Raw genomic sequence first — 276,659 nt, 5'->3', positions numbered from 1 at the left:
TCTTGTTCTTTCAGGTCACCACAGAGTTCCTTTTCTGTTTCCCTTATTTCAAATGAAACATTATATAGCCAATCGTCTCTTTTATGGACCACAAGGACTTTGACCAGGCTGAACTAAGAACTCACAACCCGTCTTCAAAATGGTTTTTTTTCCACAAGCTTGCTAGCTTGTCATGCTCCAGTCCCAGCTGCTGACATGATTCTCTTAGAACAACTAACTGCACTCAGACAGACTGCGACTCCGGACCTAATCTTCTGAGTTCAATCATCAGTTGCTTTCCAAACCAATAGTCCATTACTCCACAGCAGGTCCAATTAACACCTCCTTGTGAAGCCCTTATATAGGCATTCTTTAAAGTTTTTGCAAAGGCAGCCAGAGCCTGGACTGTCTGGCTTGAGTAGAGCTCTGGCATTTTAAATGAGATCTGTTTTGAAGTGTTTGTATGTGACCTACACTAAAGTAACCAGCCACAATTTATCTCCTTTAAAACATATCTATACATAATATAAAATATAACATAATCTGTCACATTATAGTAACTGCTTTTATCAAATTTTCTGGTTTTTAAGCTACAATATTGTGGTAATTAATGTTTGTGAACCTAGATCAATATTTTTTTGAGAATGTAGTAATTTAAAAAGGAGAAAAATCAAAACATGCTTCTGCTCAGTTACTAATAATAGTGTAATTCAATGTAGAAAGATTTTACAAAACAATTTAATGTAGTTCTTAAATGTTTTTATTTAAACTTACTTGTTTTCTTACTGAATTTTCACTTTTAACCACATGAAACTATGTAAATGTAAATATATTCAGGCTGTGCATATGATATTGTAATTTTAATTTTGCTAGTTGTGTCTGCCTGTCCCGCATCGGACTTGTCAGCCACAAACGAGCCTGCAGCTGACGTGGACTTTTACCCCCTCCATAAATCTTCGTCCGCGAAGCCAAGCCAAAGATTGCCTTTACATTCAATGATCTACGGGAATTAAAATTTATGAGCAACATTATTACAAAAATCATTACTAAGGATTTTGTATGGTCTGGTACGGGAGGAGGTCTGTTGGGTGGGGGGGGGTGGAGTTTGTGGTGACACTGACTTACTACACTGGGTGACACCAATCCTCATAAAACCACTGCCTAATACCTCCTGCGTTTGAGACCGTGCTCCTTCTTTTCTCTACCACTTACACATCATTTTGTTCAGGCCCCTGTCGACATTTTTCCATACCTTTATGAAGGGCTCAGGCCAAAATGTTGGTTATTTTTATCTTTGCTATGTAATGTACACGGACGTGCATTATGTTTTTAATTTCAACCACTGTGACTGCAGACTTTCAAGTTTTACTTTTTATAAATTACTGCTTACAAACAGCGTCTGATTCAAATACTGGTCATTGTCACTGTAATTGCCCTGCACTAACCATGCAGTACATTGTCAATTAATCTATCAGGTTTGGTTGCCTGAATATAACAACAGATTCATTGTGCTCCTTGAAGTGTGATGGGCTGATCCCCAGACCATATAGGGTGTTTGGAGTAAGACATTCCAGGACCTGAGGAGCTTATGAGTTTTTCCAAGGAGGTCATTGTTTTTGTATTATGGATCCCATTCCATGGAAAGATCAGCTAGGTTATGAGGTCTCCTGTTAGGAGAATTTTGGATCAGGACTGTTTGAGGCATCTACCCATAGCAATGATCAGAATCAACAATTGATACAATGCAATTACATTTTGTCAGTGCTGCTGAAGCTTTGAAACTATTCCTGAATTAAACCTGAACCCTTTCAAAAGGCCCTTGGTTCCTCATTGCATACTTAATTTTCATATGTGAACAAGGAACCTTTTCTATGTCAGTTGTTATGAGTGAAATGCATTCTTACTGCAGGTGTGGCTACACAACAGGCTAAGCTCTCAAAGTAATATCCATCCGTTTGGAAATGAACCAAAGTTTTTATTCAACCTAACACCACACACAATATTCCTCCCATCCTTAAAATTGTTGATAATACCCAGTAAGGAAGACTATGTGTGTCTGTCGAAATTAATGCACTAAAGATTCCTATTGTGGCATTTAAGATTTTCTTCCGTTTAGGAATTTTCTTTTAATGATGTTTTAATAAGGAGTGTTCAATTGCAGGGACATGTTGTTCACAACTGGAAAGCACGATGGTTCGTATTGTCCAAGGATCAACTTCTCTATTATAAAATTGAAGGAGGAAAGAAGGAGTCTCGTCCCAGAGGGATTATTTCTTTGGTAGGATGTACTGTCCACTGTCCCTGCCTGGACTATGAAAACAGGCCGGTAAGGACACCATTTTTTTTTAATGCTTGTGAATTTGTTCCTTGCACCTCTGTAATTTTACATGGTCAAATTGCACAATTTATTTCTGATACTATCTGCATTGCTTTTTATCTTCACAATTAGAATATGATCCCTTAACTTGCAGCATTCAAATTGCTGCCTCCACTGATATTATATTTAAAGACATAAATAAGGCATTGGGTTTTGGAATTGCTTGATCCATGTGTGACAGTACAGATTCTATCCCCAATGTGTATATGTACAGATGGTAGTGTAGGATGACTGTGATTGGCTGAGAGCGTAGCCCCACCTACTGGCAGGTCTTAAAGGATTGCTCCTAGCCAGACCAGGTCATTCTGGACTGGTCGACCTATTTGTGATATGCTCCAGTCTTTTAGTTAATAAAAGCCTTGGTTTGGATCAACAAGTCTTTGGTTCTTTCGACGCGCATTACACCATGTGACTTTCTTCTATGTATCACAGTCTATTGAGTTATTTGGGAAATCCGTTCAGTAACATTTGAGGGAGCACAGAGTTTGTTTCGTTTTTATAAAATCAGCACAGTTTTGTCAAAGAACCAGGAACTTGTAACAAAGGTACAATGACCTGTTTATCTGATTTGACAGTTGATAATAAAATTGAAGGCAAAGAATTCTGTTGAGCATTTCCTTGAAGCATCCTGTCGTGAGGAACGAGATTCATGGGCTGAAGATATTAATACCATGACCAAAGCTTCAAACCCAGAGCATCAAAAGCAACTGAATTCTTCAGATACATCCTTCAAATTACCAACCAACATTTGCCTGAGGTAAGGATCATAGGCATAACTCCTGTTTCCTCTCTCCCACTCCCAAGAATTCCTGTTCTGAGATTGCTAAGTGTCATTCTTTATGCACAAGGCAATGATGAATGCCATCTAGCTATTTAACCAAATGAGATGTCATGGATAAGCTACACGCAGATATGATAGACTCACGATAAAAGGTAAATCATTAGGCATCGAAGGTTATTTGTTCCATCGTATCCATGTCAACTAATTGCTCAGGTTATCAAATTTATCACCTTCCTCCAAAGTTCTTCAAATTTATTCCTTGTCCAATATGAAAATGCTGCCGAATCTGCTTTCATCAGATAATTTCAGATCAATTACTGCATTCCAGGATTATTGTAGCACATCTATTACCATTCTACCTCCGATAAACAAGACTGATAATTATGGTCTGTATTGATCCTACCATTTTAACCATAAGGAAAGTCTAAGCAATGTATGAAATGGTGAAAATAAAGAAGCACTTTACATGCTTTGGCCCCCTAAAATCCAATAAAGGATTCAAAATCAAAAGTTGCTGTATGTGATCAGTAAAGTTGCAGGAAAAGACCTTTGACTCCTTGTGACATTGTGATGATGGTTAATCCTTGACCACTCTTTCATGTGATTTCCACCTCCCCCCCCCCCCCCCCCCCCCCCCCACCATATCCTTTTATACCCTTGGAGAACAAAAAGGTATCAACCTCTGATCTGAGAAGCTCGGTATTCATTGTTCTTTCAGGAAGAGAATTTTAAAGATTCATAATTCCTCCCACAGAGTTCTAAAAGGTAGATTGCATTTCCTGATGCATTGTTCCCTGGTCCAAGACAGACTGGGGAAGAGTCTCCTAATCAAGCCTGTTCAGTGTTATGTTTCATTGAATTTCTTTTCATTTTTAACTGCAAAATGCATAGATTCATGCTGCCCTGTCTTGCCACATCCCAAGAATATACCTTTGCACTCTATGGATTTCCAAAACTGTACATATGACCTTGTATTTTTTTTTGTAAAAACCCTCTACAATTATACATCTGTATAATACTATCCTTTCTCCAGTAAAACCAATAATTTGTTTTCCTTACTAGGCTTGCTGTGCCTGAATGTTACATCCCTGAGTTTCAAGTGCATGGGGATTTAATCTATTGAATATGAGTATGTTGTAGTTTCATACCATTTATATATTAAAAAAAATGTTTTTGATTTCTTTTCATCATAGTGAACAACTTATTTCCCCACATTGTTCACCACCTTGGATGAATAACACTTTTCCAAGTTTCTTTGCATTAGTGTTGTCTATTTATCACTGCTTGCTTTCCCATCTAGCACTGTGCTCCCAACAAAGTGAGATGAAAATATTGACTGTGATCCAAGTCCTTGATTTTGGAGTCCAACTGTGTTGTCTCAACACTGATCTTTGTGGTTCTCCACAACTTGAAGAGAGCCAACCTGAAAATGATCCATGACCTCCTGCTCTTTTTTTTTTAACCCCTAATTGGCTTTAACCAACCCTTGGTCATAATATTTTTTTATCTCTGATCTAATTAACACCAATTTTTACGAAAGGCTTTTGTAATTCCGGGTATACTATATTCACACGTTGTATTGGTCACAAAGTAAATCCTGTTCATTCATTGACACTGCTTTCTCATGATGATTTTCTGTTCGTTCTCCATTGGTAAAAGATTTCCCAACTACCGATGCAAAATTAAATTGTACTTGGTTACCTATTTTTTTTCTCTCACTTTCTTGAACAGCAGCACTGCATCCTTCCAATCCTCTGGTAATGTAAAAGCAACAAAGGAAATGCTTTTTCTTTTACCATTTTTAAAACATGGTAACAGGACCCTCTGGCCCACTGCCCAAATACCTCAATTAACCTATAACCCCTGTATATTTTGAAGGATGGGAGAAAACCAAAGCACCTGGAAGAAACCTAGGTAGACAAGGTCTTTACTGACATCAGTTTTGAATCCTGATTGCTGGCGCTGTAATAACGTCGCACTAACTGTGACATGATTGCTGTTCAAGGCTGAAGGATCTTTCTACCCATGCAGCCATTATCTCTGCAGCCACTTTGCTTAAAACCCCAGTTTGTAAATCATGGCATCCATGGAATTTATCAAGCCTTACTTTATCCAAAATTCTAATGAATACTCAAAGCTTTTTACTATGTACTGTATTTTTTAAAAATATGTTTTTATTTGGTGCAGTGAAGAAATAAATGGGATTTTTCTGATTTGAATGCTGTTTAACTAATATAATTGCAGCATCATTTTTTAACCATGCAATCAGAAAGAATGGATTGTTGTTCAAATTCTATTTGACTTACATTATTGTGGCCAGTCATGATCATGTTACCGGATTAACAATTCTGAGATCATAATTACTTCAGATAGTGGGATGAACAGCCTAGGGAGCTCAAGTTCAAATCTCACAAAGACGGTTTGAAAAGTTGCTTTATTAAAAATGCTAATGTTAGTAAAATGATATTTGTTGTAAAATTTATTTGATTTTCAAGGCAATACTGAATATGTATCGTGCAGGGCTAGCTGAAATGTGGTTCCATATCACTGCATTGCTATGTTGTCCACTGTGTTGTCAAACCTGTCATCTTTTCAGGGAAAATAAGAAAGGCCAATTAATTTTTGTAAAAACAACTTCATTGGGAACTATGTAAATAAGCAAACAATGACAATTTATTTAATTTACAGTCACTTAATTAAGGAAATGCAAGAAACAAACAGTGGGATCAAGGAGATGACAAATGGTGAATATGGAAACACCTACAAATTATGCTTTGCTGGTAAGCAAGGGAACATTCATCTTGTTTTGCTACATTTGGCTGTTTCCTTCCCTTCCCATCTGAAGTAGGTGAATAAGGCTTGATCCAGGACTGGAGCATTTGTACCATGCACAAATGAGAATTCTTTATGTGAGTGATATTATTTGGCACTGAGTGTTTAAGCACAAACAAGTCCCGTTCTCCAGATGATAATCATGTTTACAGAATTGTGCATTTTACTCTCATTTACCACTTTTAATATGCTCTTACAACAGTGTGGCCATTTGGCCCATTGAGTCTATGCCAGTTAACAACCCACTAGTTGGACATTTTTTTTCACAGTAATCCCACATGTTTTAATCATTAAAGTTGAGAGCTGTGATTCTTGATCAAATACAATATTGCCATTGGCCGACTGTGTACCAAAAATAGTAAAACTAGATCAAACTGGATTTATTAAGAAAAGACGAACAACAGACAATATCTGTAAGTTTATCAACTTAATCCATGCAGTACAAGGAAATAAGACGCCAACAGTGGCAGTTGCTTTAGGTGCAGAGAAAGCCTTTGACAAGGTAGAATGGAATTATTTATTCAAAGTACTACAGGGATTCAACCTACCAGAGAAATATATTGGATTAAAGCATTATATAAGGGACCATTGGCGAAGGTGACAGTAAATGGATATATATTGAACCAATTTAAATTAAGCAGGTCAGCTAGGCAGGGATGTCCACTATCCCCCTCACTGTTCGCATTAGCCATAGAACCCTTGGCAGAACTGATAAGAACAGATAATAAAATAAAAGGGATAAAAATAAAAGAGAAGGAATATAAAATCAGTCTATTTGCAGATGGCATCATAGTATACTTAACAGAACCAGAAATATCAATAAAAGAATTGCATAAGAAATTGAAGGAATATGGAGAAATATCGGGATACAAGATCAACGCAAATAAAAGTGAAGTGATGCCAATGAGTAATGCAGATTTCACAAAGTTTAAGAAAGAATCACCATTTAAATGGCAAACACAAGCAATCCAATACCTAGGTATTAGACTAGATAATAATCTAGGCCATCTATACAAATTAAATTATAAGCCATTAATGAAAAGAAATTACAAGATGACTTAGAACATTGGAAAGATTTACCACTAAAACTGATAGGAAAGGTAAATTGCATTAAAATGAATATCTTCCCAAGGATACAATACCGATTTCAATCGTTACCAATTCCCATAACAGAGATATTCTTCAATGAGCTAAAGAAAACAATAAGGAAATTCTTATGGAAAGGGGAGGAACCGAGGATAGCGCTAGATAAATTAACAGAATGGTACAAACAAGGTGGTTTGCAGCTACCAAACTTTAAGAATTACTATAGAGCAGCACAATTAAGATATCTATCGGATTTTTATCAAACAAGGGAAAAACCAGATTGGACCAAGATAGAGCTAGGTAAAATATGGGAGAAGGTACCAGAACATATACTTTATAAGTGGAATGAAAAAGTGGTGCAATATAGAAGTTCACCAGTACTGCACCATCTGCTCAACATTTGGAAGAAGATTCACGTAGAAAGGAAAAAAAACAAATGACCAACTACTAAAATTATTATTGACGCAAAATCATCTAATCCTTTTCACAATAGATAACCTTTCCTTTAGACCAGGGGTGTCAAACTCAAATTCACAGAGGGCCAAAATTAAAAAGTTGGACTAAGTCGTGGGCCAAACTAAATATTTATTGAAAATTTTCAACAACATCTGCATGTTTTCTCTTCTTTCAACATATGTAATGTTAAAATTTTTCTTATTAAAATAAATGTTTAATAATAGTTTTGGTTAAACTCTTTCCAGAAGAAGCATTAACAAATGAGAAATAAAATATTCAATAAATAATATTTCTCTATAGCCTTTAAGCTCCTTTTAAATGTATTTTTTTTTTCACAAGCCAACAAGTCAAAAAAAATAACAACTTGCTTCAATGACAAACAGGTTTGTCTTTTAAAATGATGAAGACATAGTCTGCCTCCCACCTGTCTTGAAAGGTCCTGTTTTCTGTCTTTGGTTTGGCCATTTTTCGTAAGGGGTTTATTACATGTGAGTTCGGCGACAGGTCGCAGATGCTAATGAAAGTAAAGAGAGGAGGTGGGGGCGATTAGCGGGCTGACGGGCCGGCGCCAACGCATTTGCAAAGCATTCTGGGATTTGTAGTATTAGCTGTGCATGTGCTATACTGGCGTGGTGGCCAGCGGGCCAACTCTAATATATATTTGATATGATCTTCCGGGCCAAATATATCACGGGCCAAATTTGGCCCGCGGGCCTGAGTTTGACGTGTGCTTTAGAGAATGGGAGAGAAAAGGGATCAAAAGAATAGAAAATTGTTTTTTGGGAAATAATTTATTATCTTTTGAACAAATTAAGTACAAATATGGTATAACTCACGGTACAATGTTTGCATACCACCAACTGAAAACCTACTTGAAGGACAAATTGGGAAGCAGGCTGAGGTTACCAGAAGGAAGTAGCTTTGAATATGTGATTACAGACACTAATGATGATTAAAAGATTTATAACAAACATGTACATCAAGTTGCAAGGGAAAGAGAATAATGGATTAAGCTTTAATCCCAAACAAAAGTGGGAACAAGATCTAAACAAAGATTAAAAAATGAAAAATGGGAAAAGCTATGCTCCGGAACTAAGAAAAATACAATAAACACTAGGTTACAACATGATACAATATAATTGGTTACAATATAATTGGTTACATTATGCCCCAAAAGTTAAATAAATGAGACCCAACAGTATCAGATAGATGTTTTCGCTGTAAGAAGGAAATGGGAACAACAGTACAAGCAATTTGGGCATGTGAGAAAGTGGAAAAGTTTTGGGAAGATCTAAATCAGGTATTAAATAAAATCACAAAAAGCAACATACCAAAAAATCCAGAGATCTTATAAGTAATATAAGTAAAGAATTAGGCCTCAAATTGGATGAAGCACAAAAAAGATTTATTACGATAGCCTTAGCTGTCGCAAAAAAACGTATAATGTCAACCTGGAAATCAGAAGAGAGCCTGAGAGTACAGCAATGGTACATAGAAATAAATAAATGTACTCCATTGGAAAAAATAACATATAATTAAAAAAATGAAGTCACAGTATTCGAACAAATTTGGGAACCGTACATGGAACACAACAGAGAGGGCCTACCTCGGACCTCTACCCCTAAAATGATAAAATGAGAAGATAACGAATTGAACTGACCCAATGTGTAACAGTAGATGACACAATTTTCTTGTTTATTTTCATTGTGTGATGACATTGTTTAATGGGTTTATTGTATTGTATATGTTGAATGTTTAGTGGGTAGGGAGGGGGTGGGAAGGAGTGAGGGAAGGGAGGGGGGAAAGGGGAGAAAATGACACTGAGTATCTTCAAGAGGGAAATGTTTGTGTGTAGTTTGGTTAATATGGTTCATAGTGTAAAAATTCAATATTGCCTTTGTTACTCCTTTCCGATGAGTGGATCAAATCACTTCATATCTTTACTTTTCTGTCTAAAGGTTCGACAGTGATTGACTGGCTGGTGTCTAGAAATTTTGCTCATTCCCGTTCAGATGCCGTCACTGTAGCCTCCCTTCTGATTGAAGATGGTCTCATGAAACCAGTTGGAGATAAAAGTACAAAGGCCAGGTGGAATATCGTCAGCACAGAGCAGTTCCTTGATGATTCCACAGCCCTATATTGTTTTGTGAGTCTCCTGCATTGCTCAGCATCTCTCCTCTTCTGGTTTTCCCCACTGGCAAACTGCTCCCATGTGCCACACAAATTAAGAATACCAGCCCACCTGGATTTCCCAGATTGAGGCACAAGTCTGTTGGCCAACCTAAGAGAATGTTAAGTTTTACAGTTTCAGTAAAACTATAAGCTTTGCTCATCCAAGAGGTCCTTGCAGAACATTCATTGGCTCAGTGACTCCACCCACACTACTGCAAGTGGGATCTAACTAATTGACTGGCTGGAAATGGAATTGGCTATTTTTGGCTCTCGGTTCTAATGGTCATGACCTCTATAGGTTTTGTTTGCTGTTTAAGGAGAAAATGAATTTCTATCAAAGAAACAAGTGTGGAGAGAAAAACAAGAGTTAATCTTTCAGGTTGATCAGCTTCTATCTAAACAAGAAAACTAGAAATTGAATGAGTTTTTAATCGCAGAGAATGGGAATGTGGATAGAAGAATGAGGGGGATTATCCCAATGTTGTAAAGTCCAGAACAAAGGGTCACAGTCTGAAGAAAAGTGGCCAGCCATTTGGGACTGCGATGAGAAGAAATTTCTTCAGCCAGAAAGTTATGAACTTGTGGAAGTACCTACCACAGAAAGTTGTTGAGGTCAGTTTGTTAGATAGATTGTGGTTTAAGGAATTAAAGGGTATGAAGAGAAAGCAGGAGTAGGATATTGATCAGTTATGTATTGTCAATTGAAAAATGTTTGTGGGCTCCAATCTATTTCACAGATATTGTTGAAAAGTTAATTGATGGGAAGGAGTTGGATTATCTGAGTATGTTGGCTTTCTGGCATGACTGAAGCAAAAACGTGGACCACTCCCCCTCTTTTCGTTCCCCCCCCACCCCCCACCACTAAACATTCACTTTGAGTTTTAATTTCTACATGTTTTCTGTTGTTGCTTTGTTCCTCTTGTATGGTTTAGATCGTTTTTTTGTTGCCATGGTAGTAAAATTGTAATGTGCACAACTTGCTGATCTTTTTTCTTTGCTTTGAGGGTTGTAGTAGAATGTCAGGGTAAATTAATCAGAATTGGTTTTATTATCACAGAATATAACACTACAGCAACGTTCAAGCCTTTCAGCCCTCAATGTTGTGCTGACTTGTATATTCCTACCAAAAAAAAACCCAAAATCTTCCTACCTCGTCCTTTCTTTCATCCATGTGCCTTTCTCAATCTCAAATGGTCCTAATGTTTCCATCTCCGTTCCCATACCTGGCGAGGTATTCTGGGCAACCTCAACCCTCTATGAATTTTTTTTTTTTAAATTGCCCCTGCTGACTCCTTAAACTTTCTTCCCTTCAATTTGTACAGATGTCCTCTGGTGTTTGCTATTCCATCCTTGGGAAAATTATTGTTTTACAGCCGCATTGTTGTGCAGAACAGGGTAAAAATTTGCTATAAATTACCATTTAGTAAATTCAAAATGGAGGGGGGTAAAAATGATGAGTGCAAAAACAAAGAGAAAAAGTGGGGTAGTATCATTGTCCATTCAGAAATCCAATATCATGGGGAAGCTGTTGTTGTATCATTGAACATGTGTCTTCGGGCTCCTGTGCCAATTCTAATGGTACAGTGAGAAGAGGGCATGGCTTGAGCGGTGAGGGTCTTTGATGACAAAAGCTGCTTTCTTGAGGCTCCGCTTCTGAAAGATGCCCTGAATAGAGTGAAGACTAACACCTATGCACTGGCTGAGTTTACAACCCTTGATAGCCAGTTCCTGTCCTGTGCATTAGGTACCTCCCATACCAGACAGTGATGTAATAAGTCAGAATGTTCTCCACAGTACACCTGTAGAAATTTGCAAGTCTTTGGTGACATAAAAGAACCTCCTTAAACTCCTTACGAAATATAGCCGCTGGTGTGTCTTCTTCATGATTGCATCAATATGATGTTCTCAGGATAGGTTTTCAGAGATGTTCACACTTGGGAATCTGTAGTTTCTTGCCCTCCTCATTGCTGACCTCTTGATGAGGACTGGTTTGTGCTCTCCTGGCCTCCTGTTCCTGAAGTCCACAATTTCTTAGTTTTCCTGACATTGAGTGTGAGGTGGTTGTTGTGAAATCACTCAACTAGCTGATCTATCTCACTCCTGTAGGATTCCTCATTGCCATTTATGATTCTGCCTACAACTGTGGTGTAACTGGCAAGTTTGTAGATGACATTTGAATTGAGCCAAGTGACACAGTCCAGGGTAGTGACACAGTCAAGGGTGTAGAGCAGTGGGCTAAGTACACATCCTTGAGGTGTACCTGCAAGTCTAGGATCCAGTTGCACAGGGAAGTACAGAGGCTTAGGTTTTGAAGCTTGCTAACCGATACTGAGGGAATCATGGCATTGACAGCTGAGCTATAATTGGTGGAAGAAGCCGCAATTGTCAAGATGATCCAGGACTGAGTGGAGAGCCAGTGATTGGATCTGCTGTAGAACAATCATGGTGATAGGCAAATTGAAGTAGGTCCGGGTCTTGGATACAAATTAATTCAGGTCATGACCAACCTCTCAAAGCATTTCATCACAGTCAATGTGAGTGATGGTCATTGAAGCAGCTCCCTCTGCTCTTCTGAAGCACTGGGATGATTGATACCCTTTTAAAGCAGGTGGGAACCTCCGACTGTAGCATTGAGAGCTTGATTTTTACACCTGATGGGAAAGTTAGTGAATGGAAATGTCGAACATGAACATTGCTTTCCTTTGTGGAGGCTATGATTGCAGAGTTGAAGTGCATAAAGGAGGTCATAAGCTAGCTTGCCTGTGGTGACCCTTTTGACCTATTCCCTTAGTTCCACTCCTTTCCAATGTCCTACAAATTTTATCTTTTTCCATTGTATATGCAATTACATTTGTGAAAGATAAGATTGAAGCTACTTACCCCAGAGTGAGATCCAGTACAGAATGTCATGTGAAGTATCTCATCTTTGCTTCCTTTCTCATTTAGTTTAAGTGTGTTCCATCTGGTTTGACTCTACTGCCACTAAAAGTAGATTCTTTGAGAAAAGAGAATAGCTGGTGGGAACATCTTCTCTGGGCAGATTTAAAAGAATGAAATAAAGGGTCATCAATGTTAACAATTCTTTACACACACTGAAATGGACATTAACAATTGGTTTTGTCTCTGTTATGACTCCTGAAGGGCAAACTAGTGGATTTTTAAAAAAAAATGTAATCTTTGTGGGACATGGGTAGGTGGATCATAAGCTAACTATTGTATTTTACTTTCTTTATAGGCAAAAGGTGAGAGGAAGACAGATAGTCCAAGTGATAAAATTGAAATCCCTCACATGGATCTCAGTGGCAAGATTGTAAAGCAAGGGTTTTTGATGAAGCAGGTAACTACCCTTATTACATTTGACTTAATCAGTGAATACTGTGAAATAAACAGATTGAAGATCTTGCTTTGCCAAGCCTCAGTATTTTTCAATTGTACCCTCCATATGGCTTTAATGAAAATGTTTCCCAGAGTCGATATGTTCATTGCTTTGGTTTAAACTGTATTTAACTGAGCAATACAGATCTGAAAGATTAGAGTTGAATCCCCAGTAGATGCTCAGCTACCAGTTCAAGGGAAAAATGAACCAGTGATCCTTGGGTGCAATGTGGAAACACGTGTATCTGGTGAGGAAGTAATCAGATGATCAGATCTTGTTGTTTAGCCTGCTCCCAGCAGAAAGCATCCCCGCTCATGCTCTGCCATTATATCCCAGAAAATCCGGGAGCAGTTGGGTAGTAGTAGTGTTTGGTAGATAGGTCCAGATCTGTCCTTTCATGAACTTTAATGGACAGAAAAATAGGAAGAAATGTTTAATGGTATTATTCATTATTATTATTGCTCAAATTGAGATTGATGTTTGAAAAGTGACGTGGGGGCATGGGATGTACAAGTGTTTGTCAGATTGCATGGTGTTAAATTCCAAATTCGATTTTACTTGGGGTTGTAATACATGCACAGAGTCTGAGTATCTGAGTAAAATGTTCCTAATCTCATGTGACAATCTTGGAGACTTCAGCAAACATCATTTGCCAACAGTGAAGGTTAAAGCAAAACCTACCATTGGTGTTTCTCACTTGCACACATTCCAAAATCCTCAACTATTTTTTTTTGTCTGTGGTGCTCAGGGACACAAAAGAAAAAACTGGAAAGTGAGAAGATTTGTTCTGAGGGCAGAACCTTCATACTTTCATTATTATGATCCTTGCAAGGTACGTATTCTGTGCTTCCTGCTTGCAGTGAGAATAGGCTTCTGGTTCTGCCATGCCCATCACGTGGGAGTGGTGCTTTTCCATCCCTACTTTTCTCCTTTAGTTCAACACCCGAATCCAGATTTGCATCCAAATCTATGATTTGATACTTCATTTATAAACAGTGCTGCACCAAAGTTTCTTATTTTCTGCACATCAGCGACATCGAATGACTAGCCTAAGAGATGCTTAAAGAAAGGAACATCATGTGAATATTTATCACCCTCACCTACCTTCATCAAAAGGCATATTTTTGACCAGAATAATGATTGCAGTGCGGTATCAATATATAATTGACACAATTTTTGTTCCTTGTCCTTTTATATTTGAAAATATTTAAAATTTTCTCCAACTCACCTGAGATAACTGTTTTACATTAACAGGAAAAAAATAATGAACCAGTTGGTGGTATGTCACTTCGAGGCTGCTTGGTATCTGCCTTGGAAGACAATGGAATCCCACCAGGTGAGACTTAGTTTCTTATATTGGAAACAAGTGACAACAATTAAGCATCTTGGGCAAACTTTAAAAGAGTACAGCACTGAAGTGGTCATGATGTTATACTACAGTTAGAAGCACCAAAAGTCAAGATCCAATTTGACTCCAAACAAGCTGGTAACTTGTGTGCAGACAACCAAAAATGATCAAGAACTGTTCTTTGTTGATTAAGAACTGTTCTGTTTTATCATTAGAATTCAAGTGAATTCCATAGAGAAATGAAACTTTAACATCTGCCCAGACTAGTTTGGAAGAAGTAACTTCAGGCCCACACCATGTGATTGAATCTTAATAACATTTGAAATCACGTCAGTCATTTGTTTGGTAAGAAAGTTGTTAATCCAGATTATGGATGATCCATACTGCTCGTACCTTTTGTAGCCATACAAATTCCAGTGACTTTGATATTCAAAGGTATTCAAATAGTTGAAATGCATACATGTAAAAGAATTACATTAAAAACAGTAAATTTAGAGAAGCTTATCTAATGCAGATGAATTGAAGACAACAATATTAAATCAACAAATTCCTTGCATTTGGGTAAGTGACCCCATTGAAATGAATAAGGCTGCACAAGATCCACTAGCCCTGTTTGTTTTTAAAATGAGGGAACAAATACGAAGTGAATCCACCTCCTTGACTTGTGTTGATCAGGAATTGTTGGTGGAACACAGTGGTCCCAGAGATGGGGTGGGAGATTAGATGCATCCGCATTTGCTTCAATGCCCTGGTGTGCAGGTGTGGAAGATGTACTGATATGCAAGGACCCCGCCAGGACTTCTCTTTTATTCAGAAGGCTTTTAGTATGCTGGCCTTTATCAATCATTGCATGGAATATAGGAGTTGGGAAGTGATGTTGAGATTGTATAAGGTGTTGGTGCGGCCTAATTTAGAGTTCTGTGTGCAGTTCTGGTCGCCTAATTATAGGAAGGATATAAACAGAGTGGAGAGAGTGCAGAGAAGATTTACCAGAATGTTACCTGGGTTTACGCATCTAGAGTACAGGGAGAGATTGGGCAGATTAGGTCTTTATTCTTTGGAGCTTAGAAGGTTGAGAGGGGATTTGATAGAGGTATTTAAGATTATGAAAGGGATAGACAGAGTGGATGTGGATAGACTATTTCCATTAAGAGTAGGAGAGATTGAAACAAGAGGACATGAGTTAAGAGTTAAGGGGCAGAGGTTTAGAGGTAACGTGAGGGGGAACTTCTTCACTCAGAGTGGTAGCGGTGTGGAATGAGCTTACGGGAGAAATAGTGGCGGCAGAGTCAATTTTATTACTTAAGAAAAAGTTGGACAGGTATATGGATGAGAAGAAGGTGGAGGGTTATGGTCATTGTGCAGGTAGGTGGGACTAGAGAGGAGTGTTTGGTTCGGTGTGGACTAGAAGGGCCTAATGGCCTGTTTCCGTGCTGTAATTGTTATATATATATTATATATGTTTATATCCATCGTAACAGTCAGGTATATTTTAGGTCATTACCTGGGATGAATTCCCACTTCACCATGACTTTCTTAAAACCCGAGAAATTAAATGAAACCTTGTTGGTGCCACGTACACCAAAAGAATAAATAAAGGCAAAGATAAAACAAAGTTAACTCGACAAACAATATTTGCTTGTAGCCTGCAGTGAACGAAGGTTATACAGTATTGACTTTCAACTGTTTAAATATAGCTACACAAGAACATTATTGGAAAATTAAGTGTTTCATAAGGAGCAATGAAGGTTTACGTTTCCGCATTTAAACAATGTGGCTGTGATGACCACGCTATCAGAAGGCCTGATCACAGCCAAAGTACAAGAGGACAGGGTCTCGGCCAACAAATCTAAGGCAGATGTTAGAATAAACTATAAGTATGAAAATAGAAGGCCCCCTGTATGTCTTTTGCAACAATTCATAGAATATGAACCAAAAGGCTTTAATCCATCACAGATGTTCTGCTTCCTCCAATTCTTGTTCTGTTTCTAATTTTTCTGTTTTGACAAACAGTCATTATGATATAGATAAATGTTTTTTTAAAAGAGATTGGTTGGGGGGGGGGTTAATGTAGGTCACCACAAACAGAGTAACACTACACATCTTATTTAAAATGCAAGAGCTTTGCTGAAAGTTAGACATTGAGGTACTGAGTGCCTTTGCAAAGACGATAAAAATTATTTTGGAAATACTTTGCTGAGGAACTTCAAAAGGAGGTACAAATGAAACAGCCCATGCTTCGAGGCTGATGAGATCTTTCAGAAACTAGGTCTAGAGCCCTGCAAAGTCGTGCGGTTTTGCAAGGAGAGAGAGAGAGAGAGAGAGAGAGAGAGAGAGAGAGAGAGAGAGAGAGAGAGAGAGAGAAGACCCAACAGGCTTTCTGTGAGAGTGTGAGAGTGAATTCAGTTGGTCTTCTGCAGTGGCTTTTGGAAGCTGCAACATGACAAGCTGGCAAGCTTGGTTGAAAACCCCATTTTGAATACTGGTTGTGAGTTCTGAGTTCAGCCTGTTGAAAATCCCTTGTGGAGGAAATAGCTGGCTGGAGTGTTTCACCTGAAATAAGGGAAATAAGAGGAACTCTGTGTGTGACCTGGAAGAAGAAGTCATCACATGGAAAACCCTGATGGGGTAAATTTCTTCAGCAAGACACTGAAGTGACTGATGGAAATAAATCTGTGTGTCCAATGAGCAACTAATCTCTATCTGAAACCAACAAGAACTTTCCTGAGTGGTAACTATTTACCTTTAAGCCCCAGAGCTTGGTGAAAATTTATAAATGTTAAATTCTGTGCACAGTATAAGAAATGCCTGATGGTGAACTTGAAGGAGTGAGAAGTGTAATTGGACTGTGAATCAAAGAATTTTCCTGAACATATACACATTACATACATGTGTGCTTAGAATTAGAAGGGGGTTAAGTTAATAGTAATAAGTTAAAGTTTGATCTTGTTTTTATGTTTAAAGAAAATTAAAAGCAACTTTTATTTAAGTAACCATTTGTCATGGTGAATTTCTATTGCTGCTGGGTTTTGGGGTCCTCTAGGCCCGTAACATCATCAACTTGAAATGTTTACCCCTTTATCCACAGATTGTGTCGAACTAGCTCTGTTTCCAGTATTCTCTGTTGATTTTAAATCACAGAGCAGTACTGAAAGTACACCATCATTGTTTCAATTTTTCTCTGGTCCCTAGGTAATCCCAGGATGATTACAGAGATTTATAGATCCTATTAAAACTTCTTGTACTTGAGTAACCAGAGTCCTATAATGTACAGTTAGCGTAACACTATTACGATGCCAGCGATTGGGATTAGGGTTTGAATTCTGCACTGTTAGGAGTTTGTACATTCTCCCCATGTCTGAGTGGGTTTTCCCCAGGGGCTCCACTTTCTTCCCATCATTTGAAATGTAGCGAGGTTGTAGGTTAATTGGGCTGAAATTCTGTTACCATGCTATAGGTTTAAATTTAAAATTCAAAAACATGCCCTTTAACACTAATCCTATGCTTGCACAGTTTATTCCATGTTCCCAAGAACTCTTTCCCCTAATAAAACCACTCGCCTACATACTAAGGGCAATTAACTTACCAACCTACATGTCTTTGGGCTATGGAAGAAACTGGAGTACCCAGAGGAATTCTAAATGATAAGAAGGAGAATGTTTAAATTCCATGTTGATGGCACCAGAGGTCAGGATTGAACTTGGGTCTCTACAGCTGTGAGTCAGTAGCTCCACGAGCTGTGCCTAATGCTGCCCTGAGGTATTCTAAAGTACGAGAACTTGGTCACAGAACAGATTTCCTATTTTAATGTAACAATTAATATTTCAGGAATAAAGGGGAATGTTCAAGGCAACCTCTTCAAGATCATAACCACAAATGATGTGCATTATTACATACAAGCTGGCTCCCGTGCTGAAAGATCTGACTGGATTCATGCAATCAAACAAGTTTCATAAACACATGGTAAATGTCCTCAGTTGGAAAGTATAACACAGCAAATTAAATGAATGAATATTTCAATGTTCTTCAATATCATAGCAGTTTGTGCTTTTCATAATAATGCTACATTATCAAACAGACAGTCTTGAATATGAAAACATTTCCTGTATGTTATCTCTTTGCCACTCTCACGGACATGCACATACGCAGGAATGTAGTCTGGAAAAATCCTTCACTGACTTTGTGAGTGTGTTATTGGAAGAGTGAATGAAAATGGTGGAGTTGAGGCAGAAAATTGGGACAGCAGGTTGTTATATCATTTAAACTTTCCATTGCTATTTGCTCTTTATCCACCTGTAACTCCTCTACAAAAATAACTGATTGGACAATTCTAAACAGCTCCCAGCAGTAAATGTTACACACTAAAGGTTGTTTAGCAAGAGAAAAACTTGACATATTTGTCTCTATTTATTATCCCAAATTATTATTGCTGCACTTTATTTTTCAGATGTTCTTTTGTAGATTTTTTTGTACTGTAACTACTTAAATTTGTATCCAAATATAAATATCAAGTAGAAATAACTGATGTATTTGGACTTTTCTTTCCTCTAGTTTTGAGTTTTTAAACATTTAAAGTTGGCCTGCAATTTTGAGTAAATCAAAGGAGTACAATTATAATAATTACGGGAGGCAGCTGTCTTATCTCATCTCCGGCCTATCTTCATTCAACTGATTGTAGCTGGTGGGGTTTACTGCAAGTGATGTTTTGCGGGAGTTGGAAATATTAACTGCATTCCCTTCCACATTGCTCTCGTGTATCAAGGTAGCCAACAGAATAAAGCTAGCTGTGGCATGTTTACTGTCAACAAAGAATTTGCTTATGGTATATTCTTCACCTCAACACACACACCATCCAATGCTGTGTTTTCTGCTCTATTCTACTTCGATTGAGATTGGATTAGTTGAAGATGAAATCAAACAAAAAAAGGCTGCAGGAATCCTCTTTGGAATTTGCTTCACTTGCCAATTATTAAATAAATAACAAATTAAATTCAAACCAGAATGTAACATTCAATCCCAGGATTATGCCAAGCTGTTGATCAGTACAAAAGTTGTTAGGTGGGGAGAAGGAGATTAGTGGTTTTGGTCCTCTTAGTGAGGAATTTTTAGCCAGGATTTTTGCTCTTTATCATATTTGAAGACACAATTGCACAGTCCCAGAACAGGCCCTTTGGCTCATGTCTACGTTAAACATGATGCCCAACTTGAACTAAAACTTTGCTGCTTGTACTCGTATGCATCACTGTATTACCTGCATATTCATGTGTCTATCTACACCTGAACATCTACCACTCTATGTGTAAAGAAAATTTGCCCCTTGTATCTCCCCTCCCCCCCCCCCCCCAACTTAAAACGTATGTCCTCTCGCATGTGACATTTTTACCTCAGGATAAAGATTCTGACTGTCTACCCTATCAATGCCTCGTAATTTTATAAATTGATAGGTTACCCCTCAGCCTTCGATGCTCTAGAAAAAACACCCAGTTGTTCAACCTCCTTGTATCTGAAACCCTCTAATCCAGGCAATATCCTGGTGCATCTGTTCCGTTTCCAGAGCCTCTACATCCTGTCAGTAACAGGGTAATCAGAAATGCACACAACATTCTTAGCATGTGTGATAGTACAGATTCTATCACCAATGTGTATATATACAGATGGTAGTGTAGGATGAGTGTGATTGGCTGAGAGTGTAGCCACACCTACTGGCAGGTCTTAAAGGATTGCTCTGAGCCAGACCAGGTCGTTCTGGATTGGTCGACCTACTTGTGATATGCTCGTCTTTTAGTTAATAAAAGCCTTGGTTTGGATCAACAAGTCTTTGGTTCTTTTGACGTGCATTGCAGCATAGACTTACCAAAGTTTTGCATTGCTGCAACATGATTTCCTTACTTTTAAAGATCCTGCCCAATGAACACTTGCATACCATGCACCTTCTTTATCATCCTATCTACGTACATGACCACTTTCAAAGACCTATGGATCTGAACTCCCAGATCCCTCTGCACGTCAGTGCTTTTAAGAGACCAGCTATATGTTTCCCCTTTAAATTTGACCTCCCAAGTGCTCGCACTTGTCTAGATTGCTGTTTATCTGCACCTATCTGAAAATGATCTATATCTGCTTATATTCTTTGATAGCCTTTCACTGTCCTCAACTCTTCCCACTTCAGTGTTGTCTGCAAATTTACTAGCCCAGCCATCTACCTTTACATCCACCTCATTTATACAAGGCACAAAAAAAGGTCCTTACACAGATCCCTGCAGAATTCCACTCCAGATGAAATAACATACTTCCACCACTACCCTCTGTCTTCTATTAGCCAGTTGAACAATTATTCAAAGCAGCTTCCTTCTGGTAACTTCAATCCGCTTCCCATTTTGTCCTTTAGGTTTTCAGTTGGTGGTATGCAAGTGAACCAAATCCAAACTATCCTCTCTTAATCCTTCACTCCACCTCATCCCCATCCACGTCTGTACAAATGATCTCGGCTTCAACAGAAAGGAAAGCTTTTGGGTTCATATTGCTTTGTTTGTCAAAGCTCCTGTATCTTCTTTCTCATTCTTCCTCTGCTCAAGAGCATAGCCTTCATCGTGGAACTGCCACGATTACACCCTTATCGTCATTTTTCCCAATTTCAGAAATGGTCATTTTTGATAATTTGATCACCTTTGTCTGATTCTTCAATTTTTCACTGCAGCATCTCCCCTCTGAAAGTTCATTTCAATGAGGAAATTAACTTTTAAAATCAGTCTGTGTATGTTGGAGGTAACCTTGACTTGGATTTTTTTTTTAAAAAAGCAAAGATTTCAGTAACTGAGCTTCCGGTGTTTTCTTTTCCATTTGGGATAATTTAAAAGGTCAAGAGTTGAGAGAAATTATGGAAAGAGTTATTAACTACATCATTAATAAACCTCAATAGTGATGGTAAACAAAGTCGAGAGGAAGTGGAGAAATGTGTTGCTCACTGTTGATTATAAAAATTACAACACAAGGTTTCATAAAATGTGCATGATAAATAATAGAGAAAATAAATGTAAAAATAAAAGGGCAAAGATCTTTCACAAATGTGGATCACAGATAATTAAATATTATCTGAAAATCAAAATGATGAACCAGATTAAGCTGTGAATTTGGTACAGAAACAGAATAACAGAGACCACTGCATAGCTTTGTTCATCTCAAAGATATTGGAGCACCCTTACTATTCCACAATGATCACTATGGAGTGCAATATTCTAGATTTGGCCTTTAGTCAGGCTGAAGGAATACCTTTCTTTAACTTTCTGAGAAGAACTCCAGATTTGCCCTGAAAAATTAGAGCTTTTATTTGGAGCTTTGCACATATTATTTAAATGTTGCCATACCTCTAAATAAGGTGTAATTTATCTGTGTCAGACTGAAGAATTAACGAGAAGTAGTCCAGGAATCATCTTCAAATGGAAAAAAAAAATCAGCCATATTATGTGTCATATTTCTAAAATCCTATCATTTTTAAATTTAAAATGTGGATTTTTAAAATAGTTTATATAACATTGTGGTTATTGGACACACTTGTCTTCCTGGTTACTCTATGGATTGGCTTCTTTTAATTTGGCTTGCTTTTTGTTTTGTGTTTACAACATCAAGGAAATGTGTCCACAACCTTTGTTCGCTACTTTATCTGGAATTCCACGTCAGCTCTGGTATGACACTGTTGACTTGATACTTTATGCCACAGTCTCCACTTCTTGTTTGTTTAGGTTGCCCCCAGCCCCTATGGGGACTTATCAGAAATACAAATGTCAAAAAGCATTTTTGAATGAGTTTTCATTGCAAATTCTATAAAAGAAAGAAATATGAATTCTTCAGTGTTTAGAGAAGAGGTCTCAAAAGTGATTGATTTCAACCCCTGGGAGTCAATGGGACTATACGAGGGGTTGATATGCTGGGGGGGGGGGGGGGTCATTAGAACTTTTGTGGTGGAAAGCAGGGGTGGATCAATGGAAAATAGGCCTATGGCAGTGGTGGCTAACCTCTCACGAGAGCAGGTCTTGGTGACCGCCATTTTGTATTTGGCTTCGGCCCCATCCAGTGCTGCCACCCACCCTGTCCAGTGTCAGGATTCCATGGGGGTTGATGAGGGATCAAGTATCCATGAAGGGGCCAATGGACAAAAACGTTTGGGAACCCTGGTTTAGAGAGAGTAAATGTATTGTTTTAAACAATGGATGAATGGTTTGTAAATTTAAAAAAATTCTTACTGTCTCTCTTATCAACAATAAAATAATTTACTATTTATTTAAAAGATCACTTCTGGGAATGGGGGGGGTGATGGAAAAATTCAAAGAGGGTGGAAAAGTGTGCTTGTTAATTATGGGATGTGATTAGGAAACCAAGAAATATGTATCATTGCATTTGCTTGGTTCTTTTTAATTTTTTTTAAATTTTTCACATTAATCAAAAAACACACAAACATTTCCCTCTTGAATATACACAGTGTCATTTTCTCCCCTTTATCCCCCCCTCCCTTCCCTCCCACTCCCCTCCAAACCCATTAAACATTCAACATATACAATACAATAAACCCATTAAACAATGTCATCACACAATGAAAATAAACAAGAAAATTGTGTCATCTACTGTTACACACTGGGTCAGTTCATTTCGTCGTCTTCTCATTCTATCATTTTAGGGGGTGGAGGTCCGTGCGATAGGCCCTCTCTGTTGTGTTCCATGTACGGTTCCCAAATTTGTTCAAATAATGTGACTTATTTTTTTTAATTATATGTTATTTTTTCCAATGGAATACATTTATTCATTTCTATGTACCATTGCTGTACTCTCAGGCTCTCTTCTGATTTCCAAGTTAACATTATACATTTTTTTGCTACAGCTAAGGCTATCATAATAAATCTTTTTCGCACTTCATCCAGTTTGAGGCCTAATTCTTTACTTCTTATATTACTTAGAAGAAAGATCTCTAGACTTTTTGGTATGTTACTTTTTGTGATTTTATTTAATACCTGATTTAGATCTTCCCAAAACTTTTCCACTTTCTCACATGCCCAAATTGCATGTACTGTTGTTCCGGTTTCCTCCTTACAGCGAAAACATCTATCTGATACTGTTGGGTCCCATTTATTTAACTTTTGAGGCGTGATATATAGCCTGTGTAACCAATTATATTGTATCATGTGTAACCTCATATTGTATTTCTCATAGCATAGCTTTTCCCATATTCCATTTTTTATCTTTATGTTTAGATCTTGTTCCCACTTTTGTTTGGGTTTACAGCTTATTTCATCATTCTCTTTCTCTTGCAGCTTGATGTACATGTTTGTTATAAATCTTTTAATTATCATTGTGTCTGTAATCACATATTCAAAGCTGCTTCCTTCTGGTAACCTCAATCCGCTTCCCATTTTGTCCTTTAAGTAGGTTTTCAGTTGGTGGTATGCAAACATTGTACCGTGAGTTATTCCATATTTGTACTTCATTTGTTCAAATGATAATAAGTTATTTCCCAAAAAACAATTTTTTATTCTTTTGATCCCTTTTCTCTCCCATTCTCTAAAGGAAATGTTATCTATTGTGAAAGGGATTAGTTGATTTTGCGTCAATAGTAACTTCGGTAGTTGGTAATTTATTTTTTTCCTTTCTACGTGAATCTTCTTCCAAATGTTGAGCAGATGGTACAGTACTGGTGAACTTCTATATTGCACCAGTTTTTCAACCCACTTATAAAGTATATGTTCTGGTACCTTCTCCCCTATTTTATCTAGTTCTATCCTGGTCCAATCTGGTTTTTCCCTTGTTTGATAAAAATCTGATAGATATCTTAATTGTGCTGCTCTATAATAATTCTTAAAGTTTGGTAGCTGCAAACCACCTTGTTTGTACCATTCTGTTAATTTATCTAGCGCTATCCTCGGTTTCTCCCCTTTCCATAAGAATTTCCTTATTGTTTTCTTTAGCTCATTGAAGAATTTCTCTGTTATGGGAATTGGTAACGATTGAAATCAGTATTGTATCCTTGGGAATATATTAATTTTAATGCAATTTACCCTTCCTATCAGTGTTAGGTGTAAATCTTTCCAATGTTCTAAGTCATCTTGTAGTTTCTTCATTAATGGCTGATAGTTTAATTTGTATAGATGGCCTAGATTATTATCTAGTCTAGTACCTAGGTATCGGATTGCTTGTGTTTGCCATTTAAATGGTGATTCCTTTTTAAACTTTGTGAAATCTGCATTATTCATTGGGATCGCTTCACTTTTATTTGCATTGATCTTGTACCCCGATATTTCTCCATATTCCTTTAATTTCTTATGTAATTATTTTATTGATAATTCTGGTTCTGTTAAGTATACTATGATCTCATCTGCAAATAGACTGATTTTATATTCCCTCTCTTTTATTTTTATCCCTTTTATTTTATTTTCTGTTCTTATCAATTCTGCCAGTGGTTCTATTGCTAAAGCGAACAGTGAGGAAGATAATGGACATCCCTGCCTAGTTGACCTGCTTAATTTAAATTGGTTCGATATATATCCATTTACTGTCACCTTCGCCATTGGACCATTATATAATGCTTTAATCCAATTAATATATTTCTCTGGTAGGTTGAACTTCTGTAATACTTTTGAATAAATAATTCCATTCTACCCTGTCAAAGGCTTTCTCTGTGTCTAAAGCAACAGCCACTGTTGGTGTCTTATTTCCTTGTACTGCATGGATTAAGTTAATGAACTTACAAACATTGTCCGTTGTTCGTTTTTTCTTAATAAATCCAGTTTGATCTAGTTTTACTATTTTTGCTACACAGTTGGCCAATCTGTTAGCTAATAGTTTTGGTATTATTTTATAATCTGAGTTAAGTAGAGATATTGGTCTATACAATCCTGGTGTTAGTTGATCTTTCCCCATCTTTGGTATTACTGTAATTATTGCTGTTTTACAAGGTAAACTGCCTCAGGATCTTCGTGATGCCACCATCATCACCCTGTACAAAAACAAAGGCGAGAAATCAGACTGCTCAAACTACAGGGGAATCACGTTGCTCTCCATTGCAGGCAAAATCTTCGCTAGGATTCTACTAAATAGAATAATACCTAGTGTTGCCGAGAATATTCTCCCAGAATCACAGTGCGGCTTTCGCGCAAACAGAGGAACCACTGACATGGTCTTTGCCCTCAGACAGCTCCAAGAAAAGTGCAGAGAACAAAACAAAGGACTCTACATCACCTTTGTTGACCTCACCAAAGCCTTCGACACCGTGAGCAGGAAAGGGCTTTGGCAAATACTAGAGCGCATCGGATGTCCCCCAAAGTTCCTCAACATGATTATCCAACTGCACGAAAACCAACAAGGTCGGGTCAGATACAGCAATGAGCTCTCTGAACCCTTCTCCATTAACAATGGCGTGAAGCAAGGCTGTGTTCTGGCACCAACCCTCTTTTCAATCTTCTTCAGCATGATGCTGAACCAAGCCATGAAAGACCCCAACAATGAAGACGCAGTGTACATCCGGTACCACACGGATGGCAGTCGCTTCAATCTGAGGCGCCTGCAAGCTCACACCAAGACACAAGAGAAACTTGTCCGTGAACTACTCTTTGCAGATGATGCCGCTTTAGTTGCCCATTCAGAGCCAGCTCTTCAGCGCTTGACGTCCTGCTTTGCGGAAACTGCCAAAATGTTTGGTCTGGAAGTCAGCCTGAAGAAAACTGAGGTCCTCCATCAGCCAGCTCCCCACCATGACTACCAGCCCCCCCACATCTCCATCGGGCACACAAAACTCAAAACGGTCAACCAGTTTACCTATCTCGGCTGCACCATTTCATCAGATGCAAGGATCGACAATAAGATAGACAACAGACTCGCCAAGGCAAATAGTGCCTTTGGAAGACTACACAAAAGAGTCTGGAAAAACAACCAACTGAAAAACCTCACAAAGATAAGCGTATACAGAGCCGTTGTCATACCCACACTCCTGTTCGGCTCTGAATCATGGGTCCTCTACCGGCACCACCTACGGCTCCTAGAACGCTTCCACCAGCGTTGTCTCCGCTCCATCCTCAACATCCATTGGAGCGCTTACACCCCTAACGTCGAAGTACTCGAGATGGCAGAGGTCGACAGCATCGAGTCCACGCTGCTGAAGATCCAGCTGCGCTGGATGGGTCACGTCTCCAGAATGGAGGACCATCGCCTTCCCAAGATCGTGTTATATGGCGAGCTCTCCACTGGCCATCGTGACAGAGGTGCACCAAAGAAAAGGTACAAGGACTGCCTAAAGAAATCTCTTGGTGCCTGCCACATTGACCACCGCCAGTGGGCTGATAACGCCTCAAACCGTGCATCTTGGCGCCTCACAGTTTGGCGGGCAGCAACCTCCTTTGAAGAAGACCGCAGAGCCCACCTCACTGACAAAAGGCAAAGGAGGAAAAACTCAACACCCAACCCCAACCAACAAATTTTCCCTTGCAACCGCTGCAATCGTGTCTGCCTGTCCCGCATTGGACTTGTCAGCCACAAACGAGCCTGCAGCTGACGTGGACTTTTTACCCCCTCCATAAATCTTCGTCCGCGAAGCCAAGCCAAAGAAAAAGACATGAATCTGGCAAGTTTTGTGCTTCATCTATCTAGTTCATTACTTCCAGGAGAGGAGGTATTAGTAACTCTTTAAATGTTTTATAGAATTCTATTGGGTGACCGTCCTCCCTAGGCATTTTATTGTTCGGTAGTTTTTTAATATATCTTGTATCTCCTCTATTTCAAATGGTTTTATCAATTTGTTTTGCTCCTCTTCTTGCAATTTCGAGGGGGTAGTTCAGTTTTAGCTAGAAACTCATATATTTTGTCTTCTTTCCCTTCATTCTCAGTTCGGTATAATTGCTCGTAGAATTCCTTAAAGTTTTCATTGATCTCTGTTGGGTTATATGTAATTTATTTGTCCTTTTTCCTTGATGCCAATACAGTTCTTTTAGTTTGTTCTGTTTTAAGTTGCCAGGCTAGTATTTTATGCGTTTTTTCTCCTAGCTCGTAATACTTCTGCTTTATTTTCATTATGTTCTGCTCCACTTTATACGTTTGTAATGTTTCATACTTTTTTTTTGCCGCCAATTCCCTTCTTTTTGTTGTATCTTCCCTTGTTGCTAGTTGTTTTTCTGTACTTACTATTTCCCTTTCCAGCTGTTCTATTTCCTGATTGTAGTCCTTTTTCATCTTAGTTACATAACATTATCTGCCATCTGATGAAGGCTTTCATTGCATCCCATAATTTAAATTTGTCTTTCACTGATTCCGTATTTATTTCAAAGTACATTTTAATTTGGCACTCAATAAATTCTCTAAAATCCTGTCTTTTAAGAGGCATGGAGTTTAATCTCCATCTATATGTTCTTGGTGGGATGTCCTCCAGTTCTATTGCTAATAACAGGGGTGAGTGATCAGATAACAATCTAGCTTTATATTTCGTTTTCCTCACTCTCCCTTGGATATGGGCTGACAGCAGGAACAGGTCAATCCTTGAGTATGTTTTATGTCTACTCGAATAACATGAATATTCCTTCTCCTTTGGGTGTTGTCTCCTCCATATATCCAAAAGTTGCATTTCCTGCATTGATTTAACATAAATTTGGCTACTTTGTTCTTTCTGCTAGTCTTTTGTCCAGTTTTATCCATCTTTGAATCCAAATTAAGATTAAAGTCCCCTCCTATCAATATATTCCCCTGCGTATCTACAATCTTCACATTTGCTTGGTTCTTGATATCTCCAAGGCTTACCACTTCAAGGCACAGATTTGCCAATGTCTCCATGGCAACAAAGTGACAATAATGACAGAGGTAAAGTGAAATTATGATCAATTTGTGCTTGAATTGAACAAACTGAAACAATTCTTTACAATCCAACTCCAGGAACCTAACATCTTTAATCCTTGCATTATTCATTAAATAGCAATACCTTGAACAAAAAAAAACTGTACATTGTTGTTTGATTTTCACATCATTGATTCTAATTAACCTCCAATAGTGTTCACTAACCTTCCATGCTCCATTGATTGGTGAGACAAAACATTTCAATTCAGGCACCTTGAAAGGTAACAAGTCTAAACCTACAAACAAGCAGCAAATTGCAGATGATCTGAGAATGCTTTGCAGGCAAATATGCACCATTTTCTTTCTTTAATTAACTTTTAACTACTCCATAATAGATGCTTAAACTTATTGGCAATGTCATATAAGCTACTGAGTGGAAATAGATTAAACAATTAGTTTGATTGATTAGCAATTGAGTTGCTCAAAACATTGTAAATTGCAGGTGAAAACTAGGAACTGTAATTAGTTTTAACAAATGAGAAAATGGTGAATAGTCAGGAGATGGTAGAATTTAAATGGGTGTGATTGTAATTTATTTTTTCTCTTTTATTTCAACATAAAACTATTTGGTCACTAGACTTGTCTCATCTGGTAACACGGGTGTGGTTAGAATGGCTTTCGGTTAGCTGTTAGCAGGTCTGATTCATAGGACAAATTAAAAGATTTGTATTTATGTATGCTTAAAGCAGCTGTGGTGATACAACCATTACTATAGCCGTACTCCTACCGGCCTACCGCAGGGAGCAACCACTGTACCTGCAGGCTCCACCTACCTGCTGTCAATAACTGGCACATATAAAGACTCGAGCAGGCCCCTTCCTAAATCAGTCAGGCCCGTGGAATCAGAGGCTACAGAGACCTGGTGTTCACTTTAAGCTGATTAAAGTCTTCTCGAGTTTTGTGTTGTTTGCTGCACCATAATTTAATCAGCTTAAAAATTTGAGGACCATGGAAAGATTCCTCACCCTTGAGAGGGTGGACATAGACCCTCAGCACCCAGATGCTCCAGCATACTTTGAGATCATCCATACTCAAGCAGAAGTCATCAATATGAGACAGAGAAAGCTATGCACCAAGCTGGGCCCCCGTGCTTTCCAGGCCATCAGAGACTGCACAGACTTCGAACCTGCAATGGCCATCCTGGAAGGTTTGTACCAGTCCTGACAAATATACTCTACACCCGGTACCTACTCAGCATCAGAGTTAAGCAGCCAGGTCAGAAAGTCAATGCTTACCTGGGTGCTCTTCGAGAGCTAGCACATCCGTACACCGATGAAGCTGGCGTGACTGCTGGAGAGGTGGAACAACTCATCCAAGATGCACGCATGCAAGAGCAACCTGATAGACTGATGGAGGAGAACAATGCCTCCCTCATCAGGAACATGGAAGTGGTCCGCTGCCCAGAAGCTGCAGCTCATCATGTGGAGGTCTTCAATGCTCGCCTCTCCCACTCGCTGGAGTGGCCGATAAAGATAGCGGCAGTCATTGAAGAGCCCCACATGGAAGAGACGATCGGCACCACTGTAAGTACTGTGGGTCCTGATGTGGGTCAGACAGGTGCTCCCGAAAACACCGCTCCCGATATGGGAAGAAAGGCCACTTTGCTAAAGTGTGCCTCTCCAAACCCACCAGGAGCACTACGGCCCTCCACGACCAGTGCCTCCCACCCTCTAGGCCCTTCCATGTGTGAGTGCTGGGCAACGCCATTACCCTACCTGTTGCTTCTGCCCACACCAGCGTCACTTCTGGCCCAGCCGTTGAACCACACTACTGCCTTGTTCTCACCACGGGAGCTGCTATCTTTCATCACCCAACTTCTGCCTGCACCAATGACGTCACTTCCAGCTGGACTTCCGTCTGCACCCATGATGTAATTCTGGCCAAGCCGACGCTGCATACTTTCCTTGGGCACCGTCATCATGGGCCAGCTGTCCCCCAGCCACACTGACCCGAGCCATACCAGGATCCAACCAGATGTCATGGTCAACATGTGAACGCACAGGGCCGCACACTTGTTGCACCCCACGCTCGCAAGGCCACCACCAGCATGAAGGGTATTCCCCATGGACTTGGATGCTGGATATCGCTGTCAACGGGAAGTTAACAAAATGCCTGTTTGATAGCGGTAGTACTGAGTTTTGTGTACCCGAATGTGTTCTGGACAATGAAACTCAGGATGTACACCACAGACTTCCCCATTGCTTTTGCGTCCCAGAACCACTCCATCATGACACAGGGGTGCTGGTCAGTGAACTTGACAGTGATGAGGGGGAGGGGGGAAGTCATACCAAAGGTTCAGGCTACTGGTCATGCCCAAGCTCTGTGCCCCGGTTATCCTAGGACTAGACTTCCAGTGGCACCTCCACAGCCTCATTCTTGCCTTCAGTGGCCCACTCCCCCCACTCACTGTCCACAACACAAAGTCCAGTGAACATTCCAAATCTCCACCTGTAGACTATCCTTTGGATATTCCTGTCATCTCTTTGCAATTACCAATGCTGGACTGCAAACTAATCGTGACCAAAAGCAGGTGCTACTGTGCAGCCGGCAGGGCCCTTATCAAGGCTGAGGTGAAACTACTCCTGGCGGAGGGAGTTGTAGAACCCAGCGACAATCCAGGTCCTAGAAGAAAAAGGGGGCAGTAAACAGAGGATGATCATTGATTATAGCCAGACCATCAACAGGAACACCCATTTTTCCTTTCGACTTCCCTTGCCCTGACACCTCCATCCACTCTGTTATCAAGGCACTGGTGCAGATCTTCATGTTCGGATACCTGGCATTCATCCACAGTGACCGAGGGTCCAGTTTCATGGGTGAGGAGCTGCACCAGTATGAGGCATTGAGTCTAATCGCACAACTAGCTATAACCCCAGGGGCAACAGGCAGGTTGAAAGCAAAAATGGGGTAATCTGGTAAGCACTCTGCCTGGCCCTGAGGTCAAAAGGATGCCCACCAACTATAGTCAAGAGGCCTTCCCTGAGGTGCTTCATGCCATATGGTCGCTCTTGCGCACGGCTACCAATCAGACCCCTCATAAATGCCTTTTCTGCTTTCCTAGGAAATCGGTGACTGGCGTCTCCCTGCCAGCCTGGCTGACGTCTCTGGGACTAGTACTCCTCTGTAAACACGTGAGGACCCACAGGTCCGACCCTCTGGTTGAGCAGATGCACCTCCTCCACACAAATCCAAACTACGCCTACATCATGTACCCCAATGGACAGGAGGACACCGTCTCAACCAGCATCAGCAGACTCAGCCCCCTACCCCGGCCACCCCTGGCCCATCCAGAACCTGCTGCCACTCCACAGGCCCCTACCCCCCCGCGGACCCGCCCTGCACTTACGCCCCCACTCTTGTCAGCCATCACCTCGCTTGCGCCACCAGCCACCCTGGACCTGTCCAACCTTCAAGTGGCCCCGACCCCACTGTCCATTGACCAGGAGCCTGCCCTGCAATGGTCCCAGCTTGTGGATGTGGTGATACTACTATTGCCGCACTCCTACTGGCCTACTGCATGGGGGAAACCACTGTACCTGCAGGTTGGCAACCTGGGAGGCTGGCCCCAACTGCCCGCTGTCAATCACTGGCCCACATAAAGACTCAAGCCAGCCCCTTCCGAAATCAGTCGGGCATGTGGAACCAGAGGCTACAAACGCCTGGTGTTCAACTTTAAGCTGATTAAAGCCTGTAGTTTTGTCTTCTTGAGTTTTGTGTTTGTTTGCTGCGCCACAGCGGCACTACCTATTTTTCCACCGAGTAGCTGAGACAAGAATGAAGTCTGGGTGAATATTTTAAGTTGATGTTTTACATGTGTTTGGGCATTGAACAGAGTAATGGGATTAGTTTTGAATTGTTCTTTTGAAGATCCAGCACTGACAATGGATTGGATGCTTTCCTTATGTACAGTAAACATATGCAGGTGAGGCTACATGACAGCTGTGATTCATCTGTTGCTTCCATTTCCAACACTTTTGTTGTTCTGCCTGTCAATTGTTCTGTCTCATGTCTTCTTGTTGGGTGGCGTGGAGGTCATTGAAGAGGGAAAATAAGCTTGGAAGCCAGATTCCTTTTCCAAAACTTGATACATGTCCAACTGTTTTTGAATTGTGATGTGTCTTTAATAATCAACGTTGGACATCATTATTTGTAGTGCTGTGATAAACTTCAGAAAAGCCAATACAGGATGGTCAAATTTATTTTCAAAAATTGTTTTACTTGAAATGAAAATTTTACTAGTCTTTTACACTGTGGTGTATTTTGACAGCAGGCATTTCCATAGGTCACACTAATAATACTCAGCCCTACTCTTGTATTTCCAGTATTTTGGTATTGTTAGATTGTTTAGCTAATGTTGACATTCATTTTGTATACATTTATCTGAAAAAGTGTAAATGAGAATATTGCAAATTTGCTCTCGATCAGTGATATTTCATTATTATACTGTTCTTACCACTCCAAGCTAGAACATTCACATGAACAAAATTTATCTACTACAGTATTTGGATAGTATAGCAAAGAAATGCTGTGAGCTATGAAGAGGAGAAAACTCATCTAATTCTATTCAAAACATTGGTTACAATTACGACATTGGAATTACACAATGGTGTTCCAAATGTTCTTCCTTAGTACCACTGGCCACTAAAATATTGTTGAGGTAAACAAAGACATTGGTCATACCACGTCCTAATGCATCCATTTCCCGTTGAAATGATTGAGTGGCATTTAATCTGAATGGCATTTGTAAAAATTTGAACAACCCAAACCAGGTAATTATTGTCTTCTGGCTCTACTGGTACTTGGTGATAGCTACGCACCAAGTCTATTTTGGAGAAGATCTTCACTCCATGCAAATTAGCCCAGAAATCCTGAATGAGGTATCAAATAACGATCCAGGATGGTGGCATGGTTAAGCCGCCTGTAATCTCCCCAAGGTTGCCAACCTCCATTGTGTTTCTGGACCATATGTAATGGAGATGCCCAGGGACTGTCGGACCTACGAATTATGCCAAATTCCTCCATCTTGTAAACTCTTCCTTAGTTAAGCGCAGCTTCTCTGGAGGCAAGTGACACCCTTTTGCATGAATAGGAGGGCCCTTAATACAAATGTGATGAGTAACTCCGTGCTTTGCAGTGGAGGCAGAAAAATGTAGAGTTGTCATCTCAGGGAAATTCTCCAACAGCTTGGAGAATTCATCTACTGGTTTACCTCATGTTTGAAGGTGCAGAGTAGGGGTATAGGCATCTGCCAGAGGAATGGTCTGAAAAGTAGTTCCATTTATTAGCCAATGCCCTTTCAAGTTGGCGAGGAATGAATGAGCCCGAAGAAAATCTGTACCAAAGGTTGGGATACTGCTTTTATAATAAATGGCCAAGTGTAGAGATGATTCTCGAACTTGACATTCATCTCCCTGGTGCCAAAGGTTGGAATGTTGGAACTGTTAACTGCTCGTAGTTGCAGGTCCAGGGTAAGATGAAGTATGTCAAAACTAGTGGGTGGAAATAGACCAACTTTTGCTGGGACAACTGATCCCATATATACAGTAGGCTTGCAGGTTTCTCACCAACTGCCACAGCCCTTACTGGCGGTTGGCCTGGGCATTTCTTGCAAATGGGAAGGGTGGAAAGTACTTGCAGCATTTACTCCCCAATGCCTGTGGTAATAACACCAAAATGAGGTGTCCACAGGCTGCTTGCTTGTCTTGGGGCATTGCCTGCTTGTAGGGAGTGATGTGCTAAGAGCACTAGAGTGTGACACAGGGTCAATATCAGAGGGTTGTTTGTGCAGACTTGTCTTTCCTTGCTGTGCTTTTCATCCAGCTATAGAATGTCTGCCTCTGCCGTTACTCCCCTTGGGTCTTCAAATGAACACTTGGATAACAAGAGCCCAATATCATCTGGCTTTCGCTCTAAAAAGAGCTGCTCGAATAACATATTGGGCCTTTCACCAGCTGCCAGGAACAGTGTTTCATCCATTAGTTTTGAAGGGGTGTGGTCTCCCAATCCATCGAAATATAGTAGTTTGGTTGCCCTTTCCCTATGGGACATACCATATACGTGTAATTAAAGTGTTTTTAAAGTGTCATACTTGCTGGCATGTGATGGATCTCATAGGAAGTTGCTGACACTCTTAGTGACGACCTGGTCCAGGGCACTGACAAGATGGTAATAGTGAGTGGTGTCCAATTTGACTTTGCAAAGGTGAAATTATGCTTCAGCCTGTTGGAACCACAGTTCAGGTTCAACTGTCCAGAAAGGTGGTAGCTTCACACCAACAGCTGCAGAATCCATGTTTGTCCAATTGTGGCCAGTGGAATTGCAGTGGACATGACGAAATAACCTCAAGGCATTTCTAGAGTGAATCATACGGATTTACTCTTCATCACCAATGCAACTTTTAAAAGCCAGAATCACGTGCTCAATATGCGCTGACGTCATCACGCACTGATGTCACATGGCCAGTTTGATACCTCCTGGGAGTTGTAGTGCCGCCATAGCACTGCCACACATTGCGCCTTCCAGTTGTATGAGAAATTCAATCCTACTGTGATCACTCTTTCTGAAATGATCCCTAATCACTACATTTACCTACTTCATTGCACAGGACCAGATCGAAGATAGCATGTTCCCTTATTGGTTTGGTAACAATCTGTTCAAGAAAGCTAACATGAATGGATTCATTTCTACGAAGTGCTCCTCAGGACTGTCTCGTTCAATGTGATACACCCAATCTTTGTGCAAATTGAAGTCCACCATGACAACTGCCATTCCATTCCAACATGCATCAGATAATTTTTTGCTTGTGCTGTTAATAATGAAATGCATCCAGCTCAGTAAGAAGGCTTCAGAAGATAGCCAGTCAACTGACTGCTCTCGATAATAATCACAACATAAACCATCAATAATGATGCTGTTTAATATGAGTGGTGTGTTCGATATATAGGGAGAAACATTTAATCCTGGGGATTATTTTCCATTATCATACATGTAATCATTCTGAGCTATTCTAACTAATTGGACCAAGTAATTCAAAGATAAGGTTGATAACAATGATGTGAGCTATTAAAACCAAAAGCAGACAGGCTTATGGGCTTTGGTACATAAGAACATTCTAAACAGTCCAATTTCCAGGTTTGCTTTTAAATTTAATATTTGAAAAAGGCTTGAATCCACAAGACAATTGAACTAATCAGAAGAGCTTTTCCAAAAGGTACATTTTGTCAATGCTCACTAAAAACAAAGCTGCTGCTCACTGGGCAAATGATCACAGGATGGAGAAAACACAGACTTTAAAACAATACTTACTGGAAAAAAACACCTCCTTCAATTGTATCTTTGTTCTTTAAATAACAAAGATTAAACTACTTTTGTCAGTCGAAGGTCACCTATAATTTTTAATGCAGTTAACTTTTGAAGTTGCTGGATGCGATATGTGAAATCAAATAGTTGTTGTCCATCGACCTGCACCCGGAACTGCTGATGTTCACAGAGGATTTCCATCTGAAATTAAATTTTAAGATGTCTCACTAGGTTGAAGAATCATGGAATCAGACATCACAGGAGGCCATAAACTCATTTATCCTTTTGAAATGCTGAGTCTGTGTTAATCATTGATCACCTGAACAAAAATTAATCCAACATCAATCCCATTTTATTCTCCTCAGATTCCCATCAACTCCACTCAAACTGTGCCACTCCCCTTAACATCGGTAATCATTTACAGTGGCCACTAAACTACCAAGCCACTTGTCTTTGCAATGTTGAAAACACTGGAGCACCCATGAGAAACCCACATAATCACAGGGAGAACCAAAGGAAAACTCTATACAGGGAGCATCAGAGATCATAACTTGGGTCACTGGAGCTAAGAAGCAGCAGCTCCACTATGCATTACTCTGCCACGCTTAGGTGATGGTGCCTGTAGCATTTCATTGGTACAGTGCTGTTTCCATTTGCCTGCTCCTTCCCTTTTGTCTTCAAACTCGTTCTTTCAAGTATGAAGACAATCCTTTCTTGTGTTGCAGAATGCTGATTTCATGCAGTGCTCATGGTCCTACAGTCCAAACACTTGTAGATTGGTGAACTTAAATAAAAACAACTGGTTGAGCTGCCCACGATTATGCCGGCAATCTGGCAGCACTGAACTGGAACTCTCACAGCATTGAACAGCCTGTGTCTCAGTGCAGAGAGGCTATCTGTGAGGGCTTTTATTGGGCAGACTGGGCTGAGTAGTGTGCAAGTACATATTCCCGGTGTTTTATTGACCACCTGTTCTCTGTCTTTACATAAGTTTGCGATCTCCCCTTCTTTGTGGTTTGGTTATTCAGTGTTCCCATGCCCACGTGCATCGTTCCCCAGACCAGAGATTTCTCTAGTGAGAAGTTCAATGGTGCTTACTGGATTCTGATCTCGTTATCTTTCAGAAAACTCCAGGCTGGGTAAAGCTGTGCAGCTTCCTTCATCACCAAAAGGAGGTGACAAGAAACACTGTATGAAATTATTGGATTGTCAACATATGGAGCAGGAGCTGCCAGTCCCCATTAATGGCCAATACCCACCATGCTGGCCCTGGTGCAGCCAGAGCTTCACCACTCAGTGATGAGCAACTACACCATGTGGTAAACCACCGATGTATGTATTTGTCTGGTCAGCCACACCCACTATCCAGTTGTATCTGTGACCCCTCCCACAGGCTCCTGTATAAAGGTGACTGTTCCATAGCCCCCTTCTCAGTGCAGGACAGTCGAGCAGCCTTTGTTCTTTTGTGAATAAAAACCTATTGGTTTCTTTGAGTAATTGATAGTGCATCAATTTTATTCACTAAAATATTTTTGCAAGTTGTCATGCATTTTTTTGGTGCTGCGAGTGCAATCATAATAAATCTTTTTTGAGTTTTGTCTAATTTTAGCCTAATTCTTTGTCTTTTATGTTGTTTAACAGGAAGATTTCTGGATCTTTTGGTATCCTATTTTTGTAATTTTATTTAATATTAAGTTTAAATCTTCCCAAAAATATTTTACTTTTGTACATGTCCAAATTGCATGTAATATAGTTCCAATTTCTTGTTTACAGTGGAAACATCAGTCTGACATTGTGGGATTCCATTTTTTTTAAAAACTTTTGTGGTGTCACATATAATCTATGTAGCCAATTATATTGTATCATACGAAATCATGGTTCCTGTGCATAGGTTCTCCCATGTTTCATTCTTTATTCATATTTTTAAATCTTTTTCCCAACCTTGTTTAGGTTTGTATACCGTTTCATCATTTTAATTGTATTGCAATTTTCTGTACATATTTGTAATAAATTTTTTCACTATTGCTGTGTCTGTAATTAAGTATTCATAGCAGTTATTTTCAGGTAATCTTAAGCTTGTTCCCAGTTTTTCTTTTAAATAAGTTTTTAACTGATAATATGAAAATATTGTGCTATGTGATATTCCGTATTTGTCCTTTAACTGTTCAAATGTTAATAATTTATTTCCCAAAAAGCAATATTTTACTCTTTTAATTCCTTTTCTTGCCCATTCTCTAAAAAATATTGTCTATTGTAAAATAAATTAATGGGTTTTGGTTTAGTAGCATTTTTGGTATTTGATAATCATCTTTCATTCCAGATGTATTTTCTTTCATGTTTTTAGTTCCTCTATCCCATTAAAAATCTTTGTCAATATTCTCTCTCCTTCCAAAAAACATCACCAGTAAGTCCAAAAAACATCACCAGTAAAGTAAGACTCCAGAATCAGGAATCAAGTGGTAATGAACAGATGTCTGGGTTCAATTAACAAAATCAAAGCTACCAACACAATCTGTGTTTTACACAAGATGTCTGGCAAAGTCACAAAGAAAAACATTCACTCTTTTCCAGTGTAACCTAAAGTACCACAAAATATTTACAACTGTTCACAGAACAATCCCTTCACTCAGGTCTCTCCGACTAAGCCTGATTTCATGCTTGGATACAGGTGGAAGAGGAATGAATTGAGCTATGACATTCTTTCAGTAATTAATGACAGGTTCTGAATCTAATTTTGGTTTATGTCCTTGCAAAGATGCTGCGTGTTACCAGAAAATGAAGTGGATACAGTAGATTACAGTGAGCTAATAGGTGTGCCATTTTGAGGGCAGGGATCAAATCATTTGAACAATCTGTGAAATTATTCAATCTGAACTTTATACTAATGGGTTTCTTTCAGACAGACTACATTTCCAATAACATAATTAGCATGGATCACCATGAAGAAAGCCTCCACATTTAATCTTTCACCATATGGAGCATTTCTGCTATTACTATCCCAGTTACATATCACAAATCTTTCAAAGTACCTTGTTTGCATTAGTTATTTACTTAAGTACACTCAATGCCACAACTTCAACACATGCCCTCATCTACCCTGAACATTTACATGCAGTGTACAGGATTATACTGTATGGAAGGTTACTAATCAGCCATTGTGCCTTTGCTAGCTTGCTAAAGAAAGCACCGTCTTATCTTTCTACTTTTTCACCACATAAAGAAAACTTTAACCCCTGCATGTCTAGCATCTAAAGGCATGTTTAATTTACACAACTAATCAGAATCAGAATTTATGGTCATGAACAAGTAACGAAATTCGGTGTTTGAAGCAGCATCATAGTGAAATCATTCGTATTATGAACCATCTTCAACAATAATATATAAAAAAATTAAAATAATAATAGAAGTGCACGAAAGGTAAAGTAGTATCTTTGGATAATCAGACCCTAGCCAGGAGATTTAGAGAAATGACAATCAAATATAATCCTTTTTAATTCTCTTCATAATATTCATGTTCTAAATGCTCTTCTGAATGACATCTATTGCCACAGCATACATGAAGAGAGAATCCTGAACATGTCTCAGCTGCTCACTGCCTTCATTTCCAAAGCGCAGATATCAATGGTTTTGAATACGTTGCTCCATCAGAAATTATGGTGAAACATGCAAGACTGCAGACACCATGGTTGAAGTAAAAAAACACAATGCTCTGGACACTCATCAGGTGAAACCGTGTACTTTATGCTTCAAAGGTAAAGATAAATAACCAATATGGCCCCAATCTGGGCGCCCACCTACATTTTGTCCATACCTTGATGAAGGGCTCGAGTCCAAAATATTGGTTATGTATCTTTATCTTGACAACGTAAAGTACACTGTTTCACCTGCCGAGTTTTTCCAGCATTGTGTTTTTTTTCCCCATCAGAAATTGTTTTCCTTACATGCAGAATGAGGAAGATGGAATTGTTCGTCTTGTGCTAAGTTGTGCTATGTATTTGCCTTTATTCAAGTGAGTTAAAAAAATTTGCCAATTAACTCATTAATTTGCAATTAATTTAATTTAGACATTCGGTACGATTATGGGCCCTTCGGTCCAATCCCTCCCCCATAAAGGCTGTCTTCCCACAAGTCTTCCCCCAGTTTGAGACCAGGTCAGTGTGAGCCAACAACACAAGGGACGCTGTCCATCTCTTACTAATAAAAGCCTTCAGTTTCCGATAACTTCCATCTTTGTGTAATTGATCGTCCATCAACCTACAAACCCGGGGGGGGGGGGGGCATGGCAAGATGGCGTAGAGAACAGACATGCCTTCCAGACCTCTCCCGACTCTGATTTATTGTTTTGTCTTTAAGTGCCCGTTAAAGTTCTTTTAAAAGTTTATAAATTATAAGGTGTTGGATTAGTGCCTAATGGTTTATATGCAAAAAAAGAGGTAAAAGAAAACATCAACAGACTGTTAAAAAACTACATTTTCTGAAATTGTCTGAGCCTACTTGTTTACAAGAAGCCAGGACTCAGCGTAGAATGGATCCAGAGGAGGACGTGCATAGTTCGGCATTGAAGCTCCGTTTTAAGCTGGTGAGGCTCTTTGAAGGTCGCATTCAACAGCTTTCGGACCAAGGAGCTGGACGGGTGCCAGTATTTCACACAACGGCCACTGTGAGTGCTGTTACTTAGTCTTTGACAGTTGAATCAGCTGGGGCGCCACCAGCTGGAGAGTTAAAGAGCTGTCATTCGACTGCTACAGTGGTGGCGCTGCAAAATGCATCTTCAATTACAACGGTTTTTCCAGACATCGATTCAGTGAAGATGATTAAAGAGATTTGGCTTAAAGATAACTCTGATCTTCAGTCTCCTGGCATTGCTGGGGGGACTCTGAGAGGGACTTTTATACGAAGTCAAACTGCTAGAAAAGATACTAAATTAAGGGAAGGGACAGAAGATCCCGTGGTCTCTAAGGAACAGCAAGACCCCATTATGCCTGAATCTACTTCTGTTGAAATGTCTGTTAAGGATCTTGAAGATAAGATATATTCTGTATCGAGTCACTTAGCTAATTTTGTGAACCTGTTTATTTCCAAGATTAATGCGATGGTGGAAGTCATTAATGGAGCTTTTAAGCTTGAAACCATTGAAAGATTTGAAATGTGTGATCAAGGTTTAGATGATGCACAGGATCAACTACAAAATGAAAATAGAATAATTGAAACATTGCAGATCCAAAATAAAAATTTAGCAAAAAAGGTTGATTATTTGGAAAATCAATCTAGACGGAACAACGTGAAAATTGTTGGTTTGCCAGAAGTCATAGAAGGACCAGATCCAAGAAAATTTTTTACTGAATGGATTCCATGAGTGTTAGGACAGGATAACTTCCCTGAAGGTTTAATACTGGAACGTGCTTATAGAGTTTTAAGAAGAAAATCTTTTTCAGGACAGAATCCAAGATCTGTTTTGATCCGTTGTTTAAACTATTGTGACAGAGAGACAATTTTACGTACGGTTACTAGAAATGCCCAGCAAAATAGATCTCCTTTGATGGTTCAGAATAATCCTGTTTTCTTCTATCAAGATTTGAGTCAAGAAATTATGTTTCAACGACGCGAATTTAATTCTGTGAAAGAACGGTTGTGGAAAAAAAGACATAAGGCAACATTCAGGTATTCTGCGGTACTGAAGATTTTTTAGGATGGAAATTAGCCAAAGTTCTTTGACAATCCTAAGGAGGTTATGGACTTTGCTCAGTCTCTACCAATCATGTAGTTTCAGGAACGATGTAGTCCTTCAAGGTCTCCAAAGAGAGTAGAGATGTAAGGTGGGATCCAGATTTTTAAAAGAAATGGAAGCAATGATGACCGAAGTGGTAACGTTGATTTAAAAAAATAAATCTTTTATCTTTTTTTTTGAGAAGAGTTTAAATAGTTTAAATAATGATGATAGTTTAATGAAATGGGAGTTGGGAGAGGGAACTGGGTGGGCACTGGTTTCCAGAAGTCATCAGCTACCTGTGAGTTAATTTGGGGGAGTTACCACTTTGGGCGGTTTAAACAGGAGGAGGTAGTTGTGACCTCCGACCTGTTTTTTTTCTTTTTAATTTTGGGTTAAGAAGTGAAGGTTTTTTTTATTTTTATTAAATAAATAATTTTTTTAAAACTCTGTTTTCTGATTGTAATTGAGAGGGAATTAGGAGGTTTTTTTTCCTCTCCTTTTTTTTCTCTTTCTTTTTGGGGTTTTTTTTCCTCTTTTTTCTTTCTTTTTTAAGAGGATGATGTCACAGAAGATAATAAGTCAAAAATTGAGGATGTTGAATTAGATGAAGAGGAAAATGAGGGGAAAGGTGATAAGAAGAAAAAGAAGAAAATTAAGTACAAATACATTGAGGGAGAAGAGTTTAATAAAATTAAGTTAATTTCGATAGAGAATTTTGAAGATGTTATAAATGAAGAATATGGAGAATTTTATAAGAGTTTGAACTTTTTTTTCTTTTTTTTATATAAGGGGAGGGGAAGGGAATAAAAAGTTTATCTGATTGTTTTTCTAAGGGATGTTTTTGTTCTCTCGAATTATAAAGGAAACTTGGTATTAATGGAAATTCTGTATTTATGTATTATTAATTATGATTTTTTGTATAACAGATATGTGGTTGATATATGATTTTAACATTTGAACTTAGTTTTAAAGTGGATTTCATTTGTTAAATACATGTATTATGTTTGATTTAAATATATGTTTAAGGGTATTATTATAGTATTGATATTTTTTTGTTGTTAGTAATTTTTTTGTTAAGTTTTATCCTTTTTGTAAGTGGGTTTTTTTCTATTTTATTTACAACATTGTTAATTAATTCTTCACTCTTTATTTTGGGGGGAGGGTTGGACTAATTTTAAATTAGATGATTAATGTTGTATTATAATTATTGGGGGGGTTAATTTGTGTAGTTTAATGATGTAGTATTCTAATTTTTATTATCTTATTTTTTATTATTTTTTTTTAAATGTAATTTTTATTTTATTCATGTCATAAAATTTTAAATAAAGTTTTAAAAAAAACCTACAAACCCCTATATGTTTTGAAGGGTAGGAGCAAACTGGAGCACCCAGAGGAAACCCACATAGACATGTGGAGAATGAACAAACTCCTTACAGACAGCACTGGATTCGAATTCAGGCCACTGTAATAGTGTTGCACTAATCGTGCCACTTGCCTTTTCATTTAAAAAAAATAAAACTACCTTTATACAAAAACCAGGAACATTGACAACTGGTAAAAATGTAAAATAAAATAGGAGATGAGGCAGTGCGTGTGAAGAGCTTAGGTTCAGATTGATCATCTTTCATCAGAATCTGTTCTAAAACATTAACCTCCCCTTTAGAGGTATGCATTGTCAACATTTTTTTTAATGCCACATCTGTACTCTTCTGTCTTTTATAAATATTAGGATATCATAAAAAGATAGTATAACTTAAATATACTTTTATATGAGCTAATTCGACACTCACCTTGAAGTGCTGCATAGGTACAAAAGGGAAATAAGGTATATTTTTCTCTTCTTTTCCCCATTTGCCTGAAACTTTGGAATTCCGTACAACCGAGCGATCCCAGAAGTTAACGGTCACTTGAAGACCAATATCTGTTTCTGGTTCCAAAGGGTTGCTGATTAGACGGAGTACAAAGCTGTGGATAATCACATGTACAAGCATGACATGTAAGTGATCACACACAAAAAAATTCCATTGGTCTTTCCTTTCTTCTTGTACTCATGTTCGAAGAGGTAGCTCATGCCAAGTTACATGACCTCAAACATCTTTTCTCAGGTATCTCACGTGAATGAATATTATGCACAGATCAGGGCTGGAACAGTTTTCAACTGTTACCACACATTACAAATTGGCCCCTGCTGCGATCATCATACTCAAGATTCAAACCAAAAGCGGCTTGTTTCTACATTGTAATATTTTGAGAAAATATTTGCTGCTTCACTATTATCTCTGTGATTTTAGAACTGAAAATTCCAATTGTATCCAACACACAAAGCTGTCTGATTCATATGAGCCTTTTGGACCATTGTGCTTGTGCATGCTTTTTGATCAAGTTACTCACACACCTGCATCACCCTCAATGCTGCAACAATCCCCAAGTAGACCCCATGCCCGTTAAGTGTGAGATTAGATTCAGATTTATTATCAGGGTACATACCCCTAACGTCGAGGTACTCGAGATGGCAGAGGTCGACAGCATCGAGTCCACGCTGCTGAAGATCCAGCTGCGCTGGATGGGTCACGTCTCCAGAATGGAGGACCATCGCCTTCCCAAGATCGTATTATATGGCGAGCTCTCCACTGGCCACCGTGACAGAGGTGCACCAAAGAAAAGGTACAAGGACTGCCTAAAGAAATCTCTTGGTGCCTGCCACATTGACCACCGCCAGTGGGCTGATAACGCCTCAAACCGTGCATCTTGGCGCCTCACAGTTTGGCGGGCAGCAGCCTCCTTTGAAGAAGACCGCAGAGCCCACCTCACTGACAAAAGGCAAAGGAGGAAAAACCCAACACCCAACCCCAACCAACCAATTTTCCCTTGCAACCGCTGCAATCGTGTCTGCCTGTCCCGCATCGGACTGGTCAGCCACAAACGAGCCTGCAGCTGACGTGGACTTTTTACCCCCTCCATAAATCTTCGTCCGCGAAGCCAAGCCAAAGAAAGAAGAAGACATACATGACTCCACATTCAACCCTGAGGCAGCTGTTCCTGAACCTGGTGGCGCGAGTCTTGTGGCACCTCAATCTCTTTCCTGATGGCAGCCGCGAGAACGGAGCATGTGCTGGGTGGGGTGACTCCTTGATGATTGCTGCTGCTCTCCGACAGCAGTGTTCCCTGTAGAGATTCTCGATAGTGGAGAGGGTTTTGCCTGTGATGTCCTGGGCTGTGTCCACTACCTTTTGGAGAGCTTTGCACTCAGGGTTATTGGTGTCCCCATACCAGACCATGATGCAGCACACTTTCCACCACACATCTGTAAAAATCTGCCAGAGTTTATAGTGTCATACCAAACCTCTGCAAACACCTGAGGAAGTAGAGGCACTGATGTGCTTTCTTCACAATGCCGTTAATGTGTTGAGTCCAGGAAAGATCTGAGATATTGACTCCCAACAAATAAAAGTTTCTGTAATGCGCGTAGAAAGAACCAGACTTGTTGATCCAAACCAAAGCTTTTATTAACTAAAAGACTGGAGCATATCACAAGTAGGTCGACCAGTCCAGAATGACCTGGTCTGGCTAGGAGCAATCCTTTAAGACCTGCCAGTAGGTGTGGCTACACTCTCAGCCAATCACAGTCATCCGACACTACCATCTGTACATATACACATTGGCGATAGAATCTGTACTATCACAGTTTCTTTGATTATGGTTGATCCTTCACCCAGAGTAAGCTCCATTTCAGGCAGGGGTGACTATTGACTCATAGGAAGCACAACTGACCACTGGTAGGCCGTGTTTTCAGTCATGTTGGGTATCCATAGAACAAGGCCAAGAAAAAGACAATGAAAAAAGCATAAAATTGCTGGTGCTAGAAATCTGAAATAAAAAGGGAAAATGCTGAAATGTCATCAACCTGAAATATTATTTCTGTTTCTAAAACCACAGATGCTGGCAAAGTTGCTGAGTCCTTCCATTCCAGGACATTTTCCAAAAAAAATTTCCTTCTTTAACAAACGTCACTGATAAAGTCTGGGTCCTTATCTCCTGGATTTTTCATTCTTCCGCCTTTCCATCCCACCAGTCTCTGCATCCTCCAACACTTCTGCCAATGTCAGCTCACATCCACCCATTCCTATCTGCTTTTTGCAGAGATCAGTCTCTCTGAGACTTCCTGGTCTACAATGCCTGCCCCACCCACCATTCATCCCCTTAGACATTTCTTGCTGTATCCACAGAAATGATCAAACATCCCTACATTCCCCATGAATCTCCATCCAGGGGCACAAGCAGACTTTCCAGGTGAGGCTGAGCTTTAAATGCACATCATCCAACCTAGTCTACTGCATTTGAGGTACATGGTGTGGCCTCCTCTACAGAGGCCAAACATAGATTGAGTGACACTCCATTGAACACCTACACTCTGTCTGTGCGTGTAAGCTTGAAATTCATGTGGGCTGTGACCAACCATTTCAATTCCCTTCACCATTCCTACAACTCTGTCCCAAGTCTCATCCATTTGCAGAGTGAGGCTAAAAGTAAACTTGAGGAACAATCTACTATACTCCTCTTGCATTGCCCAAAACCTAATGACATGAACATTGACTTTTCTAATTTTGAGTAATTCTCCACCTGTTTCCATTTCTCTCTAACCCCTGCACCGCCCCCCCCCCCCCCCATCTCCCATCCAAGGTTTTTTCCAGTCACTCCATCTCTCCCACCTTCAGTCCACTACCCTTTCACATCTTTGCCCTTCCCTAGCTTCATTCCCCCTTCCTTATTTTAGTCTCCATGAAGGGCCCTGACCCGAAACTTGAATGACCATTTCAACACATGGATGCTTCATGACCCACTGAGATCTTTCAGATTTTCATTGTTTTAAACTTTCACCATTTTCTGTGGTTATTTCAAGAAACAGGCTATTCGGATTTAAGAAGTGTATAGTATTAGGTCAGAGAGGCCTGGGCTGAAAAAAACTGATAAAATTATCAACTGGTAAACTCCTGCATTCTCCTGAAAGAGCTGTAATCCTTTCTCCACTCTCACTTCAAACTTGTATCCAATTTCCTTTTGAAATTTATTGAATCTCATCAATTTAAAATTTTTGAAATTTAATCAATTTTCTTTTAAAATTTTTAAATTTAGACAAACAGCACTGTAACAGGCCAATTTGGCCCGACGAGTTAATGCTGCCCAATTTACACCCCATTAACCTCATCACCTCCAGTATATTTTTGAAGGGTGGGAGGAAACCAGTGTCTCCGGAGAAAATCCACTCAGACACAGGGAGAACGTACAAACTTCTTACAGACAGCACGGGATTCGAACCCAATTGCTGGCACTGTAAAGCCATTGCGCTAATGGTTATGCCAACTGTGCTGCCCTTGACTTCTCAGGCACAAGCAGGCAACCCTGCAGGTTGAGCACAGCCCAATTGGTTGAGATCGGAAGGCTCATCCAGGTTTTGGATAGACTTCCTCTTTGTGTCGAAGGCCGCCATGGTCAGAACCACCGACCATATGTCAGTGATCTTCTTTAACCACTGCTCCTCCTTTGTGCCTCCTGTCACCTACAGGAGGACCAGAAATCGGGCAGGGGAAAGCATAAAGTAAATGTGAAATTGCTGACCCCAGAGAACAAAGAGGAACTAAAGTTAGAGAACTGTGAAACCCTTCTTTTATTCCCCAGTCAACTGGTGGGAGAATATTAAGAGGTTCTTTATCCTCAAAGGTGTTAAGAAACCAGGTCAGAGGCAGAGGGAACTAAACCAACACTAGACTGACCTGCATCAATTCCTCCTTCCGCAGTCAAGAGGAGTGGATGTGAGAAGGGAACTCCGAGAGCCAGCAAGGTGTGCTGACCACCTTGGATTCCTCCAAAATCACCTTTCAATCCAGAGTCTCCACAGTGGAGCAGGACGAGAATTGCTCACAATTCTTCTTTCAATTCTTCTGTAACTGGTCTGACAGCTCCATCATCCTCTTCAATCAGATTTGACTACCTGAAGATGTTGGAGGCCTGGTTTGGAGGGGCCACATCAATTGATCAGAGTGGATCCCAAAGGTCCATAGGGAATTTGGACTGTTGGCGCGGTGCTCCTTCTCAATAACTGGGAAGAACCTGTTCATCAGCAAGGTAGTGCTGTCGGAAAGGTCCATCCCCCGTGGCTCTGTCCTGGTGATTGCTGGAATAATCTTGTTCATATGGGGATCTAGATTGAATAGGTTCTTATGTGCAAGACACTTAACAACAGGGGTCAGAGCATACCAAAGTGGCTCTCATCCTGATGACCACCTACATGTGTGGCTGCATCAGGCTATGTATGGAACCAACATACAAGTACCGCTACCTGTCCCAGGTGTGGTGAAGGTTGGGGCTGGTCAGCTGGACTTTGCCAAAGAACGTTCTTCGGCCAAAAGTGGCAAGCAGATGACCTCTCTCAGCTTCCTCTTGAGTGATCCACCACTGCTCATGACAATCTTGGGCTGATTTGATTCGCTGCACCAGAAACCGCAGAGCATCAGGTACAATCATGTGTTTCTTCAAGATCGTTTAAACCTGATCGTGTACTATCCCACCAAGGCCACCCATAACTTGGAGACGACCTGGTGCTCTCCAGCTGGATGGTATTCACATAAACTTTTCCAGTTTCTACTAACCTGCTCTCCTTTCCCTCTCCCTTCCCTTCTCCTGTCTTTCCCTCAGCTCTCCCACCTTTCTCTATTCACCTAGCCATCCTTCTTTCATTTGCTGCTGTGTCCTCCTTCCCTTTTCTACCTATTACCTCCTACCTTTGGGACCACACCTCTGCCTTAACCTTTCATAATTTTATACATTTCTATAAGATCCTCTCTCATTCTTCTATATTCCAACAAGTCCCAGATGTCAGGGTCCCTTCTGAAATTTAAGAGAAGGTTGGATGTGTACATGAAGGTAAGGGGGTTGGAGGGTTATTGGCGGAGAGCGGGAGGTTTGAACTAGTGGAGTTGTTCTAGTGAACCAGTGCAGACTTGAAGGCCGACATGTCCTGTTTCTGCTCTGTAAATGGTTATATGTGCTCTGGGATGGGAATTTAAGTTTTCTTTACATAGAACTTCTAGAGAAATAGGACTATAAAATTCTGAAATACACGCTGGATGGTAAACTAAATATTTCACTCCATTCATAAACCATGTGATTAACCATAGCTGAGTTACTCAGGTCTATTCCAAAGGATATTTGCTTGCACTGAAAATACAGGAAATTATTAGGCGCTCTCGAAACATGCAAGAGGAGGAGATGAATGAAAAAGCTTTGCAGTGAATGCAGGAGCATTGCCATTGCAACAAAATGGCAGATTGAAGTGGAAGGACTGTCGCATGCTGGGACAGCCGGTTACATGCAGTTACATGTTGAATTATTGTTGAATTACTCAGCATATATTTTTAAACTACCCCTTTTTCCAGAAGTTGAAAAATTTTGACACTGGGTCAACACATTATTAATATCGGAGTATCTCAACTTTAAACATCACAATTCTGCCTGAGGCAGATTTCCTCTTGCACTATTAAGCTCTTCATCCTGTCCCATTTGTACATGGAATTTATGGGTGAATGACTGGCTCCTATAGCAGAACTGTAACTGGTTCAGAATGCATGGGAAAATTTTGGAGCTAACAGTACAACTGGTCTCAGCCAGCTTCTAGCAAATGCCTTCTCAGCATTTTATTTAATCTTTGAAGTATTGTACTTACAAAATTTGTTGCATTTTATACCCTTAAATCTGTAAATATGTAACTTTCTGCAGCAATAATAGGGGTTCATCATGAATTATACTGGAACTTGATTTCAATTTCTGAAATTTAAGTAACCCCCCACCCCAATCTAAATTCACAGCTTCCGCCTGTCCTTTACTTGTTCCCTTTCTCAAATCTTGCCCCCGCCCAAATTTGTGACCGCCTCTCATCCACCTTCATTTCTAATGATCTTCTAATCATCATAAATTCTGCCGAGCCTACAGGAAAAAGAATCTCAGGGTTGTATGCAATGTCATGTACACTCTTACAATAAATTTGAACTTCATTTATCCAGTATTCTATTACCTCGGTCCCTCCCCTGCACACACTGCCCCCCCCCCCACCCTTTTTAAATTTAAGTACTGCAAAATGATCTTTTGGTTTTCAGTGAATCAAATGATAAGTTAATGAAAGAATCTTAACTAAATTAATGCCCAGTCATTTGCATTAAATGTGTAGATTTTGCTTGGCTGGCAGTTCAATGTTCCTGGGTTTTGTTATTTTAAATGGGATTGAGTGGGAGATACAAGAGGTGGAATGGTTGCATTACTAATTAGGGAGGATATCACAGCTACAGAATGGACATAATGGCAAGGATAAAATAAGAAAGGTATGAGCACGCTGATAGAGTATATGATAGGCCCACTAGTCACCAAGAAATCAAGGAACATGTATGTGGATTTATTGTCAGGGTACATACATGACATCACATGCAACCCTGAGATTTTTTTTTCTGTGGGCGACGCGGAATGGCCACTTATTGGTAGTGCAATAAAAAAAACTGTGCACAGGCGTGTCCATGTAAACAAAGAACTATAAACAGATAATGAATGTAAACAAACTGTGAAATACAGAGAGTTTTTTAAAAAAATCAATAAAGTGCACGAATAAGGATCCTTAAACGAGTCCCTGATTGAGTTTGTTGTTGAGGAGTCTGATGGTGGAGGGGTCGCAGCTGTTCCTGAACCTGGTGGTGCGAGTCTTGTGGCATCTATACCTCCTTCCTGATGGCTGCAGTGAGAACAGAGTGTGTGCTGGATGGTGTGGATCCTCGATTGCTGCTGCTGCTCTCTGATGACAGCGTTCCCTGTAGATGTTCTCGACAGTGGGGAGAGTTTAAAATTGCAAAATTATTGTAATGGGTGAATCTAATTTCCCCAATAATAGCTGGGATGCCCTTAGTGTCAGAAGCTTAAATGGGGTAGAATTTGTTAAAAGCATCCAGGAGGGTTTCTTGATACAGTGTGCATATAGTCCAATCAGTGAAGGGGCCATATCAGACCTTGGTCTGGGATATGAGTCTGGCCGGGTGATCAGAGTTTCACTGAGAGCGCATTTTGGGGAAAATGGTCACTATTCCTTAAGTTGCATGATAGTTATGAATAAAGATAAGGTTGGATCTTTTGGGAAAGTAGTAAATTGGGGAGGATAAATTAAGACATTATCAGATAGAAGATAGAGAGTTAATTGGGAGCAGCTGCTGTCAGGCAAGTCCACAATCAAAATGTGGGAGTTGTTTAAGGATCAACCAATTAGAGTCCAGGACAAGCATGTTCCGGCAAAGATGAAGTACAGGGATGGAAAGATAATAGAACCTTGTATGACCAGAAAGAGTGTGAATTTAAAAATTGGATAAGGAGCCATAAGTTCAGGAAGCTAAAAACAAGCAGAGCCCTGGAGAAATATTAAGAATATTAAAAAAAAATTAAGAATGCAGGAAAGAGCTCAAGCAGGGCATTAAAAGGGTTAAACTTAACCATGAAGTGTCTTTGGTGAGCAAGATTAAAGAGAATCCCAAGGCATTTTGTACTTGCATTATGAACAAAAGGATGATTAGAGAGAGAAAAGGACCACTCAGAAACAAAAGAGGGAATTTGTGTTTGGAGTCAGAGGAAGTGGGTGAATATTAAAGAGTATTTTGCATCAGTGATTTACAAAAAGGACAAGGAGGATATTATTAGGGAGCATAATGTGGAGAATGCTAATGTGTTGGGCATTTTTAAGAAAGTAAGAGGAGCATAGTGGATAACTCTTAGGCCCGATGGAATGTATCACAGGCTATTGAAAGAAGCAAGTGAGATGGCTGGGGCCTTGACAAAAATCAATCCATCCTCCCTGGTAACAGGTTTTTTTTTCCCTTTTAAAAAATTATTTAATTGTTTGCATCATTACAGGAAAAAATGAATAAAACATTAATCAAATATCCACGGCCAATGAAACAAAAAAAAGTACTTTTATATATTTCTCCCCATTTCCCCCCTACCCAAAAGTAAGAAAAGGAAAGAAAAGAAACACCTACCATTTAATATACAATAATATTAGCATAGACAATCATTAAATTGTTATTAAAAATTACTAATTAAGAGGAGTGGATAAAAGGTAGACGGAAAATTATCCATACAATCCATATATGGTTTCCAAATACTATAAAAATATTCAACTCGGTTCCTTAAACTGTACATAATTTTTTCCAAAGGAAGACAATTTTGCATCTCACTGGACCATCTACTTAATAACACTTTTCCATCATCTTTCCATGATGTCGCTATACATTTCAGTTGCTATGCAATACTTAAAATTTTTTCTTGGTATTTGTCCAATTTCAATTTTATATCATTTTCATAAATATCTCCAAGTAAAAATATTCTTGGATCCTTTGGTATCTTTATCTTCATAATTTGCCCTAATAATAAACTCAGTTCATTCTAAAACCTTTCCATTTTTTCACAAGACCACACTGAATGCAGAAAAGTCTCTTTCTTTTGCACATCGAAAACACTTATTTCAATAACTAGGATCAATTCTATTTAATTTACGTGGAGTATAGAACAATTGAAGAAAATTATATTGAACCATTTGATATCTAACATTTACTGTATTCTTAACACTTTCAAGACATAATTTTGATCAAATCTCCTCTGGAAATTGTATTTTTAAATCTTTCTCCCATCGGATTTTTGATTTATATAAATCTTTTTTCTTTACATTCTCTTGTAATTTTATAGACATATTAGTAATAAATTTCTTAACAACAAATGTATCTGTTATTATATCTTCAAATTGACTTTGTTTAGGGAGTCTCAAATCTTCTCCTAGTCTCTTTTACAAACACATTTTGAATTGATAATATGGAAAAATTGTATTATTATGTATATTGTATTTATCTTTGAATTGATCAAAAGTTAAGAAAAAAGATCCTAAGAAACAATCTTTTATTCTCTGTATATCTTTACTATACCAATGATCAAATAAAGAATTATTCAAATTAAAAGGATGAAATTGATTTTGTTTTAACAAAATTTTTGGTCATTGATCATTTTTAATTAATTAATCTCTCAATATGAATTCTATTCCATATGTTTAAAATATGTTTCAATTCCTTAAAACGACTCACTATTCCTTTTATACAAAATTAACTCTGGAATAGTTTCACCAATTTTATTCATTTCTATTTGAATCCAAGTTGGTTTTTCATCCCGTTGATAACAGGGGGACAAAAACCTCAATTGTGCTACTTTAAAATAATTCTTACTTCCTGGTAACAGGTGAGGTGCTAGAGAAATGGAGTGTACTTTTGTTCAGGAACGGAAATAGGGATAATCCAAAAAATTATGGGTGAGTGAACCTCACATCAATGACAGGAAAACTAATGGAGAGTGTACTTGAGGAAAGGATTTACATTTGGAAAGGCAAAGTCAGATCAGGGAAAAGAAGATAGCTTTGTGAATGCCAGATCACATCTTATCAAGTTGACTGAGTTGCTTTGAGGAATTGACAAAAATACTGATGAAGGTAGGGAAATGGATGTTGTCTACATGGACTTTCATAAGATAGCTGATAATGTCTATCATGGTAGACTCATCCAGAAATGCACAGATGCATGGGATCCAAAGTGAATTCAAAACTGATTGACTCAAAGAAAACAGATGGTAGTGGTGGAAGGCTGTTTATTTGGATTGGAAGTCTGTGACCAATGATATTGTCCAGGAATCAGCTTTTAAATCTCCATTGTTTGTGATTTATCCATGGCCTGCATGAAAAAGTAGGTGGATGGGTACACTTGTGTATGACATTGATTGGTGGAGTTGTAGACAGTGTCGATGGCTATCAAAGAGTACAAAAAGGACATAGATCAGTTAAGATATAGGCAGAGAAACAGCAGATGGAATTTAAACTAGCAAGTGGGAGATGTTGAATTTTGGGAGATCAAATGAAAGGGGTACATGTACAAATAATGGCTGGACTCTTATAAACTTGACTGTTCAGGAGGAATCTGGGAGTCCTGGTCCGTAGAACCTTGAAAGTAGCCACACAAATAGACAGGGTGGTAAAGAGGACACATGGAATGCTTGACATCGTTGGGCAGGGCATTGAGAAAGGAAGTCATGCTGCAGCTATATGAAACTTTGGTTCGGCTTTACTTTTAATATTGTGTACATCCTATTCTGGTCACCCTATTGCAGACTGAAAGTGAAGGCTTTGTTAAGGGTACAGAAGGGATTTACCAAGATGCTGTCTGGATTAGTGGATACAAGATGCAAGGAGAAAATGGACAAACTTGATTGTTCTCTCTGGAGCAATGGAAGTTGAGGGGAGACAATAAAAGTTCATAAGATTATGAGAGGCAATGATAGGATAGACTGTCAGAATCTTCCCCCCCCCCCAGAGTAAAAATTACATACTAGATGACTCTGAAAATGGAGCTGCTGTAACAGTAGAGCTTCCACTGGTGCAGACCCACAGGCAGCAAGGAGCGGAGATAGAGCACTCCCACGGGGTCCAATCACACAGTCAGTGGCTGTCAGCTCTGCACAGGCTTTAAACAGCCCGTTAAAGTCGTTTAACTTTGGGTTATTAATGTGTAATAATTATTGGGGAGGGTATAGTTTATTTAGATTACTGATACTGTATTGTAATTTTATTATTTTATTCTTAATTTTTTTTTAATGTAATCCTACATGTTATAAAATCTTAAATAAAGTTTTACTTAAAAATCCCATGACCGTGGGGGATCAGCTCCAAAGATGGCAGCGCCTCTGATTGGCAGCAGCCACCGGGGGTTGCAGACTCCAGGGGAGCAGAAGACTGCACAAGGCACCAGAAAACAGAGAGACCATCCCATCTGACAAGAAGCTGAGAGACAACCCACAGCGGCAGACCAGTGAGGGGGCTCTGCAGTTGAAAGGCCAAAGCATGCAGCGGGCTGCTGAAGACTTGAGGCGAGGTACCCATGGAGACTGGGGGCTGCTGGAGAATGCTGTTGGGAGACTCATGCCGAGCTGCGGACTGCTGGAGATTGGCTTGAAACCAGCTGAAAGGGTCCCAAGTATCAGAACTGGGATGCGAGGGAGTGCAGAAGGGTTCCTGACCGGGTCAGATACGCAGATCTGGAGCTTGGATCACCAATGATTTGGACTGAACTCTGTGTGGCTGCAGAAGCTGTGGAAGCGCTGGCGATGAACCTAGGGTCACTCGGTGACTCTCTTTTGCTTCTTTTTCTCCGACTGTAAGAGGCACTTCAGGCAATTTCTACCAATGGTGAATCCGTTTGCCTTACAGCAGACAAACTTTTTTATTACAATGACAATGAATTGAATATGCACATATGTACCTAAAAGTGGGGGATGCACCACTGGGGGGGGGGGGGGAGGAATATTTAAAGGATATGCAGGACCAGACTTTTCACAGAAAGTTGAAGGTAATTAACACAGCTACTATAATGGTGGAGGCAGAAACAATTGTCATGTTTAAGAGGTTTTTAGATAGGCACATGGATGTCCAGGGAATATCATGTCCCACATCAAAGTTTGAGTTTAAATTGGGCATTATGTCTTCCACAGACATGTGGGCCAAAAAGCCTGTTCCAATGCTGTACTGTTCTATGTTCTAAAATAGTGTGCTTGATAATTGGTTGCGAGGAGGTCTGTAAGATGTATTTATTTTTGGCTAAATATGACTCACCAGGACATAAATAGTGATCAAGCCTTGGGAATGTTGAGCTTTCTTGTTGTGAACTACCCTCTTCCCCAAGGCCATGAGAAAAAAAAATTGACAATTTACTTGGTATGTTTGCAAAAGAGTAGGGAATGCTAATTCTTCCTGTGCCAAAAATGCTAAATGTTTTGCTTTTTCTCGCCCTTTGACAGTTTTCATAGTTCCAAATGGATAGCAAAATGTGTGGTGAGAAGCATTATATTTCCTAACTTGTTGTTTGTGACTAATTTTCTAATTAAATTTTAAAAGACTCATCATACACTGGTCATCATTGTTTAACTGATTAATTTGATTTGAAGTTATCTAGTTGTTTCTGAATTGTCTTCATGTCCTTTTTTTCCTCTTTCAACTTAAATTTTACTGTGGTTCTCCCAATACTATAGTTTAGAAATACATCTGGTAAATAACAGCACCACTTATTTATGCCGTGTCAATTTATGTTTGGCTAATTCATTGAAGCAAGCCAGCTTGGCTTCGGCTTCTGATTTGGAGACCTTTATAGAATATGAACATAGAACATTACAACATAGTACAGGCCCTTTGGCCCACGATGTTGTGCCAACCCTTATATACCTACCCAAAAAAAAGGAACTCCCTCCCTCATAACCCTCTATTTTTCTTTCTTCCATGTTCCTGTCTAAGAGCATCTTAAATGCCCTTTATGTTCCAGCCCCCACCACCACCCCTGGTAATGCATTCCAAGCACCCACAACTCTGGAAAAAAAAACACTTACTCCCCTGATGTCTCCTCCCTTCACTTTGTGCAGATGTCCTCTGGTGTTTTGCTACTCCTGCCATGGGGGGAGAAAAAAGATGCTGACTGCTACCTTATCCATGCCTCTCATAACCTTGAAGTCCTCTATTGAAGAGTCAAGGACTCTTCATGAGTGTTCCTTTCTCCCACTGGTGTTACAAACTGAAGTATTAAAACTGTTTGTATTTTAAAACTGGTTCTTTTGTTTTCTCCTGTGTTCTTCATTCACATACAAGTTTGCAGTATGGGCAGACTTTAACACTATTAAATCACTGTTCATCCTTCTTCACTCCAAAAGGAAAAGCCCTAGCTCTTGAGAAGATACTTGGGGAGGACTGAACACAATCTTTTATATTTGTGTATCTTTGTTTTTCTTCATTACCTTCATTAGGATGATCCAGCTTCACTTATTACTTCTATTCAACCACCACCTCCCCAATCTGTGACATGCTAAACATTCTCATCAACAGCATTCAATCTGTACTGCAACAAAATTAATTTGAAGAGTTGCAACAACTTCTGAATAATATTAACATTCGATCCTTGCTGGTGTGTTTTATTTCAGTTAATTATTTTGTGCATCAAAATGAGTATCCCTTAAAAATGAAATACATTTCTTTCTGATAAAGTTTGAATGACCTTAAAGTTTGTTGTCCTGAACAAACATTGTTCGTTTCTCTGGCACACACAGCAAACTACTGCATTCCCTTTTGCAACGCTCAATGGAAAACAATATTTACTCTTGAAACCAGTTGAGAGCAACTTAATTTGTATTTCACTAGGCAATAACCAAAGGTATATGGGTGTTGAGCTCACACCAAGGCACAAGAGCAACTTGTCCGTGAACTACTCTTTGCAGACGATGCCGCTTTAGTTGCCCATTCAGAGCCAGCTCTTTAGCGCTTGATGTCCGGTTTTGCAGAAACTGCCAAAATGTTTGGCCTGGAAGTCAGCCTGAAGAAAACTGAGGTCCTCAATCAGCCAGCTCCCCACCATGACAACCAGCCCCCCCACATCTCCATCGGGCACACAAAACTCAAAACGGTCAACCAGTTTACCTATCTCGGCTGCACCATTTCATCAGATGCAAGGATCGACAACGAGATAGACAACAGACTCGCCAAGGCAAATAGTGCCTTTGGAAGTCTACACAAAAGAGTCTGGAAAAACAACCAACTGAAAAACCTCACAAAGATTAGCGTATACAGAGCTGTTGTCATACCCACACTCCTGTTCGGCTCCGAATCATGGGTCGTCTACCGGCATCACCTACGGCTCCTAGAAAGCTTCCACCAGCGTTGTCTCCGCTCCATCCTCAACATTCATTGGTGTGACTTCATCCCTAACATCGAAGTACTCGAGATGGCAGAGGCCGACAGCATCGAATCCACGCTGCTGAAGATCCAACTGCGCTGGGTAGGTCGCGTCTCCAGAATGGAGGACCATCGCCTTCCCAAGATCGTGTTATATGACGAGCTCTCCACTGGCCATCGTGACAGAGGTGCACCAAAGAAGAGGTACAAGGACTGCCTAAAGAAATCTCTTGGTGCCTGCCACATTGACCACCGCCAGTGGGCTGACCTCGCCTCGAACCGTGCATCTTGGTGCCTCACAGTTCGGCGGGCAGCATCCTCCTTTGAAGAAGACCGCAGAGCCCAACTTACTGACAAAAGACAAAGGAGGAAAAACCCAACACCCAACCCCAACCCACCAATTTTCCCTTGCAACCGTGTCTGCCTGTCCTGCATCAGACTTGTCAGCCACAAACGAGCCTGCAGCTGACGTGGACATTACCCCTCCATTAATCTTCGTCCGCGAAGCCAAGCCAGAGAAGATAGGTGTCCATAATACGTTATTGATTTCATCCAGTTACTGTACATAAACTTGTGTGGGGAAAATGCCTTTTGTTCTATGTAACATTTCTACCTTCTTTAATGGGGGGCGGGGGGGGGGGGGGGGGGAGGGGAAACCTCTATTTGACAGGCAGAGTGAATTTTGTCGACATAGATCAACGATAAATGATCTTCAGAAGAGATTTAAGGAGACTTACTCCCGAATCCAAGGATCTGTATTAAAGAAGTAGTCACAGCTGGCTATACCTGTTCGGCTTTGAATGAACTATTCCCATGATGGTCATCCTCATCGATGGCTTCAAGCCACTTTTGATTTCGCCGACAAAGGGTTTCACCTGTAAAATAAATGCGAATTTGAAACTTCCACACTGGTTTGAAATGCTTTAGGATTCGATCTAATCTGTCCCTGAACCAGGGACTTTAGTTGAAACAAATATTGTAACCTCCACCTTTACCAAAGAACGTGTCCATCGCTCCACGGCAGCAAGAACTTCTGCCTCACCTGGACAGAAACAAATCCCCCATTATTATGGTATTTGATCTGTCATCAGAAGGAACGAACAAGCCCCATCTCACCAATGATGGACGCGAGCTCAGTTTGCACCGTGTTAAGTGGGACGTTGAATTTCGTGCGCAGGGTGTGCATCGAGTCCAATGTGCAGCGCTGATCCCCGAATCTGCCACGAAAGCTCAGCCCAAGCATTAGTTCGGAGTCGGCAGTTCGCAGAGATCATTCCCCCCACCCCAAGTCCTACCAGACTTCAGGTGAAGTGCATGCATGCTCAATGGAGGGACGCACCCCAATTAACGCATTCGAAAATAAATTTTAAAAACCCAATCATTTGCAACTTTGACCATCATTTTCCACACTTACTGGGGAAGAATTGTCAGTATCCGCCATTTCCCGCCTTCTCCTGAGTGAAGAGGTTGTCGGGGTCAGAGAAGTGAAAGCCCAAGTCAGAGTGGCAATGCGTTATCTTCCTTCGAGCCCGCGCCTGCCTGCCTCCATCCTCTTGTGACCACCAGTAATTGCAGCCGCGCCGCTTGCCATGGCAACCCCGGCAGGGTGGGGATTCCACGCATCTCCGCCCTCATTGTTTGTACTGTACTCCGGCTGCAACCTGAGTTTTGGTGCAGATAGAGTAATCTCGCAAGAACATGCACGGCGTCTACAAACTTGGGACATTCCTCGTCGCCAGTATGCCACGTTTTCCCTTGACTCAACAAGCTAGTTTCGGAAACATTGTTGTAAAAGTTTTAAAAGCAACAATGGATCTACCAGAAACACCCATATTCACATCACAAAGCAACTATTTCCCTTAAAATAGTTGAGTTAAACACGAAAAATCTGCAAATGCGATGACTGTAGTTGACACTCTCTCCTAAAATACCTGGCAGGTGGCGAGAGAAAATACTGCAGCTTCAAAAAATGGGTCATGACACCAACTCGATTTTCCCGAACCATTTTGGGCACGAACTGTAAAGCTGTAACTGTGTACTGAATTAGTTTGCAGTACTTTTTTGCTTGTTATTTCTAGACCAGGGAGTCTCAAGCTTGCGGCCCGCGGGCCGACGATAGTTCGTGGCCCCTCCTTAATATGAAAGTTTAATGTTAGTGCGGCCAGCGAGTTTGATATGATTGGCACTTTTCAGTGTTGTGTGCGGAGCTGAACGAACCTACCAATCACAGTGGGGTATATTGCTCTGGGGGGGCGGGACGTCGGCTGGGCTTATTGCGAATATAAGCATATTTGTGTGCATTTTCTATTTCTCATTATATGCCCACGGCACATGCGCAATTTCCGCGGCCGCTCGCTTCACGCGCTTCGGCGTCCATTCTGAACCCGGAAGTTATGGCTCGGCTATGCAAGAGGAAGCGCTGCCAGATCTCTAGCAGTAAGAAGTAGGCAGAAGAAGACATGTTCATAACAGTTTATGTTCAATGTTCCATTCATGTTCAGAAAGTTAAAGGTTAAAGAACTGTTAATACAGACATTTGAATCTGAATAATAATAATTACATTTCTCCAGTCAGCAACTATATGTGGTTTCTTCAGTCTTCTATATCTGCTGTATTATTATTATTTTCATTATTATTATTTTCATTTTATTTATTTATTAATGATTGATTGTATTTTTTTATGAATTGTTAATTTATTTATTTTTTTCATCTTACTTTGTGTTAAAAAATAAAAATAAAGACATTTGATAACATTGGAATGTTTTTGTAAGAGCTTTTCTTGTGGAAAATCTGATGTGGCCCAGCCTCACCCAGACTTTACCTCCAGCAGCCCCCGGGTAAATTGAGTTTGAGACCCCTGTTCTAGACTAGACAATAGACAATAGGAGCTGGAGTAGGCTCTTCGGCCCGTCGAGCCAGCACCGCCTATTTTACAGATCATGGCTGATCACTACTATCAGTACCCCTTTTCATCCTTATCCCCATAACCCTTAACTCCTTTGCCCACTAGAGTCTTATCTAACTCTCTTTTGAACATAATCAGCGAATTTGCCTCTACCACCCTCTGTGGCAGAGCATTCCACAGATTCACACTTCTCTGGGTAAAAAAATGTTTTCTCATCTCCGTCCTAAAGGGCCTACCCTGTATTCTTAAACTATGCCCTCTAGTCCTCGTCTCCCCCATCATTGGGAACAAGTAATCCGACTTCACCCTGTCTATCCCCTTGATAATTTTGTATACCTCAATCATGTCCCCCCTCATCCTTCTAAACTCCATCGGATACAAGTCCAGTTTTTCTAGCCTTTCAGCATATGTCAACCCCGCCATCCCTGGAACTAACCTTGTAAATCTGCGCTGCACACCCTCTATAGCTAGTATGTCCTTCCTCAAAACTGGAGACCAGAACTGGACGCAATACTCCAGGTGGGGTCTCACCAGGGTCCTGTACAACTACAGAAGGGCGTCTCTGTTCCTATACTCCAATCCCCTCTTTATGAAGGCCAACATGCCATTTGCCTTCTTCACAGCTTTCTGAACCTGCATGTTAGCCTTCAGTGACCGGTGAACAAGTACACCCAGATCCATTTGCACCTCCCCACTCCCTAGCTTGTCTCCATTTAAATAATACTCAGCTTTCCTATTATTGCCCCCAAAATGGATAACCTCACATTTGCTCACATTGAACGTCATCTTCCATTCAGCAGCCCACTCCCCCAACCTGTCCAAGTCCCTCTGCATTTTCCTGACATCCTCCTCACACCCCACACTGCCACCCAGTTTAGTGTCATCTGCAAATTTGCTCATGTTATTAATAATCCCCTCATCCAAATCATTTACATAAATTACAAACAACTGAGGACCCAATACCGATCCCTGCGGCACTCCACTAATCACATCTTGCCATCCTGAAAAAGACCCGCTTACTCCAACCCTTTGTTTCCTATTTCTTAACCAATTTCCTATCCATGTCAGCACCTTACCTCCAATACCATGCTCCCTGATCTTGCCCACTAGTCTCCCGTGCGGTACCTTATCAAAGGCCTTCTGGAAGTCCAAATACACCACATTACTGGCTCTCCCAAGTCCACCCTCTTTGTCACATCCTCGAAAAATTCCAGGTTAGTCAAGCATGACTTACCCTTAAGGAATCCATGCTGACTAGCCCTTATACTATTATTTCTGCCTAAGTGTTCTGCTATTACTCCTTTTATGATAGATTCCAATATCTTCCCCATCACTGACGTCAGGCTGACCGGTCTATAATTTCCCGTTTTCTCCCTCCCTCCCTTCTTAAAAATCGGCACCACATCAGCCACTCTCCAATCCTCAGGGACCTCCCCCGAATCTATGGAACTTTGGAAAATGTCGACCAGTGCCTCCACAATTTCCATAGCAACTTCTTTAAGCACCCTGGGATGCAGCCCATCAGGCCCTGGGGATTTATCAGCCCTCAGTCCCAACAATTTACTCACAACCTCCTGCTTCTGGATCCGGATATCCATTAGATCCCCTACTTCCCCAGGAAAGTTCCCCAAGTCTCTTGATACAGCATGACCACTACCCCCTAACTGACCATAACCTATATCCTCCTTGGTGAAGACAGTTGCAAAGTATTTGTTAAATTCCTCAGCCATCTCCTTGTTTGCGGTAATTATTCCACCCTTTTCCATTCTTAATGGACCAATTTTAGACCGAACCAATTTCTTCCTCTTCACATATTTAAAAAAGCTTTTGCTATCCTCCATTATATTATTTGCTAATTTCCTCTCGTACTTCATTTTCCCCTCTCTTATGACTTTCTTAGTTACCCTCTCATGCTCTTTGAAGGTTTCCCAATCCTCCAACTTCCCACTCCGCTTCGCTATCTTATACTTACTCCCTTTGGATTTGATATTGCACTTGATTTCATTAGTTAGCCACGGCTGCCATTTGCATCTCCTAGAGCCTTTCCTCCACTTTGGAATAAATTTGTCCTGAATCCTGTGAAAAATGTCCAAAAATACCTACCATTTTTCCCCAGTTGTCCTCCCAGCTAGTGTATCTTTCCATTTTATTTTGGCTAGCTCCTCCCTCATAGCTGCATAATCCCCTTTATTTAACTGCAGTACAGATGCTTCCGACTTCCTTTCTTTTTTCCTTTCTAATTGCAGCTCAAAAGTAACCATACCATGGTCACTATTCCCTAATGGCTCCCCTATATCGAGGTCACTAATTAACTCTGCGTCGCTGCACAGCACCAAGTCCAGAATCGACTTCCCCCTGGTAGGTTCCTCCACTAGCTGCTCCAAGAAAGTATCTCGTAGACATTCAATAAACTCACTCTCTTGTGTTCCTGCCCCCATCTGATTATCCCAGTCCACCTTCATGTTGAAGTCCCCCATAACTACCGTATTGCTACCACTTTGACATGCCACTCTTAATTCCTGATTTATACTTCTACCGATATCTGATCTACTTTTCGGAGGCCTGTAAATGACCCCCATTATGGTCCTCATGCCTTTACAATTTCTTAATTCTATCCAAACAGACTCTACCCCACCTGTTTCAATGTCTTTCCTTTCAAACGCCTGAATTTCATTTCTTACCAACAGAGCTACCCCACCTCCTCTTCCTAACGTTCTGTCTTTTCTATAGGACGTGTACCCAGGAACATTTATTTCCCAATCCTGCCCTTCCCGCAGCCATGTCTCCATTACTCCGACAATATCATAACCTCCCATTGCCATTTGCGCCTCAAGCTCATCCATTTTATTCCTTACACTCCATGCATTCATACACAATACCTTGATACCATATCTCCTTTCTCCCTCCACCTTTGTTCTCGATGCATTTTCCCCTACTCTCCTATCACTTTTAGTTCCCTTTTTCCTTATTGTTTCACCATCTAACGGAACCACCCCTATATTCACTCTCCTATCTGCTTCCCTATCAGTCCCGTTCCCCTCCCCCTGCCAAATTAGTTTAAATCAAATCCGACAGCATTATTAAACCTAACTGCCAGTATATTGGCCCCCGTTGCATTCAGGTGTAAACCATCCCTCCTGTAGAGGTCTTGTCTTCCCCAGAAGAGATCCCAATGGTCAATGAACCTGAATCCCTGCACTCTGCACCATTCCTCCAGCCACACATTTAACCTCCACATTTAACTAAGCAGAAATCTATGGCTTTCCTCTCCTATACGCTTAATGGGTCTTCTCTGGACTGCAGTTATGTTGCCACTTTCTCTTCAAATTAAATCAGGTTGTAACGTGACAGTGACGTGACAGCCCTGTCAGAACGATTGGGGGAAGTCGTTGGTCACTTGTCCCTCAACCCTATTCCCCCACTTAATAAGATCATGCCCTGTCTGACTGTTACCTCTACCTGGCATTCCCATCTACCTCCTCAACAAGTTTACTGCTTAAAGCTTAATCTTAACGCTTAAGAGGCAACCATGAAGAAGGCACACCAACTACGAAGTCCGAGGAGATGTGGCATGTCATTAATATTCTGTCAAACTTCTATGGGTGTACTGTGGAAATTATATCTGCTGGTTGCCTCAGAAAGTAGCAAACATCCATTGAAGACATCTAGATGAGGTATTGCCTTAAGAAGTCAGCAAACCATCAGCCTGGTCACAACCTCTTTTCGTTGCTCTTTTTGGTTAAGAAGATACAGAAGTTTGAAGACCAGCACCTCTAGATTCAAGAACAGCTTTTAACCAACAGCCATCAGGGTCTTGAACCAACCTGTACTTCCTAAAGCATAAACTACACTGGGTCCACAAAAAAGATCTGCCTACATAAGAGCATTCAAGACCATGAGACACAGGAGCAGAATTAGTCCATTCACCCCATCAAATTTAATCTGCCATTCAAATCATGGCTGATGTATTTTCCCTCTCATTTCTATTCTCTTACCTTCTTCCCATAATGTTTGATACCATTACCAATCATGAACCCATCAAGCTTTGCTTTTAAATATCCTAAATGACTTGGCCTCCACAGCAACGAATTCCACAGACTCTTCAACCTCTAGCTGAAGACATTTCTTCTCATATCTGTTCTAATCATTATTGAAATGCCACTTTTTTCTTTAACTCACCGAAACTGATTATTTATTTACACACCTGTCTTTCCTTTATATTTTCTGTACTGGGGTCATTTCATGTTTTAGCATACTGTAGATTTTTTTTGTCTGCAGAAGTATAATTTTGGCTGCAGCAAGCAAGAATATCAGTGTATATTTACACCACATTTTACATGTATGACCATAAATATGATTGAATCAATGTGATGGACAGGCAGCATCCACCACCTGGTGGTGCTGCTGCTCTCCTGTTCAGAGGACACACTACCTGCCAATCAAGGTCAAAGACTCACTGCAAGCCATCAAGGGGACCCTTGTGATTGGCCCAACTAAATCACCAGGTGTTGAGTCCAGGCCGCCTGCCCAGACTCAGCCCTGACCTTCACCCAAATGGCCCAGGTAAATCACCTCGGCTGACCTCTGCTGAGCCCCTGCACTTGGCTTCGTGCCATTGGCCACAGCAGCCAACGGGGCCCAGCCTGCCCCAAATAATTGGTCCCCAATACTGCCTGAAGAAAAATAAAGGACCATGTGCCCCTTTGTTCTGCCTCTTTGAACTCCTCATGGCACGTAAGTAGAACCTTTCACACTGGGCTGGGATGAGCCTCAAAGTAAGGTAGCAAGGTGTAGGGGCAATGTAGTAGACTGTTGAATGTGTATGTTCATGTAATTTCCCTCAATCTTCTGTTGGTTCCTACCTCATTATCCAAAGTGTATATTTACCCCTTGCATATTGTGTATGTGTGTGGAGGTTTGCCTAGCATATTGACCCTGTTGTCCTGTTTGCATCCCTGAAATAAATGTGTGCTTTGTTCTTCAACTTTGGTCTGGTTCTTAACCTGTGGGACCCACACGAACCCAAACAACAATCAATCTAACTTTGTATTAAAAATACTCAAAGTCTATGCATCCATTATCCTTGGAAAAAAAGAGTTCCAAAGATTTAATCCTCCCAAAGGTAAAAAGTGTCAACTTGTCCCTTTCTCAGAAGGGCGACCCCTTTTTAACATTGAACCCCTCGTTCCAGACTGTCCGACAAGAGGAAACTTCCACTGTTAAGATCCCTCAGGATGTTTTCATTCTTCAGTCCTCATGATTTTATAAACCTCAGTAAGGTTTCGAGACTGGGGAGAAAAGCCCCAGCCGATCCAGCCTCTCCTTCTAATTCAAGCTTTCCAGACTTGATAATATTCTTTTGAATATTCTCTGCACCCTTTCTTGCTTAATGGTATTTTTCCTAAAGCTGGGTGACCAGAACTGCACACAATACTCAGGTGTTGTAACATGAGGTCCCTGCCCCTGTACTCAATGCCTTATCCTGTGATAGCAAGTATACCAAATGCCTTTATCACCACCCTGTCTCCCTGTGTGGTCACTTTCATTACTCCAAAGTCTCTGTTCTACAATACTCTCCAGGGCCCCAAGTCCTGTCCCAGCGTAACCTGCCAAAGTACAACATCTTGCATTTTATCTGCCATTTCTGGCCCATTTTCCCAGTTTATCCAGATCCTGTTATAATCTTTGATAATGATATTCACTGACCAACAATTTTGGTGTAATCCACAAACTCACTAACCAAGTTAATTACATTGTTATCAAAATAGTTATCATATATATATATATAATTCAGTGCATGACAGACATAATATCAGGATGATTTGATTTTAGGCTGTGATCAAATATCTCAGTCCACTGCAAAACAACTTTTAAAAGATACAATGATTGTTCACTCTTTTCATTGAGCCTTGGAAAATCAGGTAACTGATCATTTAATATCAGAGAACTGTTGTTCTTTTATGTGCTTGGGCCTTATTAAGAAACTGAGAGATAGATTTGTACGAACCTAGTGGATACACTGCAAACATTACAGTGAACATTCCTTTAACTAAGATTTACATTTACCAGACATCATTCCTGAAATTGCAAAATAGCAATAAACATTTCCATCTGTAAAAATCAATGATGTTAACTGTTCCACAAACAAATGACTTTAAAGAAGTCCTTACAGAAAGCAAGAGCAATAGAGTGATTTAAGGCAGGAATTCCAACAATTGAGTGTTATGCACAACCACCAGTGGTGGAACAATTAAATATAGAAATACACAAGGGCTGGAATTTGAAGAGCACAGGTATTTGAAGAGGTTAGAACTGCTATGGAAAATGGGACATGGAAATTTTGCAACGACTATATTAATTTTTAGCCATTTTAAAATCTGGAGTCATTGTTAGTAGCACAGGAGTAATGGGTCTATGGAAACTCATCAGAAGAAGATTGGAACTGTCATTTCAACCACACTGATAATGATTAAGTGACTGTATTAGCGATCCAGATGGCAAGACTAATAATTGGGAAATTCCGTTCAAATCCCTCAATAAGAACTGGTGAGTTTTGATCACATAGTATATGGAATATTTCTTCTTCTTTGGCTTGGCTTCGCAGACGAAGATTTATGGAGGGGTAAATGTCCACGTCAGCTGCAGGCTCGTTTGTGGCTGACAAGTCCGATGCGGGACAGGCAGACATGGTTGCAGCGGTTGCAGGGGAAAATTGGTGGGTTGGGGTTGGGTTTTCCTCCTTTGTCTTTTGTCAGTGAGGTGGGCTCTGCCATCTTCTTCAAAGGAGGTTGCTGCCCGCCGAACTGTGAGGAATATAAATACAAGATAATGATACATAACCAACATTTCTGGCTTGAGCTCTTCATCAAGGGGGCTCAAGCCCAAAAATTTTGTTATGCATCTGTGGTGCACTGTTAGACAGAATCAGACACACACAAGGTAAAGACTGAACAACAGGCTTTAATCCACAAAAACCTCCACAGAGCAAGGCTGGCTGTGGCTGCAGCCTGGGAGGCTGGCGCAGGCTTATATCCCGGAGGGTGATTGACACCCGACCGGGTGGGGCTTGATCCATTTATGCCGACTGATTGGCAGCCGGCCTGGTGTTGTCCTGTCCCCTTACTCTCCTGCAGGTACAGAGGTTACCCCCTGCAGAAGGCCAGTGGTTGTACCACCACAGTATCTTTATCTGCTACATAAAGTGAGCTGTTTTACCTGCTGTTTCTCCAGCATTGTGTTTTTACTTAACCACAGTGTCTGCAGACTTTTGTGTTTTACTTCTGACTACTGCACAACTCTGTGAAAGCTCTTCAAGGGATACCTACCCTGAAGAAGTTCTCCTTTGCTCTCTGAAGGGAGTTCTGTGGGATTTTCTCTCATTTGCTCCCCATCTGTAATCCCCACTGCTCTCTACAGCCATGTACTCACCCAGGCTCGCCATACTTTGATGAAGGGCTCAAGCCCAAAACGTTGGTAATGAATTTTTATCTATGCTACATAAAGGACACTGTTTGACCTGCTGAGTTTCTCCAGCTTTGTGTTTTTGATTTTTATCAGCTCTCTGAAATAACCCAGTAATCCAATGGGTAATGCTAAAATAGAGAATAAAACATAAAACTGAATGGCCCATTAATCACTGATAAAGCACCAATTTTAGACATGACAGAAATATATCTTCCCAATTAACATGGCAAAACCCTTCTCACTAACAATTGAGTGTCTATCAAATTGAGAGACCTGTCCTAGAAAACAACTCAGCCAACAGACAACTGTCCGAGAAAACAACTCAGCCAACAGACAACTGTCCTAGAAAACAACTCAGCCAACAGACAACTGTCCTAGAAAACAACTCAGCCAACAGACAACTGTCCTAGAAAACAACTCAGCCAACAGACAACTGTCCTAGAAAACAACTCAGCCAACAGACTCAAATAGCTGAATCATATTTGACAATTTCCTGAATTCACCTTCATCAGGTAAGATGACGATATAATCTAAAATTCTGTCTAGAAATTCTCAGATAGTAATTGCAAGACCTGGATTTCAAGTGGGTTAAATGTAATTGGTACCACAAAATTGGAAGAAGCTGGTATTGTCTTTTCAGTTCCTTGGGCTTGCTCTGCCATTCATTAAATTACGAATGGCAGAGCAGGTAAATTATCATTTACCTCACCACCAAAAGTCTTGAAGATGCCATTTGCCATTCTGATTGCTTTCTGACCAAGCATGTTTTCAGAGATTCGTTTTCACTTCACTGGCGTCACTAGGGGGGTGAGGACTATACCAGGTGACACCATCAGAGGGGGTGACACCAAAATGACTGTCTGTAAAAGCCTTGTGCAGTGTTTCAGCAGAAATTTATTATTTTTTATAAAAAATATCCCTGTAGTTAGTTACAAGAAAAACATTTTTCATAAATATAATTTTTCATTATATCAATATACCTAAAAGGCTAAAACTCTATGCTAATATAAAATTTGAAACCTACTCATGACCTGTCATTATTACCCAATTACAATGATTCTTTGAGATGTGTGCCAGCTTTCAAAGGAATGGTTTTACAAGATGAAGCCAAATGGCAAGAAAAGTTTGCAGTCATGGAAGGTTTACTCACTCATCAGTGAGAATTTATACTATTTTTGCTGCTGACTGTTTGCCGTTAGTGCATTTTCTTCCATTGCTTAAGCAATGTCTATCCATTGAAGCTTCTCTGCAGCTTCCTTGCCATCCACACTGCCACTTAGTTCTATACAAGCAGCAAGTTATTTGACTGAGGAAACAGATGACATCACACATAACTGCTTTCAGATGACTGGTTCATAATCAAGGACTCAGCAACCAACTAACCGAATACACCTCCATCATTGACTTCATGAGCAAGTCAGCGTGGATGACAGCATGCCAAAGAGAGCAATCCATATGTACCCCCAACAGAATTCATGGAGAACTGTGAGATGCACTCACTACTGAAGGCCCTGTTGAACCGCATGGAAAACAGATCCATGTAGCAGAGCATGCATGCCTCCAAGGGCTATAAAGCAAAACCAGGAAGAATAGCATATCTGTCCTGCTCGCATCGAGCAGGGGCATACTCCTCTCCATACTCAGGAACATCTACACTCACAGTCACCATCACAGATGTTATGTTGGCCTTTTTGAAGAATAAACCTGCAGAAAGTGATTAGCCCAGATGGAGCCCTTAGACATGTCCTTCCAGCGAGCTTGGATCAACTGGAATGTGTATTCACATACATCTTTCCCTCACTTCTATTTTCCCTGCTGCAGGCTGAAATACCTACCTGCTTCAAGAAGGCCACAATCTTCCTAGCACCAAAGAAGAACACAGCAGATCCACAAACATTAAGAGACTAGTCATGGCTCATATTAACTTCAGCCACTCTCGACCCACTCCAATACCATTGCAAGAAGTCCACAGCAGATGATATCTCACTGGCCTTGCACTCAGCCCAAGATCATCTAGACAGCTTTAGAAAAAGGACAGCTATATCATATTACTATTCATTAACTATAGTTTTGCCTTCAACACAATATTGCCAGATAATATTGCATCCTCAAACTCTGTGATCTTGGCAGCACATCCTCCATGATCTGTCAGATCATGCTGCCCCAGGTTATTTAATAGATGGTGTTCCCTTCTGATGGAAAACAAATGACTTGGGCCCCATTATGCTGGAATAACAAGGAAGAGTTTAGGAGCTCCCTTCCCCCCCCCCCCCCCCCCCCACCCCACCATTCCACGAGTCCCAATGAGCATAGCACGACATGCAGGCATCAAGCTGGGGGATAAGTAGTTCAATGCTTGCTGCCAACAGGGCCAGGTCATGTTGTGCTCATTGTGAGGGGGCTCCTAAACTCTTCCTTGATATCTAGCATACACACACAAACAGACACATATACACACGTAAATTCGCACTTAGTTGGGCTTTATTTGACTAATGTGTTGCATTATTAGTAGTTATTATTAAATATAGTGGGGTTTTTTTAAAAAAAAGAATGACACTGCCTTGGTGAATTTCCATTGCTGCTAATCTGCAACATAACATTACACACACATTTCCCCCTCCCCCCCACATTGACTCCATCAATACTTCCTGCTGCCTTATAAAAGCAGCCAACTCATTAAAATCCTACCCTGTCCACACTCTTTACCTTCCTCCTGTCAGGAAGAAGCACCACCATACTCAATGACAGTTTCTTTCTTGAGATTATCATACTCCTGAATGAACCTTGTAGTGCGTGTCGAAAGAACCAAAGACTTGTTGATCCAAACCAAGGCTTTTATTAACTAAAAGACTGGAGCATATCACAAGTAGGTCGACCAGTCCAGAATGACCTGGTCTGGCTAGGAGCAATCCTTTAAGACCTGCCAGTAGGTGTGGCTACACTCTCAGCCAATCACAGTCATCCTAAACTACCATCTGTACATATGTACATATACACATTGGTGATAGAATCTGTACTATCACAAACCTCACTTGAGTAACACTTCTGTTTTGCTTGCTAAGTTATGCATCACTGCTCGCAAAACAAGTTTTCTGACTTTGTCTTGATATATATATAATAATAAATTTAAACTTATTCTGTTTCAAATAGTTAATCATGATGGAGAACAAGTGAGAGTATAGTACTGATATCTGTAGCACCTCACCAAAGACACTTAAATCTTTCTCCTTATTTTCTAGCCATTAATTATTCCTTAATCAAAGTGAAAATGTCATTTCAAATCCCATATGCTCAAATTTTAAGAATAACCTTTTGGGTGGCGCCTTATTGAAACCTAATGTAAGTCCAAATCTAACATACCAACTGGTTTCCCTTTATCTATTCTACTTGTTACAACCACAAAAAATCTTACCAATATACTAAATATGATTTCCATTTCATAAATCCATGTTGACTCTGCTTAGTCTACTGGTACTTTCCAAGTGTTCTGTTGCCGCTTCAATAATAGATTGTAGCAATTTTCTACATCTGATTTTAGTTTAACTGGTTCCTATTTTCTTGTGCCTATTTTCTTAAATAGTGGAATTATATTTGTAATATTTCAATCTGCTGTTCTGTGTGTATAATAATACACTAAAAAATGTAGGCAACACCCATCTTGACTTTCCAAGAAAATATCATAATTGAGTCCTTAGGACCAATATTGAGCAGTAACTTCACTGATTGGACTACCTAAATATATAAGAACAACTCAAGAGGATGATGGAATACTCTCCATTTTACAGGATGGTATGGCTCCACTGACATGAGACACTGGCAACAACCAGAACCAAGGAACATGTTCATTTGGCACATATCCATTGTAAACATTCTCTGCTAAGTTACCAACCAACCATGGCATCCACCATATTAACTGCAACAATTTGCAGCAATTCTTCAGTGGGATCTCCCTTCTCCTTGACCTCTATGACCTGGATTAAAGATTTTTTTTACACAATGCTATTTTCTGAGGATTGTCTTCCAAGTCACATATAACCTTTTGGAAATGTTTGCTGATATTAGTCAAAATTCATGAACTTTCTGCAATGGACTAGCCATCATGATGGATGGTCTTTCACTTCCAACCTCTCATTATTTATAACTTGTATATGAAAGAAAGCAATAGTTTAGAGAGTTTTTGTGGCAGATAAGCTGAGGTGGAAGTAGAGTCAAGTTGTGCTACAGGCATGGAAGTATTTTTTTCTTTATGAGTAAATGGATATGTGATCCAAAGCTAATTTTATCACCCAAGGTTACATTAACATTACAGATTCAGAAAATTGCAATGGAAAGCAAACAAGAACTTGGATTTATAAAGTGGTGATGCACGTTTTCATTATGTCTGTCATTACTGCTACCATTATTTTTCTTGAACCTGAGAAATAATTTTAGTTATTAAAACATGACAATTTTTCCAACACATCTGTCCTAAATATTTCATGCTTCCCTGTTTTTAATTCTGTAGAGCAATGCAATTTCTGAGATTCTTTATTTTCCCTTGATTGTCAAAAGAAATATCTGAAGAGGTCTTCCAATGTAACATGCCTTAACTATACAGGCAAACATAGCATTATTGTAAGAGAGTGGTGCAATTTGTGGGTATAAAATGGTACCATAAAAATGAATTCAGCATTTTATTTGTTGATTTCACTCCATTGATTTTAAAAGGAAACACATATCTGTCTCAATCACAGAGGTTTGCAAACAAAAACTACGACCACTCATGTCATCAATTCCTAAATTCATATGCCACATTGATTAACATGTCACAGACATAAGAAATTTTCTTTTGGTTGATGAGCACTGTGTGACAAATCTCCGGTGATGCTGAGGATGTTATAAAGTGTGCAAGATAAATATGAAATAATTAAAGGGCCAGTGTATCTACGAAATATGTAGCATGCAAAATATTGATAAGTTCCTTTAAAGGAGAACTTAGAAAAATCATGCAGGAGGGCATCAGGGAATAAATTAATTTTACACTAAATTCTAGATCCAGTCAAATCTCTTGCAGAATCCATTAAATACTGAGGACAACGAAACATACATGAAAATTAACCTGAGACCATTAAATGTTTGCAGTGCACCAGGACCAGATGGGATTCAAAGTAAAAACACAATGCTGGAGAAACTCAGCAGGTCAGACAGTGTACTTTATACTGCAAAGATAAAGATACATAACCAACGTTTCGGGATTCATCAAGGTATGGAAAAATGTAGGCATCAAACAAAATGGGATACACATAGGATCCCTTTAGGAAATGAGTGAGAAAATATACAAGGCTCTTGTTGGTATTTTCCAGTTGTTCAAAAATGCTGAGACTATTACGTGATAACTCTAACTTCAAATGGAATTAAAGAACACAGATAGATTTGTATTTGTGTAGCCAAGGATGTCTCTGGTGTGGTCTATTAGGATGTTTTACAATATTAAATGCCCTACATCAGTGGTTCTCAACCTTTTTCTTTCCATTCACATATCACTTTAAGTATTCCCTAAGCCATCGATGCTCTGTGATTAGTAAGGGAATGCTTAAGGTGGTATGTGAATGGGAAGAGAAGGTTGAGAACCACTGCTCTAGACACAATTGTTATGAAATATTTTGCTCGAGAAAAAATGTCATTGGCCCATTTCCTTTGGATTTATGAAATCGTGCACATTACGAGTCAATTAGGTATGATTAAAACAGTAGTTTTCAAACTTTTTTTTCCACTCACATACCACCTTAAGCAATCCCTTACAAACCACAGAGCACTGATGGCATAGGGAATACTTAAAGTGGTATGTGAGTGGAAAGAAAAAGATTGAGAACTACTGTGCAACATAAATGCATGGTTGTTTGAGCAAAAATAATTTTTAACTTTTTTATTATTTGTTATTAAGGGTACACAGTATTATGATTATTTTTGCAAACTGATGGTTCACGACAACTCTTATCTTGTCTATTTTAATGAATAAAGATAGCCAAGGTAATAGGAACATCCAAAACAATGTGCATTTTCATTTGGTCCAGTGCTTGTGTGAATATTAACATCAGATTCTGTTCCATCCAGAATTATAACATTCTTGTTTCCCACTGGTAATAGGAACATCCAAAACAACGTGCATTGAATTGTTCTGTTCAGCATGTTATTTTAAAAATTCCAATAAAATGTAAGAGACATGCTCTGCAAAGGATGCAATTAGCCAGATTAACAATTTATAGATGGGGTAAATCTATCAGCAAAATAGAATTAAATATTATATAAAAATGGAAATTCCTGTTTCATGTCTAGAAAATATTTAAGGAAATTAGAAAACATTTCTCTGTTTTATCTCAGTAGTAGAACATAAAGCTCAGATTACTCAGTCTGTAACTTGGCCTATTTTCTAGCCCAGCTCACATTTCTTTAAACTCAGAATGAAAACCCATGAATCTACAGTTAAAGCAATATTATTGAGAGCCCTTGATTAGAAATAAAATAAAACAATAAAAATTCAAAATCCTGATCAGGATTTGACAAGAGTGAAGATAATGGTTTAATCTAATGCAGATCTTTCCTAGAAACTAGCAACAAATGAAAGCTTATTTTATGGGAACAATCTTTTTTGACAATACTCAACTCTAAATCAGTGCTGTGTCTGGTTTCTCATTATTGGTCTCTTCATATCACCATACCAAATTCATCTTTTTCAGGATATTATACTAATTTTCCTCAGTGTTATTTGGCTCATGTGTCACTCAGCTGTTGGACACTGATATTTCCTGTCCTTCTTTCCTTAGTTCAACTGCTCTGTTGTTGATTTGATTTTTACCAGTGTTATCTTTCCCTGCATGTTGTATTGATTCATCACATTCATATTTCTGATCAATTTTGCCTGTTATTACCTCACAATTAAAAGCTTTAAATGATCCTTCTGTACTTCCTGCACTCATTTTTACTTCTTTATGGTAACAGATCCTTTCAGCACTCAAGCCAGTGCTGCCCAAATACATCCAAATGACTTACACGCCCAGTATGTTTTGAACAGTGGGAGGAAACTGGAGCACCCAGAGGAAATCCATGCAGACAGGGGGAGAATGTGCAAACTCCTTACAGATAGCATGGGATTCGAACCCTGATTGGTACCTGGCACTGTAACAGCATTGTATTAACCACTATGCCAACTTTGCTGCGCTTTTAGGATTGGTGCAGTAGTTTCAAAATATTTAAGAAAAACACTTTCCTTCCTTTCTTGTTATTGTTATATTAATAACCTTAATAACAAGTATCTTTTCATTTGGCCCAGGGCTTGTGTGAATATTAACATCAGATTCTGTTCCATCCAGAATTATAACATTCTTGTTTCCTACTGGTGATCATAAAACTATCTCAGCTTTAAGTTAGATGGAATTTGTCTCTTGTTTCATCTTAAACGGAAATTCTTCTTTTGGTATATAAAAATTGATATAATTACTCTGTTGATAAATAGTTGAAACGTGTGATTCATGCTCACATGCAGATCACATTTGACTGGGTCTGGAAACCAATTCTTGTGAAATGGCACTTAAAGTGGAAAACAAGAATTTACACTCTTAGGATTAGTGATTACAACCGTTATTGGAAAACAAAATTTGTGATACTTAAAATGGTCTACCATGAACCAATGGCTTTAAGTGTGTCATGTATAAGTGTTTCATACAATTTAAAGTAGAAAAATTATGACATTTTTATTGATGAGTGAGACCCCAAAGCCAGATTTGCATAAATTTAAGGTGAGATGGGAGTCCGTGTCAGGGAAGTTTGTTTGCTATTATCAATGTCAGGTATAAATTGGGCCATTATAATTTTCTCCATCAACTGTACTTCACCCCACAGAAATTACACCATATAAACCTGAATTATCAGAGATATGTTTTAGGTGTGGTATAGAGGTTGGTTCCTTTTTACATTCTACCTGGCTTTGCACAAAGGTGAGGCCCTTATGCTATGACCTCTGCGACACTCTAACCAAGATCACGGAAGTCACCTTCCAAGTAGACCCAGAGCTTTGTCATCTGGGGAACTTTACCATGGTTGGTACATCACTAATTCTCAAATAAAATTCACAGAAATTGCCTTAGGTGTGGCCAGGAAGTGCACAGCAGTAATATGGAAGTCTGCCTACCATCTACTCATGGATAGGTGGTCTTCGGAGATGAATAGCTGCATCCCACTTGAAAAGGTCACGTACAATCTCAGAAGGGGATATAACACCTTCCTAAAAATATGGCAGCCTTATTTAGAGCATATTGGTACCTTACTGATGCCAATATAGGGTTACAATTGCTACTGGCTAGCCAGTAGACTTCTGTAAAGATTTTAACACTGTGGTATTATCAAGTCTCCATATATTTTACTGAACACACTGACAATGGGATGCTTATTTTTGTTTCTTTTTCTTTGTTCTTTCTGTGTTTAATAGGACTTATATAGAGGGGAGGAGTTGAGGGAGGGGTTCTCTTGATTTTTTGTATTTGGTATGAATATTGATTGTTAAATATATTTAAAATAAATAAAATATTGCAAAATAAAGAAAAATGGTGACCAAATATGTAATCTTTATCCTAATCACATCTGTGATCAATTAACTTATCTCATCTCAGTGATTAATCCTGAGACCAACGTGAATTCTATGGCTTAATTAATGCAATGTCCATTATATTTATCCAGAGCCAACAGTAATATGCAATATATTGGTATATAATTTTTTTTTAAATATTCTTGAACTTGTGATTTATATAATCTGGCATATAAATTATCAGGCCATCTTTCAGAACGAATGTGAAATTGGTCACTAATTTTGTCAAATATAAACACCTTGACAATAAAATTTCAGAAAGATTGATGCCTACTGTCTTCTATTCTCACCATAAACTCTATCCCATAGCTACTGATTCCTGCTATCTTCATGCTCTCCTCTTGAAACTATAAGAAACAGTTTTTTTTTAATGTGGGAAAAATATCTGGTTTTATGAAACAATAGAAATTGTAAATACTTGGCAAGTCAGGCAGAGAAAAGGAGCTAATGTTTCAGGTCAATGACTATTGCTTGGAATTCATCAGGATTTGGTCTTCAACCTGAGAGGTTAATAACTCTGTTTCTCTCTATACAGGTACTGCCTAATCTGTTTTTTTTTAACTTTATTTATTCGTTCAAAAAACAAATAATGTATGACATATACAACAATTAACCATAAACATGAACGTAATTTTATATATATATATAAAAAAAAAAGAACCCCCCCCCCCCCCACCTTCAGCAAACTCTCCTAAGGAGTGCCTAATCTGTTGAATATTTCTAGTATTTCCTGTTTTTATTTCAGATTTCCAACGTGTCCATCTTTCCAAGTCTGTCACATTATACTGAGATGAGCTTTGGATTACATACATTTACCATAACTAATGTAACATTATCCAATTGCCCCTTGCTCACTTCATTAACTGCAGAAGCATTCATTCAACCCTTTGTTACTTCCTGACTGGAATATTGGAATGGCTTGCTTGCCCCATCCTACATATGGTAAATCAGAGGTTATCCCAAAACTCGTATTTTAACTCACATCATGTTCCATGCCACTGCGCTTGGTAGTTTACATTGACTCCTAATTAGGTAACACATTTTAAAATTCTCACTTTTGTTTTTAAATATCCCCTTGGCTTTGGTGCTTTTTATCTCGATAACAATTCCACCTCTATAACTGTCCCACATTTCTCAAATTTTGATAATTTCCTGATAAATCACACTTTAAATGTCAGCCATGTATTCAGCTGCTCAGATCTTCTCTGAAATACCTGATCTAGACTTTTCACCCGCTCCATCTCTCTTTCCTTCTTTAAGTTACTCTTCAAATCTTTTTTTTAAAACCTAACTTTTGGATATCTGCCTCAATATGTGTGTGGTACCAATTTTTGTTTGATGTCCATCTTGGGACATTTTTCTGCTTTAAAGTCGGTTATAAATACATGATGTAATTGGAGCATGGGCTAATGGTTTCAAAAACAAAGAGATGATTGAAAAAATACAACACAGATATTTCTTAAGTACTAAAGTAGAACTAGAACTGGTTAAGCAAGAAAGTCTGCAGATGCTCTAATACACAGAAGTACTGGAAAAATTCAGGTCATGCAGCAATCTTCACAGCAAAGAAACATAACCAATATTTCAGAGCTGAACCCTTCATCAAGATATGAGGAAAAAGAAGGAAGGTGCATGAATAAAATGGTAGGGGTATTCCAGCGCTTGCCTGCTCATACCTTGAATAAGGGCTCATGCCCAAACTGTTAATTATGTATCTTTGTCATAAAGAATGCTGCGTGACCTGTCGAGTTTCTCCAGTATTTCTGTATATTAAACTAGAATTAGTTATTTTCCTGTTCATATATAAACCTTGACAGCTGTCAGTGAACAGGAAAATGGAAGATCTTTAAAAATAAAAATTAAATAAATGGTGCAAGCAGAAGAAATATATAAGGCACCTGAAAGTCAATTTTACAATTTTGAAAATGCATGAGGCAATCACTATCTATATTAAAACAATGCATTCATGTTTTATGTGTAACTCTTTCACTAGAATTCTGTAACTCCAAAATGAAACAGAACTTGCCAGGAAAACAGTAAAACATTCACCATCAAAAAAACAAAAACTCTTTTAAGTATTAAAGCTACATTTGGAAATAATACCAGATAAATTAGGAGCTTAAGTGCCCACCAATAAAACCATTTTTGATATTGGAAAAGCGACAAGGGAGTCCACAGATATAAGCCAGTTCTGTCTGCAGTAAACGGAGTCATTTCTACTGGGGAGGTGAAAGGACGCTGGCAGTGAGAAGGGACAAACAAAAAAGAGTATCATTTGCAGCCTGAACTTACAGAGATATTTTCATGGGCACTGAGCCAAATGTTGATGAGAATATAATGTTGTGAGTCACAATTATTTATTTTCAGTTAAAAGCAGAAACAGCAAAAATGTACATGGTGCTTAATTTTCCCATGCTATGTTGTCTGAAGAAATATTTCTGGTCTAAAATGCTGCGTTTTAGAAAATTCACTTCCAATTATAGTAATGTTAAATGCTATTATTCTATTTGGCAGGATATCAAGTGTGTTTGTACAAAGAGAAACTTCAAACTAAAAGTAGTTACTAAGTGCCGCCATTGAGGCCTTTTCCAAAAGGTTTTCCATGACTAATACGTTGACATGTCTAACCACTTCTTGCATTGCATATATAGCGACTACTTTCATCTTCTGCCATGTGCTTATTTATTTCTCCAGCTTTTCTGTGAACAATTTTCTGACATTTACTTATCATAACTGAAAAATAATATCATTGCTTGAGGCAAAGTTTGTAACATGTGATTAGTCTTGCCTCATGATGGAACAGTTCCATCAGCAGGAAAAGGTCCTGATGTGACGTCTAAAAGACAGTAAATTCATGGTCTGAAATGAGGTGAAAATGCTGTGATAAGGATAAAAATGTGTTTGAAAGGAATGTATTAAAAGGTGTTTATAAAATGTCTTCAAAAGGTGCCTAAAACAGTAGAAACTCATAAAAGGGTTAAAATGTCAAAATGTTTTAATTCATTCAATGTTAATTTCATTCTTTATGGGTGAGAATGGGACCATAATAGTATTATAGTGTCTCCGCCCACATTACCCAGAGGGAATTGTGGTATGTACCTCATTCAAGTAAACGCTCCCACTGAGAAAACATCACCCAATCACTCTCCCCATTTTCAGGGGCATCACAGTGATACTTCCTTAAAGGGAGGTTGATTATGAGCTGAGGCCGAGATTGCTGTCACACTCTTTCATAGAAAATCCAGTACTTATCCACTGTCCATAAAAATGACTAATTGTTGATTTTCCATCTCACTCTTCTTAGATGAACGAAATTGTATTTTCAGTGCTGCTGTCATAGCAACTCCACCCCAGAACCAACCTAATTTTCTCCATATGATTTTGGCACTTCCCCAACCATCGACCTCTGGATGGTTCTATTTCCTTTGATCTTCCTTCTCTATCCTATCATCTTTCCATTCCTCAATTCATGATGATATTATCAATTTCCTATCACAACTGCATCTAGAAAACAATACATTAATCTGTATGTATAAGGGAAAAACTAATCTGGCAACACAATGGGATTGATTGGGTAAGGATCACTGCCCATAATTCTGGTTTTCCTCCTACATCCCAAAGACATGTTGGTTTGTCAGTTAATTGACTATTGTAAATTCCTCATTACTGTAGGTGACTAGTAGAATCAGGGGAAGGCTGATGAGCATGTTGAAAGAATAAAGAATGGGGTAATGTAGGATTAATATAACTGGGTGGTTGATGGACAGGATATCTTTCTCTAACTTTGCAATAGTGTGTAGGGTCCAGAGTAGGTTGGGATTGGAAGTTTAGGCAGTAATTCCCAAGTTTCCTGTAACATGACTGTTTAAAAATCTGTGGACATTTGAGTCAGCTTGTTTATCACTGAGTCAATGTGGTGGTGATGCAGGCAGGGGAAGGGAAGACAAATAATAGGAATCATTGCTTTAATCTATAGTGCAAACCTACTCTGCAGAAAGTAGAAGCATGTAGCATTGTATAATTGAAAGCCAAATGATTTTTGAAATTGTAACCAACATATTACAGACAATAGTGTCATATAACAAGTTTAAGAATATCTTCACACAAAGAGCTCCTGAAGATAGTATGAAGGATTTGCCATTGGCTGCAGGTTGTAGGACTCAAAGTTTAGTATCTAGAAGAAGCTTGCTCAGGAATTTGGCAACATAAAGCACATCTTTAGATAACAAAATGATTTTCTAATTTGGAAATTAGGAATCATATTTCCTGCATTGAGAACCTGATGCAATTCTTGAAAGGAATCAACAGAGTAGATATGGAGAACAGCTGTTCTTATGTATCTTAACCTGTTAAGTATTTCCAACATATTCTGTTTTTATTGGAGATAACATTTCCATAGAGACAGAATTGGGGGCTGCAAGTGAGATAAATTGAGTTGGGAATTCAGAATGAATTTCGTTACCTAGTAAGTGCTGAGAATGCAGAACTTGCTACAACAAGCAGATGAAATAAATACCAAAGATAAATATAACAAGGACTAGAATTGTGTATAACCCTTTAAATGGACCTGCTGGGCAGAAACATCTGTATCAGTGCTGCACATTGGAGTCATTGAAAGAAGCAGCACAGAAATAGATCTTACAGCTCAATGAGTCTGCACTGACCATCACAATTGGCCATGGCTATCCCTTGAGGTTGAGGATGATGGACATCAATTAATTTTCCAAAGCGAAGATGCCTGTGTGTGCATTTGCTTAACGTGCACTTAATGTTGCCGTAGGTGATGCCGGTAGAGGACCCATGATTCGGAGCCGAACAGGAGTGTGGGTATGACAACGGCTCTGTATACGCTTATCTTTGTGAGGATTTTCAGTTGGTTGTTTTTCCAGACTCTTTTGTGTAGTCTTCCAAAGGCGCCATTTGCCTTGGCGAGTCTGTTGTCTATCTCGTTGTCGATCCTTGCATCTGATGAAATGGTGCAGCCAAGATAGGTAAACTGGTTGACCGTTTTCAGTTTTGTGTGCCCGATGGAGATGTGGGGGGCTGGTAGTCATGGTGGGGAGCTGGCTGATGGAGGACCTCTGTTTTCTTCAGGCTGACTTCCAGGCCAAACATTTTGGCAGTTTCCGCAAAACAGGACGTCAAGCGCTGAAGAGCTGGCTCTGAATGGGCAACTAAAGCGTCATCGTCTGCAAAGAGTAGTTCACGGACAAGTTTCTCTTGTGTCTTGGTGTGAGCTTGCAGGCGCCTCAGAGAGACTTGGCGCCTCACAGTTCGGCAGGCAGCAACCTCCTTTGAAGAAGACCGCAGAGCCCACCTCACTGACAAAAGGCAAAGGAGGAAAAACCCAACACCCAACCCCAACCAACCAATTTTCCCCTGCAACCGCTGCAACCGTGTCTGCCTGTCCCGCATTGGACTTGTCAGCCACAATCGAGCCTGCAGCTGACGTGGACTTTTACCCCCTCCATAAATCTTCGTCCGCGAAGCCATGCCAAAGACTTAATGTTGCTCTTCAAGAAGCACACAATTCTTCCAAATCAATCAACTAATTCCAATGTCATGGAAACCATGACGATTGGAGCTGATGGATTTTTTGCAGCCTTCATCTGCCTTCACAGCCATTGAGTTTGAAGTAACTTTGTCCGCCTGTTCCACCGTGGAGTTCTTGGTTGGATTGTTCTTTGTTAGGGACCTCAGGACCACACAAACTTCTCTACCACAAGGGGACAATCCATGGTGATTCACACTAATCCTACATGGATTCTTTTTTAATTCTCCCCACTTTCTCAATTGATTGTAAAATTCACTTTTTGTAATGCTGTGAATTGGTTTACAGGTGCTGAGTTACAACACACTTCACAACAGTAAAATCTTAAATTTCACATTTACCAGTGCTTGAATTGATACAGCTCAAATCATACTTCATCAAATGGATTGTCTCTTGCAGGCAAAGAAAGATTCTCAGATATAACCAGAATTATAGCCATATCTGTATAGGATTTAGAAAAGTCTTTGAAATAAAAAAAATAAATCCTACCTTAATTGTACTGGAACTGCAGTTATTTGATAATTAGATTCCAAGATTCCTTTATTGTCATTTCTTCTTTTTTTCTTCTTATTCTTTTCTTTGGCTTGGCTTCGCGGACGAAGATTTATGGAGGTTAAATGTCCACGTCAGCTACAGGCTCGTTTGTGGCTGACAAGTCCGATGCGGGACAGGCAGACACGGTTGCAGCGGTTGCAGGGGAAAATTGGTTGGTTGGGGTTGGGTGTTGGGTTTTTCCTCCTTTGTCTTTTGTCAGTGAGGTGGGCTCTGTGGTCTTCTTCAAAGGAGGTTGCTGCCCACTGAACTGTGAGGCGCCAAGACGGACGGTTTGAGGCAATATCAGCCCACTGGCGGTGGTCAACGTGGCAGACACCAAGAGATTTCTTTAGGCAGTCCTTGTACCTCTTCTTTGGTGCACCTTTGTCACGGTGGCCAGTGGAGAGCTCGCCATATAACACGATCTTGGGAAGGCGATGGTCCTCCATTCTGGAGACGTGACCCACCCAGCGCAGCTGGATCTTCAGCAGCGTGGACTCGATGCTGTCGGCCTCTGCCATCTCGAGTACTTCGATGTTAGGGGTGAAGTCGCTCCAATGAATGTTGAGGATGGAGCGGAGACAACGCTGGTGGAAGCGTTCTAGGAGCTGTAGGTGATGCCGGTAGAGGATCCATGATTCAGAGCCGAACAGGAGTGTGGGTATGACAACGGCTCTGTACACGCTTATCTTTGTGTGTTTCTTCAGTTGGTTGTTTTTCCAGACTCTTTTGTGTAGTCTTCCAAAGGTGCTATTTGCCTTGGCGAGTCTGTTGTCTATCTCGTTGTCAATCCTTGCATCCGATGAAATGGTGCAGCCGAGATAGGTAAACTGGTTGACCGTTTTGAGTTTTGTGTGCCTGATGGAGATGTGGGGGGGCTGGGTGTCATGGTGGGGAGCTGGCTGATGGAGGACCTCAGTTTTCTTCAGGCTGACTTCCAGGCCAAACATTTTGGCAGTTTCCGCAAAACAGGACGTCAAGCGCTGAAGAGCTGGCTCTGAATGGGCAACTAAAGCGGCATCGTCTGCAAAGAGAAGTTCACGGACAGGTTGCTCTTGTGTCTTGGTGTGAGCTATGCCTGCCATAAGGCAGATAAAGAGTTGCCATTAATTTTGCCTGGTGCCCCTTACAGAGATAGAGAAGCAAAACAGAACCCTTTCAGAGACACTGAGTGTCCAAGGATTTGCCTCTGCATCTGCGCAGGCATACTAGCTCCAGATCCAAACCTCCAATATGATTGGGAAGCCTGCAGTACCCAAGGCCCTTCGGGAGCCATTCTTGCCCTCAGCAGCCTCTCATATTCCAGTTCCAACACCTGGTTCCCATGAGCCAGTCTCCAGTAGCCTGCAGACTGTGTGTCCTATGGCTGCAAGTTGCCAGCGGCCCACAGCCTAGGGAGTCCTTAAGCTGCTGAACACATCGCTAGTCTGCTGCTATGTTCAATGCCCTGTAGAGTCATCCCTATGCTTCTTCACGGGGGATGGATAACCAGAACTATTACTAAAAATTATAATCATTTGTTTAAAGAGAATTTTCTTACTTTAATGAACTATGTTAAGTAGTCTTTAGCTCAATGGTCTCCTCTCTCAATGTCCCTTAATTTTATTAAAGATGAATATTTTACCCAAGTTTTTATACATTTTTCAAGCTGTTCCTGTTTTTGTTCCCAAAACTTTTTTTGATTCACTTGACTCAATTATTTCCTCATATATTTGGAAAAATAAATATCCTCGTCCTTTTAAAGTCTTTCTTCATGTGGCATTACCTCATTTTAGATTTTACTATTGGGCAGCTAATATTAGATGTATCATTTTTTCGATTCATTATAAGGATAGAATGGATGCTTCTAACTGGATTAATTTAGAAATTAACTCTACTAAAAAATATACTCTTATTTCGATACTTGGAATATCATTAACTTTTTCTGCTTCCAAATTAACCGATAATTTTGTTAAGCATACTTTGAGAATTTGGTTTCAATTTAGAACATTTTTTGGTATCATAGATTTTTACTTGCTAGCCCTATGTTACCTAATTATTTTTTCCACCTTCTGCACAAGATTCTGCTTTTTGTGAATCTTTTTAAGATTTATTTATTGATAATAATTGAGCTTAATTTGAACAACTATCTCTTAAATTTAAGATACCCAAGCATCATTTCTTTAAAATAGCTACAAATTAGGAGTTTTTTGAATTCTGTTGTGTTGAGACTTCCTCAAGACCTTATTATAAATATGATAGGGATGATCTATAATTTTAAACCAAATCAAAAAAAGATCCTTATCAGTTATATATGATTTATTATTAAAGTGCTGGGATAATTCCCTAGATAAGATTAAAAAAATTATAGGAACAAGATCTTCAACTTTCATTTTCGGATATGACATGGGATCTTTTTTAAAATTGGTAACTTCATCTTCTTTGTATGCCCACCATTCGCTTTTACAATTTAAAGTATACATCGAGCTTACTTCTCTGAAGTTCAATTGACTAAATTTTTCTCTAACATTTCCTTGAAATGTGACAGGTGTAGTAAGACTGAAGAAGGTCCTTTGCTACATATGTTTTGGCCTTTTTCCATTTTTTGAGAAGATAGCTTTCGTACCTTATCTTTAGTTCTAAATGTGAATCTGATACCTAATCCTATAATTGCCCTTTTTGGATCAACTCAGACAACTGATTTGAATTAAACCATGTCTCAATCCCATGTAGTCTCTTTAGCCTCTCTTATTGCTAGATGTTTAATACTGATGAGATGGTATGATGCTGTCTTCCTACTCATACTCAATGGTTATGATGGCATACCTAACATTTGAAAAAAATCAGATGTTCTTCTCTTGTAATTGATTCAAATTTTCTATGGGGACTTTTATTAATTATTTTTGTAATTTATAAGATCACTTGAATCTTGGTTTGAGAGTATTGGTTACTTTAAATGGTAGTGAAATTATATGTACTTACCAGGTAACATCAGAAGGAGGGGGTAGAATTTGTAGTTCAGTGTTATTGTAATATTTACTTTTTTTAACCTTTTTAAATGAGCCATGTTATAATTGCTTAAGGGTTTACTACTTTTTTCTGTTTGACTGTTATGATATTGAGTTTTATTTTTCTTATATAAAGGTTTTTTCCTGTATATATTTTTCTATATATTACCTTTGATTAATGACTTCTATTGTGGTACTATTTCTGTAAAATCCAATAAATATTGATAAAAAATATATGGCACAGGGTCAGAAAGATCAGAGAGTAAAATGCGTGACTCAAGAATTGGTCTGGGAGAAGTGGGTTCTAATTCATAGGAAAATCACACCAGTATTGGGGAAGAAAAGAGCTGTTCAAGGGTGATGAGCTCCATCTGAACCATGATGGGACCCGGGTCATGGAAAAATCACATAATTAGGACTGTGGATAGAGCTTTAAACTAATAGTGTGTGTGTGTGTGTGTGTGTGTGTGTGTGTGTGTGTGTGTGTGTGTGTGTGTGTGTGTGTGTGTGTGTGTGTGTGTGTGTGTGTGTGTGTGTGTGTGTGTGTGTGTGTGTGTGTGGTCAACAGATTGGAGATGGATGAATAAAGTAAGAGGGAAGTGTGTGGATAAATTCAAGTCATCAAGTCAGTTTTATTTTGTTTGATTGTACGAGTACAACACAACCATACAGCGTTCTGCGGTCCTCAGTGCAAAACATGCTATATATGAAAGACAGGTATTCATCTGTATAAATAAATATTTGTTTCATGAATACGAGAGTCGCAAATGGTTAATGTGAGCAGTTCATTTGGTCTTTCAGCATTCTCACTGCCCATGGGAAGAAGCTGTTCCTCAGCCTGGTGGTTCTGGCTCTGATACTCCTGTATCTTTTTCCTAATGGAAACAGCTGAAAGATGCCATGTGCGGGGTGGAAGAGGCCCTTGATAATTTTATGCGCACTTTTCCCAGTAGATCAAGTCAATGTGATGCAAGGGAGACTCCACTGATCCTCTCTGCCATTCTTATGGTCCTGTAGATTGACTTCTGATCCATTTCTCTGCAGCAATTGTAGCACAGTGTGATGCAGCCAGCCAGGACGCTCTCGATAGAGCTCCTATAGAAGGTTAACATAATGGTGGTTGGTAGCCTTGCTGGCTTCAGTCATCTCAGTAAGTGAAGTCACTGTTGCACTTTCCTGACAAGTGAGGAGATGTTGTGCCCACGATACGTCATTAGTTAAGTGAATATCAAGGAACTTGGTGAACTCCACTCTCTCCACTGCAGAGTGGTTGATGTAAAGTAAAAGCAAAAGCAAAAGTGGATAAATGTCAATTGCAAAAGAGGGAAAGATTATGAGATTTTAAAAGGTCAATGAGCACGAGGGTACTTTACCTGAATGACCAAAGTATTCAAAACAAGGTCAATAAACTCGTGGCACAAATCAGTACAAAGGGGTAAGATTTTGTGGCCAATACAGAAATGTGGTTGCAGGATAGAGAGGACTGGGAATTAAACATCCAATGATATCAAAAAATACGGAAGGTCAGGCAGGAAGATAAGGGAGGTGGGGTGGCACTCTTCATAAACGATGAGATCAGGGAGATAGAGAGAAATGATACAAGATCTAAGGACCAAAATGTTGAATCCATCTGGGTAGAGATTAGGGATAGTAAAGGGAGAAAAAATCTCTGGTGGGAGTTGTCTATAGACCACCCAATAATAACATTAAAATGGCACAGGCAATAAACCAAGAAATATCGGAGGCATGCAAGGATGGAAAAGAGGTTACCATGGGGGACTTTAACTTACACATAGTGTAGGTGAATCAAATTGGTTGAAACAACCTTGAGGAGGACTTCATGGAATGCATCAGTGATAGCTTTCTTGAACAACATAATACTGCACCTACAAGGGAATATGCTACCTTAGATCTAATCCTGTGCAATGGGATAAGTGATCTTGTAGTCAGGGATCCTCCTGGAAAGAGCGATCACAGAATGAATGAGCGAATGAAGAGTGGAATAGTTCAGTCCAGAACCAGCGAATGCCTAAACAAGGGAAATTACAAGGGGATGAGGGAGGTGTTGGCAGTATAGACTGAGAATGCAAACTATATCGAGGGTTTGATAAGGAACACTGGAAGACTTTCAAAGAGATTTTTCACGGTGCTCAACAAAAGTATATTTCAGTTAAAAGCAAGGACTGTAAGGGTGGGTGAGACAGCCACACTTGGATAGCTAAGGAAATAAAGGAAAGCATCAATCTAAAAGCTCATGTGTACAAAGTCGCCAAAGGCAGTGGGAAATTGGAAGATTGGGAAAGCTAAAAAGCAACAAATGACCACAAAGCAGACCATAAAGAAAGGGAAGGTAGATTATGAAAAAAAAATTGGTATAAAATATAAAAACAGACAGTAAAACTTTATATTATATAAAACAGAAAAGGGTGGGTAAAATGAATGTAGGTCCCTTGGAGGGTGAGAAAGGGGAATTTGAAATAGGTAATGAGGAAATAGCAGAAGCTTTAAAAGACTATTTTGGGTCAGTCTTCATGGTGGAGGACATGCCTACCATGCCAAAGGCAGAGGTTATGGATGCGATGGGAAGACATGACCTGGATACAATAGTCATCACTAAAGAAAGGGTGCTGTTCAAAATTGTGGGCCTAAAGATAGATAAGTCCCTATGGTGGAACACAGTAGTGCAGGAGGTGACCTCACTGCATTGTATAGGCTGGCCTGCCTCTGACCCTGTAACTCCTCCCAATAAAGGCTGTTAACCCTAGTCTCCTCCCTCCATACCAGCCTGGATCTGAACCAGCAGCATGTAAAGACATGCCTGATGTTTCAGGTTATTAAAGCCTTTAATCACTTGCTTCACACTTGCTTGTGGTTATTAATCACGCTACAATGTCTTTACAGGCCTGCACTACTGTGTTCCACCCCAGTCCCATTGTCCTGTCGGAATGCATCCCAGGGCACTGAAAGAAATGGCAGAAGTAATAGTTAACATTTTGGTGGTGGATTGGAAGATGGCAAATGTCATGACACTGTTCAAAAAAGGATGTAGGAAAAAGGCAGGTAACGACAGGCCAGTTAAACATCTGCAGTTGGGAAAAAGTTTGAAGTTATGAAAGAAGAAATAGGAAGGCATCTGGAAACACTGAAATTCTTTGAGAATATATTGAGTGGACATAGTTTACTTGGATTTCCAGAAGGCATTCAATAAGGTTTTATATAAAAGGCTTCTTTATAACAAGAGGATGCATAGAGTTAGAGGTGAAGTATTACCATGATAGAGGATTGGTTAACCAATAGAAAGCAAACAGTTGCAATACAGGGAGTTTTTAAAGTTGGCAATCAGTGGTGAGCAGTGTGCCACAGAGGTTGGTACTGGGTCCGCAACAGTTCACAATATATATGAATGATCTAGAAGAGGGGACTGTGTGTCGTGGATCTAAGTTTGCTGATGTCACTAAATTGAGGGGAAAAGCAAATTGTGCAAAGGACACAGAGTCTACAGAGAGATATAGATAGGCTAAGACAATGGGCAACAGTCAGACAAATGGAGTACAATGTCGGTAAATTTGAGGTTATTCAGTTTGGAAGGAAAAATAGAAGATGGATTATTACAGAAATGGAAAGCAATTGCATCATGCTTCTGTGCAGAAAGACTTGGGAATGTTGGTGCATGGAACACAAAAGGTTAGTTTGCAGGTACAGCAGGCCAACCAGAAGGTAAATGGAATGCTGGCCTTCATTGCTGGAGGGATTGTGTTTAGGAGCAGGGAGGTTATGCTGCAGCTGTACAGGGTACAGCTGGTATGGAGGGAGGAGACTAGGGTTAACAGCCTTTATTGGGAGGAGTTACAGGGTCAGAGGCAGGCCAGCCTATAGTGTAGTGAGGTCACCTCCTGCACTACTGTGTTCCACCATAGGGACTTATCTATCTTTAGGCCCACAATTTTGATCAGCACCCCTTCTTTAGTGATGACTATTGTATCCAAGTCATGACTTCCCATCGCATTTGGAGTACTGTGTGCAGTTCTGGTCTCCTTTCTTGAATTATATACTGGCCTTGGAGGCAGTGCAGAGGAGGTTCAATTGATGATTGCAGAGATGAGGAAGTTCGCCTTTGAGCAGAGATTGAATCGTCTGGGTCTGTACTTGCTGGAATTCAGAAGAATGAGGGGTTCATAGAAATGTATAAAATTATGAATAGGTAAGTTGAATAGGTAAGTTGTTCTTGAGGCAAAGCCTCAAGAGTCAGGGTCTTGAGGAGGAACTGCTTTTGCCAGAGGGGTGAATCTGTGGAATTCTCTGCCGATAAAAGCAGTGGATGCGACTTCAGTAAATGTATTTAAGACAAGATTGGATAGATTGTTGCTTTGTGGGGAAATTGAGGGATCGGCGAGAAAAGGCAGGTCGCTGGAAATCAACAGATCAGCTGTCATCTATCTTATTGAATGGTGGAACAGGCTTGACGGGCCTGTTTCTTCTACCCTTGTGTTCAACATTGACACAAATTTGTAACATTTCAGGAAATGCAATGTACTTTAAATACCTTGGATCCCGGAAATGAGTGCATTCTTGATGTGGCAACCTGACAAGTAAGAGTGCGAGATTGCTGCAGCAAAGGTCACATCAGAATTGTTGACCCTTCTAGAACTTTCAGTCTTGGAGACACCCAGAGTTTAAATCCAGCTTCATTTGCTTGAACTTTGAGAAAAGGTACCCTTAAAAAAAATCTCTGACACTTGACCACAAACATCCCATGCACTGGTGTGGAATGACCAGCAGATTGGGAGTGGTACCTCCTTGTATGACAGCACAATTAAATGCAGTACAAACATGGCATCTTTTGGATGCGCTCCGAACGTTTTGGTGTCATAATTTTGAAATAAAAAAGGTGCTGCCCGCGTTATCGGTTGCTCAACCCCCCAAGGCTGATTGAACCCCTCTCCCGCTTCCACCAACGATGCACTCCCGTTTCCACGGCGACCTGCGACCCCTGACCCGAATGGGGGCGATCAGGTGACCGACGGCGTCACGCAAGATGCTGGGCGGAAGCGAAGGATGCGTGGCTGCAAGCGATGGCCTTTTGAACACGGGCTCGTGCGGGCGGCAGGGCCTTTCTGTCTTAGTGAGCCACGGAAAGTAAGGCGCTTGGACTGGCGCCGACAGGCCGGTCGTTTCGGAGAGGGAGGGAGGGATCTCTGCAGGGTGGGGAAGTCGTGGGCCTGTGTGGATATAAAACTGAACTTGCATTATGACTGGACGATTCCAACTGCTGGGAGATGCCGAGGAAATCTTCACAAATTTAAGCGTTTACCAGACTACTTTTCCAATTATGCATCTCTTTTGATCCGACCGATTTCGATGAAGCTTTGATCTGTGCAGCAAATTCCCACTTCACCGTCATGACTCTTTGTGCAGGGTTTTGAGTTGAGGCCCTGGATTGAAGTGAAAGTTGGCAAGTACTCCAAGAGCAGTTCCACAGATAGCAACCTCACCATCCCATTTATTGCCACAATGCACATTGCCGGGACTCCGAACTCTTCCCTCCCACATCTTCCCAAACAAGAGTGCAATTGACAAGAAGATAGGGTGGCTGTGTCAGGGACTAGAAGGCAAAATGGTTTTATACAAATTACTTGCTGTTTATAAGGGTGGAGTTAATTAGGGAATTGCTAAGGAAATTCCTGTGGGGAAAATGATTTGGGTAAAGAACAAAGGTATTTGATGGGATTTTTTATTGTAGAAAGCCAAATGACAGCCTCTGTACCATAATAATTATGTATGATTTAAAAAATAATTTTTGAGAAAATTTGTAAGCATCACATTCAGCTAATTTAATTGAAAACACAAAAGTTGCAAATTAAGTGTCCTGATCTGGATCTGTACTCTCAACAATATGAGTAGTATAATCATTTTGTGATTGTTGCAATTACTTAATGGGGTGGGGGGGAGTTGCCAAATTTATGAATTAGCTGTTAGTCGTTAAAATCTCCATTCAGTGCCCTGCAGGTTGAGAAATAATTTCTAAAGTTTGTTCTGGGTAAAATCCTGTTTGGTACAGTTTGTCCAGTGAGTGTCTGATGACACATTCAGTGTAGCTTAAATGCCAACTTCTTAGTTCTATTCAATTTAGTATATAGCTGCAGGTTTTGCATTTGTTTTTAAAGATCATATTAAGAGAAAATAAAATGAGGAACTTATTTTAATTTTGAGAAAAGCAGAAGTTTGGTGTGGGGAATAGTTCTCTTATTTTCAACCAGCACAAAGTATAGACTACATTCTTAAAACTCAAAATGTTCTTGTTTCAGAATGTATACTATACCTTTCTTATTTTTCATCTATTTACATATGAATGCAAGGTAATTTTGAATGCTTGGTAAAATCAAGAAGAATGGACTTCTGGAATCAGTTTCATGCTTTTAAGTCCTCACTGTGTCAGAGATGAAAATAATCAAATGATATCAATGAGAACTGAGAAAAAAATTAGAATCTCTCAGTGTTTCTCATTGTAGAAAACCTAAATAATAATGACATTTAAAACTTCAAAGACAATAAATTGGCTTTTCCTTAGTGTTATCAGTGTGAAATCAATTATTGCAACATAATACTTCCATTGTTTTGACAGACCGTTATGTTAACTTTTTCATTTCAATTTGGTACACAATGGAGTTTAATATAAAAATTTGAATTGCTTATTTCTCAAATTTCTTAATATTGGCATTCTTTCAGCAGTTATCTTTTACAGGCTTTTAAAAGAAATAGACAACAAGACAAGTAATAAATTTTAGACAAATGACTTTACTACCCTCATACTGCATGCTATCGATTGAGAAATTGAAATCAGAAAAGCAACATTTTGGTGGCTGTTTCTTTTGTGCTTGGCGTTGTCATTAACAGCAAAAGTGAATGCTATAAATCAATTGGTTTTGATGTAAATTTCTTATTTGCAGATGATGCAGCTTGAGTGCTTTTTTCAGCCTCTAGTCTATTATGAAGAATCTTAATCGAACTTTCTCACTGGGATGAGTTTTGTGGAGATGCACCCATTTGGGAGAGAGGAAGAGGATTCATTGGAGAGGTTGTTTATATTCTTCAGCGAGGAGTTGCGCCAGGGACACTGGGCCTTAGCACAAGCTTGCCTGCCCCAGTTAAGGCAGTGGAAAGGAGGTGCCGAGAAAGTAAAGGAAATCCTTCAGGCAATTGTTGTCTGTCCATACAAGTTGTTGTGAGTATATTGAAGAAATTTATTGGACCAACAAAAATTTACAATATGCTATCCAAAAATAGTGCATTCCTATGAAACCTTTTGTAAGGCAAAATGGTATAAAGCAAAGAAGCATTTATATGGAAAATAAGCTACCAAATAACACATAAAACCTAAAATACAACTTATAGTAAAAGCAGGAATAATATGATAAAAACAGCCTATATAAAGTAGAAATAATGTATGTACAGTGTAGTTTCACTTACCAGAATTGGGAAGACAGTGAGCTGAGAGGTGGTGGTGGTGATGAGTCTGAGTCATCGGAGGTTGGGGAGTACTGTTCAAAGCTATGGCAGCTTGATACTGAGTGTAGTTTTCAGGGAAGGAGCTTAGTGGCGTCGCTCTCGCTGCTCAGCGTGCCTTTTGTCGTAAAAGCGAAAATCCTCCGGATTTTTTTTGGTTAGTGAAAACACGTAGGTCTTTTGTAAAAGTGAAGTGGCATAAATTGAACTTTTGAAAAGCAGGGGATACCTGTGTAGAGAATCTACATCTTAATAGGTCTGTGCTGGAACAGATATCAAAATATCTAACATTTTACTGTAGTTTCTTTTCCTACTTTGCTCCAAATGCATATAAATATTCCACTTAAGCCATGTAGAATTTTTCACCAAAATTGTCTATTTCCAGTAGAAGTTCTGCTGGAACTTCTACAACCACAGGTTTCGCAAGATGTAATAAAGGTTGTGCATATATTCTAAATCAATTATTTCATTGGTTCTTTTAAGTGGAGCAGTTTTGTGAGATGGCTGTTACCCACAGTACTTTTCTCCTACCCTACCTTATTATGTATCAACCTCTTCATTTATTCTTTAGTACATAAATTTAGCTTTATCTTAAATTGACTTGTACATTTCTGTACAGTGGTCAATGCAACTCTATCACCACTCATACAAAAAAATGTTATTGCCTCCATTGAGCTGTGGCAAAACATTTAAAGTTCCAAAATATATTATTTTTGAAGAGATTTCTCCTGTCCTTCCTACTCATGATAATAATCGTAAATTGGTAACTCCTAATTTTGACTCCAGAAGCAGAATTTTTCCTTCTAATGTTCTACTGTTGTTTAAGAAGACAAGCCTTTCCACACAGATTTCAATCTTTGGTTTCATTTTCAGAACATTGTCTTTAAAATATTCAATAGTACCAATTATGTTGAAACAATATCCTGCATAAATGACTTAATCTTTACTCTTGAGGCCCTCTTTAATACATTTTTTATTTTTCTTCCTCCTTTGACTCCATGATCGTCTGAAGCTCAGACCTTGCGCCAAACTCCTTCCCCGCCGATCTGTCATCACAATTGCACGATCTCCAATCTGTTGCCCCATCAATGACTACCAGAGCACTAGACCCCAATTATCCAATGTGCTGCTCTATCAGGTGCCACTTTAGGCCCAGGTGCTAATCTCTCTATCTTGTCCATCGATCCACTGCAGGTACCCATTCAGTCACTGCTCCATTCTATCAGTTTTCTTTTTGGTATGTCAAATAGGTTTTTGTCATTGGGTACAATTACAATTCTCTGCTTTATGAAATTATTGATTTCTCAGTTAATGCAATTAGACAGATTCAGCAGGTCTTAGTGGACTCTGCATGCAACTGTATAAATCTGACTTTTCCAATTGAGAAGTTGTGCACACTGCCATTCTGGGTCACTAAGCAGATAATCAAAGGATTGTTTAACTTGTGTTTCACAGAGAATAAAGAAATCAGATTGATTGGCAAATTTAGCCAATAAGATAATGTTTTATTTTGTCCCAAGAAAACCTTTCATATTCTTTTGATTCACCATACTAGATATTTAAACACTGGTTTAAACAAAAAAGTGTCATAGGAATTTTGTAATAATGCATTTAATGTTCTGTTACTCGTGAAATTGATATTGAATGCTGTCTGACCGGTAGATGGGAATCAGTATCTAGTCCTCATCGACTTGCCTGGTTGTGGTTGCTGGAGCTAGAATGGTGGTGGTCACGTGATCAGGTAAGTGGATATTTCACAGATCTATGAATTTTGTGAAATCTGTTAATTTGTTTATTAATTTTATGATGCCACCTTCTTTGCATTCTAAAGCATTAATTTTGTTTTGCATCAGATATTGCTACCACCATTTGTAAGGAGAAAGATTGAATTTTTTTTGCTACTGGAACTACTACAACCACAGGTTTCGCAAGATGTAATAAAGGTTGTTCGTATATTCTAAATCAATTATTTAATTGGTTCTTTTAAGTGGAGCAGTTTTGTGAGATGGCTGTTGACTGTTATTGAAATTCATTTGTTGTTCATGCAATATAATTACAGTGTGTGAAATCAAGTAGGTAAGATGTTCCCCCGAACATTTATTGTATTGGCAAGTTGAACATCTGGTATTGCCCCTGAGGTGATATATGATTTAGTTATTAAGGGCAGATACAAACATTAAATTTTGGTAATTGTTTTTTTTCTATGCAGGAGCTCCATGATATTTTTTTGACCTGTCATAATCCTGATCTGGTGGATGGGAAGGAAGTGGACTATAGCATCCATAAACTAAGTTCTGAAGCATTCACCTCTTTATGCAACCTTTTATCTTGTAACCCTCAAGTTGTGCAAACAGTGATTGATTACCTGCTGGTAGAGAACATCAACAGTTCTGCTGTAGAATTTAATCACACATTACAGAAACTACTTGTTGACTTTCTACATTCTGCCCTCTGTTCGTTGAAAGAAGCACGCCAGGGAGAAGTCGAGAATGGATCTGAGGTGGATGTGCATGAGTGGGCCACAAACCATATTCATTCTGTCATTTCTGCGCTTACCTTTGATGTGGAAAGGCATACCTTTGAAATTCGACAGTTATGTGAGGAACTCTACAATGCATGTTGTGCCACAGAATATGGACTAAAAGAGGATCACCTACTTGGCTATATGTTGGGAAAACAGAACCAGACTCTGATCAGTTTGTATAGTGCTGTATCTATTGAAAAATGTAAAGAGAAATTAGTAGCACAAATCACACCTGAAATAGGTAACTTTTCATTATCCTTCTGATGCTCACTTACGAAAATGACTGGATTTTCATTTCCTTTATTCCTATTTAAGTTAATGGTCTACATTTGGAAAATTTTCTTTAATGTTACCTCTAATCCCTTTCTATTTTGATTGTGAGTGTTAGCAGCTCAGTTATGCTTTGCCCAAGTGGTTATTCTTTAAGTTATTAGGTTATGGAAATAACAGACCTCCTTCTAGAACTAAATAACATCCTTGGGTATACTTTTCCAGCAACAGACATTTAGCAATGGAAGGTTTGGGAATAAGCTGCATTGTTTTGTTTAAATATTTTGATTAATGTTTTTAATTATTTTTGTGTTTTTAGTTGATGTTATTTTTTTAAACATTTTAATAAGTTAAAGAATTATTTGATTTTTTTTCCCAGTAGCTTTTCCAGAGAAGTCTTTCTAAAAATATTTGTGGGGGAATTAATTGAGACCCTGCCACTGATCATTCTAAAATATATATGGTATTTTCCTGTGCAACTAAAGCATGATCACCAGAAATTACAATATTCGAGGTGTGCCTCAGCTAGGATTTCCACAGATGGTGTCAGGTTTGCTGAGTACAAGATGTAGGAGCAGAAGTAGGCTGATTGGCCCATCGAACCTACTCTGCCATTCTATCATGTACTGATCCATCCTCCCACTCAGCCCCACTTCCCATAACCCACGAGACCCTGGCTAATCAAATACCTGTCAATCTCTACCTTAAATACACCTGACGACCTCGCTTCTACTGCCACCTGTGGCAACAAGTTCCACAGACTCACAACCCTCATCTCTGTTTTAAATTGATGCTCTTTTATCCTGACGCTGTGCCCTCTTGTCCTGGTCTACCCTACCAGAGGAAATAACCTTGCCACATCTACCCTGTCCAGGCCTTTTAGCATTCAAAATGCCTCTGTGAGGTACCCCCTCATCCTTCTGTATGCCAATGAGTACAGTCCAAGAGATGAAAAGCGTTGCTCATATGCTAACCCTTTCATTCCTGGTTTTTGTTTTTAAACCAACAGATCCAATTTAAACACATTTATTGACAGCTGATTAAAATCAACCAACTTGCCCTTGACCGAAGGGCTTATTTCATCCATTATTTTGATATTGAAAGAACAGAATTTCATAATGGGGGCTGTGCCATTCTTTACTATGAACAATGACTATCTAGTATTCTGCCATTTAATTTTCATTTGTCAATAGATGCCAGTAAATCAAAATTTGAGGCCTGAAAAATACTCTAAACTTTATCTCGGATGTACAGTAAAATCCTTGTTATCTGGAATTCAAGCAACCAGCAGCCTCAAACAACTAGCAAAAAAAATTGCAGAAAATACATAAGGAAAAAAAAAGAAAGTTTAAAATTGGCACCTCCTCGTGGTTAATTCACCAATTACACAACATGCAGTCTCAAACAACTGGCAAATTCACTTATCTAGCATCTACCAATCCCCATAGGTGCCAGATACTGGGGATTTTTTACTGTATATCAAAATAAATCATGAAATTATACAGTTTAAAATTTATTATATTGAGTAAGGTATTTTATAATTATTTTAAGTATTTTAATTTTCTAGGCCTTCCTTTTTTAAAAAAAAATATTGTTCAGTATCCTTGGCAGGAATTCTTCTGAATGAAGGAGTGAGTCAAAGTTATAGTAAGTTTTTAATGCGATTTTAGATGCTCCTTTCAAGTTTGTAATTGGAAGGTACTTCAAAGCAAGTGGATGATGGAGTGTGTTTGTGAGAGATTAACAACTTGACCTCAAGTTTGTTTTAATTTTGAAAGGAGTATCAATTTTAAAACGCTTATTCAAGATATGGAATGGAATTCATATACAAAGAGGAATTAAGAACTACCAAATAGCTAAGATGATGTTACTTTAAATAATCCTTTCTTTGATATCTGGCACAATAATGGGATAAAAGATTGTTTCTTAGGTTCTTTTTTTCTTGACTTTTGAACAAATGAAAGAGAAATGCAATATACCAAATAAAACTATTTTCTCAACCTATCAGCTTAAATCATTTTTAAAAATTAGACGTGAAATTTGACTTTGAGAACAGGACCCATTTGAGTAATAATTCATACATTTATTGAGAAATTTATTACTAATATGTATATACAATTACAAGACACAAAAACAGAAAAAGGAATTCTAAAGTCACCAAAAAAAATGGGAAAAAGATAAAATATACAAATTCATGATGAGGCCTGTTCAAGATTGTACCAGGGGAGTGTATCCAATACAATTAGTGTTAGATATCATATGGTACTATATAATTTTTTTTTACACCAATTCTGTATAAATTACATGGACTTAATTCAAATTGTTCAGACAAATGTTTCAGATGTAACAAAGAAACAGGAACCTTATTACATGCAGTTTGGTCTTGTGAAAAAATGGGAACATTTTGTGAAGATTTGAATATATTTTTTGGGACAAATTATAAAGATACAGATTCCAAAATATCCCAGAATATTTTGCTTGGTGATTTATATGACATTGATACTAAATTGAAGTTAGACAAATATCAATGAAAATTTTTGAGTGTAGCAATAGCAGTGGCATGGAAATGTATAGCAGTAACATGGAAGTCAGATAATTTTATAAGGTTGGATAGATGGAGTACAAAAATTCAGAATTGTATACCATTGGAAAAGATTACATAATTTAAGGAATCAACCTGAGAATTTTTTAAAATGATTTGGAAACCATATATGGATTTTATAGTAAGAGTCCATCCACATTGTCCATATCACCCACTCCTTCCACTTAATATGTACAGCATATGTTAGGAATATATGAATAGTGAGTGATAAATAAATTCAGGTGTTTCCTCTTGTTTTTTGGGGGAGTGGGATAAAAGGAAAAATATAATTTTGTATTGTTACATGATGAAGAATTTATATGTACGTATTGATGCAAATGAAAAATAAAATTTTCAAAAAAAATGTTTTAATTTGGCAATTTTTTTTTAACACAGCTTCGTTTGAACTGTCTGAACCTGAAAAGGTTGTACTGGCATTGTTTACAGACTCCGAGGAACCTAATGTCTGGAGGGCAGTGTATTTCGACAGCACAAGCCATAGTAAGCACTATCTGGAGCAGGTTCTGGTATGTAGGAAGTACTGATACCAGTTTTCACATTAATTGCAAATTCTTAAGCACTTTCTAATTATTTTAATCTAATTTCAACATATTCTGGGTAAGCAAAAAGGTAGAGGGAACATCAGCTCTGTCCTTTCTGTTTCATTTTAATTGAGTCTGCACAGTATTGGGAATCTTTTATTTAAAAACTGGATACAAAAATAGTTGAGACTGTTGGGAAGTAATGTTATAAATTTGACTTCTACCTTCCATCTTTGTTATATATTTTTGCAAGTGACCCCTGAACAAGATTTTTGGCAGTTGTTTTATAAGACTTCATAAAGTTTTCACTTAATCTGGTTTAGACTGGCTTCAATTCTTTCTCAGATTTTGGATTTATTATGACTGTTAGGCCATTGGATTATAATGCAAATTTGTAGTCTACAAGTTGTAAATGGATTATGATCAGTTGAGCATTTTACATCTATTTAGGCCAAGTCAGGTTCATTATTCAGCCAAATCCAATACCAGTCTTTGTCCAATAGCCCTTTGTAGTTAAACTGAAATCAAATCAGTATTCAGCCTAACATCAATTATTGTGTGTGGAAGGGAATTTGAAACTTTTTGTACCCTTTACTTCACTTCTGAAATCCTTTGTCTATTTCTGTCTCCTTGTTCAAATACCTGGAACAGCAGGAGATTTCTTTTCATTTCAAATACTTAATTCTCATATTGATATGAACCTGTCAGCATTTCTCAGCATGAAGCTTTCACTGGTTTTGTGATTACCATGCAGATCTTGGGCGACTCTGCAAGCATTTTCCAGGCAATGGAATAGTTTGCAATGATTCCCAGCATTTATACTGGGGAATCTTTTCTCAGATCCTCTTGCCAAATTAGACATGATTGAATCCATTTATTTGAATGGGGTTATGAAGTTTTGGGAATAAGCTGCATTGTTTTGTTTAAATATTTTGATTAATGTTTTAAATTATTTTTGTGTTTTTAGTTGATGTTTTTTTTTAAACATTTTAATAAGTTAAAGAATTATTTGATTTTTTTTCCCAGTAGCTTTTCCAGAGAAGTCTTTCTGAAAAATTTGTGGGGGAATAAATTGTTAAGTTGTCATAGAGACCCTGCCACTAATCATTCTAGTATATATGGTATTTTCCTGTGCAACTAAAGCATGATCACCAGAAATTACAATATTCGAGGTGTGCCTCAGCTAGGATTTCTACAGATGGTGTCAGGTTTGCTGAGTACAAGATGTAGGAGCAGAAGTAGGCTGATTGGCCCATCGAACCTACTCTGCCATTCTATCATGTACTGATCCATCCTCCCACTCAGCCCCACTTCCCATAACCCACGAGACCCTGGCTAATCAAATACCTGTCAATCTCTACCTTAAATACACCTGACGACCTCGCTTCTACTGCCACCTGTGGCAACAAGTTCCACAGACTCACAACCCTCATCTCTGTTTTAAATTGATGCTCTTTTATCCTGACGTTGTGCCCTCTTGACCTGGTCTACCCTACCAGAGGAAACAACCTTGCCACATCTACCCTGTCCAGGCCTTTTAGCATTCAAAATGCCTCTGTGAGGTACCCCCTCATCCTTCTGTATGCCAATGAGTACAGTCCAAGAGATGAAAAGCGTTGCTCATATGCTAACCCTTTCATTCCTGGTATAATTCTAGTAAATCTCTGAAGCCTCTCCAATGCCAGCACGTCTTTTCTCAATACAGCACCCAAAACTGTACACCGTACTCCATGAGAAATGAATGCCAAACATTTCATTTGCCTTCTTCACCACTAACTCCATCTGGCAGTTAACCTGTTTTTTATTTTCTGCAAATTTAACCACAAAGCTATCTATTCCATAATCCAAATCATTTATTTACAATGTTAAAAAGAAACAGCCCCAATACCAAACCCTGCAGGACACCACTGTTAAATGGTAGCCAACCAGAATAGGATCCCTTTATTCCCACTGTTTTCTGATCAGCTAATGCTCTACTCATGCTAGAATCCTTACTGTAATTCCAAGGGCTCTCATCTTGTTTAGCAGCCTCATGTGTGACTTTTTTGGAATTTTCTGTTTTGTTCAGAGTTCTACCCTATCCAATATTTTGTTCCATATAGTCAAACAATTCTAATTATTCGGAGGGATAAGGCTAGCTGTTAATTTTCATTTTGCTTTTTTGTATCTGACTGATATTTGAATGTATAAGGGATCAAGTTACCTTTAAATTTCCAATACACCTAGCTTTTCACCATTGAGGAAACAATTGGATCTACCCTTTTTAAGCACACAGTGGCTAATATGGTTGTCTATGTTGAAATATGTTTGCTACCATTTCCCTATCCATTAATGGCTCCTAATGTACCTCACCCAGTTATCCTGCTTAAAGAGTAGTCTGGCAATACTGAGAGTTTTGCTATGCTTTGGGGTCTTCTTTCCCACTGATCAGTCCCTCCAGCAGATTGTTTTTCTTTGTTTCAAATCATGTTTGCTTCTGATGAACAGCATTCACTTAGTTTGCTGAGCAGAGTCTACATCATTTCTGCTTCCTTAGGTAGACTTTAAAACATTCAACCTTTTCAAGGTGGTGGAGGTGTCTAGAACAATAGGGGCATTTAAGAGACTCTTAGACAGTAACATGGATGAAAGAAAAAGAGGATTATGAATTAGGGAGGGTTTAATTTTTTGGTGTAGGTATATCTAGGTAGGCACAACATCATGGGCTGAAGGGCCTGTACTGTGCTGTAATATTTTATGTTCAAAATAGTAAAACTGCTGTTGATATTGTGTTATATTTTATCTGTCAGGATCATTTATAATTCAGATGCTTTCTCAGATTCAGGTGGGAGTAGTTGCTGTAATTTACTACTGATAGTTTTCTTAACAAAACAGTGCAATTCTAACTTAAATTGTGTTATTTTAGAGTAAAAAAAGCATTGAAAATATAGTCTACAAAAGTAATTGTTCACAAAAGTAGAGGGGTTAATTCCTTATAAAGATGACATTGTATTCATTACAACTTTTGATCAAAATAAGATAAAATTGAATGGAATTCTTTAATACTCTATTGACTAGTATGCCTGAAGTGAAGGGGAATTTCATTTTCAGGCATCCATTTACTCCAGTAGTCATACTATTTTTGTGAACAATGTCTCATTTTCCCTCTCTCCCAGCTCCAAAAGATAGCAAAAGTAGAACAGCAGTAATTTCAACCTCTTGCAGGATGAACCTTTTTGGTTTAAGAAATCATGCTTTAAACTAGAATGAGAGAGGTCACTGAATGATCATTTTAAAGATGTTTGCTGTCTCATTTTTTTTGGTAGGTTACTTCCCTGCAGTTCATAAAGCAGGAAGAATACAGCACTTTAAGTAAATTGCTGAAGAAAACATTTCAGCCCTTTTCACGTCTTTTGGTGTTACTGGGATGGACTTACTGTCAGAGTTTGGAATCCGCTCAGACCCTTCTGCAAACTCTTCATGAAAACAAGGTACTGTTAAAGTTGTAGCAGAATCCTGAGTTAATTCGTCAGTATGATTTCATAGTTACTCGTTAAGATTGAAGCAATCAATAATTCAAGAAGATTACTGATGTAAATAAGGTCATAAGCGAAAGATCTGATCTGATTTAATAGCAAGGATGGTAAAATATGGCAACATAATGATAAATACAAAAGGCTGCAGACATTGAGATTGTGGTGCAATACACAAAAGTGCTAGAGAAACTCAGCAGGTCCTGCAGCGCCTATAGGAATCAAAGGGATATATTCAACATTTCAGGCTTGAGCCCCTTATCAAAGTTGGAGGTGGGGGAAGGAGGGAAGGGGTAGGGGGAGGAGCACAGTCCAACAGGCAAGAAGTTGTTGCCTTTTGAACCTTTTAGTTGGCTATGCGAAACAATCTACGCTACAAGCAGTCGTAGACAAGGCACCTCAACTCTTCTGCTATATTGATGATTACCTTGGTGCTGCCTCATGCACCCATAATGAACTCATCAACTTTATCCACTTTGCTGCTAACTTTCACCCGGTCCTCAAATTCACGGCCCATCTCTGGCAACTCTTTCCCCTTTCTCAAGAGCTCTGTCTCCATTTCAGGAGACAATCTCGACAGATATCTTCGAAAAACCCACCAACTTACCTTACCTGTCCCCCTGTAAGGATTAAATTTCTTTCTCTCAATTCTTCCATCTCGTTTTCCATTCCAGAACATCAATATGCCTTCCTTCTTCAGAAATTGTATCTTCCCTTCCACTGCCAGCGTCCCAGCCCTTAGCTGTATCTGCTCTGGCCCCGTCTGCCTCTTGACACAACAAGGACAGGATTCCCCTTGACCTCATCTACCAACAACCCTCCAGCCTCTGCATCTACCATAGTATCTTCCACAACCTGCAATGCTACAGCATCACACAACACATTTTCCCCTCTCCGCTTTCCAGAGGGAACACTCCCTCCATGACTCCCTTTTCCATACCCACCAGTTTCCCCCTTGGCACCTACCCCTGTGACCATAGGAAATTCTACACTTGCACCCACACCTCCTCCCTCTGATCATTTGGTGCCCCAAACACTTAATTGCGAATCGTCAGGGGTCATCTACTGTATCCAATGCTCCTTTTGTGGCTGCCTTTACATCAGAGAGACTGCACGCAGTGTGGGAGTCTGTTTCGTTGAGCATCTTTGCTCTGTCCAATGCAATAATGGGGACCTACCAGCAGCCAGCCATTTCATTTCCACACCCCATTCCCGCATCGACATGTCTGTCCATGATTTAATACACTGCCAAACTGACCAAGACCACTGCAATTTGGAGGAATGATGAAGATGGCAAAAACATCAATTTCTCAGTTTCTGTCAGACCCCTCCCCCGTTTCTCTCTCTTACCCTATCTCTCAGTGTCCTCTCGTCCAACTCCTCACATCTTTCCCATTCTATTCCGAGAAGAACGTTCCCTCTCCCATTACCCAAGCTTTTTTAAAAAATCTTCTGCCCTCCTACCCTTATCCACCGATGATGTCCTGGCCTTTTGGCTTGTTCTCCTACCCTTTCTCTCCCCCCAACTTTCTGCTCATAACTTGATAAAGGGCTCAGGCCCGAAATGTTGGTTATATTCCCTTTGCTTCCGTTAGGTGCTGCATGACCTGCTGAGCTTCTCCAGTATTTTTGTGCAGTGCATCATAATGCTAAAGTTTTACTTTCCTGAAATGAACAATGTCATTTTTGTATCATAAACATGAGAATATCTCTACTCCAGTAGCTGCCGAGTTCTAGATTGGATTATTCATTGAATTTGAATGCCAGCTGAGAGCACTTGGCATTTAAAAAATTACAAGCTGTTCTATCTTTTGCAGCTTTTAAGAGTTTTGGTTAATTAAGTAAGGATTGATGCATCTGATGATGAAGCAGCTTTGATATTTAGGGGACCTGGAATCATCACATTTTGGAAACTTAGAACTGAAGAAGTAAATTCAGCCTGCCACTACTTGTGGTAGCTGATTTATTTCACACCTTGAGTGTTTATCCTGAAGTTCGTTTATTGTCACAAGTACCAAAATGCAGTGTAGAATTTGTTTTGCAAGTCAACTAATTAGCCATCTCATACACAGTACAACAAGTAAAATATAGTACAGAAGTGCAGGACGACAGAGAGGGATCAGTTGGTATGGAGCAAAGGCAACATAATTTTACTTTAAGGTTCATTCAGGAGTCAGATTATTGGTGGGGAACAAATGGTCCTTAAATCAGATGGAATGTAATCTCATACTAGTGAATCTACTTCCTGTTGGGAGGGGTGTGGGCATGAAGAGATTGTGTCTGGGATGAGAGGAGTCTTCTAAAATGTTGGCTGCTTTTCCAAGGTGGAAAGTAGATGGAGTTGATGGATTATATTATGATAACTTAAATTGTTCATAACCCTCTGCAGTTTCTTGAGGTCTTTGGGAGAGCAGTTCCCATACTACACAGTGTTCCACTCTGATAGGATGCTTTAATTGAGAAATCACTGGAGCTATTTATTCCTTGGAATGTAAAGCTTTCTACTTTCTCCGCCTCAATAGTGTTGATGTGGACAGTGAGAGTTTCACCACCTCTTCCAGAAGTCCAAGATGTGCTGACATAGTGGGCCAGGGGAGAAATGAGATGAGATACTGGAATCAAGCCACTAGTTGGTCTATCTCCCTTTGTTAGAGTGAAAGTGCAGACATTGTGATTGTAGTGAGAACACAGAAATGCTGGAGGAACTCGTCAGTTTCAGAGTCTGTAGGAGGTAAAGATATATTACTTATGTTTTGGGCCTGAGCCCTTCCACAAAATGAGTGAAAAAGATGATGTCAATGTTTGAGAATTTGCATACATGGATGCCAAAGTCTCTCCTTCCAATATTGGTAATTTTGAAGTGGAGTACAGCCCATTGATCAAAACAAACAGGGTTTTATTAAAGTTGGAGCAGTCTTGAGGGATCTTAGATTATTTTCCAGATTGTATTCTTGATGTTGGTTTTCCATGGTTGTCCTCCCAAAGTGCATTGCTTAATACCTCTCTGAAAAGCATTTCATTATTCACCCTCCTTCTGTGCAGATCTTGGCAAGTGTCAAGGTCGTTTATGACTCAGCACCTTTCTCTCCTCCAAGTTACAGTGCTCTGAGCTCAAACCTCATTCCAAAAACTTGAACATGGATCTAGGCTGGCATTTCATGGATAAAGTCCACTTTTAGAAATGCTGACTTTCCTAACATGTGAAACCGAGGCCCTGTCTTCACATCAAGTTGGATACAAAGGAAGCAATAGAACTATTAGGAGTAGGCGAGTTTTCCCAATGTGCTGGCCAATAAAATTTATTTTCAATTACAATACTATTTTGTGTATAATGAAAATGCTATTTCCTTTTTTTTTACAACCGTAAATATACTTTATTTGATCAGAACACAATTTGGGATGATGTGAACAGAAAATTTGCCATAGAATTAGAATATCATCTTTTAAGACTTGTATGTTGTTAAAATTGTCCATTTCTTTCATCTCAACATTGCAAATTAGAAACCATCTTCATTGTGTGGAAAAATTGAGTGAAGCAAATACAAATCTGATCAAAAATTATGGTAACTTCAGACTTGGTTTCTACCCTGAATGATTTGAAGGCAACATATTGCTAATAATAGTGCAGGTTTGTAAATGAACACGATTTCTGCTGCTCACGTACACTTTAATGTTCTTTTAGGATTTATGCTGTGATGCTGTATTGTTCAACTTCTGTTGTGGACTGTCTTCTCATATTGAGGTACTTGAGTGGTGTTCGAAACAAAACAGGTAAAGACTTCAGTGTAATTATTTCCCCATTCATTGTAACATGCTACTCCTGGTGTTTGACTAGAATACCAGCCTTGCATTATTTCAAGTAATTCTTTTCACATTCTGAAAAAGGTAAATGTGTTAATTATTGGCTGGTAAACTTATTTTGGTTGGACAGGTGGTTCATCTTTGCTGTGCTGCGTGACCTGACTAAGAGGATGGTGTTCAGTTTTCGTGCCACAGGATAGGGCACTGTAGGGAAATCAATCAGCAAGATATTTTCATAGAACACTACAGCACAGAAAACAGGCCATTCAGCCCATCTAGTCTGTGCCAACCATTCACCCATGTCCCACTGACCTGGTCCCATTTCATAACCCTCCATGTACATCTCCAATTTATTCTTAAAACACACGATTGAGCCCACATTTACCACATCAGATGGCAGCTCATTCCAAACTCCCACCTCTGAGTGAAGAACTTCCCCCTAATGTTCCCCTAAACCTTTCCCCCTTCATCTTAAGACTATGACGACTTGTATTTATCTCCCCCAATCTGTGGAAATAGTCTATTCACATCTACTCTGCCTATTTCTCTCAGAATTTGTAAATCTTTATCAAATCTCCCTTTTTTTCTCCAAGGAATAAAGTCCTAATCCATCACTCAATTCCTGAAGACTTGACAACATCCTAGAAAATCTCTGTACTCTTTCAATCTTATTGATAGCCTTCCTGTAGTTAGGTGCCCAGAACTTACCCAAGTTGTCATGACCCTGGTACTTTTTCCAAAACCCTTGTAGGAGGTGCAACACTTGCTCTTACTCCTCTTCCCTCAGTACCATCCAGTGACCTATACAGCTCCTCAGTTATTTTTAATTTTTAAAAAAATTTTCACACTGTGAACCATATCGATCAAAATACATACAAACATTTCCCTCTTAAATATACACAGTGGCATTTTCTCCCCTTTTTTCCCCTCCTACTTTCCCTCCCCCCTCCAAACCCATTAAACGTTCAACATATACAATACAATAAAACCCTTAATGTCATCACACAATGAAAATAAACAAGAAAAATGTGTCATCTACTGTTACACACTGGATCAGGTCATTTTGTCGTCTTATCATTTTAGGGGGTGGAGGTCAGAGGCAAGCCCTCTCTGTTATGTTCCATGTATGGCTCCCAAATTTGTTCAAATAATATGACTTTATTTTTTAAATTATATATTATTTTTTCCCAATGGAATACATTTATTCATTTCCATGTACCATTGCTGTACTCTCAGGCTTTCTTCTGATTTCCAAGTTGACATTATACAATTTTTTGCTACAGCTAAGGCTATCATAATAAATCTTGCCCTTCATCCAGTTTGAGGCCTAATTCTTTACTTCTTATATTACTTAGAAGAAAGATCTCTGGATTTTTTGGTATGTTGCTTTTTGTGATTTTATTTAATACCTGATTTAGATCTTCCCAAAACTTTTTCACTTTCTCACATGCCCAAATTGGATGTACTGTTGTTCCCATTTCCTTCTTACAGCGAAAACATCTATCTGATCATGTTGGATCTCATTTTTTTAAACTTCTGGGGCGTAATATATAACCTGTGTAACCAGTTATACTGTATCATACGTAACCTTGTGTCTATTATATTGTTCATCGTTCCAGAGCATAACTTTTCCCATGTTTCATTTTTTAATCTTTGTTTAAATCTTTTTCCCACTTTTGTTTGGGTTTATAGCTTATTTCATCATTTTCCTCATCTTTCAGCTTGATATACATGTTTGTTATAAATCTTATTATCATTGTGTCTGTAATCACATATTCAAAGCTGCTTCCTTCTAGTAATCTCAGTCTGTTTCCCAGTTTATCCTTTAAGTAGGCTTTCAGTTGATGGTATGCAAACATTGTACCATGAGTTATTCCTTATTTGTACTTCATTTGTTCAAATGTTAATAAATTATTTCCCAAAAAACAATTTTCTATTCTTTTAATTCCTTTTCTCTCCCATTCTCTAAAGGAAAGGTTATCTATTGTAAAAAAGGATTAGTTGATTTTGCATCAATAATAATTTTGGTAGTTCGTAATTTGTTTTTTTCCTTTCTAAATGAATCTTCTTCCCTATATTGAGTAAATGATGCAATACTGGTGAGCTTTTATATCATATCAGCTTTTCATCCCACTTATAAAATATATGTTCTGGTACTTGCTCCCCTATTTTATCTAGCTCTATCTTAGTCCAATCTGGTTTTTCCCTTGTCTGATAATAAAAATCTGATAAATACCTTAATTGTGCTGCTCTATAATAATTTTTCAAGTTTGGTAACTGCAAACCCAGCTCCTCAGGTTGAGGGAGAGATTTAGGTGCACCTCCTCCATCCTCATCTATTGCATTCAATGCTCCCATTGTGACATTCTCTACAGTATATCAGTGAAACTAAGTGCAAATTTGAAGACCATTTTGCAGAGCACTGAACCCTGTTTGCAATGGTCATCCAGAAATCCCAGTTGCATGCCATTTCAACCTCTTTTCCTATTCCCACACTGACCTGCCCGTTCTTGGCGTTCTCCACTGTCAAAGTGAAGCCCAATATAAACTAGAGAAACAAGCCTCGTATTCTGCCCGGGCAGTCAACTGCTTAATGGTACGAACATTGAATTTTTCAATTTTAGGCCACATCTCCACTCTCTTTTTACTCAATTCTTTCCCACCCAGCCATCTGCTCCTTCTTGTCTCCCCATCTCTCTCTGGTTTCATTCTCTTCCACACACATTTCCTTCCACAGGATTTTTCCTCTCTTTCCAGTCCCCATTTGGTTCCAGCTCTTTGCATTTGTCCTTCAGTTCTTATTATAACTGTTGTCTCCTCTTCTTATCAGATTTCAGCACCAGTAGCCTTTGTCTCCACTTGGATGACTTATCTTCCTCCACCTGATACATTTTTCTCTTTCCTCTCTCCCCACACTTTGTCTGGCCCCTGTCAGTCAACTACCTCTGTTTGTAATCCTTCACTTTCCCAAATTCATCATTCCCCTAATGGCCTCTGTCCAGTTCCTCCCACCCTATCCTCATTATACTGGCTATCTCCCCTCTGTACTCTTGTTGAAAGGTTACAGCCCAAAAACATTGACCATTCTTTTTCTCCCTCTGATGCTGCTCAACCTGCTGAGTTTCTCCATGTTGTTCCATCAGTAAAATATTCTTGTGGGTCTATGACTAACACTCCTGGTCCCAGTGAAGGTAGAATCTTTTTTGGCACAGGGGGTCTTTTTTCCTTCTCTGGCCATTTTCCTTAAAATTACAGCTACTGTTCTATGTGCATTCTTTTATCCCAAGTGTCATACTTTAATAAAGCTACTGTAACCTTCAGATTGCTTACGGGCTGAGACTTGGAAACAAAGACATTTATACAACCACAGGATAGTTTGGTACAGATGGCAAATTCAACACTCCCATTTTAGGGCTTGTATCCCAGACAAAGTTAAATTGATCTGATTGTTTGATTAGCAAAGGTGCATTTTGATTTGTGTTCCTGTTTTTTTTAAAAAAAATTATTAGAAACCACATTCCTGAGAAGAATTTTACTCAGCATTTGCAAAGTTTGGATTGCCATACTGCTTTGTATAGCCTACATCACTTTACCAACCTACCTGCACTGAAAGCGGAAGAAGTAATTGATTTACTCCATAAACAAGCTACTAATGGCAAGTGTGTTGTTAATTATTTTGAATTAGTAAAATTCATTTCTGTTTTGCTAACTTTAAAAAAAAATTGGGAAAAACCAGCATGTGAGGCAACAGGTATGGCAAGAAAAAAAGTTAATGCTTCAGGACAATAATTTAACAGCTGGGAATAGTTAGAGATTTATTGCTTTTAGGATGCAGAGGTAATGGCGAGGAGAAGCAAAATGGAAGATCTGTGAAGGTGTGGAAGATGGAAGAGACAATAGGAATGATAATGTAATTACCAGAAGCTGAGTGAAGTGTAAATAATTACCTTAAATTGTTGAAAGAATGCTGGAAATATGCATTAAAAATTGATGGAACTTTTCAGTACCTGACTTTGTTGAATACAGTTAACATTTACATTATTTCAATATAGCACCACATAAGCTCAAAACAACATGATGCAGCCTTCGGAACTGAAAGCAGAATTAATTAATTTCACATGATATTCATTGTTCCAGATTTCTGAAATGATTTCAGCTAATCATTCTGCATTGACATCATTTCAGTTTATTTTTGCATTTTCACACCATTACAACTTGACTGTGTAATCTGCCCACATAATTATAGTCTTTCCTTTCTTTCCTCCATCTTAACATCTCTAACTATATTCACAATTCTGATGAAAGCTTGAGCTTTGAATGTTGGCTCTCATCTCCCTGGATGTTGTCAGTCTTCACTAAGATTTATTGTCATTTTTGTTTATCACACAATTGCAGCATTTGCAACAATTGTCTGTTGAAATTTGAAGAGGGAAAATTTGCATGAACGAGCTAAAATATTTTTTGGGGAAATTGAACAGATTTTTATCTTTTTAATCTGATGTTCTTAACTGTTTCGCTCTTAGAACATAGAAGCACATGAACAGCCCCTTTGACCCATGCGTTGTTCAAATCAAACTAAAATTCTGCTGCTTGCAAAGTAGATCCTGTTCATTTTAATGTGTTCTATCCAAAAACCTCTTAAATGCAACTATTAGATTTGCTTCCATCATGACTCCTGGAAGCCTATTCCAGGCACCTACCACTGCAGATCTTCCCAAAACTTCCTTCCCATCATCTTAAATGATGTCTTCCAGTGTGTGACATTTTTACCCTGAGGAAAACATTCTTTTAAAAGTATTTTTATTGAGTTTAACATACAAATCCTACCTACAAAGTCTCTAATAAGACAAATAACAGGTCATATCATATTCACATCACAAATTAATATGAATGTAAATCAAAAAACCTATCCATATTTGTTTATTTAACAATATTTCTTAAAAATAATTATGGATAGAAACTAAGTAAACTACATTAGACAATCACTTGGTCTAAACAAAAGGTAAATTCTGTCTAATTATATGATCTATGGAAATCATAACTAAACCAAGTTAATCTAAAGAAAAATCAAAAACCCCAAATCTAAATCCCCTCCCTCGAAACAAGGTTGCCTTATTAAAATGGATGCAAAAATATGGATCAAATAGCAACCTTCAGAAACTAGACAGAGAAACTTCTCAAATAGGATTTGATGAATGGGCCCTTCATCTTTTCAAATTGAAACTTTCTATCTTTAATATTTTACCTAATTTTCTCCAAACTTAAGTAGGAGCCTCTGTGTATGAGTAGGTGACGAGTTACCATTCCATTTCAATAACATTGCTCATCCAGCTATCAACATGATGAAAGCTAAAACTTTCCCTTGGGATGCGGACAAAGGTATATCCAGTTATTGAGAAAAACCAATCAAAGGCAATTAAAGGGCATGGCTCTATTTTGAACTTAAAAATTGTTGATACAGTTTGGAAAATGTTTTCCCAAAATCTTCCTAAATTCGGGCATTCCCAAAACATATGAATCAAGAAAGCTTCAAAAATTTTACACTTCTCACATAATGGATCAACATCTGCATAAAAATGAGATAATTTGAGTTTGGACGTATGTATTCTATGTACCACCTTAAATTGTAATAAACAATCCCTTGTACAAAATGAGGATTCATTAATCAAGCTAAGAGCAGAGTACCAATCTTCATCTGAAAATGTTATATTCAAATCACGTTCCCAATTATTTTTAATCCCAGCCATTAAAGCTCATCTTAAATCCAATAAGGTTCTGAAGGTCCACTCTATCAGAGCCTCTCAGGATTTTGTCTCCCTTCAGCCTCCTAGGCTACAGAGACCAGTTTGTCCAATCTCTCCATAGCTCACAACCTCTAAAACACAAAATATTCTGATAAACCTCTTCGGTACCCCTTCCAAGTCTTCATATCCTTTCTGTAATGGATGAACAGATTTTTATACAATATTCCAAGGGGAGCCCAACCAAAATTTTATAGACCTACAACACGACTTCCTTACTTTTATACAGACAAGCATTCCATATACATTCTTCACCATCCTATCTACTTGTTTGGCCACTTTCATTGAGCTATGGACATAGACCTCCAGATCCCTTTGCCCATCAATGCTTTTAAGTGTCCTGTCATCAACTGTATACTTTCCCCTTACATTGGACCTACCAAAGTGCAACACTTCACACTTATTTGGATTAAAGACTTTTTGCCATTTTTTTTCCCACATCTGTAACTGATCTGTATCCTGTTGTATTTTTGAAAGCTCTGTAGACTGTCCACAACTGTACTAATCTTTGTCTCATCTGCATATTTACTAACCTGCTCATCTAACAAACTCCAATCTCTGCAGAGCACCACTGATACAGACCTCCAGCCTGTATAGCATCCTTCGACCATTACTTTCTGTCTTTGGACTGGCCAATTCTACATCCAAAATATGAACTCATCATGGAGGTTATGCATCTGCAACTTCTAGATCAGCCTGCTATGAGGGGACCTTGTTAAGCACATTAAAGTCTATAGAGAAATCCTCAACTGCCCTACCCTCATCACCTCAAATTATTAAGATGTGACCTGCCTCTCACAAAGCTATCGGACCATGACTTTACATTTGTGCATGTTCTATCCCCAAGTGTCCTTTCAATTAGTTTCACCATTCATTTTCTGAGGTTTACTGGCCTATAGTTTCCTAGATTTATCTTCCCTTAAAAAAAATGCTATTAGTCATCTGGAACCTCTTCTATTGCTAGTGAGGGTGGAAAGATCTTGGTCCAAGCCCCAACAATCTCTTCACTTGCCTCTTTCAATCAATGGATCCAAATCCCATCAGGCCCAGATAACCTATCCATCATTTTCCTCCTCAAAGACCCAGCATCACCACTTACTCGATCTTAAAAATGAGATAACTCATGAACATTCTCCACATTATGCTCTTTTGTCCTCATCCTTGGTAAATATTGATACAAAGTATTTAATTCTTACCCACTTCCTCTGACTCAAAGCATAAATGTTCTCTTTTATCCTTGAGTGGTCCTTTTCTCTCCTTGGTCATCCTTTTGTTTTTAATGCAAGAATAAAATGCCTTGGATTTTCTTTAATCCTGCTTGTGAAGGATATTTCATGGCTCCCATTTAGCCTTTCACATACCCTGCTTGAGTTTTTTTGTGCAATCATCTGGGACCCTATCTGATTATAGCTTCCTAAAGTTTATACATGCCTTTTACTTTTTGACTAACTTCATGACATCTCTTGTTAAACAAGTTTCTCTGACCTTGCCAGCACTATTCTCTCTTCACACTGGAAAATGGTGGTGCTGCTGATGTCTAATTAGTTGGCCCTCAAACACCTCTCACATGTTAATTGTGGCCTTGCTTGACCATAGCTGTTCCCAATTCACTCCTGCTGCTCCCTGAGCTCCTGCCTAATCACATAATAATTTGCCCCCTCCCAATTTAGTACAAGCTTATCCTTCTTCATTAACTATCTTGAAAGTTGAGGAAGAGTGGTCAATATTGCCCACTGAAACTCTGATCATCTGACCAGGCTAATTTGGCAATACAAGGTCTAGTATGGCCCCCTTCTGGTATGGAAGATCTATTATACTTACTCTTATTGGCTGTTGTGTCTAAAGAGCTAGTCAAAGTGATCCCTGCCTTCTCTCTGCTTCCAACACTCATTTGCTCCTTCTCAGGACTTTTTAAACTGGTGCTTTGCGTTTCAAAGAAAGTTCCATCTTTTTTTTCTTTTATGTTTTTTTTCATTTGGTTGAGTGTAAAACTAGGTAATGATAAATCTGCTCTGCATTGATCAATAGGATATGTACAAGGACTTACCTTCCCTGTATGTTATATTTCACAGTCAGGAATTCATATTTGAGGATGCAAGTTTCCACATGGCTGTAAATTCACTAACACCAATTCTGAAGATTAATTTATGTAACTTAAAATACTGGAGTTAATGTAAAGCAATGTAGTAGCAAGTTTGAGGTTTCTTGTTCATGGGAATCTTGAAAAAAATATATTAAAAAAATATTAACTTTGTTGTTGAAGGTCAAGAGATGATTTTGATAATTATCTATTTTGAATAGATAAGTTCATTAATGAAACTTAATTGGTTTGTAAAGCATTTCTGTTTGGCATTATTTCTTTGTTTTTGGTCATATTAGGTGCACAAAGTCTAAACATAATGCAGAGGCGAAATGTGACCTTGTATCAAGCATTGTGTGCAATGAAATATGCAATATATGCCCTTTGTGTAAATGGCCACCAGCCATCTTCGTGTAAAGACTGTCCATATGCGACATTGGATGTAGATGTTAAAGATGAGATTGTTGAAAATGATCAGCTATATAGTCAAGGTAAAACTATCACCATTGGTCTGTCTATCAACATTTAGTCTTTTATCCTTTTCCAGTTTGGAAATTCATGAAGTTTAAAAAGTTGCCTGGGCATATTTAAATTCTACTTTTGTTCAAAATGCTTAGTTTGTTGTTTTGCACATGATCTCCATTTAACAGAAAAATTTTTTGTGCCTGGTTGGTGCCATGGATTCTTGTCCTTTTAAAGGACAGCTACAAATGTGGACTGCTTGTGTGTTCATGTTTTGATGTGTTGGCATAATTTGGACTTTTATTAGATTGGTATTCAATTTCTACTACTCTCATTCTATAATTTCAGCTGTCATTTTCCAAGGTAACATTATGTATGCAAAAATATGTTATATTAAGTTTTAAGGTTTTTAGGGTATTGTGTCAGTTAATGTTTTAGCCCAAGTTTCTGATTAAAGCAGTCATTTTGAACCTTTTTCTTTCCACTCACATACCACTTTAAGTATTCCCTATGCCATAGATGCTCTGTGATTAGTCAGGTGGTATGTGAGTGGGAAGAGAAGGGAAGGTTGAGAACCACTGCTCTAGATTGTTACAGAAATATTTTGCTTGATAAAAAAAATTTATTGGCCCATTTTCTTTGGAGTTATTTAAACCATGCATGCAACGAATCAATTGGTTTTCAAACTTTCTTTCCACCCATATACCACCTTAAGCAATCCCTTACTAATCACAGAGCACCTATGGCATAGGGAATTCTTAAAGTTGTATGTGGGTGGAAAGAAAAAGGTTGAGAACCACTGGCTTAAAGTTTTCTTTTGTCTTCTCACCTGACAAAGTGTTTCAAGATTTTTTTAGTGTATTAGAGTCACTTATTCTGTGCTCCAGGCTGAGATAAGTAGAAATGCTTAAATCTATGTGATTTAAGTTTTGCTGAAGGCGACCAGAACAGTCTGTCACACAGAAATGTCAGTAGCAACTTTGAGCACACCTGGTTTTCAGAATTAACATTGTGTTCATTTGTTCAAATAGGTTGTTCTACACTTTTCAAGTTGTATTTGTCCAGATGCCAGAAGTTTCTGCATGTCATTCCTGCTCCTTTCCGGTTGGAGGTGTTGGAAAATATCTTTTCTTTATTGTTCTTGTCATATAATGACCTCCTTGGGGGCAGAGCAAGATTAGAAGGCCAATTTTGCCTTGAAGAAGAAGGGGACACAGAACAAATACAGGCACCAAAGGGAATTGACTGCATTGCACAACACATGGAATCCTCTGTGAGTTATAACTTCTCACATGGTGAGCCTTCAAATGCTAGTTTGGAAGAGAATGTCACATGGAAGAGCTCTGGAGAGCTCCATGATGACTGCACGTACAAGTTGAAGAAAACTGATTTCAGGTCTAAGATTGTAGAAAATGATACCACCACCAAGCAGCTGGATTATTTAGATCTGAAACATTTTATGATGAGTACAAGCCGTGGTAATGACTTTTTGGTAAATCCAGTGACTATTAACATATTTCTGGAGTTAATCAAAGGTCATCTGGAGGCAATGAAGTGCCATATTCCTTGGACATCTGGCAATGTGTCTGGAGAGGATGCCCAGCTAGTGGAGTGCCTGAACGGTTCGATTGATGCAGATTCCTTTGGAAGCCGGTTTGCACAACTTTCAAGATATATCTGTGAAGCCCAATGGAGATACAAAGTAGTTACAAGCAATAATACAGCTGGTAAGAATGTTTTTAAGTACTGAATATACATAACATGAAAAAGTGTCTGCAGTGAACAAACGTGCTGGAGAAATTCAGCAGGTCATGCAGCATCGAGAGGAAGTAAAGGGTAACCAACATTTCGAGGTACCTGATGAAGGGCCCAGGCCCGAAATGTTGGTTACCTTTCACTTTCCAGCATGTTTGTGCACTGAACTCAACCCCAGCATCCGCACATGAAAGTGTCTGAACTGGGCAGGTCCACTTTCAAAAGTTAATTCATTATAAAATGAAATGTTAAAAGAATGTTTTATAAAAGACCATCATTTTGATGACTTTGTTGATTTTCTAGATTAGTAACCATTATTGGAGCTAGTTTATAAATTTCTCATGACTTGTTTATAACATGTTCACTGATGTGCACCGTCGTTGATGTGCTGACCATTCAACCACTCTGTCCTCCATTCTTCTATAGCATGCCTATTTAACTAAGAAGCTCTTAAATGTAGTCATTGTATCTGATTCCAACTCTTTCTCTGACAGTGCATTCCAGGTATCAGTTACTGTGTACTCTATACAGTAAAGAATACAGCACAGATCTTTTTTAAAAAAAAAAACTCCTTCCTCTCTCCTTCAACACCTGCCCACTCATTTTTTGATTCTTTTAGCATGGGAAAAAGATTTAGATCATTTTCTTCATTGGCACTCTCCTAAACTTGAGTTTTTTTTAAAAATCCGGTCACTCTCACAGCTTCCTTTCCACCAGAAAAACAAGCCCAGTATGTTTAATCTCTCCCCATTACTGAAGTCTTCAATCTTGGTGTATCTTCTTCCACAATGTTGAGATTAAATTCCATTCCTTTGCTCGTACTTAGCCCAACATTCCAATTATCTCTGCCTAGCCTGAGACAATCTTCTGCACGGTTTACCCACACCAATTCCCAGTTAATTCTTCCTGGAATCCTGAAGTTGTTGGTTTTGGATTTAAAAAGTAGAAAAGTGTTTTTTAAACAGTGACACGTGGAAGCAATGGAAATTCAAAGAATGAGGAACAAAATTACAATGGTTTTAGAATCCTGAAATAATAGTGTAAAAATAGTGCATTAATTTATTTGGTTTGTGTTAATAATTTGAAGAAGAAACATTTGTGCCAATTCTGGAACTGTTCCCATAATGATGTCAACATTTTTCTGCCAACTTTATTTTAACTGTTATCATTGAATATGCTCCTATCTATAGGCAGAGCATTCCAGATAACAGCATTTTTTGTGTTATCTTTGTTTTGTTGTGTATCACATTTAATCCTTGGCTGCTATAATTATTAATCTTTCATCCCACTGGAAATTATTTCTATTACTTAAAACCCTTCCATCATTTTGAATACCTATATTCTATAATCTCTTAATCTTTGCTCTTAGTGGTATCATAGGCTTTATTAGTCTTACCACATAACATTTATTCCTGGTGCGTTTTTGAAAGTCTCTCTTACACCTTGTTAAAGATCCTGACTTCTCGATGTGTAGATCTTAAAACAACACAAAGGCCTAACCTGTATTTTAAAAAGACTGAATGTGACTAGCTTCCTTTGGTGAATTGTGCTTTTGTTAATAAAGCCAAAGTTTCTGCAGCGGTCCACACGTGTAGTTACTAGATGTTGGATAGCACAGTGGTAATGTTAGTAAAGCAGCTGCCTCAATTCCAGAGATTTGGATTCAATCTTGACTTCAGCTGCTTTCTGTGTGGAGTTTGCATCTTCTCACTGTGATTGATTGAATTTTACCCAAGTGCTTCAGTTTTCTCCCACATCACAAAGACATGTAGGTTAAATGGCCACAGTAAATTGTTCCAAGGGCATAGGTGAGAGTGGATCTGGGAGAAGTTGAGAACGTGGAGAGAATAACTAAAATGAGAGCAATATAAAATTGGTCTAAATGGGTGTTTGCATTCATTTTGTGGGTCAAAGGGCCTTTTCCTGTGTTGAATATGTCAGTGTCTCTCTCTGAGACACCAGAGGTCTTGCCACCTTCGAAGATTTTTGAACTTACAGGGTTTTCTCTTCCCGCACCCACTTTTAACATTGCACCATTTCATTTAAATTACATTTCATATGTCCTACCAAAAATCACGCTTTTATGCCTTTGGCATATCCTTCAAACTCTTCATCTTCCTGCATAACTGAGTTTACAAATTTTAAAATTGTTGTGTCCAAGTCCAGCTGTTCTTATGAATCAAATGTAACTGTGTACTTTATATTGTACATCGCCACATATTAGTGAAATTGTCCACCACTTGGCTCATTATCTCTGAGATGATTTTGTTTCTGTGCTGCTGCTATCACTTTATTCTTAAAGATCTTAATTTTGCCGTCTCATCCTTTATCAAACAAGTTTTGAAATTGAAAACACATCATTTTTCGTTTTATTCATCACTTTTATGTTTATTCAAGTTTTCTTCAACAAAGCTTTGTTGACTTTAACAATCTGACCTATTCTCTTCTAAATCTTATTTAATTTTGTCAGATATCCTCTCTAAAAGTTACCCCAAATCAAAGTTAGGATTATCATTCCATTTTTATATAGATTATTCATTCCATTTTTTGAACAGGGATGCAAAGTTTGGATGCGGAATTTGTAATCCTTCAGTTCTCTGGCTCCAGCCTCAAGACAAAGAAAGATTTTGGCCAGAACTTTCACAATTTCCATTGCTAATTTCCTTCACTAAACTGGGAAACATTCCCACCCTGGCTCATTTTGTTTTTTTGCTTTGAGGACTGCACATCATTTCAAAAGTTTTGATTTTTATTCTGTCCATTCTTGTTATCACCTCACTTTAATCCTTAAGTGATAGATTATTCTTGAGTGAAAATGAGTGCAATATAATTAGATGTGTTACTTGGTTATTAAATTGCTTATCTTTGACTATAGTTTTTATGTTTATACATTATTCTCATATATTTGCTTGGTCCTTAAATAAAGTGCAGAAAAGACTTATTGAAATACTGCTTTTAAAATATACCTTGCACATATAAGCCTTTTCTCTATTTCATTTTACACTTGATATCTTTGCTCAGCTGAATTATTCTTGGGGTGAACTATTTCAGCCAGGGAAGCACTGGAGCACAACAGTTAGCAAATGTGTCTGAGGCCTGAGTGCTTAAAAAGAAACTTGATGACAGTTGAAAATCGTACTGCATTTTGTCTTGTGCCATGATGTCTCAAAGTGGCTTGAGAGAATCAGTGGCGCTTTCCATGTTTCTCTCAAACTTTAACCACTGCAAGTTGATGTATTCAGTGGAGGAAAAAAAGGTGTTTGATTTTGAAATGCAGCTTACCTTATTTTTATTGTGTAACTAAGCTTCTTGTTTCACGATTCTTTTTATTGTTAAGTACACAAAAATGCACAGGGTTTCCTTTGCACTGCCAAAGCACATAAAGGTGTTGATAATACCACTATCCAGGTGAGAAAAGAGAAGCAAAAGAGAGTCTGTGGATCGCTCCACCTCCTGAGATGCTGTTGACTTGTGCCTTCATAGTGGCCAGTGATGAACCTGGGTTGTACCTCCTTCACCTGTGCTTTTGCACCTCAAATGCACTCAGTAGAGCTGGGAAGCCCTGTAGCCCTGCTAGCCATTGGCACCCTCACAAATGCTGCACTCTGTATCTTGCCTCCAGAAGCAAACAGGCTGCATCCTGGTAAGAGGCCTTCAGTTGTCGAGCCCCGAGATGGAACCTGGTTTGCTGCTATGATTTCCTACCTGGTGTTCTCGCCATCCTTCTCTTTCTCAGCAGTGAGTTATTCTCTCGCATAGGTGCCCTCCGATGGTCTGCAGCTTCCTTGGAGCCTGTATTCTCAATTCAGGCTGCTGAACCATCTTGGGTGCCAGACCTCTGAGGTCATGGGTGTAAGAATTGCTGTTGGGCCCAATTCTAAGGGCATTTTAAACCTGCATGGGGCCATCAAGCAGTCGACCCAACACACACAGGAGGCTTGATAGGCCCTGGCCCCACTTCCCAGTCTTCACGAGTTTGCTCCATTATATTCATTTCTGGCTATACTTTTAAACTGGCTCAATGTCCCATAACTAATATAGAAGTATAAATTGTTGCTGCCTGCTGATTGTGTGCTAGATTAAACAGTGATAATTTTTGTTTTATCCAAGAAGGCTTCCGGTTCATCACCAAAAAATATCCATCTCTGTCGAAGCAATCAACACTGAAGAGGAGAGGCAAAACTCAAAGGAACAGAGTTGGTAAGAAAAGCAATATTTCCTTTTACGATATTGACAAAACTTTTACACTGAAAACCATGGTGAGGCCAACACTGCGCCCTTTTGTTATTGAGTAAATAACTTCGATTTTAGGAATATGCATGTGCTGAATTAAAAATAGAGCCCCCCCCCCCCCCCATTTCTTCTACAGGCAGAAAAGAAGGTGCAATGAAATGTGTGGAAGGCACAAAACCCAAGTGATAAGAAACTTGCAGATGACAGAATTCTGAAATAGAACAGAAAATGCTGGAAATATTCAGCAACATGTATATGGAGGGTGAAACGAGATATTGATTTGGGTTGAGGAATTTTCATCAGAACTTTGAAAAGTCAGAAAACAAACGTTTCAAATTTTAGAAAAAGGGCAACCGAGGAGTCAAACAATAAAATGTCTGTAATAGGTTGGAGAGTAAGGGAGACGGACTAATGCAAGTGTTGCCAGCTGAGAAAAGTCTTGTTGCAGCTTAACTGTCTGGAGAAGTAAATGGAGGGATATAATGAGGACAAGGGAGAGTGGAAAAAAAATGCTGGAAGTCCCAGTTACTGAAAATTTGAAATAAAAGGTAAAGCTGTAAATATTTAGTCTCTGTCAAGAGAGACGAATTGAAGTACTGTTACATGTGATTGAGTTTTCATCAGAACTGGTCAGTTCTGTCACAAACTGGTAGGATTAGATATCTCTAATGGTTGAGTCTCTTCAGGAAGATGTTGGAATGTTAAGTCAGTCCTAGGTAAAATCCTGGAATGTATTATAAAGGAACTCAAACCATTTTGAAGCTGCTAATATGATGGGGTAACGAAAGACTGACTGCAGATGCTAGAATCTGGAGCAAGTAGTGAGCAGCTGCAGCAACTCAGCTAATGGAATTAGCCATTGGAAATGAACCTTCAACCTGTAAAGTAAAAAGGTGATGATATTTCTTATATGAGGAGGGGGAAAGAGCTGATAGAGTACTGATCAAGAAGGTGGGAGGGTGGAGTGACAGGGAGAGAGGACTAGGAATGGGGGAAAATTAGAGAGAGTAGGAGTTGGTACAGAATAGAGGGAAACAGTGGAATTGCATAGAGGTAGGAGTGACCTAAAATTTGATCGTGGTTCATACCAATAGGTGAACGGCTGGCCAAGAGGAATATGATTGTTGTTCATCAGGTTTACATTTGGCCTCACCCTGGCAAACTTAACTGAGCAGAAATAGTTGGGGGACTAGAAACGGTTGGGACAGGCAGTTCAAGCTGGGACCAAAAGAGCACAGGTGTTCAATGGAAATGAATATTTAAAAGTATGGTAAGTCATAATTACTGCCAGATGCAACAATGAAAATATCCAGCAAGTTGGGCAAAATGTAGCACAATAATTAATTTTGCGAGAGCAAGGTCATGGTTCTCCTGAGTTCAAGTTTATTGTCTTGAGTGCATAAATTACATCACATGCAACCCTGAGATTCTTCGTCCTGCAGGCCAGATAAAATTTATACTTTCAGTAGTGTAAACTACTCAAGATAAAGATACATGTACAAAAGAGGAATATAAACAAATAAAGAAATGTAAGCAAACTGCTGAAACAGAAAAAAAATAGTAATAAATAAGGTGCAAAATAAGAGTCCTTAAATGATTCTGATTGAATGTTGTTTAGGAATCTGATAGTGGAGGGGTTGCAACTGTTCCTGAACCTGGTGTTATGAGTCTTGTGGCACCGACTGTATATCTCTTTCCTGATGGCACTAGCAAGATCAGAGCATGTCCTGGGTTGTGTGAATCTGATGATTGCCACGGCTCTCTAACAGTGATGGGAAGAGTTTTGCCTGTCATGTTTTGGACTGTGTCCACTACCCTTTGCAGGCTTCTCCACTCAGAGGAATTGGTATCCCATACCAGACTGCGATGCAGCCGGTCAGCACATTTTTAGAAGTTTTCCATAGTTTCTAATGTTATACCAAACCTACACAAACTTCTGAGGAAGTAGAGGTGCTGGCATGCTAGTTTGTTGGTTTGAGGAAAGATCCTCGGAGATGGTGATTCTCTGAAATTTAAATTTGCTCACCCTCCACCTCTGATCCCCCTAATGATCATTGGATCTACACCTCTGGCTTACCTTTCCTAGTTTACAATAGGGCTCTTGGTTTTTGGTGACATTGAGTGAGAGGTTGTTGTTAGTACACTATTCAGCCAAGTTTTCAATCTCTTGTGAAGTTAATTTATATACTAGAAATTTAAAATAAAATCTGTTTGCTTTGTAGCTCCTCTTCGGAATCCCATGTTGATTTCCTCATTATTTTGCTTTCTATTTTTATCTTTTCCACCAAAAATGTTCTAGTGTTATTTGGGTTGTACATGTGTAACTCTCCCAGTAGATAGTGTGGAACTGAATAAGATGAAAGATTAGATTAAGCCTCTTTAAAAGCTCACAAACTATCTGTAGATAGCAAGGAATGAATTAACAAATGAACATTGCAATGGAGTTTGTCTTACTTAATCTCCTCATTTCTGTCAGTTATTTTTCACTCTCAGAAATTTCACCTCCTTAATTTTATGTCTTTACAGAACTGAGCTCCAGTTCTCACTTGACAGTGGAAAGTCTGAGTGGTGATTTAAGTACCAGTACCTCAGGTATGTTATTCATTATGCATCTGGAGTTTCAAGAATGTAGCAGTAACATTTCATTCACAAGCCAGATTCTTGCAAAACCAATGCTGAAATGTAACTGAGTTGCTGTAACCAAGAACTGGAATGCTGCATTGATTAGACACAAGCATAGAAAATAGGAGCAGGAGTAGGCCATTTGGCCCTTTGGACCTGTCCATCATTCAATGTAATTATAGCTGATATTCACCTCTTGTACACCCTATCATCCCTTGATCCCTTCAGCACTAAGCAACACATCTACTCTCAATTATTCAACTGGCCTTGACTGCCTTCTTGATAGAGAAGTGCACAGGTTCACTGCCCTCTGGGTAACAAAATATTTCCTGATCTCTGATGTAAATGACACACCCCATGTCCTGAGACTGTGACTCCTGGTTCTGAACATGGGGAACATCTTCCTTACTTCTAGGCTGTCTTAATTCTGTCAGAATTGTATGGAGTTCTATAAACCCCTGTCAATTTCGAGCCTCTATCGAATACAAGACTCATCCATCAAGCATAGGCTCTGCTATCTTAAGCATGGACCTCTGTGGGTTTGTCATTGTTTAAAAGCACCACCTTTTGTATTCTGGCCTTGGAGGTTTTGTTAGACTTTATGCTTATGAATTTCCCAAGCATACTTCTTTACTGATAATGATTTCCTTCAGATGATCCCTCTTTCTTGACCTTTGGTTTGCCAGAATACCTGGGAGGTTATTTATATGCAATACTTTTTAAAGACTGAACCAATGTATGTGTTTAATTATAGTATTTCTTTCTTCCTAATTATAATTTCTAGTTTCTGACAGGGGAGAGAAGTTGGAGAAAATAAATTAAGATGCAGCAAGCATTTATAGCAAGGAGAATGGTATATATGCAAGTCTTGCTGAGATTGTGTAGGTCTTTGATGAATTTTCATTACTAGGACCAGTTTTGGTCTCCGTACCTAAAGATGCCACTTCCTTTAATGCTCTGGAATTTGTTGTTTTCAACCAATGATCTCCCAGGAGCTATTTTTAAAAAAAAACACCATAATTTGGTTCAATTGCTTTCTCTCTCGACACTTTTGTTTCCCCAACAAAACTGGAAAGTGTGCAGATGGAAGTAAAAAATGTAATTAATTGTTCTGCTCTTTCTTTGTACCCAGTTATTATTTCTACCATATTTATAAAATAATTACATTTTCCTTGTTTAATCATGTATTTGGAGCACTTTTCAGAATCAAATTTTAGTCTCTCAGCAAGTCTTCAGTCACTTTTCATCTTTCCCCTCTCGATCCTTTTGTTGAAACCTAAAGCTCCCAATCTAGATGCTTGCTATTTTGCTTGACAATTTTGCGTTGCTTTTTGTTTCTAAAGATACCCCAAATTTTCTTCACCAGGTACAGCTGAGCGCTCAGTTTCAACTTATTTTTGTGCCAGTTGTAATGAATGATATGTTCTTTTAAATAATATCCATTGCCTACCTACAAATCAACCCATTTTGTAAAGTTGCCCATATATCATAGCTAACTCGGACTGTACTTTTGAAGTTTCTTTTGTTAGATTTCACACTCTAGTTTCTGATATTATTTTGCTCATTAATTTAATGAAGAATTCAATGATATTATTGTCACCTTTCCCAAAGGGAAAGTGCACAAGATTCTGCCCTGCAAAAGGAATAATTATTAATAACCAATTCATTTCTGATAAGAAATATTCACAGTATGTCCTAGAGAACTTCCTCTATCCTCTGACAGAATGAATTTGAGATTGTTGCTTACTTTGTTTTGCTGCTTGGATGTGACAATAGCCGCTTTCAGGTGGCCAGAATAGCCCAAAATACCCATTTGCGACTGTTGGGAGGCTACCTGAAAGCGGGGAACTCTGACCCGAGGAGTACTTAACCCAATCCTCCTAGGGTAGGTTTATTCTCCGCTTCCGAGTGCTCCCCCTAGGCACCTGAAAGCGGGCAGGACTACAGCCACAGTCGACAGGTGCCTCTCCCCACTGCGGACAGTACAGAGCCTTCAGCGCTGCCACCTGAATGTCGCTTCTCACACACCTGCAGCTGACTCTGGAGCCGCATTCTCCCAGCTATTCTACCTGAAAGCGGCTGATAAAGGGCTGGTACTGACATTTGTTTAGAGTGCCTTTTAACATTAATTGCATCAAAAAGGTATTTGATAGAAAATCTTATTTATAACATTTTCCCAAAAACACTAAACTGTTTTTTTTCCCCCGATGAATGTTTTTCATATTACTGGTTTCTCTTTGCATGTTCCAATGACAGAGTTAATACTTTTGATATTAAACTTTGCAGATGGAAGTATTGTAAATTTAACTGCGACCAATGAACAAGAGGTTCAAGTTCCCAGATATAATCTTCTAATCCCCATGATGTTGGCTCCACCAGAGTCCCTTCTCATTTCTTGTATCCTGAGGGGTAACTTTGCCCAAGCACATCAGGTAAAATTGCACTTCAATTTCGTGGACAAAAAAAATGACCATATTTCATAAATAGTCTTTAGATTGCAATGAAAGTACAGAGATGTAATTTTTTTAAAAAGCATTCTGTTCCTCAACCATTTAAAAGAAAAAAATCCTCTTCTATTTAATCTTTTGAGATAAAATGTTGCATAATTGCTCGTTGGTACTCAAGACATACAAAATAATACTCATTCGTCATCTTTAATGTGATTGTCTTGTCTTTCCCTGTTCTCCACTCACCACCTGACCCAAGTCATCCTCAATGATTGTTTGGATGCACCATTGTATTTTTTATTTAAAGCTGTGTTGGGTGATAATTTGCCATAAAAGGGTTGGGGCAGTGGGGGAGCTGTATTTAATATTTGACATATTTAAAAGTAGATCTAATGTGTTTGAACTCCTGATCTTGATTATTTTACTCACGTTCATATTTCCCATTTTTAAATTAGAAAAATAACAAAATACCTCTATAATTTGGTGTTCATACATACATTTGACACATAACCTAAAACTTTAACAAGCCTGATTGTTACACCAGACTATGATGATGCAGTGAAGAGCATTATTTGAAGAGATCATCATACTTTTAGTCCCTTCACATTATTTTTGATAATTAATGGAAACTTTTAGGAGTGTAAGCAACTGCTAATTTTATTGGCCTTTCAACTCCTTGAGCATATTCTGTTATTGAGTTATTTCAGGACTGATCAGTACTTAAATCTGTTCCTTAATTCTTAAAATCTCTTCCCAACAAAAATCATTCAGTCTTAATTTTGCACTTCATTGTTTTTACTTATTCAGCAACATTTTTGGGAGATTGAACTCTGGATCTGCAGTAACGGCAGCACTGCCGCTGGTGAGGACCCAGGAGAACGGAGTCACAGCACTGCTCGAAAAGGTCCAACCGCCTGGATCTTGTGCCAGTGGCTTTGCACAGGCATTAAATGGCCTGTTAAAGGAGCCGATGGTGTTTTCAAACTAATATCACGCAACCACAGGTCTCTGTTGGCAGTGGCCAAGAAAATTTGTAGGCTCCAGGGAACAGTGGATGGGTGCAGGGCACTAGAACTGGGCGGGGGGGGGGGGATATCCCCTGTTGAAAAGAAGAAACAGAGGAGCCAACCCTACAGAACGGTGACCGTGGCAGCAAGCAAGGAAGGAGGCTCAGTGGCTAAGGTATTCACACTGACTGCGGCCGACTTGTAATCGGAGGACTCGCGTGGGCTGCGAGCTGCTGGAGAGTGGGTCACAGGAACCAGGTTTCAGAGCCGGGATTCAAGAGTGTGCTGAGGACAGGAAGGGCTTCCGAAGGGCTGCAAGCTTTGAAGGCTTCCTGATCATGTTGGAGGTTTAGATCTGGAGCTTGGGATGATGATGGTTCAAACAGAAGTCTTTATAGCTGAAGAGGCGAATCCACAGACACTCAGTGTCTCTGACGGGTCCCGCTTTTGCTTTTCTTTCTCTCTTACTGTAAGGGGTGCCAGGCAACACTAATGGTGACTCTTTTCTGCCTTCATTCCCTTCCTCTTTAATTCACTTCAAGTTGCATATTACAATTAAGATTTATTCTTGCTGTTGTATTTATAACTTCCTGCTGATTTTGTGATATTGTACGTGAATGCAGTTTTTGTTTTTTTTGCTTGGATTTTGCTGAGTTTGGCCAGCTATCGATTTTCAGCATTTGGATTACCCAGTACTAAACTGGTTCATCAATGAAAAGCTGAGCTTTCTTGCTGGATCCACTTGGTGAGGGCTTCAGCAGTACCAGGGCCTTACACAAAATAACTAGAATGCATTAGAGTGGGATGGGGGAGAGGGGAAAGAAGGGGGGTTCATAAACTACTAAGAACATGTTTGAAAGGTAGCAAAACTGCATTTTCTGCAAATACTATTGCAAAGGTAGAAAATTTATGTCCTTGCAGTTTTAAAATCTTTACTGAAATGATTGCGCTCATACATCAAATGCCAGGTCTAACGTGGTAGAGGATCTGTGAACTGGTTTCCCAGTATAACAGCTTTGAATTCTCAGCACATTATGTACCATTGCAGTGCATACAGAGTCTAGCGGTGAGTGTGCACATAGTTGGCAAGTTTGGCTCTCCATATTTTAAAAATAATGTGCACCAAAGTCCAGTTCTTGCTGGAAATAAGGGAATACTGGGATTGAACTGCAAGGTTCAACCAATCATCACACATGATGCATCTCACCATTTGCTAGAATGTCAAGTGACAGAGCAATATTTTACCTTCGCAGGTTGTTTTAATGTTTGAAATCCAATCTTCTTATTGCTATGGTGAACTAATCTTTATGGAACGATACCAGCAAGTAATCAATGAGCTTGCTAAAGTAGAACAGAAAATGGAGAACCAAGGCATGGACATGGCTAATCGCAAACTAAGTGCTGGGCGTTTCACCCTTCAAGCAATTGGTGATGCTGCTGCAGCAGGTAGCTATCAGATTCCTTTTCAGTTCAGAGAGGGATTTGTTGACATCTGAATATTTAGAATGTGTACACAAAGAAAACAGTTGTTTTAATTGCTTGGGAATATCAGTAATTCTAGTTTTAAAAGCACAGTACTCAAAATTTCACTTGATAGATGAAGCAATCTTTCATTATCAGATGCTGTGCTGTTTGCTTTACCATATAACAATTACAGTACGGGGCCCATCTAGTCTGTACCGATTTAAGTGATAATCCTCTAGTCCCACCTACCTGCACTTTGCCCATAACTGTCCAATCCCCTCCCATCCATATACCTATCCAACTTTTCATTAAATGACAAAATTGACTTTGCTGCGACCACCTCTTCCAGAAGGTCATTCCACTGAGTGAAGAAGTTCCCCCTCATGTTACCTCTAAACTTTCGCCTCCTAATTTTCTTAACTCATGGCCTCTTGTTTGAATCTCACCTACCCTCAAGGGAAAGACCCTCTTCACATCTCCTTTATCTACCCCTCTCATAATTTTGAATACCCCTATCAAATTCCTCTCAATCTTCTATGCTCCAATGAATAAAGACCTAATCTACTCGATCTTTCTTTGTAATCTAGATTCTGAAATCCAGGCAATATTTTAGTAAATTTTCTCTGCACCCTCTCTACCTTATTGATATTGATATCCTTCCTATAATTTGGTGACCAGAACTGTACACAGTATTCTAAATTTGGCCTCACCAATGCCTTGAATAGTCACAACATCACTTCCCAACTCCTATATTCTATTCTTTGATTTATAAAGGTCAGCAGACCAAAAGCTTTCTTCTCTACTCTATTCAAATGAGATTCCATTTTCTGTTCTGCATTCTTCAATGTCCTCCTGAATAATCCTGTTTTGATTATTCTTTCCAGAATGAAGCCCTTTACACTTTTCAGTATTAAACTTCATCTGCCATCTTTCAGCCCACTCTTCTAAGCAGTCCAAATGCTTCTGCAATCTCTGAAAACTTTCTTCATTATCCACAACTCCACCTATTTTTGTATCATCTGCATATTTACTAATCTAGTTTACCATTTCCTCATCCAAATCATTAATGTAAATGACATATAACAAGGGACCCAGTACTAATCCCTGAGGCACACTGCTTGTTACCAACCTGCATCCTGACAGTTATCCACCATGACTCTCTGGAAACTACCTTCTAGCCACTGTTGAACCCATTTGACTATCTCAAAATTAATACCTAGCACCTGAACCTTCCTTACCAACCTTCCATATGAACCTTTCTTTGCCTTATTGAAATCCATATAGACAACATCTACTGCTCTACCTCCTCAACATTCCTAGTCACCTCCTCAAAAAAATTCAACAAAATTTGTCAAACATGACCTTCCACACACAAACCAATGTTGAGTGTTCCTGATCAGATCCTGTCTCTCTAGATACTTATCTCTAAGAATACTTTGTGTTAGCTTACCAACCACCGATGTTAAACTTACAGGCGTATAATTGCGAACTTACTCCTTGAACCCTTTTTAAACAGAGGAACCGTGTTTGCGATATGCCAGTCCTCCTGCACTATGCCCCTCTTGAATGACTTTTGAAATATCACTGTCAGAGCCTCCGCTATTTCTTCCTTGACTTCCTTTAGGACACAAAGACTTATCCACCTTTGTATGCTTCAAAAGCTCCAATACCCCCCTTTTCTAATCCCTACATTTTCCATAATTACCCCTTTTGCTTCCCTTATCCTGCACAATTCAATATCGTTCTACCAAGTGAATACTGAAGAAAAGAACTTGTTCAAAATCTCCCCACCCCCCCCCCCCATTTCATTTGGCTCCACACACAGTTGTCCGCTCTGATTCTCTAAGGGACCAATTTTATCCTTTACTTTCCTTTTGCTATTTGCATATTTGTAAAAACCCTTCAGATTTATTTTCACCGTTTGCTATAGCCACCTCGTATCTTTTCACTTTTCTAATTTCTTTCTTAAGATTCTTTTTACATTCAGTGTATTTTCCAAGCATCTTGTTTACACCTTGTTTCTTATATTTAATGTAGGGCTCCCTTTTTATTAGAACCAAATTTCTAATATCCCTTGAAATCCTCTTGAACTTTTGGCTCTGCCTTTTATCCTTACAGGAACATAAAGATTTTGTACCCTCAAAATCTCACCTTCAAAAGACCTCCAATTCTCCTCTACCTCCTTCCCATAAAACAAATCATCCCAATCCACTCCTTACAAATCCCTTCTCACCTGTTCAAATCTGGCTTTTCCCCTATTCAAAAACCTCAATCTTTGGACCAGACCTATCCCTTTCCATAATTATATTGAAACTAATGGTACTCTAATCACTGGATCCAAAGTGCTCCCCAACACATACCTCTGTCACCTGCCCTATCTCATTCCCCAACAGTAGATCCAACACTCCCCCTCTCTAGTCTGTACCTCAACATATTGCTGCAAAAAACTGTCCTGCACACATTTTACAAATTTTAATCCATTCAGCCCTTTCATAGAATGTGTTTCTCAATCATTATTAGTAAAATTAAAATCCCCACTTATACCACCCTGTGCTTATTACAAATCTCTGTTATTTCCTTACAAATTTGCTCCTCTATTTCTTGCTCCCCACTAGGTGGTCTATAATACACCCCTATGTGTAACTCCTCCTTTCCCAATTCTCAATTCCACCCATACAGCCTCCTGGATGAGCCCTCTAATCTATTCTGCCTAAGCACCACTGAAATATTTTCCCTGACAAGCAATGCTACACCACCCCTCTTGCCCCTCCAATTCTATCACACCGAAAGCAATGAAATTCAGGAATATTTAGCTGCCAGGCACAAATCCCTGCAACCACATCTCACTATTCACTTCCATGTCATACTGCCAAGTGTCGATCCACACCTTCATCTTGTCTACCGTCCTTACAATACTCTTAGCATTAAAGTAAATGCATTTCAGAGATTTCTCGCATCTTTCTCTTTGTCCCTATCTTTACAGTCAACTCTTTTATTTCTTTCCATTCACTCCCCTCTATCACTTTCATTTTCCTTCTCAATCACCTGCCTATCCACCCCCCAAATTTTGTCTAAGCCTTCTCTGTTTGCAGTCTAACCTTCTCCTTGCTGTTCTTTATTTGGTTCCCTTTCCCCAACCATTCCAGTTTAAAGCCTCCTGAGTAGCCCTGGCAAATGCCCCCTCCAGGATCCTGGTCCCTCAGGGATTCAGATGCAAACCATCCATTCGGTTCAGGTCCCACCTTCCTCCCCCCCAAAGAAAAAGGCCGAGTGATCTAAAAACTCGAATCCCTGCCTCTTGCTCCAGCCCTTTAGCCACGCATTCATCCTCCACCTTGTACTATTCCTGCCCTCACTGTCACATGACACGGGTAGTAATCCAGAGATTACTCCCATTGCATCGTGTACCACGACCTCTGGCTCATTTCCCTCCCACTTTAGGATGTGTTGGACATGGGAAGCTACATTCCGGATCCTGGCACTAGGGAGACAAACCACGACCTGGTTCGTCTTAGTGTGTCCACAGAATCCCCTATCTGTCCTCCTAACTATTGAATCCCCTGTAACTACTATCCTCCTCTTCCTTTTCCTACCCTTCTGAGCTACAGAGGTCGACCTCGTGCCAGAGATACAGCCACTGATGCTTTCCCCAGTTTGGTTGTTCTCTCCCCCCCCCCCCCCTCCACAGTACGCAAGGGGTAGTACCTATTGAGGGTTACAGTCACAGGGGTCCTCTCTCTTACCTTACTCTTCCCTTTCCCTCTCCTAACTGTAACCCACTTATCCTCCTCCTGTGGCCCTGGTGTGACCACCTGGCTGTAACTCCTGCTTTTTTTTTATGGATGATAATTTTCTTTTAGACATGCAGCATAGCCCTTCCAGCCCATGTGCTCGTGTCACCCAAATACCCCACTGAACCAACAACCTCTATACATTGTGAAGCACCCGGAAGAAACCTACTCCGACATGGGCAGAAAGTACAAACTCTTGCAGACAGCACTGGATTTGAACCTGGGATTCCTGGCGCTGTAATGGTTTTGCGCTAACTGCTACACTAACCATGCCGTCCTTCATTGTCATATCTTTTCCATGTACAGGTATGGTGTTTTATTCCATTTCTGATGTGGTTGAGAAGCTGATTAATTCATCTGAGGTCACCAACTCATCATTGCTGGAGGACTTCTGGAAGAGTAAGGTTCAAATTGAACCGACCAACCCACTGCATGATGTCCTGGAGGACCTCAGTGCTCCTGCAATGGCTGTCTTTGATCTCGCTTGTACCCAATGCCAATTATGGAAAACCTGTAAACAACTGCTAGAGACTGCAGAAAGAAAACTGATGGCAAACTTTGAGGCAAGAGGTAAGAGACTTTTTTTAAAAAATTGAAGCCACAGAGTCCAAATAAATCATGGTGTTTAGCATTACTGGAATTTTGAACCAATCTTACTGCTGTTTAGATGAATTTGTGCATAAACCTCTTGCAGCAGTGCAATGTAAAGCAATGTTATTGATTTATTAAAGAAAAGATTTCATTTAGATTTTTTTTCAACATGCATAAAATCTTCGATATTAATATTGAACTTTCCAAGCATGAAATTAGATAAGATCCAAAATAACCCAACAATCAACTCAAAGAATCTGGTATTTAATTGACTGGTCTACAGTATCTTGGGACACATTGCATTTGTATAAAGTGAACTCTGGAACTCACCATATTTTACAATTCATTTATCTAATTGTATTTTCATATATTCCTGTTTCAATTTTCAATCATTAAGTTCCAAACTGATCAATACAGTCCTTTATTTTGTGTCCAACAGATAGAAAACTTGATTCTGCCCGTCGTCATCCTGATGGAATCTCAGGTTTTCCTTTGGTCCTTCAACAAATGAGCAAAATTTTGAACTTTTCTCACAGTCCACATGGATCGACAAAAAACAGTAAGGTTATCTTCTTTCCACTTAAGTGTAGGGCAATTTGGTGGAGTTTTCTTCCTTTTTGCCTTTGTTTCCAATATTAATTCATTTCAAAATATTGCTAAAATTCCTTTGGTTACATTTTACCATCTTGTCCAACTTGCTCCTTTGGGTCCTCTGTTCATAATGCCCTTGAGTATAAAATCTATTTTTAACCTCTATCCAAGATATATTAATGATCTAATGTTACCTGTTTTATCTCTGTCGAATACAAGATTGATTGCTTGTCATAGCATATTATGTAAAGAGCACAGATTTTCTTGGTTAATTTTTCTTTGCCTGATCTAAAAGATTTTCTGAAAGTTTATATATATATATATATATATATATATATATAGTCTGATAACAACAATTTTGTGAAAGCATTAAAAGAAGCAAATAGATGTGAATAAATTAATAGAATAATAGGTGCTTGAACTCCTAGTAATAGGAGAGAAACGGATGTCTGTAAATTGACGAAAATTGGACAAGTAGAGAGACTTTCAGTATAATATCTCACTTCAAATAACACTTAATTTTATGGTTTCCTCAGTGCCTTTGCAACTGGGGAATTTCCATATGACATAAAGTGGGCCATTTGGCTCATCAAGCCTATGATAGCTCACAGCGTAATCCCATTTACACACTAATTTTCCTTGCAAAGTATTCTTCTTGCCTTGCAATGAGCTCTCTCTGGATTCTAGCATTGCACATTAGGGGCAAGTTTACAATGGCCATTTTTCCTTTCAGCTGCACATCTTTGAGTTGTTGGAGGAAAATGAGACCGGAAGGAAATCTACCAGGTGACAGGGAGATCTGGGTAGCACAGTTACCATAGTGGTTAGCACAATGCTATTACAGTGCCAATGACCTGGGTTTACATCCAACACTATCCGTGAGGAATTTTGTGGGCTTCTTCTGGATGCTCTGGTTTCCTCCCACCCTCCAAAAATGGATGGGGTTGGTAGCTTAACTGGGTGATGCTGGCTTCATGGGCTGGAAGGGCCTTCTATCATGGGCTGGAAGGGCCTTCTATCATGGGCTGGAAGGGCCTTCTATCATGGGCTGGAAGGGCCTTCTATCATGGGCTGGAAGGGCCTTCTATCATGGGCTGGAAGGGCCTTCTATCATGGGCTGGAAGGGCCTTCTATCATGGGCTGGAAGGGCCTTCTATCATGGGCTGGAAGGGCCTTCTATCATGGGCTGGAAGGGCCTTCTATCATGGGCTGGAAGGGCCTTCTATCATGGGCTGGAAGGGCCTTCTATCATGGGCTGGAAGGGCCTTCTATCATGGGCTGGAAGGGCCTTCTATCATGGGCTGGAAGGGCCTATCATGGGCTGGAAGGGCCTTCTATCATGGGCTGGAAGGGCCTTCTATCGTGCTGCATTATAAAATTAAATTGATGCATGAAACTCCAGATAACACCAGAGGTCAGGGTTGAACATGAGTCAGTGAAGCTGTGAGGCAGCAACTCTAGTAAATGTGATGAGAATGATCCAGTGGTGGGTGAAAGTTGTGTGTGAAGAATATTTGATGGTAGTTTTTTTTTCCTTTTGCCAGACCCTGCTGAAGACAGAGTCACCAGGCACCTCAATTGCAGTTTGACAGAGCTTCTATTAGCTTGTTACCCTGAACTCTCTGAGGATTGTGTCACTTCACAACTCAACCTATCGGAATGCTTGGAGCAGATCACACAGAAACTTCAAGCTGCAATAAAGTCCACTGGTCAGTAATATAAATGGAATCTGTCTCACTCCATTATATAATTTCATTTGCAGTATTTGTGGTGTATGTCATCAAGAATTGTTTTTCTTGCCAGAAAACAACGCTCCCCAGTATTGTATTGGAAACTAACTATATATTTGATTAACATAATATTGTCTATTTTCTGATAAATTTGTAAACGTTCCCAACAATCAAGTGGTAAATATCAGTATCTCAATACAGTTTTAGCTAGATAATTAAGGTGGAGTACATGGTCTGTCATTTCAGAATCACCCACATAACCTTACTGGCAAAGGTAATCTTTACATTCAGATCAGATTTCTGTGTTTTTAACCACCTTTCAGATTCCCTGTTTACAACAATAGTTCATGAGGTTCACATTAATACAAAGATTCTGCCCACTAGTGGGAACATTGGGCCACTACATTTTTGAGTTTGTATAATTGATCTGGCAACTTAAAACTTATTAAAACTGGATGGTTTTGAAATTTTCAGTATCAAGAAAGTGAACAAATGTATCTCATTCAGAATGCTGATTAAATTTTTCCTTCTCAAATTATTATTAATTTATTGATTGGTCCTGTAGATTGTAATGCTGTTATTTTGTCTGTCATTGTCTTGCTGATATTTATCCAGAATTATGCCCAACTCCGAATGAGCTTCAAAAATGAATTTGTTTGATATTTTGAACACTTTTTGACTTTGAATTGTTTGTTCAGCTGGTTATGGCAAAATCTAAAACAGATGCATGACTAGGTGTATCCTAGGATGTTCAGGGAAGCAAGGAATGAGATTGCTCGGCCCTGGCAGAGATTTTTATAACTTTGTTAACCATACTTGAGGTGCCAGAGCACTGTAGTCCTTCTGCAAGTTAATATTGTGCCTTTATTTAGAAAGCTAAACGGGAATAAACGGCCGGTGAGCTTAACATGATGGTGGGAGAGTCAGTATTGGTTTTGTGCTTGAAAAATCATGTCTTGAGAATTTAATTTTTTTTAAAGAGGTGACCAAAACGATTGATGAGGGCAGGGAAGGAGATGGGATTTAGCAAGGTCTTTGAGAAGCTCCCTTTTGATAGGCTGGTGCAGAAAATTAAAATATATCAGATCCAGGGCGATCTAGCTTATTGGATACAAAATTGGTTTGGTGGTAGTAGAGAGGTGGTTTCTTAAGATTGGAGTTCTGTGACCTGTGGTGTGCAGCTGGGATCGGTGCTGTATCCTGTTGCTTGTTACGTCCATTAATGATTTGGAAGAGAATGAAGCTGGTATGATCAGTAAGTTTGCAGATGGCTCCAAAATTGGTGGTAGAGGGGAGAGTGAAGAAGGTTGTTTTAGGTTACAACAGGCTGTGGATTAACTGGGAAAGCGAGCAAGACATGGCAGATGGAATTTAAATTGAATGAATGCAAAGTATTAAATTTTGCAAAGTTAAACTAGAACAGAACAATGAATGGCAGGACCCTGGAGAGGGCTGTTGAACAGAGACCCAGGCATACAAGCACGTAGTTAACTGAAAATGGCAAAATGGCACCACCGTCTGGTGGTGAAGGAAGCAGATGGCACTCTGCTAAAAACCTTGTGTTTTTACTACTAAGTTACTTTTATGACTATTCCTTTCAGAAAGATTGTTTGTTGTTTGTAGTGTTTCTACGACATCATATGTCCCAAGTTTGTATCTCATTCTTTGAAGAACCATGGAGCATCAAAATACTTTGAATTCATCTCATTTCATCTTACTTTATTTATTTTTATATTTGTTTAAAGAAGAATATTCTTGTCATACAGTATGCTTTGTTTACTCAAGTTATGAAAATCTTAATGCAAAGTTATGCAAAATGTTTGTCAGTTTATATTGAATTAAATCCATTTACAACTGTATCTACAGAGTTTAATTTATTAGATTAATAAGATGGTAATTCAGAATATCGTTCCTTATGTTTCTATGAAGATGACACGTTTTGAAATTGGAAAGTGTTCTCTTTGGGCACACTTTCCTTCATCAGTCAAGGCATTGAGTCACGTTACATTTGTATAAAATATGGATTATGCCAGACTTGGAGTATTGCATTCAGTTCTGATCACCACACTACAGGAAAGTTGTAATTAAGCAATGGAGGGTCCATAAAAGATTCACAAGGATGTGAATTGCAGGGTTGCAGGGGGTCAAGCTGTAAGGAGAGATTGGAGAGGCTGGGTCTGTTTCCCATGGGCCAAAAGAGGCTGAGAGGTGACATGAAAGAAGAGGATAAATTTGAGAGTTATAGATGGGTTAGATAGCCAGATTCCATTTTCCACCATAACTAGACGGCATAGATTTAAGGTGAGAGGGAGGAGGATTAAAAGAGATCTTTTTCACACAGAATAGTTAGTACCTGGAATGAGTTGCCAGAAGAAGCAGTTACAATTATCGCATTGGTGAAGCATCTGGACACATGTATAAATGAGCATGCCATCCAGGGATATGGGATTACTATAGATAAGGCAAGTGTGATCAATATAGATAGGCATGATTTTTTATTTGTTATGGCTGTGCTGCTCCAAGCAGGCTGTTTCTATGCTATACAACCCTGATTCTGATTTATTTTGATATTCATCCCTTTTCATTATACGATACATGTAAATACAGCATCTTATAGCTTCCATTATCCTTCATCTCAAACATGTTGCTAGACTCTCCTTGCAACAGCACATTCACTTTGTAAAATCAAGGATATGGAAAAAAATGTTATGGACTGCCTTTTTAGAATTAGGATTGGCATAAATGAGTTTTATGTGTCCTGTTTTTGAATGTTATTGATTTTCAGATATTTGCATTCAACATCAGTAAGATCTAGTTCTAGCCTACAGTCAAAACTCATTTCTGTGTGGCATTGTTTGCTCTTATTCTCCTGTCTCTGGGCCCTTTGTTCAACAACACTCTCCAGGGCCCTGCCACTCACTGTGTACATCTTGCCCAGGATTAACTTCCCAAAATGGAGCATTTGTTTTTGTCTTTTTAAAGGAAAATAATGTTTCTTTGAAAGAATTGGATACCAAGCATATTCTTTAAACTTTGCTTAAACGCACATGCTATGTGTAATGCATTTATAAATAATAAATCAAAATCTTTTTACTGTTTTAGAGGCAAAACCAAGCATACTCAGTTTCCTGGAACAAAGTAGTTCTCGATCTCAGGATTCGGAAGGGCAAGTTATTCGTACCCAGATGAAGCAATTACTGAAGAATATAGATCGACAGATCGAAACTGTGATGGATAATCAAGTTAGACCAGACTATACGCGAAGCCTGTTTGACTACATCAACACCTTTGTGGCCGTGCTTGTTCGAAGTATGAACCGGGATTCAGGTAAGGCCTATAAACATACTAATCAATAAAATTTTCAATGATCTAGTTTTAAGTTTTAAAGTGAGGCCTTTTTTAAAAAAAAATGTTAAGGTCACAAAATTGACGCGATGCAAAAAGGGTGGAGGACAGGAAAGGATAAAATAACATCAGTCTGCCACAAATTGCATTGACTTTGGATAACTTAAAGCTATTGCAAAGTCTAATGATTTTTTTTTAATCTCAGATCAATTTGCAGATGTAAAAGTAGGAAATCCATTCATAGTTCTGCAGCAGACTCCATCACAACTCTTGGCATACTTGCTTTTTGAGAAACCAACTTCACCTGACCGGTATGAAAAACTTTAATGATGAGCTCATTTTTCACACAGAGGGTGGATATATTGACAAACTGTCACAGAAAATGGTAGAGGCAAGCACAAATGTAAAGTTTAAAAGATACTTAGATGGGGACAAGGTAAAGTGTTGAGGGATATGGGCTGAAAGCAGGAAAATGGGACCAGATCAGGTAGGCAACAGTCATTATTCACAAGTTGGGTTGCAGTGTTGAAAACACCATGAGGGCAGAGAGATTCAATAGAAACCTGAGGGGTAACTTTTATACACAGGGTGATGAGTGTAAGGAACAAGTTACAGGAGGAAGTGGCTAGACAGATACTATTGTAACATTTAGAAATATTTAGATGGATACATGAATAGAATAGGTTTAGAGGGATTTGGGTGAAGTACAGACAGGTGGGACATTTTGGTTGACTAAAGGACCTGTTTCCATGCTATCTAGCTCTGTGACTGACTCTGTCTTTCTGATTCCTGTAATCATAAAATATGATGTTTGCTGTTTCTTCACTTTCCCCTTTTAGTTTGCACACAGCATACAAACATTTTTTTAATTCACAGATAATCTGTTATGTGGTTTTACAAAGGGCACTTTGTTCTTTAAACTGCATACTAGTGTTTTAAATATTTTATTAATCTGATTGTGAAATTTAAATCTTTCAATGTGTGAACACCTTCAGATTATATAAAATGCTAATATTCTGGAATGGTAAAAATTGAATTGACTTAAAATGGTAAGGTGTTAATAAAGTCAGAAACCACAAATTTAGAACATTCGGCAAACCTTGGTCAACTTATAAAATGAACTTCATATTTTACAAATGGAAGATAAATTGTAAAAAGTCTTTGGTTTCTGATTCTCTGTGGACAGTTGAGCAAATCTGTAGAGTACTTGTTCCATGTTCTGGAAATAATTTTTGGACGGAACTTGAGTTGCTCTTGAGAAGCTTTTTATTGCGGACTCGTAGGTATGTTCCAGTTTTTAAACTGTGAGATTTTGTATCTTTGCCCTTGTACTCCTGAATCCTGACTATTTTTGACGTTCAGCAATGGTGCCCAACCTGCTGAGGTCCTCCAGGATTTTGTGAGTTGCTCCAGTTTCCCAGTACCTGCAGTTACTCGTGCTTACTTCTGATCCACATTCTTTTCCTACTCAGAAAAGTTTTCAGCAGCAGATATATGGAGTCAAAGAATGTTTGACAGGGGAAAAACATTTGTAGTGACTCCTGGGAATCTATCCTTATGAAGTTCCTATATTCATTTTTATAACCAATTATATAACTTAACTAAATGATAATCTTGCAGCCAATTTTATATTTATAAAATTATGTCTCAATTTAAACCACAGTGCCAGGTAAATTCCACTTTTGCTGCCCGTTTGTGTGCCCTGATCATTAGCGTTGGCAGGCTTCATTGCTTACATAAAATACTTGTGCATTCATGGATGGATCTAATGTGGTTGAGGCTATAAAATTTGGTGATTGACATGCATTTTTAGAAAGTTTTGAATAAAGAACGTCGTGGGTAAGAGAAGTTGTGTCTGGGTTTAAAGTATCTGAGGAAAAATAATGAATGGTGAGCATAGTCAGGATCTAACATATGAAGGCCACAATGTGGCTGAGATCGACACCAGAGTCGGAATGATACAACGTGTCTAAGAGCGATCTTTATCTTCACCTGCATGAGCAAGTGAGCAGATTTACACCTTTAAAATTACCATATATACTCGTGTAATAGCTAATCCCGTGTAAAAGTTTCCCACCCACCCCCTCACTTTTGACCCAAAAATCATGTATTTTCTGTATATCCTGTGTTTATATTAAAAAAAATTTAAAAAGTGGACTTCCTGCCTACTGGAGATCCAATGCCCAACCGCAAATGGATGAGCGGACTGGCGGTCAAGGCAGGTGTCGGGAACTCCGGCAGGCGGCCGGGGTGAGGATCCATGGTTGGAAGCTCAAATGGGGGGGTGGCCGAGGCAAGAGTCCACGGTCAGTGCATTGGGAACTCGGGCAGGTGGCTGAGGGAAAGGTTCACAGTCGGTGTGTTGGGAACTCGGGCAGGTGGCCAAGATGAGGGTTTGGCCGGGAACTCTGGCAGGCGGCCGGGGTGAGGATCCATGGTCGGAAGCTCAAATGGGGTGTGATCGGGGCAAGAGTCCACGGTCAGTGCGTGGGGAACTCGGGCAGGTGGCGGAGGCAAAGTTTCACAGTCAGTGCATTGGGAACTCGGGCAGGTGGCCAAGATGAGGGTTTGTGGTCGGTGCGTTGGGAGCTTAAATGGGCAGGAGGTTGGGGCATTGGCAAATTGAATGGATGAGCGCCTTTGAGTCGCCAGCCCGCCCATCTGGAATTCAAATTCCCATGCACATTTTAATTTTATCATTGGATATCGGTCACAAGTTAAGTAACCAATTATTCTTCTTTGGCTTGGCTTCGCGGACGAAGATTTATGGAGGGGGTAAATGTCCACGTCAGCTGCAGGCTTGTTTGTGGCTGACAAGTCCAATGCGGGACAGGCGAGAAAATCTGTTCCATGCTGATGCTGTCACAACAGAGTATTGCCCACAGCTGGATATGGAGAGGCTGTATGTGAGAACTAATGTTGGGTAGTCTGGGAGAGCAATGTCTAACTATTGTGTCAGTGTTCAGCCTTGAGCATGCATAATCACAAGCATTATCCACAAGCTGCAGCTTTGTCTTCGAAGACTTGGATGACCTGGTTTCCAGTAATAGGTTGAGTCATCAACGGTTAGCTCCACTCTCACAAATAGTTTGTTGAAAGGTAGGGTGCATCATTGCTAAGAGGAAGGTTCAAAAAAAGTGTAATGGGTGATAATACAGCTCTTCTTCGTGTTGGTTTTCAGCATTATTAGCTCTGCTATGGACCTTGGGGTCCTGCCATCATGAAGCAAACATAAAATGGAGAGGAATTTTTGCATGTTAGTAAAATTCTGGAGAGCATTGCACAATTACTTTATGAAATTAATGGAGTCAAAGGCTTTAGTGAGGATTGATGAGGATTGGTGAGGATTGGTGAGGACTGGTGAGGATTAGTGAGGATTGGTGCGGATTGGTGAGGATTGGTGAGGATTGGTGCGGATTGGTGAGGATTAGTGAGGATTGGTGCTGCTCCTTGAATTTTCCTTGACATTCTTGTGTGCCAAAAATGATGTTCACTGCTTCTCCTCTTACCCACCTTCTCCCCATGTTCCCAGGTGCACTCTGGTCTCCATTTCCTAATCTCAGTTCTGTTTTTGGCTACCACCTCATCCCCCTTGCCCCTGATTCCAGCTTTCCAGGCCATCTGTTCTCCTCAAAAATGGCAGTTTCTCAGAGAGTTAATATTTTTCTTAATCATAATCCATATCCAAGAAATCCTTAGCTTTATGACATCTTAGCAGATTATTGAAATCGCTAAAGTAGGTTAAATTGCTATTTTCTTTGGAAGGCACTGTTGGCAAATTGATGACTTTTTTTTTGCAACGTGAAGGTTTCTCAAGCTGTTGATGTATTAGAAATGGCTTGAGTGCCCTGAACTTGTTTATGAGTATCTTAATTCTCTCATCAGGCTGTTCTTGTTACTGCATGAAGAAGGGTTGAATTTGAATGTACAAAAGATCATTGTTGACTGCTGCTGTGAACGTCTTCCACTATGGAACACCAAGGAGCTTGGCCATTATCCATCATTTCTCAGTGAAATCATTAAACTGATTGAAGAATACACAAAAAGTTGTCTTCCTGATTTGGATTTCACCCTCCCAAGCTCATTACATCTGACAGAAGAAGTACTCAAAAATGAATCATCAGAATTTTCATTGGGATCATATTCTCTCATTCCTTCTGCTTTGAGTTTCCTTAAGTCTCATTCAAAGTTACTAGCAGTCCTTGTCTGTTTAACTGCCACCCGAGGTCAGAGGACACTTAAACACAGCCTGTCGTGGAAGGAACGTTTGAGTGGTCGCACAGAGGCACCCCTTGACATGGAACAAATCTGCAAGGAATGCGAGGAGTTAATGAAGGAATTTCCGGTCCTTGAGCATTTTCTTTCTTCAATGGCAGAGCCTTTTCCAGAGATTCAAGAGGGAACTGCCGGTCTTGTGGGCTCACTCTGTGGTAATCCATTTACTACCTTTTTGCTGTCAGGCCTTCATTCTGAGGTAGCTGTGAGCGCAGTTACAGATGTGTTCAGGCAGTTCCTGAGTGCTAGGCAGTGGCTCAGAGCACTGAAGATTCTTGAACTGTATGGCGGTGAAAGTGAAGAGTTTGTGAAACTGATGGATATCCTGCTTAGTTGTGCTGCCATGGAAGGTAAGGCTCCTAAACACGTGATCAACGATTATGAAAAGTTTCAAGCCAGTTGGCCCCCAATTAAAATGTAAACAACTGCCCAGAAAGGGCAGAACAATTTCCAGGAGAGCTGTCCAAAGTGTGTAGCTTAATGGGCTTGGGAAGCACATGGTTGAGTGAGCTTTCCCTGTGAAAGCAGGATATTGAAGTGTTGACTGTTTTGTTTTTAATTATTGATCCATGGTTTAAGAATGTCCATGTTTTGCCATTGTTAAAATTAAGAAAATCCTATCCTCTGGCTGATCTCGGTGTGGAGTTTATACCATAATGATGGTTGCCTCAGTAACTGGAGCATTTAGAAATCTTCTGAGGGTATTGAACTCTCAGGTAGAATTTTATGTTAATCTAATAATCCCAAAAAATTGACAATACAGTACTTTTGTTAAATATTTAATTATATTAACATAACTTTAACATGTGCTTCCATTATCTCAACATTTTCTATTATAACTTGAATAAAAATTGCCTCGAGAAACCTTTCATAATAATCTAATTCCCCTAAGCGATGAGAGAAATATTTACAGCCGGTGTAGTATCAATAATGTCTGTAACAAATGTCAACAGGTGAATTTATAGTAGGAATGAACACATTATAAATGTGATGAGAATGAACACTAAGTTAAATCTGCAACCTTGCCGAAGCAATGTATGTCTTATAGCTATGCTTTATTCCAAAGGCTACACTTGATTCTGAATCCCTGTGTGTAAAAGCACTAGATATTGAGTCCTTCAAAAGATGTAGGTTGATTGATCACATGGGAATACTTGGGCGATGCCAGCTAATGGGCTGGAAGGGCCTGTTACTGTGCAGAATCCCAAGTTAAAAGATGAAAATTAAAAAAAAAGTGTGGGTGATGATCTATCTCTTCTTGTCTTCACCATTGGCTCTGTTTTGGTCCTGTTGATTGACATCATGTTGTCATGAAACAAACATGATAGAGACTAATTTCTGCATGTAGGCAAAATTGTAGCGAGCATTCACAGTTGATCTCAAAAATGCTTCAGTGAGGATGAACTCCAACGTAATGTTTGATGCTGTTCCCTGAACTTTTGTCGTATTTCTTGTGTGCCAGTGGCGTCCACTGTGCTTCTTTTATCCTACTCCTCTGGCCCACCTTCTTACCTGTGTTCCCAGGTGCATTTGATCTCCATTTCCCAATTCAAGTCTTGCTTCTAGTCCTGTTCTGGTCACTACCTCATCCCACTCTCCCAGCTTCGCACCTGTGCAAGCGTTCCAGGCTCACTATTTCCTCCTCAAAAACAAAGCATGTTCTCAGAGAATTAGTATTTTTTTCAATTATAATCCAAGATGGATTTGAACCCTGTTTGCTGGTGCTCTAATAGCATTGTGCGAACTGCTATGTGAACCATGTCACCCTGATTATATTGGTAGTCATGTGGTTCCTGTTTCTATGATGTATTAATAATATTGCCATGCTTGTTAATGTTATTAGATCAATTTCTATAATTTTGGCAGAGAAGGAAGGATGGGAATATCTGATCCGTATAAGAAATGCCACTGTACGAGCAAAGCTGATTCTCTACTGCATAGAGAAGTGGCCACTTGATGCATGTCTTGAGGTTCTGTTTTATTGTCTGAGTGATCCTAATACAAGCAAGAAAGAATTAAAGTCTGATCTTGTTGCAAAGAAAAAGGAGCTTCAGGTTTATCAAAAGGTATGTAGTGTCAAGTTATTGATGTTTTTAATAGGACAAAATTGTGATCGTACAAGGTAACCAGAAATTATCGGTTAGATAATGTGCAATCACAGACTTTGTTGCAGCGTTACTGAAAAGTTATTGCAAGTCTTATTCCATATCGATTAGCAGTACAGTCATTAATTATAAGGTCATTTGTTACACGTTAATGTTTTAAATTGGATCTATAGATCATTCAAACCTTGGGTGAAGCAAGTTTTTTGAAAACCATTTGTGTCACCTTTCTGACCATGTGATTTTTTTTTTGAAGTGTTGCTGTGCTCTGCAACTTAAAATTATGCATGATGTTAAGTCATGCAACACAGGTATTTTAAATTGTATGTTCGCTGATTTTCGTCATCATTCACATTGAAATAAAATTATGATTATTACCATATGTTAGAGATATTTCGAGGGACTAAATATTGGTAATATAAATTTGAGCAATCAATCATAGTCAAATATTTTTTTTAAAGTATACAGTAAACCCGGGATCTTAAGGATATCTCAATGTTTGATAAAGCAAAAGAGCAACCAGAAAGTGTGTGAAGAAAGGGGGATTAACATTCAACCTTGAATAACTGCATCAACAAACTCAGTATCATCTAGGAAAATAGAAAAGTTGTAGATTGAAGACTCTTCATCAGAACTGGGGAAAAAGAAAAAATACTACGTTATTTCTAAATTGTACAAAAGGATGAGGGAGGGATGGGTTGGACAAAGAGAATGTCTCTGACAGGGTAAGGTATCTGGTTACTTCTTTTCGTTTGTATCTTTCCTTCTCATCCAGGCACCTAGAGAATCTTTTCAGGAGAAATTGTGAGTCAGACTCACTTCTTGCAATCTGATTATATGCACTTTGTGCCCATAATATATTATCCATTACATGAGAGAGAAACCTATACAGATAGGTGATTTTTGTGGTGCACTCTATAAGGATGATACTAGCCTCTTTTAAACTGCAGCACCCAGGTAGCCCTCCTTGGATCTGGGTGCAATCACTGAGGCAAAGGTGCTGGAAGCACCTTTTAAATTGCAGGGGGATCGACCCATTAAATCACCAACCAGTGATGGCACGGTAAGTGACATGTCATGAACTCACAGGATCTATCAGTAAGTCTCTCTCCCATCCCCCCCCCCCACCCACTAGCAGTCAGTTGCCACCCCCACTGTCAATCGCATGTGGCCACAGCAATGTCCTGCCACAGCGAACCAGAGTGACATCCACAGCAGCGGCAATGACCTCTTCTTCCTGCCTCCCCCCGGCAGCAGCGACCTCTCCCGCTGATCGTGGCGCCCCCCGATCGTGGCAGGCACGATCTCTGTGCAAGCACTGAGGTCACTGGAGTAACCGGGTCGGCCATTTTCCTGTTCAAATTGCCTATGGACGTGACCTAAGTAAGTTTAACTGGGCTCCCGGAGTTAGGTCAGAGACCCAATTGGATTCCATCAGGGTTGACTGGGTCAGAGCCTTTCTAACTGCCACGCAACTGGGGCCCTAACTAGGGAAATTGCACGGCAGTTTGAAAGGGCTGACTGAGATTCCATTTGCTAGTCATTTAAACTCTCCATCCCACTCCCAGTTTGATGTGTGACCTCTTGTACTGTATTTCTGCTGTAAAAAACAACAGCAGAACAAATGAGCAACACACTATCACTTTAATTGCATATCGCTGGCAGGAGTGGAGAGCTTAAAGGAGGAATAGCTGTTGCTACTTGTTTTATTTCAACTATACCCACTCAATCAATACAGAGTTTCGTTTGCTTTAAATTTTTCAAGGTCGACATCAGCCTCTACATTGCAATGGTATTGGCTCAGAGCATCCCCCGGTTGCTTCTCAGGTCTCTCTCTGCAGTCAAATAAACAACTGTCATTAAATATCTTTGTGGCTGAGAATATAGTTAGGCTTTGTCTTGCAGTTTCAATAACATGATGCCTGGCCATTTTCCTTTGTCTGTTAATGTTAATAAACTTATGTCAATTTATTTTCTCTACTAGAAGCCCCCTAGCAATTTCCCTTCGACGGTAATCTACTAAGGAAACCCAAAATAAGTGTTGGAAACAGCACTTCATTGCGTGTTTGGCATTTTGCAGCTAGATCAAATTAAACGATTTTCAATAACTCTGCGTGCTCTGAATCTCCAACTTTGCTGTTGATTCTCGCCGTTTTCTCTCTGTCCAGTGACACTGCTTGCCATGTTGGGCATTTCCTGCAGGTGCAGGTGACTTGAATTTCACACCAGCACGTGACCATCAAACATTAATTTACACTAAAGCGTATACAGAGCCGTTGTCATACCCACACTCCTGTTCGGCTCCGAATCATGGGTCCTCTACCGGCACCACCTACGGCTCCTAGAACGCTTCCACCAGCGTTGTCTCCGCTCCATCTTCAACATTCATTGGAGCGACTTCATCCCTAACATCGAAGTACTCGAGATGGCAGAGGCCGACAGCATCAAATCCACGCTGCTGAAGATCCAACTGCGCTGGGTAGGTCACGTCTCCAGAATGGAGGACCATCGCCTTCCCAAGATCGTGTTATATGGCGAGCTCTCCACTGGCCACCGTGACAGAGGTGCACCAAAGAAGAGGTACAAGGACTGCCTAAAGAAATCTCTTGGTGCCTGCCACATTGACCACCGCCAGTGGGCTGATAACGCCTCAAACCGTGCATCTTGGCGCCTCACAGTTTGGCGGGCAGCAACCTCCTTTGAAGAAGACCGCAGAGCCCACCTCACTGACAAAAGGCAAAGGAGGAAAAACCCAACACCCAACCCCAACCAACCAATTTTCCCTTGCAACCGCTGCAATCGTGTCTGCCTGTCCCGCATCGGACTTGTCAGCCACAAACGAGCCTGCAGCTGACGTGGACTTTTTACCCCCTCCATAAATCTTCGTCCGCGAAGCCAAGCCAAAGAAAGAATGCAATTTAATTCTCCCTGCATTCCCATTAATTACTCTAGGTTCTACCACTTGCATATATACAGTACACTAATGACGAGTTACAATGACCAGCTAACCTGCATGTGGCCACAAGAAGAACTGCAAACTCCATTAAAATTATCATCTGAGCTTGAACCAGGTCACTGGAGCTTTGAAGCAACAGCAGCACTAGCTGCACCAGCACACCACTTTTAAATTCGAAATAAGCGAAGATTCATAATAGATTTTGATATGCTAGAAATAAAGAAGTTGCTTGCACAGGCTATGTGGTTTCACACTACAGCGTTGCAGGAACTGCTGTAATAGGAGTGTTGCCGTTGGTGTGGACCTGCAAGAGTGGGGAGTGGAGATGAGCTTGGATCTGCACAATCCTACCACTGGGTCTTAATGCAGACGGCTCCATGCAGGATTTAAACAGCCTGATAAAGGAACAGATGTTTTTTAATTAAAATCCTACAGTTGCGGGGACTGTGCCCAAGATGGCAGAGCCTGTGCTGGGCATTGGCCACGAGGGTTCTTGGCGAGCAGTGGACCGCCGCAGGGCACCAGAAATGGTTGAGGAGGAGATGTATTAGGGATCACCCTGCAGGACGGTGACCACGAGGCTGCGAACTGCTAATGACGTGGTTGAAGGGCTAACACAAGCTGCAGGCTGGTGGAGTCTGGCTCATGGGAACCAGGTATCGGAACTGGGATTTGAGAGGGTGCAGAGGGCAAAAAGGGCTCCCAAAGGGCCTCTGGTACTGAAAGATTCCTGTTTGTATCGGTGGTTTGGATTTGGAGCTCGGATTGTCAATGGATGGGATGGGGGTCTATAATATAGCTGTAGAGGTTGTGAGAGTGCTGGAGGTGAACCATGGACAGTCAGTGTCTCTGAAGGGACTCTCTTTTGTTTCTCTTTCTCTGACTACAAGGGGTGCTGGGAAATGCTAATGGTGACTCTTTGTTTGCCTTACGGCAGGCAAAAGGTAATTTCTTGTAACATTACATTTTCAGGTGCCTTGCTGTTTGGTGTGGGCGATCATGTCTTTCCATCTGTCATGAACTCTGACCCTCCGAATTGTTGCTTCCCCTGTTCTTTTCGGTGAAGACTCCATCTTTGAGCTGAGACTCTAGTCAATGTTGAGTTCATGATTAAAGATGAAGGTGTGAAATTTTCTCTGTGAGATAAAACAAAACATTCAACAGGTTACATAGCTTTAGTAGAATGAGAACCACGTTTACAGGTTCAGGTTGAAGACCCTTTCATCGGAACTGGAAATATAAGAAAGCAATTGGGCTTTAAAATGCACAGGGGGGGGGAGGGGGGGGTCAAAGGAAATATCTCTGATTGGGTGATGCCAGGTTGCAAATTCTGTCTAATTTTTAAAATATTGGACTAATTGTTCTGTCAACAGAAACTAATTGTTTTTGTTGTTAGATACTTAATCTTGGGCCACCTGTACCTTGGCATGGTTGGCAAGAACTGCGGTCAGAATCCAACGAGAATCCGCAGACTGTGATGGACATCATTTTGAAGTCCAGGGTAAGTAAGAATTCATTCTTGATTCTGATGCTTTCTTTTTTTTAACACTATTAAATTGTTGTGTTAGAGGTTAAAACATATAAAAAGTTGCATTTTACAAGATCATGAGCGATGTATGAATGTATTCATTTAATACCTTCATTTCATTTTTTTAAAAACTTTATTTATTCGCTCAAGATACAGGTAATAAGTAACATATATAACAATAAACTAAAGATGAACATTACATTTTATATTTTATATAAAAGAAAAAAAAGAGAGAAAAAAAAGAAAAGAAAACCCCCCCTTCAGCCAACTCGCCTAAGGAGAGCCATGAAAAAAAGAAAAAAAATTAAAGAAAAATGAAGCATACATATTAAAATCTAATCAATGTAAATCAAAATGTAAATGTTCTCAATATAACAACCACTTATGAAGAAAAAATTATAATTATCACGTGAAACATGTCATTTTTTTCCATTATTAAACAATATTTCATCTCATTGTGCCACCTATTAATATCAATCATATTCGTATCTTTCCACGTACTAGCAATACATTTTTTCGCTACAGATAATGCTAAATATACAAAAGCAAGTTGAAATTTATCTAATCCCAGACCTTTCAAAGATTGCAAACTACCCAATAAAAATACCGTTGGGTCTAAAGGTATTTTAATCTTATACAGGTATTCTAAAAACAATTGAATTTTTTTCCAAAAAGATTGTATATTTATACATGACCAAACCACATGAAAAAAAGTTCCGACCGCGTTACCACATTTAAAACACAAATCTGAGTCATAAAAACCATATTGTTTTAGTTTTTCAGGTGTTAAGTATAATTGATGTAAAAAATTATAATTAATCATTGCATAACATGCAATCAGTCTAGTTACAGTATCATAACAAATATCTGACCAATCATCCTTGGAAAAAATAAAACCAATCTCCACTTCCCATTTACCTTTAGATTTATCCCAACCCTTTTTATCCATACCATCCTGTAATATTTAATACATAACTGAAATATATCCCTTCTCTGGTACCTTCATAAGAAAAGTCTCAAATTTAGTCATTTCAGGTAAAATCATATCTTTACCAAACATGCTTTACCAAAGATCAAATTTGATAATAAAGAAACAAAGAATTCTTATCAATACCATAACTGTCCCTCATGTCATCAAAAGATAAAAATTTACCAACAATCTCCCAAATTTTCCACACCTTTTAATCTCCAGTGTAATAAACTCCGATTATGTGTTGAAAAAGGAATAAGTTGATTATGAAACAACGGAGTCAAAGCTGACAATTCACTACTAGAACCTATCAATTTCTTTTTCTTCGTCCATAATTTCATTAAATGTTTTAATATAGGCACATTATATTGCTGTGACAAATTTACATTCCATCTAAACAAAAATTGATGTATTTCAAATTCATAAATATTTGCCATCTCCATTTTGGCCCAACTGGGGGGCAATTCCAAATCCAACAATGAACTAATAAATTTAAATTGGGCTGCTTCTTAATAATTTCAAAAATGTGGCAACCGTAATCCCCCTAGATCATATTTCCAAGTTAATTTATTCAATGCTACTCTTGAAAATTTACCTCTCCATAAAAACTCCCTAACCATTTTATTCAAATCTTGAAAAAAAATATTGTCAAGTAAATACGGAATAGATTGAAATAAATATTGTACACATGGAAAGATATTCATCTTAATTGTACTTATTCTACCCAATAAATTAATAGGTAGATCTTTCAATTTAATCAAATCAGTCTTAATTTTTTTCATTAACGGAACATAATTTAATTTATATAAAGATTGATAATGGACATCCATAATTATACCCAAATACTTAATTCGATCTGTCCATTTCAAATTAAGAGTATTCTTATAAGATGAATAATCTCCTTCACTCACCGGTAATATTTCACTTTTATCCCAATTAATTTTATATCCAGAAAGACTTCCATATTGCATCAAACACTCCTTCAAATGCAAAAGTGATTGAGCTGGATTTGTCAAGTACACCAATACATCATCAGCAAATCATTTAATTTTATATTCCTCATCTAAAACTTTCATACCCTGTATCTGTGTATTCTGTCTTATCAACTGAGCCAAAGGTTCGATCACTAACACAAATAAAGCTGGTGATAAAGGACAACCTTGATCAGTAGATCGGGTCAGTTCAAACAATTCCAAAATCAAATCATTCGTCAGTACTCTAGCTACCGGTTTACTATATAAAGCCTTAATCCAACCAGTAAAAAAAGGACCAAACTTAAATTTCTCCAAAACTTTAAACAAAAAATTCCACTCAACTCTATCAAAGGCTTTTTCGGCATCTAAAGATATCACCATCGGTTAGTCTGGAGATTGTCGAAATCTATTAATCAAACTAATCACACGTAAAATATTATCCGAGGCATATCTATTCTTTATGAAACCTGTTTGATCCATATGAATTAGCTTAGGTAAAAACTTAGCCAATCTATTCGCTAAAATTTTAGCTATAATTTTATAATCTACACTCAACAACAAAATCGGTCTATATGAAGATACTTTCAAAGGGTCTCTATCTTTCTTTGGAATTACCGTAATTAAAGCACTAGAACAAGACTCAGGTAATTCATAATGTTCGCCAACCTGACGTAGTACATCTCCAAACACTGTGGAGAGGTCATCGTAAAAAAATTTATAAAATTCGACCGAAAATCCATCATCACCAGGCGATTTACCATTTAGCATTTCCATCATAGCCATCTTAATTTCCGAGTCAGTAAATGGTGCTTCCAACTCCTGTGTATCTACATCCTCTAAAGTCGGTAAGTTCAACTGTGATTAAAAAAAAAAGATCAATCGATCCATTTTCTTGTTCTCCATCAGATGTATATAACTTTTTTATAAAATGAACAAAATTCATCATTAATCTCACGCGGTTTATACGTAATAAGCAAATTCCGTCTAACAGCATTAATAGTCCTAGAAACCTGTTCTTTCTTTAATTGCCATGCCAATACCTTATGTGCTTTCTCTCCCCATTCATAATATCGTTGTTTGGTCCTATTAATCATACACTCAAATTGATAAGATTGCAAAGTATTATATTCCAGTTTCAACCTAGACAATTCTATTTTCTGATCTTCTGTAGCGTCTCTTTAAAATTCCTTTTCTAACTCACTAATCCGTTTCTCTAATTCAAGACTGATTTAATCGATTCTTTTTCATTTTAGCAGTGTAACTAATTATTTGTTCTCTTAGATAAGCTTTCATAGCATCCCATACTACAAATTTACTTTGGACAGAATTAGAATTTTCTTTCAAAAAAAGATTAATATGTTCTTTCAAAAAATCAATAAATTCCATATTTTTTAAAAACATTGTATTAAACCTCCAACGATAAGCCACTTGAACTTTCTCAGAAGTTATATATGTAAAGTATAACAGAGAATGATCCGAAATCACCCTACTTTTAAATTCCGCTTGTTGTATTTTCCCCTGTAAATGTGCCGATACTTAAAAAAAAAGTCAATCCTTGAAAATGATTCATGTCTAGCTGAATAAAAAGAGAAATCCTTCTCTGTCGGATTAAGAGTTCTCCAAATATCTACAAAGTTAAGATCTTTCATCAACGCTTGAACCTGAACCGCCATTTTAGATTTCTTAACTTTCTTCAGGGACTTATCTAATAATGGTTCCAAAACACAGTTAAAATCACCACCAACTAAAACATTCTCATTAGCCTGACCCAGACATAAAAATGCATCAGAAATAAATGTTTCATCATCTTCATTTGTGGCATAAATATTAAGTAAAGTCCAAAATTCACTAAAAATCTTACAGTTTAATTTAAGAATACATCCTGCCTTTTCCTCTATTGATTATAATTCAAAAGATAAATTCTTATTTATCAAAATTGCTACACCTTTAGCCCTGGAATTAAATGAAGAAGAATATACATGTCCTACCCAATCCCTCTTCAATTTCATACTTTCTATGACATTCAGATGTGTTTCTTGTAAAAAAGCGATATCAATTTTCATTTTCTTAATAAACGCCAAAATACGTTTACGCTTAATCGGACTGTTTAAACCTCGAACATTAAAAGTAACAAACTTCATCTTTGACACACCTACTAATATAACTAAGAACTAATAATATCAATATATAATAACTCAGATCAACGTAAATAGGCCCTCCAATAGGAGAAAAAGAAACCACAAATTAAAGACTAAATAAAATGAAAATAAAAAAAAATAAGAAAGAAAAAAAACCCAAAAAAAACTACCAAAAGGTTGTAATCCCTAAACAAAACTTGGGTGTGGATCACCCACCAGTGGCTGATGACTAATAGAACATAGAGCAAATCTCTCCCTCCCCAGCCAAACAAAGACTAACAACAAGATACCATAATGACATAAAAAGAAAGTAAAAATTAAAAGGTTCTTCTATTCATCCAAGAGATTCCAGACATGGTGACTCCATTTCAAGAGAAGTTGGACTCTTTCCATTCCCATTTCTTCCATTTCTACCATTTGCAGAGCAACCAGATTTTTCTTTAGGAGACAATGGTGGACTACGACTTTGTCCTCTTATATCTGGAAACGAATCAGCAAAAATCATTGCCTCACGCTCATTCTCAAAAAACCGAGATTGAAAGTCTCCACAGAACACCTTCAACACTGCCGGATAGCGAAATGTAGATTTATGGCCTTTACGCCACAAAACTTCTTTAACTGGATTAAATCGGCGCCGACGCTGAATAACTTCTTGACTCAAATCGGGGTAGAAAAAAACTCTACTATTCTGAATCATTAATGGAGCTTGTCGATGTCTCGCATTTTGCACTGCTAAACGAAGTATTGTTTCTCTGTCCAAATAATTCAAGCATAGAATTATCACGGGTCTCGGTGACTGACCAGGCAGAGATCTTCTTCTTAAGGCTCTATGACCTCTTTCCAATACCAAGCCTCCAGAGAAAAATTCCTGCCCTAGTATTTGTGGAATCCATTCAGTAAAAAAACGAAGAGGATCTTGTTCTTCCATACCTTCTGGCAAACCAACAATCTTCACATTATTCCTTCTACTTTGATTCTCCAAATAGTCTACTTTCCTCTCTAACTCCTCACGTTCTCGCAATTCTTTAACGAATTTTTCCACCTCCAGTACTTTTTCTGTATTAGAAGCCACTTGTGGTTGATATTTCAAAAAAGCAGCCTGAAATTGTTTAAAATCCTCACAAGATGTTTCCACACGTATTTTAACTGTATCCAGTTCCAAACTGAGTCTCTGAGACATTTCATTCAGCATAGGCTGAATAAGGCTTAGCTGTTTACATTGTAATTCAGAAAAGCCCAGCCCTGCTTTCTCTTGCGTAGTGGCAGAACCAGGTAACTGCAGCTCCTGCTGCATCTCAACAGCAGGCAGTTTTTCCAGCAATGGAGTCTTCTTCTTGCCTGCCCCTTCCGTTAAAGTCGGCAGGCTGCCAGAATCAGGATCCACATCGGGGGCACACGCACCTTCCTCCTGAGAACGGGTAATTCCAGCGATGTCCTTCTCCTGGTGAGTCGTAGTCATTTTATCAGCTCCCACGGGCAATCTCTGTGGTTTAGGCTTGAAAGAAAGCAAACTTGAAACTGCAGCAGGCTGCCTAAGCCCTAAATCTTCAACACTCCGAAAATGTAGTTTCTTCTGCACTTGAGGTTTAATCTTTTTACCATTAATAGCCGTAACAATTCCTTGATACTTTAAACTAAGTTTAAAAAAATTTAAACCTGAAAACAAAGAGTTAAAAACGGGTTCTTAAAAGTCTGGCCAGAGAGGTCGAGATTACATGTCGAGACTCTACGCCAGGGGTGTCAAACTCAAATTCACCAAGGGCCAAAATTAAAAACTTGGACTAAGTCAAAGGCCGAACTAAATATTTATTGAAAATTTTCAACAACATCTGCATGTTTTCTCTCAACATATGTAATGTTAAACTTTTTCTTATTAAAATAAATGTTTAATAATAGTTTTGGTTAAACTCTTTCCATAAGAAGCATTAACAAATAAGAAATAAAATATTCAATAAATAATATTTCTCTCTAGCCTTTAAGCCAAGGATCGCACGTTGCCGAGAAGCATGCCAGGGAGCGGAGGTCTGTAGGGAGCCCTACCCAGCCCAGCCAGCAAACCCGAGCGGCATCCCCCCCTGCCCCCTCTCCCTCCTCCGCCCCCGCCTCCACCTGCCACAACTGCCGCCAACAACCCAAGGAGTTCCCGCTGGTCTCGCCATCTCACCGGGAATACCGTGAGAGCGGTGGAACTCGTCCGCGACCTCCACCCCAGCGGAAAGTCCGATGCCCAGCAGCACCCACCCACAGATGAAGCTCAATGAGATGTTGGAGCTAGGCGGCGGGTCCGTTGGAGCTAGGCGGCGGGTCCGTTGGAGCTAGGCGGCGGGTCCGTTGGAGCTAGGCGGCGGGTCCGTTGGAGCTAGGCGGCGGGTCCGTTGGAGCTAGGCGGCGGGTCCGTTGGAGCTAGGCGGCGGGTCCGTTGGAGCTAGGCGGCGGGTCCGTTGTATCGGCGCCGCTGTGAATATCTAATTAACTTTCCCGTTTACTATATCGGTGTACTGCTGTACCTGCTGTGGAAGTGCTAAAAACTACTATGTTATTGCTTGCTGCTGTGCATGAGCTATACTTGCGCGGCGGCCAGCGGGCCAACTCTAATATATATTTAATATGATCTTGCGGGCCAAATATAATTATATCGCGGGCCAAATTTGACACATGTGCTCTACGCCATCTTGCCACGCCCCCCCCCACCTTCATTTCAAAGATCATGATCTAAATTTTACTTTGGAGAGAACTATTCCAAAGTTTCCCTTAAGCTGATATTTGCTGTTGAGCCATCTACTTAAATTTAATTAATTAGAATATCGGTTTTTGTTGCATTTACAAGAAAAACTGTTATTTATAAAGAAAACAAAAAGCTTAACAGAAAAAAGAGAATTAAATGTGAGCCAATAATATTTTGCATATCTATTTTTCTGTCTTCAAGTATAGAGTAATAGGTTATTGCAAATTTGAGGCTCCCATTTCATAGAGTATGAAATCAAAACATTGTTTTGCGAACTAACATCTAGAACAAATTATATTGTCCAATGATACTTTATTAATTTTGTGTGTGTATTATAAGCTGCATGAGACTGTATTAGCCTTGTTCGTTTTTTTTGTTGAATTGTAGTTGAGGTGTGTCATGCAGTAGCTTGTCTTCTTGCCTCCTACACTGCATCCTTTGTATTCTTAGTGATGTATTTTTGAACAGAGGGCGATTGAATAGACCTGTATGAAATCATGAGAAGCATTGATAGGGATTGAAAATCTTTTCACAGGGCAAAAGTTTCACAAGTTAGTGGACATGCATTTAAGGTGAGGGGGAGGAAGTTTGTAGGCGATGATCAGGGTAAGTATTTTACTCAGAGAGTGGTGAGTGGCTGCCAAGAAAACTGGTGGAAGCAGATGCAGTTGTAGCATTTAGAAGGCTTCTGGAGAGATACACGACTATGTTGGGATGGAGGGATATCGATCAGATGCAAGTAGCAGAGTTTTAATGTGATTTGAATGTCATGTTTGGCACAAATGTGGGCTGAAGGGCCTGTTCCTGCACTCTGCTACTACTTAATTCTTACATGTGAGCTACTGCCAAATAATAACACCAGAAGATTGAGGGTCAGTTTCCATATACCAGTTTATGACCCATCCATTTCCCCAAAATTGCCACTTTTCTTGAGAAGCCCCTTATTCTGGAAGAGGTAATAATTCCTCTAATTATATTTGGAAAGACAAATGCTCTTGTCTTTAGTATTGCCACAAACTCTGTTCTTCAGAACTGGATAGTCCCTGTATTTGGTTTCTATTTTAAACAAAAGCATTGGTCTAAAATAGCACTACATTTTATTCCAGGCTTCAGGCCATGTATGACTGTATTTGATGGCATATGATCCACATTTTTTCCCTCAACAATATCCCCTGGGTCTGCTGTATATTAGTGAAGTTGAAACTAGGGTGATAATGGTGAGTAGCACTGACTGTTCATCGTCGCTGCGGGCCTCACGAGCATCACCGCCATTTATTGATGGGGACTGGTCATGGGGACTGGTCATGGGCTTTTGGGTGTCTCTGTAGAGTGGGGAATGTGTGCCTGGTGATGGGATCATGTAGTGGTGAAAGTAGCAGAGGAGAATATATTGCACGTGAATTCTGGTGGGGTGGTAGGTAAGGACAAGTAGAATCCTGTCCTTGTTATGCATGGGGGTGAAGGGGACCAGGACAGATGTACGGGTAATGGAGGATATATATGTGAGGGCTGAGCTGATGGTGGTAGAGGAAAAGCCAAGTTGTTTGAAGAAGGGGGACATCTCTGCTGATCTGGCATGGAAAGCCTTGTTCTGGCAACAGAGTTGGAGAAATTGAGAGACAGGAATGGAATCCTTACAGGGAGCATGTTGTAGTTGAGGTGGCTGTGGGAGTTGGTGGGTTTGCACAAGATGTCTATCAATAGTATGTCTATGGAGATGGAGAGAAAGGGAGATTGTTGCTCAAGATGGACCAAGTGAATTTGAGGTCAGGGTGGAAGTTGGCAGCAAAGTGGATAAATTTGATGAGCTCATCATGAGTGTATGAGGCAGCACCAAAGTAGTTGTCGATGTAGCTGAGGAAGAGTTGAAGGGCCTTGTCCTGTAACATGGATTGCTCCACATAGCCAACAAAAATGCAGGCTTAGCTGGAGTGCGTGCAGGTACCTATTGACTTGGAGAAAGTAGGACGAGTCAAAGGAGAAGCTATTGAGGGTGGGAACAAGTTCTGCCAGCTGAAGGAGGGTTGTGGTGAAAGGGAACTGTTTGGGTCTAATGTTAAGAAATAAATGAAGGGCTTTGAGGCCTCTGGTATGCAGGATGGAGGAATATAGTGATTGGATGTCCATGGTAAAGATGGGGTGGTTGAATTCAGGGAATTGGAAGATGCTGAAGTGATGGAGGGCATGTGAAGTATCCCAGATGTAGGTGGGGAGGGACTGGACCAGGGAGTCAAAATGGAGTAGAGTTAAGTGAATACCAATTTGGTAGGGCATGATCATGTGGAAACGATTGGTCTGCTGGGATAATTTGGTTTGTGTATCTTTGGTAGGAGGTAGAAATGGGCATTGTAAGGATAGGAAACAATGAGATTGGAGGCCGTGCTTGGGAGATGACGGGAAGTGATGAGTTCAGAGATAGCCTTCCCTTCTCCATATCTGGCTATTTGATCATCCCAAATATATTTAGTTTGACTAATCTACTGATTAGTTCTGTAGCTCTTTTCTTTTTTTACCCATTATACATCTACGTCCATGTCCCAGTACTTTATGATGTCTTGGAGTCAACTTTTGTTTAATAATGTTTTTTTGTGATGGCTTATGACTTCAAAGGCACTATCAAAACAAATGTTGTTGTTTTTACTGACTGCTATTTATTAAGAGATTGATAAATTGTTATTTGCAGGAGTTTGAGCTTTGTGAATCTTGGATTCAACTGCACCCTGTTCCAGTGCATTTCACAGTGAAGCTCATGCATCAATATATCCTTCACCTTCTTGAGCTTGGAGATGGCGAGAGAGCATTCCAGGCAAGTGGAACAATTTAAAAAAAATAACCTTGTACTGTTACATGAGTGATAATGCTGGATTTGCAATTGTGAGCTAACAATTTTAACATTTTTCTTGTAATTCATAGATGAAAATACTGAGTATATATTTAGCTTGTGCTATTCTGTTCACAAAGCAACATTTATTTATTTATACAGATATAACTCTTGTCCTGCATATGTATTATTTGTCCATATGTGTGGCATGCCTGGTTGTGTGTCTGCATGACTTTGTACTGAGGACTGGAGAACACTGTTTCGTCAGGTTGTACTTGTACAGTCAGATAAACTTGACTTTAACAACATGAAATGTTCTCAGGTGTATTTATTTCAATGCAAAGAATGTTGTCAGAAAGGCAACCAAATTTAGGGCGTGGATTGGCACGTGGGATTATTACTTTATTGATATTAGTTGCAGGAGGGGTAGGACTGGCAGCTCATTGTTCCAGGGTTCCGTTGTTTCAGATATGATGGGGTGGGTGGGAGAAAGTGAGTGAAAGGGGGAGGAGTAGTATTGCTGGTCAGGGAAAATATCACAGCTGTGCTTAGGACAGCCCAGAGGGCTTGTCGACAGACTCCATATGGGTGGAGCTGAGGAACTAGAAAGTGTGACCACACTGATGGGGTTTTATTATAGACCACCCAATAGAAAGAATTGGAGGAGCAAATGTGTAGAGAGATGGCGGACTGATGTAAGAAACAGAAAGTTGTGATAGTAGATTTAAACTTTCCACATATTGACTGTGTCTCCAATACTGTAAAAGGACTGGATGGCTTGGAGTTTGTCAGATGTGTTCAGGAAAGTTTTCTAAATCAATATATAGAAGTGGAACAAGAGAGAATGCAATTTTTGATCTTTTATTGAGGGAATCAGACAAGACAGGTGACAGAAATATGTGTTGGTGAACATTTTAGGTCCAGTGACCATAATGTCATTAGTTTCAAGTTAATTATGGAGAAGGATAGGTCTGGTTCTCAAGTTGGGATTTTTAAATTGGAGAAAGGCCAATTTTGTGGAAATGAGAAAGGATCTAGGAAGAGTGGATTAGGATGAGTTGTTTTCTGGCAAGGATGTGTTCAGTAAGTCAAAATTTTGAGAGTGCAGAGTTTGCATGTTCCTGTCAGGCATAGGGACCTTGGTATAGCAGGTTTAGGCAACAAGGAGCAAATGAGGTACTAGAAGAGTAGAGAAAATGTAAGAAAATACTTAAGAAGGAAATTAGGAAGGCAAAAAGAAGACATGAGGTTGCTTTGGCAGATAATGTGAAGGTAAACATAAAGGGTTTCGACAAGTATATTAAGAGTTAAAGGATAGTAAGGGACAAAATTGGTCCCCTAGAAGATCAGAGAGGTCATCTATGTGTGGATCCTCATGTAATGGGGGAGATCTTGACCATTTTTTTTTCCTCGCATCATTATCACTCAAGAATCTGGCATGGTGTACAAGGAAGGAAAGGAAACAAGCAGTAATGGCATGGAAAATATAGAGATTAAAGACAAAGAGGTGCTTGCTGCCTAACAGTGAATAAATGTAGATAAATCCCCCAGACCTGACATGATATTCTCTTGGACCTTGAGGGAGACTAGTATAGAAATTGCAAGTGCCCTGGCAGAAACATTTAAAATGTCCTTAACCATGAGTGAAGTGCCAGAGGATTGGAGGGTAGATCGTGTTGTTCCATTGTTTAGAAAGGCTCCAAGCGTAAACCAGGAAATTACAGGCTGGTGAGCCTGATGTCAGTAGTGGGTAAATTATTGGAGGGTGTTTTGAGAGATAGGATATACAAGTATTTGGACAGCCAAGGGCTGATAAGGATGGCCAACATGGCTTTGTGCATGGTAGATCATGTTTAACGAATCTTGTAAAGTTTTTTGAGGTTGCCAAGAAAGTAGATGAATGAAAGGCTGTGGATGTTGCTACATGGACTTTAGTAAGGTCTTTGACAAGGACTCAAATGGGAGGTTAGTTCAGAAGGTTCAGATACTAGGTATCCATGGAGAGGTTGTAAAATGAATTTGAAATTGGCTGAATGGGAGCAGACAGGATGGTAGTGGATGGTTGCTTCTCAGACTGGAGGCATGTGATTAATGGTGCGCATCAGGGATCAGTGCTGGGACCATTTGTTGTTTGTTGTCTATATCAGTGACCTGGATGATAATGTGGGAATTGTATCAGCAGGTTTGTTGATGACACTAAGATTGGAGAAAATGTAGACAGCAAGAAAGGCTTTCAGAGGGATCTGGACTAACTGGAAAAATGGGGCAGAAAATGGCAGATGGAATTTAATGCAGACATGTGTGAGGTATTGTATTTTGGAAGGACAAACCAAGGTAGGACATACCAAGTAAATGGTAGGGCACTGAGGAGTGCGGAGGAACAAAGGAATCTGGGAATACAGATACATAATTCCCTGAAAGTGATGTCACATGTAGATAGGGTTGTAAAGAAAGCTTTTGGCATCTTGGCCTTCATAAATCAAAGTATTGAGTACAGGAGTTGGGATGTTACACAGAGGTTATATAAGATATTGGTGAGGCCAAATTTGGAGTGTTGTGTGCAGGTCTGGATGACAAACTAAACAAAGGATATCTAAGATCGAAAGAGGGCAAAGAAGATTTACGAGGATGTTGCTGGGTCTTTAAGAGTTGAGTTACAGGGAAAGATTAAACTGGTTGGGACTTTAATCCTGAGAGTGAGAAGAATGAGGGGATATTTGATAGAGGTTTACAAAATTATGAGGGGAATAGGCTTTTTCCACTTACATTGGGAGAGATAGGGTGAAAGGTTTAGGGGGAGATTCTTCACTCAGAGAATGGTGTGAGTTTGGAATGAGCTCCCATCTGATGTGATAAATATGGGCTCACTGTTCAGTTTTAAGAATAAATTGAATAGGTAAATGGATGAGGGAGGTCTGGAGGATTATAGAATGGGTGCAGGTCAGTGTTACAAGAGGAATGATGTTTCAGCACAAACTAGAAGGGCCAAATGGCCTGTTTTTTTGTGGTGGTCTATGATGTTGCTTCTGCTCATTTTAGTGTGACTAAGATGGAAGAAGATGAGGATAAATCTGGCAATTACCTAGTGTTATAATTTAACATGAAGAATTACTTCTTTATTTGATTAATTCAAAGCATATATTCTAACCTTGTTAACCTTTATTGGCTCCTTAAAGATTGAACTATGTACAATATAATAAAATACATAAACAAAAGGACAGTTCATCATTCTTCCCAGAAAATGGTCAAATGGAAGGTAACTCTGAATCTGGCATTGGTCTAAAATGTAACAAATTGTAGAGTTTATTCAGACTATTTTCAAATCAAATCTATTTTCATTGAGAACATTTGCTTAAGATTTTAACTGTAATGGAGATGTTGCTGTGTGATATTATTTGTTCATTGACTTAGTTATAGTACACTAACCATGATTAGCTTTTAAATGAAATACCATATATTTTGGGGGATAAGGCGGGACCCCAATTTCAGCCTGAATTTCATGGTTTTAGCTCATATTGGTTTTATAAGACGACATGCCAATTTTCTGTTCAACGCCTCAGAGTGGCTGCAAGGAAAATGCCGGAGACTGGCGTTCGGGCATCCCAGCAACAACCCAAACTTTGTTACAACACCCCAAATGCCAAATAACAAATCTGTAAATTAAGCAAGCATGTGATTACAATAACATTAAAGAAAAATCCCCAAAATATTTGCTTCTGGCCAGAAAGATGCCAAATGGAGCTGGGTCCAAGTCTTCAGCATCAACATTGGGTGCAGGGAACTCGGGCTCCTGGGCAGGAGTGGGGACCTCAGGCTCTACAATTCTTATAATTTACAGTTGCAAAATGTCTGGGTGAGTTATGGTTGGGTGGTGGTTGGGGCTGGCAGTGGTGAGGGGAGGGGGGGGGGGGAGATGGTCGGGGCTGACAGTGGGGAAGTATCAGGGACCATTGGTGGTGGCAGTGGGGAGATGGTTGGAACTGGTCCGCTTTTCTGGCCAGAATTTTATGCTCACCTGTTTTTGTATGTGTCCTATAAGATAGCCCCTTTTTTTTGGGTGCTTCAAGGGTCGTCTTACCTGCCAAAATATACCGTGTTTGTCATTTTTCATTAACAATATATTGTCATAGTTGAATTTACTATTCTGATATTGGCCTCTATTTTAAAACTTTGCAAAACATGCAAACACAACCATACATATTACACATTTTTTCTTTGGCTTGGCTTCGCGGACGAAGATTAATGGAGGGGTAATGTCCACGTCAGCTGCAGGCTCGTTTGTGGCTGACAAGTCCGATGCGGGACAGGCACACAGCGGTTGCAACGGAAAATTGGTGGGTTGGGTGTTGGGTTTTTCCTCCTTTGTCTTTTGTCAGTGAGGTGGGCTCTGCGGTCTTCTTCAAAGGAGGTTGTTGCCCGCCGAACTGTGAGGCACCAAGATGCACGGTTTGAGGCAATCAGCCCACTGGTGGTGGTCAATGTGGCAGGCACCAAGAGCTTTCTTTAGGCAGTCCTTGTACCTTTTCTTTGGTGCACCTCTGTCACGGTGGCCAGTGGAGAGCTCGCCATATAACACGATCTTGGGAAGGCGATGGTCCTCCATTCTAGAGACGTGACCCACCCAGCGCAGCTGGATCTTCAGCAGCGTGGATTTGATGCTGTCGGCCTCTGCCATCTCGAGTACTTCGATGTTGGTGATGAAGTTGCTCCAATGAATGTTGAGGATGGAGCGGAGACAACGCTGGTGGAAGCGTTCTAGGAGCCGTAGGTGATGCCGGTAGAGGACCCATGATTCAGAGCCGAACAGGAGTGTGGGTATGACAACGGCTCTGTATACGCTAATCTTTGTGAGGTTTTTCAGTTGGTTGTTTTTCCAGACTCTTTTGTGTAGTCTTCCAAAGGCGCTATTTGGCTTGGCGAATCTGTTGTCTATCTCGTTGTCGATCCTTGCATCCAATGAAATGGATGCCGAGATAGGTAAACTGGTTGACCGTTTTGAGTTTTGTGTGCCCGATGGAGATGTGGGGGGGCTGGTAGTCATGGTGGGGAGCTGGCTGATGGAGGACTTCAGTTTTCTTCAGGCTGACTTCCAGGCCAAACATTTTGGCAGTTTCCGCAAATCAGGACGTCAAGCGCTGAAGAGCTGGCTCTGAATGGCATTAAAAAATCCAAATAAATAAATTTTGTTTAATAAATGGTAGAGTTTCGGATATGAGCAGTTCATTTAGTCATTCAGTATTCTCACTACCTGTGGAAAGAATCTGTTTCTCAACCGAGAGGTGCTGTCTCTGGTACTCCTTTATCTCTTTCCCGACTTGAGTAGCTAAATGATGCTGTGCGTGAGGTAGTTGGGGTCTTCAAAGAATTTGCGCTGACTCTACCGCACTGTGATGTAGCCGGCCAGGACACTTTTGATAGATCTCCTGAAGAAGGTTGAAGGTGATGGACGGTAGCCTTGCCTGCTTTTCTCTTCTCAGGAAGTGTGATTGCTGTTATGCCTTCCTGACAAGTGAGGAGATGTGTTATCAGGATAGATCACTTATTAAGTGGACTCCAAGGAATTTGGTGCTCTACTCTGAAGAAGGGTTGTAGTGAAAGGGAACTGTTTGGGTCTACTCTCTCCTGTACCAAGTTATTAATGTGTAGAGTAGTCGTTCCTGGTCCTCCCAAAGTCTACAATCATCTCCTTTGTCTTGATCATGTTTAGACTCAGGTTGTTATTCTCACGCCACATCACGAGATTTTCCACACTTCTCTGTAGTATAGTTCATTGTTGTTGCTGATGAGGCTACCTACTGTTGTGTCATCTGCAAACCTGATGACTATATTAGAGCTGGATCTGGCTTTGCATTTGTGGGTTCATTAACATGAACCATTGTGTGCTGAGCACGTAGCAGTGAGGTGTGCCAATGCTTTACATGCTGGTCCTCTATGTTCTCTGATCAACCCACACAGACTCACTTTTCCATTAGGAAGTCCAGAATCCAGTTACAGAGAGCGGTGCTGAGTCCCAGTGAAGACAGCTTTTCCACCAGCCTCTGGGGAAATTATAGTATTAAATGCCAAGCTGAAGTCGATGAACAGCAGCCTGGCGTATGAGACTTCATTCTCCAGGTGGTTCAGGCCAGAGTGGAAGGCAATGCTATAGCATCATTAGTGGAACAGTTTCTTCTACAGGCAACTGAAATGGGTCCAGTGACTCTGCGAGGTGTGATCTGATACATTCCATCACCAGATGCTCAAAGCGTTTCATAACGGTGGAGATCAATGCCAGAGGGCAGTAGTCATTGATACCTGTCAATAAAGATAGGTTTGGGTGTGGCCATAATAAAAAAGAGAAAATGTAGCAAATATTCAACAGTTCAGGTAACATCCATGCAAAGAGAAACCAAGCTGATGTTTCTGATCACTGGACAGCACAGTAGCATAACAAATAGAGTTGTTGTTTCACAGCACCATTGACCTGTATTCCATCTTTGTATTCTCCACAGACTGCATGTTTTCTCTAATTTGTGTCTCCTGTATGGCAATTATGCGGGAGTTTGGTAAGGCCATCGTAATTTGACCCATGTATGTTGATGAATAGTGATTTCGTAGGGGTGGAGGGTTGGAGGGATTTGATGGGTTATGGGGAGAATAAAATAGGATTTGCATAGGATTAGTGCAAATGGTTACAATGGTCAGCACTGACCTGGTGGCCCAAAGGGTCTTTTTTCCATGAAAATGCTATTGGTGGCTGTTATTACATTTAGAAGATAATGAAATGCATTACAGTACTCTTAAATTTTATAAGATAAATGTATTGAATTCCAAAATTGATAATTTTATTACTGAGGCCTTGTACATATTTTGTATTTTTTTTAAAAAATATATAGAGTATATCAGCTTATTTCATTCTCTACCTTCAGCTTCTTCAGGGAATCTGTGAGCCTGAAATATGCCAAGTTATATGTGAACAAGCTTTGGATCAGCATCCAGACCTTGCTGCTTGCCACTTTCTCTCCAATTATCTTACCACTCATTTTCAGAAGAATCTCTCAGCTGCACGACGCCATGAAATTCAAGCAATGCGTATTGGGTCAAAGGTAAGAATCAGTTAGCACGTCCACTGCTGCTCAAATTTATCAGAAAATGGCTTATATTTTCCTTTATAAAGCATCAAAGGGTTTTCTTGATCAATATTAGAATTTATAGTTCTGATTAAATGAATTCTTTAATCCTCCATAAAAAAGCACAAAGTCATTCGATGAAAATGGAAAGATCCTTCAAGTTTAGCCATGGATCTATATGGAGAAATCATCACCTTGATAGAAAAACTATTTTATTTCTATTTTCAAATAACTCTGGTAGTTCCATAGAAAGCAAATTCTAACAGTTGAAATATTTGAAAAATTTGCATTTTTTAAATGTGTTACATCAGTGCTGCTATTAATGATGCAAGTATATTAGAATCAGAATTTGTCGTCATGAACAAGTCATGAGATTGGGTGTTGTGTGGCAGCGTCATAGTGTAGACATACATATAACCATCTTACCATATTACTGTAAAAAATACAATAATACAGCACGAAAAGTAAGGCATTCTCTTTGGTTCATTGATTATTAGGAATCTGATGGGAGCAGGGAAGAAGCTTGTGCTGTTGAGTGCTTGTCTTTAGGCTCTACCTTTTTCTCCCAATGGTAGTAGAGTGAAGAGGGCATGGCCTGGATGGTGGGGGTCTTTGAGGATGGAGGCTGCTTTTTTAAGACACTGCCTCACATAGATGTTCTCGGTGGAGTGAAGTCTGGTGCCCATGATGTCGCAGGCCAAGTTAACAACCCTCTGGAATTTATTCTTCTCCTGAGACTTGGCACCTCCATACCAGACAGTGATGCAACCAGCAAGAATCTATCCCCTCCATGGTACACCTATAGAAGTTTATGAAAGTCTTCGGTGACACCGAACCTCCTCAGATACCTCACAAAGAATAGCCACTGGTGAGCCTTCTTTGTGACTGCATCAAAGATTTATTATGATAGCCTTAGCTGTAGCAAAAAAATGTATTATGTCAACCTGGAAATCAGAAGATAGCCTGAGGATACAGCAATGGTACATAGAAATGAATAAATGTATTCCATTGGAAAAAATAACATCTTCTTTGGCTTGGCTTCGCGGACGAAGATTTATGGAGGGGGTAAATGTCCACGTCAGCTGCAAAAAAAACCATACAATTTAAGAAATAACATCACAGTATTCGAACAAATTTAGGAACCGTATGTGGAACACAACAGAGAAGTCCTACCGCAGACCCCCACCACCTAAAATGACAGAATGAGAAGACGACGAAATGAACTGACCCAGTGTGTAAAAGTAGATGGCACAATTTTCTTGTTTATTTTCATTGTGTGATGGCATTGTTTAATGGGTTTAATGTATCAAATATGTTGAATGTTGAGTGAGTGGGATGTGGGGGGGTGAAGGAGGAAGGCAAGGGAGGGGGGAAAAGGGGAGAAAATGACACTGTATATTCAAGAGGGAAATGTTTATGTGCATTTTGGTCAGTATGGTTCATAGAGTGAAAAATAATTTTTTTTTAAAAAACGTGGAGGCTCCAGGACAAATCCTCGGAGATTCAGGAATTTGAAGTTCTTGACACTCTCCACTACTGAGCCGTCGATGAGGATTGGGTCGTTTTCCCTGGACTTCCTCCTGAAATTCACAATCATTTCCTTGGTTTTGCTATCGTTGATTGCAAGGTCATTGTTGTAACACCATTCAACGAGCTGATCTCTCTCCCTCTTGTATGTTTCCTCATTGCCGTTTGTGATTCTGCCGATCACTGTGATGTCATTGGCAAACTTATAAATGGTATTGGAATTGTACCTGACAATCATGGGTGTATAACAGGTAGAGCAGTGGGCTTAGCACGCATCCTTGGGGTGGGCCTGTGTGATGATCAGTGAGGAGGAGATTAGTTTCCATTTATACTGATTATGGCCTTCCGATGAGAAAGTCAAGGATCCAGTTGCAGAGTGGGGTACAGAGGCTTAGAGTTTGTAACTTCTTGACCAACACTGAGGGAATAATGGTATTGAAGGCTGAGCTGTAGACGATAAAGAGCAGCTGTATGTATGAATTGCTGTTTTTGAGGTGATCCAGAGCAGAGTGGAGAGCCAGGGATATTTCATCTGCTGTGGAGTGATCGTGACAATAGGCGAATTGCAGTGGGTCCAGATTGTTACTTGGGTACATGTTGATTCTGGCCATGACCAGCCTCTCAAAGCATTTCATCACAGTAGAAGTTAGTGCTACTGGGTGGAAGTAATTGAGGTAGCCCACACTACTCTTCTTGGGTACCGGGATGATTGATGCCCTTTTGAAGCTGGTAGGAACCTCTGACTGCCACAATGAGTGGTTGAAAATGTCCATGAACACTCCCAATAGTTAATTGACACAGATCTTCAGTACCCTGCCAGAGCCTGATGCCTTGCAAGAGTTCACTTTCTTGAATGAAGTTCTGACGTCACCCTCTGAGACAGATATCACAGGGACCTCAGCCTTTTTAGGGATTCTTGTAGGCACTGTTTGGTTCTACTTCTCAAAGAGTGCATAGAAGGTTGGGTAGTTCATTGGGTAGTGAAGCATTCCAGCCATCTATGGTGCTCGCCTTCGCTTTGTGCGCTGTAATGGCCTCCACCCCCTGCCATATTAACTTTTAAGTTCCTATCATAACAATTTTTTCCCTTACAGTATTGTGCATTCCAAAGTTATGATTAATGCTTGGATGTATTGCACTTGTTGTTGCCTTGCTTTGAATTAAGATAATTATTTAGATTTTAAAATTATTCAGATTAGATACTATTTATTATCATGTAATAAAACAGAAATGTAATATTACATGAAATTGCCCTGAATCTGCCAAAAGGGAGACAAAAGTTTCACCATTAGTCTTCCGTGATGCCCCTTACAGTCAGAGAAAGTGAAGTAAAAGTGAGTGAGTGTCCATTGATTCACCTCCAGAACTCGATTCAAACCATCAGCAACCGGAGCCCAGATCCAAACCTTTGATGTGATCAGGAAGCCTTCAAGGCCCCATGCCCTTCAGGAGACCTTTTTGTCTTTCACACTCTCTCGAATCCCCATTCCAATACACGGTTTTCATAATCTCCCGCAGCCTGGTGTGTATCCTTTGACATCAAGTCTCCAGACATCCGCAGCCTGTGTGGGTTCCTCACCCACAAGTTGCAAAAAGTTTGCTGCCTGTGTTCCTTTTGCTGGTCCATCACTGTCCTTTGTCATCTCCTCTGGTGTTTCTTTTCAATGGTGGGGGTGGGGGGGGGGGGGGTGGGTGGGCGACGGGGATGTTCTCCTTGTTACTTGTGTCCTGCACCAGCCTGCTGCACCCTTGGAGTTTGCAACCTCTCATGGCTACTGCCGTACACATGCGCCGCCATCTTGGGTCCAGATCCTTCAGTTAGAGGATTTTAAATCTTACACTGTCTGCTTCTTTAACAGACCATTGAAAGACCTTACAGAGCCGTCAGCAGTAGGTTTGGGCGGTAGGATGATTTGGGGGACTCCACTCCCAGGTCTGCATCACCAGCAGTGTCACCATTTTATTACTTTTATTTTTTTGTGGAATTATTCTGTTGAGCTCCTCGGTTTTCCGGCCTAGTGACCCATTGAGATTTGTATTTAGTTGTGCATTTTCCTTTTTGCAGCTTTTACTAACGTTACCAGAGTCTGCATATGATGCCTATTCCCATCTGTCCTCCAACCCGTTGTTGATGCTGGAGCAACTACTCATGAATATGAAAGTTGATTGGGCTTCAGTGGCTGTCCAGACACTTCATCAGCTACTTATGGGGCAAGAAGCTGGTTTTGCCATTGAAGACATTGATTGCCTTCTCTCCAAATATGCAAGCAAAGCTCTTGAAGTTCCATACGCAGTGCGAGAGAAAACACGATCAGGTAATAACTGCTTTTATTTCATGGTAAAGCAGAAATTATTCTTTAAAATAAAAAAAAAACGTTTATAACAATGTGACAATGTCCTATCACTTTTAAATTTGGCTGATCACAGAAGAATTACATTTGCCAGATTTTATTGTGAGACTGATTAGAAAGATTGTCAAAACCTCTTGCTATGTTACAGGAGCTATTTTTTTCATAATTTCCTTTCCAAGTCTCATTACATTTTCACAGTACGTTCAATCATGGGATTGAAAAATACAACCAGCTAATTTCTGGAGCAAGATGCTTTAAATATATATATCAGCATTTTCCAAAACTACATGTTTTAATATTTTCTTCTGTGGCATTTCCTGTGTGGTTTAGTTCATGGGCCACTGATGAGGTATTTATGTCTTCATCTGTGTTACATTCATTTACAAGGATTTTCCTATATTTTGCATTTTTATTTTAATTTTGAAAACTTAACTTTTGTATTTGCACTATTTTACAGATATAGTTGGATTCTTTATAAATAAGCTCACAGGAAGTAGAATTAATGAAAGTTTCATCATAGTTTAAATTATGTGTATGTTCTGCTACATTTATATTATAGAATATCACAATGTACTCTTCTGTTTAACTCTATAGCATAAAGGTCTGGTGGTTTTGACAGACATTTGGAACATCTACTGTGCAAGTTACTTTAGCATTTTTTATGGAGTGGCTCAATAAGGGGAAAAAAAATGTGGACTTGCCTTTTTTGGAGAAGGCCTACAAGGCTGATCCAATATTGTTTTTATGGAGAGCGCCGTCGGGAGCTGACCTCTGGAGCTGAGAGAGGCGGGTCGAGTGGTGCAGTAGTGTTGCCCATCGCCGAGAGGTTAAACGCGTGCCGAGCAATGGCCATCTTCGTTACCCATAATCATACGTGCAGCTGGAACTTCTCTGGGAAATGCAGAGCGGTTCCAGCTGCATGAGGGATTATGGGTAACAAAAACGGTCATTGATCCTGCATTAAAACAAAAAGAGGCTCTAGTTATAAAACCTGAGCCTCCTTCTTCCAGCTCCAGCACACTGAGGCCGGCTCTTCATTTCTCTCTTTCATCCACCGGACTCCCTGGTTCTGCTTCTCCATGTCCACTCCTCAGAATCTCTCCTCCTTCCTCCCGAGCCATGGAGCTCAGCACCTGGGTCCCTTCACCCGGTGGCTCAGTGGGCTCTGATTCTCCTTGCCCCTGTTGGGCAAGACGCCCTCCACTCCCCCTCACCTTGCATGTCCATTCCTGCTCTCTCCGGCTTCTTGCTGCCCTCTGGCTCCTCAGTCTTGGTGGCCTTGTTGAAGGAGCAAGGAGCGGAGGGAGAGCAGGGAAGAGGAGATTTCTAGGTGGCAGGAGGGAGCCCTAACCCCAGCACCAATCACCGTGGGAGCCCTGGTGGTGGCTCCTGGGTCACTGGCTGGTGACATCATCAGCCGCCCTCAAAGCATTCAGCGGCATTCCCTTTATGGAACAAGGTTGAGTGACTCACTCCACCTCTGGGATTATCCCCCAAGACGAATTGGAGTCCAAATCCAGAATCTGCCTTTTTATAAAGGTAGGTGAATCGATGTAAAGGCGGAGAATATCCACTATAAAAAGGCCTTTTGCTCTGCCTGACACCATGCAAGTGAGTTTGAGTTATCTGAAGTTCTTTTCTTGCCTTTTCTACCAATTGTCAGGGGTCAGATGAAAAGTAGTTAGATTTGTTTGTCACTGTCCTTCTCTTGACATAGCCTACTTGTATTAAAGGGTAAATCAGTATTCCTGGACTAACGATGCATTTTCATTCAGTTGGCCCATGAAAGCGAAATGGACACTTTCTATATTAATAAATTATGTAAGTCTGAGGTTGTGAAGTTTGGACTTGACACATGACTTTAATCTAGTATGATGCTTTGTTTATTTTGTCTAGATTCTGTAATTAGTCTTCAGGATTTGCTCACTCAGAGTGCAGGACCAGAGATCATCGCCATATTGCTAAATACTGAGCAAACCAGCTTGGCTTCTGGTGAGGAAAATGCCATAAAATCATAAATTTTGCAGCATAGCATGAAATTATTTGGCCCATGATGACATCTGTTGAACTCTTCAGCAATTCAAAATTCATCTAATAATACTGCTGTATTCCCTAACCCCAAATCTTTATGGAGTTTTTAACAACAAAATTGAATATTCTTAGTTCCCATTTTTTTTTTAGGAAAGCATTCTGTGACTATTCTGTTGAATGGTCTTCCCTTCCATTGAAGAAATAACCTCAGTGTGCCTGTTGTGTTCCTGCATGTCTGTGTGTTTGCATGATTGCTTGTAGTTTCAGTCTTTTTATTTTTGATTTTAAATATTTTTGGCCACTATTAATTTTAAAAGGTATAATTTTTTTGACTTTGCAACTTGTAATTAACAATTTCTCCTAATTCCCATAAAGAAAAACCCCCACTCTATTATGAAAATTGGTTAGATTGGATAACCAAGGTGGCTAATGGTTATGTTAATTTATAATAACTTTGAAAGAACTAAAATTACAAGAATGTAGATATTCCTGTTATGGCTTTAGGCTGTAGAGTGCTTTATTTATGACATTCCAGAACACCACAGCGTTAGAGATCAAGAAGGTGAATTATTTTCTCAGCGAGTTTTGAAACCAATGTTATGGATGAAATAATAATTATCTAATGTTCTGCATTTTCACTTTGCTTCATTGTTCGGTTTTACTGGCACTTACAGACTCAGAATTTTTTTTATGTTAGTTAACAGGCTGTTTTACAAAGATTCTAATTTTAAACGATGCCCAATGATTGGATATTTAATTATCTTAATTTTCTATTTAGCTCTAAATCTTATTTCATGTTGCAGTTGATCCCCCTCTTCACACATCATCGACCCCTGAAGAAGAATCTATTCGGAGGTCTGAGCCAATTAGCGAATTTGTTCCTCCAGAAAACCCACCTGCTAGGAAAGATTGGGTCCCTGACAGCAAGGCAATGTTTTGCATGGTGTGTTACAAGGAAAGGTTTACCATGGTAAGGAGAGATGGGTAAAATTAGATTTTATTTTTTGCAATGCTGGTTCCCAGTAGCTTTGCATAATGACTTATCAAGCAAAAAAAAATGCTTTTCTATTTAAAAAAAAATTGTCTTCATGTAATTTAGTCCGGATGTTGATCATTTCTAATTGAAGTGCTTTATGCTTCTTGTGGGCCTTCAGCCAAAGGCTGTTGAATAATAGCTCCACAGAAACTGATTAGCTAAATTTCATTCATTTCATTCTTCATCAAGGGTTGTAATCAAGCTTTATCATGGTTTCCATCATTGCTCAGTGATTCCATTGTGTGGGAGGCTTTGTTTTCTAATAATCTATTTTTTTTTCTTTTTAACTGGGCAGTCTGGGTCCAGCACCAATGTCAATAAATGAAATACCAGAGCTACCAGAATTATATTTCCAGTGGCAACTAAGGATCCAAAAGGAAAAAATGAATTGCTCAGACCAATTATTTGAAATGTGCTTCCTTACACATCCACATTTTTTTGGCTTACGCGTGACTTTTCACAGAGCGATCCTGTTTCAAGAGACTTTTCCACTGAGACTAATTAAGCCACATTTTTTTGAAACCAGCTCAAGAATATTCTAAAAATTATAGCAGATAGCCCTAACTAACTTGAGTTGGAGGAATTGTGAAATTTAAGAGCATCAGAGGAAACTTCACACAAAATCTTTAGAAACCTATTCCTTGAAGCTTGTGAATTGACATTATTGATTAATGTTTTTGTACATTGAGCTGACAGCTGGTTTTTTTGTCTATTCTTTTCACTGAAAGTTCAGGCAGAAATGTGTATAAACCTTTCAAAGGTTGGATTCAGTTGAAAGAGAGGGAAAGGAAAAATCTTCAGAGCGCAAGTTTTTAACAAGTTTCATCATAATGAAGATGGACCTCAGTACCTTTTATTTTCATTATGTTTTCATACTATATGGTTGATGAAGAAAACACCAGCATTAATTACCAATCACGAATTTGCCTCTAAGTGGCGAGCTGCTTTCTTGAGCTGCTGCCAATCTATGGTGCAGGGTACTCCCATACATTGTTAGGCACTGATTTCTCGGCTTTTTGGGGCCCACCCAATCTTGGGCATTGTGACCGAGACAAGTCTGATTAAGGTATATAAAATGAGAAGTGTGGATAGTGTGGTCAGTATCTTTGTGCCATTCTTGGGGATTCAGAAACCAGGTTTAAGGCAAGAGAAAGATCTGTTAAAGAGATTTGTTTTTATATAAGGTGGATTGATACCTGGAATTTGCTGTGAGGAGATGGTAGAATCTAACTACATTTACATAACTACAGACACTTGAATAAATAAGGCGCAGTGTTTTCAGCATTTTCTATCTTCAGATTTCCAGTATCTGCTTTAAAAAAAAATTTTTTTTGAGGTATATTTAGAGCAGTAATGTAAACAGAGAAAAAGAATCAAGTATTTGCGCTGCAAGCTGCAGTGAAATTTAAATGTGACTTTTATTAATAATGCTAAATCTTAAAGTGGCCTTTATCATTCTCTAACCTAAAGCTCTCTTTCTTGATTAGTTCAGTCGTCGACATCATTGCAGACGCTGTGGTCGTGTTGTTTGTCAGTCATGTTCATCAAAGAAAATGGTGGTTAAGGGCTGCAGGGAGAACCCAGCACGAGTTTGCGACCAATGTTATAATTACTATCATACAAAGTAAGCCCGAGATCACTATGGACTTAATTTTACTTATACCATCGTCAATATATATTGCGGCAGGAGGAATAACTGCTTAGTTTTGATATGCTGCTCTACTGTCTGATGTGCTTTGTTAAAATCTGAAAATCTGTTCTCGAATATAACACCAAATCAGTTACAGTGAATCAATATTTTAAAAGACTACTTGTAAAAATACTATGTTAACAGTTTATGGCATGGAAACAGGCCATGTCTGCCCTACAAGTCCATGCTGACTATTCTGGGCTGGTCCCATTTGCCTGCGTTTCGCCCATGGGTTAAATATGTAAAGAGTTAAATGTGCTTCTTTTTATGAAGACCATCACTGAACAACCATCTTTGGTTGGAGTATTTTAAGTTTCTAAAGTTAACTTTTCCAAGATAGTGGTTTTATGTGAGATCTGCTGCACTTATTTTTGGCATTTTTTTTCATTCCTTCACAATTAAATGTGCTATTTGTTCACGGCTGTCACAAGAAGAGATTGACAAGAAAGTCAAGGATGTTCTCAAATACTGAGAATCTCAAGACCAGGTGTCAGAAGCAATGAAAGGACAAAGTAAATAGTGGAAAGAGTGCGTTACTTCACAAATTAATTACTTTTGCTTGCCCTGCTAAGAATTTTCTGCCCCTTTGTTTTCTGGTTCATTTTGCAGAAATAGAGTGGAAGCAAGTCATTCTTGATCCCAAGGGACTACCTTCAAAAAATATTTGTTTTAGCCTGTTGGTGAATATACTGTTACATAGCAGAGAAAATCTGAAATTGTATAGCTAACCATGCTGTAAGATGTTCCATCTCAGACTATTTGTATTTTAGATTGAGAGGAGAGGGCATCAAGGAAACCATGCAAGTCAGGCAGAAGTTCAAGGGCTTGCAGTTAGTACATCTGATGGTTTCGTTGCAGGATAAGGAATGTTAAATTTTAATAGTATTGGCCGAAAGTGCAAGATCTTGCCTTTTACTTCTCAATACAATTAGTGCAGTTCATTTACTCTCGGAAGGATAATGGTTGGAGTAATTATCAAATTCAATGCCATAAAATAGGACAAGTTGTAAAAGAGTAGGAAGGTAGCTCATTTCTACCAATTAAAAGTTGTTGTCTACTTTTTGGGCATCAAGTTGAATCGATCTACCTGGTGAAGGACTCTCTGCTGTCTTCTCCTAGATTCTCATCTGTGCCTCTGTTTTGTACAGTTTATTTTAGGGCCAGGGAAGATCACTAAATCTGATCAAAATATACCTCTCAACTCTCCCATGCAGTTGTAAAAAGATGGATAGAAAGGTGCATTTCTCTTAGCTTGGGCATCTGCCCAAGAATGCATTTTCTTGCAGAATCTAGTCCATTTATGAGGGGCATTTGGTTAATAAGGGTCTCAGCTGTGGGGCTTCCGTCTTCTTGACAGCTGAAATATGGTACACCAAATTTTGTTTCCAGCCTGCATCCTTAATTCACTGCAAACCTTTGAACAGAATTTCACTGGTATATGCTGACAGAGCTGAGGTAACTGCTCAGTGCCATCTGGTCATAGCCCAGAGTTGTGGAAATGTGTAAAAGGATACTGCCTCCTCACTCGCCAAGAGCTCTCGAGGTTCTAATGTCTTTGTAGGTGCTTGACAGTGTTTATTGCAATGGGGCTGAGTTTATGGCTGGAGAAGTACACCATGTGAATTGGATACGGTACTGACAAATAATTGAATCAGGTTCAGTCCTCAGATTTATGTTATTGCCTTATTTTTATGCTGTCATTATAAATCTTGTGTCTGTATTTAGAAATAGATTTGCCATGCAGTACCTTGAATAATATGACAGTGAAAAGGCATCGTGATTCCTTCATCCATGATGGTCCAGTATTGAAGCTTTGCTGTTGGTTACTGATTTTTTAACTGGCTCAGTCTGGAGGTTAACATTACAGTTTGATACATTACACTGTTCAGTACCATGCATCTTGCTTAATTTTCTATTGCTTCCCCTGGTTGGGAGAATGCTCTCCTTAAATAGAAGTGTCATACACCGTACATTTGCAAGAACACTGAAGAACAAGTCTGCATTCAAGGTGCAATGTTTCTCCTGAGGTCATTATTCATCATGAATGGATTACGCAATATGTAGAAATTCTCTTTTGTGAATTTAGCTTATTGTTAAAAAAAGACATGGATTTTAAGTGCTTTACCATTTTAATACATCAGTTATTTTATATTTATTGTCGTACTGTAGAAGATCCCAATCTGAATTCATCAGAACGAACTGGCATTTGGATTTTTAGTGGTGTTTTTGTGCACTGAATATAATTTTTAAAAATTAATACTATGATGCATTATATTTTAAAAGTAAATGATCTTTATAAAACAAACCAAAATGTATAAAAATTATTTATTAATATATTGGACATATTAACATTTCTTAAATGGTTCTGTAAGAATCACTAAATGAAGTTTAAATTTTGGACTTTTTAAAATTCTGTGTTATTAATTTATAATTTTGTGTATTTTATTTTATTTAGAGGAAAAGAACAACTCGATGAGGGAGAAGGTGAGCAACCCTAAAATATTTATGACAATATTCTGATTTGTTTTCCTAGCTGCTTGATGGATGAGTACGACTCTGTTGTTGTGTCCTAGATGCCAGAAGTTGTGCTGATGCTTTACAGATGCCAAGGATGACAGAAGCATTTTGGACCCTCACTCTGAATGAGGAAGAGAATGAAAATGCGCGCAGTGAATTTTTCTATGAGCAGGTAAGAAGTGGAAACTTCTTGGCTTCCTATTCTTGTATCTTTATTTTTTTGTTGTTGCAGGACTGTTTAATGGTTAAAAGTTCTGTTTGATGGATATTTGATACAGTTACAACCATGACAAATTGTAAATTGATTCAGAATAAAATAAATAATGTGTTCTTCAAAGATATCTTGCAGACAATGTAAGCACTTCAGTGCCCATAACAAATATGTTTTGCAATGTGCTCCATTTATTGTGGTAAACATCCTGAATAAAACAATGTATTTGAGTAGTGGACATCTGAGCAATGAATGTTACTATTCTAGCTAGGTATTCAGATGACTTATGCTGATCCTTTCTCAATCCCACTTCTACAAGTTGAAATCAATAACTTAAGATCGTTAGAGGCTGCTTCCCATAAGCGCCCTCATTTCTTATTCATTATAGCATGGTGTGTTAATGCTAATAATGCTCCCAGAATGGACATTTTAAAAAAAATTTCCCGGAGGAAACCAACACAGACAAGGCAGAACCTACAAACTTACAAATAATAACTAATTCTACTCAGATTGTATACGAATTTCTTTCTTGGCAATACAGTATCGTTGCTAATTTCTCTCTCAAGACTTATTGGCTGTCATTTTTCAAATTTTGGATTTATTGTCCAATGGAATTTGTCAACTGTTGGTTGTATTACTTTACCTGGCTTTTTTTGTGATAAATGCTTAAAGTTTCTTCTTTTTTTTATATATTTAATTTCCCATTATTTATTCTTCAGTCTTACCTTCTGGGGACCACTTGTAGAATCTTATATGGTTTGCATTGATACATCTTACGAGTTTATGAAGTGAACTAGCTGCTGCTTTTGTGTGGTTCCTTCATGCCATATATGTACCCATAAATGTGGAAACTAATGCAGCATTAGTTCTGCTACTCTTTGCACAGATGCCACTTCTACTATTGAGTAACTTCATTACTTTTTATTTATTTCAGATTGCCAGTACCCACAGTTTTTTGCTTTTGTCTTGTTGTTTTGGATCATAAGCTTGTCAAAAAGATAGTACCACCAATATTATAGTATTCATTTGATACTACACTAAAATTCCAACCTAAATTACATGCCTAATTCTTGGAATCTGGTTTATATCTACAACCTTTTGAGTCAGGCATTTAAGTATTACCACTGAGCTGCATCTTAAAATGTATGATGGAATGCTTTTGAATATTGTTTCCTGAATAAAGAAATGATTAAAGTCCATATGTTGTAAGAAAAATTCCACACAAGGGTCTCCTGAAATAAACCAATGGATTAAGCAACATTAAATCATCCCAAATCTATGTACCAGTAAAAATTGTTGGTCTCTGTTTATATGCATCTCAACTGGGATAGCTGTCAGCACAATATAATTGCCTCAAGATCCAGTTGTAATTGTCTGTGGCTTCAGTTCCTGGTTACTGTTGAGATAAGCCCAGCTGACAGAGGTCCTAACAGACATCCTCAACATCTCACTGTAGTAGATCACTGATCCCGCAGTTTAAAAGCTAGCCATCATTCTGATGCCTAAGAAAGTGATGGTAACCAAACTAAAGTACTACCCCCAGTGGCACTGATGTCTATAGTTGTGAAATGCTTTGAGGGGCTGGTGATGGATCACATCAAAGCACACCTTTCAGTGACATTGGACCCATTCCAGTTTGCCTACTGTCTAAATTGGTCCACAGATGATGCAGTAGCCTTGGCCCTTCACTGCTTACTGACCCATCTGGAGGATAATGCCTCATACGCCAGGTTGTTGGTCATTGACTTTAGCATTTAACACGATAATACTTTAGAGGCTGGTAGATTAACTATCCTTGCTGTGACTCAACAACCCTCTCTGCAACTGGATTCTGGTTGTTTTGACAGAAAGACAACAGTCTTTCCGGGATAGTAGCAAAACCTCAAGCCCGATCGCGCTGAGCACTGGCGCACCTCAGGGCTGCGTGTTCAGCCCACGACTGTTCATGTTTGCTGACTCACAACAGCACTGCCAGGTTTAGTTCCAACAGAATCAGAAAATTTGTGGATGATAGAAGTAGTTCGCCTCGTAAGCAACAATGATGAGTCATGTTATGTGAAGGAGGTTGCCAGGCTTTTAAAATGGTGGGAGATCAACAACCCGAGTCTCAACGTTTACAAGTCAAAATAGATGATTGTGAACTTTACGAGGGTGAAGGTTGACCATTCTCCACTACACATCATGGAAAGAGTGAAGAGCCAACAGATCCTAGATTTGAAACACCACCTCATCAATCTAAAAGTTACAGCAATGCTTACACTTCCTAAGGTGGCTGAGGAGGGCAAGGGTACCGACCTCACTCTTAACAACCTTATGCAGGAGTACATTTGAGAGTGTCCTGTTTGGCTGCATCATTGTGTGATAGGGTAGCTGCAAAGTGTCAGTCTGGAAATCTCTACAGAGAATCGTTAAAACAGTCGAGCAGATCACTGGGGTCTTCTATTTCTTGATTATACAACATTTGTTGGGCACACTGTCTAGAGGGGACTCAAGGTATTATAGAAGACCTTTTCCATCCAGCACATGATTCAACCCACTCCCTTCAAAAAGAAGATATAGGAGCATCAAAATCAGAACTACCTGGCTTGGGGATAGCTTCTCACCAGAGGCTGCAAGACTGTTAAACAATATCCTGTAACCATGACAATCATCCAGATCTTTGATATTTATTTTGATTATTTGCGTGATCATTATGTATTATGTCTTTTTGTGTGGGCACCATGGTCTGGAGAGATGCTGTTTCATCATGTTGTCTATGTGCAGTCAGGTGACAGTGAACTTGAACTCACCTGAGATGAGATGTGAGCTTATTGTCATACACATAAGATAACAAGGTACAAATGCACCAGAATCCTTGCCTGTGGCTGCAACACAGGTACATGAGATATACCAACTACAATGGTATAAATTTAATTACCCCAATATGCCAAGGCAGATAAGAGATAATAAGTATAAAAAGATAGATAAATATTCAGTTAGTGCAAGAAAAAAAAAGCGATATTTCATTAGCGCATACAGATCTTTTTATTACAAATAATAACTGATTCTACTCAGATTGTATACGAATTTCTTTCTTGGCAATACAGTATCGTTGCTAATTCCTCTCTCAAGACTTATTGGGAACTCCCAGAGGAGTTCATGGCTAGGATTGAACAGGGAGGCTCAAGAGCCTAATAGCTATTGTGTGGTGGGGGGAGGGGGGGGGGAGGGGGACTTGTACTTGGAGGTGCTGGACTAAGCTTCTGTACCTCCTACCTGAAGGGGGCAGTGATAAGAGATTGAGACCAGGCCAGTACTGATCCTTTATGATGTTGGCTGCCTTCTTGAGGCAGCTCTTGCTTTTTGTTCAGTGTCTCTCTCGTATCCTGACCATCAATAATTTCTTCACAGTGAAAAAAAGGCACAAGTGATAGAAACAAAAAGAGAAGCTGAGGTTGAAATGATTTCAGTATGTTGCAGCTTGTTGCCTTGTTGCCAGCTGAAAAAGATTTGGGAATATGTTGAGCAATTAAGTGTAGAAGGAAATGTACAGAAATAAAGACAGTAAATCAAAATGTAAAAAATTGCTGTTGCATTTTTCAGGCTCCCAGTGCTTCTCTATGCATTGCCATACTGAATTTGCACAGTAAAAGTATGATGTGTGGCCATCAACTGATAGATAATTGCAACAAATTATCACATGCATTAACAAACCCAGAAGTGGATGCTGGCCTCTTAATAGACATCATGAAGCAACTCCTTTTCAGTGCTAAAATGATGTTTGTGAAAGCTGGAAGGAGCCAGGATTTGGCTCTTTGTGACAGGTAAGACCTGTAATTATTCTAGTACTATACCTGGAGACAAAAACTCTGCCTTTTTTTAAAAAAAAAATCGAAGGACACAGTTTATCTTTAACATCCACGATCTATTTCTTGTGCAGCAATTTATTTCAAAAATAAACTTTATTCGTGTTTCTGGATTATACATTTGTAGTTTTAGAGCTTGTATGACTCCTGCTGTTCCTGCATGAGTGTGGGAAAATATCTGTGGCATTCTAAAACCTCTGAGAAATTGAAATGAAATAAAACCTTAATGATGCTCTACATATCGTGGAGAAGTTCTTTTTCGCACGTGGTTTCATAATTTCTGTTACTTCATGCAGTTATATTAGCAAGGTGGATGTGGTGAAGATTTTAGTTGCTGCTAACTACCAGGATGTGCCTTCCCTTGAACAAATCCTTAAACCAACAGCCATTACAAGATTGAGAAATATACTTTTGGAAACTGAATATTACGCACTGGCAGTTGAGGTAAGTGAGAACTTTGATTTAGAAAGGACTATTTCTGCAATGAGAGATGCATTAAGTATCTGATATAGGAGTAATGGTGCAGCATTACTGAAGAACTTATAAATGGCCTTTCTGCATGACAAGGTTCTCGTAATAATATTTTAAAGCTTCAGATCTGGTCATTGACTTTATAATTGTATTATGGAAGCCAGTGTGCCTGCAACAAGATTTCCAGTCGTGACCATTTAATATATAGTACAACTCTGGTTATCCAACATTGGATTATCTGAAATCCTCTGTTATCTGAGATTTTTAGGGTCTGGAAGTGACATCTCCAAATATTTTTTTTCTGGATAATTGAGGATTTCAGAAATCTTCATTAATCCAAAAAATTTTGAAGCTGAAGTGACGCCATGTCGCCTCCGAAAAATTTTGGATAAATTGGGATGTCCAAGACTATCAGAAATCCTCAGTTACCTGAAAATGTTTGTCAGAACTGAACTGACATCGCAAATTGGAACAAAAAAATGGGATTTTGCAAAAACCTCTGAGTAGAATTTCAAGTTTTTGGTGTGGATTTATCTTACTTTGTTCAGCATTCTTTAGTGAGAATTAAAGTTTATTTCATGGTTATAAAGCCTACCCTTGAGGTTTGTTGTTGTTTAATCACTGTTACAAATGATTTGCTGTTGCTACTGGGCTGTTTTTAAAAAATGACCAGTTATCCCAAAAAAATCATTTATTTGAAATAGGCCCGGTCCCGACCATTTCTGATAATCAGAGTTGAGCTGCAGTTTGGTCAGTATTCTTTGGAATGATGTTGATCAAACATTTAAGCTGTTTGGGACTTGAGTTAGGAAAGTTCCAATTTAGAGTTGAGAAAGTTGCAATCTAAATGATCCTGTTAATGATATACAAACATTTGCCATAGGGAAAATTAATTCTTGACCTGAGCCTAATTTGCTATCTTGAATTTGTCAATACTGCTATAACCATATAACAATTACAGTATGGAAACAGGCCATCTCGGCCCTTCTAGTCCGCACCGATTTATGTGAAACTCCATTAATTCCACCTACCTGCTCCCTGCCCATAACCCTCCTACCCCCTCACATCCATGTCCTCCGAAACGATCTGGGAGCCTTCAGTGTTCAGTGCCGGAGGCCCTTCGGGAGTCTTTCTTGCCCTCAGCACTCGCCCGAATCCTAGTTCCCCCACTTGGTTCCCGGCCTCCAGCAGCCCACAACCACCGTTCGGGGCCCCAAACATTCCTTCCAATTGAAGCAACATTTCACTTTGCGCATCCAAGTTTAATTCTGCCCTTTGGCACTGTCTGTGTGGAGTTTGCTCATTCTCCCAGTTACTGGATGGGGTCTTGCCAAATATTTGGGTTTCTTCCCACATGCTGAAGAAGGTACAGCTACTGGGTTAATTGACTGCCGTAGATTGTCCTTTATTGTAGGTAAGTGGCAAAAATGAATCACAGTTGCAAATTAGCGTGTGAAAGAGGGAATAAATTGAGAGACTACAGTGGGGGAGAAAAGATGAGGGAAAATGGGGCTGATGAGATTACTCTTTTGAAACTAAGATGGATTCAACGTGTTGAATGGCTCAAAATGTAACTCAAGTTTCAGAATCTTTTATTTAGTAAACTTTCTGAAATTGCAACTATCTTGTGTTCCGTCCTTTTTTTAAGTTAGACCTTATGAGTAATATGTTGACAGACAGTATATTTTATTCTGGGAGTTCAATGTATTTTAAACATTTTAATTTTAGAAGTATTACTTGATTTCTCCCATTGCACTGTTTATATTGAGACACAAAGTTGATTGATGTCAATGGCTTGTATTTTTTAGGTTTCAACCAAGAGTGGCCTTGATCCAGGTGGAGTCTGGCATGCTTGGGGGTTAGCCTGCCTCAAAGTAGGGAACCTCTCCGGAGCTCGAGAAAAGTTCAGTCGCTGCTTAAAACCACCTTTTGACCAAAATCAGTTAACTCTTGGCTCTTCAGTCCTGCAAGAAATAGTACAGCACCTGGAGACGTCTGTGAAACCTGTTCTTTCCACGGTAATCTTTTCATTTTTCAGTTGGATTTATGAACGGTTGATCTGTTGGTGCATGTGTTTGTGTCATTCTAATGATTCTTTTGGTTTTCACAATTGCTCTGTCCTTCTAGATCTTTGCTATGACGTGTCATTTCATTTGGTTTATGATAGCTAAATACTTACTGTTTGAAACCTACTGGGGGTGTAGGTTAATTGGGTGTAAATTGGGCTACACGGACTTGAGGGCCAAAATGGCCTGTTACTGTGCTATATGTCTAATTTTTTTTTAATTTAAAAATATGAATCTGAAATATTAAAGATGCTGAAATACTGAGCAAGTCAGGTAGTATCTATAGAAATAGAAACAAGTAAGATGCTTGATCTAACCTGCTCCTCTCAAGCACTACCCTCCTCCCAACGCTACCTTCAACTTTAATAACCTCTTACGACACAGTGATTTAAATTGATCTTCAGGCTTTGTTGTTATAATGTACCTCCAGAGCAGAGTAGGTCCCCAAATGGTCATAGGTCAGGGACCCTATTAAAGGGAAAAAGGATGCCCTATATTCCACATTGCAAGCAATAAACCATTCAGTCAAATATCGCTAGTGGGGGTTCCTGAGGCCACGTCTCCAGATAGCTCTCTGCATCAATGAACTCATTTCTATTATTAGCTAACTTTTTGGATCAGAAACATTTTTTCAAAAGCCAGAACTGACTTAAAACATTGACTGTCCATGGACACTGGTTGAATTGCTGAGTGTTTGCAGTTTCTCATTGTGTGCTTAAGATCCCAACATCCATAATTGTTCTGTTTCACTACTTTTAAATTTCAGAATTATTTAAAAGTTTGAAAGACTTCAAATAATTAATTAAAATAAATATTCAATAGTAAATTATGTGCCAGGTAAGAGTCCTTAATTGAGTTTCTGATTTTGTTGTGGAGGGGTAGCAACTGTTCCTGAACCTGGTGGAACGAGTCTTGTGGCATCTATGCTTTTTTTTTCCTGATGGCAGCAGTGAACGCAGAACATGTCCTGGGTGGTGTGGATAATTGCTGTTTCCTGTTGCTCTCTGACAGCAGTGTTCCCTGTAGATTTTCCCTATGGTGGAGAGAGTTTTTCCTACCATGTACTGGGCTGTGTCATTCTATTACAGGGCTTTCCACTCAGAGATATTGGTGCCCCCATAACAGGCCATGATGCAGCAGGTAGCACACTTTCTACGACACATCTACAGAAGTTGGCCATGGCTTTTGGTGTCCTACCAAACCCCCACAAACTCCTAAGAAAGTAGAGCTGCTGACGTGCTTTCTTCACAATGATATTTGTGTGTTAGTGTGACTCCCAGGAATTTAAATGTGCTCACCCGCTCCATCTCGGATTTCCCCCAAATGATGACTGAATCGTACATCTTTGGTTTTCCCCTCTTGAATTCCACGTTCAAATTCTTGGTTCTGGTGATATTGAGTGCGAGATCATTGTTATTGCACCATTCAGCTCGTCAATTTCACTCGTGCATGTTGACTCATCGCCTCTGTTAGTACAAACCAACTTAACGTATTTGTGATAATATTGGTTACCAAAAATAAGAGAAGAATCCTAGGTCAGGGACCCTATTAAAGTGAAAAGGGTTGCCCTATATTCCACATTGCAAGCATTAAACTATTCAGTCAGATGTCAGACCTCCATCTCTTGAATCGCTGCCTGGATTGGGATGAGGCATAAGGTATCTGTCCACCAGTTTCAATTCCCACCGAAGCTAAACAACTTTATCAGGAAAGGTTGAATTAGATTTTTGTGCAGAGAAATTCTCAGTGAATAGGAATTTAGATATTCAAGTTAGAAATAAGCAAGCTGGACATGGGCAAGATTTTCCCTGAGTGTTGCTCAAAAAAATCATGGGCACCCACCAGGCCATATGTTACTTTAAAAGTTACTCACTTTATCTGAAGTTCTAATTGAAGATATTGCTCTATCTCATTTGTATAATCACAATCCTCTTACTCTGTGAACCAATAGTATGGGATATACCAGAGATGAGCGGGTTAGCCTATGAGGAAAGATTGAGTCATCTAGGACTGTACTTGCTGATGTTTAGAAGAATGAGAGGGGATTTTATAAAAATGTAAAAAAAATTATGAAAGACATAGATAATATAAAATTGATAAGTTGTTTCCATTTGGTGGGGGAGACTAGAACCAGGGGACATAACTTCAAGATTCAGGGTAGTAGATTTGGGATAGAGATGAGGAGGAACTGCTTTTCCCAGAGTGTGGTGAATCTACGGAATTTGCCACCCATTGAAGCAGTGGAGGCTATCTCAGTAAATATATTTCAGACACGTATGGATAGATTTTTACATAATAGGGGAATTAAGGGATTTTGGGAAAAGGTGGAGATGAGCCTATGATTAGATCAGCCATGATTTGAGTGACAGGGAAAGGTTGTGCAGACTGGGGCTTTTTTCTCTGGAGCGTAGAAGATTGAGGGGGGACTTAATAGAGGTGTTTAAGATTTTAAAAGGGACAGACAGTAAATGTGGATAGGCTTTTTCAATTAAGAGTGGGGGAGATTCAAACTAGAGGGCATGGTTTAAGGTTGAAGGGGGAGAATTATAAGGGGAACATGAGGGGAAATTTCTTTACGCAAGGGTGGTAGGGATGTGGAATGAGCTTCCGGCAGACGTGGTTGAGGCGGGATCATTGGTTACATTTAAGGAAAGACTGGATAGTTACATGGAGAGGAGAGGACTGGAGGGGTATGGACCGGGTGCTGGTCAGTGGGACTAGGAGGGTGGGGATTTGTTACGACATGGACTAGTAGGGCCGAACTGGCCTGTTCTGTTCTGTAAGTGGTTATATGGTTATATGATCTCATTGAATGGTGGTGCAGGCTTGACGGGCTGGGTGGCCGACTCCTCCTCCTATTTCTTATGATATTACTATTTGGGCACAATAACTGTGACCAACCAGATTGTTCTAATCAACATATCATGATTATATTTCAAACCTAGAGTTATTTTAATTTAGATTTATCATTTTTTTAAAAAAAGCAACAGATTTTTATTTCTGAGTAATCGAATATTAAATAGCCAAATAACATTTCTGAGAAAATATAGAACAATTTGCTTGGATCATTGATGTAAAGTCAGTTTATTAAAACATATTACTATTTAAAAGTTTGATTTTATAAGTCACTGTTGATGTCTTTAGCTTTAAAGATCAGACCTTTAACAAATTCTTTCAGTTTAGGAGAATGGCAGTTGTAGAACTGTTTCATGTATGATTTTAGCTTGTAAAAGAAGACAAAGCTTTATTTTCCTAATCATATGGTGGGAAAAAATTCTTGATCTTTTGTGTTCTTTTGATTAACTTTCAGGCAAGTTGCTCTAGTAACATCTTGTAAATTATTAAATCCTAATGACGTTGTCTTTTTATTTTTCGATAAGCAACAGGATGATGACATCCTTGCCTCTTTGAGAGACCTGGAAGCCATACTGAAGGTTGACGGTGTAGGCTTTGAAATTAAAGTGGATGGAAAAGTCAAGCAACATCCCTTTTATGGGGAGTGTCTGTTTTACTTGCAAACTTATGGCACCAATTTGGCCATTATTAATTTTTATATGAGACATAACTGCACAAGAGAAGCACTGCAGCATCTGCTGAATAAAGTAAGGCATTGTTTTTGAAGTCTTTTATAACATGCTAGTAATTTAGATAAAATTGCTTTGGTGCAGAAGGAGGTGGATGTGGGTTCAGATGCAGTAATTGATAGCCAAGGAAGAAAACAGGATGCAAGTTATTTCTTCCCTGCTTTTGTAGCTGGAGAACATGAGAATGTCTAAGAAAAAGGGAAGTTAATGAAATTTAGAAAGCAATTCTAATGTTTTTTAACATTAATTCTTTGAATTCTGGCTGATCAACTTTTGAACTAGATTATTTCTAAATCATACAGTTACTAACATTACCTGAAGTGCTAATCTACTTGGAATGGCAGTCAAATCTTGAGGTCATATGTGCATGATATGAACCAAATTCAATGGGGAATTCAAAAAAACTTCTTGCAATGTGGTTTGAATGTGAAGGAGGAGTCAAGACATGAGGGATAAAAGAATAGACTGATCTATGGATTAACAAAACATGGGTGGAAGAAGGTTCCTTTCCACTGTTGGTCGATCTGCTGATCTGATTGCCTTTTAATGTTTGTTTTAGGATTAAAAGAAAAGCATTAATGGAACAAATATTAAAAATCAAATATTTTTGTATTTATGTAATCAAATCTCAGAGATTGGTAGGTTGGAGTTTCAAGAGTGCATTTTTATTTTCAATTATTGAAAGGCCTGTTTTATTTTTTTCAGTTATTTTGGTGTGCAACTTGCTGTTTCTAACTGAACTTTTGATCAAAGTGTAGATTGTAATTTTGATTAATGTATACTTTGCCACTTTTAGGATTGTCCTGAAGAAGTATTCATCCAAGGAATTTTTATCCCGAGTTATAAAACTGGAAAACTGAATGCTTTAGAAAATCTGATGGAAGAATTAGATCCAAGCCTGGAGATATGGAGTCGCCACCTCATTGCATCTTGCAAACATCTGCAGAAACAGAATTTTTTCAACATTCTGTACGATCTGCAGTGTTTTATGAAGGTAAATGGAATTTTTGATTTGGTTGTAAATTTTTTTTCAAATGGATTTAAGCCTTGTAGACCCGTATTTTACAATGTTTTCATTTCAGGACTATATGCGAGCAGCTATGACTTGCATCCGGTTTTTCAGTCACAAAGCAGAATCGTACAGTGCATTGGTAGCTGAACAAGACTGGCTGGTAGAAGCCAAAAGTCACCTGAAAACCTATTTGCAGGAAGTATCCAACCGCAACGCAGCCAGAAAAAAAATGACCAGCTCTTTTCGTAAGAAAATGTCTGCAGCAGATGTCTCGAGGTACTGTATTTGCACAAGTTCTGTTGGACTAATAATTTGGTAATGAAAAAAGTGAAAATATTTTCTTTGTGCACATAAAGACCAACTGCTTGAGCATTGTTTAGTCATATAGAAGAGTTCAAAACGAGGTTAAGATGTCGACTGTGGGGTCTCGCCAATGGAGCAGAAATGAGCCCCTCACTGGGATGTATTAAATAAGTATTTTCCATGTTTTATACATTTTTAAATTAATATCGATAAAAGTTTACAGAATATTACTTTGCCAAAAGTAAGATTTGAGGAAAAGGTGTTAATTTTCAATTACATAATTATTTGATAAATATCTTAATTCTCTATCTAAAGACTCCTTTCCTGAGAGCACATTAGATACTTGGACCTGAGCTGTTCTTGAAGAGAATGTAATTAAAGGAGTCTTCATTTAGCTTCTGAGCTTGCCTGCTTGGTTGCTATTTTGTGCACTTTTGATCACTACTATAAGATAGAGCTATAATAGAAGTTTGAAATTGTGCACCATGTGCATCATCAGAAACATACCAGAGATAACTTAGAAGTTGCGTGTTGCTTGTCATTTGAACAGATCACCTGCAAAATCCTTTTGCATATTTATTATCAGGTACATTAATATAATTGAGCTGCAGATTGAAGTAATCAAATTCTTGCATCGATGTGAAATTTCGGGGAGTTCAAAAATCAGTGGACCTCCTGCCAATCTCTTTGGGAACAACAAAATGAAGATAGAGGTTGCTTGCAAGGTATGTTGTCCTGCATTGTGATTTTTCAGTGTTATTCACTGAAAATTTATGAAGACACCAATAAACAGGAACTGTTTTTGCATGAAACAAAAACACGATGGAGGAGAAACGCAGCAGGTCAAACACTGCATTTGATAAAGATACATATACAACGTTTCGGATTTTGCTATGTAGGTACCTGAGGTACTTGTGGGGGCCAAATTGGGAGGCCTGCAACTGGAGCTGGAAGCCATGTGCCTTGTGGCTTCTCGCTTGGGCTCCCGGCCTCCCAGTTTGACTCCACAAGGATCTCTGGTGCCTGCACAGCAAAACCCGAAACGTTAGTTATATGTCTTTACCTTTGCTATGTAAAATGCTGTTTGACCTGCTGAGTTTCTTCAGCGTTGTGTTTTTGCTTCAGTCACAGTGTCTGCAGTTTTCTGTGTTTTACTACTATTTTTGCATGAACGTTGCTGTCTTTGTTCCAGGTTCTGCTTGGAGGCAAAAATATTGAAGAAGGCTTTGGAATTTCTTTCAGAGTTATTCAGGTAATGAAAATATTCTTGTAAATTTTATCATTCCTCTTATCAAGTGATCCTCCAATTTCTTGGGATTGGTAGTACTGATAATGCAATGCCAATAATTAATCTTGTGTCTGGGTTGGGAGAAGAGAAATCCAGTGAGGATTTTTTTCCCTCATCACCCTTCCATTCACTCTGCTAAAAAATATTTGTGTGTGGGTATAAATGTGAGAGCAGGGCGAGGTTTTGCTGCCATGACCTGAAATGTTGAAATCTACAGGTTGAAATATAATGAGTTGCTGATAGACAAGGCACAAAATGATCCAAACTTTGAGATTGGAGAGAAGGGGCGATGACAGGGCAGTAGATCTTCAAGTTATGAGAGGATGTTAATAAACTGGCAAATTAAGTTCAATACAGTTAAGTGCGATATATGCAAGAGAAAACTGGAGATAATTTATAACTTGCAATACAGAAGGCAATGTGGAGTAGAACCAATGGAAATTTAAATTATAAATAAATCTATCAGTGTAAGCTGAGCCATAGACGAGCAAGTCCATTAAGTTTGTTTCTTGAGGGATAACATTTAAATCTGCAAAGGTTATGCTTAGCCTGCATCAAATTATGGTTAGATCAGACTCCGAGAACTGCTTGCATGTCTGTGTTACGTCACACTCGATGTCTCCAAACTAAGGACCTGATTGTTGACTTCAGGAAGGGAAAACCGTCTGTGTAAATTCAGTGATAGGCAGTGGAGACCCACTAACGGCACAGTGAAGAAAACACATCAGCTTGTCTACTTCCTCAGGAGATTGCAAAGGTTTGGAATGACATCAGAAGCCCTGGCATATTTCTTCAGATATTTGGTGGAAACTGTGCTGACCAGCTGCTTCACAGAATGTTATGGGGACACCAGTACCCTCCCCCAAAGCACTGCCAAAGGTAGTAGACACAGCCCAGGACATTAAAGGCAAAACCCTCCACACTATCAAGAACCTCTTCAGGGAACACTGCCATCAGAGAACAACAGCGATCATCAAGGATCCACGCCACCAGCACACGCTTTGTTCTCTCTGCTACCATCAAGAAAGAGGTATAGGTGCCACAAGGGTCGCCCCAGCAGGTTCAGGAACAGCTGCTATCCCTCCATCATTAGATTCCTCAACAATAAATTCAATCAGGGACTCATTTAAGAACTCTTACGGTCCACTTTATTGATTTTTTTGTCTACTCTGTATTGCACAGTCAGTTATTTACATTTCTTTATTTGTTCATGTGAGCATTGTGTAGAATTTTCTTTTTACACTACCAGTAAGTGGTAATTCTGCCTGGGCCACAGGAAAAAGAATCTCAGGGTTGTATGTGATGTCTTGTTTGTATTCTAACAATAATTCTGAAATCTGAATTGAAGAAATGGTCTAGGATCATTTGGGAGACCAACAAGCATGACACCAGAAATATGAAAGTATCCATGTGAGGAAAGGATGAGTTCATTTCTAAAAGACTGAAGGATGACCTGATACAGATCTTTAAAAATTTTTTTTTAAATTTTATAGTTAGGGAAAAGAAAGGATAGACAGATAAATGGCAGGTACTGTTATGGGGAATAATGTAAAACGTGTCTTATGGAATTGTAATCTTTTGGGCCATGATAGGAAGCCTGTCTCGATGCTACAACAATATGAAACTACCATTACTGCTCTGCTCTCTAACCACACATCTCTGCTTCAAACGTATTTCCATTTTTCCTGCAAAAGTGTGTCCATTTTTTTGTTACGATCACTGATTTCAACTAGCACACTGTAAGAAACTTTATGTTGCACTGCTGGTGTGAAGGAATTTGTATTAACCTTTCTTTGCTCTTGTGCTACAGTTTCGATTTGATGTCTCCTTGCCACTTACGCCAATTGAAATGCTTCAAAATCTTCTGTAAATCTACTGCTGATGCAGTTCCAGTTTTTTTTTATATAACTATAGTACACAAAGGATTACCTACTTTGGTCCTATTTGCCGACCTTATAATGCCTGCTTTTTTTTTTAAATCTTCAACCCAGGATTTTCAGTTGAATGCAGCTGCTGTATATGATAAAGCTGCAAAACAGCTTCTGCAGGAGCACAAGATTTGCCAAATCAGACAGTTGCTGAAATGTGTTCGTGAATCAGGAGTAGCATGTGGTGATGACACTGATAATCTACTCCTCCGATTCATTGAAGGTGGTGATGAACTGCTTACACAGGTGAGAACGATGTAAATTTAACTACCAAAGCCATCAAATCACATTCTTTTTTCACCACCGCTGCATTTTAAATTTGTTCCGCAACACTTTTGGCTGTCTTACTCAAATGACACATCAAATGAAATGAGTCTATGGTACGTGTATATCTCATTTCTCTCAAAATGTGGGGTTAAAGTTCAGTAGGAAAGAACAACTGCAGTCTTTTTGATCAATCCATGTTACTATTTGGTGTTTTGTCATAATAATTTAAGGAATACTTTTAGAATAGACTCTGGGGTGTGGGGAAGGGGAAACCAAAACCTAATGATTTGGTGCTTATCTAAATTTGCATTCAGCCGTCATGCAAAAGATTGACTGTCCATTTCTCTTCATAGATGTTTGTGCATATTCCAGCATCCTGCAGATCTTGTGTTTCTCAAAATTTGTATTTTGCTCATTTCTTCTTCGTCGAAGAATTCTTCTGTTCATTTTGGAGAGATGCAGCTATGTAACTCCTCCAGACAATTCTACTTGACGTTGACATTGAAGTCAACTTAAATCTTCATTGCAAATTGCAAATTCTTGATTTTACTTTTATGGAGAGGCACAAAGATCAAAAATTCTGTCCCTGTAAATTTGTCAAATTTGGGAAGTATTTTAAGAAATTCTTCATGATTTAAAATGTAGTCAGGGCAACTTCCTATTATGTTTTATCTTTTGTTTTTAAAAATGCATTAAATAAGAAAAAAAAGTCAAACCATGAATTTTCAAGACTTTCATTAAAAATATTGTCCTTGATGACATCAGCAAATGCTTGTCATTTGGAACAATTTCAGTTTAATATTGTTACTTTGCATGAATGCAATTAGAAAATAAAGCATTTTAAATTATAGATTTACAGACTGATCTAGATCTCAGAAAGTTTGTCATGCTTTATGACAAAATGACTCAAATTCTGTATTCCTTTTTTTTTTAAAGTCTGCAGACTTTTAGCCCATTTAATGTTTCCCAATTAAATTTCAATCATATTTTTTAAGATGTATTCTTTATCTTAGTTTCCCAATCTGAGAGAAGTAATGAATATTTTGTTTTAAAAGGAGCATTTTGTGCTGTAAATTTGATTTCCTTGCAAGTCACCATTTGAATATGAACAATCGTGCAATAGCATACATTGTGGTGGCCTGCCGTGATGACAATCGAGCTGGTGCTCCAGGCGGTGAGCGCACCCAAAGACCAGTAGCCCGCACAGTGGCACTGGCCCTAACAAGCAAACTGGCAGGTGAACGGCAAGGGCAGCTGAAAGGCCAGCGACCCCAAAATGGCGCTGGCCTTCCTGCGCAGCCAACAGACAGGGAGTGCGCACGGGAAAGAAGGGCATTGTTATGCAGGAAAGTACCCACGTGCAGGAAACCCGCTTTTGTTATGCATGTTGTGACATCAGCCAAGGAGTCCACGGCAGGAACAGTGCAAGTATAAAAGTCGGGCCTGAGCCCTAATAAAACTTGGAACTTAACCTGATTACATAACGTGTGTATGTGTGTGTGTGTGTGTGTGTCTTTCGAGTAGCACATGGCAACACATAAAATATATAACTCAAATTTGTCTCAATTAAACAGAATATTCATTTGCTATGCATAATTACTTTATTACTGTCAGTGTACCCAGTTTAATCTCACTGTCCTCCATAAGGATCATCAATCAAAATGTTCATTTGGTATCATGCCAACCTGTCTCCTTGCATAAATACCCTCCTTTGACCTTCAGTGGTTCTACGTTTTTCCTGCTACCCTCTTGTCTTTAATGTATGTATTAAATGTTTCAGCATTTTCCTTAATCCTGCTTGCCATGGTCTTTTCATAGCACCCGATTCACTGAGTTCTTTTCTGCTTTCATATATTTGTTAAGGGTCCTGTCTGATTTCAAAACTCAATTTTTAGAGGCCTATATACTTGTGTGAACCATAAAAATGTATATTTTTTTTGTTAACCCTTTGAATAAGAAACATAGTGACAGGAATGTCTGCAGATGCTGTGATTGTAGTGCAATAAGCAAAAGTGCTGGAAAGACTCAACAGGTCACAGAGCACCTTGACAAAGGGTTCAGGCCCGAAACATTTGTTACCCTTTACTTTCTATAGATGCTGTATGATCAGCTGAGTTTCTCCAGCACTTCTCAGTAAGGAACACAAACCAGTTGTCAGTAAAATATTCATATTTTGAATATTCTTCCATCAGTTATATTCAGTTGAAGTAACCCAGAAGATTTTGAATTTTATTGATCCTAATCTGCATTTAAATTTCGTCAGTAATATTTCCGTATATGAATTAAATATTTATCTTTTTCCAGTCAAAAGAGCTCGAGAAACTTATTCTTGAAATGAACAAATATGGTAATAAGGTAAGCAAGTATTGGAACTGTTATGTTGTAATGTTTCAAATTTTGTATTGTACACAAAATGTCCCAATATTTACAAGGAAATGAAATTCTGGTACGACGTCTTGTACTTACCTCAGCCAAGATTCACCTTATTCTCTCCCTGCCCCACCGTGGCCACATCCACCCAATTAACTCTGTCTCCTTTTTTGTTATGCTCCATGAAACTGCATATGTATTGGCCAGTTAGCCATAACTTCAACAGTTCGAACCAAGATCATGAAATACGACCTTTGTTACTACAATCTCATTGGTCTCTCTACCAACCTTTTTTATCTCGAGGGCCTAAGCTCAATCCTCCATCCCATTCAGTTCATTCATTGATTTGGGATCAATGTTCATGTGAATAGTAACGCCAGTATTTATTTTGCTCTCATTTATCATCAGTCTGCTACATTTGTTTGTCTAATGCACAAGCCTGTGAGCAGCAGTTTTCTCTATTAACTGATTGGATGACCAACATTATTCTCAACATTTAAATGTCGCATTCTGTGTTTAAATTTATCCCTTTCTGTGTCCATTCCACTCAAGATGAAAATCACAGCTCTCCACTGTAGTCTCCAGCTCTTAAGCAATCCACATCCTATGTCCTGCTGTTGACATTCATACCTTTTAATCATCCAGATACAATTGATCTAGAGTACGTTCCCTTCATCCTTTGTCCTCTTCACTAATATTTAACTAAAATAACTAAAGCCCTAAAATCCATACTGCTCAGGGATTGGGATGGTCTGTATTTTTGGATTTTCTGGATTCTTGTGCATTTAAAATTGAAGGAAAATTAAGAAGAGACAAACAAGTAAATATTGACCGTTTTTTTTTCCATTAGCAAATACAGAATACTTCATTTATCAATACAAGTAGTTCTAGAGAAAAATAAAGTCAACACTTTACAAAAATTTAAACAAATTTTTGCACTACAAAAAAACCAAGTAATTCTTGAAATTGGATTTAAAAATTAACATTGTAAACGTAAAATACAGAATACAAATTAATTTTTTTGTGATAAGATTACCTTTAATAAACTTGGTCATTTGTTGGCACTGTGCATATGTGGCATTTGAGCATGCACGCACACATACAAAGCATGTTAAATTTAAAACGTTTGAGAGTCTAGATTCTCGAGTGGTCCAAATTTCTGTCATCTGGATTTTTGGACGACTTCTATAAATTTTTGGACTTCTTCATTCACTAGCTATTGTCAATGTCCTCCTTCTCTCTCACTTGGCCAGTGCTATGTTTGACCAGTGCCCAGTCTAATGAGATGCTTTTTTAAATTTTCCCAGTTAAAAATTAGGATGATCATTTGCCTCTCTGGTCATCTTCTCTGATTTATCCAGACATTTTTCATCCATATTGACTATGATTTGTGCTTGACTTAAAATCCACTAGCTCAGAAAGACCTGCATTGCAAGCAGACCATTAGTCTCTTACTTTAAATTCTCCTCTCTAAGGCCTGTATTTTGGGACTTCTACCTATTCTGTACTCATTCTTGCTGATCTAGTTCATCCTTCTGATGGTATTAGTTCCCTGCTCTATAATGGTCCAAGTTTACATTCTGATTGCTTTGTGGAATTTAAATGTTCACTATTTATGTCCTTTTTTTTTTCCTAACATGATTTTGCTTCTACCTTGCTTATGGCCACACATCAAAATAGCTTGAGGTTTTGGCCTTTGTGCAATCTCATCCACCTGTGTTGCCATTGTGGGCATACTTGCAATCAGACAGGCCTCTGGTCTGGAATGCAAGAGTCTGAGTTGCATGTTTCCACTAGTACCTTTTAACAAAATTCTAATTATACCTACAGATTAAAGCCTTCTTGTTGTGTAATAAATACCGTTCAGCCTATTTGGTTGCTGTGAAGCTTGATATGGAGCAGGCTTTGCACCATGTCCGGGAGGTACTGGAAGCTGCTGATAAAGCGCAGGAGGAACTCGTAGCGAAGATCTGTAGGGAGTGGCTGAAATCACACACCAGCCTAGGATGCAGACACAAAAAACCCACGGCAACTAATGTAGGAGAGTGAGGCTGCACAGGATCTGAATTGCTATCTCAAGAAAATTTGCCATGAAATGTTAGTTTCATCAAATAAGGAAGAAAATGATGTTCCAAGATCATTTGAACAATCCATGGAAATAGTAGTATAATTTTGTAACATTTTCGCTTTTTTTTGCCTGAATTTTATAAAGTTAATGTTGCACACTCTTTATATGCCCCATCAATTCCAGTTCAAATTCTGATGTGTTTCCAGTCACTACAATTCTATTAGCGCCCTTAATGTCGGGAGTTTGCTGCACCCAGTGAATGTTTTATAACGTTGTAAAACCTGGTTCATTGTTCATTATTTGATGTGAGTTTAAACTGCTCAAATTACCAGTTGAACCCATTTTGATGTGGTTTTGATGCCTGTAGTCACAAAGCTCTCTCGGTCTTGATTAATCCTATAGTATTAAGTTTATCCGATCATGTTTGCAGAAAACCTAAACTTGCAGCATCAGAACTGACAAATTATTTCCAAAGCAGTTGCTGCTTTACATTAAAAAAATTTGTGCCATCAAGCAAGTTTGCTATGTTGACCTCTTGACTGTGTACCTCACCTATCTATCCTGTCCTTTCAAAAATGCCAAGCAAAGATTTAAAAATTTCAGAATTATAGCTATCCATATATTTTGCTGCTGTATCCGAAATGTTTCATTTTTTTTCCTGCAGAATTCAGTGGATTCTGCTGTTGAGTTCATGACTGGCTTGTTCAGAGATGAGCAAGCTAAAGTACTACTCTTCCCCTCTTTCCATCAATTTCTCTTCATCCTCTTTGCTTTTCGTCAGGCTCTTGACAGTTGGATTCTTGTAGCCCTTGGTATCTCATGAAATGAGACGTGAGATGTTGAGTGCCAGCAGAGTATTTTACTGTAGGCTCCTCAGTACCTGCACCCATCTATTATCCTTGCCTTTAAACTTCATCCTTTGAAGACCAGCTTTTGCACAGTATCCAGGCAAAATTCTCGTTTTCCTCATTGCAATGCCATGTACAGAGATTAAATGTTGCTAGCCTCCTAATTTGACACAAAGATGAGAGAAGATTCTCCTGTACAAAGAAATACAGCATCTAAATATATTATTAGATTATTCTGGAGTTATGTTTGGAAATACTTGGGAATAAAGGTGGAACACAGGGTGGGAAAGCAAAACAATTAAAAGCACCACACCAAGTGACAAAAGTCATCACTGGGAAACCACAGTAGGTTACAATTCTGATAATTTTATTTAGCTACATAATTTGATAGTGTTACATAGCTAAGAAATAAACATAATGTTGATACTGATAACAATATACTGAAACACTAAACCATGAGCTTTAAGCCATGCATAATATACTAGCTAAAAATTTAAAACCACACCAATAACAAAAAAAAATCCTAGAATTAGAAGTCAATCATTCAAAAACCAGTTCAGAATCCAATAAAAAAGGAAGAATATTAAGGCCTTCCAAGTTAAGAGGGCAATAAAAATGAGGATCTTTAATATCAAGGAAACCAACACCATGTTATTTTTAGGATGCTAGGCTCCTCTTGTACCAATAATAAAATCATGGAAACTTACCATTGCAATACTTAAATCGCCCTTGATGCCAGCTTTGAAATGTCAGTACTTAATGGATTTCTCAATAAAAGCCTTCCCCAATGATCGGGAATTATCTTCAAACCTTATTGACAGACCAATGGCAGCAGCATGTTCTTTAATAAAAATAGCATCTGGTAATCTTCTATCTGTGTCAGTAAATCTAGATTCTCTATACAAATTGACACCACTTGTTGGCTTTTTCTCAAAGCAGGTCTAAGATACTTTTGTGATGGAAGATTCTTGATTGTTTGACACCCATAAATTTTCATGAGGACATCATCAATAGTCCCTATTGCAATCTTGTAACACTTGCAAATTTTATTTGCATTTGGTCTTGCATTTCTAACATTTGAACTTGGCATCAATGTGGTAATAAGATTGTATTGTTTTTTTTTAAAAATCCACAAATTCAACTATTTGCATGCGGATCACTTTTGCAATAACAAACTCCACCAACTGCTCCAAGTCTCAAATTTGATTTGACACCAATTAGTATTTGTTATTACTGATCGACCTTGTAGTGGTCTCCCCTTAAAATTTATTAACTACATCATCTATACTTATCCCTGCAAACCTAAAGGACGTACCCACTAAGCAATTATTCATGCCTCTTTACTTCAGAATTGACAAGTGAGATGTGTATTCTTTCATCTTCCTTCGTATTATCTCATCTAACTGAACTGAAATTTTTTGCAAGGAAGGAATAGCATTGAGGTGTAAAGTGGGATTTAAAAATTTTTTGTCTGTGTTGGCTTAAGACATGGCAAGATTTCCACTCCATAGCTCGAGTCTATCTTCCCAAGGGTCAAGACGTTCACCAAGTAATTTCTCAAACTCTCCAAGATTAATAAAAATCTAACTGGCTGCTATTGAAATTCTATTAGTCTCCTCGAAGTCCATCTCCTTGCAAAATTTTTTGGGAACCTGAAGGTTCTTTGAAATGCCCTTGTGAAATAGCACTTGAGCAATTGTCAACAGCAAAAGCATATTATCCATTCCAATTTAAAACCATATCCATCACCATTCAATGAACATTATAAAATGTCCATGGTAATGTTAAAAAGTATAAGTGAAAGTGGGTCTCCTTGGCTTAAACTTGTAAGGATGGGTGCGGTTCATTCTCCCCTGTTTTTGATTACTGTAAATGAGTTAGTATATAGATCCATAACGAGGTTATGTATTTCCATTCAACCCAAAGCTTTAATAATGAGCTTTTGGCTGATGGTATCAAATGCCTTGGCCAGATCAATGAAAACTATTGCTCGATCTTTGATTCCACTTGGCCCCTTTATCAGATTTCGCAAGATAGAAATATTTTTGTTACAGCCATGGGTGACTGCCACAAATATTTTTTGTTGGACATTAAGAAAATTGTATAGTAGCATAGCTATCATCAAATGACATTTGCTTCTGAGATGGAATATAAATAACAATCCCTTTGTATTTTAAGTACTAATTGTGTACATAGAGGTGCAAAAGATTTTTAATGACATATGTACATATTTCTCCATTTCAATAAGAATATATTTTTAAGTACTAAGCTCAGTTTTCCTATTGTATTTTTATTTTAGTATTTGTAGCTTCCTAATCAGATGTAAGTGGATAAATAACGAAGCTGCAGCCAGTTGCTTAACACATTCGTGAAATAAAGGCATAAATGCACCAAGAATAACGGTTGTCAAGTTTACAAATATCACTGTTGTAACACACAATTACACAAACACAACAGCTTGTAATAGCAGCAGAGATCAGATATTTACTGTGGTTATCTTTGTCAGGAGTTTGGAGGAGACCACTTCAGTACTCTGTGATTATCAATGACTCTTAAAGTTGTATTGAATGATTGATACATGACCTCCAATAATGGATGTACTTTATGTACCAGTGACAATATTTTATGAAAGTGCACCTTCAAATTTTTCATGAATGTTGTGGAGCAATTATGCAAAATGTATTTTTGTTTTCTTTTTGGCTTAAGATGTTATTTGAAACTTGTAGCTTGACTCCTGGAATAAATAACACAAACTTTAAAAAATGTCATGCCTGGCTTGAATAGAAAATATCTCTGGAAATAGAGATAAAGTAGATTACCATTGGTCAGTTCCAAACTAAGGTACTCTCTGATCTTCTGCAATTCACATGATCCATGTATGCTTTTTTTTTCACAAACAAACCTTCATTGAAATGCCATTTTTTTACTAGTATGAACAATTTAGAAATGAGTTTTAATTTTGAGCATCCTTGTTCAGTGTTGTTAATATATTCATCAGTCTTACAAATAGTTTGCCAGAAAATTATGCTGATGACATAAGATTAAAATTGATGTATCGTATTAATGACATATTATTTACATGATGCAGCAACATAAATTTTCAAAATAATAACCATGCCACATACAGCAATAGTGAAGGTTCCATAAACACTCAGTACATTGTAGTGTGCAGCAAAGCCACAGCGCACTCTAGTCAATGTGATACAGTATGTTGCACTCAATGCAAGAAACCAAGTGTAACTCTTCTTGAAAAGTTGCAACACTTACTGATGTGTGGTATATTGTTTAAATGTCTTTTTCTATTTTTAAAAATGGCATGATACTGCAAAAATTTATTTATAGCTGTGCGGCGAGATCTTTATTCAATGGGGTCTTTATATTTGCCCAACCATTAATTCCCATTACAAAATATATGCATGTCACAAAATTTTACAACAAACCTGTAATTGGAATTTAATAAAAAAAAAAGGGCCAATTCCATAGACTAAGAAACATTCAAATGCAACTGATTTTAAAGTTGTATATAAATTATGCAGTTTGTAAGAATTTGATATAAAGAAATCACGTTGCTGAAGACGAGGTCATACTAAATCTAGTACTGGGCAATGAACCTGATTAGGTGACAGAGGGTGACTATTTTGGAGATGGTGACCATAACTCCCTGACCTTGAGCATAGGAGCTGATGAAAGGGGAAAAGACTCATTGTAATAGTATTAGGCATGAACGTAGAAGCATAAACTGGGAAGAAATAGTCTCCGGGAAGTGCACAGCAGAAATGTGAAGGATGTGTAGGGATCACGTGCACAGAGTTCTGAAGAGGTTTGTTGTACTGAGATAGAGATAGGATCATGGTTGACAAGAGAGGTGGAAGTGTTAGTCAAGAGCAAGAAGGAAGCATATACAAGGTTTGGGAAGAAAAATTCAGACTGGGCTCGTGAGAAATCTCACGCAGCAAAGAAGAAATGTTAATGATCTTAGGAGAACTAAAAGTGGACGCAAAGGTTTTGGAAAGTAGGATTAAGAAAAATGAAGGAGGTTGAACTGAAAGAGGTCATTTTAGAGCTTATGAAATGCATGGATAGATAACTCCTCAGGGCCAGATGGAAAGCGAGGGAATTGATTGCTGGGGTGTCCTCCCTAAGCTATAGGAGTGGAATTGAAGGATGGCCAGCGTTGTTCCCCTGTTAAAGAAAAGTAAAAGGGAGAATACTAGGAATTATAGACCAGTTAGTTTTGTGTAAATGGTGGGTAAGCTATTGGAGAGGATTCTTGGGACAGAATTTACAATCATTTGGAGAAGAAGTCTTTTATTCATAGGGATATTCAGCATTGCTTTGCGAGGGGCAGGTCATGAGTCTAATTGAGTTTTTCCAAGGTTTTGAAAGTCGCCTAGATTTGAGTAGGACATTTGACAGTGCGCCCTGTATGGGCTCTTTTAGAAAGTCATGAGGCATGGGATGTGTAGAACCTTCTTGGATTTGGAATTGGCTTGCTCACAGAAGGCACAGGGTGGGAGTAGATAAATGTATGCTGATTAGAGGCTGGTGATCTGTTCTGGGACCTCTGATCTTTGTGACTTAGATGAATAAGTGGAGGGATTGGTCAATAAATTTACAGATGACACAAAGATAATAGACAGGGTGCAGAGCTGAGCAGAAAAGTGACAGATGGAGTCAATCCTGAAAATGTGAAACAATACTCTTTGGAAGATCTAACCTGAAGGTGGAATACATGGTTAATGTAGAGGAACAGAGGGAACTTGATCCATGCATGGATCCCTCGAGGCAGGCATTTAAATATTTTGGTGATGAATTTGATCAGTAATTAGAAGATCTATTTGGTGTGGAATATTTGATCATTATGACCGCAATTATAATTCAGTGTGCTCAGATCTTCTTCTATCACAAAAGCACCAAGAAATACAATATGCGCAGCAGTCCCCCTTTACTGCATTATGATTACTAGAGCATATTGATCCACAGATCTTGCTTAAATAACTGAAATTAAAGCACCGCACATTAAAAATTGGAGCTAACATATACGAGTGTTTCAGTTGTGCTGGTTTAAAACTGACAACTTTAAATAGAGCATAGATGTATTTTAATCTATGCATTGAAGGCTCTGACTGAAAGAAAATGAAGTTTATTCTTTGTGTCCTATGATGTGATTTCTTAATAAACCACACATTCTAATTGTTTTAGTTTGAGGTGTGAGGTTCTATTATTGACTTGCACTGTACAAAGCACTTTAATATATACACATACACACAAAAATAATTTGTTATAAACCAATAAACCTTTTCAATCAAAATTAAACTTTTATGCATTTGTTTAGAAATTTAAAATCTTTTATGATTGTAATTATCAATTTTTTTCAGATTTATATATGTATTGTGTTATACTTAAATTTTCATCTCCAGTTATTAAAAATGATAATCTTGCAGAGCAGTAAATTTCTTTGTGTAGATCAGTGGCAATACCGTTTTGTCCCAGAGGGATCAGTCTGTCATGATCCTGGAAGGAGGGGAAGTTTGCTGGGAAGAGCATCAATTGAATGTGAAGTCTGCTGTGGTGAAAGATGAGGACAAAATAAACCTTATTCTTGCTCTGAATGGGAAGAGATGCAACAAGAGCAGAAGTAGGAGAAACGGACATGGTTAAATGCTTTACCAATGACATTGGATATCAAGATCGAGGGCAAAGGACACATCTGAAGCACCACCATTGCCTGGTAGGATCCAGAAAAATGGAGCTGAGCAGAAAGCAGAGACTGTTCCACATCTTTCCCATAACACTTGAAATTATTATTTTTTCTCTCGTGTATTTGTTCAATTGTCTATAAAAGCTACTTCCATAAATTGAAATTCTATTAACACGACCAAAAGGATATCAGGTGAAGAATGCTAATTATCAGGTCAGGGTATTTCCCCACCCCCACCCCTCTCAGAATCAGGGTACACAAAATGCATCAGTGACAGATTTATTCATAATGAAGTGATTTTTAAAAAAAGTATAATTAAAATTAACATTATCTTAATGTTATTTTATTTTTAAAATGTAAATCTACAAGTGACATGGAACACCATGTTCCAGTCTCCAAGCTTTCCATTACCAACGTAGCTCAGTAAGCAGCACATAATCTGGCAAGTGACAAATCTCAGAATGTCTCTCATTCTCCACATGGAATCCAGAAGCAGAGTGAACGGGCACATTTAATGTTTTGACTCTGTTGTTAAGTCTGAGATTTCAGAGTGTGACAATATCTCATGAATGCTTGTTGCTTAAGTGGGTCAGTAGCATTGATTCTATTACCAGCCAGAATCCGAGTCACTGTTTTTCAAGGACTTTACTCATCTTAATGTGTGCCAGAGATACCAATTGTTATTCTGCCCTCAGTTGTTAATTGAATTATTCAGAGTACATGCCTAGGGACACCAATGCCCCCAAGTGTAAAGCTCTGCAAAAGGTAGTGGACATCACAGGCAAACCCCTTTCCACCATCGAGAACATCAATGGGGAATGCTGCCGGCAGAGAACACATCACCCAGCACACCCTCTGTTCTCACTGCTGTCATCAGGAAAGAGGAGTAGGTACCACAAGACTCGCACCACCAGATTCAGGAACAGCTGCTCCCCCCTCTACCATCAGACTCCTCAACGACAAACTCAATCAGAGACTCATTTAAGGACCCTTATTTTGCACTTTATTTTTTTTCTCTGTATTGCACTTATTTACATTTGTTTACATGCATACATTTTGTACAGTTTTTTTGTACCACCATAAAGTGGGAATTCTGCCTGGCTTGCAGGAAAAAGAATCTCAGTGTTGTATGTGATGTTACCTCATTTCCAAATTTAATACTTTTGAAAAATGCTCATCTCCTCATTTAGCATAAAAATGGGCCTAAATATCAACCAGAAGGTCATTAAAGTGTAAGTTGAATACATCTACTCATATATTGCTGATGGATTGCAGCAGTTAATGAATTAATCTTGTCTTGGGTTTAGATTTTGACAGAATAGCTGTTTGGCAAAGTTGTCCAGTAGCCATTCTTATGCAGACAAAATCACAACAGCTATTGCAGGTGACACTGGATAAATGGATTGCAGTTTAGATAGTGACCAGCTTTTAGAAGACACATGAGTCAACTTGATTGAGATCATTTATACAGTAGCTTTTAAAGTAGTTTCAGAAAGAATCAATCTTCATTCTGCCTCCTTTGTTGCTTCCTTCCATTTCCACTTGTTGAAAATTCAGACCCACTGAATTTGCAGAAGTTCGCAGCTAACATCCCACAACTTCTTGGCTGTTTCATCATTCTTGCCTTGTGGAGCTACAAATGCTGGGTGGCAGTCACTGTGTAACGCAAATTGAACATAAAAATGGAAGCATTAAGGTGCAGCAGGGTGGTGCATACTGTTACTTTCATCAGTTTACCAACAATGGATAAAAAATAAAATTAGCATCAAACAGGCCTTCTTCCTCATTTTAGTCTTTGTTGCTCTCTCCACTTCTGAAGACTTCTGTGCACCACCCTTAATAAGATGCAGAGATATCAGCAGGAACTCACTCTCTTCCTGCCACAGCTCCGGACATCACTGGCCAAGGCCTGCAGTGAATCCCTCCTGTAGTTTTGTTTTAAATGTGCACTATAAATAATCTACTCTCATTTACCATTATGGCACGCATAAATTACATCTTAACTTAAGCAGCTATTTAAAGTGCAGTACAAAATGGTACCTGAAGTTTCGGATTTAAAGGGGCTGATTTGATGGAGAGAGGAATGTTCCACAGTTTGGGTTCTGCTATTGCAAAGGTGCAATCTTTCCTGAGTTGTCCTCTTCCCTACTCTACCCCCTCTTCCCAATCCTCAGACCCGCTCATCTTACCCTTTCACTTGAGTGACCCCCTGTCCTCCACCTCTCACCCTCCCCGTGACTTCCCCAATCTCCCTCCCTCCCCCTGAACCCATAACCTTCCTCCTCCCAACACTCCACCACACTGACTCCCACTCTGACCCCTGCTTGGTCTTTACCATCCCCTCGAGACAGAGCACTTGGTCCTCGATAGAGACTTTCATTTCCCCCTCTGCCCACACCTTAATGAGTTCTGCGCATGCCTCAAGGCCAAATTCTTCATCAGTTGTCTCCAACTCCAAGCCTACTTCTATGATCTGACTCTCCAACCCCACCCAATTCCCCTTATTCTTCCTCTTGGACACCTTGTTCTGGCCAGGTGGCCACTCTGGATCTTTTTATTTCCAATTGCTGCAAAAGACATCAATAATCTAAACCACCATTCCAATCTCTCATTCTAATCTCACCACCTCCAAATGCTCTGCCCTCCATTCTCCATAACAATTCCAATCTCTCCACACCATCAAACCTGCAGACAAGAGTGGAGCTGTTGTGGTCCAGATGACAGCTCTCCGACATCTCCTACTTGCACATCAAATCACCATCTCCAACTGCATGACCACTGGTCACCTCCCTCCCATGACCTCCAACATCATTGTTTCCCATCCCTGCACTGCCTGGTTCTACCTTTTACCCAAGATGCATCAACCCAACCATCCAGGTAGGCCCATTGTTTCCACTTCCTCCTGCACCACCTTGAGTCTATCTTTTCTCCCCGACCCAATTCTTCCCCACCTACATCTACAATAACTCACATACCCTCCATCTTTTTAATGACTTCAAATTCCCTGAACTGGACCACCTCATTTTTACTATGGATGTCCAATCTCTTTACACCTCCATCCCCCATACAGAAGGTTTCAAAGTACTTCATTTCTGGACAAGAGACCCAAACAGACACCCTACACCACCACCCTTCTCTGTCTGGCAGAACTTGTTCTCATGCTTAATAACTTTGCTTTTGACTCATTCCACTTCCTTTAAATCAAAGATGTAGCCATGGGTACCCATATGGGTCCCAGCTACCCATGTTTGTGGGCTTTTGTGCAATCCAGGCCTTCGCTATATCGACGACTCCATTGGGGCTGTCTCATGTGCCTGTGGCTCATCAACCTCATTCACTTCGCTTCCAACTTCCACCCCAATCTCAAATTCATCTGGTCCACCTCCAGCAACAACACTTCCCTTTCTTGATCTCTGTCGTATTTTACAAACCCACCAACTCCCACAATTACCTTGACTACACTTCCTCACACCCAGTCCCCTGCAAGGATTCTATTCCCTTCTAGCAATTTCTCTGCCTCTGCCGCATCTGTTCCCATGATGAAATCTTTAATATTTAAGATTTCAGATTTATTGTCAGAATACATACGTAACATCACATACAACCCTGAGATTCCTTTTCCTGCAGGCACAGCAGAATTACAGGTACATGATCCTTTAACCGGAACCCTTGGGGGACAGTGTGCTCTGAATTTTGGATTTTTCCGGGTTTCAGAAAGCCCACCCGAATTGTGCTGCCGTATTCACCCCCACCCACCTCCCCAAGCGCCGGTCCCTCGGCCGCCTAACCGCCTCCCCCAAGTGTCGGGCGCCTCTCTCCCCAGTTACCGGATTTTGGAGCTTTCTGGATTTTAGAAGTCTGGATAAAGGATTGTGTACCTGTACCAGTAATTGGTAGTGGTCTTCCAATCCAGATCATTGGAAATGTCCACCTTCCACAAACGTGGCTTTCCCTCCACACCATCATCTCAGCCTTCACCCACATCTCCTCCATGTCCTGCTCATCTGCCCTAGCCCCCTCTTTCCCCTGACACAACAAACCAGATTCCCCTTGTTTGTACCTACCACCCCACCAGTCTCCGCGTCCAACACATTATTCTCTGTAATTTCAGCCCTTACAACTTGATTCTGCTACCAGACATCTTTCCCTCTGCCTTCCTGAGGGACCACTCCCTCTGTGGCTCCCTCATACACTCATTCTTCCCCACCGACTGCCTCCGCTGTACCTTCCCCTGTGGCTGCAGGAAGTGTAACAGTTACACCCACTCCTCCTCCCTCACCACAGTTGGGGCCACAAAAAGCCCTTTCAAATGAAGCAACACTTCACGTGTATCTGCCGGAGTGATCTACTGCATCCGGTGCTCCCTTTGTTGCCTTCCCTACATCAGAGACACATGGCGCAGCTGAGCACCTTCCCTGTCTGCATCAGTGGTAGGGGTCTCTCAGTGGCCAACCATTTCAATTCTACTTCCCACTCCCATATTACCATGTCTGTCCAAGGCCTCGTGTGCTATCCCACCAAGACTACCTGTAAATTGGAAGAGGAACATTTGATTTTCCATCGGGGCACTCCAGCTGAATGGCTTGAACATCGACTTCTATGGTTTCCACAAACCTACTCTCCATTCTCCCTTCCTTCCCCTTGTCTTATTTCCCTTAGCTCTCCACCCCTTCTCTCTTTATTCACCTAGTCAACACACCCTCCCCTGCTTGCTGTTGTGCCTTCCCTCCATTCACCTATTACCTCCTGTCTTTGGGAAAGTGCTTCCCCCCCCCTTATCTTTTTGTTCAGCTGCCTGCCAACATTTTTCCATACCTTGATGGAGGGCTCAAGCCCAAAACATTGGTGATGTATCTTTATCTTTACTACATAAAGGACACTGTTTGACCTGCTGACTTTCTCCAGCATTGTGTTTTTACTTCAACCACGGTGTCTACAGACTTTCGTGTTTTACTTCCAGTAACCTATAAAAACCTACAGGGCATAAATATTTATTGGAAGTGAGAAAGAACACAGCACGAGATAGATCCAACATGAATATAATGAAAGGCAGAACTGGCTTGAAAGTCCAAATGGTTTCCTACTATTTTCTTGTGTCTATCCATTGTACTCTCAAAATTCTCACTTCCACATTCTGACTCTTCCTTGATGACCTCGTCTTCATTTAAGGGGATAGGTTAGTGACCAGTTTTCACCACAAGCCCAATGACTTGCTACACTATAGTGACACTTCCTCATGCTCTGCTTTCTGCACATCTCCGTTCATTTTTTCTGGATTGTACAAGGCAATGGTGATGCTTCAGATGTGTCCTTTTTCCTCAACCTTGGTTTTACTTCCAATGTAATTGATGCTCTTAACTATATTCATTTCCCCCGCTCTGCTCTCGTCCCATCTCTTCCCATTTCAGACAAGAGAACAATTCCATTATTCTCGTCTTTCATCACAGCAGACTTCACATTCAACTGATGTTCTTTCTAGCAAACGTCTCCTCTTTCCAAGATCATGATGGGACTGTTCTCTATTGGGATAAAAATTCTGGAGAAACTCAGCAGCTCACATAGTATCCTTGGAAAGTAATAGGCAGTCGACATTTCGGGCCTGAGCCTTTCTGCGGACGCCTGAATAAATAGGTGGGGTGAGAAAGGGGATCAAGAAGAGTGAAGAGCACAGGGTAATGGATTAGCCAGAAAGTGAGAGGATAGAAAAGTGAAAGTGAGAAGGCAGAGGGCTAAAAAAAGATAGCTCTCTGCTAGGAGATGAAAGGTAAGAGAGTGGGGGAGCTGGAGGAAGGGAGACCATGACCATTAGGAGCAGAAGTAGGCCATTTGGCCCATCAAGTCCACTCCACCATTCCATCATGAGATGATCCATTCTCCCACTCAGCCCCACTCCCCTGCCTTCTCATCATAACCTTTGATTCCTTGACTATTCAGATAGGTATTAATCTCTGTCTTAAATGCAACGAAAGACCTGGCCTCCACAGCTGCCCATGGCAACAAATTCCAGAAGTTCACCACTGTGGCTAATAAGAAATTGCTACGCATCTCTTTTGAAATGGGCGCCTTTCAATCCTGAAGTTGTGCCCTCTTGTCCTTGACTCTTCTACCATGGTAAACAACTTTGCCACATCTACTTTAACAAGACCTTTCATCATTTCAAATGCTTCTCAGGATTCCCCCCCCCCCCCCCCCCCAATTCTTCTGAACTGCCAGGAGTAGAGTCAAAGAGCCATCAAATGTTCTTCATATGCTAATCCCTTCATTCAGGAATCATTCTTCTAATCTTCAATAAAAGGGTTTAACATGGTTATATGGATCAATTCAATGTTTTTGAGGGATTACAAGCAATTATTGATGTATTTTTATCTACTTTTTTTTCCACTGTCTTTTTTTGTATACAAATGAATTATTATGTAATTGTCAATTTTATATTTATGCTTATATGTTAAACAATAAAAAATATTTTAAAAAGAAAGAAAAGTAAAGGATTACTTAAGGTGGTTAGTAAATGAGGAAAAAAGGTTGAGAATCACTGCTTTAGACCCAATTGTTACTGAAATATTTTGTTGAGAAAAATTGTCATTGACTCCTTTGGAGTTATGAAACTGCACATAAGAGTCAATTAGGTATAATTAAAAGAGTGGTTTTCAAACTTTTCCTTTTGTAATGGATAAATATTGGGAGGAATTTGGTAAAATTAGAGTAGGTTACTTACATACACACATTTTAAAACACATCTTATTTGAAAGACTGAAGAATTCATATTCAGTAACATTGCAGGATCTAATGGAGACTTTTATGCACATTTCACAAGTAGGTGCTAATTCAAATGACATCATGAAATGAATATCTGTGGTGGAGCACATCCTCATGGCGAATCGACCCCGCTTGTATCGCCACGTGGCGGGGCAGCCATGGGGAAACGGCATCATCAGAGGTTTCTCTCTGACTCCAGCATCCCTTCCAGCGCGCACCCTGGGCAGCGATTATGATGTCGCAATGGGCCAGGTGACTGAGCTCATGCTGCCCTTAAATGGGTGGGCTGAAATTGAATAAAAACAGTCGTTAACGACCCTCAATGTAGTGGCTATGTTCCTTCCACTGCTCACACCGCCACATAGCCATTGTTTTGGAGGAGACAAACTGGCTGTTTGCAAGTAGCTACAGGGTGCTCACAGAAAGATCACTCCTGGGTTTTGTTTATCTAAGTCAACAGCTTGACCAAGAGAGGAGAACTCCTGTGGTGTTTGCTGAAGAAGGTGGGGGTTTTTGCAAGGGAGAGAGTCACATGGGCTTCCTGGCATTCTCAGTTGGAGAGAGAGAGAGAGAGAGAGAGAGAGAGAGAGAGAGAAGGTGAGATCAATCTCAACAAACTCTCAGCCAGTGTGTGTGTGACACTGAAAGCAGCTGAATAGTGCAAGCCAGGAAGAGCTAGTTGGAAACGGAAAGTTCCAGAGCAGTGGAAGGCTGGAAGTCCTATCTGTCTGATGTTTCTCTTGGAATAATCTGAACAGAAAGGAACTCTGTGGTAGTCTGAAAGAAAGAAGTTACCATGTGGAGAACCCTGATGGGGCAAGCTTCCTCAGCGAGGCATTGAGGTGACTAATAGTTTTGGAAATCCTGGAACAACAAATCTCTCTCTGCAAACCCTACAAGAACCTTCCTGAGTGGTAAACATTTACCTTTTGAGCACCAAAGCATGGTGAACTTTATACATGTTAAATTTTGTGCACAGTATAAGAATTGCCTGCAGAGAACTTGAAAGAACTGTGAACCAAAGAACTTTTCTTAAATTGACACATATTACATATATGTGCACTTAGAATTAGAGGGGGGGGGGGTTAATTTGGGTTAGTTAAGTATAGAGATAAGTTAAAGTTTGATTCTGTTTTCACGTTTAAAGATTATTAAAAACAACTTTTGTTTAAGTAAATACTTGCCTTGGTGAATGTCTATTGCTGCTGGGTTTTGGGGTCCTTTGGGCTCGTATCACTTTCCACCCACCTACCACCTTGTAATCCCTTACAGAGCACCTCTGGCATAGGGGTTACTTAAAGAGGTAGGTGAGTGGAAAGAAAAAGTTTGAAAACCATTGATCTAGAGGAAGTGTACATAGAAGAGGAGTGATATGTGAAATACCAGGAGGGAGAAGGGAAGTCGAATATCGTGTTAGAAATACGAGATACAACACTGGAATGGTTGATGGTCTGCAATTGCTGGGGCCTGTTTCCCGACATATAGATTTTTAATTCAGTATTTTTTTTTAAATGTTACAAACCTGAAATATTTGCCAGATATCTCTTCCAGTTCTTCAGCAACTGCACAGTATATGCTGGTCTGAGCACCCTGTTTAGGTGTTTTGATGAGAAAAGTGAGAGTCTTCCATGCCAGAGCCATAACCCAGGAGTGCCTGGTTAGTTCTGATTTGACACAACCTGGATGCAGAGAGTTCACTGTAACTTTGGTGTCTGTATTAAGAAATAAAACAGTACCATCCATGTTTATAAACCATCATCTCAATCAAACCTAGTTTGCTTTTCTTTTGCCCACTAAATTAACAAACTGAATCTCATTGGAAACTTAATAATTTTCCTTAAGGATGCTGGTGGCATGAGAATAATGTTTGGGAGACTTACAGGTATATTTCCCAACAACAGTGTTTGTGATCAGGAGCTGTATCTCTGTCTGTCTCCACTCTGGACCACAACATTAAAATCACCAAGGCTTCCTAACACCAAGAAAGTCTAGACCACGCACCAGAGTTTGTGTGCTCCAGACTTATGATTGGTGTTGCTTGGTCACCTATTGGCATCTGTTAGGATACAGCAACATCATTTGTTGATACTGGAGAGGCCAATTAACTGCTCATTTATTAGCTGTACCTCAGATATGAGCCATCTAATAAGGGACAGAAAATTTCTTCAGCTATTTTAGTTACATTCTCATGGTATTACTTGCACCATACCTTTCAGATGCTTGGCCAATTCCCGGGTGAACAGTACATTGGCTAGTTTACTCTGGCAATAAGCCAGACTCCCATCATAGCTCTTCTCACTTTGCAGGTCTTTAAAGTTGATTCGGCCATAGGTGTGTGCCAAGGATGATACATTAATGATGCGAGCAGGTGCTGAACTTTTAATGCGATCGAGAAGCAGAAAGGTCAATAAGAAATGTCCTAAAGAAATGCAGAATTCAACATCAATCTTAGATTATTCTTAGGATGTGCTGTATTATGTTTAGCTACCATATTTTGTTACGAATTCAACCAAATAATATTTGGATTATTGCATATCAGTAATTAAGATTTGGATGGTTTTAACACTCAAACCTTGAAGCACCTTAATACCTTATTCAATATCCCTAAATAATTTACAGCAGTAAATGTCATTATTCATGTCGTCATCACTATTACCTTCAAGGGAAATGTAACTTGCTTACAGCTAAAGGAAAAAAAATTAAAAATAACTCAGCTGGATGAACTCAACGAGTTGAACAACATCACTGGGGGAGGGAAGGAATTGTAGGAGTTTTGGTTTGAAGCCCTTCATCAAGCATTGATGAAGGGTTTCAATCTCAGATATTGGCAATCTTTTTACCCTCCACGGATGGTGCTTGGTCCATTGAACTCCTTTAGCCGTTTGTATTTTGCTCCAAATCCCAGCATTTGGCTCGACTTCTTACCTACTGCCTCTTGTGTTGCATTTGCACATGGAATAGGTTGAAGAGCCAATGGGTAAGTAATTCTAACCTTGTTGCTGATTTCCTGTGAAGATTAGCAGGTGATTCGTGTGTCATAAGCTCCTTTCACACTGGTAATCCACTAAATAGGCAAATAAATGACTTGTGCTGCAATACCAGGTGAGCTGTTCTCAACCATGAACTCCTAGTTCATGTCGATATTGTGGATCTAAGGGTGGCCCAACCTCCAGTGGTGACGTCCTGAGTGACGTATTACATACTTGCATGGCAGTGAAATTGTAGTGGGGATAAAGCACTTATGCGCACAATGTAGAAAAGAGCGTGAGAAAATCTACTGCAGTGGGCTTCAGATGGTTCAAACTTAGGACAAACCCTAAATAATAGAATATAACAACTATTTACAAACATAGGTATTGTAAGTAATCTTAAGATGATTTAAAGCACAGATATGCACAGATATTGGCCACCCTGTGAAATATAACTGCACTGATGCACATACTAATGTCATTAATGATACCCAGTTGAGTGGGTTGGCCATTCACACTGCAGCCAAGTCAACTCGGCTGGGTTCTAATACAACCCCCTTATCAAGTATCAGAGGCCGGTTTATTTTTACCCTCTCCCCCCCACTCCCCCCCCCACCCCCCCCACCCCCAAGCATTCACATTGCCAGGAGACCTGCTAAATACCCACTAAATTGCCCACTTTAACTTCCATTATTTGGCATTAAGGGATGATAAAAGGGGCTTTAATTAGCACCTCATTCAAAATACTTCATCTTCAAGAATGAAGCTTGTTCTTGAGATACCAGGATGGATTATGCAGGTGAAATTTGACCTGGATGACTTCAATGGAAAAGAAGAGGTAAACCTGCAGATGCTGGGGTCGAGTGTTGTACACAAAAGTGCTGGGAAAGCTCCAGCAGGTCATGCAGCATTCATTGTAAAGGAGGGCTCTGGCTTGAAATATTGAGAGCTTATTGCTTTTCATGGATGATGTACGGCCTGCTAAGTTTCTCCAGTACTTTTGTGTTCTGGATGAGTAGGACAACCACTTGCATTCCTGCTGGAATTGAATTTCACACTTAAGTGTTCAGGTCTTGTTGCTGGATTGCAATTATGATTATTTTAGGAAACATTTTGTCACTCATTAAAATCTTGTTAAGTACTAAAGATATCAGAACATTTCAAGTACTTGGGCTTTACAAAATCTGAGACTTTCATCTATTCCAAATACGATTTTGGTATTATTATCCACAAGCTTTGTAATGGGAATGTGAAAGGAAGAATTTTCCTACATATTTTGGTTAAATAGAACTTTAATATAAAGGCTGAGAAAGCATTTAGGTCTGGTAAACGTAAAAGCATTAAGACAAAAGTTAAATCTGAATAGCACAGTAGGAAATTGAATAAAAATCAATTATAGCAGGAAAGGTCAAAAAGTTTAGTTAACATTTAAAATAGTACTCCCAAGACAAAGACAAACGATCCAGAACAAAAAGGTAGAATTTATGGAACAAATAAATGATCATATGGTCATTGCTGATAAATACTGGCAGGATAACCTATGTCAAGAAATAAATATTCCAGGGCAATTGAACTTTTGATAAGATGGACAAAATGGTAAAGGAAGTGGAAATCAATGAAAAATAAAAGACATAAATATCAGTAATTATTTCAACCCTGAAAAATACAGTAGGTTGTAAAAAAAACAGTAAAAATGAGGTTAAAACAAGAACTGTCAAGAACCATTTGTAAATCCTGTGTTTAAAAACTGCAGCATTGAAGGGAGATAAAGCTGGCAAAACTAGATTTTTCTCCAAGATGAGCTACTTGATAATGAGCTACTTATGGCTGCTGTTAACATTATGGAAGGGAAGCCTAGAACCTTAAAGGCACCTTCACCATATAAATCTCCAAGTCTATTGAGCCCTTCTCCTGGACCTGATGTGGTAACTATATTTGAAGAGATAACAAAACAAAATGAAAATTTGATGGATTATATAGCTACTAGTTTTCATAATATTGATGAACAGTTTGCTGATATTAGAGTCAGAATATCAGATATGACTGGAGATATTGGATATTAATAAATGTTTGACAGCTGTTGATATGGTTCAAGACAGAGTGAAGAATGTTGAAGATATTGATCAGATTGAAGAATCAATTACTGGATGGCAAATAAAGAAGAAAACCTTTTTACAGAAAATGGATTCATTGGAAAATCAAAGGGTTTGAATAACCCAATGAAAAGGAAGCATGTATTAGCCTATATTAAGAAAATGAAAGTGGATATCGCTTTTTTACAAGAAACACATTTGACAGAAAAAGAACATTTAAAATTGAAAAAGGACTGGGTGGGCCAAGTTATTTCATTTTCTTTTAATTCTAAAGCGTGTGGAGTTGCAATTTTAATTCATAAAAATTTGTCTTTTACACTGGATTCAGTATTAGAAAAGAAGGGTAGAGTATTAATGGTTAATTGCAAGATTTTTTCTGAATTATGGACTTTGCTAAACGTTTATGCTCCTCATGTAGATGATGAAAAGTTTATTACTGAAGTTTTTTTGGGATTGAATCAAGCAAATGATAATATATTGGTGGGAGGTGATTTTAATTGTTGTTTAGAACCTTTATTGGATAAATGCCCAAAGTCTGTAAGAAAATTAAAGATGGCTGATCTTTTGGCAGAAGTTATGAAAGACTTAAATTTGGTGGACATTTGGAGAAGGAGGAATCTGACTGAGAAAGATTTTTTGTTTTATTTGGCTAGACATGAATCTTTTTCAATAATTGATTTTTTTAAAAATATCTGCTCAATTGCAAGGGAGAATAGTTAGTGGTGACTATAAAAGTTGAACGTTGTCAGATCATTTACTTCTATTGATTTCATGTGTTAGTTTTGATGTGGTTCAAACTAGTTATTGATGGAGATTTAATTGTTGAAACAGCTGAAATTTATTACTTTTATTAGAGATCAAATTAATATGTTTTTACAATTAAATGACAATTCAGTGCAAAGTAAATTCATGTTATGGGATACTTTGAAAGCATATTTAAGTTCTCAAATTATTACTTATACTTCTAAACTTGAGAATAAATATTTGGCAGATAGTAATAGGCTTGAGGAAGAGATTAAAAATTTGGAGAAAGATTTGCAGAGGAATGTTTCCGAAGATAAAAAGATACAGTTATCTAATTTGAAAATGCGTTACAATACTTAACAAACATATCAATATGAGAAATGAATTCAAAGATATAAACAGTGGTATTATGAATAAGGAGAAAGAGCTCATAAGGTTTTAGTTTGGCAGTTGAAAATGGAACAATTTTCTAAATGCTGTTAAAAGAGGTATGAAAATTACTTATAATCCTCAAGAAATTAATAATGAATTTCATTCTTTTTATCAGGATTTATACAAATCAGAGGTTGAACAAGATGTTGATCGAGTAAAAATCTTTATTGGCTGGGTTAGATCTTCCAATTTTAAATGATTCAGAAATTCAGCAGTTAGATTCTTCTTTTACGGATCTGGAAATTAAAGAGGTGTTACAAACGATGCCTAATGGAAAATCTCCCGGAGAGGATGGATTTACGCTGGAATTTTATAAGGAATTTTATAATTTATTACTTCCGGTATTTTGACAGTTATTAGAGCAAGCAGCAGAAACATCTCTTCTAGAATATTTTTCTAGACCATTGATTACGGTTATTCCAAATCAAGATAGAGATCCATTAAAAGTAGCTTCGTATAGACCAATCTCTTTGTTAAATGTAGATTATAAAATTGTAGCTAAAGTGTTGGCAAATAAGATAGCAAAATATTTACCAAAGTTAATTCATGTAGATCAAGCAGGATTTATTAAAATATGTTATTCAGCTGATAGTGTTGTTAAATTAATTACATTAATTAATGCTTTTCACCTTTGGTAGTGGCTTTAGATGCAGAAAAAGCTTTTGATCGTGTTGAATGGTATTTTTTATTTAAAATTTTGGAACATTTTAAATTTGGTCCAGCTTCTATTGGATGGGTAAAAGCTTTATATAATTCCTCAGCTAGAGTAATAACAAATGGATTAATTTCTCCTTCATTTACCTAATCAAGATCAACTAGGCATGGTTGTCCATTTTCTCCGGCTTTATTTGCTTTGGTGATTGAGCCTTTGGCTCAATCTATTAGACAGAATGTTAATATTAAAGGTATTCGTGTTGGGGAAGATAAATATAAAATTAATCTATTTGCAGATGATGTGCTAATTTATTTTAAAAATCCTAAAGAATCGTTAGTATAGTTACAGACATGTATGGAACAATATGGAAAAATGTCTGGTATAAAGTTAATTAGGACAAGAGTGAATTATTACCTGTTTCAAATTAAGATTATTCGGAGTGTAAACAGATCACCCAGTTTCGTTGGTCTGATAAAATAAAGTATTTAGGAATGATAATAAATGTGGAATATTGTCAGTTATATCAGTTGAATTATATACCATTGTTAAGAAAAATTAAAGCAGATTTGAAGAAGTGGAAAGATTTACTTTTAACTTTAACAAGAAAGGTGAATTGTATTAAGATGAATGTGTTTCCATGTATACAGTATCTTTTTCAATCTATTCCTTGTTTTTTACCAAATTTTAAAAAAAAGTATTAAATGCTGCAGTGCGTTTATTTTTGTGGAAGAATAAATTATCTAGAGTTTCAGTGCAAAAATTGACTTCGAAATATGCATTAGGAGGTCTTCTGTTACCAAATTTTGAAAATTATTATGAAGCAGCACAAGATAGGAACAAATGGGCCAGAGTAGAATTAACTCAACTTACAGAAAATGACGTCAATTCTTTTATTTATAAGTAGAGACCAAGTTTTTTGAAGTCTTATAATGTCCCTGTATTTAGACATTTAATTAATATTTGGTATAAGAAAGATTGTATAATTGGAGCAAAGAGTAAAATCACCTGGATAGTTGTTATTTAAAGGAATGGGATTTAAAAGGTATTCAAAGGGTAGATGATTGTTTTGAGAAAAGATTTTTTCTTTCTTTTATAAAAAAATTCATATTTCACTGAATTCAATATTTGCTTATTATCAAATATGAGCTTTTTTAAAAGAAAATTTTGGACAAGAAATTAAACTTCCTAATTTGTCCAGATTTGAAAAATTAATTACAGAACCTTTGAAAAAAGGATTTATATCAGAAATGTACAGTTTGTTGCAAGAGAAGATGAATAAAGTTGGTGTTTTTAAAATAAAAAAAACAAATGGGAGAAGGAGTTACATCTTATTATATTGGAGGAGGATTGGTTAAAGATATGTGAAAATGCAGTACTAAGTTGATTAATGTAAGATATAATTTAGTTAATTATAACTTTGTACATCAGTTATATTTGACACCGGAGAAGTTGAAAAGATATGTTTTTAGGGATTCAGATTTATGTTTTCGGTGTGGAGTACAAAAAGGGACTTTTCGACATTTGGTTATGTGAAAAAGTGCAAAATTTTTGGTTAAAAGTTAGACAATTTTTAGAACGTTTATATAATATTCAGTTATTATTTGATCCTATATTATTTTTATTAGGATTTATGACAGACTTAAAGAGAGTGAAATTGATAAATTTCAAATTGCTTTTATTCGCTTGGCTTTAGCTGTTGCAAGAAAATGTATAGCAGTAACATGGAAAGAATATGTAGAGATTAGTAATCAAAGATGGCATAATGAATTGAAATCTTGTATCTATTTAGAAAAAATAACATAGATTACATAATAATTATATTGTTTTTTATTAAAATGTGGGATCCATTTTTAAAATATATGAGACTCAGTATATGTTAATTAAGATATTTCAATTATTCTTTATATATGTTATGTTGAGGCACTTTTAGATTTTGTATAAGGCTCCATTAGTATGTAGAAGTGGGGTTAGTTTAGGGGTTTTTTTAGGGGGTGGAGGGGTGGGGGTTGGAATTGTTTATTAATCTACTATTTAAGACTTTGTGTTTTACTAATGTATTTTTGTAACAGGGTTTTTTAATTGTATTATCTTTTTAAAATGTTACAAATAAAGTTTTCCAAAAAAAACTTTTTAGCAACTTACCCAGGTAGTTTACACCAAAGTGCATCTCAAACCCATCATCTGTCTTCATGAAGGGGCACATCATCACTCCCGCATTGTTGATCAAAACGTTGATCACCTTTTCTTCTGCCATTAAATAGAATTGAGCAATAGAACATGTCATAAAATAGAAGTATGCTAATTGTTTTTAAACTTAGGCACAGTAACAGGCCCTTTTAGCCCACGAGCCCGTACTGCCTAATTAACCTACAACCTTTAGTATGTTTTGAATGGTGGGAGAAAAATGGAGCCCCCGAGCAAACCCACGCAAACATGGGTAGAACGTACAAACTCCTTACAGACCACTTGGGATTCAAACCTCGGTCCTGATTGCTGGCGCAGTAAGAGCATTGTGCCAACTTCAACACCAGTGGTTCCTAACCTTTTTCTTCCAACTCACATACTACTTTAAGTATTCCCTATGCCATAGGGGCTTTGTGATTAGTAAGGGATTGCTTAAGGTGGGATATGGGTGGAAAGAAATAAATTTGAAAACCACTGATTTAATCGTGCTTAATTGACTTGTTATGTGCATGGTTTCATAACTCCAAAGGAAATGGGCCAATAACAATTTTTCTCAAACAAATATTTTGGTAACAATTGGGTCGAGAGCAGTGGTTCTCAACCTTCCCTTCCCACTCACATACCACCTTAAGTAATCCCTTACTAATCACAGAGCACCAATGACAGACAAAAGTGGTATGTGAGTGGGAAGAGAAAGATTGGAAACCACTGTTCTAAACTAACCATGCCACCCTTTTCTACTCTACTCTTTGATATGTTGCAATGTTATAACAGTGCCTACCCACTGCCAAAGTTTAGCAAGGTTTCTAACTCCACCCTGAAAAATAGGTCGTGAAATCAGTTAACAAGTACAGACAAGAACCATTTGTAAATCCTGTATCAACAACCACAGCATCAAAGGAAAACTAAGGTAGCAAAGCCAGATTTTTCTCCTTCAATTGATTGTTAATACTGTAACCTGATATCATCTATTATGTACCTTACTATTTTCTCCTTTATTGGTTTGTGGGTCCACTTACTGCTCTCAATTCACTTCAGTAATGATTGACGCAAGACCCTTGATACCATTGCTGTGAATCAAAGCAGCGGCTCCTAACGAACTTCCCATTGCCATGTGTTATATGATAGCAGCTTTAATAAGAGGCTTCAATAACCAGGAAACTGTAGGCTGAGCTGCAGTATGCCAAGACCAGCAGCAATGGGCTGGCAGCTTGAAGATCTTCCAGGGTTTCCTTGTCAGCAGCAATGGGCTGGCAGCTTGAAGATCTTCCAGGGTTTCCTTGTTCTTTGGGCTGTAGGTAGCATGGCTGCTGGAAGCATTATTGAACAGGGTGAAGGTCTAGTGGGTGGCCGAGAGCTGGATATGAGGAAGGGGGTTAAGCTTGTTCGGTCTTTCCTAATTAGTATAACCTCTCTTACAGCATAGTTTTCTTATTAACCCTTTTCACGTCACCACCTATACTTCTATCATTTTCTTCATAAGTTGACCAGAACCTATTAAGTGACTTCATTGCCTTCCTTGAGAAGGAATCTATCAGAACCTCCAGGTCTTATCCATTTATGCTTGCATGGTATATCAATTAATTCCCTGCTTCTGTTATTAATGGGTTTAATGTATTTTTAAACATCTTTTTCATGGATTTTCCTCATTAGCCTTGCCAATAAATATCAATATTAAAAATCAATATTATTGCCATTTTTTTGCCAGTAGCTGGTTCTGATGGATCAATCCCCATCCTCAGTGATATGACTATTAAACACTTTTACATTTTACTTGCTAAATTTAAGTGATCAAAAATGTTAAATGTTAAATAAATGAAAACGTTACTTGTCGGGGTGAATTACCTTGAATGAGATTTTCAGCAAACTGGTATATGGACTTTGAGTTGGCTAAATCCAGTTCCCGAACAATGACTTGTTTATTTCCAGTGTCTTCACGAATCTCCTGGGCTGCAGCTTCTGCTTTGCTCAAATCTCTGCAGCCTATGATTACTCGAGCACCTGTGAAAAGTCCATTCGTCAGTACTTATGGCTTGATTGCACTTAAATTGTTTAAATACATGATCATAAATATTAATTATTGACACAATGTACAGAACATTTCTGCTCTTCAGTAAGAAAGTGCAACCAATCTGTTAATAACTTGATGCCATAGAAGATAGTTTTCAATTGATGTGAACAAGTTCTAGTAAATCAACCCAACAGTAAACCACCTTTCAGAAACATAACATCTTGTTCTCCATAGGTATACATATATCTTCAACACAAATTAAGTTTACAACCAACAATATATTTCAGTGCCGTGATGTGTGGTTCTTTGAAGTGAGGTATTTCTTGGGTGATCTTGCACATAGCAAGGTCTAAAGCAGTGTTTCTCAACCTTTTCCTTTCCACCCACATACCACTTTAAGTAATCCCTATGCCACAGGTGCTCTGTGATTAGTAAGGCATTGCTTAAGGTGGTATGTGGGTGGAAAGAAAAAGTTTGAAACCCACTGTTTTAATTGACTCGTTATGTGCACGGCTTCATAACTCCAAAGGAAATGGGACAATGACAATTTTTCTCAAGCACAATATTTTTGTAACAATTGGGTCTGGAGCAGTGATTCTCATCCTTTCCTTCCCTTCCCACTCATATATCACCTTAAGCAATCCTTTACTAATCACAGAGCACTGATGGCAAAAGGGATTACTTAAATTGTATGGGAGTGGAAAGAAAAGATTGAGAACCACTGGTCTAAAAAGTAACAATGAAACACATAACCAGCTAAGATTATTTTCAGTATTGTTATCAGCTTCTATATGTTATTTTTTTAGTAAAGTTACTTTGGGGGGCTGGACTAGGGAAAGACACACAGATAACAATGTTTTTAAGCAAATGCAAAGGAATCTATTTTCAAAGCCATAAACCCAGCGTTTTTGTTCAATTGAAAGCCTGAAACAATGAATGTTTACTAAGGCAGACATCTGTTTAAACAAAAGGATATCTGCCATATGACTCATGTTTTTGGGAAATTGAAACTGAAAACCAGTATTTGGTAAAGTTGTGTGATTTGAGACACTTCAAAAAGCAGCATTTTAGTATTGTTAAGCAGAGTCATCTGGAGACAGAATTAAAGTAACTTCGGGGAAGGTGGTCACTTTTAACATTTTTCCTTCAATGGCCATAGTAATGGTCACTTTTGACTGACTCGTATCTGGGTAAAGAAAGCAAGATCATTCTTGTATTTGGATGGTGAACATTTTGATGGTTATTTTGTCTGACTCTTGCCTCGATCTTTGAAAGCATTGTGGAGGTCACAAGTCTTGTAACACTTACCCAAGGAAGAGGGGAGCTGTGACAAAACATTCATACAAAGGAACATTTCTCTGAAATCAACTCAACAAGAATTCATGAGTTTTGAGAAGTCTGATGACGGTGTCTTAACTACTTAATAATTACTGCTGAACAACAGTTTAAAAGTTCTAAGTTGCAACAAAAGATTTCTAAGACTGAACCTTGAATTGACTTTTCTGATTGTGCCTAAGCTGTAATGATTTGGGTAATCTATACACTCATATATACATTTGCGCCTAGTTGGGGTTAACTTTAGATTTAAGTAAGGTTTTATATTCTTAATAGTTATTAATAAAAATGATTGTTTCTTGGTGAATTTCTATTGTTGCTGGTCTATGACATAACAGTACAGCTAGTTTGGAAAAGTTTGTAGCCAGAACTTAGTCTAGCATGGGGCAGAGCTCCAGTATTTCAAATAAGATCTGTTTTAAAGTGTTTGTCTGTAACCTACTCCAACAAACCTTTCCCAATTTATCTCCCAAAAACATATCTATATACTCTGTCACAATAGTTTCTGGCTTAGAGACCATGTATGCCTCAAGAATGTATCATATTAGGAATAAATAGCCTGATAATTGCCCGATAATATCTCACCTCTCCGGGCCAGATCCCTGGCTGTTTCCTTTCCAATGCCAGTGTTAGCTCCTGTAATAACCACCGTTTTCCCATTTAGTCTTGCATCAGATGTGCACACTCCACCTGCAGCACACTTCCTGAGGAACAAATTGGAAATAAAGCCTTAATGAGATCTTAAATAAGAAGGCCCAATTCAGGCTCGATAAACAACACTTCATCTTCCACCTAAGTGCACTGCAGTCTTCCGAATTCAATATTGATTGTTCTAACTTTACATAACTCTCTCTTTCTTTCTGTCACTATCAGAACTGGCCATTTCTGCCAGACATTCATCTGTGAATTTGGCTCATCCTGATCTTTTGGCCACTACTATTAGCAATATGTGACACAGACAAAGAAGCATAGATCTTATTTGGTCTTATCCCATCAGAGTAAGTCCATTGTTGTACCCATCTCTCCACCCATCATTGTGCACCTATTTTGCAACATCATAATCATATCACAGTTAGCCTGGATTAATATTTTTGTATACACCTCGATACTTCTGACATTATAAAAAAAATGCTAGAAATACTTATGTCAGACTGCATTTGTGTTATATCCATTTGACAGATAATTAATGTTTCACGTTGTCTTTCATTTTTTAGACCTTGTAATGGAGGATTTTGACCAGCTGATGTAAGGACGGATGCAGTTGCATCAGAAGACACAATCCAATTTACACCATGAGGCCAAGAGATGCAGTTGCCTTTTGTTGGTCGCAGACTGCAGGAGACCTTGAAGATAATTAAATCATTTGTTCAAAGAGATAAGATCTGAAGTAAACAACTTTTGGGTAATATAAGCCATGGTCCCACTGCTGAAGTTTGAGACTCTCCAAGAGGTGGCAACATCTCTCAGCAAGAAGAACTTCAAGATTCCAAACCAACGTTCCGGTCCGGGCAGGTGGAGAAGCTGCTACCGGCGCCCAGACAACCTACTACAAGTGAGCAGTCGTCGCCTCACTTTGGCAGTTGGGACCAGACCAGGCATTGTTAAGTATAATTGGGAAGGGCTTGCATGTTGTGTGAATTCAGCTTTAGATTTAGTAATAAAGACTTGTATAAACTGAACTGCTCTCGGTGTGTGTGTCTATTTTCTTTCGGTAGCTCAAACACTGTGACCAATCTAAAACGATCAAAATGAGAGGTTTAAGTTTACCCAAGACAGACCTACATTTCATTTTTATTCTTAAAGTCCTTTGATTCATTTTCTAAAAAACCTTTTAAGATGTCGAGATCCACAGAATCAATAAATCTATCCAAGATTTAATAAAGAGAGGAGACTTTACGGTAGATAAAAGTTAAAGAATTTCACATATATTACATTCTAAATCTAGTATTACATGACAATAATCAAACTGTTAATCTTTTAACCTTTAATAGAAACTTTATAGAGACAATTTTAAAAAGGATTGTGAATGAGGATTTGCAAATTAGATGGCTTCAGAAATAATTTCACATAAGCAAGGAATTGGTGCTGATAAAGATTATAACACCGATGAGACTTCAATTTTAAAAATTGGCTGGTAGAACCAGGTTAACAACTTGTGCAATGCTATAACAGTGCCAGCGGCTGGTTGGGGGAACGAACACATGAAAGAGGTGCCCCAATCCCTGTTCCCTCAAAGCTGTGCACGCACAGGAAATTAATGTGCACACATCCACAACACCCACCAAATAATCTAAAATTCATTATAAATTTTTATTTTGTATTTAACATCAAAACACAAGGAACTTAAGGAAGATATGTTTTTAAAGGAAGTAAATAATTGTTATCTGTATTTAAAATCAAAACATAATAACACATGCATTATTTAACTATTTTACATTTTAAACGTAAAATGAAACCAAAAATGAAGCAACTATGAAGAATATATGAAGCAACTACAACAGCCTCTTTCGTCTTGGCTTCATACCAGCAAAGTTTTCATTTTCTTTACATTTGTACTTAAACAGCTTCCGCATTTTTCAGTTTACAAATAACAGCATGTAAATCAACAGATTGAAGCATATCTGATTCAATATGGATGAGTGCCAAAAGACTAAGTTTCTTATCGCTCATTATTGAGCGCAATTAGGTTTTGATCCTCTTCAGTGCCAAAAATGAACATTCACTTGATCAGTTAAGAACAGATACACTCTAAAGCAATTGTATGTATTTGGATACACCTCATGCAGTCAATCTCTTGCCAGAGCTCAATGCATCCCAAGATCCACAAGTATTTCCCACCAGTGGGTTGAAGCACTGAAGAAATTGATGGCACCCGACTTGGAACCCTCCCCTCAGCCTACTGCACATCAGAGCTCCCGATGCCTGACTCCAAAGCCTCCTTTCGGCCTACCGCACACTGGAGCTCCCAACAGCCCAACTCCAAATGCTCTTCTCGGCTACCTGAACTGTGGAGCACAATTTGCATCTAATAAATTCAGTTTGAAATAAAACATTTACCGACAGCTCTTCAATTTACTTCGAACATAAATCAAATATCACTTCATGCCTAGGATTCGCGGCAATTCATGGAAGCGTCGCATGCAATCTCTGATCCACGCCAGCTGATGGCTGAAGGGCGGAATGTGCCCAGTCAGCAGGGCGCTGACTCACACTGTTGACACCCAATTGACTGGAGGCACCCAAGGAGATGCCGTGGTCTGAAGCCAAACACAATCCGCAAGAGGAACAGTGGGAAAAAAAACAGTCGACATTTCAAGCTGGGGCTCCAATCGATGACAGGTCTGGAAAACCATTTGTCATCAATCAACGATTGCTACAACCAATTTGTTATCGGGCCCCCCTCGGCTTGAGCGGCCACTGACTCTGCACCCCCTTAGCTACGCCACTGCCAGTGACCCAGGTTCGAATCCAGCACTGACTATAAGGAGTTTGTAGAGTGTGTTCTCCCCACATCTGCATAAGTTTCCTCGAGTGCTCCAGTTTCCTCCTACCCTTCAAAACGTTACGGGAGTTGTAAGTTAATTGGGAGGGCCTGTTACTGTGCTGTATGTCTACATTTTAAAAAAAGGGAATTGAATAAATACATGATAAATCCAGCAAAGCAGTCAAGTTTAGTTGGCTTCTTCCGTACGTCTGACTACATAAAAATACAAATATCAGTCCGTGGGCCCCCAGAGATGTTCTGTGGTCCCCAGGAGGCCATCAGGCCCCTATTGAGAATGGCTGCGATAAACTATTGGGAAAGAATTGGAGCGTGGCATGTACCAAAAAGATCTATTAATGGTAGAATGAGATGAATGGCCAGCTTGTACATTAAATAACTCTGGAAAATTCTCCCACTATCCTCCTCATGTTCCAGCCAACCAAATACAGAACTGTCACAAGAAAGTTTATCTGTTTGTTTGCATAAAAGTTTAAATGACAACAATAAAAACAGCCACTGCTGCTGATTAAGGGATGCTGGTGGGCTTGTGTTTAGAGGAGTTGGAGGGGTCCTCATCCTGACGGGACCGGACAGATCAATTGCAGGAAGGATGTTCCCATTGCTGTGGAAGACCAGACCTGGGGTCACAACCTCAGGATATGGGGGATTCATTTAGATCTGAAATGAGGAAAAATATCTTCATCTGAGAGGGTAGTGAACCAATGGGATTTTCTACCACAGAAGTAGTTAGGTGCAGTACTAATACCCAAAGAGATCAATTGATATATGAAGAAAAGCAACTGAACCTGCAATGATCAGCCATGATCATACTGAATGGAATAACAGGTTCAAATAACTGAATGGTTGCTCCTGTTCCTAATTTCATGCAATCTCCCTTCAATAAATCTAGCCACCATCAGTAAAACCATAATTATAAACAAATTCATTAGATTTTAAAGGATAGTCTTTGTTTCCCAAAAACAGCCTGCATTTATTTGATACCTTTTTAATAAGTTTGTTTATTGTTTTGTGAATCAAAAATGCAGTGAGAGATGTATTGTGGATACAGCTCTATGAGTAGGCATCTCATATATAGAAAACAAGCAAGTGACAAATACAAAAATGCAGAGTTGCAGAGAGAAATCAGTTGGTAAAAGGCAGTGGTTCCCAACCGGTGGGCCATGGAGACTTCCTAACCCATTGAGGTCAAGGTGGGTCTGAAATCATGTCTCGGCCCTCCTGGGTGACCAGTGAGCTATCTGCCACTGACGTCAGTGAAGTCATCCGGCTGTCTCTCAATATAAACAGCTTGGCACTCAGCACTCAGTCACAGTTCCTATCAGACCTCCACTCAAGACAGATTCAGAAGTATGTGTTTTCTGTCTTTTTCACTTCATTCAAGACTCAAGGGGCTCCTGTTTATAAGGTAAGACACAGGATATATTTCTCCTTTAAATATGGATACAAATTATTTTTGGAAAAATTTTCATCAAAGATTTACCCTGGATGGTATCGTATGATTGTAGGATATGTTACAAGTATACTTGACTATTGCGAGCAAATGAATAACCTTTAACAATCAAAGAAACATCCCAACACTATCGAAATAAATTAAGCAAATGGTAATTATTCAGAAGACGAACCCTTTTTAAATTGCAATAAAATTAGTGTTTTCTTATGTTATTTGATGTCTGGAGAGACACTGATCAAGCCATATGCCTTGAAGAAGGCTCAAATTGTGCTTGGGGCTTGGAGAAGAAAGTGAGTTGAAGCTGGAAAAATAATTTCCTTGTCAAATTCTATAGTGCAAAGGAGGAATGCTGATTTATCTAACAACATACAAGAACAGGTGATTGCAGAGAGATAAACTTGCACATTCCCCTTTCGAATTAGAATTTCCACGTCGCTACACGTGGGCCATAGATGGTTCCAAATTCTCCCTTAAGAAAGATCTTAGTTGAAGATAGCAGGAGAAAGTTTTATTAGGCAAATCATATTTATTCCTCACCTGATCTTATTATCAAGAATTATGGGTATTAATTTGTTCTGGGTCAACGTGTTTTAGATATCCCCACCTTTAGACCAACACATTGATTTATTTTTTGCCATGTCTGAATTGCATGTTTTAATATGAGATTTTCCATTTTCCCTGATATCAATTTGATGACCCATTTTTAGATAAACTCTCGGGCTGTCTTTTCTCCTACCATGTGGCTTCCAGACTCTTGTACGAGATCAATCTCCAAAAGTTATTGCTGTTTATGTTACATTAGCAAGCTCTTGCTTCAAAAACCTTTCCAACTCCTCTTCAGGATGTTCTTGGTCAAGTCATCAAAATTGTGAATAATGTGAAAAGTGAAGCTTTGAACTCTTGGCTGTTCAAACAATTGTGTCAAGATAGATTCAGAGCAGCAAGAACCTGCTCTATTACACCAAAGTGTGATGGCTATCAACAGGAAATGTGGTGCGAGTGTATGAACTACGAGAAGAGTTGCAGTTGTTCTTGAAGATGCAATAAAAAGTACAAACTGGAAACCTGCTTCGATGAAAAGCTGTGGGTATTTTGCCATGCCTCATTTGTGAATATTTTTCATCAATTGAACAAATTAAATCTCAGGCTGCAAGGTAAGGACACAATGATCATCCAGTTGGTTGATGCTCTCAATGCATTTAATGCAAATGTTTGAAAACTGGAAACACAAGGCTGAGGGAGGGAACTTTGCCATGTTTGAATCTCTTTCAGCATTAGCTGTTAATGGAATGGATGCAGATGTTGTATAGGAAGTTGTCTTACATCTCAGAAGAAGAATTCCTGCATTACTTCCCAGAAATCAGCTGCAAAGGACTGGCAGAGTGAGGAACCCTCTTTCTTGTTAAGGTCAATGAAGTCCCTGATGACCTGGAAGATAAACTCATTGACTTTCAAATTGATTTTGCCATCAGAGATGTGTTTCAAATTTTGTCTATCTCTCTGAGTTTTGACCAAAAATTACAGATAGTTACCCCAACATTGCAAAGAAGTGTCTTCAGAAGATCCTGCTCTTCTTGACCACTGATCTTTGTGAATCAGGCTTTTCAAAGTTGCTGCAGTTGAAGACAAAGGCAAGAAACTGCATTGAAGTGGAAGCAGGTGTGCCTTAGCTACCACAGAACCAAGGATGTGGAAATGGTGATAAACACTTCAAGAACAGGGGTCTCATGAAAGTGGCTTGAGCTTTGATTTTGATTGGGAGTTTTTTTTTTCTGTTCAGTGTATCCTTCAGTGTTTTTTGTTCTTTAAAAATGTTACATAAAATACATTAAATTAGATAGGTCTGTTTCTTACAGAGCGGCCTTTGGCTTGAAAATATTGCTCAGTCATTGCCACTAAAGGTGGGCATGACTGGGCACCACTGGTGGGCCATGCCATGTTAGGCTGGAAGTCAGGTGGGCCTTGGACTGAAAAAGGTTCAGAACCACTGGTATAGAGCAAAAGCAACATAGTTTTATTATTTTTAGATTCATACAAGAAGTTTGATAGTGGCAGGAAAGAAACTGTTCTTGAATTAAGTGGTATATGAACTTATACATTTTAATCCTCTTCCTGATTGGGGGACCCAGGTTTGTGAAGAGAGTGTAGCAGGGGTAGGATAAGCTTTTTAGTATGTTGACAGCTTATCCAAGACAGCAGGAGTCTTTTGGAGTCATTTGAGTGAAGAGGGTTATCTATGATAAACTAGACCAAGTTCACAACCCTCTTAGGTGGAGCAGTTCCCATACCGAGCAGAGATGAACCTTGATAGAATACTTTCAATGAAGATAAGAGATGAGTCAAATGAAGCAGAGACACTGGTGAGCTTTCTACGTCTTTGCATTGACGTAGGTGGACCAGGAAAATCACTGGAGACATTTACATCTTGAAACTTAAAACTGTCTACTATCTCCACCTCATTGCCATCGATGAAGACTGGCGAGTGAACTCCTACCCTTTTCTGAAACTCTGGAAGTCTATAACCATCTCTTTGGTCTTACTGACATTGAAGAAGAGGTTGTGTCTTAGCACCAAACCAAAAGTCTCTCTGTGTCTCTTCTGTACTTCATTTTGTAAGAGATCCTTCCTATAATTGCAGTGTCATCCATAAATTTATAGATGGAATTTGTGCTGTGTTTGGTCACGCAATGGTTTACAGCACACATGTCAAACTCTGGCCCGCGGGCCAAATTTGGATATAATTATATTTGGCCTGCAAGATCATATCAAAAATGTATTAGAGGTGGCCCGCTGGCCGCCACGCCAGTATAGCGCATGCACAGTAACCGTTGTGTCCCAGGGTGAGAGAGAGAGAAAAATCCTGGTCCTTGAAAAATAGTGGTGGGTGGTTTTATAAACACGCTGTCATGTCCCCCCGCCCACCCCTCCACTGCAGCGTGGCCTGGCCGGTGTCAGGGGAAGCCAAGACCGCTTCCCAGCGCCCAGAACCCCAGTGGCACAGCGTTTCTTGGAGGCTGAAGATGGAGTCGGGACGCCGGAGGGAAGATTGGGGCTCCCCGCCGGGCGATGGGGGCGCCGGCCGCCCTGCGCCTTCCCACCGGACCAGCGGCGGGTGCGAGGCTGGTCGGGCAGGTAGGGTGGAACCCTCCGCCAATCTCGGGAGTGGCGTGGGCTGGATCGGGATTAGCCGCGCTCACCTGCTCCTCCACCGCTGACCGGGATCCCAGCGCGGTCCTGAGCGCGGAGACTGCCCTGGAAAGGTCCTGGGACACTGGCACGGAAAGAAGAGCAGTGTCCATAGAACATTACAGATCAGAAACAGGCCCTTCGGCCCTTTGACTCTACCTCGTGAAAATCCACCACTGGAGAAACTCAGTAGGTTAAACCGTATCCTTTATCCAGCAGAGAGGTACCTGACAATGTTTGGCCCTTGATCCCCCTCATCAATGTATGAGCGAAAGTCTGTGGTTCTCGTTAAAACACCAGAAGGGAGAAACTCAGCAGGTCAAATGGGGATCCGGGAGAAACTCAGCAGGTCAAAGGGGGGGTCCGAGAGAAACTCAGCAGGTCAAGGGGAGGGGGTCCGGGAGAAACTCAGCAGGTCAAGGGGGGTCCGGGAGAAACTCAGCAGGTCAAGGGGGGTCCGGGAGAAACTCAGGAGGTCAAGGGGGGTCCGGCAGAAACTCAGCAGGTCAAGGGGGGTCCGGCAGAAACTCAGCAGGTTAAGGGGGGTCCGGCAGAAACTAAGGGGGGGCCTGACCTCACCAGGACCGTTGCCCACTCCCCCTCCCTGCCGCAGGCCGACCCGCGACTCACGGTGACGGGGCCGCTGATCCGCTGAGATGCCGCCCTGCAGCGAGAGCCGATGCTCCCGCACTGTCGTTGTCCAACCCGATCGCCCGCAAACCCCGCCCTCCCGCACATAGGCCTGAGTAAGTATTATGAACTTTAATCTCAGGATAAAACGATCTTCCAATAGTTTCATGTCACAGTGATAAATATATTCCTCGTTAAAAATGGTCCTGCACCTGGATACAAGCTCATTAGGCATAAAACTTGAAAAGTGTGTAAATCAAAGGATATCTGTACCAATGGAAAAAGGGCATGGCAAATAACCCTGCTAGAGTTCATGCCCACAATCAGTCACCCATTTGATTGTTTCAGGAATCATGTTATTCTCCCACATTCTCAATAGCCCTCAGATTTTACTATTCGACAGCACACTAGCAACATTTGACAAATCCTCTATAGAGAAATATTATTTATTGAATATTTTATTTCTCATTTGTTAATGCTTCTGGAAAGAGTTTATCCAAAACTATTATTAAACATTTATTTTAATGAGAAAAAGTTTAACATTACATATGTTGAAAGAAGAGAAAACATGCAGATGTTGTTGAAAATTTTCAATAAATATTTAGTTCGGCCCTCGACTTAGTTCAAGTTTTTAATTTTGGCCCTCCATGAATTTGAGTTTGACACCCCTGGTTTACAGGGAGTATAGTAGAGGACAGTACCTAGCCTTATGGTGCCATGGTATTGAGAATGTTAGTGGAGGAGATGCTGTTGACAATCCTCTGATTGCAACCTCTGGGATAGAAAGTTAAGATCAAGATCAAATTGGTTGGGGATTAGTTGGTTTGGGACTATTGGGTTGAAACTGGAGCTGTAGTCAATATATATCTTGATGTAGGTCTCCTTATTCTCCAGGTGATCCAGCATTGAGTATAGGCCATAGAATCATAAAACATTTCAGCACAGAAACAGGACTCTTTGGCCCTTCTAGTCTGTTTCAAACCATTTTCTTTGCCCAGTCCCACTGACCTGAACCCAGTCCAAAGCCCTCCATTCCTCTCCCATCCATGTAGCTGTTCAAATTCTTCCTAAATGTTAAAATTAAGTCTACATTCACTACTTCAGCTGACAGCTGGTTCCACACTCCCACCACTCTCTGAGTGAAGAAGATCCCCTTCATGTTCTCCTAAACCTTTCCTTTTTTTACTCTTAACCCATATCATCTGGTTTATATCTCACCTACCTTCAGTAGAAAAAAAGACTATCTACCTTTACTCTGTCCATTCACCTATTTATAATTTAAATACCTCGATTAAATCTCCCCTCATTCTTGTATGGTCCAGGGAATAAAATCCTAACCTGTTTAACCTTGTGCCCTGTAACTCAGTTCCTTAAGTCCAGTTAACATCCTAGTAAATCTTCTCTGCACACTTTCTATCTTATTGATATCTTTCCTGTAGTGACCAAAACTGCACACAATACTCCAAATTTAGCCTCACCAATGTCTTATACAACTTTACCATAACATCCTAACTCCTATATATACTTTGATTTATGAAGGCAAATATTCCAAAAGCTCTCTGTATAACCCTATCCACCAGTGACGCCACTTTCAGGGTATTATGTATCTGTATTCCCAGATCCCTCTGTTCAATCACACTTATCAGTGCCCTATCATTTAGCATGCATATCCTTTCTTGGTTTGTCCTTCCAAAATGCAACACTTCACACTTGTCTGCATTAAATTCCATTTCCTATTTTTCAGCCTATTTTTCCAGCTGGTCCAGATCCCTCTGCAAGCTTTGAAAACCTTCTTCGCTGTCCAATTGTAGCGTCATCTGAAAACTTGTGATCCAATCTACCACATTATCATCCAGATCATTGATATAGATGACAAACAACAATGGTTCCTGCACCAATCACTAAGTCACATCACTAGTCACAGGCCTCCAGTCTGAGAAGCAATCATCCACCACTACTGGCTTTTCCCATCCAGCCATGGTTGAATCCAGTTCACCATGAATACCTCGCATCTGAATCTTCCTGACTAACCTCCCATTGGGCAAAGGCCTTGCTAAAGTCAATGTAGACAACATCCACAGCCTTTCCTTCATCAGCATTCCTGGTAACCTCCTTGAAAAAAAATTTATAAGATTGGTTAAACACAACCTACCACATACAAAGCCATGTTGACTATCCCTAATCAGTTTCAAGCTATCCAAATAATCGTATATTTGATCTCTTAGAACACCTTCCAATAATTTATCTACTGCTGATGTCTATAATTTCCTGTGTTACTTCTGGAGCCTTTTTTAAACATCGGGACAAATGAAGCTACCCTTCAATCCTCTGGCTAAGGACATTTTAAATATTTCTGCCAGTGCCCCAGCAATATCTACACGAGCCTCTCTCAAGGTGTGAGGGAATATCTTTTCAGCCCCTGGGGATTTATCCACCCTTATTTGCTTTAAGGCAGCACTGCTTGTTTTCCTTACTTCCCACGACTCTGTGCCCTTATCCTGAGGGAAAACTGATGGAAAAAAAAACATTAAAGATTTTTTGGCTCCACTCTGATCTTCAAGAGGACCAACTTTGTCCCTTACTATCCTTTTGCTCTTAATATACCTGTAGGAACCATTAGGAATTTCTTTCAAATTGTCTGCCAAAGCAACCTCATGTCGTTTTTTAGGCTTTCATATTCCTTTAAGGATTTTCTTGCATGTTTTATGCACCCCAAGTTCTTCATTTCCTCCACGTTGGCTGTACCTGCAAAATACCTCTCTCTTCTTCCAAACCAGATCACCTTTATCCCTCAAAAACCAAGGTTCCCATGCCTGCTAACTTTTCCTTTAATCCTGACAAGAACATACAAACTCTGTACTTGCAAAATTCATCTTTGAATGTCCTCCACTTACCTCGCATATCCTTACCCAAAAACAACTTAGCCCAATCCACACATTCTGGATCCTTTCTCATTTCCTCAAAATTGGCCTTTCTCCAATTTAGAATCTCAACCCGAGGCCCAGACCAAACCTTCTCCATAATTAACTTGAAACTAATAGCATTATGATCACCGGACCTCAAATGTTCTCCTACACATACTTTTATAACCCGTCTTGTTTCATTCCCTAATAAGAGATGCAGTATTGCACTCTCTCCTGTTGGTTCCCCTATATATTGATTTAGAAAACTTTCCTGAACACATTTGACATGGAGATGTCATCTGTTTTGGCAGTATGGAAACTTGAGTTGGGTCGAGGAGGGCTGGTGGGCTGAAGTTGAGGTAAACCAAAATGTATAAAATGTGTAAAAGCAGACCTAACACAGCAGGCCTGATAAGAAAAAAAAAATCACTGACCTGTATTATTAGCTGTTTTCTCTCCGCAGCCACTGCCTGTCCTCTTGGCTATCTCCTGCATTCTCTAATAGTCCATTAAAAGTCGACATGAACATCAAAATACACTATTTATTTTTATTTCAAAATTCTTGGATTGTAAATCCATTGCAATGACCAATTGGCAGTTCAGAAGATTAGCATTTTTTTTTAATTTTCAAAATGGACATGAAGAACAGATGAAAAGATCAGTTTTACCAGCAAGCAGATGGATTCATGATCCTTGGATCATGGAGCATCATTTCTGATGTGAGGGTGAGGTCGTGCGCCTGCGCGGGTGGAAAGCCAAGGGCGGACCCGCCCATCAGCCGAAAGCCCAAGGAGCCAATCAAAATTAGAGGAGTCAGGTACCGCTCATGAAGTGATCAGAACCCCTCTGCAGTTCGAGTCTTTGCAATGTGCACTGCTAGCAGAGTCGATTATTCCACTTGGCATTTTTATAATAAAACATTTAAATAAAATCATTTATTCCCGGAGTTGTTTTGATGTGGGTTTATTGAACCAGAGAAATTCCAAAACATCCTTAAACCGGCATGAATTCCGACCTGGTTCGAAATGCACGATCACGGTTGCAGATTTGCTTCTCCAACGGCAAATAAAACTTAATTTCAAAAGCGAAGAGCTTGGAAACGGGGACAAGGGCTAAATACCAACCTTATATATGGAGCGAACGCCGCCAGAAGAAGAGCAGCAATTGCACAGACCCCGATGAGGTTGAACAGCTCCGACATCCTGCGGGATGCAGCCACAAGGACACAAAGAAGCCACCTTCCAAGATGAGAACTACAACACCCAGAAGACATTGCGCCGGTTCCAACTGGGAACAATCAGACCGAGGGCGCAGCCCCGTTTATCGATATAAAATGCGAACTCTTCTTCCTCTTTTGCTGGGCTATTCCTATTTTTAATTTTTTTTTAAAATCTGGAGGACCCGATGGTAACACTACAACTCCCATGATGCCGCGGGAGGCCGGCCATGTTGTTTGGGGACCGCTCGGAGCTCTCATGTCGGCTGAACGTGGCGAGGAACGGCGAGCAGAAATAAAAGAGTAAAGAATGAGCCGAGATGTGGGAAGATTCGATGTTCCTTTAACGATGTGAGTAAGGGAAGGTGGCAGCTCCCTCCGTTTGGCGGCAGGAGGCGGGGCCCGGGGCCGGGCCGGGGGACACCCCTTGACGCGCTGCCGGAAGTGGGGCGACGGCTCTGCAGTCGGAGTGGTTGCATGAAAACACCGCGAACATGTCCTCGGAGGAGTTGGAGAAGCTGCATGAGGAGTACGTCGGCCATTATGAGGAGTTGAGGAGACAGTGTGAGCGAGTCACCGGGTGTTCGGGAGGTGAGTAACCGAGTGGGCGTGTGGATGTGAAGACTTCTCAACGTCCTTGTCCTGTCCCAGCGACAGTGTCAGGGCCCATGGAGCCAAACCATCCTGTCATTGCAGATCCTGTTTACTTGTCGCACGGATTTACAGGAATAAAGCACGCACGTCACGAAGAATAATCGCAGGGATCTAATAGTAATCCAAAACCATCTATGGCAAGGTAACCAGCATCTGTTCGAGGAACTGTGAATGCAAGATTCAGGGGTGCTTAACCTTTTTTTTTCCCACTCACATACCACTTGAAGTAATCCCTATCCCATTGGTGCTCTGTGATTGGTAAGGGATTGGTTTAGGTGGGAAGGGAAGGTTGGGAATCACTGCTCTAGACACAATTGTTACTGAAATGTTTTGCTTGAGAAAAATTGTCATTGGCCCATTTCCTTCGGAGTTATGAAACTGTGCATTAAACGAGTCAATTAGGTACGACTAAAACCTTCCCTTTGCACTCTCATCACCTGAAGCAATTCCTTACTAATCACAGAGCACCTATGGCGTAGGGAATACTTCATGTATGTGAGTGGAAAGGAAAAGATTGAGAACCACTGTGCTAGATCAATCAGTGAGAAACTAGAGCCTCTTAGTCCTGATGTCAGATGAAGGCACCTGAAAATGAAAAGTAGACTGATCTCACTGGACAATGATTTTGCTTCCTGAACATGTTTGGAGTATTTTCTGGATTTTGGGATGCTGATCATGAAAATCACCTTAAAAATGTTCCATTGTATACTGTTTTTACATATTGCATATTTTTGTGTTTTTTTTTCTGTCATATTTTCAGTATTTCAAGTCATCACCTTTATTTATTGTTCATACCATTTTCACATGGTAAAGACAAGATAGTGTTTCTCCAGGACCACGGAGCATATTTCCATAAATATAAGTCAGAATAGAAATTAAACTCATTAAAATTTTAAAATATTAAGATATATACAGTAAAAGTCCAGGTACACCATCCATGTGTTCTGAGAATTCAGGAACCTGGTAGCTTGGGGGAAAAAAACTGTTGCCCAATCTGGACAGACAGGCCCGAGTGCTACAGTACCTCCGACCAGATCACAGAAGGGAGAAAAGTTTACATGCAGGATGTGTGGAGTCAACCTCGATGTTTATTGCCTTTCACCTGCAACGAGTCTTGTAGGTGTCCTTCATAGTGGGAAGAGAACCTCCAATGATCTTATCCACTGACTTTCCTATCCTCTGCAGGGTCTTGCAGTCTGAGGTGGTACAGCTTCATATCCAGGCGGAGATGCAGTTGCATAGGATGCTCTTAATGCATCCTCTGTAGAAGGTAGTGAGGATGGGAGATGAACTTTTCTCAGCCTTCGCAGGAAGTAGAAGCACTACCAAGTGCACTCCAAGGAACTTGATACTCTTGACGATCTCAGCAGTCGAACCGTCAATGGTCAGTGGAGTGTGGTTCTCCCACTCGGCCCTCCTGAAGTTGACCACCATCTCTTTTGTTTTATTAATGTTCAGATACAGGTTGTTGGCTCTGCACTAGTCCATTAGTGACTGCACCTCATCTCTCTACGCTGACTCGTCATTCTTACTAATGAGGTCTTCCACGGTCGTATCGTTAGTGAACTTGATGATGTGGTTCAAGCTGTGTTTTGCTGCACAGTCGTGGGTCAGCAGAGCGACCAGCCCTGGGGTGGGTGGGGGGGGGGGGGAGGGAGAGGAGAGCTCCTGTACTCAATGTGATGGCCTTGGAAGTGCTGTTACTGATCCGGACTGCTTGAGGTCTCCCCGACGGGAAGTCAAGAATCCAATTGCAGAAGGAGGTGTTTGGACCCAGCGGGCTCAACTTCCGGATACTGAGGTATGATTGTGTTGAGTGCCAAACAGAAGTCAATAAACAGCATTCGAACACGAATGCGTGAGGGTTAAATGGAGGATGGTGGTGATAGCATTATCCATAGAGTGGTTGGATCTGTATACAAACTGCTGGCGGTCCATTGATGGGGGATGTTCCCCATGATGAGCCTCTCGAAGCATTTCACGATGATGGACATGTGTGCGACAGGGCAGTAGTCATTGAGGCAGAACACAGAGGACTTCTTCAGCACAGGAACAATAGTGGCAGCTTTGAAGCATGTTGGAACATGCCAGTCACCAGCAGCCCGGTGTGAGTCTCCCGACAGCAGTCTCCAGCAGCCCACAGTTTCCACGGGTTCCTAGCCTTGAGATACTAGCAGCCCGCTGCATGTACTAGTCACTCAGCTGCAGAGCCTCCTCACTGGTCCACCGCCGTGGTCACTGTTCTAAAAGGTCATCTCCTCCACTTCTCCCTCTCGGATGATACGTGATCTTTCTGTCCTCTGCTGCCCTGGTCTAGTCCTCTGCTTCCCCGGAGTCTGTTGCCCCTCGTGGCTGCTGCCATCTTGGGCGCAGGCCCGTGGTCGTGGGATTTCAACTAAAACTACCATTGGCTCCCTCAACGGGCTGTTCAAACCCCGTGCAGAGCCAACGGCAGTCGACTGGTTGGCTGGACCCAGTGGGAGCATTGCATGTCCGCTCCCTCGCTGGCGCTACAGGCAGATAATGTAGTCTTGTCGTTTGTGAGATCTTGGATGCTCCAAGATTGCATCTAGGAAATGACTGTAAATGTACGCTAGGCATGTGCACGCTTTGCTTCCTGATGCCCTTAGACAGCGTGGCTCTTGCAATAGCTAGAGCTACCTTGTTGCCGCTCTGAAGGCAGCTTCTCAGTTCCTGAGCAGCACATGCACCTCTGCAGTCATCCATGGCTTCTGATTAGAGCGAGTAATGATGGTCTTGGGCACAATTACATTGTCGGTACACTTACTAATAAAGCAGGTCACCGATGCCATATACTCCTCCAGATTGATGCATTCGCCACCGGTTGCTGCTTCCTCGAATATGTGCCAGTCAGTGCGCTCAAAGCAGTCTTGAAGTGCATGAATGGGGCCTGCTGGCCAGGTTTTACCATGCTGCAGAACTGGTCTGGTGCATCTGACAAGCAGTCTATATGCAGGGATTAGCATTACAGAGATGTGATCTGACTATCTGAGGTGGGGGGGCGAGGCTCAAGCAACATGTTATTAAAAATTAATTTTCTACATTCGCACTTGGTCTTCTTCTCTGTTGATCTTGGTGTAGTCAGTGACAAATATGGCGAATGGTTTCACCAGGACATTGTGACCATGGGAAAGTGGTATCAGGGCAACTGGAATCCATCATTGCTGTCTGACTATTGTTGGACACAGACACGAGTGGCATCAGATGCTGAGTACAAACAAATGTCAGCAAAATATTTTTAGGTCAGTTGAACTAACACAATGTGTCAGCATCAATATCTGATTAAATTTCCTAAATTCAATAAAAATTAACTTCCTACATGATGCAGCAAATCTGAAATTATCTTTGTGTGACTATTATAATTCCCAATATCTTTTCAGGAAGAAAACCTTGTGAAAAAGTTTGTTGTCTGGTGTTATTTCTATCCATCGATTTTTGCCTGATCCATCTTTTCCTTAATTGCTTAAAGTTTTTGTGTTTGTTTCTCTCTATAGATTCTGGAAATCTGAAATTAAAAATATATCATTGTATTGGAATTGCAGGACAAGTCACTCAACATCTGTGGAGGTTCTGATGAAATGTCATCAACTCTGTTTCTCTCCACACGTATTGCTTGACTTGCCGAGGAGGGGGGTTGGTAGACGTGGGCTTGTATATAAAGTCATAAAGAAAAAGAGTACATGTATATGTGATTGTGAATTGCCATCGTTGGCAGGAGGCAGCATATGACTGTACAAGCTTGTGTGAAAATATTAATAAAATATTTTTAAAAAGTTACGACTTAAGGGTTTTTGTTTTAAATTTCTCTCTGCTATAATTCCTGTTTGGGATTATGTCCAGAACTTTATCTGCTTAGTCAGTAATGACCATTGAGGTCCCTACTAAAAATACATTTTATTCCCTTCCAACTTCCAAATTAATCAAAACACTGATTTTCCAGCTGTGAGTAGGGTGGTAATCTGGCCTATTTGATCTTATGACATGGTATTCAGACTTCTGTTATGTGTAGCCATCTGTCATGGGACCATCCTGCATTTGTACAGCACATACCCCAAGAATGGTGGTGGAGCAATTTGGGATGTTGGTTCAAAAATGAGGTTCTACGACAGTAACTATCCTGACTAGCCGGAAAGATGAGACTTGCTTACGATTGGCTCAAATATCAATGAGGTGAATTTCAGAGTGTTTATATGGGCCATTTTAGCCTTTTTCATATCTAAATGAAGTGTTTAATTTGATTCCAGACATTCATTTGACTTGGAAAAACACAAAAACTGCAGATGTTGGAATCTTAAGCATTGTGTGTGTAGGGGGGGGGGGGGGGGGGGTCTTTTTGTACTCCTTGGTTTTTTTTACATTGTCTGCATGGCAAGATTGTATGCTGACATTCTGACATGTCAGAAATAAATTCAACAAGATTTAGTCGCTCTGTTTTCAGAATGAGGTAGTAAATTGGATTTGCAGAAGCCAGAGAATGGTAGGAAATAATTGTCTCTCACTGGAGGCCTGTGACTTGTGGTGTGCCTCATGGATGGTGTTGTTATCTACATCAAAGATCTGGATAATGTAGTAAATTGGATCATCAAAATTGTAGATGGCACAAAGATTAGAGATGTAGAGGACAGCAAGGAAGGCTTTCAAAGCTTTTAAATTTAATGCGAACAAGTGTGAGGTGCTGCACTTTGGGAGGACTAAGTTCAGGGTAAGCTGTAGGAGTGCAGTAAAACAGAGGGATCTGATAAATACAGATACACAATTCCCTTAGTGTCACAGATTGATAGAGTTGTAAAGGGAGTTTTTGGAATATTGGCCTTCAGAAGTCAATATATTGAATATGGGGTTTGAGATGTTATGATGAAGTAATATAAGACATGAGTGAGGCCATATTTGGAGCATTGGACACCGAATTATAGGAAAGGTGTCAATACATTTTAAAGAGTACAGAGAAGATTCATAAGAATGTTGCCGGGAACTCAGTTAAGTCATTTGGAACTTTATTCCCTGGAGTGTCTGAGAATAAGGGAGATTTGATAGAGATATATAAAATTATGAGTAAATTAGATTGAGTAAATGCAAGCAGACTTTTTCAAATAAGGTTAGGTGAGACAAAAACTAGAGGACATGCGGAAAGGGTACAAAATTTAAAGGGAACATTAAATTCTTCACAGAGTGTGAAACTAGCCAGTAACTGAAGTGACAAATGTGGGCTTGATTTTCAACATTTAATAAAAATTTGGACAGGTAAATGAAGGGGAGGGCTTTGGTCATTGGTACTTGGCAAAATTATAGTTTAGCAAGGTCTAAATGAGCTGATGCTTCTGTGCTGTCATGTTTTATGTATGGGTCTAACAATTGGTGATCTTCAAACAAGGGTGAGGTTTTTTTTTGCCATATTCTTTCATACATTATTTTCCATTGAAAACCTAAGCAAGAGTTTTGTGCCGCTGCAAAAGCATTCGGTAGCATGTTCCTAAACAGTCTTGATCTTCCTCATTCTGAGAAAATATGTATATTCCATTACAGCAATCCTGGCCCTTGAGAATTCTGTTCAAAGTTTATGGGTCCCCTTCGTGTGAAGCAGTCAAATTTTGGTTTCTTCCATACTTTTCTCCTACCAATTACATTAAAAAAATTTGTGAGTTGAAAAAAACAAGACTTTTACTAAAAAGTACTGTGGCCCCCATTGGGAACAGTGCTGTATTAGGTGCCTGCCAGAATCAGAATTTATTGTCATGAACATGTCACAAAATTTGTTTTGCAGCAGCCTCACAGGTTTACATCAATCACCTGACCAAGGACTGAGTAAAGACATCTATGGTTCCCTCCAGGGAATTGCTTGTGTGGCTGGTGACAAAAATAATGTTTTAATTTGATGTATAATAGAAACATTGTCGTAATTACTGCTTCTCATGGTTTAGTTGTAACTCTGTGTGTTGTGTTTGTAATGTTGTGCTTTGAATAAAGTTTGCATGTTTTTAAAAAAAATGTCTATAGTTCATTGTTCATTCAGGAATCTGATGGCAGAGGGAAAGAAGCTGTCCTTGTACCAACGAGTACTCCTTTTCAGGCTCCTGTACCTTTTACCCCCAATGGTAGCCGAGTGAAAAGGACATGGCCTGGGCGATGGGGCTCCATTTTATAAATTCTTTCATATTTGTGCCTTCTTCATCTTCCTTTAGGCCCACTATCTTTATATTATTTCGCCTACTAGTTTTCCATTATGTTCATCTTCTGAGTTAACAACTCCTGTGATTAACTTTTTTGTCACATTCTTCCAATTTTCTTCTTAAGTCGTTCACTTCCATTTCTACAGCCATTTCTCGTTCTTCCACATTTTCAAATCTTTTCCCTATTTCTGTCATGACCAGCTCTATTCTACTTACTTTTTCTTCTGTACTTTTCATTTTTCTTTTCATTTCACTAAATTCTAATGTCAACCATTCTTTTAATGCTTTCATTTGTTCTTGAAAATTTTTAAAATCTTAATACTGTCCATCTATTTTACCTTCTATTCCTCTGTGCAGAGCTTGGTGTTCTTCTTCTGTGTCTGCACCTGTGTTTGTGTCTTCTACTTCTCTTCCTTGTATCTGTCTCTTCTGACTTGTTGAGCTACTTGCCTCAGTTTGTTGGGTGTTTTTTTTTTTGCATAGCTTCTTGTTGTTGGTCCTCTTCTTCTGGGCTAGTTATCTGTTGGGCTTCCTGTTTTTCTTTCTCATCACTCCCTTTCCTGTTGCTTTCCTCTTCTTCCAGCTGAGAGTCCTGCTGTCGGGCATCTCAGCAGGTCACACTGTGTAAATTCACTCCACAGCTGGCTCCCCCTCCCGTCTGTGTTTTCCTTTTCCTTGGTGTGTGCATGCGCGAGCAGTTGCACACTTCTGTTTGGCTTAAAGAGCCATTTTTGCAGTCCCACAGTTGGGAGGTCACGTCCCTGCAGGGTCGCCGCTAACCTCGGGGAGCGGGCTCCTCTCTCCACGGTGGCTCCCTGCCTCATCATGTAGGCAAGGCCTTCTCCTTTCTCTTCCGGCGTCTTTCCTTTTTTCCCCCCGTTTTTGTTTTGTTCCTTCTTGGGTGCCATTTTTTTTTCTTTTCTCCACACCTTTATCTTTTATTTGTTGTGTTTTGTGTTTCTCAAGCTTTACATTTTCTTCACTTTATTTCTTATTTTCTGGAGAGGGCTGGTATTCTCCTACCGGCCACTACTCCATCACATGACCCCCCCCTTCCCCCCCCAGCGATGGAGGTCCTTGAGGATAGAGGCTGCTTTCTTAAGACACCATCTTTTGTGTCCCCAATGGAGTGAAGACTGGTGCCAAGTTAACAACCCTCTGGAGTTTTCCTTTTATTGTCCTGAGCGTTGGCACCTCCATACCAGACAGTGATACAACTAGCCAGAATCCATCATGGTACACCTATACAAGTTTGAGGATCTTTGGAGAAACACTGAATCTCTTCCAACTCCTTACAAAGTATAGCTGCTGGAGCCTTCAGATGTTGACAGCCAGGAATTTGAAATTCTTGACCATCTCTACTGCTGAGCCCCCTGAGGACATCTCTTTTGCTCAAGTTGAGTACAAGGTTGTTGTTGTTATGTCACCACTCAACGAGCTGAGTCCATCAACTTAGTCCATTTTTCTCAGGGAGACAAACATTAAAGCATCAATGACTTGGTCATTATCTTCTTCCCACTTCATTTTTGAGCATGAAAACTTGAACCTCCATATTCAGAATTTTTCCTGCTATTATTACTGTTCTTTTCTCTCCCCTGCATCTTGTCTTTGTAACACCATACCCTGCTCTCTGACTACAGCCTACATTTATTATTGCACTACCTGCTATACATTAATACAAGTTAACTTGCCAGGGCAGCATGCAAAATAAAGCCTTTCATTGTATCTCGATACAGATGATAAATGGTTCAATGTCCATGAACAAGTAAATAAACAGCCACCGTCCCTTGCACATCTCGTACTCAAGACAGCTATAGCCATAACTTAAGATCAAAGTAATCCACATAATTTACAAATCAAACTTATTACATTGAAGACACACAACTGACTGCTGACGCTACAATCCAGAGCAACACAAAATCTGCTGGAGAAACTCAATGGGAGGGAAAAAAAAGTCAACTTTTGCAGGCTGAAATCCTTGATTAGGACTAGTCTGCAAAATTGACAGCTCTTTTTGTCTCCAAATGATGCTGTCTACCCATCGAGTTCCTTCAGCAGGAGTTTCTCCTGTTATATTTTTCTCCAGTAACTCAAGTGATTTGTAATGACAAATAAATTGAAGACTTATTTGTTTTTAACTGTTGTTGGAATAAAGATAATTATAATGGGTTTGAGAACACAAGCAGAATCTAGCCTTTTGATTATTGTAATTGTGCTTTTAACTGCAGAACAAAAGAAAAGATTTCTGCGGGAGATAGATGAAAAAGTGGAAGAAGCAAATGAAATAGTAAGTAAACAAAGTCTCACAGTACAGTAGTTGCCACTGAGTCATTTACCCAATTATTCTCGTTGGAAAACAGATTTACAAATGATTTAAGTCAGCAAATTCCTATTTGTACCCCTTATTCCTGGATACCATTGTTCCTAGTTGGATGGAATGGAAAAGGAAATGAGGAATGCACCAACATCATATCGTAATCAGATGAATGTCAAAATTCAATCATACAGAAAAGATATCAGGAAGCTACAACGGGATACAAGAAACAGTGAAGCTGGACATAGAGCACATAGAGATTTTAAACATGCCAAGCATCATGCGGAACGAAGTGAACAAAGTGTAAGTGCTACAAATGAAATATTCTAACATGAAGCTTGAAATTAGATTTACTAACAGCAAATTCTTTATGGAACATTTCATTTGTTATAGCATCTTTTGCTTGTTAGTGCCCTTTTTACTTTTTATTGAATTTGAGCTGTGATGTAATATTAATTATGGGTCAGTTGACACCCTAATAATTGTTAGATGCATTTTCTAAGTCCACAGTTGTGCAGATCTATGTAAATCAAAATTAAACACTTTCTGTGCCAATGAGTCTTTTAAATGTCCCTATTGTACCAGCCTCCACCATTGTCAATGCATTTCAGGCACCCACCAGTCTTTAAAAAAAAATGTTTTCCTCCACTCACCTTAAACAGATGGCCTCTAGTTTTTGCTATTGTCACCCCAGGAAAAAGGTGTTGGCTGTCCGCCCTATCCATTAGCAGAGTTTAAATACCTTGATTAAGCCACCTCTTATCCTTTGCTCTAAAAATAAAAGCCCTAGCTGTCAACCTTGCTTCATAAAATAGGTTCTCTAATCCAGGCAAAATTCTGGTAAATCTCTGCACCTTCTCTAAACCATCTATATCCTTCAGGCAAAGAGGCAACTTGAACAGAATTGATTTTCTTGTTGATTATCCAATCAAACATTTTAGTCATTTTTATTTTGAAGGGTTGTTAAGCATCTGTTTGTTTGCATTGTGGATCTAGGCCCATGTTCTATATAGGATCTTTGGAAAAGAAACATGCATTTTTTTTTAAGTCATTCACTTTAAAACTAAGGTACCACTTGCTGCCCATCTAGCTTGTACTCTCATGAAAATGGTTTATAGTCTACTAAAAACTAAGCTTTATTTTCAAAAAATTCAATTTTGCTGTTTGCTATCTCCTTTACACATTAGGCCTTCAGATAGGTCTATGAAAACACGTTCAGTTCCCTTTAACTGAAAAGGTTCGCTTAGATGTATATTGGGCTGAACATTTTGTGCACCCAGTAATCATTTGCCTAGTCAAACAATCTGGTGAATCTCAACTTCAAAAATTTAAGAAAAAATCTTGTTTCTTTTCACACAGCAAAATCCAATTTTGAAATGCATAGGAGAAGAATGTTTTTGGTTTTTAAGCAAGTTCCAACATCTGTAATAACCAAAGCCTTTATCTGTTGCAGAATCACTTAGCTTCCCAGCGTGCTTTGCTTTTGCAAGGTACCGACAGTCTTAACAGAACTAGCAAGAGTATAGACCGTTCTTGTCGAATAGCAGCGGAGACCGATCAGATAGGTTCAGAAATAATTGAAGAACTTGGCGAACAGCGAGAGCAGCTGGAACGGTCAAAAGATAGGGTAAGTCCTTCCAAGGCAATCAAGTATGAAATTTATTTTAGAAATATCAATGGAAAGTACTCTAATCCAATCAAAATGTGTACATTATGAACAGAAAACCAGGAGCAAAATAATAATTCTTCTTTTGTTCTGAAGTTGATCAACACAGGTGAAAATTTGAGCCGAAGTCGGAAAATCCTTCGTTCAATGAGCAGGAGGTAAGAGTTAATAATTCTTGACAAACCAACAGTACAGTTGTCTGATACAACACCAAATTTGAATCCCACACTTCAGGGCAAAAAACACTTTGCCCTTCACCATTGCTCAATTATTAATAAATTTAACAGTTGAACAGCAGAACCAGAATTATTTTCTGTTACCAATACGGTCCCACAAGTATAGAAATGTAAATACTTTTCTGTACTTTGCACAAATTGATTAATTAATGTTAGCAAATATATTTCTACACTTAAGCTCCAGAATTTTTTTTTTCTAAGCTGATCTTTTGGCTGCAGACTTAGCTTCCCCTCATTAATTTCACACAACTTGGTTGTAAAGCTTGTATTTTAAATAAACTAATTATTGCTCATTTAGATGGACATAGAGAAAAAAAATCTAAGCCACCCAGGATTTAAAGATCAGAAAGAATTGCTTTCTTATTGAAGGCTAGTAGTATCAGTGAATAAATTTTGGCACAAATGTTTGAAAACTACATCATCGACCAGTTTTATGTAAATGACCTCTCCCTGCTATATATAATATAAAGCATCGCTTTTTCAAGTGCAAGCTTCAAATTATTTTGATTTCTCTAGGATTGTGACAAACAAGCTGCTACTGGGCATTATAATTCTTGTGGAAGTGGCAATTCTTGGAACTGTTGTGTACTTCAAGTTCTTTCATAAGCACTGACAAGTTATGGATGCATAAATTGTCTGCCATGCTTTGGATTCATAATTGAAGATGACCTAGTACATGAAAGTGCACAGACTAATGAACCATATTTCTTCATGTAGTCATTCTGCATGGAAGACTTCAGACTACGCAATTCATCTCATTACAGGAGTTATTTGGATTAACGAGAGGTTTAAAGTTGCATTTGATCAGTTTTTTTTAAATGCTACTAACAATAACTACATTGTAGTAATGAGTATTAACTTTTAATAAAGTCATTTGATATGCAACATCCTATTGGTCTTGAAGTGAAGTTTCTGTTGAAAGGAATTATACAGGCCGTTAAAGAGTATGCTATCAGATTTTTGGAGGTAAGTATTAATCACAGTTTTACACAAAAAACAGCCTTTCTGCCAGAGGTGATCCAGATCTCTCCAGAAAGTAGAATAGGCAAGTGAAAATAATTCTATTCATTCTGGAATGTTTGGAAAGCTCAGAGCTGGAGGTGGTTCATAATATCTTGTAGATCATTAAATGATGGTCTGAGAACACAATGTCCCATTAGGGAATCTCAAAGAGAAAGCATGTAGAACAAGGAAATAAAACTAATTTATATTAAAAAAAAATTTTTTTTTGACATACAGCATGGTAACAGGATCTTCCAGCCCATGCTGCCCAAATTACTCAATCAACTCATAATCCCCATCCTTTTAAGGGTTGGAGGAAACCTATGCAGGCAACGTACAAAGTTCTTGCAGGCAGCACCAGATCCAAACCCAGATTTCTGGTGCTTTAATAGCTCTGCACTAACTGCACTGCCCAAAAATTGTACACATTTCCCCCATCCCAAAGTACTTTCTCTTACTGAGTTTTAAATTATGGGTTTGTTCAAGCAGCCAGCTTGTCTTGTTAGTTCTAAAGTCGTATAGTCTGTTCACTTGTAGAATCAGGAGTTGGTATTTCATGATATTCGCCATGGGATCCTTCTCGTGTCTGTCCCAAAGAAAATGAAATGGTATCCACTGCAATGTTCGCTGTGGCATGAAGTTCTTCTTCTGTTGTTGCAAGTTTAGGATTGACCTCCACTAGATCCATTGCAGACAGCATTCCTGCATGAGAAACAGTACAAATCTATGTTCAATACAAAGGGACTTACAAAAAAAGTTCCAACTTGTGATAATCAACCAGTTGCTTCTACATAATTTCATACCAGTTTTGTATACTTCTTCAGCAACATACATTCCTTCTCTGTAAGTTAGTCCTCCAATCACTGGTGTGCCAGTAGCAGGAGCTAAAGATGGATCAATAGCATCAACATCAAAGCTCATGTGCACAGATCTTTTCCTTCTGTAAAGCCAACAACAGAAAAAAAAGTGAATCAAACCTCAATAATTAGGATATGCCAACCCATCATTTAAATTGGAGATCAAATTTTGATCTGAATAATAACTTGCAGAATCAGTTTAGAACTTCTCAAACACCACCTCTTTCCCCCAACAAGAACACTGGTAAATAAATATTCTTATGGCGTGTAATACAACTAAAATTACTAGACAGTCTTGGCATTGTCAGTGTGAATGCAAATGGTAGCTTTAGTCGTCCTTTAACTTACTTCCCAATCAGATAATCAAGTGTTTTTTCCATTACTTTCTGTATTCCAAGTTGATCCACCTCTTTCATTGAAAAGTATTGGATGCCAAATGTTTTCATGATGTAACTGATGGTAAGAAAAACAATTGTTTAAAAATTGTCATTATAAATTGTGGGCATCATTTTCAGGCTTTAAGTTGTTTCAAGTTAAATGTAAGGACATCAAGATTAAAGTACAATCTTGGGATGCTAAACAGTAATTACGGCATCATTACTTCTAAGGGAACAATACATTTCTAGCATTTATGTTGATCATAATCACAAAAAGACAATTTTTAAAATTTGCATTTGTGTACAAATTGGCAACTACATTTGCACACATTATCATTTTAATATTGGCACTTTGAAACAGCCTGAGGATATGAAAGATTATTCATGCTGCAACATTTCTGAAAATATTATGCTGGTATTGAATCAGTAACAATTCTTTGTAAATATAATAGTTAAATGTGTAAAAACACTATAGTCCTGCCCACAAGTGGAGAGGGTGAGAGCATGACCAAATTTAAATTCCTGGGAGTCAATCTGAGGATTTTCCTGGACCCATCATACCAATGTTCTTGTTAAGAAAGCTCATCAGCGCCTCTACTTCTTCAGAAGTTTGCAGAGGTTCAATATGTCATCGAAAACATTGACAAACTTCTACAGATGTGTAATGGAAAGTGTGCTGACCAGCTGCGTCACCAATACCTGAATGGAAAGCCCTGCAAAAGGTAGTGGACACAGCCCAGTACATTACAGGTAAAACTCTCTGCTCTAAGAAAATGTATATGGAACACAGCTGTTGGAGAGCTGCAACAATCAAGGATCCACACCACTCAGGTCATGCTCTGTTCTCACTGCTGCCATCAGTAAAGAAGTATGGATGCCCAGGACTCAAACCAGCAGGTTCAGGAACAATTGCTACTCCTCAACCATTAGACTCCTAAACAACACTCAAACTTGAAGAACTCTTACCTTGCACATTATTGATTACTGAATATTTTCTGCATGTGCACAGTTTACATTTCTCTTTAGTATATACTTTTTTCTTATTTACTGACAAGAAAAAATTCTGGCCTGGAGGACAAAGAATCTCATGGTTGAATGTGATGTCATGCATATACTCAGACAATAAATTTGAACTTTGACCTCTAAGATTAACCTAACATTTTCCTCATAACCCTTTTTCTTGTATTCAATTTTAATCTGGTTATCCACCATTTAAATTACAGTAAATTTCTTCACCTCAAGTCTGGCCCGTTAATTAAAAATTATTTTAATTCATACTTGAATTTCTCTTTGTTATCACTGATACATTAAGGCTTGCAAGCCAAGATCTTAAATGGGTTCACAACAAACTCAACCTCAACATAGCTAAGTGCCAAAACAATGCTGCATCACCTAATGCTTTGCTCTCCTTCTCCAATAAGCACCCCAGTGGAGTGGAACTAATCTAAAGAGCAAATGGAAAATAAGTTTTAAACAGGCAAGGAAGGTTGTACAAAGTTACACGAACTTCACTCAGAACTGCAACACACAGGCAATGCTCAGAGGCAGAGCTCCAAATCATCTCAACTTGTTCAGATAGATGGCCTTGTATACAACAATGACAAAATACAAAGTTCTCTACCAACATGATCCTGCTTCACAATTTCACTCCCAACAAGAGATTCCATTCTCCCATCTCAGGAACCACATCTCAACAAAGGCATTGATCGAAAAAATATCAGTTGTGATCCTTGTACTACCTACTCCAAGCACATGAAGCTCATAACCAATGTCAAAATCCTCTCCCAAGCCAAATTCCAAAGTGCCATGGCTCTTAATATCACACAAGAGGCATGCTCTATTGTTTGCAATGCCTGACACCAGACTGCTGAAACAGAAATGACTCAGAGCTCCATTCAGTCAAGACCCTGAGACAAAACAAATCAAGGATTTATCAAGGTCTTTTGGAGGAAAAAAAATCAATTTTGGGCATCATAAACAATGACTGCTCAAAATAGAAATCTTTCCAGATAGCATTAAGAACTTTTGCATCCACACAGGACCAGAATGAACAGAAAAGTTGCTTCTCAATATCTACCCACCAACCCGTCCATTAAAAAATTGTTCAACCTGTGTCAAAATTTGAGTTCTAGATCAGTCAGCTCAATTCACAGGAATGAAGAGGAAGCAAGTCATCCTCAAAAGGAAGGTACTGAATAAAGAATTTTTAAAAAATTTAGAATAAATCCAAGTGTTTGTATTTCTTTGCATCAAATTTCATTTCAGCTTCACTGGTCATGTATTGCCAGTTGTCAAAAATGATATATACTGTTATTCATTAAGGCAACTGAACGTTTTCACCTCATACAATTTGAGAAAACATCCTTACTATTCAGCAGGATCAATATCACGTACTCCAATGTAAACCAAGTCTTTTGTTGATATACAAGGAGTGACCCAAGAAAATCCTGGAATCGATGGCATCTAAAATGAATATTATTTGAAAATTAAAAGTTTTTCCATCAGTAATATATACACGATTAATCAAATTCTAGACAAATACATCTTAATCTGTTGAACAAAGTTTACAAGATGGTTAGTCACTAGTTTAATGCGCAAAGTTTTACCTTGTCCTGCAGCTCTTTTAGGAGGAATGACAATGGCTGTCCATGCAGGTTACCAGATGTGCTTGTGAGAGGAGTGTTTAGATCACAGTGTGCATCCACCCAGATGACACACAAATCTGGATGCTGTTGGGCATGCCCATGGATTGAACCAATTCCTAAACTGGATAGGATGTTTAATAAAAATCAGTTCATGTGCAATTGAGTAACCTTCAGTTGCTTGCTACTGATAAACTCACCTGTGATCTCCTCCAAGCATAAGACTTATGTGACCATCCCCAAGTGCTTGACTGACTGCTTCACTTAATGACTGGTTTGCTAAACCCACTGTTCTTGGATGGTGAACATTCTTATATGGCGTATCCTTTGATACAATGGTGAAATTCAAGTCTCCATAGTCGTGTAGTTTCCAACCTAGAAATCAACATACATTGATTGGAAGTGCTAGTTTGACCATTGAAATAGACAATACTGTTTTCAAAATAATCTGGATTTTTTTTTCCATTATTTGAGTGGCCCCCATTGAGGTTTTTTTTGAATTCGAGTGAAATGTCCCAAAAGATAGATGCATGGGATCCAGTGAATTTGAATTTCCTCACAGAAGAGAGTTATTCTGGGTGGAGGTCCAAGACCAGTGGTGTTCTGCAAGGATTGGTGATGTTTGTGATTTAAATCAAGACAGTGGGTAGGATAGTAATTAAGAATGGTAAAACTGTGGTTAGTGTAGAGAGCTATCAAAGAATACAAAAAGATCAGTAACAGATATGAGCAGAGAAATAGAAGATAAAATTTAATCTAGACATGCAGAAGATGTTGATTTAGGTCACTGTAAGAAAAAAAAACATAGTTAATGGCAGGACTCTTAAAAGCATTGATCTAATGAGGGATCTTGGAGTCTAGGTTCATGGATTCTAGAAAATAGCCACACCAGCAAATGGGTGGTAAAGACAGATGATGTGCTCCCTTTCATTGGGCAGTGCATAATTATGAAGGTAAGAAAATCATGATGGAGCTATATAGTATTTTGGTTAGGCTGCATGGAATCATCTGCAACTCTGCTCACCCCATTTCAGGAAGGATTAGAGACTTTGGAAAGGGTACTGAAGAGATTTACCAAGATTTTGCCTGGATTAAAGGATACGAGTTAAAAGGAGAGGTTGGATATACTTGGGTCATTCCTTCCCCCCCCCCCCCCCCCCACCTACCTCCGGAGTGCTAGATTAAGGGTTAACCTGATAGTAATTTATAAAAAAAAAATAAAAAAAAATCGAAGGTATATAGAAAGTTTTTCCCTCAGGGTAAATAGATGTCACATAATAGAGGACATGTGTTTAAAGTGAGAGACGGAAAGCTTAAAGAAAATGTACAAGTGTTTTTTTTTAAATGCAGAAAAGATGCAAGTGTCTGATCTGCAGATATGATAGCTATATTCAAGAAGCTTCTAGATAGACACCAATTTGTGGGGAATAGAGGGATGTGTATCATGTTCAAGCAACTGAGTTTTAATTTAACTTTGGCATTGGGCCAAATATCTTGTGTTTAATTGTATTGTTCCATGTTACCCAATATGATTATTGGATCTTCAACTTCAAATGCAAATTAATTGGTAGATCAGTAATATTTTCCCCTGCTCACACATATTCAATTCATGATTTAAAACCAATAGTAATTCTCTCTCTTTTCCTGGATATCAATCATCCTCAATCTATACTGCTTTGTCCTGCTATCTACATTCTGTGCTCAGATGAATTTATTTTCCTGTCCTAACTCTTCCATTCCTTGTGCTTTTATGTCAATACTGAAAATAAATCTAGATAATATTTAATGCTCTGTCATGACAAGGACATAGTAGCCCCTATGGAAATTTCCATCCAATTTCCCTTAGGAATCTAGACTATGCCCCACCCACTCCCAGTAACTTGCATTAAGCATATCTTTCAACTGAGTTTGCACACTACCCATTTTCTGCAGGCATGATAGTTCAGCTTCCATCTCATTGCATTTCTTGCTTTCTTGACCCATCAACATTCTGCAACACCCAGCCTCCTGTCAATTATCCTTGTGACTCATTCATTGCTTACATTCCTAAAGAGCCTTCAGAAATCATATGGTTCCCATTCCAACCAAATTAGGTGAGAACAATGCAGTGGTCAGAATTGTATTCTTTTTAAAAATTCTCTTCATTCTTGAACTATTCTTCATGATGATAATTGTCCTCATCAACATGAATCTGGTCATTCATAATAAACCAGATGCAAATTGTCTATCACTGCTACACAAGGTTTTTAGCAAAAGTTGAAGCTCAGAATTGAAGGCAAATTATTGACTGGTTTGATGTGATTAGTGTACTGCAAGGATCCAATTTTAAAAATAAATTCTTTACATTACAAAATCAGTTGAGAGCATTTAGTTTAGCTATATATTTTTAATACTTTATGTTTAAATTGCAATAATAGTTACATTACATTGTTCTAAAAATTGTTTCAAAATATTAAACATGTGGTACAAATACCATCCCTAAAAAAAAGAAAAAAAATCCAAAGAATGCCAAGAATATAAAACATTTACACAATAAGTCTATTAGAGGTTACCAAGAAGTGAGGTCTTCAGAGAGCCAATCACAAATTTTTATAAATATGGGCTCCATATTTTCCAAAAAACACATTTGTCTTGCAGATTATAAGTAATTTTCTCTAATAGTATATAACTTTCCATACCCAAATTTATTTGACTTCCATAAGCAATCAACATAAACTCAATTTGGCCAAAACCTTATTACCAATAATAACATTAGACCCTCTGGGAATTTGACCTCTGTAATTCGTTCCAAAAATATATTACCTACCACTAACCAAAATTGTCTAACTTTAGGACATTGGAATTTATTTGTGTTTTTTTTTTAAACATTCAATCTCAGATCTACACCCAAAACACAAATCTGATATGGCAGGATTTAATATATTTAATTTTGTAGCATCAAATATAACTGAGGTTAAAAAAAATTATATTGAACTAACTTACATCTTGAATTTATAAGTTTGGTAATATTCTTACATAACACCATCCAATCCTTTTCACAAGTATTTAAATCTATTTCCCATCTTAATCTTGATTTACATAACCCAATTTTTGGGTGCTTAATTTGAAGTAAATGATACATTACTGAAATAAATTTATTTACAATAGTATTACAAATCAGTATTTCTAATTCACTTTGATTAGTTAAGGTCAAAGTAGGACCTATTTTGCCAGATTTTAAAAATACTTCAACCTTCTTAATACCTGGGGAGGAGTCACGTGATGGCGTAGTGGCCGATTGGGAAAATCAGCCCTCTCCAGGAAAATAGGAAAAAAGTTAAGAAAAAAGAAAAGCACAACAAAAATAAAATATAAGAAATAGAAGATAAAGATACAGGGAAGAGAAAGAAGATGGCTTCCAAGAAGGAGAAAGTAAAAACAACTGGAAAAAAAAGTAGAAAAGTCACCGGAGAAGAAAGAAGAAGGCCTTTCCTGCAAGAAGGAACAGGGCACTGTGGTGGCAAGGAGCGCCCGATCCTCAAGGTCAGTACCTGCCCTGCGGAGTCGCGACTACCAGCCAGTGGTCTGCAGAAAAGGCTCTTGGAGCCAAACAAAAGTGCGCAATCAAACGAGAAAGGACACCGGCAGGAGGGAGGCTCAGCAGAGGAGTGGGCTGCCACAGAGCAAACAGCCGAGGGACGCCCGACACCAGGGCGCTCAGCTGGAGGACGAGGAAGGAAGCAGTAGAGGGAGTGATGAAACAGACGTGAGAGATAGACGGAGGGATGATCGACTAGATCAACATCAGGAAGCACAACAGACGAGCAGCCCAGGAGGGGAGAAACATCAACAAGAGGCCCAGCAAGAAGAGGCCCAACAAAGAGATACAAGCAGTTCATCAGGAAAAACAGAAGAAACACAGACACAGAAGATAAAGAAGCCCAAAATCTTCACAGAAAAATAGAAGGTAAAAAGGACAAAGAACTAAAAGGTATAAATGATGACAGAATAGAGATAAAGTTTTTATTGAAGAACAAATGAGATCACTAAAAGAATGGTTATTCGAATTTAATGCAATTAAAAGGAAAATGAAAAGAACAGAAGATAAAATGCAAAGATTAGAACTGGTAATGACAGAAATGGGGAAAAGAGTAGAGAATGTGGAAGAGCAGGAAACGGCTGTAGAATGGAAGTAAATGACTTCAGAGAAAAATTGGAAGAAAGTGACAAAAAAAATTTGAAGAGACAAAAGTTGTTATCTCAGAAAATTGATATGTTGGAGAATTATAATAGGTGAAACAACATAAAAATAGTGGGCCTGAAGGAGGGTGAAGAAGGCATAGACATGAAGGAATTTATAAAAGGATGAATCCCAAAGGTCCTGGGAACGACAGAAATGCAGGAAGAAATGGAAATAGAAAGGGCACACAGAGCATTAGCTCCGAAACCACAGGCACATCAAAAACCAAGATCCATCTTAGTAAAATTTGTGAGATACGTGACAAGAGAAAATATACTGGAACGAGCAAGGAATAAAGTTAGAGAAGATAATAAACCATTGGAATACCAGGGTCAAAAAATATTTTTTTTTACCCAGACAGCAGTTTTGAACTCTTAAGGAGGAGGAAGGAGTTTAATACAGCAAAATCAATTTTATGGAAAAAAGGTTACAAATTCATGTTAAGACATCGAGCTGTGCTTAAAATATTTATACCCGGGGAGCAAAACAGACTGTTCTCAGATCCAGAGAAAGCGCAAGAATCCTTGCAGAACTTTTGCAGGACAAGAGATGAAGAGATGTAACAAGAATGAAGAACGGCGATAAAGTATATATAGAGATGTAAAAACATATGTAAAGAACTAAAGAGGGAAAAGAGAAGGGAAGGAAGGGAGTAAGGGGAGAAAATAAAAAAGAGAGGACTTTGTTATAAGTGTTAAAAAAGTGTTTTCTGGAGAGGGCTGGGTAAAGAGGGAATAACTGTCACTGCAAAATCTGTTGACACTGCGAACAAGATTGCAATCCAAATGAAAAAGGGAGTTGTGGTTGCCCGGCAAGGGATATGGGGCAACTCAGAGAGGGGGGGGAACTTTTGGGGTTAAGGTATTAGTGGGTGTGGGAACTGCAGGGCTACTTTATGTGTTAAATGTGTTGTCATACATTAAGTGTAATAAGAGAAAACTAAGAGATGAAAATGGGGAAAAGGGAGATGGAGGTGGTGAAGAGGTGGAAAAGAGGTGTAAGCAAGATATAAGATGGCCATGTTGAACTCTATGACTATGAACATTAATGGAATACATAACCAAATCAAAAGGAAGAGGCTACTAAATTTATTGAAGGAAAAAAGATACAGCATTTGTGCAGGAAACGCATCGAACTGAAGCGGAACATAAACTAAAGAGTCTGGGTAGGTCACGAAATGGCAGCATTCTATAATTCAAAAGCTAGAGGTGTTGCCATACTAGTTAACAAAAACATACCAATCAAAATAGAGGAGGAAATAATAGATCCGGCAGGGAGGTATGCAATGATAAAATGTCAGATATACTCAGAATTTTGGAATTTGCTCAATATATATGCGCCTAACGAGGAGGATCAAAAGTTTATGCAGGATATTTTCTTGAAGATTGCAGACACACAAGAAAATATATTGATAGGAGGGGATTTTAACATTAATTTGGACGCAATGTTGGATAAAACTGGACAAAAGACAAGCAAAAAGAATAAAGTGGCCAAATGAATGGTTAAATCAATGCAGGAAATGAAACTTATGGATATATGGAGGAGGCAACACCCAAGAGAGAAGGAATTTTCATATTATTTGAGTAGGCACAAAACTTACTCAAGGATTGATATGTTTTTTTTGTCAGCCCATATTCAAGGGATAGTTAAGAAAACAGTATAAAGCTAGACTACTATCAGATCATTCACCCCTATTATTAGCAATAGAACTGGAGGACATCCCACCAAGAACATATAGATGGAGGTTAAACTCCATGCTACTAAAAAGACAGGAATTTAGGGAGTTTATTGAACATCAAATTAAAACATATTTTGAAATAAATACAGGATCAATGAAAGACAAATTTATATAATGGGATGCAATGAAAGCCTTCATTAGAGGGCAGATAATAAGTTATGTGACTAAGATGAAAAAGGATCACAATCGGGAAATAGAGCAGTTGGAAAGGGAGATAGTAAGTACAGAAAAGGAATTAGTAAAAAGGGATGATATAACGAAAAGGAGAGAATTGGCGGACAAAAAAATTAAATACGAAACATTACAAACGTATAAGGTGGAGAAGAACATAATGAAAACAAAGCCAAAGTATTACGAACTGATAAAAAACAAAATATTAGCCTGGCAATTTAAAACAGAACAAGCTAAAAGAACGATACCAGCATCAAGGAAAAAGGACAAACAAATTACATATAACCCAACAGAGATTAATGAAAATTTTAAGGAATTTTATGAACAATTGTATCAAACTGAGAACAAGGGGAAAGATGACAAAATAGAGGAATTTTTAGCTAAAACTGAACTTCCGAAATTGCAAGAGGAGGAACAAAACAAACTAATAAAACCATTTGAAATAGAGGAAGTACAGGATATATTAAAAAAGCTGCCGAACAATAAAACACCAGGAGAGGACCATTGGCGAAGGTAGCTGTAAATGGATATGTATCGAGTCACTTTAAATTAAGTAGGTCAAGTAGACAGGGATGTCCACTATCCCCCTCATTGTTCACCTTAGCAATAGAACCTTTGGCAGAACTGATAAGGATAGAAAATAAAATAAAAGGGATAAAAATAAAGGAGGAGTATAAAATCAGCTTATTTGCAGATGACATAGGAAGTAGGAACAGGAGTAGGCCAAAAATGGCCCATTGAGCCTGCTCCGCCATTCAATACGATCATGGCTGATCTAATTTATGACCTAACTCCACCTACCTGCCTTCTCCCCATATCCCCTAATTTCTCTATCATGTAAAAAATGATATACCTAACAGAACCAGAGGTATCAGTAAAAGAATTATATAAGAAATTGAAGGAATATGGAGAAATATCGGGGTACAAGATCAACAGAAATAAAAGTCAAGTGATGCCAATGAGTAACGCAGACTATACAGAATTTAAAAAAGAATCACCATTTAAATGGCAAGCAAAAGCAATCTGATTCCTAGGGATCAGGTTAGATAATAACTTAAGCCACTTGTACAAACTAAATTATCAGCCACTAATAAAGAAATTGCAGGAAGACTTCGAACATTGTAAAGAATTACTGCCAACGTTGATAGGGAGGGTTAACTGCATTAAAATGAATGTGTTCCAATGGATACAATACTTATTTCAAACGTTACCAATTCCTTTAACAGAAAAATTCTTTAATGAACTAAAGAGAATAATAAGGAAATTCTTGTGGAAAGGGAGGAAACCAAGGGTAGCATTAGATAAATTAGCAGAGAGATATAATCAAGGTGGTTTGCAGTTACCAAATTTTAGAAATTATTATGGAGCTGCACAATTAAGGTATTTATCAGATTTTTACCCAGACAAGGGAAAAACCAGACTGGACTAAGATAGAACTAGATAAAATAGGGGAGAAGGTACTGGAAAATATACTTTATAAGTGGGATGAAAAGCTGGTGCAATATAAAAACTCACCAGTACTGCATCATTTACTTAATACATGGAAGAAAATCCACTTAGAAAGGAAAAAATGATGAGACAAAACGACTAGATTCAGTGTGTAATAAATAGATGATGCATTTTTCTTGTTTATTTTCTTTTGTGTGAAGATATTGTTTTATGGTTTTATTGTATTATACATGTTGAATATTAATGGGTTTTGGAGGGGGGTGGGTAGAGGGGAGGGAGGGAAAGGGGGAAAAAAAAGAGAGCAAAGACCACTGTGTAAATTTAATGAGAAACGTTTGTACATATTTTGGTTGATAAGGTTCCAAAGTGTGAAAAATAAAAAAATTATTAAAAAATCTTCTTAATACCCTTCTCTCCAAATTTTCAAAAATTGGTTATCCGTTGAAAAAAGGAATAAACCTATTTTGATAGAGGCATTTTCCTAGATATTAAACATTTCATTACAATTTCATTTTCAATATTGATCCACAACTCAAATGTTTCAAAATAGACGATTCCCTACTTCCAAATATGAATCCTGGGGATTCATATCCCCTACTGCAGTAAACTCAATAGAAGCCCAAGATGGAACATTATCTAAACTAAACAATACATTCATAAATCTTTATTGAGCTGCTTTATAATAATTCTTAAAATGAGGAAAATCACCTAATTCACACTTCCAAGTCAATTTTTCCCCAAAGAAACCCTTGGCATTTATCTTTCCATAAAAATTTCCTAACCGCCATATTTAAATCCTTAAAAAAATTGAAGTAATTGATTGAAAAAGATATTGAATTCTAGGGAATTAAAAAAAACACTTACTCTCCCACTAAAAGTAATGGGTAAATTATTCCACTTTTAAAAATCTGCAACAATGCTATTAAGCAAAAATAAATAATTCAATTTGTATAACTTTTTCAAATTATTATCAATTCTAATACCTAAATATTTAATACCTACGTCTGGCCACCTAAATTTTGTGACTATCTTATAGTCTGTATAATCACCCACAGCCAAGGGCATAATCTCACTTTTATCCCCCCCAATAAACTTTATATCTAGAAGCTTCCTCATATTCTTTCAATCTAATTTGTAATTGGGACAAAATTTATAGAATCAGTTAAATAAACCAAAACATCATCAGCAAACAAATTAATTTTATATTCTTCCTATTTCACCTTAATTCCCTTAATCTTCTAATTTTGTCCAATAAATTCAAATAAAGGTTCAATTGCTAAAATAATTAAATCTGGGGACAAAGGACAACCTTGTCAATTTGATATAGTTCATGGAAGGGAGGCAGACATTTTGCCAAATAATTTTTATATAATGCTTTAACCCCATGTATAAACATCGAACCAATACCAAACTTCTCCAGTACTTTAAACAAAAAAATTTATCAAGCTTTTTCCACATCCAAAGTTACTTCTACACTACAATCCCCTCTTTTTTGAATTAATTAATCTTGCAATATTGTCTGCAGAATACCATTTTTTTTTAATAATCCTGTTTGATTCATAGAAATTAAATCAGGTAAACATTTAGATAATCTATTTGCTAATTTTTTTGCAACAATTTTATAATCGACATTCAATAAAGATATAGGACGATAAGATGCAAGATTTAACGACTTTATCTTTCTTTGGTTTAAATGTAATTATTGCTGTTGAAAAAGAATCCAGTATAGAATGGGATTCTGTCACCTGCTTTAACACTTCCATGAACTAAATTCAGAAGAAAAACCATCTTCTCTGGAGATTTGCCATTTGGTAATGAACTAAGTACATTAATTTCTTATTAATTTTTTTAAATCTTAATATGTCAAGCTATACATTTATTGGAGATAAAAATATATCAATCTTAACTTCATCTCTGGTAAATTCTGATCTATACAAATTAGAATTAAAAACTTTAAATACATCATTAATTTCTCTCGGATTATAAGTAATCATCTTTGAACTCTTCCTCACAGCATTAATTATTTTAGAAGATTGCTTCATTTCTATCAATCAATTTTTCAGTCCTATACATCTGGATTGCCTTAAAATAAAATTTTTTCTTTATTAGTTCCTTTCTTTTCTCATCTTGAGGTTTTTTCTGGAAAACTTTTTTCCAAATCCTGTATTTCCTTTTCTAACTGATTGACCTCTTTTGCACAGGTACACAATCCTTTATCTGGAACCCTTGGGGGTCAGTGTGTTCCGAATTTTGGATTTTTCTGGATTTCGGAAAGCCAGATTTAAGCCCACCCGAATAGTGCTGCCGTATCCAGCCCCACCACCTTCCAGTCGCGCTGCAGTCTCCCCCCACTTCAGCCGCCCGACTCATGCTGCCTGTCTCCCCTCCCCCCCCCCCCCCCCCACACGTCTGACTCGCGCTACCGCCTCTCTCCCCACTTGCCAGATTTTGGAGCTTTCCGAATTTTAGATGTCAGGATAAAGGATTGTATAACTGTATGATCTTTCTTAATTTTTGATACAAAACTTGTATGTCCTCTCAAATATGCCTTTAATACATCCCATACACCAAGTTTATTGAAAACAGAATTAGAATTTAATTATGAAAACTCCTGAATATGCTTTCTTGTATTAAAATGAAATCACAAAAATCTGTCCTTTTTAATATTGTTGAATTCAATCGCCATCTATAAACATTTGTTCCTTTTCCTAAAACAAATACATCATTAAAAGTGGCAAATGATCAGTTAAAATTCTAGCCTTGTAGCCCACATAAATGTTTCCTTGCAAATGCAGAGATTCAAAATAAATCTATACTAGAATAAGATTCATGTCTATGAGAATAACAAGATTAAATAATCTTCTTGCTCAATGACAGATTAAATTACATTGGATAAGACTCCAAGTCCTCTTTGATGAATAATACAGTACAATTCACAAACCATTAATTATTCTTTATCCAGCACAGAAAATGTATTTACCGTAAATATTCGTGTATAATGCGAAAAAAAATCCCCCCCCCCCCCTTTTCCCCTCAAAAATAGGGGGGTCGTATTATACACAAGAGTAAAATTTTTAAAATCTTTTCTACAGGCGGGCGGGCGAGCGGAGAGATGCCAGCGCGACTCAGGCGGGCGGGCGAGCGGAGAGATGCCAGCGCGACTCAGGCGGGCGGGCGAGCGGAGAGATGCCAGCGCGACTCAGGCGGGCGGGCGAGCGGAGAGATGCCAGCGCGACTCAGGCGGGCGGGCGAGCGGAGAGATGCCAGCGCGACTCAGGCGGGCGGGCGAGCGGAGAGATGCCAGCGCGACTCAGGCGGGCGGGCGAGCGGAGAGATGCCAGCGCGACTCAGGCGGGCGGGCGAGCGGAGAGATGCCAGCGCGACTCAGGCGGGCGGGCGAGCGGAGAGATGCCAGCGCGACTCAGGCGGGCGGGCGAGCGGAGAGATGCCAGCGCGACTCAGGCGGGCGGGCGAGCGGAGAGATGCCAGCGCGACTCAGGCGGGCGGGCGAGCGGAGAGATGCCAGCGCGACTCAGGCGGGCGGGCGAGCGGAGAGATGCCAGCGCGACTCAGGCGGGCGGGCGAGCGGAGAGATGCCAGCGCGACTCAGGCGGGCGGGCGAGCGGAGAGATGCCAGCGCGACTCAGGCGGGCGGGCGAGCGGAGAGATGCCAGCGCGACTCAGGCGGGCGGGCGAGCGGAGAGATGCCAGCGCGACTCAGGCGGGCGGGCGAGCGGAGAGATGCCAGCGCGACTCAGGCGGGCGGGCGAGCGGAGAGATGCCAGCGCGACTCAGGCGGGCGGGCGAGCGGAGAGATGCCAGCGCGACTCAGGCGGGCGGGCGAGCGGAGAGATGCCAGCGCGACTCAGGCGGGCGGGCGAGCGGAGAGATGCCAGCGCGACTCAGGCGGGCGGGCGAGCGGAGAGATGCCAGCGCGACTCAGGCGGGCGGGCGAGCGGAGAGATGCCAGCGCGACTCAGGCGGGCGGGCGAGCGGAGAGATGCCAGCGCGACTCAGGCGGGCGGGCGAGCGGAGAGATGCCAGCGCGACTCAGGCGGGCGGGCGAGCGGAGAGATGCCAGCGCGACTCAGGCGGGCGGGCGAGCGGAGAGATGCCAGCGCGACTCAGGCGGGCGGGCGAGCGGAGAGATGCCAGCGCGACTCAGGCGGGCGGGCGAGCGGAGAGATGCCAGCGCGACTCAGGCGGGCGGGCGAGCGGAGAGATGCCAGCGCGACTCAGGCGGGCGGGCGAGCGGAGAGATGCCAGCGCGACTCAGGCGGGCGGGCGAGCGGAGAGATGCCAGCGCGACTCAGGCGGGCGGGCGAGCGGAGAGATGCCAGCGCGACTCAGGCGGGCGGGCGAGCGGAGAGATGCCAGCGCGACTCAGGCGGGCGGGCGAGCGGAGAGATGCCAGCGCGACTCAGGCGGGCGGGCGAGCGGAGAGATGCCAGCGCGACTCAGGCGGGCGGGCGAGCGGAGAGATGCCAGCGCGACTCAGGCGGGCGGGCGAGCGGAGAGATGCCAGCGCGACTCAGGCGGGCGGGCGAGCGGAGAGATGCCAGCGCGACTCAGGCGGGCGGGCGAGCGGAGAGATGCCAGCGCGACTCAGGCGGGCGGGCGAGCGGAGAGATGCCAGCGCGACTCAGGCGGGCGGGCGAGCGGAGAGATGCCAGCGCGACTCAGGCGGGCGGGCGAGCGGAGAGATGCCAGCGCGACTCAGGCGGGCGGGCGAGCGGAGAGATGCCAGCGCGACTCAGGCGGGCGGGCGAGCGGAGAGATGCCAGCGCGACTCAGGCGGGCGAGGGGAGGGGGTTGTATTATACATGGGTAAAATTTTTCCTTTTTCCCCTCAAAAATAGTGGGGGTGGTCGCATTATACACGAATATTTACGGTACTTGTTCATGTTAATTAAGACAAAAGATGTTGGAAATATTTTAAGGTGCAAAATACCCAGTAAGATAAGCAACATTTGTGGGGAGAGAGGAGGGGGAAAAAAAAACTTAATTTTTCAGGTTAATGATATTTCATCATGAATTCAACAGCCTGAAACACTAATGGTCTCTTTTCACCATTAAAAGGAATCAGATATGTTGTACAACTTCAAGCCAAAGTTTAAATAATTTTTTTTGCCCAAGAGTTAAATTCAATATTTGTGTACATCTTTTCATAGCAAAGGAACACCATCTCAATTTTTTGGCATGAAAGTTGAGTTGGACTGAATCACAAGATAATGCAAACTGGAAATAGAGGCCTATTAAAAGGGGCACAGATTGACACATTTATTCAATTTTGAGAGACACATTTAGTACTCCCAACAATACTCGAACGGTGCGGCACCTACACAAAGTAAACAAAAACTCTTGTGCAAATATCTGGAAATCAGTGAGCCTGGTTTGAAGAGTAGTTTATTGAAATTACCTTAAATTGGTCCCAGTGATCCTTGCTCTACTAATCTCTACTCAAGTTTTTGAACTAATTTTTTTTGTATCATTTCTATCAAAGCTCACAAGTTGCCAGCATTGAAGGTTGGAGAAACTACCCAATCAGTCTGGTGTCATCTGGACTACTCGGGATAATATCCAGGCTTTTAGTTATCCAAATCTTTTCCATGACAGTACTCAAAGTGTGACTTCACAAGATACTAGAGCAGAAATAGGCCACGTTTTAGTGCAATTGCCTTTAAGTAGTGCTATTCTTACTCCATGAAATATTCCATCATCTTCCCCATGTGGAGTTCTTAAAGTTTTGTTCAATTTCAAGGGAATTCTGTCAATTCCACTTCCTGTGTTTTGGGCACAATTTCCTTCCTAATTGACAAACTACTTGCAATTATGTGCTACAAATAAGTTAACTCTTCTATTACTCTAATAACACATATGACTAAATGGTTAAATTTCATCATGACCAAATGTCAATCCCAATTCAATCAATCTGAATTCAATAAATTTGAATGTTACATAAAGGAACCAACTCCAAGGAATCAGACCCAAATCATTCCAAAACTTAGGCTTAATGAAGGGTTCTGATCTGAAAATACTGACAGTTTTCTTTCTCTCACTGATGCTGTTCTACCCGGAGTTCCTCCAGCAGGTTGTTCTTTTGATATTAAAAGGCAAACAGACCAAAGAATTTGCATGTGGTACATTACCTCACACAATAAACCTGCATTAAGCCTGGTTGAATTAGAGGATTTGGAACCTGATGAGGCCGAGATCAAGGGCATTTAAGGCCAGGGATCCAGATCTCAGCAAGAAGTCCAGATACAACCTGCAGAAGACTATCTCTGAAGTAAAGTGGAAATTCCAGAGGAAGCTAGAGACAGATATAAGCCAGCAATGGCTGCAAGTGCAGGCCATTACAACCTGAAAAGAAAGGGCAAACATCATAGATGGCTGTGATAAGCTAAACACCTATGCCCACTTCGAGAAGGGGAACCCAACTGGGCCTACTGGAATACCTGAAAAGACTGAGGACTGTGATATCTGAGGTTGACCTCAGAGCATCATTCAAGAGAGTGAATGCTTGAAATGTGTCATGCACTATCAGTGTACCTGGTCGGGTACTGAAAATCTGCCGACCAACTAACTAGAGTGTTTATGGAGATTTCCAATTTCTCATTGCTACAGTCAGAAGTTCCCACCTGCTTCAAAAGGGCTTCACTCATCCTGGAGCCCAAGAAGAGCAGAGTGAGCTGCCTCAATGACTATCACCCAACAGCACTAACTTCTATGGTGATGAAACACTTTGAGAGGCTGGTCATGGCCAGAATTAACATGTACCTAAGCAAAGATCTGGACCCATTGCATTTCACCAATTGTCACAATTGCTCCTCAGACAATATGCTAGCTCTCCACTCAGCTCTGAATCACCTTGAAAACAGCAACTCATCCATACAGATGCTCTTCATCGACTACAGCTCAGCCTTCAGCACTATTTTTCCCTCAGTGCTGGTCAAGCAGCACCAAACCATGGACATCTGCACCCCCCTCTGCAACTGGGTCTTTGACTTCCTTATCAGATAGTAATCTAGATTTATAATCCACACCATTCACTTGATTGATTATGGGCAAAAAAGAAATCAAATCTAGAATATGTATGAAACCTGCTAGAATGAAAAGAATAATCCCTGTCTTTAGAGTGCATTCTTCGCCATAAATTAATTAAATTAACTTTTAAGTTTTAGCTGCCTTTGACTTCACTATAGTTTTCGAAGATTTATCCAATACAGGTTCCAAACAAAAGTTAAAAGCACCACCGACCAAAATATTTTCATGTACATTCCCCAAATTTAAAAAAAGTATGTTGATTAAATTTCTGATCATCCAAATTGGATGCATAACTATTCAATAAGGTCCATTCTTCAGTAAATATTTTGACAGTTAACTATAATTATCTTCCTGATGGGTCAGTAATTACATCCTGGATTTTAACTGGTAATTTTTTAAATTAAACTTGAATTAAACATAGGAAAAAACCTACTTGACCTACCCAGTCCCTTTTCAATTTTAAATGTTCACTGTCCATCAAATGGGTCTCTTGCAAAAGACCAATATCCCCTCCCAATTTCTTAATATGCAAAAAACTTTCCTTTTTATGGGGCCATTAATCCCACTGATATTAAAACTCAATATCTTGACTGCTTTACCCATCATTATTGTGTATATATATTGTGTATATATATTCCAACAAATAAGCAACTCTTATTCCTGTCCAGTAAGAGTTCCCATAAATCAAAATATGTCCCGGCGTCATCATCTGCAATCCAATAACAGTAATTTAATTTAAAACTGAAATAACAAAAAAAATAAATCCCCCTCCTAAAATGCCAGATAAGCCAGCATTACCACTCTCCATTATACGGGTCGTGGTCAATCACAAAAATATATGCAGATGTCAGAGAGCAACATGCCCAACCCCCAACTCCTGGGGAGAATTTTTTTAAAATTGTCATCAAAATATCAATACTAACAGAAAAAAAAGAGAGATTCCTCCCCTCATTCATCAACAAATCATTTCAACAAATCCTCTGTATGCTGAGCCTTGGTTAAATCTTTGACAAAGTCTTCAGCTTAAATATAACTGATAAAGAAAACACTGTTGATCTGGAATGAATACTTCAACATAGGTGGATAATGAAGCACAAATGTATAGCCTTTATCATATAAAGCCTTAACTGGGTTAAACTCTTTCTTTTTCTTCAAAGGAGCTCGACTCAAATCTGGATTTTAAAAAAATCTTACTGCCTTCATAATTCAAAGGCCCATGTTCTCGAGCTCTTTGTATTACCAGTCCAATTATCATCTCACAATCCTGATAATTAAGAAATCTGATCAACATAGACTGAGGTCTCGGTTTTGGTCCTGGCTTTGGTCGAAGAGCCGTATGTGCTCTTTCAATCAAAATGTTCCCTTCAAATTGGTCTTGCCCAAACATTTCAGGTATCCAATTCTGAAAAGAGACAAATTACATCCTGACCTTCTTTACCTTCAGACGTCCCTACAATTTTAAGTTTATTTCTTCTGCTATAATTCTCCAAGATATCAACTTGTTCCAAAGAATTTTTATTCATAGAGACCAAAGCAGTAACATAATCTTCATTGACGTTCGCTGTTTCTGCAATACGCTGAATCTCTTCACAATCATCTTGCATTCTTTATTCTAACTTAGATGCTTTGTGAAACATTATTTATTGATTTTGTTAAATCAATTTTAACTTGTAATTCTCCAGTTAAAAATTTGAAATAATTTTCCATAGCACTTGCAAGTTTGTCAATTTTATTCATTTTTTCTTTAAAAAAAACTTGGCCTTGCCTTTAAATTCTTCCTCTTCTGTACTCTCATCTTCTCCTTCACTTTAAAATTGTTAAATCCTCTTCTATATCTGGAAAATCATCATCTTCTTGTTCCAGAGCTGCGACGCTGGCCCTTTAAAGGTATTGAAGATTTTTTTTGTATCCCCAGCACGCATGCGCAGTGTAGATTCAATTTTTGAAAAGGTGCCAATTTTGTGAAGAGACACAGAGGTGGCTCTGTGAGATGGTCCCTCACCCTGGCTGTCTCCAGTGGTCCCAGGAGATACTTCAGCGGCTGGCTTCGTTGACAAGGTAGGCTCAAGTTCTTTTTCCTGTCTTCCCTCACATTTTTCTTTCAGTGTAATCTTCAGGTATCTTTCTTTATGTAGTGGCATTTTTTAAAAAATCAACAGAACTTTAGATCAACTTTAAAATAGTTTTGAGAAGTTAAACTTTATTTAATTAGCACTTATTTTAGTAATTCCTCTGGGAGACGCAAGTGTGTGCTGTGTCCTCTATGCCATTATGTGACCTCCCCCTTAGCCCACTGTTCTGCTCATTATGCACCCATGACTGTGTGGCCAGGCACAATTCCAATGCTATCGACAAATTTTTTGATGACACCAGTTGTCAGCAGAATCACAAACTGCAATGAGCAAATGCAGAGGAGGGAGATAGATCAGCTTTGAGTGGTGTCTCGCCAACAACTTTGTGCTCAACATTAGCAAAACCAAGGAGATGATTGTGGACTTCAGGAGGAAGTCAGGAGAACATGATCCAGTCCTCATCAAGGACTCCATAGTGGAGAGGATCAAGAACTTCAAATTCCTGCAGGTTATCATTTCTGATTATCTGTCGTGGAGCCTCCATGTTGATGCAATCACCTAAAAGGCTCTCCACAGCTAAACTTTGAGATGTTTGAAGAGATTCAGCACATCGCAGAAAACTCTCAAAACCTTCTACAGGTGTACTGTGGAGAGCATCTTGGCTGATTCCATCACTGCCTTGCACGCAAGTGCCAACACTCAAGACAAGAAAAAAGCTCCAGAGGATCGTTAACTCGGCCTGCAACATCACAGGCACCAGACTTCACTCCATTGAGGACAACTTACAAGAGGCAGTGTCTTAAGAAAGCAGCCTCTCTCTATCCTCAAGGACTTCCACAACCCAAGCCATGGCCTCTGCAACAATCAGGAAAAAGGTACAAGAGCCTAAAGATGAGCACCCAGCAGCTGAAGGCAAGTTCCTTCCCCGCTGCCATCAGTTTCCTAAACCAAACACACTGCCTTACTTTGACTTTTCATGCACTATCTTTATTTAAATTAACATTTTAAAATTTAGACATACAGCACGGTAATTGGCCCATGAGCCCGTGCCGCCCAATTAACCTGCACCCCAATTGCATTTTTGAACAGTGGAAGGAAACCGGAGCCCCCAGGGAAAACCCATGCAGACACAGGGAGAATGTACAAACTCCTTATGGACAGCAGAGGTTTCAAACCCCAGTTCTAATCGCTGGCACTGTTAAGATGTTGTGCTAGCCATCATTCATTCCATCTATGCTTCCCCGTTGGCAGGCGAATTATACAATTGTTTGTACTATGATGTTGCTGGAAAGTAACACATTTCGTGACCTGTTCATGGCCCCCAATCTTTCTCTCTACCCTAGCCCCCCCCTCCCCTGGACCCCCCCCTCTCTCTCTCTCCTCCCCCCTAGCCCCCTCTACAGCTGATTTATTTTTGCTGATGAATCTTTATTTCTATCTTTTCTCCCTCATTGTCTTCCCCCAAAACCATAACATCTTGCAGTTACACAAGAATAAATAAAGCATCTGGCTCTTTGAGCCTGCCCACTATTTGTCACAACTGATCTTCCACCTTTGATCCATTTTCCTTGTATCCCTTTATTCTCTACCATTCAGAAATTGATCTTGGTTCTTGATTAACTCACAGATAGAGCCTCCACAATCCTCCAGGGTGTAGAATTAAAAACCATATGCCACATTCTGAAGAGGTTTCTTATTTCAATCCACAATTACCCTGATCCGAGATACTCCAGCTTCCTCCCTTCATTGACCCTACCAAACCATGCAAGAATTTTGCAAGTTTCACCAAGTTTGGTTCCTTCTACCAAATGCTTGGACCCAATCTACTCAAACTCTCACAAGGAAAACCTGCCAAACCAGCCTTGTGGTATTTCTCCTTTTATCGCAAGTCCTCCATTTTATAGAAAAACAAATATTTTAAAATATATCCAAAAGATTAAACAATATATTGCTGACAATAGTAAGGTAGGATTAGGTGTTAAGATCAAATGTTTTGGGTCATGAATGATCAAAGAAATCTGAAGACCATTTTACAGTTGCCACTCCATTTGTTGCTTTCACTGAGGGGTTTCACAAACACCAAATTCTATTCAGCACTAAATCAGAAATAACTAAAAATACACAATTTCCGTTAACATTCCTGGTCAAAACGAGCACCTGCTCTGTGTTTCCAGCAATTTCTGTTCTATTTCACATTTCCGAAATCTGCAGCCTTAACCCACCCGGGGTGCCTTGAATGCATTGTCAGGGGTGATGGCGGGGCATTTAAAAGACTCTTAGACACATGGATGGAAAAAAAAGTGTTGCGAGGTAGAAAGGGTTTAAAGAATGCATAGGTCAGCATAACGTCAAAGGCCGAAGGGCCTGTTATGTAGTAAGGTTCCATATTGCCCGAAGCACCGTTCTGGACGCTCTTCGTCCGTCCTCCGCTTGATATTCTGTACCATGTGGTTGGCGTTAAGACGTAATAATAGAAGCCCGGCCGACGAGGACATGGGGATTAGTTATTACAGCTGCTGTTCAATATTAAAAAATACATTAATAAATCGCAACAAAAGCCAACAATGAGGAGGAGGGGGGAACATAAATCAATTATGTACAAGGGGTAAAGGACCCACTTTTTCTTAAACATTGGGCATGGGCGAGGAAGAAAGCAAGGGTCCTGTACAGCCAGTGGATGACCCGAGGGTCCCATGACCTGGCCAGTGGATGACCCGAGGGTCCCACGACCTGGCCAGTGGATGACCCGAGGGTCCCACGACCTGGCCAGTGGATGACCCGAGGGTCCCACGACCTGGCCAGTGGATGACCCGAGGGTCCCACGACCTGGCCAGTGGATGACCCGAATGTCCCACGACCTGGCCAGTGGATGATCCGAATGTCCCACGACCTGGCCAGTGGATGTCCCGAGGGTCCCACGACCTGGCCAGTGGATGACCCGAGGGTCCCACGACCTGGCCAGTGGATGTCCCGAGGGTCCCACGACCTGGCCAGTGGATGACCCGAGGGTCCCACGACCTGGCCAGTGGATGACCCGAGGGTCCCACGACCTGGCCAGTGGATGACCCGAGGGTCCCACGACCTGGCCAGTGGATGACCCGAGGGTCCCACGACCTGGCCAGTGGATGACCCGAGGGTCCCACGACCTGGCCAGTGGATGACCCGAGGGTCCCACGACCTGGCCAGTGGATGTCCCGAGGGTCCCACGACCTGGCCAGTGGATGACCCGAGGGTCCCACGACCTGGCTACACGGGAAAGCAGAGCCTTGAACCGCATTGATGCGCACGTTGGCCGCGGCCCTCCACTCACCCAGAAATGCCAAGCGATCAGTCAAACCAGCGTCTCTGATCGCCTGAGGCCCACCTTCGACTCCTCGTCGCTTCTGTGATGAAAAAAACATTCGGCATGCATTACATGGGCGGGCGAGATAACAATAGACGTTGACCTACTGAGGTGAATTAATGCAGCTGAACATGGACTGACACAAATTACCCCCCTCCCCCATCAGATATTTTAGTGATTACAACCCCGAGTACCTGGCCATAGGAGAACGGTGCACCAATTATGCCCACAGAGTGCAATGACCGCTTCTGTTTGGGGAAAACTCCGAGCTGTTTCCCCACAAGGTGCAAAATCCTCGGTTGCAAAGCCATGGCTCCAAACAAGCCGTGAAGGGGAGGGAAGCTCCTGCTTTTATCACTTGGTGATTCCTCACCCGACAGCAATTGGCTGCTGGGCGCAGGACGTCACAGTGGGGGGTGGAGCCCCTTCAAGGGAAAGTGTGTCAGAGAACACACTGCCACAAAGCAACAGAAGGGACAGACTCTTTCCAAACATCTTCTCACCGGTCTTGCTGCGTGGATAAACTCTCACTGCTCTGACAAACTCAAAATTGATGAGAAGATCAAAGGTGACCTTAATTAGCGGGCGATTTCAGACTTGACGGCACCTTCTGATACCTTGACCGTGTTTGCAGTGCGTCTATGTGTATTTTTGACAACGAAGTGTCCCTACTTGGTACGACTTTCATACGTAGTTGCAGAAGACACTGAGGTGCGATTTGAGGATCGTCCTTTTTAGTAACTGTCGTTATCATTGCTTCTGGTGATGGTAACAGCATAAAGAAAATCTTTGGAGGGAGGAATTTCTTATGTCGGGTTCTCTTTAAAACTTGCTGCCTGCGTGGCTTCATCTTCCATGCAGTTTGGTGGGTTGGAGAGGCAGATAAGCAGAAATATCGTGTTTCTAGATTTTAACTCTCTGGCTGACTAAGTACTTCTGAGCATTTGCTCTTTTATATTTGCTATCAGAGTTCTCAAGTTATTTTAAACTTGCACTGCAGGATTGAATTTCTATTCTACGTGTTCAAATAACCCCTCCCCCACAAATGTCAGTGGTGTCTTTTCCCCTGTTAACAAGGTGCCCCTCAACTACGAACTCCATCTTCTGACCTTTGGTGCCTGGGGTTGGTGGGGAGAACCATGAGGATGTCAGTTCTCTTCATGGATTTGGCCATCCACGACTTCAGAATGGAGACAGCCTGCGGACAGGGTCATTCTGGCTGCCAATCTCCTGTTGGTGCTGGGTACAATGCAATGTTTTCTGTTGTGTTCCAGTCTTCTACAAAGGATTCAAGATGTAGCAGTTACTTGATGTAAGATTATCAAGGTGAAATGTTAACTTCTCTTACTGTCCCATGCATTTACAGTTTTATTTAAGCCTTCATTCTGTGGTATTATCCTTCATACAATTATATAATTTTTTATGGTTTTGCAATTTTGTACTTTATTAAATGTGTTGTATTTTTTAAAGTTTTGCAGCTAATTGGTGCCATAAAATGTTTATTTAGTTTTGGGTTACAACTTGATCTTATTTGTTTTTTTCAATCTGTTAAAATTTAAACATAGTTATATTTTCCAAGTTTTCTATAAGATCTTTGATGTAATTGGCTATTCATACAGTTTGACAACATTGTGGTTGGTGTGCTGTGCAGTGAATAAATTTTTAAAAAAACCACACAGAAGCTGTGAGTGAGTTGAAGCAACCAAATAACTTTTCTGGAACTCTCCGAGAGCTTATCAGTACCACTCCCATGATTCTTTTCAGCCCCTTTCACCTGGACCATTGTAATGTCAGCCGAGTGTGAGGCTGCACCTCCGTGAGCCGGTTCACTTGTGGATCAGCAGCTTGCTACATGACCCCACCCCCAGAGGTGCTAAGTCCACAGTTCAAAAACAGTTCGTATGTTCTCTGCTGTGGGGTTGGAACAGTTACTGGTTGATCAAGGTCAAGGTGTGCCAGTTGGAGGCAGTTAACCTTGAATGTTTCCTGCCTACCCCCAATGCTCAAAAGACATGCAGTCCCATTATGTCGCAACACCTTGTATGGACCCTCATATGCCGCTGAAGGAGCATCCAGTGCTCATCTCTCATTATGAAGACATATTTGCAGGGAATAGGATGGAGCTGGACGATGGTGTGAGATTGGTATGGGGGCCAAGGTGCCCACCTTCTTGCAAAGGCACATTAGCAGGGCTGTGAGCCGCTGGTATAGAATGTCCCAGGACTGTCAGTGGGGCCCCATAGGCAAGCTCAGCAAAGAATGTGCCAAATCCTCTTTCGGCACTGTGCAGATGCCAAGGAGCACTCAAGGCTGCTTGTCCACCCAATTCGGGCTTTGGAACTGTGCTATGAGGGACATCTTCAAATGCCGATGGAAGATTTCCACCAGACCATTAGACTGTGAGTGGTAGGCTGTGGTGTGATGTAACTGATTCCCTAGGAGTTGTGCCAGCGCTGCCCATAGGCCGGATATGACCTGATCCCTCCCCCCCACCCGTCTGATGTGATATTGGAAGGAAAGCCGAAAAAGGCTTTACAGTTGGTGATGAGGGCCCTGGAGCAGGATGTGTGAAGGTGTCCAAGAGCAGGACCACTTCCTGTCATGTAGTGAATCTGCCCACCATCATGAACAGGTACGTGGCACCACTGGAAACTGTTAGCGGCTCAATGATGTCCACGTGGACATAATCAAATTCTCTGTGTGTCGGTGGGAAGGACTGAAGAGGGGCTTTCACAAGGATGTCTGACAGTGCAGGCAAGTTCTGGCCCAGTGGCTGACCTATTTATGCAGGCCATGCCACATGAATCTGTCTGTGACCAGTTGAATTGTCGCCCAGATGGATGGGTGGGCCAAACCATGTAGTGCATCGAAGACACAATGCCTCTGTGTGGTGGGAATGATGGGCCTAGGTCAGTTAGTAAACACATCACAGAGATGGCTGGAAGCTCAAGAGGATCAGTGCAGCTCACTACAACATCTTGGATGCTGACACTAGAAACCTCCATGAATTTATGCGCTCAGAAAGAGACATGGGAGAAAGGATGTTAATGGTCAACTATATACAGACATTTTTTTTAAGGTCAGCAGCCATCTGACAGGAAAATCCATCCAAGCCAACATGTTGCAACATGTCAGGTTGACAAAAGCAAATAATTGTAATCTAACAAGATAAAGCAAAATGGATGTGAAAGAATTTATCTTTCAGGTTGAGCCATCTATAAAAGAAATGTAGATATCAAGACTGATCAATTTAAGAATGGTCTTGTCTCTGCAATTTTCATTGAGCCATCGTTAGCAACTGTGCTCTGAAATTTGGATCGTAAATTATTCTGATTTACCTTCTTCTTTAATTTACTTATTAAAGCTTACCTCTTTGATCAAGTGTTTAATCACCCATCATAATAGTTTGTCATATGGCTCACTGTCAAAATAATTACAGATGACATGTTTGTGAAACTCCTTGGAATTTTAAATAAAATATTTACTAGAGTTGCACAGCAGTGAAACAGGCCTTTTGGCCCACTGTATTTATGCCAACCATCGTGCCTATCTATGCTGATGCCATATCCTCTATGACTTACTCATGCAAGTATCTGTTAACGTGTCTTGAATGTAATTTGTGCTGCCTCATCTCCTCCTTTGGCAGGTGTGTGTGTGTGTGTAATGTATCCTTCTGATGTACAGCTTTGGCCTTTCTGTAACCCAACTTAGTTGTTTTACTAGTTTCTTAATGGGAGAGATTTTCATTCCACATGCCAGATAAGTCTTTTCTCTCATGGAGTCTTACTCAGCACTGCTGCTCTGAATGTGGGAAATTATCCAGTTAAGTTGTTCTACAAGCCAAAGCTTTAACTCAAGAAATTATAATGATGAGTTTATATGTAAGTACAAATGGACAGACATTCTTCTTTGGCTTGGCTTCACAGACGAAGATTTATGGAGGGGTATGTCCACGTCTGCTGCAGGCTCGTTGGTGACTGACAAGTCTGATGTGGGACAGGCAGGCACGGTTGCAGCGGTTGCAAGGGAAAATTGGGTGTTGGGTTTTTCCTCTTTTGTCAGTGAGGTAGGCTCTGCGGTCTTCTTCAAAGGAGATTGCTGCCCGCCAAACTGTGAGGCGCCAAGATGCACGGTTGGAGGCGATATCAGCCCACTGGCGGTGGTCAATGTGGCAGGCACCAAGAGATTTCTTTAAACAGTCCTTGTACCTCTTCTTTGGTGCACCTCTGTCTTGGTGGCCAGTGGAGAGCTCGCCATATAACACGATCTTGGGAAGGTGATGGTCCTCCATTCTGGAGACGTGACCCACCCAGTCCAGTTGGGTCTTCAGCAGCGTGGATTCGATGCTTGCGGACTCTGCCAGCTCGAGTACTTCGATGTTGGTGATGAAGTCACTCCAATGAATGTTGAGGATGGACGGAGACAGCGCTGATGGAAGCGTTCTAGGAGCCGTAGGTGATGCCGGTAGAGGACCCATGATTCAGAGCCGGACAAGAGCATGGGTATGACAACGGCCCTGTATACGCTGATCTCTGTGTGTTTCTTCAGGTGGTTGTTTTTCCAGACTCTTTTGAGTAGTCTTCTAAAGGCGCTATTTGCCTTGGCGAGTCTGTTGTCTATCTCGTTGTCGATCCTTGCATCAGATGAAATGGTGCAGCCGAGGTAGGTAGACACCGTGGCTGAAGTAAAAAAATACAATGCTGTAGACACTCAGCTGGTCAAACAGTATATTTTATATAGAAAACATAAAGATACTTAACCAATGTTTTGGGCTTCAACAAGGAAGTGAAAAATGTCAGCAGGCACCTTAACAAAATAGTAGGGGATGAGGGGTGGGGGAGGGTCAGGATAGGAGGGATGTGGGAGGAGCATGGTCCCAATGGCAGGAGGTAATAGGTAGATAAAGGAGGGAGGGCACATCAGCAAGCATGGGAAGAGGGGTGGCTTTGTGATTGGAGAGGGAAAGGGATGAAGAGCTGGAGGAAAGAAGACAGAGAAAGGGAAGGGAGGGAGAATGAATAGAAGGCTAGCAAGTACCGGAGAAGTCGATGTTAATGCCATCTGGTTGTAGAGTGCCCAGACAGAAAATCAGGTGTTGTTCCTCCAATTTACAGGTGGTCTTGGTGGGATAGTAAGAGGCCATGGGCAGACATGTGAGCATGGGAGTGGGGCACAAATGGTTTGCCACTGGGAGATCCCTGTCACTGATGTAACAGAGCTCAGAGAAGGAACCCTAAATAAGAATAGAAAACGCTGGAAAATACTCAACAAATCAGGCAGAAACCATGGATTCAAAATAATTTTAAATGATCTGATTATTTATCACTTTGCCACTGTGAAATCCTCCTCAGTTCACTACATAATTGCAGTTCAAAATAAAACACATGATCGGTGGATGGGACAATATTCTAAATGGAAGTTAGCGATGACCTTTTCCACTCCAGGACCCTCTGGCTGGGGATTCGGACCATTTTAAATGCAAGGCATTTAACTGAGAATATAATGTTAACACGAAACCAATTTGATCTAATCATTTCTAATTTATTTCACTCTTATGCTCATTTGCTCCTTGATTGTGCATTTTTAGTCGGTGTTTCTTTCTTCGTGTTCGTTGCTAATGGAAATATGGAGCTTCCGACCAGCCGCAAAGTTAATCCCAAAACACTCCAAAGAAAGCAAGGGCAACTAATTCTAACCAATGACCAAGCCGAGCTGGGCCATGCAATAGGACTGGTCGCACCAGTAGGCGGGGATTCGGCTGGTACTATTCCAGCTCGCGTGATTGAATAACAGGAATAAATGTTTCCGCGCACTGCCTGGCACTGCTTTCGGTTTGGGAATTTTCCTATAAGACTGTGGGGGAAACCTGACCCGCGCTGAAGTTGTGTACAGTTGATCTCCACTCCCCAGGCAGACTTCCAGGAATTCTAGCTTTGCCGCTCTCGATTTGTGTAGCCAGTGCCCGCAAATAAAGGCTGAGGCTGTCAGGTTTCTCGAAGTCAACACATTGTGGGAAATGTTCAACACCAGTCCCCATAAAAGGGGGGAAATTAGATTACATCAATATTTCTCTTAGAGGGAATAAAACTTA

The 276,659-nt window shown here is 39.5% G+C and overlaps 7 protein-coding genes across 12 annotated transcripts in view; 4 read left to right on the top strand and 3 right to left on the bottom strand.

Annotated features, from left to right (window-relative positions):
• plek2 (pleckstrin 2) overlaps positions 1-19,219 on the top strand; it is a 23,257-nt gene extending 4,038 nt beyond the window's left edge. The window contains exons 2-9 of the mRNA XM_069915489.1: positions 2,096-2,305; positions 2,932-3,113; positions 5,826-5,917; positions 9,470-9,657; positions 12,919-13,020; positions 13,808-13,891; positions 14,314-14,395; positions 18,236-19,219. Of these exons, the coding sequence (XP_069771590.1) occupies positions 2,096-2,305; positions 2,932-3,113; positions 5,826-5,917; positions 9,470-9,657; positions 12,919-13,020; positions 13,808-13,891; positions 14,314-14,395; positions 18,236-18,363 (1,068 nt within the window). The 3' untranslated portion in view covers positions 18,364-19,219. The remainder of the gene's footprint in view (positions 1-2,095; positions 2,306-2,931; positions 3,114-5,825; positions 5,918-9,469; positions 9,658-12,918; positions 13,021-13,807; positions 13,892-14,313; positions 14,396-18,235) is intronic.
• A 15,944-nt stretch (positions 19,220-35,163) lies between these two features.
• LOC138753736 (galectin-related protein A) lies at positions 35,164-90,576 on the bottom strand. Of its 3 annotated transcripts, none has more exons than XM_069917087.1 (4): positions 90,472-90,576; positions 57,886-57,974; positions 43,067-43,241; positions 35,164-35,767 (listed from the first exon to the last, which is right to left on the bottom strand). In XM_069917087.1, the coding sequence occupies exons 1-4, from the start codon at positions 90,559-90,561 to the stop codon at positions 35,624-35,626; spliced, it is 498 nt and encodes a 165-aa protein (XP_069773188.1). In that variant the 5' UTR covers positions 90,562-90,576; the 3' UTR covers positions 35,164-35,623. The 3 variants fall into 3 exon arrangements, with proteins under 3 accessions (XP_069773188.1, XP_069773190.1, XP_069773189.1); XM_069917089.1 differs by lacking the exon at positions 90,472-90,576 and adding an exon at positions 89,704-90,143; XM_069917088.1 differs by lacking the exon at positions 90,472-90,576 and adding an exon at positions 58,514-58,685.
• Positions 90,194-199,586, top strand: zfyve26 (zinc finger, FYVE domain containing 26). Its single transcript, XM_069917086.1, is given in 43 exon segments — positions 90,194-90,296; positions 92,108-92,382; positions 94,326-94,404; positions 94,517-94,606; positions 94,873-95,428; positions 98,435-98,565; positions 101,886-102,050; positions 105,775-105,863; positions 109,403-109,548; positions 114,074-114,265; positions 115,268-115,963; positions 120,102-120,191; positions 122,751-122,816; positions 125,133-125,278; positions 127,554-127,746; positions 131,862-132,125; positions 132,586-132,705; positions 134,282-134,446; positions 137,570-137,794; positions 138,018-138,123; positions 141,698-142,437; positions 143,954-144,153; positions 148,542-148,646; positions 158,164-158,286; positions 165,210-165,386; positions 169,003-169,252; positions 171,185-171,280; positions 172,123-172,289; positions 173,843-173,979; positions 176,501-176,529; positions 176,619-176,734; positions 180,356-180,576; positions 180,915-181,062; positions 182,898-183,107; positions 186,536-186,757; positions 187,536-187,733; positions 187,822-188,027; positions 188,641-188,779; positions 189,247-189,306; positions 191,334-191,516; positions 193,842-193,892; positions 195,738-195,899; positions 195,902-199,586. Coding segments are annotated over 42 exon segments (7,704 nt in total). The 5' UTR covers positions 90,194-90,296; positions 92,108-92,179; the 3' UTR covers positions 195,944-199,586.
• Positions 199,587-203,514: 3,928 nt separating this feature from the next.
• Positions 203,515-234,578, bottom strand: rdh12 (retinol dehydrogenase 12). The gene is made up of 7 exons (XM_069915263.1): positions 234,502-234,578; positions 222,289-222,407; positions 220,203-220,358; positions 218,316-218,420; positions 211,490-211,699; positions 210,803-210,992; positions 203,515-204,180 (listed from the first exon to the last, which is right to left on the bottom strand). Exons 1-7 carry the CDS (start codon positions 234,576-234,578, stop codon positions 204,078-204,080), a joined length of 960 nt encoding a protein of 319 aa, XP_069771364.1. The 3' UTR covers positions 203,515-204,077.
• Positions 234,579-234,950: 372 nt separating this feature from the next.
• vti1b (vesicle transport through interaction with t-SNAREs 1B) lies at positions 234,951-246,881 on the top strand. The gene is made up of 6 exons (XM_069917085.1): positions 234,951-235,184; positions 243,664-243,722; positions 243,864-244,052; positions 245,203-245,376; positions 245,512-245,573; positions 246,168-246,881. The coding sequence occupies exons 1-6, from the start codon at positions 235,088-235,090 to the stop codon at positions 246,262-246,264; spliced, it is 678 nt and encodes a 225-aa protein (XP_069773186.1). The 5' UTR covers positions 234,951-235,087; the 3' UTR covers positions 246,265-246,881.
• Positions 245,385-270,916, bottom strand: arg2 (arginase 2). Its single transcript, XM_069917084.1, has 8 exons — positions 270,763-270,916; positions 270,536-270,608; positions 250,730-250,904; positions 250,494-250,653; positions 250,256-250,350; positions 247,859-247,963; positions 247,457-247,593; positions 245,385-247,355 (listed from the first exon to the last, which is right to left on the bottom strand). Exons 1-8 carry the CDS (start codon positions 270,877-270,879, stop codon positions 247,162-247,164), a joined length of 1,056 nt encoding a protein of 351 aa, XP_069773185.1. The 5' UTR covers positions 270,880-270,916; the 3' UTR covers positions 245,385-247,161.
• Positions 270,887-276,659, top strand: part of gpr176 (G protein-coupled receptor 176) — a 190,797-nt gene continuing 185,024 nt past the window's right edge. For 3 of the 4 annotated variants that reach the window (XR_011351394.1, XR_011351392.1, XM_069917083.1), the window contains exon 1: positions 270,887-271,279. The gene's annotated coding sequence lies outside the window, so the exon portion shown is untranslated. The remainder of the gene's footprint in view (positions 271,280-276,659) is intronic. The other variant, XR_011351393.1, reaches the window with a different exon arrangement.

This window comes from Narcine bancroftii, chromosome 2 (genome assembly GCF_036971445.1).
Source record: "Narcine bancroftii isolate sNarBan1 chromosome 2, sNarBan1.hap1, whole genome shotgun sequence".
Taxonomy (NCBI): Eukaryota; Metazoa; Chordata; class Chondrichthyes; order Torpediniformes; family Narcinidae; genus Narcine; species Narcine bancroftii.
Note: the sequence above shows the minus strand (reverse complement) of the source record. Positions and strands in the feature narration are given on the sequence as shown.

What these genes read in the sequence shown, in the direction of transcription:
- LOC138753736 (XM_069917087.1), bottom strand. Translation starts at nt 90,561, where the DNA reads ATGACGGTGAAGTGGGAATTTGCTGCACAGATCAAAGCTTCATCGAAA. An exon ending in ATAATTGGAAAAGTAGTCTG is followed by an intron (nt 57,975 to 90,471) that starts GTAAACGCTTAA and finishes TTTATTTTACAG; the next exon opens with GTGAAACCCTTTGTCGGCGA. An exon ending in GTTCATTCAAAGCCGAACAG is followed by an intron (nt 43,242 to 57,885) that starts GTATAGCCAGCT and finishes GATTATCCACAG; the next exon opens with CTTTGTACTCCGTCTAATCA.
- rdh12 (XM_069915263.1), bottom strand. Translation starts at nt 234,578, where the DNA reads ATGTCGGAGCTGTTCAACCTCATCGGGGTCTGTGCAATTGCTGCTCTT. An exon ending in CAGGGATCTGGCCCGGAGAG is followed by an intron (nt 220,359 to 222,288) that starts GTGAGATATTAT and finishes GACTTTTCACAG; the next exon opens with GTGCTCGAGTAATCATAGGC. An exon ending in ATATCTGGCAAATATTTCAG is followed by an intron (nt 204,181 to 210,802) that starts GTTTGTAACATT and finishes TGCGTTACACAG; the next exon opens with TGACTGCCACCCAGCATTTG.
- vti1b (XM_069917085.1), top strand. Translation starts at nt 235,088, where the DNA reads ATGTCCTCGGAGGAGTTGGAGAAGCTGCATGAGGAGTACGTCGGCCAT. An exon ending in AGTCACCGGGTGTTCGGGAG is followed by an intron (nt 235,185 to 243,663) that starts GTGAGTAACCGA and finishes TTTTAACTGCAG; the next exon opens with AACAAAAGAAAAGATTTCTG. An exon ending in CTTCGTTCAATGAGCAGGAG is followed by an intron (nt 245,574 to 246,167) that starts GTAAGAGTTAAT and finishes TGATTTCTCTAG; the next exon opens with GATTGTGACAAACAAGCTGC.
- arg2 (XM_069917084.1), bottom strand. Translation starts at nt 270,879, where the DNA reads ATGGCTTTGCAACCGAGGATTTTGCACCTTGTGGGGAAACAGCTCGGA. An exon ending in TGATCGCTTGGCATTTCTGG is followed by an intron (nt 250,905 to 270,535) that starts GTGAGTGGAGGG and finishes GTTGATTTCTAG; the next exon opens with GTTGGAAACTACACGACTAT. An exon ending in TGAAGAAGTATACAAAACTG is followed by an intron (nt 247,356 to 247,456) that starts GTATGAAATTAT and finishes TTTCTCATGCAG; the next exon opens with GAATGCTGTCTGCAATGGAT.